Source organism: Anabrus simplex, chromosome 2, assembly GCF_040414725.1.
Source record: "Anabrus simplex isolate iqAnaSimp1 chromosome 2, ASM4041472v1, whole genome shotgun sequence".
In the NCBI taxonomy this organism is placed as follows: domain Eukaryota; kingdom Metazoa; phylum Arthropoda; class Insecta; order Orthoptera; family Tettigoniidae; genus Anabrus; species Anabrus simplex.
Window position 1 is genome coordinate 40,715,210 of NC_090266.1, and position 288,358 is coordinate 41,003,567.

The window sequence follows — 288,358 nt, forward strand, 5'->3', positions numbered from 1 at the left end:
TTTCTCAATGATGTAAGTTTCCAAACTTTAAATATAAATTTCAAACAAGTCTAAAGAACTCAACCGAACTTAGGGAATAAAGAGTGAGTTACCCTCTTGTATTCCCTCTCAACTTGATATTGAGGTGACTATGATTTTGTAACAAATCTATCTCTTCATTTTTTAAACTTTCTCTCCATCTAGTCATCTCCGTAGTATAGGCTTAGCCCCTGTAACGTCGGGCCATAAGCCCACATAGAGCTTTAAGTATTTTCATGTGAATTTCAAGGATTGCAAGTGTCCGCCTCCTAACATTTTTATTTTTGAGCGGTAACGTTGACCTTTGTTTATATCATAGGCCACGTAGAATGGGTACTTGCTACCCCGGCCTGTTAAAAGTCAATTTTATTCTTTTCATTTGAAGGCAAAACAGACTGGTGAGCCGATTAGACAATGAATACTGTTAAATGTAGTTTGTGCCTTTGATAGGCCTGGAACTTGAATAGTCTCCTAAAGTGTAAAGACGCTCCTCCTACTAATGTAAAAACTGGGAGATCCGTCTCCTTGACTGTTGGTTGAAAGGAGCAGTAGTGCTCATGAAAAATGTGTAATTAGGGAGCTTCAAGCTCAGGTTGTTCATTGGTTGTTAGTTGATTATTCTCGTTTATCTAATATTGTTACATAAGCTCACGAGCTAGACCTTGAACCTGAATGTTATTATTTGCTTAGCAAAGTGTAAAGTTTGAAAAGAAAGGAGAAAAATGAAAAATGAAATAAAGCTCAAATTTTAAAGTTTTAAATTAATCTTTCGACTTTTGTATATCCACCATTCATGCCGGCACCTTCTTTCTGTCCACCACGGTATTAACATGAACTTTATTCACAAAGGAAACATTGTTCTAGGATTGACGTCGTACAGAACGGATGGACTCACCAGTACTGGGAATAATATTTCGCAGCTAAAGACACCAGTAAACCCACTGTAGCAGCCAACAGTCATCTCTTATTATATCTCCTGGCATTTGATCTGTCAAAGAGACCACAGCTCAACCTCACTCTCAGGCTAGTTGGATCCTCAGAAATCACGACGGAAGGTTACGCAGTTAGAAAGAAACCAAAACCTGATGGCAGTACAGTGAGGTAGTTCGCCATGGCTTTTCTCAAAGGGCCCGAAAACGCTATTGCATCATGACTAGCACCTTTGATAGCATCCAGACACACTGTACCTCAGGAGTGGTGCACTCTACCGGCATTATCTGTGATTGTACATTTGATAGCATCCAGACACACTGTACCTCAGGAGTGGTGCACTCTACCGGCATTCTCTGTGATTGCACCTTTGATAGCATCCAGACACACCGTACCTCAGGAGTGCTGCACTCTACCGGCATTCTCTGTGACTGTACCTTTGATAGCATCCAGACACACTGTACCTCAGGAGTGGTGCACTCTACCGGCATTCTCTGTGATTGCACCTTTGATAGCATCCAGACACACTGTACCTCAGCAGTGGTGCACTCTACCGGCATTCTCTGTGATTGTACCTTTGATAGCATCCAGACACACTGTACCTCAGGAGTGGTGCACTCTACCGGCATTCTCTGTGATTGTACCTTTGATAGCATCCAGACACACTGTACCTCAGGAGTGGTGCACTCTACCGGCATTCTCTGTGATTGCACCTTTGATAGCATCCAGACACACTGTACATCAGGAGTGGTGCACTCTACCGGCATTCTCTGTGATTGTACATTTGATAGCATCCAGACACACTGTACCTCAGGAGTGGTGCACTCTACCGGCATTCTCTGTGATTGTACATTTGATAGCATCCAGACACACTGTACATCAGGAGTGGTGCACTCTACCGGCATTCTCTGTGATTGTACCTTTGATAGCATCCAGACACACTGTACCTCAGGAGTGGTGCACTCTACCGGCATTCTCTGGGATTGTACCTTTCATAGCATCCAAATACACTGTACATCAGCAGCAGTGGTGCATTCTACCGGCATTCTCTGTGATTGTACCTTTGATAGCATCCAGACACACTGTACCTCAGGAGTGGTGCACTTTACCGGCATTATCTGTGATTGCACCTTTGATAGCATCCAGGCACACTGTACCTCAGGAGTGGTGCACTCTACCGGCATTATCTGTGATTGCACCTTTGATAGCATCCAGACACACTGTACCTCAGGAGTGGTGCACTCTACCGGCATTATCTGTGATTGCACCTTTGATAGCATCCAGACACACTGTACCTCAGGAGTGGTGCACTCTACCGGCATTATCTGTGATTGCACCTTTGATAGCATCCAGACACACTGTACATCAGGAGTGGTGCACTCTACCGGCATTCTCTGTGATTGTACCTTTGATAGCATCCAGACACACTGTACCTCAGGAGTGGTGCACTCTACCGGCATTCTCTGTGATTGTACCTTTGATAGCATCCAGACACACTGTACCTCAGGAGTGGTGCACCCTACCGGCATTATCTGGGATTGTACCTTTGATAGCATCCAGACACACTGTACCTCAGCAGTGGTGCACTTTACCGGCATTCTCTGTGATTGCACCTTTGATAGCATCCAGACACACTGTACCTCAGCAGGAGTGGTGCACTCTACCGGCATTCTCTGTGATTGTACCTTTGATAGCATCCAGACACACTGTACCTCAGGAGTGGTGCACTCTACCGGCATTCTCTGTGATTGTACCTTTCATAGCATCCAGACACACTGTACATCAGCAGGAGTGGTGCATTCTACCGGCATTCTCTGTGATTGCACATTTGATAGCATCCAGACACACTGTACCTCAGGAGTGGTGCACTCTACCGGCATTCTCTGTGATTGCACCTTTGATAGCATCCAGACACACTGTACCTCAGGAGTGGTGCACTCTACCGGCATTATCTGGGATTGTACATTTGATAGCATCCAGACACACTGTACCTCAGGAGTAGTGCACTCTACCGGCATTATCTGGGATTGTACATTTGATAGCATCCAGACACACTGTATCTCAGCAGTGGTGCACTTTACCGGCATTCTCTGTGATTGTACATTTGATAGCATCCAGACACACTGTACCTCAGCAGGAGTGGTGCACTCTACCGGCATTCTCTGTGATTGTACCTTTGATAGCATCCAGACACACTGTACCTCAGGAGTGGTGCACTCTATCTGCGTTCTCTGTGATTACACCTTTGATAGCATCCAGACACACTGTACCTCAGGAGTGGTGCACTCATTCTCTGTAATTGTACTTTTAACAGCAGGCAGACACACTGTACTTCAGCAATGGTGCACTCTACCAGCATTCTCTGAGACTGCACCTTTGATAGCATCAGTAGTAGGAGATTGCGTACTCTAAAACAATGGGCGCTCATTAAGCGCCGAGTCAGCATTTTCCCACGAGGTCATTGAGCCCTAGTTGAGTAGTAAGGATATGACGGTTTCACCGTGAGGTCATTGACACCTAGTTGAATAGTATGGCTAAGATGGTTCAATAATTTTGCGTACGAGAGCAAGCCTAGCCCCACAGACTCCATTCGGGGGGCCTAATTGCTCAGGGGAATGATCTGGGGTCTTTTTGACCCCTAGGTGAAGTCATGACGTCATACACATACGTACGAGGGCAATGCTAACCTCACTGGCCAACCTGCAGTGTTTTTTTACTGCTAGGTGAGGTTATGACGTCCTGCCCCTACGTACGAGAGCAATGCTAACCTCACGGGCGACTTTGGAGGAGCCGAATCGGACGGGGCCCCTTGGAGGAGCCGAGTCGGAAAGTTTTTGACTGCTAAGTGAGGTTATAACATCATACCCTTACGTGTGAGGGCAATGCTAATCTCACGGGCCACTTTGGAGGAGCCGAATCGGATGGGCCCCCTGATGAATCCAATTGGTAGTTGAGGGGATGACGTGTTAATCTAACCTCGCTACGAGGAACGCTAACCTAAACTCAGACGGGTTCCCCTTGGAGGAGCCGAACTAGCGAGGTGACTTGTAGGTGTGGTTAACACGTGTGTTAACCTAACCTTGACCACGAACGATAACCTAACCTCACACAAAAGCTTTTTGTCTTCTCCTCCCCCCTTGGAGTAGTGACAGAGCTGTGACGTAATAAGCGCGGGCGATTTAAAATGCATGCTTACTTTTAACTCTGCGGTGTTGGGTTTATGTTGAGATGAATCTGTTAACATGGATATTTTTATAAATGAATGCCCTTCCTGACGTAAATCTCATCACGAACGGTAACATAATCGCACACATAGGCTCCTTGTCATGTCCCCCCTTGGAGTAGTGACAGAGCTGTGACAAAATAAGCTCGGGCTATTTAAAAATGCATGCTTATCTTTACCTCTACGGTGTTGGGTTTGTGATGAGATGAATCTGTTAAGATGGATTTTTTTAACCGGATGCCCTTACTGACGGCAACCTCATCAGGGAAGATAATAAGATGAAATGAACGACATGATATATGATAGTAGGAAGGGAGAGGGTTAAACCCGGTAGTGGCGCATAGCTTTCTCCTGTCGAATAGCATCGAGAGGTGTGCTCAAGATTTTACGTCTCCATCCGACGGGCAAATAACATAAAATACTCCTCCTCCTCCTCCTCCTAAAACGCATCTCTACTTAGTTGAGCACCTGTGCCAGATTTGACTTCGTTCCAGGCCTTGTACCACTTCTCAAATTTCGTAACAGAGCTGCGAATCAAATACATATTACGAACTTTATGTGTAGTTCTATAATAGCGGGACTGGGCATGTGCCGTACTAAGGTCATACTGTTTTATCATGCAGCGATCACGTCAAAATGGTTATGGATGTTTGGACTTGTCCGTTATCAAGGTCACTCTCTAGCAATCTTTATAGATGCTATAAGTGAGAATATTTTCTTTAGGTGTGAGGAGGAAAAGAGAATGCAATAAGAAGAACATTTTAATGTTAAAGAAATATTTATTGTGTAATTATTTACAAAAGTGAACACACTGCTACCGATTATACAACAGTCTTTGTTATGCTGCCGACAAGTTTGCTGTACTCTTTATCAGCTTACTGTGAAGAGGTAGCATGCTTCCAAAATTGTAATCCCCTCCAACATTCAAATTACACAAAATATTTATTGTTTATGAAGTTAAATTTTCAAAGTATATTTTACTATGCACGTTATGCTTCACAAAGAAGTTATGCAGTTCTTAGTTTGTTGTCATTCATGTGTTTAGTTCCTTTCTGACTTATTATCAGGTACTATAAAGAAGGGGAAAAGTTCATCCGTACACTCTCTTCAGTTTACAATCTTGGGATTAGGTCCATCCCAATCATCCGAACCACTTTTACCTCGATGCTTGTAATGACGTCGACAGGGTCTGCATGAAGTTACATCGACTGACATCTTACTGTGGAGAGGAAGGATGTCCCAGAAAGCATCTACGAAAGGAACGGCGTACGTAGTTAAGAATCCTGGTGGTAAACATTGAATCAGATGTTTTGGTATCTGATATAAGGTTCTATGTTTATAGAACGTCTTAATAGCCTCACTTAATTGAGTGAGGTAAATAACATGTTGCGTATTAGTTACACTGGTAGGAGAACAGGATGCACATTCACAGTTTTGTTTGTTATCAAGACGATCCTCTGAAACCGTGTAGTCTTTTTCTTCTTTCTGTTCCATGGTGTACGGTGTGGAAGCACACACTATTGATCATGATGAATGACTATCTTTATTTATAATCGTGTAACAACTTTCGTTAGTGGATGGTAAATTACATCAATTATACGAATAATAAGACAATAGGCGGTGTGTTAGCAGGAATATCTCCAGGTGTTTCAAAATCGAAATGAATATCGATAGCATATTCTTTTATAGATTCTTCATGAAAAGAGCAGGCTATAAATAGAATTGGTGCTTTATTCTTAAAATCTTCAGGCGAAAATTGTGAACGATCTTCTTTCTGATAATACGATGAATGGAATTTACAAAACATGTCATAGAGCAACCAAATTTATTTTTCTCAAAATTAATGTTCATATCCATGTTTTCGTAGGGATACGTAATTCCGTTGAGATAGAGTCTAATATTTCTTAATTTAGAGCGACCAAACTGTGAGCTATCTTTTTCATGGTTGAATTTACGATGAGTTTGAAATCCACAAATAATATACAAAGGCCTTTCAGTAAAACGTGACGTTTTAACAGCCTAGCTATGATTGTTTGTAGGTGGTAACAAAGGATACTCATGCATCACCCAACTACGAAACCGTATAGGAAATGGTATATCATTTTCTACAATCTTGAGCTATCGAAGCTTTTCTCGATGTTACATGTGGAATCCTCCACAATATACGATGAAGAGTAATGTTCATGTCTACTAAAGATTCTGCTGCTTTAAGAGAATTGTAATCACTTCGATCACGGATCAGAATTAGCTCTTGTTTTGCGTTTATTATAATACGTCTAAAATAACCTGCAAAGCCGAGAATATGTTTTAACGGTAACATACCAGAAAAATTACCGTCCTGATTAATCATCCCGTTGTTATTAGCTTTCGGACACCATCCTGCCATCCGTAAAAGATTACTTTCCTCATCACTATAAGAAGGGTAGAGTTTCATTGCACTTGTAATACCAACATTCTTCGATCTGTCTATTTCCACATTATTTACTTCATAACGCACTTCAGGAAGGAGAAAAAACTAGACCATGGTTATTTAGTTGAGATGTGCTTGGTCCACTTCCATCTGACTTATCTAGGCGTCCTTCAATATAGAAGTAGCTTTCGTGTGGTACGGTGTATACATCTTGCTGCTTAATGACGGTAGATAAGAATGAAGCTCACTTCGTACTACACATTCATGAGGGCCGATGACCTCGATGTTAGGCCCCTTTAAACAACAAGCATCATCATCATCACATTCATGAGTTTCTACTGTGTTCATGAAGTCTAGCATTTCTTCCATTTTGTTGTAGTAGCGTATAACCTAGATCTTGGAAATCTGCTTATGGTAATCTGTTAACTCGTTGAGTCTTCGCAAACATGTAGTATGTATCCTGAATGTACATCGTGTTTTATAGATTTTTTCATACTTGTTTAAGATGAAGTTTGTAAGCTACGTACGTGAGCCGATCTAAATTAATAAGATCATTATGTTTCTTCACAAGCCGAAGTGTGATGTTACTAATGTGTTTTACAGACACAGGATGATAAAGAACTATTGACGGTTTCTCACGAATAGTATAACCCCTTTCCTCTGTAATAATAAAGTCGTGCAGGACGTGTGAAGGTTGTTGATTACTACAGAAGTCTGTAATAATATTACAAGTGATGTTTACATGATGATCATCGAAGACTGTTATAGGTTGATTAGACTCATAACGTACGTTCGGTTCAAGCTATCTTGGTGAATATCCAAGCAATGGTCCAATCGAATCAGGTTGTGATTTGAAGTCAATCTTGAATGAAGACTCAATAACACATTTATGTGTGATTTTGCTCACAGTAACTGTGAATTTGTAATCACTATTACTAAAACTCTCATCACTAAACTGATCAATTAACGTATTTTCAATGTAGTCATGAATATCGTCTACTGAATTACTGCCTGACGGTAGCGATAAGCACATACTCATCGTAATAGAACTTGTTTACGCCATCACGCACATCATACATTTCGTTGTAATTTTCAAACGACACAAGTCCAAGACTATGTGGCTGATGAACGAGTTCGATCGGTGAATTAAAGTAGACGGTTATTTCAGGTCATTCTCCGCGCAGCGAACATTCTTTCATCGTTGGTCATCACGTGCACACTGATGCTCTTTGTCTAATGTCTGGGTCCGCACATGCGTGTATTGATTGAATGTTTGCACACTATTTGTAATGTAAACAACGTCTGCACTGCTTCCGAAATAATGTATTGGCTCAAATGAAGGAGTTAAGTCTCCATACCTATCGCAATACCATAGTTCAGATTTAGGTTTGACGTAGGCAACGTAATGAGTTCCAGGTCCAGACTGTTGTCTAACGGGGGAAGTACCCCGGCTCGAACGGCTAAAACCGACAGAAAGTAGGCTTAAAGTATACAGTTGTGCCTATGTCATTAGCTACCAAGGCCATTCATCTGTAAAAGTACGTGTTCGGTCGCCAGCGCCATCTGACAGTCAGCGCACAGGCTGCGCTGCATTGGAGCTGTAAACGCAAGGCCTGTTAGTCAGTTGCAGTGTGTCGTAGTATAGTGCACACACAAACGTCCGACATGAGTAGGTGGAAGCCAATCAACCCTGTGAATGTTGTGAAGCTGCTGCGCGAAAAGGGCGCCGACGCTACACACTGGATAGTGAAGATGTAAGTGGAGTGGAGGATGGGCCATTTTCATGTATGTTATATGATATCATAACGCAGAAATACAATGGATCTGTAATATAACTACATATCGACACATTGGAGAGTAACGGTGACATAGAAGAAACAGCACATGAGTATGAGGGTTCCAACCGTACCGACAATCCAGCAACGGAAGGAACTACACATGACAGTGATTTCGCTCCTTCAGCACCAAAACGTGTACGAACAAGAGTGGTACGGAGTATTGATCACCGAACATTGGACAACATTTATGAGGATTATTGTAATCGCGGCTACAATTTATATCAGATACTAATGAATAGTTGCATTTGGTCGAAATCAAACTGCAAGGTAATTTTAGATTATGTGACGCGCAAAGGGCAAGACCCAGGTCTGTTCAAGGGAAACAAAACATTAAAATTAAAGGCTTTAAAAATGTCTGTAAAAGTACAATTTGACAGAGCTAGAGATAAAGGATCAGTGGTTCACTACTGGCACATTCAAGCGTAGGCTCTGGAGGCATCTAGAGCAGTTTCTCTGAACAATTTTAAAGCTTCGTTGCATTTTGTCAGGGCCTTCAAAGACGAATATAATATTTCCTCCAGACATATCACTATGTTCATGGCTCGCAAAGAGATTGAAGAAGAGAGTGGTATTATACAAACAGCAGAAACATTTGTGGCAGACGTGAACATGTTTATTGAAGACGGGAATATAATGAAGGAATGCGTGTGGAATAGCGATCAGAGCCAATTTTTTTATGAACTAACGTCTTCTGCAACACTTTCAAACAGACGGGAAAATCAACAGTTGGTCTGGTACAGTCTGCGCATAGTTCTACGCATAGTTACACAATTGATGTGGCTGTGTCCATGAATGGCAAATTAGCGAACAAGCTTTACATTTGTTTGCAGGAAAGAGATGGAACGTTTGGTCCGCAGGTTGAAAGAAACTGATAGCCATGTGTCCACGGAACATCCATGTTGAAGCGAGTAAAAGTGGAAAAAGGACTAAAGCACATATGGAGAGCTTCTTTAATTCGATTCTCGCTGAACATGTTGTTGAGAGAGGTCTATTACTTTGCAATTTCTGGTCAGGACACAAAGACTACAGCGTCATTGAAGAATGTTTTCCAAATAGAGATATTACATTAAAGATATTGCCACCAATGACAACCAAATACTGCCAAACTCTGACTGTATATTTTTTAGGCAATACAAGCTCTATGTCAGACGTCTTGTTGATTTTGTACGTTTACAAATAGATACCACGCAGGCCACATTACATGATTGATACTTCATCATCCGTCTTCACTCTGTCATCCACAACCAACTATCAGCACCGAGATACAGATCTATGTTAACATACGTATGGCAAAGAGCAGGTTATGATATGTATGTTCCTGTTGCTTCGTTTGATATTGTTATCACTGTGGCATTTGAGTTTGGACTATTGGAATGCGGGAACAATGTAAATAATGTAGTATGTCTATATGTTGCCCTCGTTAAGTGTGCATACTGTTCCAGTCCGCTGTGTTTTAATCACGCCATTGAAGCTCCACATTTACTGTACACTTCGACGTCGAATAAATGAAAACGCAGTATCTTCTAATGTGGGAAATATGACTATGTCAACACGGTACTGCATGTGTTAAGAGTAATTGTTCCAAGCACGTGTTCAACCTTTTGCCAGATGATACTGTACCACATCTGTTTCTTATTACTATAATGGTCCGAAGTGCCTGTTGCACGGTAGTTTCTACTGCGAATTGTGTTTTTTCAATCTTTGTACGCCGTAACTTTCAAACATTGATTGTACACGAATGCGGGGCTTTACAGATAAATGCCCTTGATGGGTAGTAGAACAGACATATCTTCGTACGTTAAGCGCACTTCCAGTCGGTTTTAGACGTTCGAGCTGGGGTACTTCCCTCGTAAGTTAATTACAGCACTCTCACGTTCATGTGGACGTGCTGGTAATTGATCGCGCATATACACACCGCGAAAATAATGAATTCCTTGTTGTTTAGCAAACAAAAAACTTCTCCGTGGGTTAGAGCTTGATGTGGCAGGACATTCAGTAGACGTGTTTTGGAGATATGTAGATGCCAAGTCTTTTTTATGGCGCTAGCTTCATGTGTACGCCTTTGCCACGTAATGCAATTGCCTCCATTGTCTTGTTATGACGTTCACCCTCTTTCAACTGATGCTTCGCTTCTTCTACAGTCTTAACAGTCTTACTACAACACTAGCACCACCCAGCAACGACCCCAAAGCTGCTAGTCCAGCATACAGCGCAGCAAGAATTCCTCCTCCTTTTGGTACAGAAATAATTCGTGCACGTTTACAAAACATTGCTCTGCACTTTGGAGAAATTCTCGCTCTTGCTGTGCGTAGTGCCTTCATAATAGCTACTCGTGGATTTTATTCTCCTCGGGTAGATATTAGTGCAGCCTTTACAACTTTTTTCCATCCAACTATTTTAGTTTTCTTCTTCATAACGTTTGGATATCGTTGTTTCACCATTCTGTACAGGACTTTACTCGTCAAGGGCGATTCATAATCTGACAGTTACTTGTTGTTTCGTTTGATATATATATATAATTTTTTTTTCTACGGGTTACATTATTATTCAGTTACCATGAAGATTATAAAGCAGCTAGAAACACTACCTGTTAGTGACATAGTGCCACATTACAATGATTTAACTTTATAGGGTCCACCTATTAAATAAAACAATAATGTTGACTAGATGTAATTACAATATTCTAAATTTATTCAGAACTAGTTTCGACGCTTTTTTGCATCATCCTCGGCTGTAAAAAATTACTTGGAAAACAGGCAGTTATATAAATCTCATGATAAACGTTAACCTATGTACATAAGGTAAAAAACCTTATGAGGTCTACATTAAAACAATGACACATGATAAAACCTTTGAATTGTAAGGTAATGTTTAACTATTATTCCTTTTCCAGCAAGTTGAAGACTTGCGAGTCAAATATAATGGATATTGAGTAAAAATTATCAAGATGATTCATGATCTTGTGGACATACAGTGCCGAGTTCAAAATATTGGTTTGCAATCTACAATATTAAAATAGCTTGTATTTTAAAACATCTTATACATTAATTCAATTTTAGTTCTTAAACTGCATTTATCACATGGAGCCTTCTTAAAATAAACGTGACTAAGAAACAGCTGAATAAAATTTGAATTTGACTATATTCTTCAATTTTTAAAGGCCTTTGAGTTGGAAACGTATAAAAAGTTCTTTAAGATGTAAACAGAAACTGCGTTTACCAGTTCAGTGAGGAAAACTGTGAATAATAAAAGTGCTAATAATAATTCTAAGCCGAAAGTTATTAGGCCCTACTCAATAATATGAGTGTTTATAAGACTCACCCCCGAACGGCCGTACACTGAACGTAGTGCAAATTAATTAGCGTACAATAATCTGGAATCTTCTGTTGAAGAATTTGATCATAGAGCATGTTCCAGAGACCCGGGCTACAAGCAGAGCCTTGTGGGCATCCTCGATCTACAGTTATTGTCACAGTTGTCCTTTCCGTGTTTAGGGATCACTTTTACCGTGGCCTCTTTCCGACAGTCTGGAAAAACACAGAGTTCTAAACATTTACTGAACAATTTGAAGAACAAATCAGGACAGGCACTATGAATATGCTTCACAATATTTGCAGATATGGCATCAATCCCTGAGGCTTTCTTATCATCTAACTTCGAGATCACATAGTTAACTTCTTTCATGCTAAAAGGCTTTTCATCTTCTGTTTCTGGTGCAAGCATGGTTTCCTTTCGAAGGGCAGTCTGCCTTTCATTATCGGCTTCGTCTATGGGGAAAAATGTCTCTACTAGAGTATTTGCAGTTTCTAATGGTTTTCTTGCGAATCCAATGCCAGTATCAATAGTATGCAGAGTAGTGTTGAGGTGACCTGGTTTTCTACATACTTCATAAATTTTCCTCCAGGGATTTCTGGTTGATTCCGAGGAACAGAACTGTTTCTAGCTGTTTAATTTAGTTAGAATAATTGTCTTTCAATAATGTTCTCTGATATGTTTCTACGATGCTTCATATGCGAGCTTGAGAGTATCACATGTTCATCTTTTGCAATCTTCTCTGAGCTGCTAAAAGGCGATTTCGGAGTCGTGTAAGTTGAGGTGTCCACCAGTAGTTCTTTTGGTGGTTGTGTGAATGTTTAGGAAGGTGGGAGTTGCACAGATTTATAATATGTTTGTGACATCTTGCGCAAAGTTATTTAACTCTTGTGCAGTTCAGATAGCCTCCAATTTCTCAATTGAATTTTGGAGAACTAGTTTGGCAGATAATTCAAAATGCAGCCACTTCACATTTTGAGTTTTGTTTTTACGTGTATGATAAACATTTGCAGGAATAACAGGACTTCTTGTATTACTAATTTCGTTTTTATTTTGCCCATGATCAGTCGTTTGTTTTTTGTTAATCCAATCAGAAACAAATGGAAAGCGCCTAACACTGCAGGTGGTGATATCAGTGAAGTTCTCAGAGTTACCACGGCGATAAGTTGGAGTAGTACCGTCATTTAGTATATGAAGACGATGTGTACAACAAAAATCATGGAACTTCTTTCCCTCTTCATCTAAATAGGGCTCCCCCATGCTCGCCTAGTAACAGTAACCGACTTCCGTTTAGTGACTTACAGATGACATCCGATTTACACAGAGAATTGTCAAAGTCGCAATCTGGATCTAGGTATACAGGGTGAACAAAAATGCCGCACTTGGAGAACAGCATGCGATTCCTCATCCCATTGCAAAACAAAAGTTTCTATAGCCAAATCGGATCTGGTGCTGTTGGAAAACAAGAGGAAAAAGAGAAGGTGGCAACACTGTCACATCCTGCAGCGCATCGGAATGCAATAGTAAAACGTGCATCATTCCGCTCTACCGTACCCTTCATCGCAGCTCACTGAGTAGACTGCTGGGTTATCAAACCCACATGCACCATGGAGATATGGCTCGAATCTACGTCAGGTTCTTTCTTTTTGTGTGTGTGTGTGTGTGTGTGACGTCAGGTCCCTAGTTCCCATCGTCTAACTGCGTTTGTAAGCATGGCATCCTGTTGTCACATGACAATAGTCGAACACATGATAGTGTGATCCATTCAACTGAATGCATGAGTCGACTAACTAAGCAGAGCACAGCCATAACTGGTCCTGTCAAGTACGTACATGTAGGGCGGCTCCCTGATGGAGTACACAAACGGCGAATACGTCGATATGCTTTTAGTGTTGGGTGCATCCGATAACCAAGCTTCTGCTGCTGCTCGTGAGTATGCAGCACGGTACCCTCAAAGGCGCCATCCCGATAGGAATGTTTTTCGTCGTCTTGAGCAACGCCTGCGGGAAACCGGTAATCTTCGTCCACAAGTAGTGGACAGAGGTCGTCCAAGGACCAGACGTACTCCACAAACAGAGGACGACATTCTTGAAGTCGTTCACCAATCACCTCGGTTGAAGTACCCGTGATATTGTGAGGCAGTTGCAGGTATCTCAAACACTGGTAGTTGACGTGTTGCACGACGAAAAACTGCATCCATATCACTACACGTTAACTCAACACCAACGGCCAGAAGCCCGCATTCAACGAGTACAGTTCTGTGAATGACTTTTGCAACAAGTTGAAAATATTTTTAATTTTTTTTGCTAGGGGCTTTACGTCGCACCGACACATATAGGTCTTATGGCGACGATGGGATAGGAAATGTCTAGGAGTTGGCAGGAAGCGACCGTGGCCTTAATTAAGGTACAGCCCCAGCATTTGCCTCGTGTGAAAATGGGAAACCACGGAAAACAATTTTCAGGGCTGCCGATAGTGGGATTCGAACCTACTATCTCCCGGATGCAAGCTCACAGCCGCGCGCCTCTACGCGCACGGCCAACTCGCCCGGTAAGTTGAAAATAACTAATATTTTATAAATAATGTGATGTGGAGTGACGAATGTAGCTTCACTCGGGAAGGTGATTTCAACCATTACAACAGCCATGATTGGTCTGACCACAATCCACATGTCACCCGTGAACGTGGCTTTCAGGCACGCTTTGGCATGAACCTTTGGGCTGGAATCGTGGGAGGAGTGCTTTTAGGCCCTTGCCTATTGCCGCACAAGTTGAATGCGCCCCACTATCGTACGTTTCTGGGCAATACTTTGACTGACGCTTTAGAAAACTTTCCACTTGGTGTTCGGCGACCGTTATGGTTTCAGCATGATGATGCACTGCCACACTTCGGAATGACTGTGCGTAATTGGTTAAATGAAGCGTTTCCAGGGAAGTGGATTGGTCGTGGAGGTCGTGGTATCCACGTTCCCCACTAGATTTTTATTTGTGGGGACACTTAAAAGAACATATTTATAGTACTCCACCCATGGACTACAAGACCTAATAGCTCGCGTGCTTGCTGCGTCTGCAATGGTGGATGCAGGTGTGTTGCGTAGGGTCCGGCAAAGTATGCTCCAGGGAGTGGCGAAGTGTTTGCAAATGCAAGGTGGTCGCTTTGAACATCTGCTGTAAAGTGAACGTTGGTCGTAAGTGTACGTACCGGCCCTGTGAAGATAAGACTGGACGTCACACGTACACTATGGAATTATTGTGCGTAGCATAATGGGCAATCCAGTGTAGCCTACCTACTGTACGGTACTGTATTGTGTTTCCTTGCACCGCATTGGATAGAGACGATGTTACTGTATCCACTAGTATGTTCTACGTATTGGCTTTATTTGTGCCACGGACGAAACAAAGTGGTCGTTTCCGTCTGTAAGAAGTTCATGTTATGTTTGAATGTTTAAATAAAGGCAACTGTAACGGTAAGACAGAACCCAGTGTAATGCATAGTGGAGGTGTACATTGGATACAATTTGGTACATAAAATGAGAAAAAATTGGCGCGATCGCGACTCGAACAACGGGGGGTTCGCACAAAATGCATTGCCTCGTCTCACTGAGCTAATAAGACAGCTCCAGCAGCGACCGTGCTTGGCCACGCAGCACGCCGTTACAGCGTTGCCAGAGCCTCATTTCTTAACTCGCATTTCTATTAAACCTGTTGGTGGGACTAGGTTTTGTAAGATAAACTTTTGTCGTGAATTTCGACGAGGAACCGCATGCTGACCTCCACGTGCAGCATATTTTGTTCATCCTGTACATTACACACATATAGGGTTGTACTCCGCCAACTCACAAACACTACTACACAGTCATGGCAACAGAACTATACCAACTTCAAAACATTAAGGTAGTCTGTAGCTATTGCAGCTCTTACTCTGTGCTCCGACGGATCAGCAGAATGAAAGTTCAAATTTGTTAATAGTCCCTTAACAGCATTATTTCGAGTATATGGTTCTTGAATGCACAAAAGTGTGATGAGCTGTGTATCTGATAGATTTCCGGCGACAATAAGTAATTCGTGTGCCGGCAATGTGGTGTAGTGGTTAGTGTGATTAGCTGCCACCCCCGGGCGCCCGGGTTCGATTCCCGGCTCTGCCACGAAATTTAAAAAGTGGTACGAGGGCTGGAACGAGGTCCACTCAGCCTCGGGCGGTCAACTGAATAGAGGTGGGTTCGATTCCCACCTCAGCCATCCTGGAAGGGTTTCTCCGTGGCTTTCCGTGGTTTCCCGTTTCTCCTCCAGGCAAATGCCGAGATGGTACCTAACTTAAGGCCACGGCCGCTTCTTTACCTCTTCCTTGCTTATCCTTTCCAATCTTCCCATCCCCCACAAAGGCCCCTCTTCAGCATAGCAGGTGAGGCCGTCTGGGCGAAGTACTGGTCATTCTCCCCAGTTGTATCCCCCGACCCAATGTCTCACGATCCAGGACCCCGCCCTTGAGGCGGTAGAGGTGGGATATCCAGTGTTTGGTCAAGGCTACCACATTAGCAAGGAAGAGACCCATACGGTCTACCCAGCTACTTCGACGGATGTCGCATTATTGACGTTGGAGGATGTAGTGCTTCTTCCCAGGAAATTGGCAATCCTGTGCGGTACTGTAAAGGGTGTAGTACGACGGCAGTTCTACACCAGGTCGCAGCTTCGTGGGCCTTTTGGCTGCTAGGTGGTTGCAGAGTGTAGCTACAGTAGTTAGGTGTTCGTCTTCCACGCTCCAAGAGTTCCGACACAGCCAACTGCTCGCAGTCTGTGCTCCTGGTCGTGGGATCGAATCTTGGCACAGACAATTGTGCTTATATGCCAGAGTCTCGTGTCAGTAGGTTTACTGGAACGTTAAAGAAACGTGGAGCACATCATAGTCTTTTAAAATTTATAGCAAATTGTTAGGCAATTAACTATACCAAATCAAAGCCCACGGCGCAACAGCCTCGAAGGGCGACCGCTGCTCAGCTCGAAGGCCTGCAGATTACGAAGTATTGTGTGGTCAGCACGGCGAATTCTCCGGGCCGCTATTCCAGGCCTCCTAGACCGGGGCCGCCATCTCACCGTCAGATAGCTCCTCAAATGTAATCACGTAGGCTGAGTGGACCTCGAACCAGCCTTGAGATCCAGGTAAATATCCCCAAACTGGCCGGGAAGCGAACCCGCGGTCTCCAGGTAAGAGGCAGACATGCTACCTCTACACCGCGGGGCTGGCTAGACAATGAAGACTCTTCTTAATTAATAAAAATGTTATAGGTTTTACGGTTTCTGAGACGCGGAGGTGTCGAAATTCTGTCCCACAGAACTTTATTCAGGCGTATTCAAGCACCTTCAGATAGGCCTAATAACGGATTTAACCGGGATTGAACTCACCAGATAGGACTCAGAAGGTCACCACCTCAGCCCAGCCTACTTTTCTTCTTCTTCTTTTTTTACAATCTGCTTTACGTTGCACCAACACAGAAAGGTTTTATGGCAACGATGGGATAGGAAAGGGCTGTGAGTGGGAAGGAAGTGGCCGGGACTTTAATTATGGAACTGTCCCAGCATTTGCCTGGTGTGAAAATGTGAAAACATGGAAAACCTTCTTCAGGGCTGCCACAGTGGGGCTCGAACCCATTATCTCACGAATGCAGAAATGGAATGAATGAAGCCCCATCTAGCAGAAAGGATAGGAATTGTAGGAATTGCAATCCTCTTCTTATGCTGCTGTTTCTTCTTCTCCTTTAGCTACATCCTGGCCTGGTCGCGGTTTTGAGCTCTTTCGCACACGTGGACCTACCTAGTTTAACGGCCAGATGCCCTTCTCGACACCAAACCTTTCTGCAGGGATTTATTCAACAGTGGTGTGTTGTGTGTGGATCAGGAGGTGTGTACCTAAATACACAAATACCGAACCAAATCAATTCATTCAAATTACCGTCTCAGTTGAAACTGGAAGCAAGGTGTGGATTTTCATTTTAATTATTGTTGTCTTTTCGTTTCAGGGGGCTGAGCTCCTACAGTTCTGTGAATATTCTGTGAAAAAAACCGGTGTTAGTGTGGTATCTCTTCTCATTTGTTCTATTATTTGTAATTAAACTAATTTAGTATTTTGGTAAATTGATTCATTAATGTTGTGTATTTAACGTCCCTTACGCTGTTATAGATTTCAAGAGACACCGGAGCTCTGGAATTTCGCCCTGGGAATGTACTGTTTTATTCTATGAGAAGGCATCATTAGGATACATAATATTGTGTTTCAAAGTGCAATTATTTCCACTGTCTTATTTTTCAGTGGTCAACTTACGGCATTAAAATTTCACTCACATAAAGTAAAGCTGTTACTTTTCTTATTTCTCACTTCATTTTTTATTTGACTGTCCAATTACAGCTTCGAAGTACCCTGAGTGGATGACTTATTGTTTTCAATCTCCCATTTAGATTCAGGAGGTTAGATGGACTGTGTCACTATTGACCTATCCAAGGCTTCTGACAGAGTAGACCGCGGGAGACTACTCATGAAACTGAGGGTAATTACACTAGACAAAAGTGTGATTGAACGAATGGCTAAATTTCTAGAAAATAGAATTCAGTGATTTATAGTAGGTAAAGCAATGTTTAACTCATTGGCTGAATGGTCAGCATTGAGGCCTTCGGTTTAGAGGGTCTGAGGTTCGATTCACGGCCGGGTCGGGGATTTTAATCGCGTCCGATTGATTCGTCTGGCTCGGGGACTGGGTGTTTGTGTTTGTCCCAACACTGTTCTCTACCAACCATCACGGAAACACGCAATAGTGATCACATCCCTCCATATAGGGTTGGCGTCAGGAAGGACATTCGGCCATAAAACGGGGCCGAGTCCATATGTGCTACATAGTTCGCACCCGCGACCCAACAGATATGGGAAAAACGGTAGAAGATGAAGAAGAATAGATGCTAGTTTTTTTTTTTTTTTTTTTGCTAGTTGCTTTACGTCGCACCGACACAGATAGGTCTCATGGCGACGATGGGACAGGAAAGGGCTAGGAGTGGGAAGGAAGCGGCCGTGGCCTTAATTAAGATACAGCCCCAGCATTTGTCTGGTGTGAAAATGGGAAACCACGCAAAACCATTTTCAGGGCTGCCGACAGTGGGGTTCGAACCTACTATCTCCCGAATACTGGATACTGGCCGCACTTAAGCGACTGCAGCTATCGAGCTCGGTGAAGAATAGATGAAGCAAATTTTTTGCTGTGATGATTAAGAGAGGTGTTCCTTTATGACGGGGTGTTCTTAAAGTCCCATTACATTGGAGAGATTATGTGAAGTTTTCTTTCAGCAGCATGATGAGAGGACGGTGTACAGGTAACCACCAAGTTATGTGTGTGTACACTATTTCTCCAGGTGTGATGTGAAATTCATCACATCATTGCCGGCGAGACGGAAGCAAATGCATTCCGAACAGCGTTTGTTGTCTGATAACGACTTTCCGTTTGATGAGTCCCTATAACATATTATCACAGGATGTCAGATCGGGATTTAGGGGTAACCATTTGAGAGGTGCCGGTAACGTTGGTGATCGTCTTCCATTCCATCTGCCTCTGAACACATCGGTAAGGTATCCCCTTACACGTATTGCTGGCCCCCCATCGTATTGGAACCAGATTCAAGCAAAAAGTCCCAAACGCTCCAATTGCGGTACAAACCTGTCACGTAGCATGGCGAAATAAGTTACCTGGTCCATTGACTCTGTATCATGAGTCTCGGGGTCTTCAAAAAATATGGATTAACAAAATGTGTGGCAGACAGTGCAGCCCATATCATCACATGAGGTGGGTTCATTTCCAATTCCTCAAAGATATTGAGGTTTCTCCTTAGACCAGAAATAAATATTTCTGTCTTTTGCACTTCGGTAGATGGCGCACTCGTCTGAGAACGTCACTTTTCCACATTTGGGGATTGTGTCGAACACCTCGAGTAACCACACACAGGCGTCACGTTGATCACCCAATACCACATGAGGGTATGAACGGTTTTAGGCGTGAGTCCTTCCACATGTGTCGCTGTAATAAGTGAAGTGAACAACAACTAGTTCAACATTTTTGAGATATATTTATGTTTCATGTGAATAAAAAGACTAGAACGTACTGCACTTTGATGTATCTTGCTTTCTCCCGCAGACTGGATACATCTCCATTTTGGTGTAAATTAAAAGTAGATTCCACTTAATTTGTCTTTGTTATGCATCGTGTTCCTTCCACAATGCAGGAAATTAACAATGCCGAGTTACACTGGCAAACTACTTTCCATCTGCAATCCGTCGTAGGCGCATTGGACTGCACACAAACAGAAAATAATAAAGAAATCACTTGTACACGGCGATGAGTACATAAATAGGAAAGGGTGTGTCATTCATTATCAATGTGCAAGCTACTGTTAATGCCGATGAAAAATTTACAAGCATAACCGCATAGTGCACATTGCTAGGATATGGAGACGTAGCCCAGTTAGGAGCATCATTTCTCAGTCCAGTGGTAATGCTTACTATGGAGTGAATATCTCCTTGGCTTACGGTATCACTCCGTTTACACCAGAAGAAAATTCTATTTAACGCCGTTTCGACTTGGCTCATGCCAAAGAGAGAGCAATAGTGGAGAGAACCTTTGGTCAGTTAAAACAATGGTTTCCGATACTTGGAAATTGAGTCCGAGTTGCCCTGGAAAGAATCCCCAAATTAATTGTCACGTGTGCCTGAATGACCCGTGTGAGTATGACTTGGAAGAACCTGTTGGTGGACAACACGAGAACAACGCGACTACATTTCGTGGTGAATAGAAGTGCCAGGACATGTTAGATTTTATATAGTCTTCTGTATTTTACTTATATTTTGCATTTTTACATAGTCCTTGGTAATTAAAGTATTAGAATAAATAATATAAACTGTTTATAAATTAATAGTAACCAAATAAAATGTTAAATTTTAGTTCGAAAAAGTGCAATAAACAAATATTAAAATAAAACACTGAAAAAAGGAAAATAATAAATTAAATAACAATTCAAGAATCAGACTTTAAAAAGGCACCCTTCCAATTTCACGACGTTAAAGTTTAATGACATCACGAACGTTGGCACATAACAGGCACTATGCCGCCTTGTGCATGGCTTTCTACGCCCTGTTCACTTACATCGCACGGATGTCTCGCTTTGTGCACGTCTTTCTATACAGAGCTCAGTTTTATTTTCATTTTATTTTACATGGTCATTGATAGTGGTGAACAATACAATTACAATCCAAGCAAGAAATACAGTACAATCTACAATTGATATAAGGTAAAGCAATGGTTTCAGTTGAGCTATCCACCAAAGTTCTACGCAATTTCCCGAGCTCTTCTTCAATTCGAATTTCCTGCAATATCAACTGCCGAAGTAGCACAAGTCTTCGCAACTGAGGCAGTGGCAAGTCTTTTGTTTTGTTGCTTTCATTCGACATCAGCTTTTTCACACCAAGCCTAACATATGAGTTTATCTTTGGATGTTGATACGGTCGTATTCGCTAATAAATTACCGTCACTTTGTTCGTTTTCATTACCAGGACTGATCGATTCGGTTGCCGAATGTTGTTTGGCCCCTACTGAAATACTTCTTGGCACTTTGTTGAATGCAGGATGTATTTCTTTGGAAAGCAATGACAAAATATATTTTCCCAGTCCTTTACCTTAATTGGTTTATTGTCGGTTGCCTTTATGTCTGTCTCTTCATATTCATGAATAATCTATTCAACTGAGGGACACTAACGTTGCATGGTGGTATTGTTCCGCAATGCTCTCCGATGCATTCTTTTCTTTTTGCACTACACTAGAGTACCTACAACAATATGTTCTAATGATAATATAGGAATATTTGTTTGTTTCCATAGCTTTTATCACAATCTTTACCTTCACTGGACGACATGCGCCAGTTTTGAATGTGCACGTTGTGCGTTATTCCAGCCACGTGTACTATTCAACTACCGGCTGTGCGTTCAGAGAGCTCCGGCTACGGTCGGTTATGACGTCAGCCAGTTACCCACCGCCAAGGTTAGTAAACATGACCGCCAGTCTCGCTAAAAATGTGTGCAGTAATACTGTATGTGAGTAGTATGTGAGTTTCTTTAATATGTGCTAGTGAGTTACAGTTTTGATTGTACAGTTTCATGGTACTAACCTTGCGGCTGTGCTGTATCAGATGACGAGGGACAGATGAGAGAGAGGAGGGGAAGTATTGTTGACCGGTCACAACAAAATTTTTTTCAAACGGAAACCAAGATGTATCTTACTTGTCTCCGAGTATAGAGAATACAACTTCCTAGACTTAGTTTCTGTACATTCACCTCAAAATTAGTTGATGCTAAGGCTAGACACTAGGTTCTGCTAGGTAGATTCTATCTCTTATTCACTTCACACAATGTCGTTAGTGGTACGTTTAATTTCTCTGATCGCCTGCGTATTGACTTTTTCTGTGACCGTTCCACTGATGCGGCAACTTCTATTCTTGTTGTTGGTTCTCCAGAGCGCAATCTGTATCTCAAGGATCCAGTTTCAAACAGCTTCTTCTCCCCACGCAATACTGTTGGTTTTGGTGTAGCTGTATTAAATCTAACGGTGAAATCATTTTGGATCTCTCTCAAAGTTTTCCAGTTTGAGGTCGTTCCTGAGCCCATGTCTCATGACAGAGTGTAATTAGATTCTTCGTTCATTATTCTCACGAACCAATATCACCTGCAACAAGAAAAAGCATGTAGTACTCAGTTAGGTGGGGTTAATGAGACTTTTGTAACACCCTGTAGAGAGTGTTCCCAGCATGTGGGAAGTAATCGAGGAGAGGAGTCGATACACCCCCAACACAACACAAAACGTCCTATGAACATTTGCCGTATGGTCGGTCATTTACGAAGTTATTGGCTGGAATGGGGTGATGATTCGTGTTTAGTGCTTCTCACGGGAATTTGCAGTGATACCTTCAGAAGTAACATGGCTCTGTTCACACGTTTAATGCGACGTGTTAAAATGATATTTTTGTACGAAAGCGCGTGGCAGTAACGTGGAATATGATGAAGTGGAACAACGTCAAGAGAGAATTTATTGTACGGTACAGTTCCTGGTCGGAAGTTGTGCGAAATTCTCCGTGGTTCTCAGGTTGTGACCACTGGCGTGGCACTCTGATATTGATGATACCTCCCTTAATATCTGTCCTATCAAAAAGTAATAAAATGGCTCTTTAGTTTTTTCCGTTACACGCCATGAAGTGACATGCACGACATGACCCACGGGACTTGGACTAAAATTCAATTTTTCGTAATCATCTGCGTTCTTCTCCGTCGTACGATAAATACGTACATGGCATAAAGGAACGGAAATAACATATTCTTTAACATTTGCTGTATACAGTCTTTTGATAGACCTAATGTTAACGAAAACATTTTAGAACAATATTGTCATAAATACCAACTCCATGTGATAACCAAGATATGAAATGCACCTGATAACACAACCTGAGTGAGTAGAATACAAAGACGTAGTTTGGTTGAAATAGGCAGAGTTTTCCACTTTTAGGAATATAAAACTCGATAGATAACCAGCAGACATACAGCCAGACAGACAGACAGACAGACAGACACCAAAGGGAAACGTTCTACGTCATGTTACCTCGGTGTTCATATATATTAGTTGGGGGTAATTATAAAGCCGAGAGAAATATGATGCACCCTCTGATTTTCTCCTGTTATGTATCATTCAAATAACTGTAGGTCTGGGCGGGTGTCTGTCATTGGCTGCATGAAGCCCGTAGAAAATAGTAATTTTCTTCGTCATTTGAAGAGTAAGCAAAATTATGTACAACAATTATTTAAAATGAGAGGGCGTTTCATATATAGTCTACATATTTTACATGTAATCAATAGCATAAAAGAAAATTGAAAAGTAATCTTCTGGTCTTCATATAAACTCCCAGTGTATTCAAGTGATTTTAAATGATATGCATATTGAAGCCTGATCCTTGATGAGTAGACTGTAGATATTAAGTTTGGCCGAGATATAATCAATAGTGTAATATAAAAATAAAAATCCTCTTCTGTTCATCATATAAATCCCCAGTCTATTAAGTGATTTTAAATGATATGCGTATCAAAACCTGCTCTTGGATGAGTACATTCTAAATATGAAGTTTGGTGTAACGGTAGTTAATTACGTTGTATGCGTGTTTAATGTGTAATGTGTACATAAAGTTTTCTAAATAAATAAGTGTACCAACTGACAGCATTTTGTGTGTGTGTTTGTGGATACTTCACATTAAACATGCCAAAATGTGATTAGTGATAATACAAGAGACACATTTAATCGTGCGAATCGACAGAGCTACACTAGGTACGTTAAAACTGTATACAGGTAACCCCCGTTATACGGAGATTCGTTATTCGCGATTTCACATATACGCAATTTCGGTTTGGAGTCTAGTGCTGCCAGTTAACAGTGCGTGGAAGCTGTAATGCCTTAAGGCGGATACAGACATGCGTTCCGAACTCTGTAACGTACCGCACACTACGTCGCGCACCAAGGTTCAACGGGGCATGCGCATCTCTATGCGCATCTTCTGTCGTGTTTGTAGAGGTGTGAATTACTGGTGGAAACGGAGCGGTGCGAAGCGGAGCAGTTGTGACGTTATCACCCGGTTGTACCGAGTGAACTACCAAGTTAAGCACGTTTAATCACTTTATTCGTATGACAACGTAAAAGTATGTCACCCGTCTATTCAATGGCCTTTTCTCACAACATAACTGTACCGTACCCAGGGGTAAATACCCTCTAGGACGATGCCTCCATTCCTGTATGAACATCCGACTAACTCAGGGTTGGGCAGAGAGTGGGTTGGTCGTCAATTGGGTCAGGATAAAGGTCGAATTTCTACACTTAAATATAAGTAAATGACAGGAAAATGGAGGTATAACTCGAATGAGAAACAATCATATGGGGTAGGATGAATTTATTCATAAATATCCCCGAATCATTCTACTTGAAATCAAATAAACCAAATAATAAAATAGCATTATAAAATCTCAAAATAACAGAAATAGCTGGACATTGACAACGTTAATTATTTAAAGAAACAAAGTGAATAAAGTATCAAGCACAACATTGAATACGTGCATACTTTCAGAAATGATCTTCTTCTTTTTTGTCTATAGTTCATGTGATATGGTAATAAGTATACGCATACACTGATATGTAGTTATTTCGCATGGAGTCACACTAGAAAATATCGCAACGATACGGGTTACGAATTTAATTTAAATCGAGAGTCGCCAAAATTTTATCGTTAAAGAAAATTACGATATAAAGAAAAGTTACGATGAAAAAGAAAAACTAAGACGCAATGGTATATGATCTGAATTATGTAAAATACTAGTGGCATTTCCTACGCTATATTTACAACAAATCAAATAAGCAACACTAAACACATCTATTTACATCGAATAAAGAGAGAAAGTCTTACATACTACACAGATTCTACGTGAATCGCGGTTCACCACAAAGGATCTAGTGAGAACTAGATTGACCATCAATAAAACTCAGCACTCGGGCTGTTCCCCATTAAAACAACGAGACAAGGTATTCAAACAACATGTAACAGTATAAAACATCAACCTGTAAGGGAAAAATATATAAATAACCATCAATAGTATGTAGAAAGCTATGGGCAACATTGCCTCCTTCTGCTGCATTTGAGCGCTCAACGGCGCGGTCATACGTCATGTATTTCCGGGTGGGCTGTGAGCTGAAAGGAAATGTTGAACTCAACACTGTACTAAGGCTTGGTTTCTGTCTCCCAAGACTGTGACACGGAAATATCATCTCATTCGCGCCGTCTAATAAAAACACGGCCAATATATCAGCTTACAATGAGATAACGTCTTTCGTCGGCTATACGGAAACTCACGTATAATCATTCCTTCCTAGCATGCTTTTACAAATTAGCACACATCAGACTCCTTGGTCTGGAATGAATTCCGTCAATTCTGATAACAATATACTCTCAGAAGACAATTGGCAGGTACATGTCCACTGCACATTATTCTTTTACATATCAGGCATGCAATCGGCCTGCATAATCACTTTATCATTCCGCATGCAATCTTATTTCTCATATCTCTTATGAACCACATTAGCTTTCTACATTATGAGACCCGGTTCGTTTCCTGTGCAAATCATTGGGAAAAAAACAGATTCCAACCTAAATTCGAAGATCCTATTCTTTCAACGTCGTTATGCAGCTCCTTACGTACAGCTTCTGAAATGCCATGCGTCATGCAATTAGCTATAACTGTCTCTCTTAATGATCAAAATGAAATGACGTAGTAAGTATTTAACTTTGAACTTGGATGAACTTGTCAATCTAATCCTCCTAGCACTATTTTAAAGGAAAACTCGGAATATTCTACACTAAATAAACATGCATAAATGAACAACAATCTAATCCTAACAAATCCCTCATTATCCCAATTATCTAGTCATAAATCAAAATAAAATTAAAAAGAACATGCATTACTCTCTTATCAGTATATACAACAATATCAAAGTGAATCAAACACATGCCGTCAGGCTTACTTTCCATTAAATAAAATCTATATTCTAAACTGCACTAGTATTTTAACATAACCCATATAATATTCCATAATTAACACATGCGTCTTATCTTAATTTGTGGCGACTCTCTGGATACATGGTAGCAGCTCACATCTCTGCTATATTAGGGATTTACTTCATGTCGATTACAGCTTTAACACGTGGAAATGCACTTCCTTCTTCCATAGGCGAAGCCATCTTCTTGCTGAAAAGTTGTTTAACACTGGAACACAGAAAGCTTTGGATGAATATCTCTTCACCGCTCACTTCTATAAGTGCCGAACAAACCTTGGTTACAAATTCAGCCAAGCACACTGACACATTAATAATTCAAAAGGGTATATATACACAGTTTTTGAGAGGGGCACGCGGTACGGATCGAGAGTTCCTCGCGAAACGCGACCGACACGAAAATGTGAGACAATGGCACGTCTCTCCTGCACTTGCTACACTGCGGCTAATTATCACCGTCTCTATATGTTGATAGTAAACTTTGCAATAATATAATCTGCAATTAACTCTGGAACAGTTATTTTATCCAACTGCACAACTGAAACACTTGTTTGAAATCATATACTGTTACTGATATAACACTTCAGTATCCGCGATCACAATGACACTTCTACTCTCTCCAAACTACCCGATCAGAATGACGCCCTCCTAAGCTTGGGGTGCTGAGGAAGCTTTGTTAACGCCGTTTCAACTATGGGGTTCCCGCTTGTCTAGACAAACCACCAATCAGAAAGCTTGCCAAGTATAATGTCACAATATTAATTTTAATACATTTATAAAACACAATTCAAACAATGGCAAATCTCTTCCTATTATTTTTAGATCGTATTTCTGATCATATTTCACTTATAGACCTGTGGAAAACCGACAAATGACAGAATTAATCTCAAGCAACTGTACACTTTGGTCAACCTGGGATTATCACTTGGCGCGATGTAGACTCCATGGTTGCCGTATCCTCACGTTCTCATTGGCGGAATATATAGCTTGGTCAGCATCTTGTACACGTGCCGATCTTTACCAACGCTTGGTTACGCTAAGCTATTCTCACGGTCTCGAGGAAATGTTGGGCAATATCCAGCGACTTGATGTCTCCATAGACATCCGGTCTCAACTATCTTGGGATTCAATACTCTACCATTAATGACTGTAATTTATATGAATAAAATTTTTATATTATGTCAAATAATACTCTGAATATTTCTTATGGGCCGGCAGGATACGGCTCATCACTGCTTTGCTTAATACAGTAATGTTGTTTTGTGCTGCAGAAGCCGACCTACTCATTTCATCCTTGCGATGTCTCTTGATATGATCCCACAAAGTTGATACACCACCACCCGTCGCGTAAATGCGGCCGCAAAATTTGCATTTTGCTGATTTTCATCATCAGTAATTTCAACGAACTTCCATGCTTCAAACGGCTTTCGTGGCATTTGTGGTAGAAATTTCTTTGAAAATGTATTAAATTCGTTTAAATATTCTAAAGTATTAATACCATCTAAAAAGGGAATAAATATCAAACTAATAGGGCCTACTACAAATATTATATAACATACTTTGCATTCTTCTAAAAAAACACAACAAGCGGAGGAAATATAGACGGAAATTTAATAAGCACAGACTGAATACAGGTACAATAACCTTACAAGGGGAGGCCGGGACGTTCGGATCACGGAGTATCGTCAAATTTTATATACATTTAGTAGTCCATTAGGACAAGATAATGTGCAAGTAGTAAGGCGTACTACTAAGGCGTTCTCGAGAAAATCGCAAGAGAAGTCTTCGCGTTGAATATGTACCGGTCCGTTGCGGTCGTGAGAACGGAACGGCGGTGGTCGAGTGGTTAGCGTTCACGCTCCGTAATCGCTGGTTCGCTGGAACATGTCCCGCCTGTTGTTTTATTTTTCAATGCTGGTCATATTCTTTCATATATATTACAATTCAAAGTAATATAAAGAAACAACTGTGTATTTGCATGAACTTTTACCGGATTTCCAATGTTATGTGCCTCTTTACTATTTTTATTCTTTCTTTTCTTTCTTAAACTGTTTACCCTCCAGGAATGGCTTTACCCTCGGACCAAGCGAGGGATCCCACCTCTACCGCCTCAAGGACAGTGTCCTGGAGCACGAGACTTTGGGTCAGGGATACAACTGGGAAGGATGACCAGTAGCTCGCCCAGGCGGCCTCAACTACTATGCTGAACAGGGGCCTTGTGGAGGGATGGGAAGATTGGAAGGGATAGGCAAGGAAGAGGGAAGGAAGTGGCAGTGACCTTCAGTTAGGTACCATCTCGGCATTTGCCTGGAGGAGAAGTGGGGTAACCATGGAAAAGCACTTCGAGGATGGCTGAGGATGGAATCGAATCCCCTCTACTCAGTTAACGTCCAGAGGCTGAGTAGACCCCGTTCCAGCCCTCGTACCACTTTTCAAATTTCGTGGCAGAGCCGGGAATCGAACCCGGGCCTCTGAGGGCGGCAGCTAATCGCACTAACCACCCCACAACACAGGCGGACTACAAAAAATATATTATTTATAATTATCAACAAGTATACGACCAAATAGGGGCTACCTGGCCGAGGCGGTAAAGACGTGGTCGGTTCACCCGGAAGGACGTGGATTCTAATCCCCGTCAGGAAGTCGTAAAATTTAAGAAACGAGATTTCCACTTCCGAAGGTGCATATGGCCTTGAGGTTCACTCAGCCTACACCAAAAATTAGTACCAGGTTAATTCCTGGGTCAAAGGTGGCCGGGCGTAGAGCTAACCACTCTACCCCATCAAGTGCCGAGGTTAACAATGGTGGAAGCCTTTACCTTCCACTCCTCCAAGGGCCTTCATGGCCTCTACGGAGGTGACTTTGCTTTGCTAAACGACCAAATGCATAACGTTTTCCTGAAAATGTATGCCTGTCGTGATATGGGGAATCCCTCATACCTGACAGCGAAATCGGGTAAGGTACGCGGAACTGCTTTGAACCTGGACGCTTTGACCTGCAATATATTTGAAAGAATATGGCCAGTGTTGAAAAACAAAGAAAACTATGACCGGGACTCGATCCTGGGATGCGGTGATTACGGAGCTTGAACGCTTATAACCCGACCGTCGCCATCTCGTCCTAGTGACCGCCACGCACCGGTACATATTCGACGCGAAAATTATCTTACGATTTTCTTGAAACCGCCTAAGTAGTACGCCTTACTACTTCCACATTATGTTGTCCTTATGGACTACTAAAAGTGTACAAAGTTTGAAGAAAATCTGTGAATCGAAAGTCGTAGTATCCCCTGTTAAACCACTCTCGTGCGCTACACTGTGCTCTTGTCTTCCGCCAGTATACTTGCAGTTGTAAGCGGAGGGGATCGGTGGTGCGCTCTACCGCTACAACAGGATTACTCATCGGTATTACTCGCTCCGCTCCCAGCTCTAGTGTGAATCCTCAGTTCCCGTCAGTAGAGCTGTGAACTTGCACCTGACAACTATGGTATTTAAGACGCCGGGTAAAAGGAAAGAAAGTGTGCCTCTCGAAGGAAAGAAGCGTGTACGAAAGTAGTATTAGAAACAAAGTTAGAAGTCTTGGATTGCTATGGAAAAGGTGAGCGTAGTGTTGGCATTCAGCGCGATTCGGGACTTAATAAATCCTCTGTGAGAACTATTCAAGACAATGCGGAATCATTTCGAAAAACTGCTCAGTCTTCTACTAACGTAAGTGTGACTAGTGTGACCAAATCTCGCTCGGAGGTGATGGAAAGAATGGATTGGATTGAGCATCACAGCCATTCAAGCTAAAGCCAAGAAAGAGCTTGCATGCAGAGTTTAGTTTATTGTGTGTTTCAGTGATACATTTTTGAGTGTATAAAGTTTGCAAATGCTTTTCTGAAACATGATAACGGTTATTTTTGTAAAAATACTAAGAATATCTGCTATTTTAAACTTAATATGAGAGTAAAATGAAACCTAACCCTACATTTTATATACAAAATGACTCTCGCTTTGCGCGAATTCGGTATTCGCGGTAATTCCGCGGAACGGAACTTTCGCGTATGGCGATGTCTACCTGTACATTCATTCAGTATCATAACCCTGAGGCGGAGTTCTCGCTGTTTTTTCCTTTTTTTTAAACGTAGTAGTCTGCCTCTGTGGTGTAGTGGTTAGCGTGATTAGCTGCCACCCCTGAGGCCCCGATTCGATTCCCGGCTCTGCCACGAAATTCGAAAAATGGTAGGAGGGCTGGAACAGGCTCCACTCAGCCTCGGGAGGCCAACTGAGTAGAGGTGAGTTCGATTCCCACCTCAGCCATCCTGGAAGTCGTTTTCCGTCGTTTCCCACTTCTCCTCCAGGCAAATGCCGGGATGGTCCCTAACTTAAGGCCACGGCCGCTTCCTTCCCTCCTCCTTGCCTACCCGTTCCAATCTTCCCATCCCCCGCAAGTCATCTATTCAGCATAGCAGGTGAGGTCGCCTAGGCGAGGTACTGGTCATCCTCCCCAGCTGTATCCCCGACCCAGAGTTTCACACTCCAGGACAATGCCCTTGAGGCGGTAGAGGTGGGATCCCCCCCCCCTGAGTCCTAGGGAAAAACCGACCCTGGAGGGTAACCCGATAAAGAAGAAGAAAAACGAAGTATTAGCATTCATTTTGGTGACTGTCGGCGTATGTTCATGCAGCATCTACTTCTCGGAATCATGTCTTGTAACCCCGTTTTGGGAAAAGAAAGAAAAGTGCATTTACTATCAAGTACGTTATGTGAAAATGCTGTGTTTGAAACACGACGCCGATAACACATACCTTGTTAAAAACAACGTCTCAATTTAAACAAGCCTAGAATATAATTAAATATGACCTTATACCTCTATCATCATCATCATCATCATCATCTGTTTACCCTCCAGGTTCGGTTTTTCCCTCGGACTCAGCGAGGGATCCCACCTCTACCGCCTCAAGGGCGGTGTCCTGGAGCTTCAGACTCTTGGTCAGGGATACAACTGGGGAGTATGACCAGTACCTCGCCCAGGCGGCCTCACCTGTTATGCTGAACAGGGGCCTTGTGGAGGGATGGGAAGATTGGAAGGGATAGGCAAGGAAGAGGGAAGGAAGCGGCCGTGGCCTTAAGTTAGGTACCATCCCGGCATTCGCCTGGAGGAGAAGTTGGAAACCACGGAAAACCACTTCCAGGATGGCTGAGGTGGGAATCGAACCCACCTCTACTCAGTTGACCTCCCGAGGCTGAGTGGACCCCGTTCCAGCCCTCGTACCACTTTTCAAATTTTCGTGGCAGAGCCGGGAATCGAAACCGGGCCTCCGGGGGTGGCAGCTAATCACGCTAACCACTACACCACAGAACCTTATACCTCTAACATGACCAAAATATGATCAAACCAATGAAAATGGACGAAATATGCATTTCTACTCAACATAAAATTGCTTTAAACGGGGTCAGGGACCCATAATTCAGAGTTATTGTTCAGATTGTGCGGCTCCGTGGCTAACTGGTTAGCGTGCTGGCCTTTGGTCCACAAGGCACCGGGTTCGATTCCTGGCAGGGTCTGGGATTTTATCCTTCATTGGTTAGTTCCAATGGCTAGGGGGCTGGGTATGTATGGCATATTCAACATTAGAAATCATCCCTGGTAGGGCCTTTATCTTCACAGACATGCAGGTCGTCTAATAGGTCGCTGACGAGAAAAAGACCCGCACCAGGCTTCTCCAGAGGCCATACGCCATTATTATTATTATTATTATTATTATTATTATTATTATTATTATTGTTATTATTATTATTATTATTATTCAGATTTGGGATAAAATGAACTTAGGAATGAAATATGACTTTTCCAAAATCATTACTATTCAGCGAATGTTCACGGAATGCTAGGCGCTATGCAGTTCGATCACCAGTGGCTGGTACACATCGCAGTTAACAGTGGTTCAGGGATATTCTGATACCCTACTAATTATCATTGCAATTAGACTGACCCTACCCAAACAGATGTACACCATTTATTTAAATTCAATACTTCAAGAAATTAAAACGAAATTTCTGGATATGCATGCCAGTAATTTATTAAGGTTCCAATGAGTTAGATCTCCTAATGGTGCTGCGTAATTTAACGTACACGGCTGTGGCGATATTCCTTAATGAAATCGCACATAGCTAGAAATCGGGAACTGAGAATTATAATATTCTGCTTAACGTCCATTCTAAGTAACAATATTCTTTAACAGGCCCGAGGATACCGAAATTTATTCCCACCGAAATTTTCTAACGCGCTGGATGTAAACGACACGGAGTTGATGCATTTGATCACCCTTAAATGCCAGTGACTTTGGCAGGTATCGAGAACACGAAAGGGAAGGTCAGTGATACGAGTCGTGTAGCTGTAAGCTTGCATTCAGGACCTCACCATTGGTAGCCGTGAAGTCCTGAAATAATAAACAACACCACCACGAAGGTCATAGCTATGCTGAACAAATTCTATTGACAGATTGCTGAGTCAATGTTCGTTTATGACTTAGCTAGATCCTATCATTTTCAATTTTCAATTTTTCTGCAGATGTTTATGGGGGCATATTGGGGTTGTAGTGAGGATGTAAAGGAGAGAGCATTTAAGTCTCTGATAAGACCCGAACTGGAGTATGGTTCCAGTGTATGGGACTCTCACCAGTATTACGGTACTTGATTCAAGAACTGGAAAACATCCAAAGAAAAGCAGCTCGATTTGTTCTGGGTGATTTCAGGCAAAAGATTAGTGTTACAAAATGTTGCAAAGTTTGGGCTGGGAAGACTTGGGAGAAAGGAGACGAGCTGCTCGACTAAGTGGTATATTCCGAGCTGTCAGTGCAGAGATGGCGTGGAATGACATCAGTAGACGAATAAGTTTGAGTGATCTCTTTAAAAGTAGGAAACATCACAATAGGAAGATAAAGTTGGAATTCAAAAGGACAAATTGGGCAAATATTCGTTTATAGGAAGGGGAGTAGGGATTGGAACAACTTACCAAGGGAGATGTTCAATAAATTTCCAATTTCTTTGCAATCATTTAAGAAAGGCTCGAAAAACAACAGATAGGGAATCTGCCACCTGGAAGACTGCCCTAAATGCAGATCGGTAGTACCTGATTGATTGATGTCCGTAATTACGACAATATGAGCTAAAAGTCGGAATTCAGGAAAAATGCCTTTTCTTTTCATTAGTGTGGCGTGAAGATCAATCGTTTCAATGACAACAGCATCCTAGTGTCGTTGATTGGGCACTGGTTACATACATTCATGAATACAAGATTATATTCTTAAATGCATGAGATCACTTTCAGTACATTTACTGGCATGTTAAAGAATTCCTTTGCTGGAGGAAGCTGCGTCACCACGGTATCTGGCAGTAGTTGAAGGAATGTTAACTTATTATTATTATTATTATTATTATTATTATTATTATTATTATTATTATTATTATTATTATTATTATTATTATTATCATTATTATTAATATTATTACTATTAGTAGTAGTAGTAGTAGTATAATCATCTCCATCATCAGCATCATCAACACCAACATCGAAGACCTCGGTAAAAAGTACAGAAAACCAGCCAAATCCATTTTTCGAAAAATGACATTTTATGTGCATTAGGTAGAGGATTATATAATAATAATAATAATAATAATAATAATAATTGTACATGAAGGTACACCCCAACGCCGCGCATTCAAATTCAGCGCGTAAATGAACTCCTCTATTGGTAAAACAGTGAAACTGGAACTACACCAACTTAGAACTTTATTCAGAAGATGTCACCACAGGGATGTAATTTTGTTATAGTGCCGTTGCCTAAGCTGACTGAATTTCTAACTAGTTTTTTTGACATTCATCAAGAAGTTTGGACTTTCTTCCACAGATGACACTACTAAAAGCATATGACCATGCACCCTGGTGCGAGGTCTAAGAACTTATAATTTAAAGAAATTTTGTATTTCTAGGTTTTTGTAACTGAATGATGTTCCTTTATTTTTGGGTTGGGGCGAGTTGGCCGTGCGCGTAGAGGCGTGCGGCTGTGAGCTTACATCCGGGAGATAGTAGGTTCGAATCCCACTATCGGCAGCCCTGAAGGTGGTTTTTCGTGGTTTCCCATTTTCACACCAGGCAAATGCTGGGACTGTACCTTAATTAAGGCCACGGCCGCTTCCTTCCAACTCCTAGGCCTTTTCTATCCCATCGTCGCTATAAGACCTATCCGTGTCGGTGCGACATAAAGCCCCTAGCAAAAAAAAAATTTGGGGGGTTGGCAATATTTCATTTTCTTTCCGCCAGTGCTGAATCTAGCCAATCCCTAATTTCTGTAATTAATTTTCTACCTATCACAGGCTTCTTGTTCGATCCTGAAGTGTAACTTTGAATTTGAACAATTAAATTGAGAGGGTGTGGCTGGTTTATTCCTGAATGATCTCGAACCTTCCCTGAGGGTTTATAAACTGCGGATTTTCACGTTTCTTGGCCAATTGATCGTCATCTTACTGAGTGTGCGTGTCAAAGCAGGAGGCGGGCGGCCTCTTTCATCGGTCAACAGAACATCTACAAGGTAATGGGCACATAACTTCATTCTTTCTTGCTACCTCCGCAGTTTAATCCAAGGGAAAGGTCCGACTCGTTAACTATGTAACCTTCTTTTCTAAAATGTAACTTTCTCCCGGCTGATGTAAAAATTTCATAAATCTTTAACTGTAAATCGGGGATAGAGAGTGATGTACCCTCTCGAGCTCCTCTTCATCTTGGTTTGAGGTGACTACGTTTCATAACTGTTTTTCATTCTGAAATGTGGCAATTGTTATTTCTATACGAGTCACCTCGGTAGTTTGGGAATAGCCCCTGTTTCATCGGCCAGAGCCCTTTAGGTTTTTAGTGATTATTATCTTGGAGTGCAGGGTACGCCTCCATTCATTTTGTGTTTGGGCCAGTTATTTAACCTGTTCCTTTTCTATGAAGGCTCCCATAGGCTGGGTATTAAACACCCCTGTTAAATCAGTTTTCATATCGAAAGTTGTGCTTTGAGAGACCAGTGTTTGTAAGTTGAGGTTGCCTTGAGTTGAGAGTAAGAAACTGGGAGCCTGTTAGCTCTTTTCCAAGTTTTGTAACTGTAAAGTGTGCCTCTGAGAGGCTAGATATTGTGATTTAGGGAACAAGTGCTCTTGAATTAGGGGATTTCTGCCCCTCATGAAATAATACCTCTTCCTTTCGTAAAATTGTAAACTTAGGGGCTTAAAGCCCAAAGTGTTCAGGTTCTGAATCTTGGATTTTCCCCAATCTTGTTTAATGATTGCTACTTGTACCTGCATTATTGTCATAAATTATTGTTAAGTTTGAAGTTCTGAAAATATAATCTTCAGTTTAAGTTTTAAATTTTAATTCTTGACATTGTAGTTAGACCCATTCACCCCGGCACTTTCTTTAACCTCTGCGTTCCACGGATACCCCGGAACTAGTGGTAGCAGAGCGTGGTTGAATGGGTCTCAATGAAGCCCTTATTGACGGCTAAGCACAGGATTCGATCCGAACTCTAAGAATTTTCTCGGTCGCTGGAATTTTTTTTCCAGATTTGTAAATTTCCTTTCAACATGTCTGGCCCTCGCGAAGTCCTCCATCCCGGCTACTGGCGCAAGGAGGAATGAATTTATCAATTACTTATTAGGAATATTCAATCTGGAGGCACAGCTGTGGCAGATACCACCAAGCTTAAACAGTCATTAGTATATCAACTTTGGGAGAGAAGGAAATTGATGAAGCTCTGTCCACTATCACCGACAACACCACTGAACTAGAATCGGTAGTTAGTTTAGCGATATGAGTGATCCATTTCCTAACCAACTTAAAAGAGTACAGGCAAGATTGTTCCATTTTTACAATAACGTTAGCGATCTATTGTCTCTAAAGTTAAAAGAAGTTCATGCTAAGGAGGCGAGTAATTTAGTTGATTATCTATCAAAAATATCAAATAAAGTTAGTCAATTGTTGTCTGGGGCAGCTACTCCAAAATCCGATCAAGTCCCTTTAGTCAACTTGCCTGCTGAGGAAGATTCTTCCAAGAATGTAGAAAGCAGAAATCTGTGGCAACTCAACAAACATCTGCCCCATTAGAAACAGAGTCTGGTCATCCCAAACAAATTCCACCTTTCTATTTGAATAATGCTGTATCGGAAGCTTCTCAACCATCTAGGCCGTCACCAATTTCGTCACCTTGTTTTAGTAGTCTGCCCCATCCTCTGGCAATGTTGCTAAGGGGAAGTTCAAAATTTTCAGTAAATTCCACTAATGGTGTTATTTCGTTTCTAAGATGTTTAGTTTAATTTCAGGATCATGCACTAGTGTTTATTCTCTCTCACTCCCAAATTCTTCAAATCATGTACCCGTATTCTGTAGGAGTCCTATCGGACAAGATAGTTAAGGCTATAGCTCATAAATCATCCACAGAAGACTTCCATGCTCACCTTCTGGCAAATTTCACTCCGGCTAGGGCAATGTCCTCTCTCATACAGAAGTACTATTTTAGGGTACAACGTCTGTACGAAAATCTGGCTGATTACATCCAAGATATCAATTTTTTTACTAGAGTGATCGCCCTGCATTTTTCCGAAGACCAGATAGTGCAAAGTATTGTTGAAAGTATCTCTCCACCTTATAGATCCTATTTGTGTTTTGAGTCTCGTCCCCAAACCTTGGGAGAATTAGAAGCTATGGCTGTCTCAGCCGAAGGAGTGCGGTATGTAGACGCCTTAAGAGTCGAAAAGGAGCCCCCTCCGTCTTCTAATAGTTTTCGGCCTTCACCTCGCCGAACATTCACCACCCGCAAGTGTTACGCTTGTGGGTCTGCGGAACATCTGCATAATAAGTGCCCTTTGATCAAATCCAGTGGGACAAAGAATGGGGTAGGGTCATCGCAAGGATGTTTCAAATGTGGCTCGTTTACTCACCTAGCCAAAAATTGCCCTAACGTTAACAGCAGCCCCTCCTGCTCAACTGCTGGTGTAACCTCTACCAACTCAAATAATAGGAAATGACTAGTGTCTCCGGCAGGGTCGGTGTGTTCATCTTTTCAAGGCTCAGCCCCTGTTAAACCCAGCGAAAGCTCTGGTGGGGAAAATGATTCTTCTAATCCATCATTTGAATGCCCTAAAGAATGCCTCAGGATTGCGGCGGAGACCCCCGCACTTGTACCTTTTCTTAAAATTGAAATGAATAATGAACCGGTCACGGCATTATTGGACTCTGGGAGTGTATTCTGGGAGTGGTATTCCAAATGAAAGTCCGTGTGTAAGTTTCCTGACTATTTTTCATCTTCTGTTCAATGCGTTTCGGCTAATTCTTCTCCATTAGAAATTTTGTTTCATCTTTTCCAAAATTCGTATCTTTAAATTCACTTAGAAAGTTAAATTGTTTGTGGCTACGCACTTGTCTTGCCTCGTCATATTGGGAGCGGATTTCATGTCCTCTACTGGTCTAGTGCTCGACATTCAGAGCAAGTCGTGCACTTTCAAATTTGCTAATAATTGTAAAATTACTTTACTTAAATGTAACTCTGTGTCATGTTCATCTGTTTCGCCTACCCAGGATGAGATGTTGTTAGACCTTAGACCTCTACCTGAGGAAGATGCAAGAGGCTGAGAGTATTCGTAATTTGTGTCAGTCGTTTCCAGATGTATTTTCCGATACTCTTGGTGTTACAGACCTGATTGAATACAAGATTGAGGTTATGGACTCGATCCCAGTTAGATTTCCTCCTTATAGGCTGTCTCCACCTAAAATGAAGGCTCCGAAGGAGATCATCGATCAAAAATGCTAAAAGATGGTATAATTCGACCCTCTAAGTCGGCGTATTTATCGGCCATTTTCCTGGTGCCGAAATCCCAAGGTGGCTTCAGGCCTGTGATTGACTATAGGGCTTTAAATCGGAAGGTGGTGTTACAATCTGTGCCTCTTCACGACCTTCACTCTTGTTTTTCATGGTTTCGGAAAGCTAAGTTCTTCACCATCTTAGACCTTAATCAGGCGTACAACCAGATCCCTCTAGCTGAAGAATCGAAACATCTAACAGCTTTTGCCACGGATTGGAACTTGTATGAGTACATCCGCATGCCTTTCGGGCTCCCCACGAGGACAGCTGTGCTCACTAGACTGCTAGATAGGGTCTTTTCCGACATCTGAAGGAAGTACTCAATCGCCTTCGTAAAGCTGGGTTAACTGTCAAGTTATCCAAGGTTGCCTTTGCTAAGCCTTCCATGTCATTCCTAGGGCATATTATGTCGCCCGATGGTGTTTCTATCGATCATTCTAGAACACAGGCCATCCGTAATTTCAAACCTCCTAAGGACATGAAAGGTATTGCCAGGTTCATAGGCATGGTGAATTTCTTCAGGAAATTTATTCCCAACTTCGCTAACAGAGCGGCGCCCTTGAACTTACTTCGTAGGAAAGGCGTCAAATTTGAGTGGGGGCCGTCTCAACAAGCCGCTTTTGAAGATCTGAAATTAGCTCTTTGTAACGCCTCGGTTCTTGCAATGCCTGATTTTTCCAAGAAATTCATTGTTCAAACCGACGCCTCATCTTCGGCGGTGGAAGCTGTGCTTATTCAGGAAACTGAACTCGGAAGGCGACCCATCGCCTATGCATCTAGGACATTATCGGCGCAAGAAGCCAAATATTCCATCCATGAACTTGAGGGTTTGGCAGTCTTATTTGCACTAGAGAAGTTCCGCCTCTACCTGGAACACGTCAAGTTGGACCTAGAAACAGATAACCAAGCCTTAAGTTGGGTCTTAGCTATGCCGCGTCGTACTGGTCGTATAGCCCGCTGGGCCATCAGGATTTCTGCTTTCCAATTTGATGTTAGGCATATCGGAGGATCTGAAAATGTTGTTGCGGATGGACTAAGCCGCATGTTTTCTCATGATGTGGAGACGGCCGAACAGGAAGATAGTTCTTCTCTTCCCACGCCCATACCTTCGGGTGTAAATGACCTTCTAACTGATGCCCCCATGTTGTTTAGGGATATTGAAAAATATCAACGTGAAGATCCCGTACTGGCCCCTATTATTCAGACCCTTTCTTCTGGGGAACATGTCGTCCCTTATGTATTGAGGATTGGGGTTTTGTGTTGCCCCTCGAGGCATGACCAAAAGATGAAAAATTGTGGTTCCAGCTGTGCTTGTATCTATGCTCTTCAAGTATTATCATGAGACCCCACTAGGGGGGCATTTAGGCATCTTCAAAACTCGGGAATAGATCCGAGAGATGTTCATTTGGAAAGGTATGGACGGCGAAATTCGACGCCTGTAAATCTTGCTTGCTTAGTGAGCCCACCTTGTCCACTAAGCTAGGTCTTTATCTTCTCATCAAGCGTCTAGCCCCATGGTACGCCTCTATATAGACTACGTCGGACCCTTCCCCCAATCAAAGGGAAACGCCAAGAAATTCATTCTAGTGTGTGTAGAAGGTTTCACGAGATTTTCCTGGCTATTTCCGACTAAGCTGGCAACCACTCAGTCCATCATTTCTTGTTAAAATACCATATTTGCTCCTTTTGGTCCTCGTCAATATATAGTTTCTGATAATGCTAAAGCTTTTACATTCAACCTCTTCCGCAAATTCTGTCTTGATCTGTCTAATGCACATGTAACTACATCGGCGTATTATCCACAACCATCTCTGGCTGAGTGGGTCAATCGTAATCTTAGATCGGCTCCCATCGCCTTTCATCATGATGATCATTCCAGGTGGGATATGTCCCTGCATTGGTTGTCCTTTGCTTTAAATTCGGCGGTTCACGAATCTCACAAGTGCACACCTGCTTCTCTTATGTTTGAATTTGTGCCTAACACGCCGCTCTCTAACCTTTGGTCACTTAATGATATTCTACCAGAGACAATAGATCCCGATAATATTAGAGATCTATTGATGAAGCCTAAGGCCAATTTTAAAGTGTCCCATGAAAAGGTTAGGGAAAGATATGATCGTGGACGGAGGCCCACCAATATTAACTTTGTTCCCGCGGGCAAGCTTGCCCCCAGATTTCATGGGCCATGCATTATATTGGATTTCCTGACTCCCGTTACATTATTAGTGAGCAATCCAGCCACAGAGAGGATCTTTAGAGTACACCTCTCTCAAGTCAAACCTGTATAATTAAAGAACATTTGCCACTAAATTTAGCAGGAGTTGAAGGCTATATGTTTTTTATTATTATCCGAGGCCTTCTGCACCGACTATGCTATTAAATGTGGAACATGATCTGTATGTACGATCTTCCCCTCTGGTTTTCCTGGTGTCAATTCCTTAGTGGCCATTACCAAGCCCCCGTCTCCTGCATATCCGCACTATTGGCACGAGAGCACCTTCCACGCCGCCCGCCCCTATGCATCACCAATAAAGGTCGTACTCTCAAGTCTGCAACAACACTTCTCTGTCGCCTAGATCTTACTGTTTCAGTGCCCCCTCAGCCGTTTGCCGCCGTACTGCAACTGAAGTGGGGTACGGGCCCACTCCACTCACGTGAAGGCTCCTTGTGAACGGCGCGCCGGAGTCTATCTTCCCGGCAAAGGCTGAAGTGCGGTGTCCCCACCACCAACTCATCTGGGGACAGCACATATACTTCTAATCAGCGGCGTCCATCACCACGACTACCCCTCTCATAGGAGCGGGAGAGGTGCATCTGAGGGTACTTGAGGGGTCTGGGCGACCTCAACTGGATATCGGCAGCGGCGGCAGGACTTGCTGTCAAAACTATAAACATGCATTTAACATTCTACGACAACAAGGACACTCCAAAACTGGAGCTATTCAAGTTCCTACCTACCAACTTTAAAAAAAACTTAGAAATTTTCTTCAACTGGAAATGTTTTTTTTTTTCAAAATTCTTCTGTCACCCCTAGGAAAGACATTTGGGAGCGGAGGTCTGTACCGGTAGGTACACCCCAACGCCACGCATTCAAATTCAGCGCCTAAATGAACTCCTCTATTGGTAAAACAGTGAAACTGGAACTACACCAACTCAAAGCATTACTCAGAATATGTCACCACAGAAATAGGATGTAATTTTGTTATTGTGCCGTTGTCTGAACTGATTGAATTTCTACTAGTGATTTTTTTGACATTCATCAAGAAGTTTGGACTTTCTTCCACAGATGACACTACTAAAAGACTATGATCATGCACCCTGGTGCGAGGTGTAAGAACTTATAATTTAAAGAAGTTTTGTATTTCTAGGTTTTTGTAACTGAATGATATTCATTTATTTTTAGGTTCGCAATATTTCCTTTTTCTTTCCGCCAGTGCTGAATCTAGCCAATCTCTAATTTCTGTAATTAATTTTCTACCTATCACAGGCTTCTTGTTCGATCCTGAAGTGTAACTTTTAATTTGAACAATTAAATTGAGAGGGTGTGGCTGGTTTATTCTTGAATGATCTCGAACCTTCCCTGAGGGTTTATAAACTGCGGATTTTCACGTTTTTTGGCCAATTGATCGTCATCTTACTGAGTGTGCGTGTCAAAGCAGGAGGCGGGCGGCTTCTTTCATCGGTCAACAGAACATCTAAAAGGTAATGGCCACGTAACTTTATTATTTCTTGCTACCTCCGCAGTTTAATCCGAGGGAAAGGTCCGAATCGTTAACTATGTAACCTTCTTCTCTAAAATGTAACTTTTTCCGGCTGATGTAAAAATTTCATAAATCTTTAACTGTAAATCGGGGATAGAGAGTGACGTACCCTCTCGAGCTCCCCTTCATCTTTGTTTGAGATAACTACGTTTCATAACTGTTTTTCATTCTGAAATGTGGTAATCGTAATTTCTATACGAGTCACCTCGGTAGTTTGGGAATAGCCCCTGTTTCATCGGCCTAGAGCCCTTTAGGTTTTTAGTGTTTATTATCTTTGAGTGCAGGGTACGCCTCCATTCATTTTGTGTTTGGGCCAGTTATTTAACCTGTTCCTTTTCCTGAAGGCCCCCGTAGGTTGGGTATTAAATACCCCTGTTAAATCAGTTTTCATATCGAAAGTTGTGCTTTGAGAGGCCAGTGTTTGTAAGTTGAGGTTGCCTTGAGTAGACAGTAAGAAACTGAGAGCCTGTTAGCTCTTTTCCAAGTTTCGTAACTGTAAAGTGTGCCTCTGAGAGGCTAGATATTGTGATTTAGGGGACAAGTGCTTTTGAATTAGGGGATTTCTGCCCCTCATGAAATAATACCTCTTCCTTTCAAAAAATTGTAAACTTAGGGGCTTAAAGCCCAAAGTGTTCTGGTTCTGAATCTTGGATTTTCCCCAATCTTGTTTAATGATTGCTACTTGTACCTGTATTATTGTCATAAAATATTGTTAAGTTTGAAGTTCTGAAAATTCAACCTTCAGTTTAAGTTTTAAATTTTAATTCTTGACATTGTAGTTAGACCCATTCACCCCGAAACCTTCTTTAACCTCTGCGGTCCACGGATACCCCGGTACAATAATAATAATAATAATAATAATAATAATAATAATAATAATAATAATAATAATAATAATAATAATCGTAGGGCCTCAGCTACCGTGTACAGGCAGTTTAATACGTTCCGTTTACTCCAGGCCTACTAGATGGCTGAGCAAACCGGATCATTATTGGGTCTGTGGCTGAATTTTAGTTAATTTCGTTGGGTAAACACCCACATGCCGGCATCGTAAGACAATGGACGATTCTCCATCCTTCAAAAATCCGACTTCCACGACCTTCAGGTCCACAGAGCCAAGGTTCTTAAACACAACTAAAGGTTGGGCCCAACGCGAGACGAGCTGCTCGTCAGGCATTTTTGTCAGTTATTTCGAACAGTTATCATCTGCTACAACACATTTAAGACATTTTTTCCTATCTGCTTTACATCGCACCGACACAGAACGGATGGCGAAGATGGCACAGTAAAGGCTTAGGAATGGGAAGGAAGTAGCCGTAGCCTAAATTAAGGTACAGCCCCAGCATTTGCCTGGTGTGAAAATGAGAAACCACGGAAAGCCATCTTCAGGGCTGCCGACGGAGAAATGTTATCCACACTCAAGTATCGCAAAAAAAAAAGAAGAACAACAGCACGCAAATATATAAACTACAGTGATACCATGAACACACAGAAATTACAGTCCCACTACTATTGTAATGTTCATGCCACTTACGAAACGAAAATAAGTTCACATCACTGCACGAATCACAGCAACCTATCAGAGATCTCACAGAAACGAACTACAATGCACACACGACGCAAAATACTGTAGGCCACTATTCAAACCAATTGTAATATTCGAAAAGAAATTACATATAAATATAAGACAGACAGCGGTAAACAACGTGCGCGGTTGTATCAGTCACGGTGCTCCTATGATGACGTCACGAGCAGGACGAGAGAAAACTAACATCTACTGCTCAACCAGTCTAGGCCACCCGTGCACAGAGAGAACTGAACTTGCGGCTGAATTAGACGGGGGAGAAAAACTGTTGTTGTCATATTTATGTGAACGGTGAAACGACAGATGGTCGAGAGTCGCTTTCCTCTAAGCACTGGCAACGGTGTTCGTGCAATGCTGTCTAGTGGAAGCCGGTCCGCTCAAGGTTCACGTATCTGTTCTATACTACAATATCCAGTTAATTGTAAATCATAAAAATTAACAAAATGTTTAATGAAACTGATAGAGATTAATGCCGGCCCCATGGTGTAGGGGTAGCGTGCCTGCCTCTCGCCCGCAGGCCCCGGGTTCGATTCCCGGCCAGGTCACGGATTTTTCCCTCGACCTGAGGGCTGGTTCGAGGTCCACTCAGTCTACGTGATTACAATTGAGGAGCTATCTGACGGTAAGATGGCGGCCCCGGTCTCGAAAGCCCAGAATAACGGCCGAGGGGATGCGTCGTGCTGACCACACGGCCCCTCGTAACATGTAGGCCTTCGGCCTGAACAGCGTCGCTGGGCAGGCCAAAGCCCTTGTAAGGGCGTTAAGTGCTGTGGGGTTTGGTTTGGTTTGGGGTACAGATTAACACGTAATCCTAAAATACTTGCAGTGTTCTGTATGCTGCACTGGTGCGCGCGACCCAAACGACCTCAGCTAGCGACATTTAAATGGCCAATTTCCGGGCCATTTCTCACGAAAACGAAAATACCCATGGAAACATGTTTCACAGAGTAAATTTAAGACAGACGATTTTCCCGCAGACAACATTTTATTGGCTAAAAAAACAAACACGTGGCCGCTTACTGAAAATTTCAATTCATGATTTTACGGATTTAAATTTACCTGTTCAGATTGTTATTCTTAATAGTGTAATTATTTTAATCGCTTTATATGGAAAATAGTTATACCGCCGAAATCAGCAGTCTTCCCTGCAACTTGTAGTGAAATTTGTTTCGCAACATTGTAGGAGGTAACATCAGAAGCTTGCGAGAGAAAAAACTGCCTCGCGCTCTGAAATGATGTGTTCAGTATTAAATTCTCCGACAAATGCTACGTAACCTCGGCAACAGTGTAATTTCTCTGACCGCCCTAATTTGATGGCCGCGACATTAGAGAAATAGCACTTTGTGGATGAATCAGATAATTTCAACCTGTACGGAACGTCTCTACCTAGAGAATGACTTGACTACTTCACGAATTAGCGTCGAGTCCAGATTTGATTGAATCTTGCTCCGAAACTCTCTCGCTAAGTATCGGCTCTGATGAAGCACAGTACACCACCTTGTGTGTGCGGCACGTGTTAGCAGTAGCTACCATAGCCTGTTACAAATCTAGGCAACTACAAGTAAACTGCAATGTGTTTATAACAATAAGTGCCAAAGTGTTAGCAGAGGTAGTATTTAAACATTAGGCCTAAGTCACGCAACCCTACAGAAGAAAAAAGTATGATTTACGTGAAAATCGTAACAACAGCTACAAGTTGTACAACATAATTAGGCAATTAGAGAGCCTCTCTCCCTGATCTTTTTTTTTTTTTTGCTAGTGGCTTTACGTCACACCGACACAGATAGGTCTTATGGCGACGATGGGACAGGAAAGGCCTAGGAGTTGGAAGGAAGCGGCCGTGGCCTTAACTAAGGTACAGCCCCAGCATTTGCCTGGTGTGAAAATGGGAAACCACGGAAAACCATCTTCAGGGCTGCCAACAGTAGGATTCGAACCCACTATCTCCCGGATGCAAGCTCACAGCCGCGCGCCTCTAACCGCACGGCCAACTCGCCCGGTCCTCCCTGATCTAACGGCATGAGCGCGGGAATAGAAGAGAGCAGCTGCCACGAAATTTGAAAAGTGGTTCGAGGGCTGAAACGGGGTCTACTCAGCCTCGGGAGGTCGATTCCCACCTCAGCCATCCTGGAAGTGGTTTCCCGTGGTCTGCCACTTCTCCTCCTGGCAAATGCCGGGATGCTACCTAACTAAAGGCCACGTCCGCTTCCTTCCCTCTTCCTTGCCTATCCTTTCCAATCGTCGCATCCCCCACCAAGGCCCCTGTTCAGCAAAGCACGTGAGGCCGCCTGGGCGAGGTACTGGTCATTCTCCCCAGTTGTATCCCCCGACCCAATGTCTCACGCTCCAGGACACTGCCCTTGAGGCGCTGAATCCGAGGGGAAAACCAACCCTGAAGGGTAAGCAGATTAAAAAAGACAGATTTTTTTTTTTTTTTTTTTTTTGCTATTTGCTATACGTCGCACCTACACAGATAGGTCTTATAGCGACGATATTATTATTATTATTATTATTATTATTATTATTATTATTATTATTATTATTATTATTATTATTATTGTTACGGCCGACGAAATAGATGGGTTCAGTTCAATGTCTACGAAGGATGTACGGGGTATGTTAACACCTAAGCAACATTCGGACGGTTCACCACAATTGCACGAGAGTAATTTATTATTATTATTATTATTATTATTATTATTATTATTATTATAGGAAAGGGGATATTATTATAAACGTCTATGTTGTAACCTGCCCTGTGGCCTGTTGAAGAGGCTGGTTTCTAAATCTGTGATCTGAAGAGGATTTAAGATGGTGAGGTCTGCAGATCTTCAATACCAGGTCAGCTTGTGACGGCATAAAAACATACGGACGAATAAATTTGCTGATATCTGAAATTCTGGAATCACTTGAGCTGTAATCTTAAGGGCACACTATTGAGGGCTAACTGGACGTAACGTTTCCCAGTAAACGATTATGTTCTCTCATTGCAGATATCAATCACCTCGCTTTACTGTCCACTTCTGCGTAGTGGCCGTAACCAATGAAGTGGAATGGAGCTGTAGCCGCCAGACAGCGCTAGTGTACGAGCAGAGCCCAGGCGAGCCGCTCCATGCGCTAGTTCGCTTCTTCCCATCAGTTATATGCTGTCTGTCCGGCCCAGAGCTTGCTGGTGCCTCCCGGTGTGTGTTTCTGTGCGTGTTTTGTCTGTACGGCGTGTTCTTTCTTAAAAACAAAGCGTGTGTAGATTATTGGGAGTGTTTGGGCTGATTCTAGTAGTGCTGTGATATTCAGATAGCGTTCTAAGAGGTATATATTTTCACATGTGAATTTTAACCCCGAGTGTAATCTCGCAGTTGATGGTAGCGTGTTCTGTCTGTGGATGTTTAAGGGGGAGTGCTGTATTCTGTACTGTATCATTCAGATTAGCCGTGATAGCACGTTATTCCAACATTTCACGTGGAAGCATATTGACACGGGGATTTTGAGTTGTGTACCTTCTGACTTCTCCTTCCCGTGACAAGCTTAAAGGTACGTAGGTTTAACTTGAATTTTTGGAATATGAGAAAGTCTAAGGGAGAACGTGTGAATTATGTGAATTGCAGTGAATGTAAATAACATGATTTTAGTTATTGTAGACAGGGAAATTGTTCACCTCAGATTGTTATGGAGACGTGTAATTTAATTATATCGTGCCATAACATTGTACTCATTTATTTTTATTTATTACGTATTGTACCCTCCTAATACCGATTTAAAGGTAGAACCTCATTTCTGTGCAATAGCGTTTAAAGGGATGAGGTTCCAGTCCTCACTCAGTATAGATCATTATATCCAGGTACTGAACGAGGTAAAAATTATGTTTTTGTATCGTTATTTCCATTTGAAATCGGGCTCTAAAATGTCAATAGAAACTAGGGGGGCTAAATTATTGTTCAAGGGGCTTAGCCCCCCCGAATAAAATTTAATGTCTGCTGTTTTCGTTTCGGCTAGAAAGTCGATTAACACGGATAAGTTCTCATTAATATATTCAATTTTTTTTGTTATTATCGTAGAATGCAACATACACCCACACTACACTGTTGTAAATAAAAACAAAACAGAGTTTCTCGTACTTCATTAGTCAGCATTGATTAATTTTTTTGTAAATAAAAACAAAACAGAGTTTCTCGTACTTCATTATTATAGTCAGCATTGATTAATTCTTTCAGAATCTCTTTGGACCTCATTCTTAAAACAACCTATTCTTTGGTGGTGATCATCACGAATAATGTATTTGTTTTCGGTCTGATTGGAGTTTGAAGTGTTTTGTATTACGGAAAACCATCGCTTTGCTTGTGTTTTTTTTTTTTGGTGTGGTACTGTACTCCGACAATAGGATGTTAATGATGACATGTATTTTGCACTGCTGTTCAACATTTTCGTTCTCCCGCATTGTTTCCTTGAGTGTTAATTATTGGTGATAATGCCGTGATGGCGATAGTGGCTTTTTTATTCCCACTGTAATATGTAGGCTGAAAGACATTTTTTTTTTCTTTTCTATTTGAGATATGTTGCTACCTATAGAAGTTAATCGATAACTTCTAGAGCAGCTTCTTGTAACTTCTGTCACTACTTTTGGACGTTTACAGGTTTGTGATCATGCTTTGCCGACTCTGGACCAATGGCTGAAGGAAGGGAGAATTTGACGGAAACGGTCACTTTGTTTGCTGAATGCACTTGCAACTCAACTTATTTTGGATGTTGGTATCCAAATGCTATCTTCTGAATGCGCGTTCGGCGCCACATAAGCTCGCTTAATCTGCGTCGACAATCAATAGAGAGGAGGAATTCCCTCTCTCTCTCTCTCTCTCTCTCTCCCTCCCTCCCTCCCTCCCTCCCTCCCCATCTCCTCTCCCTCTCGCCCCCTGCTTTTTTTCCTTTTTTTTTTCTTGTTGCTATGAATTTAGCCAAGGCTGAGGGCTAATGGTGAACAGCCAAGACCTGCACTGTTTTACGTTTAAGAGTGTACGGAGCTTTTCGAATCCCACAGTTGTTTCTGCGCTAAAATTAGCGACAGATCTTACTGCTCTTAATCATAGAATTCAGAAATTCAGATCTTCAGTGAGACTGGAGGTGATTAAAATGAAGCGGTATCTAACTTAAGCAATCCACTATATACTATGTCTGCAAGATTGTTTTTCGTTAAAACCAATCTACCTGTCTTGTTTCATCAATTAGTCTCTGGCTCCGACACATAAAAGCAATATTATCGGATTTTTCTCATAACAATAAATAGAGTGTAGAGAGAAATGAGTAATGCCCCTCTACATATTATTCTTTGTTACAATCAACTTCCTAGAAAACTAATGGAATCGACAGTTGAAGGTAAGTGGTAGACGTGGGAGTTACATATTCAATTATTTCAACGAATGATGAGTTTGAGATGAAAACAAGAGTGCCAACTTTGAACGGAGGAATGAGGTGGCATATACTGTAGTTCGTTTGCAGGTCCTTAAGGACTGAACAATGAAGAACATGATAGTCTACCGTTGTACGATGTCCCAGGTTATGTCATATTATCACTATTCCCGTCAGCCTTTTCATTTTCTTACACCATTATAAGATCTAATAGATAGGTTAATGTCAAAAGGAAACACAAAGCTGACACTGTTTCTTCGGAACTTTAAGTAAATTGCACCATACTATAGTTTCCTCACTGTGGTTCAGAAATCCCTCTGTACACCAAGCAGGCCTTGATACTTGTATATTTCACTGCTTATGGGCAGCATGGACCTTAGTCTGTAGCTGTGTATGCAGACATGTGTGATTATTTGTAGAGGGAATTGGTATAACTTTGTTAAAATCTGAGATAAAACGGATGGTTTTCTCTTTGTGAAAAAAAGGCCGGGCTGAGTGGCTCAGACGGTTAAGGCGCTGGCCTTCTGACCCCAACTTGGCAGGTTCGATCCTGGCTCAGTCCGGTGGTATTTGAAGGTGCTCAAATACGTCAGCCTCGTGTCGGTAGATTTACTGGCACGTAAAAGAACTCCTGCGGGACTAAATTCCGGCATCTCGGCGACTCCGAAAACCGTAAAAGAGTAGTTAGTGGGACGTAAAACAAATAACATTAAAAAATAACATTATTATTATTATTATTACTTTGTGAAAACTGAAATTGAAGATTGCCCTTAACAGCACTTGGACGTCTTCTTTCCCGACCGTTTTTCCAATTATCTGCGGTTGGCATTAACGTGGATTAAGCCCTGTTTTACGGCCCGATGCCCTTCCTGACGCCAGCAGTATGTGAAGGAATGTACAATCAATCAGTCACTACTGATCTGCATTTAGGGCAGTCGCCCGTGTGGCAGATTCCCTATCTGTTGTTTTCCTAGCATTTTCTTAAACGTTTGCAAAGAAATTTGAAATTTATTGAACATCTCCCCTGGTAAGTTATTCCAATCCCTAACTCCCCTTCCTATAAACGAATATTTACCCCAATTTTTCCTCTTGAACTCCAACTTTATCTTCATATTGTGATCTTACCTACTGTCATTTCTTGATGGATACAGTACTTTTGTATCCATCCCTTGGCACAGGCCAGAGTAAAGTGTAGCTTTCAGCGAAGTCCCTGTCTCATCCATGGCTGTGACAATATGGAAGCTGCTGGGGTATGGGTGGTCCTGAGTAATGACAATCAGAACACGACTAGTGCATCTGAGTGTTATGAAAGGTGTTGCTCATAGGGTCAGTCGTGCTGCAATAGCACTTTCTGACCCAGTGAGGATAGCAGTGGCAAACTACCTCACTCCTCGTCTTGCGTAGTACGCCTCATTTTAGTGCTGCCATTGGTTTTTGCGGTTTCCTTATAACCACATAACCTTTAGTGGTGCTATTTGAGGATCCAACCAGCCTCTGGGCTGATGACCTAACAGAGAGACACCTACTTTTAATGACACCACTCAAACGTATTCGTCTACTACTCTCATTCCATGCCATCTCTCCACTGACAGCTTGGAACATACCCCGTAGTCGAGCCGCTCATCTCCTTTCCCCCAAGTCTTTCCAGCCCTAACTTTGAAACATTTTGTAACGCTAATGTTCTTTTTTCAGAAATCACCCACTGTGGGTTAGTAGTGTGATATGTTATGTGTATGTATTAAGACGAGTACAGACATTGAGGTCCCGAGCTACAGGTATTAAATAAACATGGTTAAAATCCCCAGTCCGACTGGGATTAGAACTCGGGATCCTATGAACCGAAGGCCACTGAGTTGTCCATTCAGCCACGGAGCCTTACCATACAGCACCTGGACACAAACACCTAATCTTAAAAGACTGAGATATGTAGTCATAGTCATTTTTTATTAATAGTCTTGACCATAATGGCCAATATTGGGTCCATACTGACTCAATCACAGTAAATAGAGAGATGGATGATTCGTGTTTTAGCTTTCTTAAAGGGGGCCCCCATTTTCATTAGGTCTTATTGTATACATGAATTTTAACCTAATTAGCTGAAGAAGAGAATGTGCATATTCTCGAAACATGCACTATGTAAAATATAAATGAAAGAGGGTTTTTTTTTTTTTTTTTGCTGTACGTCGCACCGACACAGATAAGTCTTATGGCGACGATGGGACAGGAAAGGGCTAGGAGTGAGAAGGAAGCGGCCGTGGCCTGGCCTTTATAAAATCCTTGACCACCGGGCGAGCTGACCGTGCGGTTAGAGGCGCGCGGCTGTAAGCTTGCATCCGGGAGATAGTGGGTTCGAATCCCACTGTCGGCAGCCCTTGAGATGGTTTTCCGTGGTTTCCCATTTTCACACCAGGCAAACGCTGGGGCTGTACGTTAATTAAGTCCACGGCCGCTTCCTTCTCACCCCTAGCACTTTCCAAACCCATCGTCGCCATAATACCTATCTATGTCCGTGCGACATAAAGCAAATTGTTACTATTTCGTGTTAATTCATAATATGCGGGCATCTTGGTAACCAATCTCATAATGTTGGTTAGATCTCTGATAACTTGTTATCGTTGTCTCCCTGCGTCTGTGTTTGCTTTGATCAACAATTGAGCGAGTGCCCTACAATTTAAAATGGAGTTACAGTTCAAGGGAGAAATCAGGATCAGTATAGCTTCTCAAAATTGTCATCGCCTTGGATAGAACCACTTAGTTCTCTCGTCTTACAGGTTTTAATAATTCGTAATGTTATTGCTTTTACGCCCCACTAATTACTTTTCACGGTTTTCGGAAACGTCGAATTGCCGGAATGTTGTCCCGCAGGAGTTTTTTACGGGCCAGTAAATCTGCTGACGTATATGAGCACCCTCGAATACCACCGGACTGAGCCAGGATCGAAGCTGCCAAGTTGGGGCCAGAAGACCGGCGCCCCAACCGTCTGAGCCATTGAGCCCGGCCATACTGGTTTTCCAAACGTGATTGTTTCTTGATGTTTGGTCAAAAATATATATCTTCGAATCGTAGGTATCTTTAACCTTATAGTATACAGACATTACGGTTCTTTTTTAAGTGTTAACTACATATTCAACGCATAACATAATAGCTGAAGATAAGCTAGCACCATCCGGATTTCAAGACCGTTGTGGTCTGTGTAAATGAGTAGAAAATATACAACTATCTGCCATCAATACGGTTTGCAATCTTTCTTCACTGACGTTCAGGTAGAGAGAAGCTTTGCCACCATACGCTGCGGTCTAGTGGTTAGCGTGGTAGGTCGTAGTCGTGGACACATTTGTGTATTTTGCGTGGTTTGTCACTTCAGTCCAAGTGAGAGTTGGTATAATATATAACTTCTAGGTCACAGCTTTTAATTTCACGACAGAGGAACTACTGGTTATCAGACAAACTTCATACACACAACCTTTCCGAAGCTGTTCACCCCGGTGTTCATTAAATAATATTTTTGAGTTTTGTTGACGTCCAGATGTGTAAGTTACATCGAAGTTAAGATCATCTTGATTGTAAAATATCTCTCAATGAAAAAAAAAAAAAAATCAAATCCTTTGTGATTGGAATAGCATGTGTACGTCCTGTAGAGTAGTGCTCTAGAATAATCCCGAGATGCGTGGCTAACTGGCTGCTCCAAGGGGTCCCGGGTTTGATTCATAGCAGGGTCAAGGAATTATTATTATTATTTTTTTTTTGCTAGTGGATTTACGTCGCACCGACACAGATAGGTCTTATGGCGACGATGGGAGAGGAAAGTGCTAGGCGTTTGAAGGAAGCGGCCGTGGCCTTAATTAAGGTAGCCCCAGCGTTTGCCTGGTGTGAAAATGGGAAACCACGGAAAACCATCTCAAGGGCTGCCGACAGTGGGATTCGAACCCACTATCTCCCGGATGCAAGCTTACAGCCGCGCGCCTCTAACCGCATGGTCAGCTCGCCCGGTGGTCAAGGATTTTATGTTCATCGGTTAATTCCTCTCTGTGTATGTCGTCTTCAGCATTAGATTTCATCCTTGATAGGGCCCCATCCTCACATACACGCAGATTGCCCATGGGTATCAACTCAGGCCTCTCCGGAAGCCATATGCTATTATTATTTTATTTTTTATTTTTTTGCTACTGGCTTTACGACGCACCGACACAGATAGGTCTTATGGCGGCGATGGGATAGGGAAGGCCTAGGAGTTGGAAGGAAGCGACCGTGGCCTTAATTAAGGAACAGCCCCAGCATTTGCCTGGTGTGAAAATGGGGAAACCACGGAAAACCATCTTCAGGGCTGCTGACAGTGGGATTCGAGCCCACTGTCTCCCGGATGCAAGCTAACAGCCGCGTGCCCGCAACCGCACGGCCAACTCGCCCGGTATTATTATTATTATTATTATTATTATTATTATTATTATTATTATTATTGTTACAAGCTGCTTTACGTCGCACCGACACAGATAGGAATTATGGCGACGATAGGACACGAAAGGTCTAGGAGTGACCGTGGCATTAACTAAGGTATAGCCCCAGCATTTGCCTGGTGTGAAAATGGGAAACCGTGGAAATCCATCTCAGGGCTACCGACAGTGGGGTTCGAACCCACTATCTCCCGAATGTAGATCATCATCATCATGCCGGTGAACACAAACCCACTCCCCTCTCGGTGTGGAAGCACTGTGTTGTTCCTTTTCCTGAGGATAAAGCTGGGGATGGTATGGTCTTCATCCTATACGTTCGTTGTATACTAGACTGATCTGCCGTGTCTCTTCGTGTGCACGCAGCCGTGACTGAGGCTAGAATTTTAAACAAATTTGATCGGAGATTCCGCTGTACTTCATGGATGTTGCGATAATGTGATGCCTGACGCTCTGATGGCGTTACTGTCATTAAAATATGGTTGTGATTTGAAATTAGTAACAGATAAGATGTCCGCGATGGGTACTAAATGCATTGCCCCGTCTCTGAGATAGCGTAGGCCTATACAATTATGAGTCATCGCAGCATTTGCCAGGATTAAAAGTGAATAAAAGGGAAAAAATCACAGTTAGGATCAAAACAGGAAGTTTGTGGATGTAAGAGAATTCTAATTCATTTCCTAAGTACATAATATGGACAACTTGCTCCACGTTCTATCATCGGTCATCATTGATCTGCTTTTAGGGCGGTCGCCCAGGTGGCAGATTTCCTATCAATCGCTTGCTTCATATTTACATTTATTACCGTTTGTTTACCTAGCTTTTTCTTAAATATTTTCAACGAACTTGGAAATTTATCGAATATTTCCCTTGAAAATGTATTCCAATCCCCTACTCTTCGTCCTATAAATGAGTATTTCCCCCTATCTCTCTTCTTTAATTCCAACTTTATCTTCATATAATGATAAAGTTGGAATTCAAGAGGATAGTTTGGGACAAAAATTTGTCATGGAATTTGCGTAGGTTTCTTCTAAAGTACCATCAGTGAGAAATGCTTATTTTGTACTCAAACTAGCTGCATTTATTTTCAAGTTACGTATAAAACATTTGTATTTTGTGATATAGTGATTAAAACCAAAGACCAAATTATCGGCATAGGCAAGCCGAACACCTTTCTGTACTTTCATCCACGTTAATCCCATCCTGGCACTTGTAACCTTCATTTAATGAAGCGTGTGGACAATCAACTATAGAGGTGAAGGATTACAGCCTTCCCTAACCCATGTAACTACTTTGAACCGAGAAATCTTTTAAACGTCAAACCCCCACTGCAGCATGTTTATTGATCATAAATGCGTTCGATTACCTGTAATAACCTACACTTTTTCTTTTGCTAGTTGTTTTACGTCGCACAGACACAGATAGGTCTTACGGCGACGATGGGACAGGAAAGGGCTAGGAGTGGGAAGGAAGCGGCCGTGGCCTTAATTAAGGTACAGCCCCAGCATTTGCCTGGTGTGAAAATGGGAAACCACGTAAAACCATTTTCAGGGCTGCCGACAGTGGGGTTCGAACCTACTATCTCCCGAATACTGGATACTGGCCGCACTTAAGCGTCTGCAGCTATCGAGCTCGGTCCTACACTTTATTCCCTAATCATTCAGTGTGATAAGATATCTTTCCTTGGTACGCCTTCCCTGCATCTCCGGACCGACGGTAGAGCACTGGCCTTCCTAGCCCAAACTCGCGAGTTCGGTCCCCGCCTTGTACAGTGATATTTCAAGTTTCTCAAATACGCTGGCCCCGTATCGGCAGATTTGGCGGCATGTAAAAGACCTCCTGCTGGAAGAAATCCTGGCACCTCGATGTCATCGAAGACCATAAAATTAGTTAGTGGGGCGTCAAATCAAAAATAAAAAAATAGCTTTCGATTTTGTCTACACTTACCTTGCTATTCCATACGCCCTCAGCAAGATCCAATATATTGACTATATGGTACTTTTTTAACATTTCCTCGTGGCTTCCTACAGAACCGTTGGCAGAGAGTAGTAATATTAGGCATATCATCCTCATTGTTTCCAGTCACCCCCGGTGTCCCACAAGACAGTGTTCTTGGCCATTTGCTGTTTTCCTAGTTTTTGGATGATATTTCGTCTGAATGCAATGAAACATAAATTACTTTATTGTTTGCTGACGATTGCAAGATATTTATGGTGATCAGCAATCCAGCAGATGCAGCTTCTCTACAATCCTCCCTCAGCGTCCTCTCGAACTCGTGCCGTACTAGGAAATTTGACCCTTATCTGGAAAAATGCAGCCACTTGACCATAACCCTACGGGAATCTCCTTTACCGACATAGTAGCTACTCGACAAAAAACATAAAAGTATTTGTGCAAGAGCGAGACTTACGTTTTCTTTTCGATATAAAAATTACAATTCAAGAGCCAACTGCAAACATACAGCCGAGGCCATGAAATAACTAGGCATTCTCTACCGTGTCACAGAAATCTCTGATTCCACTTCTTTTCGCCTCTTCTTACTCACGAATATTTAACTTCTTGAAATACTGCTCTCCGATTTGGACATCAATCTCCCGTCCAGTATTAACCAGCAGCAATGTCCTGTCAATGTAAGTAATAGAAACCCCAAGCACAGAAATCAAACTCTGCAGCAGGTATTAAAGGCGTCAAATGTGTCACCACACATTAGGCGACAGCCAGCTGATTTGAGTTTTCTCTACCGAATTTTAAGTAGATATATCCGCTGAGGTGCCGAAATCTTGTCCGTAGGTGCTTATTTTACGTGTCGGTTAATCTAGTATTTGAGCATCTTCAAATACCATCGGATTAAGCCGGATTTGAACCCGTCAACTTGGGGGTCAGATAGCCAGCCAGAACTCAACTCTGAGCCTCTCAGTAAGGCGGTCAAATTATTACTAACTGTCCTGTTAGATAGAAATAAACAAAAAGAAAGCATCAAATAACGAAATCTTTCTTGTAAATAACACCAAAGATATCCTAAAGGGTGTGAGGGATGAAAGAATCAAAACGAAACTTGATAAACACTTAAATGAGAGAGACAAACAGTATATTAGAGGGTGTATCAGGGCATCTAGTTTGTTCTTAGGAAATTTTAACCATTTTCATCATCATCATCATCTGTTTACCCTCCAGGTTCGGCTTTTCCCTCGGACTCAGCGAGGGATCCCACATCTACCGCCTCAAGGGCAGTGTCCTGGAGCTTCAGACTCTTGGTCGGGGGATACAACTGGGGAGTATGACCAGTACTTCGCCCAGGCGGCCTCACCTGCTATGGTGAACAGGGGTCTTGTAGGGGGATGGGAAGATTGGAAGGGATAGGCAAGGATGAGGGAAGGAAGCGGCCGTGGTCTTAAGTTAGGTACCATCCCGGCATTCGCCTGGAGGTGAAGTGGTGAAGTGGGAAACCACGGAAAACCACTTCGAGGATGGCTGAGGTAGGAATCGAACCCACCTCTACTCAGTTGACCTCCCGAGGCTGAGTGGACCCCGTTCCAGCCCTCGTACCACTTTTCAAATTTCGTGGCAGAGCCGGGAATCGAACCCGGACCTCCGGGGGTGGCAGCTAATCACGCTAACCACTACACCACAGAGGCGTTTAACCATTTTACAAAGTGAAAACAACTTCTAGTTAAACTGATCTAGTCGTTTTTAATGTTGGTCGTCCTACAATGAAATATTTTTTTCTTGGTATTTGTTTTACATCGTACCGATTCAGGCGGCCCCTATGGCCGTTGGTGTTCTATACTCTAGATGTTAATAAATATTTTTAAACATTCACCCCTTAAGAAGTATTCATTCCTCCATTACTATTCACGTACAAATTCAAAATTCCACAGGATGGTCGCTTTTACATCCCAGATTTTAAATAAGATAAGGTTTTACACATTCAAATTATTCCGTATGGGGTTTAAATGAGTGTTAGATCAGAAAATAAATAATAATTCCCCCAAAAATGTTGGACATACGAACTGAGGGCGTATTTTACAGACTTAGCTGACAGTGGACTCTCCAAAATGTAAAACTTTGAGTAATAATTTTCAATTTCAAGCCGTAGCGAGGCACGGGTATCTTGCTAGTACAGTGTATAGCAGATATGTTAGATTCAGGAGGTTAAATGGACTATATCGCTATCAACCTATCCAAGGCTTTTCATGGGTATATTATGGGACACTATTGAAAAAATGAGCTATATTGGATGAGACAATGAAATGGCTGAATGGGTGGCTAAATTTCTAGAAAATAGAACTCAAGAGAATTAGAGTAGGTGAAACATTATCTGATCCTGTAGTGTTTAAAAGGGATTCCCGCAAGGCAGTATTATTGGCAATACGTGTTTTATTTTATATATTGTATAAATAATATAATTATAATTTCATGTGGCTAATTCTAGCAGAGTGCAGCCGTTGTAAGGCAGACCCTCCGATGAGGGTGGGCGGCACCTGCCAATTGTAGGTAACTTCGTGTTATTGTGCTGGAGGATAGTGTTATGTGTGGTGTGTGAGTTGCAGGGATGTTGGGGACAGCACAAACACCCAGTCCCAAGGCCATTGGAATTAACCAATGAAGGTTAAAATCTCCGACCCGGCCGGGAATCGAACCCGGGACCCTCTGAACCGAAGGTCAGTACGCTGGCCATTCAGCCAACGAGTCGGACACTGTATAAATGATATGAGTAAAGAAGTGGAATCACAGATAAGGCTACTTGCGGATGATATTATTCTGTATAGAGTAGTAAATAAGTTACAGGATTGTGAATCACTACGAAAAGACCGTGTTGTGGGATTGAGAGCAGACAAGGATAGGATAGTAAATGGGATGAAAAGTCAGGTAGTAGGTTTCACGAAGAGGAAAAATTCTCTGTTTTAGTCACTATTTTCATGGTGTTATATTACACCATGGGGATCACTGTAAGTACCTTGGTGTTAATATAAGGAAACATCTTCATTGCGGCAATCACATTAACGAGGTTGTAAATGAAGGTAACACATACTTTCATGTAATTATGAGGGTATTTAGGGGCTCTAGTGTGGATGTAAAAGAGAGGATATTATAAGGCGCCCAGTTAGAGTATGGTTCGAGTGTATGGGCCCCACACCAGAATTACTTGATACGAAAAATGGAAATGATCTAAAGCAGGGCTCCTCAGAGTGCAAGCACCGGTGCGCCGCGCAAGGTGCAAAAGACGACTTAGCTAGTTTGACCAGAGTGCGGACCCCCACTCCTCGATTTTGAGCAATAGCGTTGTCTATCTCTTTCCCTATGCCTCTCTCGCTTACTCCGCCTGCCTTCCCCCTCCACACTTGCTCTGCAGCGCTGCACCACCCGAGCAGAGTTGAGACAAGCTTATCCGAATCGCGCCGAGACAAAACGCTGGTCCGAACAGAGCCGAGTCGGACAGATGCACTGTGCACTGAACCTCTGCGCCTCGGTTTACACGCACGAGATTTTGGGCGTTTGAGAGGCCCTGATCTAAAGGAAAACAGCACGGTATGTTCTGGTAGATTTCCGGTGAAAGATTGGTATTTGTTACGTACATGTTGCAAACTTTGAGCTGGGAAGATTTAGGGGTAAGGAAACGAGCTGCTTGACTATGCGGCATGTTCCGAGCTGTGAGTGGAAAGATGCGTGGAATGACTTTACTAGGTGAATAAACTTGAGCGGAGCTTTTGTTACTAGGATAGATCATATAACATGAAGATGAAGTTGGATTTCAAAGGGAGAAATTTGGGCAAATACTCATTTATTGGAAGAGGAATTAGGGATTGGAATAAGTTATCCAGGGAAATTTTCGATACATTTCTAAGTTCCTTGAAATATTTTATGAAAATGCTAGCTAAAGAATTGATGATAGGGAATCTACCACCTGGTCGACTACCCTAGATGCTAATCGATTATAATGATGATGATGATGATGATGATGACGACATCTGATTTAAAATGGCTCCTTGTAACCAGATGGGTGAATAGATTATGTACGTACATTAACATAAACCACATTGTTTTACCTTCCTTCACAATGTAATTCCCGCTAAAGGGATGCTCATACGTTAGCTTTCAGCGCTGCAACTTTGTATGATCTGTTTTTCTTGTCATGCAACCAGGGATGAGTCTAACAAGTTGCAAGCAGCCTTTGATCGAACGACGCCATTGTGTAACTACGAAGAGCAGTGTGTTCTTATTGGCTGTTTTCTTGCTGTCCGCATAAACTTAAGCGCAGAATCTTTGACTTTACAAACTTCTGTGTCAGCGCTTACTTGTTTGTAAACTGAATGGCTTCATGATATTACATAGCATCTATTTTTCATGTTTACGTTACGTTTACGTTTAGTTTCCATTGTGAATGGGGCTTACGAGGGGTATATTGCGATAAGCAAGTGATGCGTGTCATAATATACTCTATAGTTTACTTTTTATTTATCATAGCTAGTATGAATTTTCATTGTTTTCTGGTGTATCATTTTCCTCTTCTGCACAGACGTATTGTATTCTGGTAACGTTCTTGCATCGTGCCTGACCCGATACGTTGCATAGTGCCATGAGTGGTACTTTTCGGTAGGGCTGGTTAGTGCGAAGTCGTGTACGGACAGAGAGGGATAAAGGGATTTATAAATCCACACCTTCAGACTTGCAATGCCTGGTAGAATGAAGCTCCAGCACGTACCGCAGTTCTCCAGAGAAATCTGAGTTCAGGCTACGTTACCAGTCAGTTGCTGAACTATTTAGTTCGCTTGCCACAAGATGTGAAATGTTGCAGCCCATTAGGAATCTCTATATTTTATATTACACATACTTTCGTATGTTATTATAGATCTAAAAACTTTCGCTTCAAAGTAATTGTCGTTTGACTCAGTCGGTTCGAAACCTTGTCTTCTGTTCCGGATGTATATGTGTATGTTCAGTCCGTCAGCGATTCCGCTGGTGGGATCCTCAACAGCTCTGCCAACAGCTGTCATAGATGGCCTAGGCATCACTGAAGAGGCGTACTAGGGAAATGAGGAGTGAGGTAGTTTCCCATTGCTTTCATCACCGAGCCAGAGTTGTTATTACATATCAGTCTGCCAAGCCCACTGAAATGCGTACACCAACCGACCCTATGAGCAACATTTTCACACCATTCATAGCAGGGACTGGCTGCATAAGGAATGGCATTATTAGCATCGCACCTACCTCAGTCACTTTCATATTGTCAAAGCCAAGGATAAGAAAGACAGATCTATGAAAGTAACAAAATTGATCTAGCCTATACCCGAAGACATAGTGCACTGTAAACACTAGGTCCTGGTAGCAAAGGCATTGTTCCGGATGAAATCTTTGCAATTTTTTTAAAGGTTTGATTAAATGCGATGGTACCGAGCTCGATAGCTGCAGTCGCTTAAGTGCGGCCAGTATCCAGTATTCGGGAGATAGTAGGTTCGAACCCCACTGTCGGCAGCCCTGAAAATGGGTTTCCGTGTTTTCCCATTTTCACACCAGGCAAATGCTGGGGCTGTACCTTAATTAAGCTGAAGAAGAGAATGTGCATATTCTCGAAACATGCACTATGTAAAATATAAATGAAAAAGGGTTTTTTTTTTTGCTGTACGACGCACCGACACAGATAAGTCTTATGGCGACGATGGGACAGGAAAGGGCTAGGAGTGAGAAGGAAGCGGCCGTGGCCTGGCCTTTATAAAATCCTTGACCACCGGGCGAGCTGACCGTGCGGTTAGAGGCGCGCGGCTGTAAGCTTGCATCCGGGAGATAGTGGGTTCGAATCCCACTGTCGGCAGCCCTTGAGATGGTTTTCCGTGGTTTCCCATTTTCACACCAGGCAAACGCTGGGGCTGTACGTTAATTAAGTCCACGGCCGCTTCCTTTCCACTCCTAGCCCTTCCCTGTCCCATCGTCGCCATAAGACCTATCTGTGTCGGTGCGACGTAAAGCAACTAGCAAAAAAAAAAAAAATTTAAAAAATGCGAAAGCATCATGTCGGGATAAATCCTAACGTTATATATGTAGAAAGTCATTCTAGGTTGAAGAACGTTAGAACCCCGGAGTTGCAAGGGAATCCACATCGGCCACGGCCTACTGCAATAACATAAATTTACAAGCTAATTTTTGTATAGGAAACAGGGAGATCGTTATGTTCCTTATCTGTTATTAGCGGATTAGAAAAACTCATACCGAGCTCGATAGCTGCAGTCACTTAAGTGCGGACAGTGTCCGGTATTCGGTAGATAGTGGGTTCGAACCCCACTGTCGGCAGCCCTGAAGATGGTTTTCCGTAGTTTCCCATTTTTACACCAGGAAAATGCTGGGGCTGTACCTTAATTAAGGCCAAGGCCGCTTCCTGCCCACTCCTAGCCTTTTCCTGTCCCATCGTTGCCATAAGACCTATATGTGTCAGTGCGACGTAAAGCCCCTAGCAAAAAAAAAACTTGCAAAAAATAAAAAAACTCACAAACTTCGTACATTTTCAACGTGTTATATATTTTATAGCGGGTGGTACAGCTGCCCCTATATTTTTCCGAACATATGCAACTAGCTAGGAATTAAATGGCTCTTAGTCCTTTCTTACGCAACATCTTACAGCTTTTGTGGAGCTTATGTGGAGTTAGCCCGATATAGACTTCCTCGCACAATGCGAAAACGGTACAAGAGGCACTAAGTGAGGCGCATCTCAAAAACACTCTACCATTTTATGTAGAACGGAGTACAAAACTATAGTAATTTCTACGAAATGTTTCTTTACTGTACAAATTATAGCCACTCCTTTAGCTGTCGGTAGAGAATTGCATACCTGATTGGTCCAAGCGGCCATTTTCTTGTGATAGAAAAGGGTGGTCGCTGTATCATAGACAATGTGATATGTTAGGACCAAGTACAGACATGTCAATTCACTGCCATTATGTATAGTCTCATCACATCGAAATTGGTAGAAACGTGCTTTTCAGAGCATTTTATAATCTATGATACGCAGAGCAGATATGATAGCTTATGCCATGTAATTACTACCGTTAGAGCGTCCAATAAATTTATAAAACCTGTCCATAAGGCTACAACACATCAGGAACTTTTCGAAGCTAGAACCTTCGCTCTGCTGATTAATATTGAGTTGTAAGTGCTGAACGTTCACGCTGGAAGTAGCTTCGTGGAACTGTGCACGGTACATGCATCTGGAGAGGCTGCTTGCAGCGGAGAGGGTTCAAAACTTGTTGAGCAATGCCTTTTTAAATTTTTATTTATTATTCGCCTAGGAGTGTCGCCTGGAGTGGCTACATGGTATTAATCGCAGACAGCAATTGATTGTTTGCAGGGATTCGAAGTTCGAATCTAGTTACGAGCTTTTCAGTTTTATCAATCAAGCCAACAATCAATCAATTATTCACTACTGATCTGCATTTAGGGCAGTCCCCCGGGTGGCAGAATCCCTATATGTTGTTTTCCCAGCATTTTCCTAAATGATTGCAAAGAAATTGGAAATTTATTGAACATCTCCCTTGGTAAGTTATCCCAGTCCCTAACTCCCCTTCCTATAAACGAATATTTGCCCCAATTTGTCCTCTTGAATTCCAACTTTATCTTCATATTGTGATCTTTCCTACTTTTAAAGACTCCACTCAAACTTATTCGTCTACTGATGTCATTCCACGCCATATCTCCACTGACAGCTCGGAACATACCACTTGGTCGAGCAGCTCTTCTCCTTTTTCCCAAGTCTTCCCAGGCCAAACGTGCAACATTCTTGTAACGCTATTCTTTTGTCGGAAATCACCCAGAACAAATCGAGCTGCTTTTCTTTGGATTTTGTCCAGTTCTTCTTCTTCTTCTTCTTCTTCTTCTTCTACATCTATTTACACTCAAGGGTCGGTTTCTCCCTCGGACTAAGCCACAAGGGCAGTGTCCTGAAGCTTCAGGCTCTGCGTTGCGAAATACAACTGGGCAGGGTGGGCGCGCCCTCACCTGCTATGCTGAACAGGGGCCTTATGGGAAGTTTGAAAGGGATAGACAAGGAAGAGAGAAGGAAGCGGCCGTGGCCTTGAGTTAGGTACCATCCCGGCATTTGCCTGGAGAAGAATTGGGGAACCACGGAAAACCACTTCCAGGATGGCTGAGGAGGGAATCGAACCCCCCCTCTACTCAGTTGACCTCACGAGGCTGAGTGGACTCCGTTCGAGCGCTCGTACCACTTTTCAAATTTCGTGGCAGAGCCGGGAATCGAACCCGGGCCTCTGGGGGTAACAGGTAATCATGCTAACCACTACAGCACAGAGGTGGGCAACAACAATAATAATAATAATAATAATAATAATAATAATAATAATAATAATAATAATGCCCTCTCTTTACATACTTACTGAAAATGAAAATGAAAACCTACAACCTGTTTTCCAGTCATTGACCAGGTCAGGGATGGAATGAATGAAGCAGATATAGGCTATTAGTATTACATCCTTGTCCGCCTCTGTGGTGTAGTGGTTAGTGTGATTAGCTGCCACCCCCGGAGGTCCGGGTTCGATTCCCGGCTCTGCCACGAAATTTGAAAAGTGGTATGAGGGCTGGAACGGGGTCCACTCAGCCTCGGGAGGTCAACTGAGTAGAGGTGGGTTCGATTCCCACCTCAGCCATCCTGGAAGTGGTTTTCCGTGGTTTCCCACTTCTCCTCCAGGCAAATGCCGGGATGGTACCTAACTTACGGCCACGGCCGCTTCCTTCCCTCTTCCTTGTCTATCCCTTCCAATCTTCCCATCCCCCACCAAGGCCCCTGTTCAGCATAGCAGGTGAGGCCGCCTGGGCGAGGTACTGGTCATTCTCCCCAGTTGTATCCCCGACCCGATGTCTGAAGCTCCAGGACACTGCCCTTGAGGCGGTAGAGGTGGGATCCCTCGCCAAGTCCGAGGGAAAAGCCAACCCTGGACGATAAACAGATTAAGAAAGAAAGAGAAAGTATTACATCCTTACAACGACCCCTAAATACCCTCATAACCATGTGCAGAAATGAAATGTCGTATGGCTTTTAGTGCCGGGATATCCCAGGACGGGTTCGGCTCGCCAGGCGTAGGTCTTTCTGTTTGACTCCCGTAGACGACCTGCGCGTCGTGATGAGGATGAAATGATGATGAAGACAACACATACACCCAGCCCCCGTGCCATTGGAATTAACCAATTAAGGTTAAAATCCCCGACCCGGCCGGGAATCGAACCCAGGACTCTCTGAACCGAAGGCCAGTACGCTGACCGTTCAGCCAACGAGTCGGACACCATGTACAGAGATCTGTACCCTTTATTTACAATCCCATTTTTGTGAATACTCCAATGAAGATGTTTCCTTATATTAACACCTAGGTACTTACAATGATCCCCAAAAGCAATTTTCACCCCATCAACGCAGTAATTAAAACTGAGAGGAGTTGTCCTATTCGTGAAACTCACAACCTGTCTTTTAACCCTGTTGATCATCATACCATTGCCTACTGTCCATCTCTCACAACTTTATCGAGGTCATTTTGCAGTTGCTCACAATCTTGTAACTTATTTATTACTCTGTACAGAAAAACACCGTCTACAAAAAGCCTTATCTCTGATTCCACTTCTTTACACATATCATTGACATATAGTCCGACTCGTTGGCTGAATGGTGAGCGTACTGGCCTTCGGTTCAGAGGGTCCCGGGTTCGATTCCCGGCCGGGTCGGGGATTTTAATCTTCATTGGTTAATTCCAGTAGCCCGGGGGCTGGGTGTTTGTGCTGTCCCCAACATCCCTGCAACTCACACACCACACATAACAACACTACCCTCCACTACAATAACACGCCGTTACCTACACATGGCAGATGCCGCCCACCCTCATCGGAGGGTCTGCCTTACAAGTGCTGCACTCGGCTATATGTAGCCACACGAAATTATTATTATTATTATTATTATTATTATTATTGACTTATATATAAGAAAACATAAAGGTCCAATAATACTGCCTTGAGGAATTCCCCTCTTAATTATTACAGGGTCAGATAAAAATTCGCCTACTCTAATTGTCTGAGTTCTATTTTCTAGTAATATAGCCACCCATTCAGTCACTATTTTGTCAAGTCCAGATGCACTCATTTTTGCCAGTAGTCTCCCATGATCTACCCTATCAATCGCGAGACAGTCCATTTGACCTCCTGAATCCAAGATATCTGCCATATCTTGCAGGATATTTATTAATGGGCGCAACGCTCTGCCGTTTTATAGGCCACCCGGCTAACATACCCTGGACATATGCTAGTCACATAATATGAATACATATTTGAGTTGTTGGGTGCTCCAAATTAAAACTAAATACTGTAAAACGGGTTATTTAAATGACACATCTTCATTACTGTCAGCATAATTGCATCAATTAGGTCGGAGTTTAGCTTGACTATCACGTAGTGTCGTGTGCGAGCGGTATCTGGAGTAGTGTGGAATCGGACGCGAGCACTCTATTCCGCATGACGTTTCAGCAACCGAGTGGTAAGTCCCGGTGTTACGAGCTGTAGAATACCAGAACTTCAAAATACCATGTTATTTCTTGTTCGTGATAGTTCAATGTTTACTGCCTGATATTATTGATAATGCCCAAAGGGGGAAAAATTGAAATGTTATTCTTTACCTAGTTTACCCCGCCCGACTACTCATTCCTGCCACCCGGTTGAAAAGAATTTCTGGGGAGAACACCGTCTTCCTGGAATCCTACAAGTTGAGCTTCAGTGGAGTAACCTTTTCTAAACCCAAACTGCCTTCTATCAAACCAGTTATTAATTTCCCAAACATGTCTAATATAATCACAAAGAATGCTTTCCCAAAGTTTACATGCAATGCATGTCAAACTGACTGGCCTGTAATTTTCAGCTTTATGTCTATCACCCTTTCCTTTATACACAGGGGCTACTATAGCAACTCTCCATTCAAATGGTATAGCTCCTTCAACCATACGATAATCAAATAAGTACTTCAGATATGGTATTACTGTATATCCCAACCCATTGTCTTTAGTATATCCCCCGAAACTTTATCAATTCCAGCTGCTTTTCTAGTTTTCAACTTTTGTATCTTACTGTAAATGGCATTGTTATCATACGTAAATTTTAATACGTCTTTAATGTTAGTCACTTCCTTTATCTGGACATAATCCGTGTAACCAACAATCTTTGCATACTGCTGACTGAATACTTCAGCCTTTTGAAGATCCTCGCATACACACTCCCCTTGTTCATTAATGATTCCTGGAATGTCCTTCCTCGAACCTGTTTCTCCTTTAAAGCACCGATGCATAATCTTCCATTTTAACTAAAATTTGTATGACCGCCAATTATGCTTTTTTTTGTTGTTTTGCCAAGACATTTTTCAACTTTACAAAGGAAGCATATATGAGAAAGGGTTATTATTGTTATTAACATGCAACTTTCATAGGCAAACGGCTACAACAAACTCCCGGTCTAGAAAGCGAAGAATAATGGCCGAGAGTATTCGGCGTGGTGGCCACACGACACATCATAATCTGCAGGCCTACAGGCTGAGCAGCGATCGCTTGGTAGGCCAAGGCCCTTCGGAGCTGTCGCGCCATGGGATTTTTTCTACAACTAATGAAGCGCTCGATAGAACTTTCGCAATAGATATTGCAAAGTGTTGAAGCTGACTCGGATTTCTTAACGGGCATTCTCTTTAGTGACGAATCCAGATTTCACAACAACGGAACTGTCAATCGTCACAACTTCCACTACTGGAGCGTTGAAAATCCTCACTGGATAAGGGGATCTCAATTTCACGTACAATGAGGCGTCAACGTGAGGTGCGGGATAATAGGTGACAGGATAATTGGACCATATTTCTTCGATGCAAAACTCACGGGAAGACGCTGTCTACAGTTTCTTGGTGACTACCTACCGTTGTTATTGGAGAATGTGCCCCTTTTGACACGTTTAAGGATGTGGTTCCAGCAGGATGGAGCTCCTCCACACTGGTCGTTGGCAGTACCGAACGGACGAGGGGGTCCTGTCACATGGCCAGCTAGATCACCCGACGTTACTCCATTAAATATTTTCCTCTGGGGTTACTTAAAAGAAAAAAGCCTATGAACAGGAGCCAGAGAGCCCGAATCATTTACGGAGGCTCATCATTGAAGCCGGCAGGCATCTTCCACTGCATATGCTGCAGCAAGCAACAATGTCTCTCCTCAACCGTGCTCAGATTTGCATTGCTTCATTAATTGAATGGCCATGCACGAGCCCATTGCATCTCTGTTGGTAATAGCTTACTTTACTGCAAATAGCTCGTTTAAGAGCTACTTAGAAATAAACATAGCAGAGTACCTGCTATATGATAATTGTTATTCTTCTTTATCTGTTTACCCTGCAGGGTCGGTTTTTCCCTCTGACTCAACGAGGGATTCCACATCTACCGCCTCAAGGGCAGGGTCCCGGAGATGATAATTGACTGTGATTTTTATTTGTTTTAAACAATGCGTCTCAAACATTAACAACGAAATACAAATATTCGTCCTACACCGGACTCGAACCTCCGATTAACCAGCACCGGTTTCTCCTCCATTCATCACGCTCGGCTAACAGGCGTTGTTGCTTGCTGTTGTTATGTCAATAGTACTTCTAGTAATTCATTCATCATATTCTCTGTACATGACCTTCCCGTGATACAGAATTTTCACGATTCTTTACCATCATTCGGTATTTTATCATTAATTCTGATTTGGTTGACACGAAGAAACGAATTATAGAAAGCGTATTAAGACCAAACATTGTTGTGAGTAACCAAGGTTAATATTTTCAGGTTTGGTTTTAATCTGTGGGTTGCATAAAACTGAGTGCTGTACCACGCGGTATATGTATATATCGGTGTTGGTGTGGTGTTTGGACGGAAGGGCCATGAGACGGTGTGGACGTTTAACAATGCTGCTTCTTCAGAAACTTCCATTTCACATTGGTTGATGCTAACTTGAAGTAGGGTTTGAAGAACAACCGTCCAGACTTCCGCCCCGCGTGTACTAACATATCGATGGCCTAGTTTTAATACCACGTATCATCTGATAATCCTCTTCCTTTTTCTTAAAAATGGTCACGTCTCTCAACCACATGTGGTTATGTAGTCCATTAGAACAATTTTCGTTCTGTTTATTTTCCTATGCTATGTACCGGTACCTATGTTTTTCTTTGGTAGTGGCTTTACTTCGCACCGACACAGATATATCTATGGCGACGATGGGATAGGAAAGGCCTAGTTGGAATGAAGCGGCCGTGGCCTTAATTAAGGTACAGCCCCAGCATTCGGCTGGTGTGAAAATGGGAAACCACGGAAAACCATCTTCAGGGCTGCTGACAGTGGGATTCGAACCCACTATCTCCCGGATGCAAGCTCACAGCCGCACGCACCTAACCGTACGGCCAACTCGCCCGGTGGTACCTATGTAAAGGAATATGAACCTTAGCGCACCGTACTGTAAAAATGTATGTTTGCATGACGTATTTACGCACTCTTACAGTATAATGTATTTAAGGTTCAGTTTCCTTTACACGCAAACCTAGGAAATTGAACACAACGAAAATGGTTCTGATGGACTGCATATGTGGTTGGGAGGCGTGACCAGTGTTAATGACAATACTGGAAAAAGGCAGTATTATCAGATACGTGGTAGTAGAAGTAGGCCATCAATATCTTGCTGTACAGAGGAACAGGATTGATGACAGACAACAGAATGTATTTTTATATTAGAGTCTCTCTCATGTACAATATCGGTACTAGTTTCAGCCATAAATTTATATCTGAAATAGTAGTTCGTTCTGCGAATTACAGTTTTGTATTGCCTGAAGAAAGTAAACATCAAGTGGGTTTGATGTATCGTTAATAACAAACAAACGGCATAGCGGACACGCTGTTTATCATACAAAAATAACTGGCATATTTCTTTTAATTTCCATAGCTGGACCCAGATGGGACGTTTCCCTTGTTAATAGCGCTAGTATCATAACACAGTTTATTATTAATTGACCTATTTTTCTGTCTGGAAAAGAGTTGTTCATGACTGTTTTGGATATCTTTGTCTTTCTTAAATTAATCTATTTACAGCTGTCTCAGAATGCTTCACCAGTGAGTGAAATGTTTTTCCGGTTCCACAGAGCTGGCAGGATCACTTCACTTATTAAAATCGCGATCACAAGAATTCCGGGTGGAAAAGGAAACAAGTAACGTTCGTGCGAAGATTTTGGCCAATCCTGAGTATGAAGGAGAAGTAACCAAGGCAACGTCACATGTGTTCGTCGTCCAGGTGCTGTAGCCTGTCCAGTTACGCACTCAGAGGTCACTCCCAACACCATTTTCTCGGGAACTGATTAAGATGTTGCTGTGTTAAATATTCTTGCTGTGTGCTACTGGCTTCTCTTAATCAACGGAAACAATTAATTCACTGTAATTCACTTGTGAAAAAATGTGCGGAAAAAAATGTGCACGATATAATCCCGCCCCAATACGTGTGGCATTTAATTGTTTGATCAGCGCCGACAATAACTCCATAGGAACGGTTTTCCAAACACCCTTGCTATTAACAAAGTAATGAAGAACCATTCTTTCCGTTTTTCCCTTATTAGTTTCCTCTTATAATATGGATTGGTAGAAAATTATTATTTTTATGGAAAACTAGTGCACTGTTTAAGATTATACAAATACAATTATTTTCGTGTCCAGGAGTCGTTCATTTTATTTATTTACATTTTTCTTACAAAATGCACTCTTTTGTTTCTTTTAAGACATTTTACTGTGATATTATGAGAATATCTTATTTTTATTATTACCTAGAATACCGTATTTTTTTTCGATTGTGAATAACATTCTTCATTTACATGTCTTTTAAATGTAAGTACTGTTTCTGTCTTATATTTGTATACGTCATTTTATCCCATTTAATTTTTTATCCCATTTCCCATAATTATATTAATAAAAACGAATGGTAGGCCTATAATATTTGAGTAAAAGGGTAGGCCCTAAATCTTTATATGAAACAGTTACCTTCTTTCATCTTAATTTCTTGCATTGAAATTTGATATCCGTGTATATTTCAGTGCAAAGTATATTCATTCTTTGTTACAATGGTTGAGCGCGATGATAATGAAGTCCGCTAGCATTTCAGCCAGCCTTCGCGCACAAGAATTGCAAAGAAACTGGAGAATTTGACTCTCATTGAGTTGATATACACAGTACCTCTGTTGCCTTCAAGGACTCCCCTCATTCCCGTCTCTCATCGTTGTAAAGCCAGGTGCGGGCAGGCGGGGAGCAAGTACAGTACCTTCCCATCCGCGTGTTTCGTTCATGCTGGACATCCCGTACTTCACTTTCTCCAGCTCCCCTTCACACTTCAGATGTGTGCATGTGTTACGTGCCTAATGGATGTGACCAATGAGAGAGAATGTGTAAGCAGGTACTGGGCGGTTCTGAGGGTTGTACTGATTTCTTGCCTGAAATGAATATTACCGCCCACGAGATACCAAAGTTCTCGAGTGTACCAGCGTATCGCAGATCCATGCGTCTTATGGTTAGCAGCATGTTCAAGATATTTAGATGTGTTCTGTATGAAGGAAAATTACAGCCTGCTAACTAATGCTCTCTCTTCAGAGGAGAAGTACGAATTTCTTAACTGTGCAATGAATGGCGGAATTTGAGACTTTTTTTTTTTGCTAGTTGCTTTACGTCGCACCGACACAGATAGGTCTTATGGCGACGATGGGACAGGAAAGGGCTAGGAGTGGGAAGGAAGCGGCCGTGGCCTTAATTAAGGTACAGCCCCAGCATTTGCCTGCTGTGAAAATGGGAAACCACGGAAAACCATTTTCAGGGCTGCCGACAGTGGGGTTCGAACCTACTATCTCCCGAATACTGGATAGTGGCCGCACATAAGCGACTGCAGCTATCGGGCTCGGTTAACAATTATTATCATTATTATTATTATTATTCTTATTATTATTATTATTATTATTAAAATGGATTCAATATTTAAGGTAACGGGAATTCTTGGTATGTAATTGCGTGCAACGCACCTTTACCGTACAATCCCCAACCTACCTCTGTGAACGATTTCGCAGCCTTGCTGAACACCAATAAGAAAATACCAGAGCGCTCAATACGACATTGCTCGCTATCCCCAAGCATACACCCTCACCCTATAGTAAAACAATGTCTTTAGTGCTGAGGCCAGCCAAGAACGGAACCCGCTTCCGCAGGAGAAGAGAGGGCTATGAAACCTCGCAAGCTTTACACGAATGTGCTAAAGATATCTCCACAGGATCAACCCGCATTACGACAGCAGTTTCTTCTTCTTCTACTTTTTCTTCTGTTATTAAAAGTGGTTCATGTTTGTGGGTTACTGTAGTCACGTCCTAGTTCGTGAACCATGGGCAACGCCTGAGTGGCCTAGTAAGTGGTCCTGAGAGTCGGGATACCAGTTGCTATGGAATGGGAATGGGCATCTCGGACATGTTCTGAGTCGTGGCCCTCCTTGTGCTCAGGCGGCTAGGACTATAAAATTCACCGGTGGTCCATAACCCGTTAGAGGAGAGATCCTCACTTGGACTATGTGCAAGTAGGGCAGCATCCTGCTTCATGAATTTACCGAGCTCAGAACACTTTAAGCAAGCCTCGGTCGTATGGGAGTAATGGAGTCCCACTCCCATTTGACAGGCGAGGGACTCCTTGGAAAAAACTTGGCGAATGAAATGCAATTCGATGGTGAGCATCCATATTAATGGGGCATATGGAAGAAAGAAAGTAGAACTGGCTGAGTCAGCAAAGAGGGTGCATCTGGATGTGCTAGGAGTAAGTGATATTCGGGTAAGGGGAGATAATGAGGAAGAGGTGGGAGATTATAAAGTGTACTTGACGGGTGTTAGAAAGGGAAGGGCAGAGTCTGGGGTAGGGCTCTTTATCAGGAATACCATTGCACGCATAATAGTTTCTGTTAGGCACGTAAATGAGCGAATGATGTGGATAGATTTGTCAGTGGGAGGAATTAGGACAAGAATTGTATCCGTGTATTCACCATGTGAGGGTGCAGATGAGGATGAAGTTGACAAATTTTATGAAGCATTGAGTGACATCGTGGTCAGGGTCAACAGCAAGGATAGAATAGTGCTAATGGGCGATTTCAATGAGAGAGTTGGGAATAGAACTGAAGGATACGAAAGGGTGATTGGTAAATGTGGGGAAGATATGGAAGCTAATGGGAATGGGAATCGTTTGCTGGACTTCTGTGCTAGTATGGGTTTAGCTGATACGAATACATTCTTCAAGCATAAGGCTATTCACCGCTACACATTGGAGGCTAGGGGTACCAGATCCATAATTGACTATATCTTAACAGACTTTGAATTCAGGAAATCTGTTAGGAATGTACGAGTTTTTCGCGGATTTTTCGATGATACAGACCACTATCTGATCTGTAGTGAACTAAGTATCTCTAGGCCTAGGGTAGAGAAAGTGAAATCTGTCTGCAAACGAATAAGGGTAGAAAATCTCCAGGACGAGGAAATTAGACAGAAGTACATGAATATGATTAGTGAGAAGTTTCAAACAGTAGACAGTAAACAGATTCAGGATATAGAAAGTGATTGGGTGGCATACAGGGATGCTGTAGTAGAAACAGCAAGGGAATGCCTAGGAACAACTGTGTGTAAAGATGGGAAAAGGCGAACATCTTGGTGGAATGATGAAGTGAGAGCAGCTTGTAAACGTAAAAAGAAGGCTTATCAGAAATGGCTCCAAACAAGGGCCGAGGCAGACAGGGATTTGTACGTAGATGAAAGAAACAGAGCGAAACAAATAGTTGTTGCATCCAAAAAGAAGTCGTGGGAAGATTTTGGTAATAACCTGGAAAGGCTAGTTCAAGCAGCAGGGAAAGCTTTCTGGACAGTAATAAAGAATCTTAGGAAGGGAGGGAAAAAGTTTTTTGAGTAATTCAGGTGAACTCATAATAGATCCCAGGGAATCACTGGAGAGGTGGAGGGAATATTTTGAACATCTTCTCAATGTAAAAGGAAATCATCCTGGTGGTGTTGGAAACAGCCAAGCTCATGGGGAGGAGGAAAATGATGTTGGTGAAATTATGTTGAGGACGTGGAAAGAATAGTAAATAAACTCCATTGTCATAAAGCAGCAGGAATAGATGAAATTAGACCTGAAATGGTGAAGTATAGTGGGAAGGCAGGAATGAAATGGCTTCATAGAGTAGTAAAATTAGCGTGGAGTGTTGGTAAGGTACCTTCAGATTGGACAAAAGCAGTAATTGCACCTATCTATAAGCAAGGGAACTGGAAGGATTGCAACAACTATCGAGGTATCCCATTGATTAGTATACCAGGCAAAGTATTCACTGGCATCTTGAAAGGGAGGGTGCGATATGTCGTTGAGAGTAAGTTGGATGAAAACCAGTGTGGTTCCAGACCACAGAGAGGTTGTCAGGATCAGATTTTCAGTATGCGCCAGGTAATTAAAAAATGCTACGAGAGGAATAGGCAGTTGTGTTTATGTTTCGTAGATCTAGAGAAAGCATATGACAGGGTACCGAGGGAAAAGATGTTCGCCATACTGGGGGACTATGGAATTAAAGGTAGATTATTAAAATCAATCAAAGGCATTTATGTTGACAATTGGGCTTCAGTGAGAATTTGCTGTTCGTAGTTTACATGGATCATCTGCTGAAAGGTATAAAATGGCAGGGAGGGATTCAGTTAGGTGGAAATGTAGTAAGCAGTTTGGCCTATGCTGACGACTTGGTCTTAATGGCAGACTGTGCCGAAAGTCTACAGTCTAATATCTTGGAACTTGAAAATAGGTGCAATGAGTATGGTATGAAAATTAGCCTCTCGAAGACTAAATTGATGTCAGTAGGTAAGAAATTCAACAGAATTGAATGTCAGATTGGTGATACAAAGCTAGAACAGGTCGATAATTTCAAGTATTTAGGTTGTGTGTTCTCCCAGGATGGTAATATACTAAGTGAGATTGAATCAAGGTGTAGTAAAGCTAATGCAGTGAGCTCGCAGTTGCGATCAGCAGTATTCTGTAAGAACGAAGTCAGCTCCCAGACGAAACTATCTTTACATCGGTCTGTTTTCAGACCAAGTTTGCTTTACGGGAGTGATAGCTGGGTGGACTCAGGATATCTTATTCATAAATTAGAAGTAACAGACATGAAAGTAGCAAGAATGATCGCTGGTACAAACAGGTGGGAACAATGGCAGGATGGTACTCGGAATGAGGAGATAAAGGATAATTTAGGAATGAACTCGATGGATGAAGCTGTACGTATAAACCGGCTTTGGTGGTGGGGTGATGTGAGGCGAATGGAGGAGGATAGGTTACCTAGGAGAATAATGGACTCTGTTATGGAGGGTAAGAGAAGTAGAGGGAGAGCAAGACGACGATGGTTAGACTCGGTTTTTAACGATTTAAAGATAAGAGGTATAGAACTAAATGAGGCCACACCACTAGTTGCAAATCGAGGATTGTGGCGACGTTTAGTAAATTGTCAGAGGCTTGCAGACTGAACGCTGATAGGCATAACAGTCTATAATGATAATGTATGTATGTATGTATGTATTAAAAGTAAGTAGTAGAGCAATAAGTTGTACTACTGATCTTTGGCTCCCAATTTAAATAATTCTTACCCTGATCCCGAATTTAGTAATATTTTTCTCCCACACTTGTTACAAGGTTAGGCCCTTATAAAGCTTTTCTCGTTGTGAGAAATCCTGGGATTCAACATTAAATTATAAGTAATAGTACGGGCATCTAGAGTATTGTAATAATAATAATAATAATAATAATAATAATAATAATAATAATAATAATAATAATAATAATAATTATGATTATGATTATTATTATTATTATTATTATTATTATTATTATTATTATTATTATTATTATTAATAGTAGTAGTAGTAGTAGTATACGCCGGCCCCGTGGTGTGGGGGTAGCGTGCCTGCCTCTTACCTGGAGGCCACGGGTTCGATTCCCAGCCAGGCTAGGGATTTTCACCTGGATCTGAGGGCTGGTTCGAGGTCCACTCAGCCTGCGTGATTACAATTGAGGATCTATCTGACGGTGAGATAGTGGCCCCGGTCTCTAGAGCCAAGCGAGGCCCTTCAGGGGCTATTGCGACATGGGGTTTGGTTTGGTTTATTATTATTATTATTATTATTATTATTATTGTTATTATTATTATTATTATTATTATTATTATTATTATTATTATTATTATTTCCATCAATTTCTTCGTACGGTATATGTTATATTATAGTACTTAGGAAGCAAAATGACCGAGCAAGTGGTTGTGCGGTCTGGGTCACGTACCTATTAGTTTGCATTCGGGAGATAGTGGGTTCGAATCGCACTGTCGACAGCCCTGAGGATGGTTTTTCGCGGTTTCCCATTCTCACACCAGGTACATGCTGGGGCTGCACTTTCTTTTTATTTTATTTTATTTTATTAACGTCGCACCGACACAACTGTCTTATGGCGACGATGGGATATTAAAGGTCTAGGAAGTGGAAGGAAGCGGCCGTGGCCTTAATTAAGGTACAGCCCCGGCATTTGCCTGGTGTAAAAACGGGAAACCGCGGAAAATCATCTTCAGAGCTGCCGACAGTGGGGCTCGAACCCACTATCTCCCGATTACTGGATACTGGCCGCACTTAAGCGACTGCAGCTATCGAGCTCGGTATGTACTTAAGGCCACTGCCGCTTCTTTCCCATTCCTACCCCTTTCCTGTCCAATCGTCACCATAAGACCTGTCTGTGTCGTTGCGACGTAAAACAAATTGTAAATTGTTAAAAAAGAAACAAATTATCCATTTATTTTAATAGTATGCAGTATATTACATATTGTCCACCTCTGTGATGTAGTGGTTTTTGTGATTAGCTTCCACCCCCGGAGGCCCGGTTCGATTCCCGGCTCTGCCACGAAATTTTAAAAGTGGTACGCGGGCTGGAACGGGGTCCACTCAGCCTCAAGGGGTAGAGTAGAGGGGGTTCTATTCCCACCACAGCCGTCCTCGTAGTAGTTCTTCTTGGTTTACCACTCCTCCAGGCAAATGTCGGTCCACTTCCTTCCTTCTTTCTTTCCTGCCCCTTCCCATCTCCCAATCCCCCAACAAGGTCCCTGTTCAGCATGGCAGGTCAGGTCGCCTGGGCAAGATACTGGATGTCCCCGCCCCCACCCAAAGTCTCACGCTAAGTCCCTCGCTATATCGGAGGGAAAAACCTACCCTGAAGGGTAAATGGATTAAGAAAGTAAGATGTTAGGTATTTTGTGTACCGTGAGATAGCATACTAGTTTGTTTCAGTTCTTTTAAGTTATTTTTTGTTACTCGTGTATTCACAAGTTAAGTCAGGCACACGTGTTCTTTAATCATCTATCTATCTAGCTATCTATCTATCTATCTATCTATCTATCTATCTATCTATCATACTGGAATAAAACCTAGTGTGGACTGGGTACGTATTCCTCTTATACTTGTCCACGTACTTGTATCTATTGTATAATAAGGCATCTGTCTGGGCGTGGAAGAAATCAGGGTGAAATGTCTGATATTTGAATATGACGACTGGCTGAAAATCTGTTTTCTTTCCTACTTGTTTTACTTTGCACCTACTCAGAGAGTTCTTATGGCGATGATTGGGTGGGAAAGGGCTACGACTTACATGCCATTCCTTATTGATAGAGGGCAAACTGTTATGCACTAAAAATGGCAAAATATGCACTATTGTACTCTCTGAATTCTTGTCCATTTCAGTACAATTTAACACCAAAACGGAGCCCTTCCTCTCACGACCGTATATCACTATCTCCCGGATGTAAGCTCACCTGTGAGGAAAGATACACGCAACGTTTAGGGCAATTTGAAGGAAATGTTATCATTTAAACTCGTTCTAAGGCAGAGAAAAGCCGGGCTGTGTAGCTCAGACGGTAGAGCGCTGGCCTTCTGAGCCCAGCTTCGGAGGTTCGATCCTGGTTCAGTCCGGTGATATTTGAAGGTGCTCAAATACGTCAGCCTCGTGTCGGTAGATTTAGCGGCACGTAAATGTACTCCTACGGAACAAAATTCCGGCAACTCGGCGTCTCCGAAAACCGCAAAAGTAAAAGTGGGTCGTACAATCAATAACATCATTGTTAGCAGAGAAAAGCACACTCTTTTGTGGGTAAAGTGTAGATAAACCTCCCTATATCAACTATCGAAGAAACCTTTGATAAAGGGTTAAAGTTCCCTTTCCTACGGTCGTGCTTGTAATCGAGGATTCAAAAGATTTCAGTCGATCACGTTTTGTGTATGGAGGTGCACGCTATATGACAACACAACCCACGGCACTGGGATTTTTAATATGTCTATTACTACTCTGTGTTCTGGTTCTCCAAACATCCACTGCTGACGAAGAATACTTGTATCTGCTTTTTCTTTTGGCATGATTTATTGTGGTTATTGGTCTTCATGCAATGAAAGAATACTTCATAAATCCAACATAGCGGCGGCTCCGACGAGCTCGCAATGTACTGAACGGGCCTTTCAACGTCGGTGCATTATCGAGAGATACTGACAAGCACGAAGATGGACGGCACGGATGCGTATACCCGCGAAGTTAGTGTGTTGGTGGATGCCAGTGCGGATAATTTCTAAATAAATTGGTATACTCTTATTTCTGTGCACATGGCCCTGAATCTCACTCAGCCTACACCAAAAATGAGTACCAGGTTAATTCCTGGGGGCAAAGGCTGCCGGGCGTAGAGCTAACCACTCTACCCCATCAAGTGCCGAGGTTACGGATAGTGGAAGCCTTTACGTTCCACCCCTCCAAGGGCCTTTATGGTCTGTACGGAGATGAAATGAAATGAAATGGCGTATGGCTTTTAGCGCCGGGAGTGTCCGAGGACATGTTCGGCTCGCCAGGAGCAGGTCCTTTCATTTGACACCCGTAGGCGACCTGCGCGTCGTGATGAAGATGAAATGATGATGAAGACTACACATACACCCAGCCCTCGTGCCAGCGAAATTAACCAATGATGGTTAAAATTCCCAACCCTATCGGGAATCGAACCAGGGACCCCTGTGGCCAAAGGCCAGCGCGCTAACCATTTAGCCATGGAGCCGGACTATACGGAGATGACTTTGCTTTGCTTTCTTTATACTCTTATTTTTGCTTGTGTTCAGGCGATCCTTGACAGTCATACGAGGAAATTGTGATATTTAAAGAACCCGAAGTCCATGAAGCCGTAAATCTGACCCAAGCCTAACTTGCTCCTGCCGACAATAGGTGAAAGGGAGGAACAAAGTTTCTGAAGGAGAACCGCTCAGTTTGTCGGTAGTTGTCGCGAGAGGAAATCTCTCATAAATCTTTGACTGTACCGGGTCTTGTACCAGGTATCAGGCCTATTGCATTATGCTATCTGTTTCAATACCTTCGGTGTATAATATCGTTACAATATCCGCGGATAACCATTCGCTTATGCGGATACGGGTGCGGATGTGGAGCGGATGCGGATAATATTTTGTATATCCGCGCATGGCTGTAACCGTAGGAACAAATAAAATGATGGCATTAGTTAGTTTCAGACTGTCTCTGTTCTGATTAATTCATATAAGTAAGAATATGTTTCTGGGGCGGGTAGGTTGGTCCTTGCCAAGCATCGAGGAAGGATCTCTCCTCTCTACTACTTCAGGTATCGTAAAACATTATTTTTCTATGATTCCAACGTTCGAACCTAATACCAAATCGCTACCGAAAACATTTTACCTATTATCAAGCTCTTGTTAATACTGTTACGGAGATATTGTGGATCACACAGTTGAAAGAATGCGCGGGCATGAATGTGGGGACATGAAACAGTTAGAAGATTAATTTAAAACTTTAAAATTGGCAGTTTTATTTCCTTTCTTAACCTTTCCCTTTTTTCTTTTCAAATCTTAATACTTTGCCAAGAATTAACAATCAGTTACAGAAATTTAGCTCGTAGGCTTGAAAAACACTTTTAGAGAAGTCTAGAATAAACAGATAAGAAATTTACAGGCCGAACTTGAAGCTCCCAATTACAATTTTCATCTGAGCACTTCTGCTCTTTTAAATCAATACTCAAGGAGACGGATCTCCCAATTGCTTTTACATCAACAGGAAGAGCATTATTGCTCTATCAGTTTACACTGTCCCAGAATCTCATAGGCACAACCTACAGTATTCACTGCCTTACAGTCTGATATCTTTAACATGAAATGAAGGAAATAGAGTTTAACAGGGGTAACAAGTACCCATTCTACATGGCCTTCAGTAAAAACAAAAGGTTACAGTTACTGGCCCTAAAACCAAAATGGTGAGGAGGCGAACACTTGCGCTCCTTAAAATTTACCTAAATGCATAAAACCATACTTGGGCACATGGCCCGACATCACAGAGGCTAAGTCTATACTACGGAAGTGACTAGATGGAGAAAACCACTGTCGGCAGCCCTGAAAATGGTTTTCCGTGGTTTCCCATTTTCACACCAGGCAAATGCTGGGGCTGTACCTTAATTAAGGCCACGGCCGCTTTCTTCCCACTCCTAGCCCTTTCCAGTCCCATCGTCGCCGTAAGACCTATCTGTGTCGGTGCGACGTAAAACAACTAGCAAAAAAAAAAAAGATGGAGAAAAATATTTAAGTTACCGAAATTACAAGATAGAAAAGTTACAAAATCATAGTCACCTCATAATAAAGTTGAGAGGGAATAGGAGGGAGTACCTCATTCTCAATTCCCTCATTTCGGCTAAGTTCTTTCGACTAGTTTGAAATTTACATTTTCGGAAATAAAGTTGCCTTACTAAAGATTTGAAACCTTCCCCTCGAGCTAGCTTTTAAAGACTATCACTTTTTAAACTGGATCTGCCATTACCTTGAGCTGGCGGACCTACCAAAGATGGACGTCGCGCCGCCGTCTCCGTTACGAATACACTCTAGACTGGAGCGATCACTAAGACAACCTGGTCCGAAAAGTGCCAGCTTTTATAGTAAAGGGGAAGGTTGCAGAAAACTCTGCCATGGCCCCGACACACACCCAATTCATTGGATAATCAAACAAACATCACAATGTAATCATTGAAGAATAAATAAATGTACAAAATTTCTGACTGACGTTCAAAAGTCAACAACACATCCATCTCTTGCCGCCAATTTAAGGCGTCGGTCAGTCAGAAATTTTGTACATTTATTTATTCTTCAATGATTACATTGCGTTGGCGTCAAAAACAAACGCTAAACATTCCAGTTCAGAAAACCTTAACATACAAAATTACTCTTGAATTTCAATAGTTCATCTTCCCCCTAGATGGCACAACAGCAAGTGAAGGAGCAGAGTACAGCTTAGCAGCTGCTTGCACGGCTTTCAGTTACTCGTACAATTAGTGAAGGGCAGAGTACAGCCTAGCAGCTTCTTGCACGGCTCTGAGTTAGAACTAGTGACGGGGCAGAGTACAGCTCTTTGCACTGCTCTCAGTTACAACTAGTGAAGGAGCAGAGTACAGCCTAACAGCTGTTTGCACAGCTCTTAACTACAACTAGTGAAGGAGCAGAGTGCAGCCTAGTAGTAGCTTGCACGACTCTCAGTTACAACTAGTGATGGAGTAGAGTGCAGCCTAGCAGCTGCTTGCACGACTCTCAGTTACAACTAGTGATGGAGTAGGGTGCAGCCTAGTAGCAGCTTGCACGACTCTCAGTTACAACTAGTGATGGAGTAGAGTGCAGCCTAGCAGCTGCTTGCACGACTCTCAGTTACATCTAGTGAAGGAGCAGAGTACAGCCTAGCGGCTGCTTGCACGACTCTCAGTTACAACTAGTGAGGGAGCAGAGTACTGTCTAGCAGCTGCTTGCACGACTCTGTTACAACTAGTGAGGGAGCAGAGTGCAGCCTAGCAGCTGCTTGCACGACTCTCAGTTAGAACTAGTGAAGGAGTAGAGTACAGCCTAGCAGCTGCTTTCACGGCTGTCAGTTACAACTAGTGAACGAACAGAGTACAGTCTAGCAGCTGCTTGCACGGCTCTCAGTTACAACTAGTGAAAGAGCAGAGTGCAGCCTAGCAGCTGCTTGCACGGCTCTCAGTTACAACTAGTGAAGGAGCAGAGTACAGTCTAGCAGCTGCTTGCACGACTCTCAGTTACAACTAGTGAAGGAGCAGAGTACAGTCTAGCAGCTGCTTGCACGACTCTCATTTACAACTAGTGAAAGAACAGAGTACATCCAAGGAGCTGCTTGCGCGGCTCTCAGTTACAACTAGTGAAGGAGCAGAGTGCAGTCTAGCAGCTGCTTGCACGGCTCTCAGTTACAACAAGTGAAGGAGCAGAGTACAGCCTAGCTGCTGCTTGCACGGCTCTCATTTACAACTAGTGAAAGAGCAGAGTACAGCCTAGCAGCTGCTTGCACGGCTATCAGTTACAACTAGTGAAGGAGCTGAGTACAGCCTAGCAGCTGCTTGCACAGCCCTTAACTACAACTAGTGACGGAGCAGAGTACGGCCTAGCAGCTGCTTGCACGGCTCTGAGTTACAACTAGTGAAGGAGCTGAGTACAGCCTAGCAGCTGCTTGCACGGCCCTTAACATCAACTAGTGAAGGAGCAGAGTACAGCCTAGCAGCTTCTTGCACGGCTCTCAGTTACAACAAGTGAAGGAGCAGAGTACAGCCTAGCTGCTGCTTGCACGACTCCCAGTTACAACAAGTGAAGGAGCAGAGTACAGCCTAACAGCTTCTTGCACGGCTCTCAGGAATAATAATAATTATTATAATTTCGTGTGGCTATTTCCAGCCGAGTGCAGCCCTTGTAAGTCAGACCCCTGATGAGGGTGGGCAGCATCTGCCATTTGTAGGTAACTGCGTGTTATTGTTGTGGAGGATAGTGTTATGTGTGGTGTGTGAGTTGCAGGGATGTTGGGTACAGCACAAACACCCAGCCCCCCGGGCCATTGGAATTAACCAATGAAGGTTATAATCCCCAATCCGGCCGGGAATCGAACCCTGGACCCTTTGAACCGAAGGCCAGTACACTGACCATTCAGCCAACGAGTCGGACGGCTCTCAGTTACAACAAGTGAAGGAGCAGAGTACAGCTTAGCAGCTGCTTGCACGCCTTTCAGTTACTCGTACAATTAGTGAAGGGCAGCGTACAGCCTAGCAGCTTCTTGCACGGCTCTGAGTTAGAACTAGTGACGGGGCAGAGTACAGCTCTTTGCACTGATCTCAGTTACAACTAGTGAAGGAGCAGAGTACAGCCTAACAGCTGTTTGCACGGCTCTTAACTACAACTAGTGACGGAGCAGAGTACGGCCTAGCAGCTGCTTGCACGGCTCTGAGTTACAACTAGTGAAGGAGCTGAGTACAGCCTAGCAGCTGCTTGCACGGCTCTTAACTACAACTAGTGAAGGAGCAGAGTGCAGCCTAGTAGCGGCTTGCACGACTCTCAGTTACAACTAGTGATGGAGTAGAGTGCAGCCTAGTAGCAGCTTGCACGACTCTCAGTTACAAGTAGTGAAAAGCAGAGTACAGCCTAGTAGCTGCTTGCACGACTCTGTTACATCTAGTGAAGGAGCAGAGTACAGCCTAGCGGCTGCTTGCACGACTTTCAGTTACAACTAGTGAGGGAGCAGAGTACTGTCTAGCAGCTGCTTGCACGACTCTGTTACAACTAGTGAGGGAGCAGAGTGCTGCCTAGCAGCTGCTTGTACGACTCTCAGTTACAACTAGTGAAGGAGTAGAGTACAGCCTAGCAGCTGCTCGCACGGCTATCAGTTACAACTAGTGAAGGATCTGAGTACAGCCTAGCAGCTGCTTGCACGGCCCTTAACTACAACTAGTGACGGAGCAGAGTACGGCCTAGCAGCTGCTTGCACGGCTCTCAGTTACAACTAGTGAAAGAGCAGAGTACAGCCTAGCAGCTGCTTGCACGGCTCTCAGTTACAACTAGTGAAAGAACAGAGTACAGCCTAGCAGCTGCTTGCACGACTCTCAGTTACAACTAGTGAAGGAGCAGAGTACAGTCTAGCAGCTGCTTGCACGGCTCTCAGTTACAACTAGTGAAAGAGCAGAGTACAGCCTAGCAGCTGCTTGCACGGCTCTCAGTTACATCTAGTGAAGGAGCAGAGTACAGTATAGCAGCTGTTTGCACTGCTCTCAATTCATAGTTCACAAACAAATTACCAACTCTCTTACTCAACACAATCTCCTCGATGTCCATCAGTCCGGCTTTAGACCGAGACACAGCACTTGCAGTGCATTAACACATGTGACAGATGACATAGGGCAAGCTATGGACAACAAACAACTGACAGTTCTAGCATTATTGGACTTTAGTAAAGCTTTCGACACTGTTGACAGAGGCATACTTATATCCAAATTAAATAGTTTAAATTTCTCCGCGAGTGCACTCCAGTGGATCAGATCCTCTCTTACAGGTCGCCGGCAGTGTGTACTTAATAACAACAATGAATATTCAAATTGGTGTACGGTTGACGTAGGAATACAACAAGGATCTCTACTGGGCCCCCTATTTTTCTCTTTGTATATAAATGGCATAGCTTCCGGATTAAAACACTGTAAATACCACTTACATGCGGATGACCTACAGATATATATGTACACAGCAAACCCGAAAACCTACTCTCAGAAACACGTCACCTGAATGAAGACTTGATGACCATAGATATATGGGCCAGAAATCACGGATTAAAATTAAACCCATCAAAATCCCGGGCAATAATATTGGTTACCCTAAATTACTTTGCAAACTCAATCGAATAGCGTTACCACAGTTGTCCATAAGTGGTACTTCCATACAGTATAGCCAAAATGTAAGAAATCTTGGTATAATATTTGACGAACATCTGTCCTGGTCTGCCCAAACTATATCTGTGTGTAGGAAAAATATACGGAACCTACACTGTCTCAGTAAATTCAAATTCATTTTCCGTTTTAAACTAAAGAAAATTCTTGTTGAATTACTCGCATTACCTCATTTTGATTATTGCGATATAGTTTATAGCAACCGAGGAGTAGACTGGGGAAGGAAATTACAGTGTGCTCAGAATGCTTGTGTAAGATTTATCTGTTGCCTTCGTTACGCTGACCATGTCACACCGTCTTACACGTGGCTCGGGTGGCTTCGCCTGCAAGAACGACGTGCACTTCATACTCTTTGCTTTTTGCATAATATTCTTAAAACTTCTCAACCAGCCTATCTCCGCGATCGCATGAAGCTCCTCTCCACAGACCACAACAAAAATACCCCATCCTGCAGCACCTTGTGTTTATCCCTTCCTGTACACAGAACAGCAATCTACACGAAATCATTCACCGTTACCGCAGCCCGACAATGGAATCTCTTACCAGTGGACGTCAGAAGCATGTCCAGCAGCTCAGCTTTTAAACATGCCGGTGTCGAAATACTAGGTAAACATGCATGAATCATCAAGTTATGACCTGAAAACACCTCCTCCTACCGCCTCTCCATCATTATTTCCCTCTTCCTTTCACAGATCTTCCTTCTTTTTCCTCATCACTTTCTTCTTCTTACTAATCCTTCTATTCCCCTCTCAATTGAAGGCGATATTTCGGTGCACTGTAGAAACGTATGTATTTTCTAAACTTTCTCTTAAGTAGTAGTTATAGTACTCATTATTCATATATTTTTAATTTACTCTACGTACGATTTGTATTATATAGATGATATGATTTTTGTAAGTGTGATTACTTTTGTTAATACTATTACTGTTATTATTGTTAATATTATCATATTACTAGCTGATGTACCCGTGCTTCGCTACGGAATTCTACGTTATATACAGAATTTTAGGTTAGGTAGTGTACATGTTGTGAGCAAGATTGTCTTAGCTCTTAACGTTACCCTAGAAACGCGGCGGGAGGTCACCAAACATCTTTTCTCATATGAAGACTGAGGGAATTTTCACTGTAATGGTAGACCCAATTTCATACCATCAGTCACAATCAGGTTGGGATGTTTTCATTATAATGCCTATTTACATCCTCGGAAAGACTGTCTTAGTGGTTTTCCCAACTGAAATGAAAATACAATGACGTCAATAGGAATGGCGCGATTAAAAGCAATGCTTCCATATTACGAAATACTCGTTCAAATTATAAACACCACACATTTTCTCTCTTTTAACGAACAGGACTACGCTGCCTGTCTAACAGTCCAGAGTTACAAACCTGGAAAGAACAAACCGCAGACAGCCGTGATCCGTGAACACTCTTCGGCTTTCTTCCGCGGGGAGAGGGTCGAATAGTGGAGACTCCCAGGGCAGAAACTATGCCCAGTTACTATTCTGTTTCCTAGGAGTACCCGATGAGTCGGAAAATATCAATTCACTACACTGGCGGCGGAAAAATCTATCTGACTTGAAGGCAATTTTTTCCTCCAAGCCAGAAGAGAAACCCCCTCTTCACTGCTAGTTTGGAATAATTGAATGTAGAATTTAATAAAAGTGAAGAGAAAGAGTTGAATTTTGAGTTAGTTAGTGAATATTGTGGTGCTATAATTTGGAAAAGGCCTAAATTGTTATTCTAGACCAGGCCATACTACTACTACCACTAAGTGAGGCTCTAAGTATGCACACTGATTATTCAAACAGCGCGTCAGAGTAGGGATCGAATAGCTGAAATACTATGATGATCCAGTGTGTTACGTACCAGCTGTATTAGAAAATGTATGAACCAGAGGAATGGCATGCTAAAGAAAGTTTTCTAATTCCCCGGCTATTTCCCGCCAATATTCAGTCAGGCTGTTATACTCGGTACGCAGCAGTAATCCCATCTATCGGAGTTGAGAGGCAGCATAAGAGACAAAGAACATCACAATAAACAATGGTCAATGTAATGTTATTGTTGATCAATGTTATGCACTTTCGATATTATAGGCCTTCACATTTCGTTTTATTCCCACTCTGAAATACCACTCTTATCATAGTCGGTACGGTAAAACTGAATAAAAAGATAAATGATCAGAAATTATATTCTCTATAACTTTTTTATATAGTACGTTTCGATAGGACCAATAACATTGGTATTTATTTTAGGCGCCTTCCCCTAAACTACAATTTCATCCAGGGTGAATAAAATTGTTTATAGCTTAGACTGTAGTTTCTTATTCCCCTACTCTATATACCGATTTTCATTTAATTCTGTTAACCCATTTTCTCGTGGTTCGGCATTGATATGGACTTAACAACAAAAATACAAATTCATGAATATCTGTGTTATAGACGGTACGGTAAAAATGTATAAGATATAAATGGTCGGAAATTTAATTCTCTATAACTTTGGTTATGTAGTATTTATCGATACGACATTTAATAATATGAATATTTGAGAATTACATTTAGGCCTTCCCCTAAACTACCATTTAACTCAGCGTAAATAAAATTACTTATAGCTTAAATTGTAGTGGCTCATTCTCCGACTTTGCATACCAATTTTCAATGAAATAGAGTCACTAATAACGTAAGTATTTAAAAATTAAATTTTAGGCCTTCCCGTAAACTGCCATTTCACTCAGCGTGAATAAAATTATTCATAGGCTAGATTGTAGCGACGTATTCCTAGACTTTGCATACCAATTTTTATGAAGATAGGACTACTAAAAACATAAATATTTGAAAATTAAATTTTAGGCCTTCCCCTAAACTACCATTTATATCAGCGTGAATAAAATTATTTATGGCCTAGATTGTAGCGACTTATTCCTCGACTTTGCATACCGATTTTCATTAAATTCTCTTTGGCCGTTTTCTAGTGATGCGTGTACATACAGACAGATAGACAGACAGACGGAAATTACGGAAAAGTAAAAAGTGCATTTCCTGGTTACTGTGGACATGACCGATGCAGAAATACCATTCTTTTCAAATTCTGAGCAATGTACAGACGAAACTCTTATTTTATATATATAGATTGTCATCAGTAGTTATTGTTAAGTGTTCTAGGTTAAGACTGGTTAAGTGTAAGAAAGGGAGTACATCCCTAACTTTGCCAGGATAAATAAAACATATTATTATTATTATTATTATTATTATTATTATTATTAACTAGTGAAGGAGCAGAGTACAGCCTAGCAGCGGATTTCACGGCTCTTAGTTACAGCTAGTGAATGAGCAGAGTACAGCCTAGCAGCTGCTTGCACGACTCTCAGTTACAACTAGTGAAGGAGCAGAGTACAGTGTAGCAGCTGCTTGCACGACTCTCAGTTACAACTAGTGAAGGGCGCGTATCTAAACACATGAGGAATTTTAACAGTTTTTATTGTGCCTCATATCTCGATCTATTCCACTACACTGGATTATTGTGAGGAAACAAAATAAGTTGTGTACTGCTATACAAACGCCTTATGCTAGGTAAATGCATTTTATTATATTTATTTCATTTGGTAATGCGTGGGAAAGATATCTAATTAGCTAGGCTGAGCGGCTCTGATGGTTAAAGCGCGGCGTTCTGTGTCCAAGTTGGCAGGTTTAATCCTGGTTCAGTCCGGTGGTATTTCAGAGTGCTCAGATACGTCAGCCCTGTGTCGGTACATTTACCAGCACGTAAAAGAACTCCCGCCTGACAAAATTCAGGTAGCTCGGCATCTCCGAAAATCATTAAATTAGTTTGTGGGATATCAAAGAAATATTATTATTTGCTTTACGTCCCACTAACTACTTTTAATGTTTTCCGGAGATGCCAAGGTGCCGGAAGTTTCTCCCGCAGGAGTTCATTTTCGTGCCAGTAAATCTACCGACACTAAGGTGATGTATTTGAGCACCTCCAAATACTACCGGACTGAGCCAGGATGGAACCTACGTATGTGATTATTATTAGTATTATCCACAATTAATAATTTTAATATTTGTTAACTAAATACTCGTTTGACTACTACCTGTACTCATAGAAATACTGTTAGCCAACATAAAAGCTTGTTTAGGAATACAGCATAAACACTGTACGATTGTATTGCGTAAGCCAGGTACATTGCTGTGGCTTTGCTTGCGCCTTGTCTCTACAGCACAGACCATTAGAAGTGAGCTGCTCCCGGGTGTTCGCGCGCTCATGCCGTTAGCACAAGAAGCGGGCTTCTCCATTGCCCACGTATGGTTTAAAGGCTTCAGAGTAACTGTCAGTTTTGCCGCTGGACAAGTCATGTGGTTTTAAAGATGGGAATCCTTCTTTGTATAGTAAATGCTTTCCAAATGTAAAGCATCTTAAAAAAACATTTCAACTCGCCTTTGCCTCGCATTGAAACAATGGAATCACTCAAGTCGCTTGTAGTGTCGACTAGATAAGCGCGTGTGTTGCAGTTAGTTTACTGGATGGAAGTATTGTATGTGGTGTGTGAGTTGCAGTGCCCTATTCAAGGGATTATGAAAATGAAAATCCTCAGCCTTTTCCCAGTCATTCGACCGGGTCAGGAATGGAGTGAATGTAGCCCCCATCTAGCGGCCAGGATAGGAATTGTGTCGGCTGCCGAAGCCTGTTGCACTCCTCTGGGGCAGTGATTAATGACTGACACATTAAATTATATTGGAGAGTGTTGCTGGAATGAAAGGTAACAGGGAAAACCGGAGTACCCGAAGAATACATGTCCCGCCTCTGCTTTGTCCAGCACAAATCTCACATGGCGTGACAGTAAAGGGAATATACCATTCACAATAATTGTGAATTACTATGAGCCGGTCAGGAATCGAATTGACTGAGTGAGTTGGCCGTGCGGCTAGGGGCGAGCGGATTTGTGCTTCCATTCGGGAGATAGTGGGTTCGAACACCATTGTCGACAGCCCTGAAGATGGTTTTCCGTGGTTTCCCAATTTACACCAGGCAAATGCTGGGGCTGTACTATAATTAAGGACACGGCCGCTTCCATCCAACTCCCAGCTCTTTCCTAGCCAATTGTAAAAAAAAAAAATGAAAAAGGAATTGATTTCGAGACGTCTGAGGCCTCGAGAACGAGCGCTCAGCCGCAAAGGTGAACATTATACTATTAAGAGTGATCCTAACCCACCGTAGGCTACTTTTCCAGAAGGCACACAGACGTTTGTTTCTGTATGTTTACGCTCAGAAATCGGAGCAATATTGTATTTTTGATGTGCTTTATCATTCTGCATTTTATATCGTCGAACATTGCGATCTGGCAGAGCATGTGCTGTGATCCAAGATGCCAACTTTAGTCCTTTGTACCATCAAGTTTCTCTAGCGGTATAGGAGCAGACCTCGCTTGACACACATGTATCAAAGTAAGCCAATGGCATGTGCCCGTACACCACAGCAAAGTCTCTACCCAGCAACGCTTTTTAACAGAGTTACAACCAGACTGAAGCAGTGAACGTACAGACTGGAATGTAAATATTTGATGATAATCAACATTAGCGATATGCATGCGAAAACAGATAGCAACATGCGGCTGCATGATTATTGTGTCCTTGGCGTTGAATATGTACCCTGTTGGGAACTGTCCCAAGATAGCTGCCGAAAATAAAATTACCTCGAATTCAGCTCTTCTATATATGTTTTATTTTTTAATAACGTGACTTTTGACCAGGAGACGTTTTGTCATGAACACTGTACATAGAAATTTAAAAGATTTCAACATCGCAAGTATACAAAATACACAGGCAATTACATCGTTACTTTAAGTAGCTGCTTAGTTTGTTCATATCAGCTGAAATCCCTGTAAAATAAAAACACCAACAGCTAATACCATGAAGTAAAATAATAAGGATTTCACTGAATTATTTAGACACACTTCACCGCATACAGTGTACTACATTGGTGAACTTTTCCTCCTCTAAAAACAGACCTATTATTTCTTTTTTTTTTTTAAGTAGTTGGTTAGGGAGAGGTCTGGTGTGTGCGATAGATGAGGAAGAGTCTCATATCGTCGATGCGTCTGCGATAACTGCTATGAGAATTTATTTCTGCTTAGAACTTAGGCTGGTAAGGATCTGTCACGTAAGGAATAATATTGTGCGACAATACTCAAAGAATCCCTGTTCTTAATAAGACAGGGCCAGTGAAATGAAATGGCGTATGGCTTTTAGTGCCGGGAGTGTCCAAGGACAAGTTCGGCTCGCCAGAGGCAGGTCTTTTGATTTGACACACGTAGGTGACCTGCGCGTCGTGATGAGGATGAAATGATGATGAAGACGACACATACACCCAGCCCCCGGACCAGCGGAATTAACCAATTATGGTTAAAATTCCCGTCCCTGCCGGGAATCGAACCCGGGACCCCTGTGGCCAAAGGCCAGCACGGTAACCATTTAGCCATGGAGCCGGACACAGGGCCGGTATTTCTTCAATACATAGCGGTCACATGGTGGTTTTTACAGGCTCAACGGCGATATGATAATTGCGTAGTTTTTGGACTATTTAAAATTCTTGGACGAGCAGAGAATCGACCGTGGGGCGGGCATATCGTCCACAGCTTTACGTCCCACGAACTACGTTTACAGTTATGAGAGACACGGAAGACCTGCATGAGTTCTTCTAAGTCAAAATAAATCTACCGACATGGGGCTTACACAGTTAACAGCGGGCTGAGCCGGGCCGAGCCCCCCGCCTTAAGCTCAGGAAGACATCGTTCATACATCTGGACAGCTCATCTACTTTTAAACATAATAACCACAAAATCGAGAAACATGCTCTCGTATGAACTTGAGATGATCGTTAAATTCGAATTAGTTGAAATCTTGATTTAATGTAAATTCAAAATCTTTTTTTTACAATTTGCTTTACGTCGCACTAACACAGATATGTCTTATGGCGATGATGGGATGGGAAAGGGCTAGAAGTAGAAAGGAAGCGACCGTGGCCTTACTTAAAGTACAGCCCCAGCATTTGCCTGGTGAGAAAATTGGAAACCACGGAAAAGCATCTTCAAGGCTGCCAAATGCGAGCTGATAGTTATGTGACCCAAACGCATGGTCAGTTGCGCGGTCAACTTGTTTTTGACAGAGCGCAGAACACTTTGATAAGTCCCGATTGTAAATATAATCCCTATAAAACATATTTCTTTTGATTTATGCTGCTAGCCGGCCCCGCGGTGTAGGGATAACGTACCCGCCTCTTATCCGAAGGCCCCGGGTTCGATTCCCGGCCAGGTCAGGGATTTTTACCTGGATCTGAAAGCTAGTTCGAGGTCCACTCAGCCTACCTGATTACAATTGAGGATGCATCTGACGGTGAGATGACGGGTCCGGTCTAAAGAGCCAATAATAAGGGCCGACCACACGACACCTCGTAATCTGGTGGGCCTTCGGGCCAAGCAGCGTCGCTTTGTGGGCCAAGACCCTCCGGGCCTGTTGCTCCATGGAGTCACTGTTTATTGCTGCTACTATACAGTTTGATATCACCCTGTGGACTGGAGATATTCAATAAACATTGTTCTGGATATGTTTGAGTAGACGAGTCCCAGAAAGCCAGTATGCAGGGAAAAGGAGCTTACAGCGTGGCGAGCTTTGACCCGATATCACTAGACACGGTATTTACCTTGAGGTGCGTGACTCGCCGGTGACGTGTCGTCTTCTTATCTAGACATTGCCTGTTCCCACGGACTGGAGGGGGCTGGGAGTCTTAATCCTCCGTGCGGACTGAGTCACAGAAATCTTTTTGACTATTTCTACTAATATAGCTGGTCGTACCCCAACTCATCGAAAAAGAGTCAGAGGGTTCGCTCTTCCGTTGGGAAACCTAATTGTCACCCGTTACCTGTGCACCGACCACGCAAGGCGTAAGAAATGTGATACGGACCCGCCTGCAGGAAACAAAATTTGGCCTGAAAGAAATTTTATAAAACCTGTCAATGTTACAGTAAACATAGCAGATATTTTAATGCGATATTCTTCTTCTTCCGCCGATTTTCTCACGCCTCGCCTGTGTGGTCCCGGGTGCGAACTGTCTCTCACGTGTGAATTTGGACCTGTTTTACGGCAGGATGCTCTTCCTGTCGCCAACCATATGTGGAGGAATGTGATTACTATTGCGTGTTTCTGTGGTGGTTGGTAGTGTGGTATGATGTTTGAATTTGAATAGGAGAGTGTTGGGATAAACACAAACACCCAGTCCCTGAGCCAGAAGAATTCATCAGACGCGATTAAAATCCCCATTCAAGGAGTCGGACTCTTTAGGGCAATCTATACCCATTTAATATATAAATACAAAACTAATTGATTTATTAATAGATATTATATTTAAAGTTAAGTATTTTGGAGGTCCGCCTCTGTGGTGTACAGGTTAGTGTGATTAGCTGACATCCCCGGAGGCCCGGGTACGATTCCCGGCTCTGCCACGAAATTTGAAACGTGGTACAAGGCCTGGAACGGGTTTCACTCAGCCTTGGGAGGTCAAGTGAGTAGAGGGGCTTCAATTCCCACCTCAGCCATCCTCGAAGTGGTTTTCCCGTGGTTTCCCACTTCTCCTCCAGGTAAATACCAGGTTGGTACCTAACTTAAGTCTACGGCATCTTTCTTCTCTCTTCCTTGGTTATCCCTTCGTATCTTCGCATCCCTCAACAAGGCCCCTCTTCAGCATAGCAGGTGAGGCCGCCTGGACGAGGTACTGGTTCTCCTCTCCAGTTTCATCATCCGACCCGAAGTCTCACGCTCCAGGATACTACCCTTGAGGCGATAGAGGTGGGATCCCTCGCTGAGTTCGAGGGAAAAACTAACCCTGGTGGGTAAAAATTATTAGGGAAGAAGAAAGAACGAAAGAAAGAATTAAGTATTTTGGAGGATTGAAATGCACTGTAAATACATATATAATTTATGTTCTGTCTCTAAACTGATTCTAAATAAACTGGACCATTCAGCGAACTTTCTGGGTTGCAAAGGCATTGGCGATTTCAATGATATCCCTGTTTGACACATTCGATGCTGAGGAGACTGCGTTCGCAGAGTCTGTCGTGTGTCAGACATTTCGTAGGCAGTTCGTTGTAAGTTTTTCTCGGAGAGACGCAGTAGTATTGTGCCGTCTTCGGATCGGCCATGGTATAGCAATGCAGTCCTACTTATTGAAGGGAGAACCGCTCCGGCGTGTACTTGCAGCGGTCAGGCCTGCATATCTTTACGGAGTGCATGGACCTGGCAGATCTGCGCCGTAGTCTAAAACTTGCGAAATGACGAGCAGTTAGTGGACCTCGTCATCTTTTTTATGAGGGACAGTGGTCTGTTTTATCGTGTTTAAAAGTCAATTTTGTATGTGTTTTTAATTTTATTGTTAACTTTTATTCTATTATTTCTGTTTTAATATGTCTTTGTGTATTTTTAATGAATTTTAACTTTTAATTGGAAAGTAATATATGATTTCATTTCACAGGCAGTGACTAATTCCATTTTAATACATTCTAATCTGTTTTTAAATTATTTTATGAGAAAATTAGACATTGCGAATTACATCCACTGTGATTTTAAATTCATAAACATTTTTTCATCATCATCTTTTAAATTCTAAACAGCGAGTATATTTTAAATTGTAATTATTACTACATTTCGTTTCATCTCGTACCATTAGGGGCCAATGACCTAGATGTTTGGCCCGTTTAAACAACAATCATCATCATCATCATCTTTGTACCCGGCAAGTTGGCCGTGCGATTAGGAGCGCGCAGCTGTGAGCTTGCATCCGGAAGATAGTGGGTTCGAATCCCACTGTCGGCAGCCCTGTAGATGGTTTTTCGTGGTTTCCCATTTTCACACCATGCAAATGCTGGGGCTGTACATTAATTAAGGCCACGGCCGCTTCCTTCCCATTCCTAGGCCTTCCCTGTCCCATCGTCGCCATAAGACCTATCTATGTCGGTGCGGCGTAAAATCAAATAGCAAAAAAAAAAAAAAAAAAAAAATCTTTGTAAGTTTTAGTTGTGAAAATGGTCGTTTTGCGGAAGAAACAGCAACACGCATAATTAGGTGTAAAAGTTGATATGTTGGTACCAGTTTTCAGTGTTTCTTTAATAAAAATTTTTTACAGATATTTGTGAGAGAGCGTGCCGCTTGTGTTAGGAGAGAGAGTGGCGGCGATTAGGACCCTCCAGACCCTCCGGGGTGGGGGGCGTGGCTTGTGAGGGGCCCATGACGTAGGCGGTGCATGTGTTCCTGTTTCATTCTGACCTTACACTCCACTACTGGCTAGTTTCACCACTGCTCTCTAAGGAAAGGCATACTGACCTAAAACTTGTGAATCTCATCTCAACATTCAACTCCCGAGTTCATACTCGAAACCGGTCTCTCTTCAGCCCACTTATGTCAGAGCGTTCGTGTGCTGTCTGGATCTATCAATGCACTCGGGAGACAACGGGTTCAAATCCCACGTTGGCTGTCCTGCAAATACCTTTCTCATTTTCATTACCAGAGAAATATTGGGACCGGGAACGGTACTGTTGCGAGAGCAGACGTTTTCTTTCTTAACAAAATCTGTGCTAAAAGAAAGACTACGAATAAGAGAATCGGTGCCTTAAAAATCGCCGTACAAATGTATACATACATGCATACATCATCATTATAGACAGTTATGCCGTCCAGCGTTCAGGCTATAAGCCACTGTGAATTTACTAAACGTCACCACAGTCCTCTATTTGCAACTAGTGCTGTGGCCCCATTTAGTTCTATACCTCTTGTCTTTAAATTATAGAGAAACTGAGACTAACCATGTCGTCTTGGTCTCCCTTTACTTCTCTTACCCTCCATAAAAGAGTCCATTATTCTCCTAGGTAACCTATCCTCCTCCATTCGCCTCATATGGTCCCATAACCTAAGCCGGTTTATGCGTAAGCTTCCTCCATCAAATTCATTTCTAACTTAGCCTTTATCTCCTCATTCCGAGTACCATCCTGCCATGGTTCCCACATGATTGTGCCAGCAATCATTCTAACTACTTTCATGTCAGTTACTTCTAATTTATGAATAAGATATCCTGAGTCCACCCAGCTTTCGCTCCCGTTACCGAGCTCGATAGCTGCAGTCGCTTAAGTGCGGCCGGTATCCAGTATTCGGGAGATAGTATGTTCGAATCCCACTGTCGGCAGCCCTGAAAATGGTTTCCCGTGGTTTCCCATTTTCACACCAGGCAAATGCTGGGGCTGTACCTTAATTAAGGCCACGGCCGCTTCCTTCCCACTCCTAGCCCTTTCCTCTCCCATCGTCGCCATAAGACCTATCTGTGTCGGTGCGACGTAAAGCAACTAGCAAAAAAAAAAAAAAAAAAAAAAAAATCGCTCCCGTAAAGCAAAGTTGGTCTGAAAACAGACCGATGTAAAGATAGTTTCGTCTGGGAACTGACTTCCTTCTTACAGAATACCGTTCATCGCAACTGCGAGCTCACTGCATTAGCTTTACTGCTTCTTGATTCAATCTCACTTACTAAATTACCATCCTGGGAGAACACACATCCAAAATACTTAAAATTATCTACGTGTTCCAGCTTTGTATCACCAATCTGACATTCAATTCTGTTGAATTTCTTATGCTGACATCAATTTAGTCTTCAAAAGGCTAATTTTCATACCATACTCATTGCGCCTATTTTCAAGTTCCAAAATATTAGACTGCAGGCTTTCGGCACAGTCTGCCATTAAGACCAAGTCGTCAGCATAGGCCATAGCATTCCTTCTACACTTTTTTTTCCTGTAGATTTTTCACTCGGGATATATTGTGGCCCACATACATAGAAGTTTGTGTAACATTATACGCTCAGAGGAGTTATAAATATTTTAATGAGTTAACTTTAAAACACCGCCTCAAGAATTTACGACAGTCTTATAAAACCTAATAGGTAATTCTTGCCGGCCCGTGGTCTAGGGGTAGCGTGCCTGCCTCTTACCCGGAGGCCCTGGGTTCGATTCCCGGCCATGTCAGGGATTTTTACCTGGATCTGAGACCTGGTTCGAGGTCCGCTCAGCCTACGTGATTAGAATTGAGGAGCTAACTGACGGTAAGATAGCGGCCCCGGTCTAGAAAGCCGAGAAGAATGGCCGAGAGAATTCATCGCGCTGACCACACGACACTTCGTAATCTTCAGGTCTTCGGGCTGAGCAGCGGTCGCTTGGTAGGCCAAGACCCTTCAGGGCTGTAGTGCCATGGGGGGGGGGGGTTAATAGGTAATTCTTATTTTATTTAAATGTCATCTTATAGTGATGAAATATGTATTCGGTTCGTTGATTTGTAGTCACCGACCAAGTGGCCGCGCGGCATGGATCAGCTTGCATACGGGAGGAAGTGGGTTCGAGTCACGCCGTCGACAGCACTGAATATGGTGTTTCGTGGTTTCCCATTTTCACACCCGTCAAATGCTGGGGTGTACCTTATTTAAGACCTCGGTCGCTTCCTTCCCACTCCTAGACCTGTTCTACCCGATCGTCCCCATAAGTCCTATCTCTGTTGGTGCAACGTAAAGCCAATTTTGGAAAGAAACCATCGTAGTCATTGACTCTAAGCGCGTCACTGGCCATCAGCACCGTGAACTTTTGTCAGCTCATAAGCTGACTATGGAAGCTAATGTGATTGTAGTTCACTCGAGTAACGAGGATGGGGGAGGGGTTGTAGCCAGATACTGTTTACTTCGAGTGAACACACGGTCTCCCCGTCTGGGGGTAGCTAGATCGCCTCTTACGCGGAGGCCCTACGTTCGATTCCCGCCAAGTCAGGGGATCAGAGGGCTCAGCCTACGTGAGAGCAATATTGAAGAGCTGTCTGACGGTGATATAGTGGCTCCGTCCAGAAAGCCGAGAGGATTCATCGCGCAGGCTTTCGGACTATGCACCATTCGCTTGATAGGCCAAGACGTGTCCGAGCTGTTGAGCGACGGAGTTCTGTTTGGAACACACACACACACACACACACACACACACACACACACACACACACACACACAAAACCGGAGAACTGCCTAGCCTTGACGGTAAAAGTGCGCTACGGGACTAATAATGTACGGTGCTACTTATTTATTTATTTTTGGTAATATCTGAAGCCATCTCTTTTCAGTTTCGACTTAGTCAATTTATAATTGTTAGGCTCTTCAATCTGCCGAAACTAATTTTTAGTAAATAAATGTATAAACTACCTGAAAGAGAAAACGTATGTTAACGGTATAATATATGAAAGAGAAACCACTTGTTTCTTTATTTTCTGTTTCTTTCCTTTTCAGGTAGAATACTGTTACTATGTGTTTTCTTGCAGGTAGTTCATACATTCCTTTCTCTCTTAATCTGTTTACCTCCAGCGTTGGGTTTCCCTCGGACTCAGCGAGAGATCCCACCTCTACCGCTTCAAGGGCAGTGTCCTGGAGCGTGTGACGTTTAATCAGGGATACAATGGGGAGGAGGACCAGTACCTCGCCCAGGTGGCCTCACCTGCTATGCTGAACAGGGGCCTTATGTGAGGAAGGAAGTGGCCGTAGCCTTAACTTTGGTACCATCCCGACATTTGCCTGGAGGAGAAGCGGGAAACCACGGAAAACCATTTCGAGGAAGGCTGAGGTGGGAATCGAACCCTCCTCAACTCAGTTGACCTCCCGAAACTGAATGGACCCCGTTCCAACCCTCGAAACACTTTTCGAATTTGGTGGCAGAGCCGGGAATCGAACCTGGGCCTCTAAGTGTGGCGGCTAATCACGCTAACCACTACACCACAGAGGCGGACAGTTCATAAATGTATTACTCAAAATTAGTTTCTGCAGATTGAAGAACCCTAACAGTTTTGACTGTACTACTTAGCAACGACTTGTTGAACCGTCCCCGCGGTGTAGAGGTAACGTGCCTGCCTCTTACCCGGAGGCCCAGGGTTCGATTCCCGGCCAGGTCAGGGATTTTTACCGGGACCTGAGGGCTGGTTCGAGGTCCACTCAGCCTACGTGATTACATGGGAGCAGTTGTCTGACGGTGAGATGGCGGCCCCGGTCTAGAAATCCAAGAAAAACGACCGAGGAGATTCGTCGTGGTGACCGCACGGCCTCGCCTTCCGGGCTATTGCGCCATGTTTTTTTATTTTTTTATTACGTCCCCACTTTATAGGTTTTCGAAGATTCCGAGGCGCTGCGATTTTGTCCTGTCGGAGTTACATTACATGCCGGTAATTCTACCAACTCTAGGTTAATGTTTTTGAGCACCTCCAAATACTACTGGACTGAAGGCGGACCGAACCCTCCAACATGGGCGCAGCACTCTACCGTCTGAGCCACCCAGACCGGCATATTTTATAATCATGATAAATGATATTATTATTATTATTATTATTATTATTATTATTATTATTATTATTATTATTATTATTATTATTATTATTATTATTATTATTATTATTATTAATTGAATATGGGAATAAAAGATGCCTTTTATATTTCTACATACATTTCGGCCGCGCTGTGAAGCTGAGGCGATAGAGTCCTAGTCTCATGGTGGGCTCGATCCTGGCTCAGTCCGGTGGTATTTGAAAGTGAGTGCTGAAATACGTCAGCTTCGTGTCGCTAGATTTAATGACACGTTGTTTTCTTTCACTTGGTTTTACGTGACACCGAGCCAGATAGGTCTTGAGGCGACGATGAGATAGGAAACGGCTTGGCGTTGGAAGGAAGCGGCCGTCGCATTAATAAAGGAACAGCCCCAGCATTTGGCAGGTGTGAAAATAGGAAACCACGGGAAGCCATCTTCAGGGCTGCGGGCAGTGCGGTCTGAACCCACTATCTCCCGAATGCAAACTCACAGTTGTGCGCCCCTAACAGCACGGGCCACTCACTCGGTCGTGAAAGAACTCCTGAGGAATAAAATCCGGCACCTCGATGTCTTCGAAAACCGTGGAAGTAATTACTGGGAGGTAAAACCATTATTATTATTATTATTATTATTATTATTATTATTATTATTATTGTCCGCCTCTGTGGTGTAGTGGTTAGCATGATTAGCTGCTACCCCCAGAGGCCCGGGTTCGATTCCCGGTTCTGCCACGAAATTTGAAAAGTGATACTAGGGCTGGAATGGGGTCGATCGATTCAGCCTCGGGAGGTCAACTTAGTAGAGGTGGATTCGATTCCTACTTCAGCCATCCTGGAAGTAGTTTTCCGTGGTTTCCCACTTCTCCTCCAGGAAACTAACTTAAGGCCACGGCCGCTTCCTTCCCTGTTTCTTGTCTATCCCTACCCATCTTCCCCCATAAGGCCCCTGTTCAGCATAGCAGTTGAAGCCACCTGGGCGATGTACTATTCCTCCTCCTCAGTTGCATCCCCAACCCAAAATCTGACGCTCCAGGACACTTCCCCTGAGGCGGTAGAGGTGGGATCTCCCGCTGAGTCTGAGGGTATAACCGACCCTGCAGGGTATTCAGACTTAAATAGGAAAGGTTATTATTATTATTATTATTATTATTATTATTATTATTATTATTATTATTATTATTATTATTATTATTATGAATGATTTCGTCGGATAGAACAATCCAAGGGAGGGAGAAATATTCCTAAATTTGACAGCAAAGAACGCAATCCATCCCGTGTTTGCGGCGACAGCGAGTGTGGACATGAAGCTGTCCTGCTCTGATCGCCGTCATGCATATTACATTCAGGTACAGTAACATCTGAAGGAACTGCTGCGGAGTTTAACAGCACTGGATTGGGGAGAAAATGCTCCTGAAGTGTTCTTTCTGACTTCTGGCAGCAGAACGTAGTTGGTTAGGCTCCAGGTTGTAAGATCGAATACCTTCATAATAGGTTTACATTAAAAACGGCTAAATATACGATAACCGTATCATCGTGCGTTAAGGTAAAACATGACTACTCTCTGTCATTAAGCTGAGGTTAGTTGAAAAGGATTGAAATATGTTATTCCTCTCACATGCTCTTCGGGAACGAAAGCTGGGTGGCCTGTACATTTCTTACCATTAGGCCGGAGGTAACGAGAAAAGTTGCTTCTACGAACAGATGGAAATAGAAATGAAATGAAATGAAATGTCGTATGGCTTTTAGTGCCGGGATATCCCAGGACGGGTTCGGCTCGCCAGGTGCAGGTCTTTCCATTTGACTCTCGTAGGCGACCTGCGCGTCGTGATGAGAATGAAATGATGATGAAGACAACACATACACCCAGCCCTCGTGCCATTGGAATTAACCAATTAAAGTTAAAATCCCCGACCCGGCCGGGAATCGAACCGGGGACCCTCTGAACCGAAGGCCAGTACGCTTACCGTTCAGCCAACGAGTCGGACGAAATAGAAATAATAATGTTTTCACTTCACGACCCACTAACTGCTTTTACGATTGTCGGAGACGCCGAGGTGCCGGAACTTAGTCCCGCAGGATTTATTTTAGACGCCAGTAAATCTACCGACACGAGGCTGTTGTATCCGAGAACCTCCAAATACCACCGGACTGAGCAAGGATCGATCCTGCCGAGTTGGGGTCGGAAGTCCAGCGCCTCAACCGTCTGAGCCACTCAGCCCAGCGATGATAATAGTGTAAGGTGGGTATTTATGATGATGATGATAATAATAATAATAATAATAATAATAATAATAATAATAATAATACCCGTGTGGGGATTTACCAGTTACCTCCATCGGGCGCGTCCCATTGGAATTGGGGAAGCTCGCTGGCTCTGCCGCCAGCAGAGTCAGAGGTAGTAGGGAAATAAAATACCACCGTGAAAAAAAAATTGGTCCCTTGCCAGGGTTACGGCGAAGACTGGTAAATGACCAGAAGCCAGAAAACATCTTGAGGCAACCTCTAGGGCTAACAACCCTAGTTGTAAAAGGATGGGTACCCGTCCAAAGCAAAGTCAAGTCAAAAAGCATGATGGCACAACATTTCAAGAAACATACCCCAGGGGGTAAATCTTCGGATAAATCCCTCGTCGTGAACGCCACGGCGCACGAGTCTCGTTCGGATTCTGGGGGAGACTCGACATCATGCAAGAGACGAGTCGGAGCGTCTCGGTGTACCCCGAAGAGTCAAAAACTCAGGCCAAAATCTAAAACCTTTCTAGCAACTTTCAACATAAATTCACTTACACAAACTGGCAAGCTGAAAACGCTCACCAAAGCTCTTCACGAAAATCAGATATCCATAATGGCCCTACAGGAAACAAGATACCCAGATGAAGAGATTTTTGAATCCGAAGGCTACCGATTTTTCAAGAGCAAAGCGCAAAGATGAATCCTCAATGGAGCTGTGATGCTTGGAACTGCGTTTGCTGTTAGAACCAACATCCTTAAATCGGTTGCAAATTTCGAACCTGTGAATGACAGATTGTCTATATTCACAATTAAATGCGCGAACAAAACCTACGCTCTAGTTAACGCACATGCTCCTACAAACGATAAGAACAAGTTTGATCCAGACGAAGTAGATAATTTCTGGGACCTACTGGATGAAAAATTAAACAAAATCCCCAAACACCATGTCAAGCTTCTTTTGGGCGACTTCAATGCCCAACTAGGTCGTGAACAGAAGTACAAGAAAGTTATAGGAAATTACCCTGCTCACAAAAGAACCAATCCCAATGGCAAAAGACTGGTGTCCATTTGCGAAAATCACAACCTGCAGGTCATGTCGACCCACTTTCGTCATCTACCCAGAAAGCAAATGACTTGGCGTTCTCCCGTCCAAACTCTCGGAGAGTTCCAAATTGATCATGTTGCAATCTCCAGGAGAAACAGCCCTGAGATTATGAATGTCAAGGTAAAGAAAGGCATCAATGTGGCCTCAGATCACTATATGTCTCTTATCAATTTCAAACCAATTCCCGCAAACACAAGGAAGACAACCAAACAGATCGCACGCTTCGACAATGATAAACTTCGGCAAAGGGTCGAGGAGTTCCAGGAGAAGGCTAGACCAAATGACTGTGACTTTAACAACGCCAAAAGTCTCCTTGTTGAGGCCGCCAAAGACGTTGCAGAAATCAAGAGAAGCAAAAAGCATGCCTGGTGGAATGGTACCTGCGAATCAGTCCTCCAAGAAAGACTCAATGCTTGGAAACAGTACTACTCTACGAAATCAGAAAATGATTGGGAAACCTACAAAACCCAACATGCCCAAGCAGCTAGGGTGTTCAGAACTGAGAAACGTAAATACGAAAAATCTCTCACTGAAAATATAGAACAAAACTTTAGGAAGAATGAAAGCAGAGAGTACTACAGAGCCTTCAAACGCAAACTCACTGGCTATAAACCACCATCTCTATGCTTTGAGCGAAAGGACGGCACACTGGCGACGTCAGATGAAGAAAATTGCAGCATTCTGGCAGACTACTTCAAGAATTTACTTAATTGCTCTGAACCGCAAAGCCCCATTGTGACCAAGGAACCCTTACTCAGGTACCCAGATTCCAGACCACCCGACAGAGATGAAATCCAGCGCCACATTGCCCGTCTCAAAAATAACAAAGCGCCAGGGGAAGACTCAGTAGTAGCAGAACTATGGAAATATGCCCCAGAGGAATCACTTGATATCTTGCAAAAGCAAATAGAAGAAATTTGGAACAAGGAGACCCTACCCGAAGATTGGATAATAGCTTTGATCCATCCATTACACAAAAAAAGGCAGCATGAAGAACATCAACAACTACAGAGGAATATCTTTGCTACCCGTGACTTACAAAATTCTATCACTTGCCATCCTGGAACGTTTGGAAGCACAAGTCGAACATCAAATAGGTGAATACCAAGGAGGGTTCAGAAAAGGTCGCTCAACAGCCGAGCAGATCCAAAATCTCAAAACGATCATCAGATATTGTACACTAAGGTCCAAGCAGTATGTGTCTGTCTTTGTGGACTTTAAGAAAGCGTACGACTCCATTGACCGGGAAGTCCTGCTAAATATCTTAAATGAATTCGGAGTTGATTTGAAACTGCTGGCATTAATTAGAGCCACTCTGACCGATACAAAATCCAAGGTGAAGTTCCACGGATGTCTCTCGCATTCCTTTGACATCAAAACAGGAGTCCGACAAGGTGATGGGCTATCCCCGATACTCTTCAACTGTGTTCTTGAAAAAATCATCAGAACCTGGCGGATGAGATTACAGGAAACCAACTATAGTCCATTGAGAATAGGAACCAAATCCAAGGGGATCGCAACAGACTGCTTAGCATTTGCCGATGATATTGCTGTTCTCTCAAACGACATAGAAACCGCTAGAGCTCAAGTTGAAATTTTAAAGGAAATTGCCGAACAAACTGGTTTGCAGATATCGTTTGAGAAAACAGAAGTAATGACTAACATCAAAGAGGCTCCTCCAAAACTCCATACAAAATACGGGGACATCACCCGAGTAGACAAATTCAAATACCTGGGTGAGATCATCATGAAAAATGGACTGGACAAAGAAGCACTTCAGGAGCGTATACGCAAACTGGAAATAGCCTACCAAACATCCCGCACAATCTACAACAAAAAATGCCTTTCCCAAAACACCAAGATACGTCACTATGAAACCGTTCTGAAGCCAGTAGTTCTATATGCAGCCGAAACCCTGTCTCTAAATGCCAACAAAGGACTCCTTGAAGAACTGGAGAAAAAAGAACGCAAAATTGTGAGAGGAATCTTGGGATCAAAGTACAGAAATGGAATCCATCAAAAGAGATCCAACGAGGAAGTCTACAGTAAAATAGAGAAAATTACCGACACAATCAGAAAAAGACGGGCACGATTTTACGGTCATCTGAAAAGAATGGACGGAAGAAAGTTAACTAAAGAAATCTTTCACTTTTTTGATTCAAACCCCAAAACCACAATTCCCTGGTTTAGAAATACCAAAGAAGACCTGCAAATGCTACATATCTCAGCTGAAGATGCTCTTAACAGAGATCTCTTCCGCAAGAAAATATTGACGAACGGGCTAAACCGAGACGAGCAACCGAAGAGAAGACACGGTGCCCCTTGGACAGAGGAGCGTAAGCAGGCCCACTCACAAAGAATGAGGGAAATTTGGGCTCTAAAGAAGGCCAAGTTCAGTGTCAAATGCAACAAGACTTAACGTGGTCCTTGATGGCCCCAGCGAATTATATATATAATAATAATAATTGATGTAGTGGTTAGTGTGCTTAGTTGCCATCGCCGGAGGCCCGGGTTCATTGCCACCTGTACCACGAAATTTCAAAAGTGGTATGAGGGCTGGAACGGGGTCCACTCAGGCTCAGGATGTAAGCTGAGTAGAAGGTAGTTAGATTCCCACCTCAGCCACCCTCAAAGTTGTTTTCGTTGTCTCCCACCCTTCCATCAGGCAAATGCAGAGATGGTACCTAACTTAAGGCCACGGTCGCTTCCTTCCGTCCTTCTTGTCTATCCCTTCCAATTATCCCATCCCCCCAAAAATACCCTGTTCAGCATAACTGGTGAGGCCGCCTGCCCATGAGGCGTTAGAGATGGGATCCCTCGCTAAGTCCGAGGGAAAAGCCAAAACTGCCGGGTAAACGGATTAAGAAAGAAAGACTAATAATAATAATAATAATAATAATAATAATAATAATAATAATAATGATGATGATAAATAAGACAAGAATTGTATCCGTCTATTCACCATGTGACGGTGCAGAGGAGGATGAAGTTGACAAGTTTTATGAAGCATTGAGTGACATCGTGGTCAGGGTCAACAGCAAGGATAGAATAGTGCTAATGGGCGATTTCAATGCGAGAGTTGGGAATAGAACTGAAGGATACGAAAGAGTGATTGGTAAATGTGGGGAAGATATGGAAGCTAATGGGAATGGGAAGCGTTTGTTGGACTTCTGTGCTGTTACGAATATATTCTTCAAGCAAAAGGCTATTCACCGCTACACATGGCAGGATAGGGGTACCAGATCCATAATAGACTGTATCTTAACAGACTTTGAATTCAGGAAATCTGTTAGGAATGTACGAGTGTTTCGCGGATTTTTCGATGATACAGACCACCATCTGATCTGTAGTGAACTAAGTATCTCTACACCTAGGGTAGAGAAAGTGAAATCTGTCTGCAAACGAATAAGGGTAGAAAATCTCCAGGACGAGGAAATTAGACAGAAGTACATGGATATGATTAGTGAGAAGTTTCGAACAGTAGACAGCAAGCAGGTTCAGGATATAGAAAGTGAATGGGTGGCATACAGGGATGCTGTAGTAGAAACAGCAAGGGAATGCCTAGAACAACTGTGTGTAAAGATGGAAAAAGGCGAACATCTTGGTGGAATGCTGAAGTGAGAGCAGCCTGTAAACGTAAAAAGAAGGCTTATCAGAAATGGCTCCAAACGAGGGCCGAGGCAGACAGGGATTTGTACGTAGATGAAAGAAACAGAGCGAAACAAATAGTTGTTGAATCCAAAAAGAAGTCATGGGAAGATTTTGGTAATAACCTGGAAAGGCTAGGTCAGGCAACAGGGAAACCTTTCTGGACAGTAATAAAGAATCTTAGGAAGTGAGGGAAAAAGTGTTTTGAGTAATTCAGGTGAACTCATAATAGATCCCAGGGAATCACTGGAGAGGTGGAGGGAATATTTTGAACATCTTCTCAATGTAAAAGGAAATCATCATGGTGGTGTTGGAAACAGCCAAGCTCATGGGGAGGAGGAAAATGATGTTGGTGAAATTATGCTTGAGGAAGTGGAAAGAATAGTAAATAAACTCCATTGTCATAAAGCAGCAGGAATAGATGAAATTAGACCTGAAATGGTGAAGTATAGTGGGAAGGCAGGGATGAAATGGCTTCATAGAGTAGTAAAATTAGCGTGGAGTGATGGTAAGGTACTTTCAGATTGGCCAAAGGAGTAATTGCACCTATCTATAAGCAAGGGAACAGGAAGGATTGCAACAACTATCGAGGTATCTCATTGTTTAGTATACCAGGCAAAGTATTCACTGGCATCTTGGAAGGGAGGGTGCGATATGTCGTTGAGAGGAAGTTGGATGAAAACCAGAGTGGTTTCAGACCACAGAGAGGTTGTCAGGATCAGATTTTCTGTATGCGCCAGGTAATTGAAAAATGCTACGAGAGGAATAGGCAGTTGTGTTTATGTTTCGTAGATCTAGAGAAAGCATATGACAGGGTACCGAGGGAAAAGATGTTCACTATACTGGGGGACTATGGAATTCAAGGTAAATTATTAAAATGAATCAAAGGCAATCATGTTGACAATTGGGTTTCAGTGAGAATTGATGGTAGAATGAGTTCTTGGTTCAGGGTACTTACAGGGTTTAGACAAGGCTGTAATCTTTCACCTTTGCTGTCCGTAGTTTACATGGATCATCTGCTGAAAGGTATAAAATGGCGGAGGAATTTAGTTAGGTGGAAATGTAGTAAGCAGTTTGACTTATGCTGACGACTTGGTCTTAATGGCAGATTGTGCCGAAAGCCTGCAGTCTAATATCTTGGAACTTGAAAATTGGTGCAATGTGTATGGTATGAAAATTAGCCTCTCGAAGACTAAATTGATGTCAGTATTTAAGAAATTCAACAGAATTGAATGTCAGATTGATGATACAAAGCTAGAACAGGTCGATAATTTCAAGTATTTAGGTTGTGTGTTCTCCCAGGATGGTAATATAGTAAGTGATATCGAATCAAGATGTAGGAAAGCTAATGCAGTGAGCTCGCAGTTGCGATCAGCAGTATTCTGTAAGAAGGAAGTCAGCTCCCAGACGAAACTATATTTGCATCCGTCTGTTTTCAGACCAGCTTTACCTTACGGGAGAGAAAGATGGGTGGACTCAAGATATCTTACTCATACGTTAGAATTAACAGACATGAAAGTAGCAAGAATGATTGCTGGTACAAACAGGTGGGAACAATGGCAGGAGGGTACTCGAAATGTGGAGATAAAGGCTTTTAGGAATGAACTCGATGGATGAAGCTGTACGCATAAACCGGCTTCGGTGGTGGGGTCATGTGAGGCGAATGGAGGAGGATGGTTTACCTAGGAGAATAATGGACTCTGCTATGGAGGGTAAGGGAAGTAGAGGGAGACGAGGACGACGATGGTTAGACTCGGTTTCTAACGATTTAAAGATATGAGGTATAGAACTAAATGAGGCCACAATAGTTCCAAATCGAGGATTGTGGCGACGTTTAGTAAATTCACATAATAATAATAATTTCGTGTGGCTATTTCTAACCGAGTGTAGCCCTTGTAAGGCAGACCCTCCGATGAGGGTGGGCGGCATATGCCATGTAACTGCGTGATATTGTGGTGGAACATAGTGTTCTGTGTGGTGTGTGAGTTGCAGGGATGTTGGGGACATCATAGACAACCACCCCCCGGGCCATTGGAATAAACCAATGAAGGTTAAAATCCCCGACCCGGCCGGGAATCGAACCAGGGACCCTCTGAACCGAAGGCTGACCATTCAGCCAACGAGTCGGACAGTAAATTCACAGAGGCTTGCAGACTGAATGCTGAAAGGCATAACAGTCTATAATGATAATGTATGTATATATGTATGTATGTATGTTTGTATAATAAATAATTTCGTGTTGCTATTGCTAGCATGGTGCAGCCCTTGTAAGGTAGACCCCCGACGAGTGTGGGTGGCATCTGCCGTGTTTAGGTGATGTGGAATTGTAAAAATCCACTACAGTATAACACAGGAGTAAAGAGACTAAGAAGGAGGTGCAGTTTGGAAAGAAATGGGGTTAGAAATGGCGGTATACCGAGCTCGATAGCTGCAGGCGCTTAAGTGAGGCCAGTATCCACGATTCGGGAGATAGTAGGTTCGAACCCCACTGTCGGCAGCCCTAAAAATGGTTTTCCATGGTTTCCCATCTTCACACCAGGCAGGTTTTATTGCGACGATGGGACAAGAAAGGCCTAGGAGTGGGAAGGAAGCGGCGGTGGCCTTATTTAACGTACATCCCCAGCATTTGCCTGCTGTGGAAATGGGAAACCACGGAAAACCATCTTCAGGGCTGCCGACAGTGGGGTTCGAACCCATTATCTCCCGGATGCAAGTTCATAGCTGCGCGAGCCTAACCGCACGGTCAACTCGCCCGGTGATATGGTTTCAGGGGATGTACTAAAGACATAAGACTAAAGACATGGGTTGGGATATAGTACCATATCTGAACTACTTATTTGATTATTGCCTGTGTGAAGGAGCTATACCAAATGAATGGAGAGTTGCTATCGTAGCCCCTGTGTATAAAGGAAATGGAGATAGACATAAAGCTGAAAATTACAGGCCCGGCAGTTTGACATGCATTGTATGTAAGCTTTGGGAAAGCGTTCTTTCTGATTATATTAGATATGTTTGCGAAATTAATAACTGGTTCGATAGAAGGCAGTTCGAGTTTAGGAAAGGTTATTCCGCTGAAGCTCAACTTGCAGGATTCCAGCAAGGTATTGCAGATATCCTGGATTCAGGAAGTCAAATGGTCTGTACGGTATTGAAAAGTTCCTAACTCGCTGACGATCTTTCGAAACATATAAAACTGCATTTAAATTGAAAAATATGAAAATTTATATTCATTAAATAAAATACACAATCGTCGAACCTTGTACTCACACTTACTTGTTACCTGCTTACTTACACATTCGTTATTTGATGGGCGCCAGCTACAACTGAGTGTAGCAATAAGCGAATGAGAATCTTGACTATCTCTAGGGTGTGGGGTAATAAGCTTACTTTTAACAACATACCATATAAGTTCAGGGAAAAGGAGATTGGCGTTAGGTTTCCCCATTAAATTAGGGGTTAAGTGGTTCTACTCTGGAAATGAAACTAAAGATTAATTTGATAGAACAAAATCTATTCTTGAAATTGTATATAAAGAATAGTAAGTCTTGTTGCGATAAAACACATGAGAATATGAAATTATGACATTGCAACTGAAGGAAACTAGGCATGAATTTGAATTCTTCTTGACCGGACATTTAACAATTTATACGAAATATATCCCTCACTGGTTCACTTGACTGTACCTTCAATACTTTGAGTGTAATTACGACGTATTCCTTAGATCTGGTGTTTACTGTAGATGTCAATCAATCAATCAATCAATCAATCAATCAATCAATCAATACTGATCTGCATTTAGGGCAGTCGCCCAGGTGGCAGATTCCCTATCTTTTGCTTTCCTAGCCCTTTCCTAAATGATTTCAAAGAAATTGGAAATTTATTGAACGTCTCCCTTGATAAATTATTCCAATCCCTAACTCCCCTTCCTATAAATGAATATTTGCCCCAGTTTGTCCTCTTGAATTCCAACTTTATCTTCATATTGTGATCTTTCCGACTTTTATAAACGCCATTCAAACTTATTCGTCTACTAATGTCATTCAACGCCAACTCTCCGCTGACAGCTCGGAACATACCACTTAGTCGAGCAGCTCTTCTTCTTTCTCTCAATTCTTCCCAACCCAAACATTGCAACATTTTTGTAACGCTACTCTTTCGTCGGAAATCGCCCAGAACAAATCGAGCTGGTTTTCTTTATATTTTTTCCAGTTTTTGAATCAGGTAATCCTGGTGAGGGTCCCATACACTCGAACCATACTCTAGTTGGGGTCTTACCAGAGACTTATATGCACCCTCCTTTACATCCTTACTACAACCCCTAAACACCCTCAAAACCATGTGCAGAGATCTGTACCCTTTATTTACAATAACATTTATGTGATTACCCCAATGAAGATCTTTCATTATATTAACACCTGGATACTTACAATGATCCCCAAAAGGAACTTTCACCCCATCAATGCAGTAATGAAAACTGAGAGGACTTTTCCTATTTGTGAAACTCAGAACCTGACTTCTAACCCCGTTTATCAACATACCATTGCCTGCTGTCCAACTCACAACATTTTCGAGGTCACGTTGCAGTTGCTCACAATCTTGTAACTTATTTATCACTCTATAGAGAATAACATCATCCGCAAAAAGTCTTCCTCCGATTCCACTCCTTTACTCATATCATTTATGTATATAAGAAAAAGGTCCAATAATACTGCCTTGAGGAATTCCCCTCTTAATTATTACAGGGTCAGATAAAGCTTCACCTACCCTAATTCTCTGAGATCTATTTTCTAGAAATATAGCAACCCATTCAGTCACTCCGTTGTCCAGTCCAATTGCACTCATGTTTGCCAGTAGTCTCCCATGATCCACCCTATCAAATGCTTTAGACAGGTCAATCGCGATACAGTCCATTTGACCTCCAGAATCCAAGATATCTGCTATATCTTGCTGGAATCCTACAAGTTGAGCTTCAGTGGAATAACCTTTCCTAAAACCGAATTGCCTTCTATCGAACCAGTTATTAATTTCGCAAACATGTCTAACATAATCAGAAAGAATGCCTTCCCAAAGCTTACATACAATGCATGTCAAACTTACTGGCCTGTAATTTTCAGTTTTATGTCTATCACCCTTTACTTTATACACAGGGGCTACTAGAGCACCTCTCCATTCATCCAGAAATCTGATCAATTCCAGCCGCTTTTCTAGTTTTCAACTTTTGTATCTTATTGTAAATGTCATTGTTATCATATGTAAATTTTATTACTTCTTTGGCCTTAGTCTCCTCCTCTATCTCGACATTTTCCTTGTAACCAACAATCTTTACATACTGCTGACTGAATACTTCTGCCTTTTGAAGATCCTCACATACACACTCCCCTTGTTCATTAATTATTCCTGGAATGTCCTTCTTGGAACCTGTTTCTGCCTTAAAATACCTATACATACCCTTCCATTTTTCACTAAAATTCGTATGACTGCCAATTATGCTTGCCATCATGTTATCCTTAGCTACCTTCTTTGCTAGATTCAATTTTCTAGTAAGTTCCTTCAATTTCTCCTTACTTCCACAGCCATTTCTAACTCTATTTCTTTCCAGTCTGCACCTCCTTCTTAGTCCCTTTGTTTCTCTATTATAATAACGTGGGTCTTTACCATTCCTTACCACCCTTAATTGTACAAACCTGTTTTCGCATTCCTCAACAATTTCTTTAAACCCATCCCAGAGTCTGTTTACATTATTATTTACCGTTTTCCACCGATCATAATTACTTTTTAGAAACTGCCTCATGCCTGCTTTATCAGCCACATGGTACTGCCTAACAGTCCTACTTTTAAGACCTTTCTTTCTATCACATTTATTTTTAACTACCACACAAACAGCTTCATGATCACTAATACCATCTATTACTTCAGTTTCCCCATAGAGCTCATCTGGTTTTATCAGCACCACATCCAGGATATTTTTCCCTCTGGTTGGTTCCATCACTTTCTGAATCAGCTGTCCTTCCCATATTAACTTATTTGCCATTTGTTGGTCATGCTTCCTGTCGTTCGCACTTCCTTCCCAATTGACATCTGGCAAATTCAGATTTCCCGCTACAATCACATTTCTTTCCATGTCGTTTCCCACATAGCTGACTATCCTATCAAATAATTCCGAATCCGCGTCAGTGCTACCCTTTCCCGATCTGTACACTCCAAATATATCAAGTTGCCTATTATCTTTAGAAATGAGCCTTACACCTAGAATTTCATGTGTCTCATCTTTAACTTTTTCGTAGCTTACAAATTCTTCTTTCAACAGAATGAACACTCCCCCTCCCATCCTTCCTATCCTATCTCTACGATACACACTCCAGTGCCGTGAGAAAATTTCTGCATCCATTATATCATTTCTCAGCCATGATTCAACGCCTATTACAATATCTGGTAAATATATATCTATTAAATTACTTAATTCTATTCCTTTCCTTACAATACTTCTACAGTTCAACACTAACAATTTTATGTCATCCCTACTTGATTTCCAGTTCCTTGTTCCCTTATCACCGCTCCCTAGGCCATCCCGTTTCCCTGAATGTACCTCCCTATTACCCTTCCAAACAAATTTCCTGACTTATACGTACCACTGCGGTTTAAATGAAGGCCATCTGACCGCAGATCCCTATCTCCTACCCACCCATTAGGATCTAGATATTTCACTCCCAGTTTCCCACATACCCACTCCATAGTCTCATTTAAATCCCCAATCACCCTCCAGTCAGTATCCCTTCTACACAGTATTCCACTAATAACAATCTCCGCTTTCTTAAACTTTACCCGTGCTGCATTTACCAGATCCCACACACCTCCAACTATGTTGGTACTTATATCAGCTTGCCTTACATTGTTGGTACCAACGTGAAACACTACCACCTTCTCCTTCCCCTCCTCCCTCTCTTCTACTTTCCTCAACATCTGCCTCAACCTAATTCCTGGATAACACTCTACCCTGGTACCCTTTCCTCCACACACATTCCCCACGTGTCTAACGATGGAATCCCCCATGACCAGAGCCTCAACCCTACCCACCTCATTTGATCCCCTCCCCTCCTGGTCAGCCCTATCTTTCCTGATAGCTGCAGAAGCTACTTCCTCCTCCCTTTTCTCCTTCCCATGACCCTGTTCCACCTGTCTTTTCCTATCCTCTACTCTACGTTTTCCTTTCCTACCTTTTCCCTTCCTCCTACTTCCACACATCTCACCAACAGTTCCTGTCCCTCATCTTCCCTCTGTTGTTCTACCTGGAGTGACTCGTACCGATTTCGCACAGACACCTGTCCTGAATTCTGATCCTGAATAGAGCCCTTAGCCTGCAATCTCCTTCCCCTTAGAACATTAGACCACCTGTCTTCTACAACTCCTCCCTTTCCTTCCCCTCCCTCTTGTACACCTACTGTAACCTGTACATTGTTTGAAGGAGTCCTATCTTCCTTCCTGTCTTCTGTGAGAATCCTAATTATCTCCCTCAAACTTTCCAACTCCTCCCTCATACCCCTCAATGTGATGTATCCATGTGACTGCTTCTTCTCCATATCGTATGACTTTTTTGTAAGTCTGTATGGTATGACTCCATTGGAAGTGTATCCTTCTATGACTCCATCATTGTTCACCATCCACTTCTTCTCTCTTCACCTTCCGTTTAACTAATGACTCCCGTTGACTGACTGAGGCTACAATATGCAGCCACCTTTTCTAGACATAGGTTGACACACCTACGTAATCTCCAGAAATAACGATGACCTACTCCCACCTCGCGTCAGATATTACCTACAATGGTGAAATATCCCGGGGCACCCAGTAGGTCTCTCCTAGCAGTGAGCGTACCGCTAAATGAGCACGATGACGTAGCGATGACTGCATTCACTCCAGCAGTATTGCACAATGTAGCAATGTCATACTCACATTTGATATACAGCAACCCTTTACTGTGCATGTCTTTAGTGTTAATCTACACACACGTATATATGCATACATTTAACTACAATCACGCAAGCGACAAGCATTGAAGAATTGAATTGAATAAGAATGATAATACAATAATAGTAATTTCACAGGTAAAATAATAATACGGGCATAATAATAATAATAATAATAATAATAATAATAATAATAATAATAATAATAATACAAATATCACCTTGTAACGGGATTTGAACCGTTACAGTATCGCGATTGGCCTATTGGGATTTGATAGGGTGGATCATGGAAGACTACTGGCAAAAATGAGTGCTATTGGGCTAGACAAAAGAGTGACTGAATGGGCGGCTATATTTCTAGAAAATAGAACTCAGAGAATTAGAGAAGGCGAAGCATGTTCTCACCCTGTAATAATTAAGAGGGGACTTCCTTAAGGCAGTGGTATTGGACCTTTATATTTTCTTATAAATGTCAATGATATGAGTAAAGAAGTGGAATCCGAGATAAGGCTTTTTGCAGATGATGTAATAAATAAGTTACAAGATTGTGAGCAACTGCAAAAAAGACCTCGACAATGTTGTGAGATGGGTAGCAAGCAATGGATGATGGTAAATGGGGTTAAAAGTCAGTAGTTGAGTTTAACAAATAGGAAATGTCCTGTCAGATTTAATTACTGCATTGATGGGGTGAAAGTTCCTTTGGGGATCGTTGTAAGTACCTGGATGTTAATATAAGGAAAGATCTTCATTGGGGTAAACACATAAATATAATTGTGAATAAAGGGTACCGATCTCTACACATGGTTATGAGGGTGTTTAGGGGTTGTAGTAAGGATGTAAAGAAGAGTGCATATAAGTCTCTGGTAAGACCCCAACTAGAGTATGGTACCAGTGTATGGGACCCTCACCAGGATTACCTGATTCAAGAACTGGAAAAAATCCAAAGAAAAGCAGGTCGGTTTGCTCTGGGTGATTCCCGATAAAAGAGTAGCGTTACAAAAATGTTGCAAAGTTCGGGCTGGAAAGACTTGGGAGAAAGGAGACGAGTTGCTCGACTAAGTGGCATGTCCCGAGCTGTCATTGGAGAGATGGCGTTGAATGACATCAGTAGACGAATAAGTTTGAGTGGTGTATTTAAAAGTAGGAAATATTACAATATGAAGATAAAGCTGAAATTCAAGAGGACAAATTTGGGCAAATATTCGTTTATAGGAAGGGGAGTTATGGATTGGAATAACTTACCAAGGGATATGTTCAATACATTTCCAATTTCTTTGCTATCATTTTAGAAAAGGTAGGAAAGCAACAGATAGGGAATCTGCCACCTGGGCGACTGCCCTAAATGAAGATCTGTAGTGTTGATTGTATAGGATATCGAGTGTTGTTGTAATGGAGGATAGACTCGTGTGTGGTTTGAGTTGCAGGGATGTTGGGGACATCACTAACACATAATCCATGTGCCAATGGAATTAACAATTTAATATTAAAACCCCAACCCGGCCGGGGATTGAACCCGTGACCCTCCGAACCGACATGAAACAGTTTTGATAGGGTAATCCTGTGAGGTGAGTGGAGGAGGATATGTTACATAGAAGAATGGCCTCTACCATGGAGGATAAGAAATGGTGTATGGATCCTACAAGATTTACTGTAGATGTCACTGGACCCTTATATCAACTATGTGTATGAGATGTGCACGGTGAACCACGTCAGTGTCGCCCTTGTGCACTTGAACTGCACAGGGCTTAGCACCATTCCATCCGTTTCTGAAGTTGCGAGTTTCATTTGGGCATGTTCTTAGTACTTACCTCATTCAGTTTATATGTTCTGTGGAGTTCATTACTACACAATTTGTCCCTCGTATTTTTTATAGATTTAGGATTGCCTGCATATATCGTAACGTAGTATGTAGGCAAGATTAAAAATATAAAGTAGTTTTCATGAGTCGTTATAATACAGTCTCGTCGATTTGTTCTTCCCCTGACTCTATGACTCATCCAAATTGGTCCTTCAGCCCATTTTATGGCCATCAGACCATCTGGTTGAAGGGCGCCCACTCCCTTGCTGTGCATCCACTTCCTGGGATCCATTCTCACCATCTGACCTGATGTGACAGGAATTTGGAATAATTTGCTCCAGGAGGGGATTGAATGGGCTGAAAAAAAACTGTACGCGATCAGTACCTCGTATCCCGCTGTCCTCATCCGATCTATTACCCTCCTTAAGACTGGTCAGCCACACATGCACACGCAGTCTATCAGAACAACATTCGTTGTGTTCAATATCCTGTGCTAATGTGTAAAGGAAAGTTAAATGCATTATACTCCGTAAATTCTTTCTTAATTATTAATCTGTTTAACGTTTAAGAAAAAGCTAAGTAAACAATTGATTGGGAATCTGCCATCTGGGCGACAGTCCTACATGCAGATCATTGATGATTGATTTGCTTTGATTTGATTTATTGATTCATACTTGCTAGTCATAAAACTCAGTAAATGCTGAATTAGGTATTAGACGAGCTCATTAACTATTGATTTTGAACATCGGTACCAATGCTGCAGAACGAAAACATGTAGACCTTGGTAAATTATATACTTTTCAACACGATACAGGAGTTTTGTGACATCCAGTACACTTGACGACCTTCGTGGCGTTATAACTTTGGTAAAATGTCCTAACTCTATGAATGGGCTGTGACAACTACTCTCTATGGAAGGGTCTGTTCAGTTATTCAGTGTTGTAATTGTCTGAGGGCCTGTAGGAACACTTTAGAGTGTATACACCGCTAAGGGGGGCAATCTGCGGAGATTGTAATGCAGATGACAGTCTAGTGGGGTCTTTGCGTGCATTGAAACGTCAATCATCTGTCTCCTGGCAAACGGTGCAAATAGAAATCAAACGCGCCTTGACACTCAGACCTCGTGCGCTCAGGTTAAGTACCAGGGAAGTTCTGGACCATTTTATTCAGCCCGCAGGTTGGTTTTATCCTCAACAGCTCCGGCATCAGCTGTCATAAGTTGCCTAGGCGTCACTGAAGTGGTCTACGAGGGAAATAAGGAGTGAGGCAGATTCTCGTTGCTTTTCTCACCGAGCAAGAAGTTGCTATTGCATATCAGTATGACAACCTCAATTGAATGCGTAACCAGCCGACCCTATGAACGACATTTCCACACCATGCATGACAGGGACTGGTAGGATAAGGAATGCTAAAAACAAAGTCACTTTCATGGTGTAAAAGCCAAGGATGATACAGCCCATACCAGGAGACAGAGTGAGCTATAAATACTAGGTCTCGTCAGCAAGGGCGTTCTGGACTATTTAATACGGACTGAAATGTCAAATTCTAGTGACTTGCCTTAGATTCGTACGGGAGTAACTTTCAACTTATAACATATCCTGATATCTTTGTTAATAATTTTAGCTGTTTTTCTCCTGATGTAAGTAGGGCTGAATGATCCCCGGGGGGAAACGATCGTTAATATATGCTCGCTTGGTGGTGCCATCCTGTGGAAAAATCGACGGATGTCTTCAGTTGAAGTCACATCTGTGTTGTAAGTTAGATCCGCTCTACTGTATTTTTGAAAACGTTATACGTGAAAATGTTTGTTTCATGTTATCTTGATCTAAGGTAAGCGATTGTTTTGCATTTTATTTCTGTCCCCCACAGTATTCACGAGTATGTAAGAGTCTTGAGCAGTTGCTTACTGAAGCTTCATTTCGTCCACATTAAATGGCTTTTAGGCCCCCTTGGGGCAAGTCGATCATTATTCCCCAAGGGGATAATAATGTCCCATTATTACGTTATTATTAGTATGACAGTAGAGACCCGGAAAACGGCTTGATGGCACAGCGCTCAAGCTGCTTCGCCTCTCACCAAGACGGACCGGGTTCGATTCCTGATTAGTATGTTTGAGATTTTCAAGGTGAAATCTCACGTCTGTTGGTTTGGATTGCTCGAAAGGAATAGGTCAGGTGGATTAAAATGGCCAGATTCTCACATGAAACTACAAGCCTCCTTCCAAATAGAGTACCGGATACTCGACCTAATGAAATGAGAGGCTGTCGAGTTTTCCGGACTCATTTCAGGTTTCATTTCATTTCCATAGTCACATTGTTTTGTTTCCACGATAAGTTTAACTCAAAGAATTTTTTTTTCTGGTTGCTTTACGTCGCACCGACACAGATAGGTCTTATGGCGACGATGGGACAGGGAAGGGCTAGGAGTGGGAAGGAAACGGCCGTGGCCTTAATTAAGGTACAGCCCCAGCATTTGCCTGGTGTGAAAATGGGAAACCACGGAAAACCATTTTCAGGGCTGCCGATAGTGGGGTTCGAACCTACTATCTCCCGAATACTGGATACTGGCCGCACTTAAGCGACTGCAGCTATCGAGCTCGGTCTCAAAGAAATTAACAATCTATCCCCGGTGGGAAGTCCACGTTATACCGTGTTATATCTATGCTCCCAGTCATGCGTAATTGACGCGAACTGTACCGCATTCAAAACATATCCTTCTGGACAGGTAGACATTTCCCCATACAAGTCGCTTGTTACGATTTGTGTGTGGCGAATGTTGGATTATGTGTTAAATGTGCAAACAATGGGCTTGTGAACAATGTCCTGGAGTGGATGATGATATCATTTCTAATAGGCCTAATTGTAGGCCTAACGGGAAAGGATACTGGATCTGTAAGAAGGTAAATCTCTAAAGTCTATTTTTATTATTTCACGTGTTCTTGGAAACAATGAAAATGAAAACCTACTACCTGTTCTCCAGTCATTGACCGTGTCAGGAATGAAATTAATGAATCCTATATATAGGCTATTAGTACGATGTGGTCGCCAATCCCAAAGTGATTTTATTAATGAGTGATAGATGCTATGAAATGAGAATGGAGAATGTTGCTGGAATGAAAGATGACAGGGAAAACCGGAGTACCCGGAGAAAAACCTGTCCCGCCTCCGCTTTGTACAGCACAAATCTCACATGGAGTGACCGAGATTTGAACCACGGTATCCAGCGGTGAGAGGCCGACGCGCTGCCGTCTGAGCCACGGAGGCTCCTTGGAAACAATATTTTAACATTTTATTTTCACACGTCGTGGTGAATAAACAAATAGATAAAGCAATTTCTGAATTATTTCATTTCGTATATAATTTTACGTTCCTGTGCTATTCCCTGATATGTAATAAATCGTTCCAAACATATGGCAAAGAGTAGATATCCATCGTTGTAGTAAATCTTAAGACAAGTAAGAGATATTGGACTATCTAAGAAACAGAGGGACCATAATGCCCCAGACCTAGGGGGCAAATGATCCTCTGGGACTAAATTTATATATGGCTATATTCTCTGTTGTATAAGGGGCGGTCAAAGTGTTTCCGTTCGACGACCGTGCAGTCCTGAATCGGCATGCCAATGAGGCAAAATCGCCATGAGCATTGAGGCAGCCATCCCACCGACGCACCAGGTAGAAGATCCCCGTGTGGTAAAGCACCGTGCCCTGCTGCGTGAAGAAGTCCGTAACCGCCTGCTCCACATCACTGTCCGACAGGAAGCGTCGACCCTTCAAGGCCGTTTTGAGGGGACCGAAGGCGTGATAATCGCATGGGGAGAGATCAGGACTATAGGGCGGGTGCTCGAGTATCTCCCACTTGAGTTGGCGTACCGCTTGTTGCTGTCTGTATTGGATGAGGCTGGCCTCCCACATCGACCAGCGTCTTGTGTCGAAACTTGACCCGAACGGAACTTGGCAAGCTAGGTAGAGTACCTTGGGAACTTGGTGCACCATTCCGCAACGGTAGTTTTCGACAGACATGCTGCCTCGTACACAGTCTTCATTCTCAAATGGATGTCCACCGGCGTTTGTCCTTCGGTAGCCCAGAAGAGAATAACAGCACGTTGGTCCTGTTTGGACGCTTTTGGTAATAACGTCGATATAGTTCATGTGGCCGCCTTTAACGCACGCACGTCGGCACGGCACGACACGACACGACTGCCTCACTAATCCCTTTGCCTACATGTCCGTGCTTATATACCCGCATCGGAGTCGCGCTACGTTGCATGTCCGCTGCAGCAACGCGCTCAAACGTTTTGAGCACACCTTATATTTATGATATAAAATTCTAAAAATAGTTTCAATGATAGCTATTATGTGCACCTAAACATACGTGTAACCGTATTTAGCGTTCTGTGATGATCATGCATTACATGATTATATTTACCTTAGAACTTAGAGGGATGATTTTGCCCTGGTCTTCCCTACTGAACGTAGCGCAGTGCAACATCTTTTCTATGACCTTCTGGCCGCTTACCTGTTGACTTCATCCTTTTCCCCCATGCGATTTAAACCATCCCTGAGCTTTCAGTAAAACGACAATAACTCCTGAACCATACATCCAAATTACATATTGCTGAACGTTATTTTATCTTAATAAGATTGTTGGAGTGACTTATGATTTTAATTTGATAAGGATTGCGTGACTAATCTCAGAATATGCTTTCTAATTTGAAGGTTGATTTTTCTACTGCAAAAGCTTATTGAGTTTTACCCTTTACAAATAGATATGTACCATCCTGGTCTTTCTTGTTGAGCTTTATATGTTCAACAATTCCTCCCGACATACTTGAGGTCTATCGTTGACGGTTTAGGCAACGTAAGTCGAGAAAGCGTTCGGATGGCCGTTTTTCTTTGACTTCGTTCCCTAAAATCAGCGCTGCTCGGCTCCATTTCGTCGTAGATTATTGTTTCATAGATATGATCCTTCACCGATAGACGACCTATGCAGTGGTGTAAACAGCATGAAAATCCGTGTGGTGCTTCTGGAGTTTAGCCCGCGCAATCATACACAGTCACCTACTTGGGATTTCATTTTATAATAAAGATGTAATAAGAATTCATATCGCTGGGGGTGTGAAAGAATAGGTTTCCCTAACTCGTAACCTCAACATTACGAGAGAAAGAGAGTTAGCTTTATGTTCGGCCACTTTTAATCCTCTGTAGACTGAACGAATTCCAGCTCTGTGAGACTTTATGCAATTTGAAATCCAGTTTCTAAGTATCTCAACGTAATGGTGCCGCAACTGAACGTACATTTTTCCGAATTAGCAATATATAGTCGCTCAAATGAAGAATGGGCGGATGATATCGTACTTCCACGCATTTAATATTTTATTAGATTTAATTGCACATCGAAATATAATTCACGTCCTATGCAGATACAAACCCTGTGGATATCCACAACAATTATCATATCTATAGATTCAATTGTTTCTGAGAAGAGTGTACCTGCGAGGAACGTATACGGTACTAGGGCCTTATTATTGTTTTGAGCGACTGAACGTCATTAATTGTTGATCACTCCGGCTAGACAGGCCCGAACAAGTGAGTTGACTAGTCAAGTCATCTCCGTACCCCGTAAACCCGGCACTTGATGGGTAGAGTGGGGTCTACGCCCGGCCGCCTTTGTCCCTAGGAATTAACCTTTTATTCATTTTTGGTGTAGGCTGAGTGAACTTCAGGACCATATGCACCTAGGAAGTGGAAATCTCGTACAACTTCCGGGGAATCGAACTCACGTCCTTCCGGGCCTTTACCGCCTCGGCCAGGCAGCCCCTAGTGAGTTGACTATATGGTTTCGAATCGTGTAGCTGTGAGCATGTATTCAAGAAGGTGGCGGGTTCGAATCCCACTGCCAGCAACTCTCAAGATTGTTTTTCGTGGTTTCCTATTTTTACATCCCACGAACCTGCTACGCAGGCGTAGCAGGGGGAGAGGTGATACTCCCACGTGGCGCGTCCCAGGTGGCGGATAGGGGGTCCTAACCGGCTTGCCGGCGTACTTGAGGGAAATAAAATACCTCTCGCGGACCAAACACCCCACCCCCTGTGGGTGGGGGAGGCAGACGAAGAATTCACCCACGGTATCCCCTGCCTGTCGTACGAGGCGACTAAAAGGGGCGACCAAGGGATGATCCAATTAGAACCATGAAACTACTTGTAATTAGTACCATCACGCAGGGAACACCATGGGTTGCAGTTACTTGCGCGTAGTACCACTCTGTTAGGTACACGATAGGTTTGTGATTAGTAGCGACAGTTTGTGAATCAGGATGGGGGTCCTACACTACCTGTGATTCGTACGCCTATATGAGCGACACCATGGTTCTGCCTTACCTATGCTCCGTTCCCACTGTGTGAGGAATTCCGCGGAATAGTACGGGTCCCTGTGGTTAGTCCATTGTGTGAGGAACGCCATGGGTTTGCGTTGCCTTTATAGGTTTTCGTTGCCTGGAAACAGCGCCGCAATGTGCGAAACACCATAGGTCTGTGTTACAAATGCGCATTACCATAATGTGTGGAATACCGCGAGTCTCCGCTACTTTTGATTAGTACCGCAACATTACACATAGCATGGTTTTACTTTCCTAGCGATAAATACCATTATGAGGGGATGACGAGCTGGATTTTGGACCCGTTTCGACTATAGGCATAATCGATTCAGCATCGTGCTATAGAAGCTGTCCCTTGGTCGGTAATACGATTGTTTTGTGCCAGCTTCTGTGCATGTGAGGCACTGTGGGTCGATCCACTAATCGTTTTAAATTCATATCCGTCCATCCATTCATTCTTCGTCCTCATGCTTTGAATTCTGGTCAGTGGAGGATTTTGGAATTTTAAGTTGTCATTTCATTTCGTCTCATTTCGTACCATTAGGGGCCGATGACCTGGATGTTAGGCCCCTTTAAACAACAAACATCAATCAATCATCACTATTTTTACATCAGGCAAATGCTGGGGGTGTACCTCGGCCTCTATTTTCCCATCCTTGCGTCCCCAAAACCTTGGATTTGTTGTTTATTTACGTCGCACCGACACAGATAGGTCTTATGGCGACTGTAGGATAGGAAGGACTAAGAGTAGGGAGGAAGCGGCCGTGGCGTTAATTAAGAAACAGTCCCAGAATTTGCCTGGTGTGAAAATCGGAATCCACCGAAACCATCTTCAGGGCTGCCGACTGTGGGGTTCGAACCCACTATCTCCCGAATGCAAGCTCACAGCTGCGTGCCCCTAAGCGCACAGCCAACTCGCCTGGTCCTTGGATGTTTTAGTGCAACGTTAAACTAATAGCAACATAGAATGTACAGACAATTTAATACTAGAGTTTTGTGGAACGAAGTCTGTTCTCTCAGAATTATTAAGGATAGCTCAGTGTCTTGTGTCTTCAAACTTTGGTGACTCAAGTAGTTTCGGTAGTAGCCCAGTTCGTACGTGTGTAGTTCATGCCCGGTGAACCAAAGGTCAGAGTGATCGCGGGTTCGATCCTGTATGAGGACGGTGTATTCTGAAGACGGAAATATCCATAGTGAAGCAGTCCTGGTGCACGTGTGTTAGAATCCATCTGTTTGGAGTCGCGGTTATACTACCGTGAGCTCTATCTACCTGCAATGAAAACTATAGAGCAGGGATATCAGGGTCGCGCACTGCGTGTTGTTACGTGCTCTAGCCCAGATAGCGCAAGCCGAGCAATTCATGCGTATATTCTTTCGTATAAGAACATACATAATTAAATGTGTTCGAGACGGTGTTTGCATACAACGCGCGAAACACCATCGTTTGTAGCCTAACAGGGTTGGGTTGTGATTTCACGACCTGTGATTTTATCACTGCGATTTGGTTGGAGCTGTGTACACCTGTGACGGAGCTCACGAAATCACCACTCCGAGGACCGGCTCTAATGAGTGCTACGCGAGAGTCGATCATCTATCAGGAGTAGCACCGCTGCAGTCACAACATATTCGCTCGGCGCTTTCCAAGTCTGTGTGGGGCCAAACCATGTGGAACTGCTGCTGGCGCATGTGTACACATCTTGAAAATGATCTGCGAACCCTGTTCATGGACTTCTAGTTCGTAATTCCACTTTTCCTCACTCAGAATAACTTGATATTCTGACACCGTGATGGGTGTTCCAGTCTGTGTGTGGAGCCAGACCATGTGGAACAGCTGCTGACGCACGCGTATACAGTACATCTCGGAATATTTTAACACCGTGATTGCTGTGATTTACTAACAAACAATGTTATTGGTTTTACGTCCCACTAACTAGTTTCACGGTTTTCGGAGGCGCCGAGGTGCCGGAATTTAGTACCGCCGGAGTTCTTTTATGTGCCAGTAAATTTATCGACACGAGGCTGACGTACTTGAGCACCTTCAAATACCACCGGACTGAGCCAGGATCGAACCTGCCAAGTTCGGGTCAGAAGGCCAGTGCCTCAACCGTCGACAGCTGTTATTTTTAATATCAAGCTTAGTGACACATGGACAGAATATAGCATAATTCGTACATGAAGTAAATTCCTTTCGTTTTAATTTTCTAGCCCAGAGGTGCTCAGCTGGGCGACCGTTAAGGCTAGCCCAGTGCGGCCGGGTAGCTTACATACAAAGCATACGTAACAGTGCAGCGAGGGAGCGAATGCACTTTGCAGGGAATGGAACGGTGATGTTCGATTGTCATTACGAAACTCTCTTCTACTACTTAGAAAAATGCTAAATGGGTACAGTTTTTAAGAAAAACCGCTGCAATCGTAAGAAAACCGATCTTTTCAAGATATTCCGCTTTGATTTATACTGCACTCTATTTAAACAATGAGTTTTCTTTTCTTATATTTATACATTCAAAAAAACTAACACGTTATATTTTGTGTTACAGTTTACAAAGGTACAGGTGCCGGTGCAATGAACATTAATAATTTATTTCTTACAATTGAAAATGACGTGGATTTCTGCCCTCTTTTTCTTTCATTATTTTCTACCTCCATTTCAAACTCGTGTATAGCCGCAGTGATTGAGAGTGACTGGGAGAACTTCGCCCAACCTTCACAACTTGAGACGTAACCACAACGTCACTGGCTGAATAGCATACGCTCATTGCCCGCCCGCGGGACGAAATGTCCAGCGTGAGCACCTCTGTATGTATAAAAACATTACTACAATCTAGTTGACTAAATTTGGAGTGGGTGCTGATTATTAGGTGTTTACGGATACGGAACAACGTTACGTAAAATTCCAACTGTGAAAAAATCGCAGGTTCTTGTCACAGAAACTTTCCCGGAGCAGAACAGATCGGAGTGGTGACTAAAAATCCTTGTCACAACCCATCTCTCGTTTGTAATCACCTTGCACTAATAATTACTTTAATGGTTGCCATAAGCAATGAAGTACAAAATGAATTATTTTAGGGGCTTAACGTGCTCAACTCTCGTATGAACAATTATGAAGCAGAATAATGCCGAATGTTATGACGCTATTCTAACGCTTCTGTAGCAAAACGCCATGTCTGTTATTGTGTCAGTCCTTACACCACAGCCTACCGTAGATCAACACAGGAAACTTCGAGCCTGTCAGTGGTACGCGTGCACAGCCGTGAGTCAAGTACAAGCCGACTGAGACACAGAGACACACGTATCTCTAGCACGTGTACTGCGCTTTGCTATAGAGAATGGAATGTGGAAATTTATGTACAAGGTTCCACCGCGGCGTTAATTCAAAAGGTCAAATCCGCCAGCCCCGACTCTAAATTAAAGTTATGTACTGCAATGGCCTTACTCAAGGCCATGATCATTTACTTCCAAAGTTCATGGCGCGCATGACAGCTAGGATCGCCGAACGGATATCACACTCGAATTTCATGCAACAGCCATCTCCGTAGAAGCCCTTAAGATCCTTGAGGAATTGTCTACCTTGACACTTGGTGGGATAGGGTCGTTAGCCCTATACCCGTCCAGGAATTAACCTGCTACTTACTTTTGTATCGGCTGAACATCTGAACCATGTGCCACTCCAGAAGTGTAAGTATCGTTTCTTAATTTTTTTGACTTCCCGACGAGGAATCAAACCCACGCCCTTCCGGGTGAAACGAGCACGTTTTACCGCGTCGGCCAGCTAGATTTCATGTAACAGACTGGTGACAAAATTATTCCAGTGAGCTGGCTTGATACCGTGATCGTAGCCCTGGGTCCTCTAGTTTTACGTGGAATCCAGAAAACACGGACGTGCCTTTCCATTTTAGAAATCCCACACGAAGTGTCCGGGATTCGAAAGGCGGCCGCCTTGGTAATAATGTCGCTCGACTGTTAATGCCGGGCTGAGTGGATCACACAGTAGAAGCGCTGGCCTTCTGAGTGGAAGTTGGCGGGGTCGATCCCGGTCCTTCCCGCTAGTATTTGGAGACACTTGATTCCTAACAGAACTCCACAATGAAAAATTTCCCGTACCTCGGAGTCTCTATAAATCGTAAAATAGTTCGTGGGACGTAAAACCATCGCCTATTACATCCTTTCGGGACCAATGCCTGGAATGATTGTGTTGGAAGCCATATTCTACAGTTTGTCCAAGTAATCCCTGCACTCCTCATCATAGTATGGTACAGTGGAGTACTTACGTATACAAACATTGCATCCAGTGGATCTGAACGTGCACTTGTGCTGTACATATCCATGTCCTCCTTGACATCTCAAGATTTATGTTTCGATAGGCTTCTTCTGCACTTTCGCCAATTCTGCGTTTGTCCTTTATCGACGTTGAGAGGCGTGGGACATGATTATTCTCCACAATGCCTTGCCTGGGGTGGTAAGTTCCTGGCTTCGTGGGGCCCATTTAAGTGGGGCTCGAGATTTTGCTGAACCACGCCTGGAAGTTGTTCTTCAAGGAAATCATGCACCTTGAGTAGCTAAGTGGGCTGAAGTTCTCCTGTTAAAGCCAACACAATCCATGATTGCGTACTTTTGCTGGTGAGGTGTTAACCACGTCTGAAACACGTGGAAATAAGAATGCCCTTCAAAGAAATATGGTCCGTGCAGGTATCGTGATGTAATTCCGGCCTTTATCATGACATGAGATGAATTCCATTCAAAAGTCTTGCACATAATGAGGATTTTCCGTACGCCAGAACAAACACATTTATCTCGCGTGAACGCACATTCATCAGGTAACACTTGCTTGCAAGACGCGGCATTTAGAAATTTGTTAACAAAGCACGGCAGGCTGCAACTTGGTGCTCCATTTCGTTGTTCACATGAACCGGTCTAAATCCTCACATCTGCAAATTTTCTTTTTTTTTTTCATATGGTCGAAAGCGGCATATCAAGTTCAGTTGCATGTTTGCGAATCGACTTGGTTGTGAACTGCTCAGTTAACTAAGTGACGGCGGCACACGTTTCCTTCCATTTCTCTTGTCGTCCACTACGGGGCTTGATGCGAATGCAGGGTCCTTGCCGAAACTTGCGCTCATTATGTGCGGTCGTTCGAGCACCCACGCATGCGCCACTCAGCCATGGCTTCATACCTGAAGTACGGACAGTGCTCAAGTATGGAGTAAAGAATACAGGAAGCTCTGCCTTGGAGCTCCGAGAGTGAAGCCTAATGACAGCGCTAGAAGACGAGTTCTTTTGATAGCCAAAGCCATCATCAAGTGAATAAATCGCATGCAGATTGTAATTGCAGGAGTTTTCAGACGTCAACACTGTACGAAGGCGGAATATTAAAAGAATATTAATATTGGTGTAGCTTCTCTAAAGTCCTGTTGTGCGTACGGTTGCAGGACTCGGCAAAATAAAGCTGTTTCTGGAAGGATATTTAATTATGGCATATGCCATGAAGTAAACTTGTATTTCCGGTAGTCCTGCGGGACAAAATACCGGCATCTCTACGTCTCCAAAAACCGTCAGAAGCAGTGTAATGGAACGCAAAAAATTCTGGTAGTATTTCAGAGTTCCAGAAGCACCGTCCACATTTCCTACGAATTTTTAGGTTTGTTTTTTACTATTGGCTTTACTTCGCAAGATACAGATATGTCTTATGGTGACGATGGCACAGGTAAAGGCTAGGTGTGGGAAGGAAGCGGCCATGGCATTAATAAAGATATAGACCCGAGCATTTGCCTGGTGTGAAAATGGGAAACCACGCAAAACCATCTTCAGGGCTGCCGACAGTGGAGTTCAAATCCACTATCTCCCGGATGCAAGCTCACAACTGCGCAATCGCACGGCCAACTCGCTCGGTTTATAGGTTAGACTTTTGTTGTGTATTGTTAATTTTTGCTCAGCTTGCCTGCTAATGAAGGGGCTGCCTGGCCGAGGCGGTAAAGGCGTGCTCGGTTCGCCCGGAAGGACGTGGGTTCGAATCCCCGCCAGGAAGTCGTAAAATTTAAGAAACGAGATTTCCACTTCCGGAGGTCCATATGGCTCTGAGGTTCACCCAGCCTAAACCGAAAATGAGTACCAGGTTAATTGCTGGGGGCAAAGGCGGCCGGGCGTAGAGCTAACCACTCTACCCCACCACGTGCCGAGGTTTAACTCCTTCATGGCCTGTACGGAGGTGACTTTGCTTTTTTGCCTGCTAATGAAGAAAGGAGAGCAGAGTGGATCATGGCCAGTAGAAGGCAGAATTGGATACGTTACTGCTGGTCACTAATCAGTATTTAATGCATTTATTTACCCTGCTATATGTACACAAATAAGACTTTACAAGCAGAAAACACATCTTAATGAATTCTCGATATCGGGTTCCTCCTTTTTTTTGTCTCTTGCTCTTTCACTGCCTTCTAAAATCTGCTGCAGATACTTACTCCTTACACCAGAACATTTTCAGCACATTTCAAACCGGAAATAGTTTATCGGTCCATGTAGAAAGTTGTTTTGAAGCAAAATGAATCTCCCACCCTTTTTTAATGCATTTTACCTGCAGAATACAAATACATTATAATTGTATAAGATCTGTTAGCTGTGGAACTTTTCAGGAGCCTAAATGATCACTCAGTGGAATTTGAGCTTTTTTAAAATCATGATTCATGTCGCAGTTGGGACACACTAACACAAGAATCAAGTATTTTTCGAATCATTCGTCAGTAGCTTTACCTCAAAAGGCAATTGTAGAACAAACTTGTTCTTCTCCAAGGCCAGTGGAATTTGACGTAAGTTACATAGGTTCAGATTATCACCTAAACCATATGTAGTAGGCCTATGCAATGTTTTTAAATTTAATTGGCTTTAGATCAGTATCGGACCAAACAGCCATCTGGATATTACAATATGCAGGTTTGAACTTGACAGTTCATTACAACTCATAGTCACAGTTTCAAATATATATAAAAGACATATTTTGCACATCATTACATTATAATAACATAAATTTCCATTGAAAATCAGTCATATTTGTAGACAAGTTTTGTTGAATGGTTCTTAATAATAGTACACACTTTTTTGTCTTTGGTAGCCAGTAGTGTACTTCAAAGGTTGGTAAGTGTTCCTTAGCGTGAAGAAGAGATGTAATCAACACATTTTGCTGTACGTGGTAATGAGCACATGAAGAAAAGAGATGGTTTAGGTCCTGAATCGACTGGCCATAACATGAACAGTATGGGGTGTCCGGACATTTCGTACCACGGACATTCCGTACCACTCGATTTTTGAGGATATTTCGTACCACCTAGGTCGTTATCTAGCTTCGAACGGTTTTCCCGTAATCCCCAAATGTTTACGCCAGGACAATCCGTACCACTTGATGTCAAATAGGAATTCCTAGTGGTGGGTTGCGACGGGAATCGCGAAGATTCGATTCCATATGCCCGGGGAATCTCGAATCGATTCCGACGAACTAGTAGCTCTATCTATGATGCAGATACGTAAACACGCGCAGCACGAATGTGTTCTGTAATGTCAGTTCATATTGGTTTATAACCAGATCACTCTACAAGCCATGCCTGCTCTCATTGTAGTGTCCTTGAGTTACTTACTCTAATGCAACTGTAATTTGATCAGAAAATATTATTCTCTGTTTGAAACTAATCAAATTGTATGGATTGTAAACAAATCAAAACTTGTACGGGGATTATGACATAATATAACACTACTATTTCAACAAAATACTATTCTACTAAAGAGACAATCTTAACTAATGTTAAGCAGTGATGAAAAGAAAAATAGTAATTCTGACAGTTTCTCATAATAATATTTAGCAGTAGTATGAAATGTACTTCTTCTTCTACCTCTTTTCCCACACCTGTGTGGTCGCGGGTGTGAACTGTATCGCACATGTTGATTTGGCCCTGTTTTACAACCGGATGCCCTCCCTGACTCCAACCCTATATGGAGGGATGTAATCACTATTGCGTGATCCTGTGGTGGTTGCTAGTGTAGTGTGTTGTCTGAATATCAAGAGGAAAATGTTGGGACAAACACAAACACCCAGTCCCCGGGCCAAACGAACTAATCAGATGTGATTAAAATACCCGACCCGGCTGGGAATTGAACCCTTACCCTCTGAACTGAAAGCCTCAACGCTGACCATTCAGCCAGTGAGTCTGACAGTGGCCCGAAATGTTTACTGCAAATTAACTGTAACGGAAGACAGGTACGCTACGAAACAATTTGTGTGCTTGTGACTTTATACGTTTATACTAGCGTTATTTGAAAATCACATTAGAAAAACACAGTGAAAGCATAAATAACAATGTAGATTGCTACACCCAGTGTCGAAATGTGTAATGTGAATTCCAGACAACCAGGATAAATTGTTATTTCATTATTATATGGCATAATTCATTCATGACAACCAATAAGACATTTCACTGTATACGAAAGAAACAGTATATATTGCACGTTCGATTTTGCCCCATTATGGACGGAAGACTCACTCTAGTGAGCACGCCCAGGACTCTCTGCTGACGTCATCGGGAACCGATTCCTCGCATGCGACATTGAGTGCGACCACGGAGTCGTAGGAACCGATTCTCGCGATTCCAGGCATCATTCGCGCACATCACTAGGAATTCCATTTCCACGCCAGCGGGCGTAATGAGTCTGACAGGCACATTTTAGAAATCAGAAACAAAAATAATTTATAACATTTGCTGAATAAAACTTCTATATTATTTTGATAACTGCCCTTTGAACTATACTTGTGCCTTTGCTGGCAAGATGTAGTGTTTACAGTGCACTATGTCTTCTGGTATGGGCTATATCAAATTTGTTACTTTCATTGTCCTGTCTCAGTCTCATCCTTAGCTTTGACAATATGAAAGTGACTGAGGTATGAGCGATGCTAGTAATGCCATTCCTTCTGCAGCCAGTCCCTGTTATGAATGGTGTGAAAATATTGCTCATAGGGTCGGTTGGTGCTGGATTTCAGTGGGCTTGGCAGACCGATGTGTAATAGCAATGGCTGGCTCAGTGAGGAAAGCAACGGGAAACTACCTCACTCCTCATTTCCCTAGTACGCCTCTTCAGTGACGCCTAGGCTGTTTGACAGCTGTTGGCGGAGCTGCAGAGGATCAAACCAGCCTTCGGGCTGAATACCCAATATACGTACATGTTTACGTAGATATCATAAGAAAGTTGATTTTTTTATGTATGAAGCCTGAAACAAAACAATACAACAGAAATATACATCGTGCTCGGGTGCAATGTGCCTGACAAGCACAAAGATGGATAATATTACAATTATTGTGAATATTTATTAACTGCTGCATTATTTCATTATCAAGTAAGTAAAATAAAGGATTCTGATGAACTGGACGATATGGGCTCGAAGGTCACGCGGAAATAGGAAACTACTGAAGGATGGAAGTAGCTAGGTCCCCGCGAATGGCGAATACGAGATAAAAATTAACACGTGCACCAATCAGGTCAGTTGCGTCCGACGGAAGGTTAACATCAGTAGTGGTCACACCGTGCGGAGGCTTCTGCGCTAGTAATGGACAATGGATATACATTCATTAGGAAATCGTTTTTAATTCGCAATACTTCCACAAGTGGTACGGAATGTCCTCTTCTAAATATGTAACTACCGAGCTCGATAGCTGCTGTCGTTTAAGTGCGGCCAGTATCCAGTAATCGGGAGATCGTGGGCTCGAGCCCCACTGTCGGCAGCCCTGAAGATGGTTTTCCGTGGTTTCCCATTTTCACGCCAGGCAAATGCCGGGACTGTACCTTAATTAAGGCCACGGCCGCTTCCTTCCAATTCCTAGGCCTTTCCTATCCCATCGTCGCCGTAAGACATATCTGTGTCGGTGCGACGTAAAGCAAATAGCAAAAAAAATATGTAACTGACACTTCGCAGGTAATCAGCCGGTCAAGTGGTGCGATATGTCCTAGAACCACAGTATGGTGTGTCCACTACATTGATGCCATAAAAGTGACTTCTAAAACTTCCGTGATTGGAGCGCATTCGAGTGATTGTCGAGATGAATCGTCGTTGAGTGTTCCATTGTGCAATCCAAGGACGTTTCGGGGGATTCTGTTCGATCATTGAGTAAAATTTACCTTTGTGGCTCTTTGTTTCCTCCCACTTCTTTGTCCACTGACTATAGGCTCTTTGGTGTATAATCACTGTATAATCCATGAAGTTGCTGGGAGTATTCATGACCTGTCCACTGACACATGCTTCCGCTAAGACATCTACGTATTCGTTATGTGGTATCCCGATGTGGGCTCGGACCCATACGAAGTTTACTCTGGAACCGCGTCTTTGGAGTTCGTATGTTTTTTTAAATAATACTCATGTGGTAGATAGTGGGTTTCTGGAGGTTAAGCGGTGTTGATAGTGTCGCAAGGACACTCAGTTAATCGGTAAGGATAGTGATACTCTTACAGTAGAATCGCCCTGGCATATTTGAGAGCTTCTATAATGGCAATAGCTTCTGCTGCTTAGATAGAAATATGTTCTGGCAAACGAAAACGTTGAGCTTCATGTTGATTAGGACAATCGAATGCACATCCTACGCCGCTTATTGGTATTTTGAGCCGTCAGTATAAAGTTTTACAGACGAAGGATACCGGCAAGTCAAATCCTCTTGACATAACTGTGCCAATATCTGAACTTTATTAGATATGGTCGTGATCTATTCACTTCCATACGGCTTATGCAATGCTCAAATGGAATATCATATATGTTTACTATACTCTCCTGGCAGTGTTGGGTCAGTACTGAGTCTGTCTATATACGTGACACCTTGCAGCAGGAGAGATCTTTGATTTGAAACAAAGGCCGGTCTTGATCGTCTACTAAGTGTTGTAATTTTCGAAGAGGAATTGTGCCGGTTGCCGAAGCCTGTCGCACTCCTCTGGGGCAATAGTTAATGAATGACAGATGAAATGATATTGGAGAGTATTGCTGTAATGAAATATGACACGGAAATCCGGAGTACCCGGGGAAGAACCTGTCCCGCCTCCGCTATGTCCAGCACAAATCTCACATGGTGTGGCCGGGATTTGAACCACGGAACCCAGCGGTGAGAGGCCGACGCGCTGCCGCCTAAGCCACGGGGGCTACGTGAAGCGTAATAATAAAACGAAAATAGGTCCGTTCCGGAAATTATTTCGTTGCTGTTCATCGCGGTGTAATTTTGAATACGATTATACGAGGTACATACCTATGCGGTTCAGAGTTTTCCTACTCCCGAGAAAATGTCTTAATTTGTATATATCCATAACGTAAAAGCTGCCATGATTTGAAGTACAAGAGGTGCGTGGCCCCTGGTTTCACGCGATTGTCAGAAAGCAGTGTAGCGAGCAGCCCCCTGCCTTCAAAGCAGGTATACCAATATCCGAACACTGGCAGTGTTCTCTGCCATTCCCACCCTTCCTAAATCTACAGTCTACATTGAAAACGTCTGCCTCTGTGATACCAGGAGTAGGAGACATTTTCGGACACTCTGTATTATGTCCGCACACCTCTGGTGTTTGGTTCGAACAGCTATCTCCCGAAATCAAACTGACAGCTACCTGACCCGAACTACGCAGACACTCTTTCGGTATTATTATTGTCTCCGTGGCCCAGGCGGAGCACGCCGACCTCTCACCGCTGGGTCACGTGGTTCAGATCCCGGTCACTCTATGTTAGACTTGTGCTGAAAAAAGCGGACGCGGGACAGGTTTTTCTCCGAGTACTCTGCTTTTCCCTGTCAGCTGCTGTCATTCCACCGACACACTCCAATATATTTTCATTTCATGTGTCAATCGTTAATCATTGCCTCAGAGTAGTGCGACAGGCTTCGGCAGCCGGCACAATACCTATCCTCGCCGCTGGATGGGAGCTCCTTTAATTCTATTCCTGACCTGGTCGACTAATCCTTCACACTCCTAGCTCTTTCCTATCCCATCGTTGTCATAAGACCTATCTGTGTCCGTGCGTTGTAAAGCATTTTTTTTTTCAATTTGCTGTAGAATAATGGGCACGGGATGGTAAAATATCACCACCTACCTTTCAAGTTCATGTTAGTGACCGACGCAGTTTATGTGATAAATTTTATTTTTGATTTCTATGCAACGATTGGTTTCATTTTGTTCAAATAGACCACCTGGCCAGTTAATTTGGAAATGTATATCTTATTTATTGACTGAATTGCCTAATAATTATATTATTATATTCGTTTACGGCCGTTTGAGACCACGTTAAGCAACAATCACACATTACTGGAAGCTTTCTTTATATAATTGCTTACCGAGTGAGTTGGCCGTGTGGTTACGGGCGCGCAATTGTGTGCTTGCAGCCGGGAGATAGTGGGTTAGAACCCCACTGTCGACAGCCCTGAGGATGGTTTTCCGTGGTTTTCCATTTTCACATCAGGCAAATGGTGGGACTGTACCTTAAACAAGGCCACGGTCACTTCCTCCCCACTCCTATCCCATCGTTGCCGTAAGACCTACCTGTGTCCGTGCGACGTAAAGCAAATCGTAAAAAAAGAAACGGAAAAGTAATTGCTTACTGCCCTTGCAATTGTAGTAGCTTTTACTAGACCCACAGTGAACACGTGTAGTTCGTTAGGAAGCCATGTTATTCAGAGTTGCCTAGTCTGAGTTAACACGTGATCTTCTTCTACCTTGCCTTTACCCCAAGAATGTGGGGTCAGCACTGCTGTGGTTAAAGTCCAGTTTACTGACGTCAGCCCTGCGGGGTGTGTTGTAGACAAACGAAAATGTGTAATATCCGAACACTCAGCCCCGACCGAGGGGAATTAAACAGACGCAGCTAAAACCCCAATCGGCCGGGAATCGAAGCCGAGGCCCTATGAACCAAAAACCAAAGCGCTGAGCATTTAGCCATAGAGCCGAACTGAGAACTAACACATGGTAAAGTTCAAATTAATTTACATTAAGGGGGAACGCAATATTGTATTATATAGTCTCTAAAATGCCGGCGTTTCCCTTCCAGATGCTTGTTATTTTTTTTCTGTTATTCATTCTATCTCTCATGCTCCTTTGTATATTTATTTCATTTTCTTTTCCTTTATGTAATCGTCCTGTTTTTTCTAAGAGTTGATAATTCTTTTTCTCCCCTTAATATTTCTATTTGCAATATCAGAAGACTAAAAATTACCATATGATAATTTAGCCCAATTTCGATTTTACAGAAGATATTTCTATCTAACGAATATATTTTAGCTATTTTTTTTAGATCGATCACTCCCTCAGAGTAGGAATTTGGAACTTAATTTTTTTTTGCTATTTGCTTACGTCGCACCGACACAGATAGGTCTTATGGCGACGATGGGACAGGAAAGGCCTAGGAATGGGAAAGAAGCGGCCGGGGCCTTAATTAAGGTACAGCCCCAGCATTTGCCTGGTGTGAAAATGGGAAACCATGGAAAACCATTTTCAGGGCTGTCGACAGTGGGATTCGAACCCACTATCTCCCGGATGCGAGCTCACAGCTGCGCGTCCCTAACCGCACGGCCAACTCGCCCGGTGAACTTAATTTTTGAAAATATCAATGTATTAATGATTGCTACATGTGATATATCCTTTCTGCTGTGTTCTTATGACTCAACAGTTGAGCCGTCCGCTTGCGAACGGTGACCAGGCTGTGCTGAAGAATGGAAGAACGCCGTATATACGTGAAATCATTGTATTTTTATTATATACTTTCGTTCGGATGGTTTCCTGTGAGTACCAAAGCTCACGAATTTATCTGCTTACTTTCAGTGTACATTTATTCAAAAAGAATGCTAAAGCTGAACTCGAACATTGATTCATGTCGGGTACTAAAATAAGACTTTGAATAGAAAATGATGTAGCTCGATCCTGGGATAAAAACTGTCTCAGCTAAGATTTACCGGGAAATTTTCCTCACTCACTTCAGAGTAACAGGGATAGCCCTGGATACCTACTCTGACACTACTCCAACCAATTCCAGGAATACATCACCACAATAACACTTGTTCACATGCACAGGGATGATGACCACGTTTTGTATAGCCTCTAAATGAAAGTACAGCACAATGTAAGAAGCCAGTCACCGAGCGCGTGGTTGCGCGGTTTGTCACGTAGCTGTCAGCTTGCATTCAGGAGATAGTGGGTTCGAACCCCACTGTCGGCAGCGGTGAAGGAGGTTTGCCGTGGTTTCCCATTTTCACACCAGGCAAACGCTGGTGCTGTACCTTAATGAAGACCACAGACGCTTCCTTCCCACTCCTAGCCCATTCCTGTTCTGTCGTAGCCATAAGATCTATCTGTGTCGGTGCGACGTAAAGCACCTTGTTGTAGAAAGCTTCCTTCCCACTCCCAGGTTTTTCCTGTTCCATCGTCGCCATAAGACCTGTCTTTGTAGGTGCGAATTTTATTAAAAATAAAATAATAATAATAATAATAATAATAATAATAATAATAATAATAATAATAATAAAGACACTAACCAAATCAGATTGCTCCTCGTGCGAGGAGAGCTATTTTGAATTTGTAGCGTCCAAATAAAAGTGTTTTATGGAAAGGCCGTCTTCGTACGGAGCAACTCAACAGAAAATGTTGGAGCCTGCATACCAGGGGCCTGGGCAGTTAGGCTACTCAAGATACGGATAGTATTACTCCAATCATAAATTACAGAGAACATTAGAGAATGTGTGAGCCTTGAAGAGTGAATAATAATAATAATAATAATAATAATAATAATAATAATAATAATAATAATAATAATAATGTAGCGTCGGTTGTCCGACTCCTTGGGCTGATTGTTCAGCGCTGAGGCCTTTGGTTCAGAGAGTCCCGGGTTTGATTCCTGGCCGGGTCGGTTATTATAATCGCGTCTGATTAATACTTCTGGCTCGGGGACTGGGTGTATGTGATTTTCCCATATTCACACAACACTTCACACTATTAACCACCACAGAAACACGCAATAGTGGATACATCCCTGCAGATAGGGTTGGCGTCAGGAAGAGCATCCGGTCGTAAAACAGGGCCAAATCCACATGTGCTACGTATTTCGCACAAGCGACCCCGCAGCTGTGGGAAAGAAACGGTAGAAAAAGAAAGAAAGATGGTGACGGTGGTAAGTAAATTCAAAGAGACTTGCAGACTGAACGCTGAAAGGCATTACGGTCTATGATAAAGTGTATGTAATAATAAATAATAGTCTAATAATAATAATTAAATAGTTTTCTACTTCACAAGTTATTGTAGCTGATGATGGGGAAAAAATCTTCGCACGAACAGATCAGTAAACTGTCGGGTGAATTCAGCCATCTTCTTCTTCTTCTTCTCTTCTTCCCAATGACCTGGGATATGCACTTCGAATGGATGCGTCCTTGTTTTACTGCAATCGCTATGTAGAAGGATGTATTCATTCTTGCGTTCTCTGTGGTGGCTTATCGTGTGATGTGTTTTGAGACGAACACAAAGACACAGCTTTCGAGTTAGAGGAATTAGCCAGACCCGATTAAAATCCCCTGCCTGACCGGGAACCGAACCTGGCCAATGCGCTCAGCATTCAGCCAAAGCACCGGACGAAGTGAATTACATTAGCGACTGGCTTCCTCGACGAAATCGGAGGGGAAGGACAGGCCGAAATGAAGGGGCGTCTGGCATTACCCACTACTTCCTTTCCTCCCACTCAGCGCTTCCGTTATTTGTCGTATCAAAAAAAATTACAGGATATTGATGACGGGAAATAACTTACTATTCTACAGCCAATGCAGTGCATTATTTCGGTCAGATTAATATTGAGTCTGATATTAGATAATTTTTCTTCAGCTTCTCTGAAACTTCCTTCCTTCAGTCTCGTATAGCAAAAAATAATTAGTAGCTAAGGTGTCCGGCTCCATGGCTAAATGGTTAGCGTGAATTTCAACCATCATTCGTTAATTTCCTTGGCACGGGGGCTGGATGTATGTGTTGTCTCCATCATCATTTCATCATCACGACGCGCAGGTCGCCTACGGGAGTCAAATCAAAAGACCTGGACCTGGCGACCCGAACCCGTCCTGGGATCTCCCGGCACTAAAAGCCATACGCCATTTCTGATCGCTCTTATTCTTATGTAGGCTACCAAGTTTCTATGAAGTTCACCCAGATGTTTTCCCGTTGTGCTTAATCAGACAATCAAATCGACAAAAATTAATCTGAACATTGTCTGTTACCTGCCCTGTCCGATGTAGAAACCGAGTATCAAAAGTACAGAGTAAAACGATTTTATATGTGTACATTGCGCCTGACGCCAAATCTTGCTTAATGAGGCTTCCCCTCCGTTAACCCCGAATAGCTCAGTGAGGGAATAATCTGCGTGTGGTATTGGGTCTCTACACAACGTTGATTCTATCAGCTTGGGAAAGAGCGTAATCAGTACAAGCGATGACTCACAGAACACTCCTGTGGGAAGATTTGACAAGTGGTTATTCAGCCCTTTTACTGCTCTCTTTCTCTCCAACGAGGTTATCAGCTCTGGTATTAAACGGAAAGAAGAACGTGGGTTAGGTAGAAATAAATCAAAATAATATATTATATTAGCGGTTGCCTTAGTAACAGGCTAACAGAAGCTAAAATGAGCGAGGGATAAAATGAATATCTCCCTATCTACTATCATTTTAGTGATTAACGTAAGATATAATAATAATAATAATAATAATAATAATAATAATAATAATAATAATAATAATAATAATAATAATAAGAAGAAGAAGACGAAGAAGAAGAAGAAGAAGAAGGAGAAGAAGAAGAAGGAGAAGAAGAATGGCCCTACGTCCCACCGACTTTCCGCAGCAGTTCTTTTACGTGCTGATAAAACAATCGACATGAACACCTTCAAATACAACAGGACTGAGCTGGGTTCGAACCCGCCGACGCGGGTTCAGAAAGCCTGTGATCTATTGAGTGAACTACTGAAGTCGACGATTACCCTAAGACTGGAATGTTCATCTTCTAATATAATTGTGTAGACTTATATCTGGCTATAAATATTTTACACTTCCAGGCGCTTATCATTTTTGTGTCATTTGGTTTATTTCCCAGATTTTTTAAGGTTCCATTTTAATTCATTTTAGTAATTTTCACGATCAATTTTTTTAAAAATATTTTCCCAACAATTGTTTTATTAATGTTCTTTTTCCTCTTCATTTTTAAGGCCTCATTAGGACCTCGCGAAATTACTTAATTCGTTCCGTTTTGCAACAGTCTTTGTCTAGTAGCTTGTCTTTTTGTCTGACCATTTCTTGGTGTTGGCGATTTCCCGGGAAAAACCTTGAGGTTGACTGTTGAGTTGCTAAACTAATTATTTCTGTCCATTATTGAGTTCGATTGATATTCATCGACTAGAGATCTTTCATGTCCTCTTGGAACCACGTCAAGCCTGTTTTGGTCTCTGATTAGAGATGTCAGATGTTTGCTTTGTTAGCTTTCTTTAATTTTAATTTATTTTATGTTGAACCGATTGAGAGAAATCTTATGGTGACGATAGGGTAGGAAAAGGGCTGGGAATGGAGAAGAAGGGACCGTAGTCTTAATTATGGTACATGGTGATGTGAAAATGTGACACCACGGGAAACTCTCATCAGTACTGTCGATAGTGGGGTTCGAAGTCACCGTTTACCGAATTCATGCTAACAGCTGAATGTTCGAACCTCGTAGCCAGTTCGCTCCGTCTTAGTTGTTCTACTGGAAACTATTCTCTTCAGGTTCCCGTGGAACATTGCACTTATTTTCCTCATGGAATCTGGTATTTATTCAATATTATTTTCATTTTTTTCTCGACTAATCAATCTATATCGACCTTCTACTTGTGTGAGCCTAAGGGTTTCGGGATGATTTTCTTCCCTTCCTTCCTTCCTTCCTTTCTTTCTTTCTTTTTTTCTTTCTTCCTTTTCTTCTTTCTTTTTTTCTTTCTTCCTTTTCTTCTTTCTTTCTTTTGTATTTCATACAGTTCCCCAATTCTGACCATGTTCGAACACTGCTGAACAGAGGCATTCCTGTTTAATTACTGTGTTGTTGTTATGTTTTAGTCTTGCTCCTCTAGAGATGGATTTCTTTTAATTCAGTGCTGCTCTCAGTTTCCTAGTTCTCATTCGCTTGCCTTCCTTTTCTGGCTTATTAGGCTGGATCCTTTCTCCCAGGTGTTTGAATTTCTTTGACCTGGTTTATTTTCTTATTCTTCAACTGTCTGAGTGCATTTTTAATATTTGTAATGCATTCAAAGGGCGACTGGAATTTTATTCAACTTCATCTTACCAGAGGTTATGAGTTGTAAGTATACATTTCTTACGTTAATTAGACGTGGTAAATGAAAATGAAAACCTACAACCTATTTTCCAGTCATTGACCGGGTCAGGGATGGAATGAATGAAGCAGATATAGGCTATTAGTACGGTGGGGTCGCCACTCCCAAAGTGATTTATTAATGACTGATAGATGCTATGAAATGAGAATGGAGAGTGTTGCTGGAATGAAAGATGACAGGGAAAACCGGAGTACCCGGAGAAAAACCTGTCCAGCCTCCGCTTTGTCCAGCACAAATCTCACATGGAGTGACCGGGATTTGAACCACGGTATCCAGCTGTGAGAGGCCGACGCGCTGCTAGACGTGGTAATTCCCGGCTAATGCCGGTTTAAGTGATTTGTTGTTAATAATATTAAACCTTTCAGTGTAGCTGTAATTATATCCAGTATTAAAGTCAGATTAGGGGCTGCCTGGCCGAGGCGGTAAAGGCGTGCTCAGTTCGCCCGAAAGGACGTGGGTTCGAATTACCATCAGGAAGTCGTAAAATTTAAGAAACGAGGTTTCCACTTCCGGAGATGCACATGGCCCTGAGGTTCACTCAGCCTACACCAAAAATGAGTACCAGGTTAATTGTTGTGGGCAAAGGCGGCCGGGCGTAGAGCTAACCTCTCTACCCCATCAAGTGCCGAGGTTACGGATAGTGGAAGCCTTTACCTTCTACCCCTCCAAGGGTCTTCATGGCCTGTACGGAGTTGATTTTGCTTTTGCTATTCAATTCAGATTAATTCTCTATCGTGATGCCTATGATCAAGGACATTACATTTACTCAACATATCTCCCAAATGAACTGTGGGATTTTTTCCCCCAAAATTTGAGATACATTTTCCTGCGCTCTATCGACATAATCCTGTAAGATATTTTAGTATTGGTACAAATTAATTGGGCATTGGAAGACAAACTGTCCTCTTACTACAGTATGTTTATGTATTCTTTACCGAGCTCGATAGCTGCAGTCACATAAGTGCGGCCAGTATCCAGTATTCGGGAGATAGTGGTTTCGAACCTCACTGTCGGCAGCCCTGAAGATGGTTTTCCGTGGTTTCCCATTTTCACACCAGGGAAATGCTGGGGCTGTACCTTAATTAAGGCCACGGCCGCTTCCTTCCCAGTCCTAGACCTTTCCTGTCCCATCGTCGCCATAAGACCTATCTCTGTCGGTGAGACGTAAAGCCAATAACTATTTATTCTTTACAGTCACTAACTAAATTACACCAATTTAAGAAAATTTATGACAAGTGGTGATAGGAAAGTGTATCTCGAAATTTTGAAGAAATCCAACGGCTAATTCCTGAATTGCAGTATGTCTATTATCATGGTTCAAAGGTCCTAAGTAGGGTATGTCGTAATACCATATTTACATTCATACCTCGTACCTAAATATACACAAGTATGTCGCCTACTCGTGGCATTATGTTCAGGGAAGACGTCAAACAACTTGGCAGGAAGGCATACAAGTATTATGTTCAATGGAAATTACGCATCTCATAAATGAGCCGTCAGGTTTCTCCAAAAACTTGATTCACACATTCCTAGAACACTTTTTCAGTAATCCTCTAAAATATTTATTTTAGGACTGATACAGATTAATTCGTTGTTGTAAAGATTAAAAGTAACCACGCAAGATTTCGGAATGGTTCTTCTGACGCCTTCATCAATCGTACAACCTCGATGTTCTCACTAACACAATGTGTGCTCATGTGTGCCTTGTCCTCGAACACAGCTGTCTTATCAATTTCAACGCCACATCGTTTTTTCCTGTCAATTGCAAAAACGCTCAGTCGACACGAAATCCAGCTTTCTCGGCTATTAACTTGAGTAACTGTATTTGATTTATGGCCAACCGTATGTCCAGAACTAAAATGTCCAAGTTATCAGCGAAGGCTAGATAGTTAAAGCTGTAACTGTTGTTCCACTTGATAAACCATTCAAAATAATTCAGAAGTTAGTCACATGATAACCTACTGAAAATATCGAGCTATTAGCTGGTATATTAAGTGAACTGCCGAACTTTCGAGGGAACTAAGGAATGTTCCAAAGAATTCAGTAAATAAATTAGTTGCCAACGACAAACGTAATTTTCCATCGCTACCAGACATGAAGGTGCGTGTCTCACATGACGTCAGAATCATCCCAGAAGAAATACAACCTGGTGCTCCAACAAAAGGAGCAGTGTGAGGGGAGAAGAGGAAACCACTGACCTTGGCTCACATGGCGACTTAACATCAGACATGCGACACAAGGACAGATACTATTACACCAGCGATGGAGTTACTTAACGTAACCTCAACATTCCTCCCATATTTGCGCGGTCAGACGATCCATAAAAAATATTTTAGCATTCTCCAGGTGGATAACATCATTCGCCCATTACTGAGAAATTGTGATCTTATGATGTATGAGCATTTGTTGACTATGTATTTCCATGTGAAATAACCTTCCGCTCCTCTCTAAGAAGTCGGTAGAGGTTTTCCTGACTAGTGTTCCATTGGTTCCAGCACCATATTGAGCGTGTTCTTCTGTACTTCCTTGAACAGTTCATTCGTCCAGACTAACTCCATCACATCCAAAATAATATATTCAATTTTCTTTAACAAATTGTATTTTTACCTTCATATTGAGAGGTGTGACGATATGTGAGATATGTTTATTCCGCAAACTATAACAACACTGGCCAAAATAGATTATCTTGTTTTCATTTGAGATGATGATGATGATGATGATGATTGTTATTTAAAGGGGCCTAACGTCTAGGTCATCGGCCCGTTTTCATTTGACACCATATTTATCCTTACTTTCACTTATTCTTCCCGAGTCGATCTCAGTCGGTAAGTCGTTATTCGTTTGCTCGTCTGTTCGACGACTACTAAACGTTTTAATTCCTTCTCTGAAAGGGAGGCGGCCCGCCTAGACGTTGACGCCGTCTCTCAGGCCGGGAGATTTGTATCAGAGAAGGAGATATGTGGAGAAGTTGAGAGGGTTGGCGGGCGTGGCCTATACCTGAAACTGCCCCGGCATTCCCTTTAGTGCAAGAGAATGGAAAACCACGCAAAACCATTCTGAGGACAGCCGACGGTGGGGAGCAGCCCCTCTCCGTCTCCCGAATACAGAGGCGTAGAGCTACGGTAGAGCTGTGGCCACCCCTTCTCTGCTCGGTTGGCCGGTCGGTGTGCAGAGCTTTCGGACCACGGAAGAGCCGTGGCCTCCCCTCCTCTGCTCGGTTGGCCGGTTGGAAAACATAGCTGTCGGACCACGGACCAGCCATGGCCACCCCTCCTCTGCTCGGTGGCCGGTCGGAGTGCAGAGCTGTCGGACCATAGACCAGCCGTGGCCACTCCTTCTCTACTCGGTTGGCCGGTCGGAGTGTAGAGCTGTCGGACCACGCTAAAGCCGTGGCCACCCGTCCCCTGCTCGGTTGGCCGGTCAGAGTGCAGAGCTGTTGGACCGCGGACCAGCTGTGGCCACCCATCCTGTGCTCGGTTGGCCGGTCAGAGTGCAGAGCTGTCGGACCACGGATCAGCCGTGGCCGCTTGTGGGCTGACACCCACTCCGCATCCGCTCACCTTCTGTTCGATTGCGGGTGAGATCAGTGGTAATTGAACCGCCTGCGCATCAAACATCCGACATCGCCGTGTCCCTTGGAATCTGTAGTAATTGAGCACACTTTAAACATCTAGTATTAAGTGGAGCTGACGTAGAAATCGTTGATATTTTACCCTAATTCGTTTAATAGTTGAGTGCTATCCTTTCTCACTCAAAAGAAGACGTGTGGGAACAAACAGGCCAGTCTGAACTTGAACTCGCCAAGGTGACTGCTGCCCGTCCACGTGGTCAATGTAAATACATCATCATTTGTATGGCTGGGCTCTCGTGACCGGGTCCGCCACCTCTCGAATCAGCGAGTTCATTAGTTGATCTCACGAGGATATTTTAATACCCTCGGTTCAGAATTAAAATCAGTGCATTGGCCGGAAATCGAACCCGAGTATTCCGAGTAAGAGGTAGGTATGTTAACCTCTATACGATGGGGCTGGCGTAGACCTTCAAACCACGGTCAAACATGTAACAGAACCAATCCTCTATCACGGCAGTGGCTATTTGGAAGGCTGGCTGTGGAGAAATGATTATAATAACGATGCTTTAGCAGAAATATTAACTCCGCTCTGAAGTAAATAAACTGAACACTAATTGTTTTCCACCTACTTTGTTTTGAATGTGGAAGCCTAGTTAATAGACTGTTGGACGTTGTACACGAGATGAGGGCAGGCAGTATCATTAGGAGAAGACGAGCAAACATCTGATGAGATAGTGTCTGGTTTTGAAATGACTACTTGAATGACATTACATAACATTTCGTGATGAGGGTGTTAAAGGCAGCAGTCCGAGGCGAAGGGGCCCTTTTTTTGCTAGGGGCTTTACGTCGCACCGACACAGATAGGTCTTATGGCGACGATGGGATAGGAAAGGCCTAGGAGTTGGAAGGAAGCGGCCGTGGCCTTAATTAAGGTACAGCCCCAGCATTTGCCTGGTGTGAAAATGGGAAACCACGGAAAACCATCTTCAGGGCTGCCGATAGTGGGATTCGAACCTACTATCTCCCGGATGCAAGCTCACAGCCGCGCGCCTCTACGCGCACGGCCAACTCGCCCGGTGAAGGGGCCCTTACCACACCGGGCGATGGGCTGCACAGTTTTTACTCTTAATGATTTCAATCCCAAAATTAGTGTGACAAGAACGACAGAGAAATGTGGGTGGAAGACTCTGGAGGCGGGAAGGCTACGTGTCACGACACAGGAAGTGAGCAACACGTGTAGGACATGCTACATGGCTTTGCCGATTTACATTGTATTTCGTTGTCCTTTGACACAGTTTGTTAAGTCTCTCGGCCATGGACGTAATTTATCTGCACAGTGGCCATATTAGTCGTAATGTAATACTAGCTGATGTACCCGCGCTTCGCTACGGAATTCTACATTGTATAGCGGTACGGAATTCTGATGTACACGTTGTGAGCAAGATTGTATTAAATTGCATGGCTCTTAACGTTGCCCTTGACACGCGACGGGGAAGTCACCAAACATCTTTTCTCATATGAAGACTGAGTTAGGGAATTTTCTCTGTAATGGTAGACCCGCTTGCATCAGTCAAAATCAGGTTGGGGAGTTTTCATTATAATGGTAGACACTCACTCTCCAGCTGCCTTTTTACATCCTCAGAAAGACTGTCTTAGTGGTTTTCCCAACTGAAATGAAAATACATTACAATGACGTCAGTAGGAATGGCGCGATTAAAATCAATGCTTTGATAATACTCGATCAAATGAAACACCACACATTTTCTCACTTTTAACGAACATGACTACACTGCCGATCTAACAGTCCAAAGTTCCAGAAGTGGAATGACCAAGCCGCAGACCGTGATTCGTGAACACTCTACATCATTTTTCGGCGGGGAGAGGGTCGAATAGTGGAGACTCCCAGGACAAAAACTATGCCCTTTTACTGATCTGTTTCCTAGGAGTACCCGATGAGTCGGAAAATATCAATTCACTACACTGGCGGCGGAAAAATCTATCTGACTTGGAGGCAAATTTTCCTCCAAGCCAGAGGAGAAACCCCCTCTTCACTGATAATTTGGAATAAAATGAATGTACAATTTAATAAAAGTGAAGAGGAAGAGGCTTCTTTTAAGAAACGGCTCTTTTCAGGGTTGAATTTTGAGTTATTTAGCGAATTGTGGTGCTATAATTTGGAATAAGCCTTAATTGTTATTCTTGACCAGGCCATACAACAACAACAACAACGACTACTACTACTACTACTACTACTACTACTACTACTACTACTAAGTCAGCCTCTACCTTAAGTATGCACACTACTCATTCAAAACAGCACATCAGAGTAGAGGTCGAATAACTGGAATACTATGAAGAACCGGTGTGTTACATACCAGCTGTATCAGAAAATGTATAAATCAGAAGAATGGCATGCCAAAGAAGAAAGTTTTCTAACTCCCTGGCTATTTCCCGCCAATATCCAGTCAGGTTATTTTACTCGGTACGCAGCAGTAATCCCATCTGTCGGAGTTGAGAGCCAGCATAAGAGACAAATAACATCACAACAAACAATGATCAATGTAATGTTATTGTTGATCAATGTTATGTGCTTTCAATATTGTAGGCCTTCACATTTAGCTCTCTTCCGACTCTGAAATACCACTCTTATCATAGTCGGTACAGTAAAACTGAATAAAACATAAATGATCGGAAATTGTATTACCTGTAACTTTTGATATGTAGTACTTTTCGATAGGACCGAAAACATAGGTATTTAAAAATTAAATTTTAGGCGCCTTCCCCTAAACTACAATTTCGTCCAGAGTGAATAAAATTGTTTATAGCTTAGACTGTAGTTTCTTATTCCCCGACTCTTTATACCGATTGTCATTAAATTCTGTTAACCCATTTTCTCGTGACTCGGCGTCGATATGGACTTAGCAACAAAAATACAAATTCATGAATATCTGTGTTATCATAGCTGGTACGGTAAAAATGTATAAGACATAAATGGTCGGAAATGTAATTCTATATAACATTGGTTATGTAATATTTATCGATACGAACACTAATAATATAAATATTTCAGAATTAAATTTCAGGCCTTCCCTTAAACTACCATTTCACTTAGCGCGAATAAAATTATTTATGGCCTAGATTGTAGTGGTTCATTCTCCGACTTTGTATACCAGTTTTCAATGAGATAGGACTACTAATAACGTAAATATTTAAGAATGAAGCGTTAGGCCGTCCCGTAACTACCATTTCACTCAGCGTGAAAAAAATATTTCTAGCCTAGATTGTAGCGACTTATTCCCCGACTTTGAATACCGGGTACCAAGTTTTATTAAGATAGGACCACTAATAACATAAAATTTGAACATTTCATTTTAGCCCTTCCCCTAAACTACCATTTCTATCAGCGTGAATAAAATTATATATGGCTTAGATTGTAGCGCCTCCTCTGCGAACCATGTGACCTTGCCGCGGTGGGGAGGCTTGCGTGTCCCAATGATGCAGATAGCCGAGCCGCAAGTGCAATCATATCGGATGGGTATCTGTTGAGAGACCAGACTAACGAATGGTTCATCGAAAGGGGGGTAGCAGCCTTTCGGTTGTTGCAAGGGCGGCAGTCTAGATGATTAACTGATACGGCCTTGTAATAATACTCAACATGGCTTAGCTGTGTTGATACTGCTACACGGCTGAAAGCAACGGGAAACTACAGCCGTAACTACCTCCCGAGGACATGCAGCTCTCTCTGTATGAATGATGTACTGATGATGGCTTCCTCCCGGGTAAAATATTCCGGAGGTAAACTAGTCCCCCATTCGGATCTCCGGGTGGGGACTACACGAGAGGGGGCGATCATCAGGAAGAAGGATACTGACATTCTGCGAGTCGGAGCGTGGAATGTTAGAAGTTTGAATCGTTGTGGTAGGTTAGAGAATCTGAAAAGGGAGATGGATAGGCTAAAGTTAGATGTAGTTGGTATAAGTGAAGTACGTTGGCAGGAAGAAGAGGATTTTTGGTCAGGCGACTACCGAATTATCAACACGAAATCAAACAGGGGAAATGCAGGAGTTGGTTTAATAATGAATAAGAAAATAGGGCAGCGGATAAGCTACTACGACCTGCATAGTGAAAGAATTATTGTTGTCAAGATAGACACCAAACCAATGCCCACCACAATAGTGCAGGTCTATATGCCAACTACTTCAGCGGATGATGAAGAAATTGAAAGAATATACGAGGAGATAGAAGATTTAATTCAATATGTAAAAGGTGACGAGAATCTAATTGTGATGGGAGACTGGAATGCAGTGGTAGGCCAAGGAAGAGAAGGTAGCAGAGTAGGAGAATTTGGATTGGGACAAAGGAACGAAAGAGGAAGTCGGCTGGTTGAATTCTGCACTGATCATAATTTAGTCCTTGCCAATACTTGGTTCAAACACCACAAACGACGGCTGTATACGTGGATGAGACCTGGAGACACTGGAAGATATCAAATAGACTTCATTATGATTAGGCAGAGATTCAGAAACCAGGTGTTGGAGTGTTGGATTTCAAAACTTTTCCAGGAGCAGACGTGGACTCTGACCACAACTTGTTGGTCATGAAATGCCATCTGAAGTTGAAGAAATTGAAGAAAGGAAAGAATGCGAAAAGATGGGATCTAGACAAGTTGAAAGAAAAGAGTGTGAGAGATTGTTTCAAGGAACATGTTGCACAAGGACTAAATGAAAAGGCTGAAGGAAACACAATAGAGGAAGAGTGGAAAGTCATGAAAAATGAAGTCAGTAGGGCTGCTGAAGAAATGTTAGGAAGGAAGAAAAGATCAACTAAGAATCAGTGGATAACTCAGGAGATACTAGACCTGATTGATGAACGACGAAAATACAAGAATGCTAGAAATGAAGAGGGCAGAAAAGAATACAGGCGATTAAGGAATGAAGTGGATAGAAAGTGCAAGGTAGCTAAGGAAGAAAGGCTGAAGAAGAAGTGCAAGGATGTCGAAGACTGTATGGTCCTGGGAAAGGTAGATGCTGCATACAGGAAAATCAAGGAAACCTTTGGAGAAAGGAAATCTAGGTGCATGAATATTAAGAGCTCAGATGGAAAGCCACTTCTAGGGAAAGAAGACAAAGCAGAAAGATAGCAGGAACATATCCAACAGTTGTATCAAGGTAACGATGTAGATAATTTGGTTCTGGAACATGAAGAGGCTGTTGATGCTGATGAAATGGGAGACCCAATTTTGAGGTCAGAGTTTGACAGAGCTGTGAGTGACCTAAATAGGAACAAGGCACCTGGAATTGATGATATTCCCTCTGAACTACTGACTGCCTTAGGAGAAACCAGCATGGTAAGGTTATTTTTTTTTATTGTGCAGGATGTATGAGACAGGAGAAGTCCCATCCGATTTTCGGCAGAATGTTGCTATACCTATTCCCAAGAAAGCCGGTGCTGACAGGTGTGATAACTACCGCACCATTAGTTTAGTATCTCATGCCTGCAAAATTTTAACACGTATTATTTACAGAAGAATGGAAAAACAATTTGAAGCTGATGTGGGAGAAGATCAATTTGGCTTCAGAAGAAATGTAGGAACACGTGAAGCAATCCTGACTTTACGTCTGATCTTAGAGGATCGAATTAAGAAGGACAATCCCACGTACATGGCATTCGTAGATCTAGAAAAGACATTCGATAATGTTGATTGGAACAAGCTATTTATGATTCTGAGGATGATAGGGATCAGATACCGAGAACGAAGAATTATCTACAATCTGTATAAAAATCAGTCTGCAGTGATAAGAATCGAGGGCTTTGAAAAAGAAGTAGCAATCTAGAAAGGAGTGAAGCAAGGCTGCAGTTTGTCTCCTCTCCTTTTCAATGTTTACATAGAACAGGCAGTAAAGGAAATCAAAGAGAAATTTGGAAAGGGAATCACAGTCCAAGGAGAAGAAATCAAAACCTTGAGATTTGCCGATGATATTGTTATTTTATCTGAGACTGCAGAAGATCTCGAGAAGCTGCTGAATGGTATGGATGAAGTCTTGGGTAAGGAGTACAAGATGAAAATAAATAAGTCCAAAACAAAAGTAATGGAGTGCAGTCGAACGAAGGCAGGTGATGTAGGAAATATTAGATTAGGAAACGAAGTCTTAAAGGAAGTAGTTGAATATTGTTACTTGGGTAGTAAAGTAACTAACGATGGCAGAAGTAAGGAGGACATACAATGCAGACTAGCACAAGCAAGGAAGAGCTTTCTTAAGAAAGGAAATTTGCTCACTTCAAACTTTGATATAGGAATTAGAAATATGTTTTTGAAGACTTTCGTGTGGAGCGTGGCATTGTATGGAAGTGAAACATGCACGATAACTAGTTCAGAAAGAAAGAAAATAGAAGCTTTTAAAATGTGGTGTTACAGAAGAATGCTGAAGGTGAGATGGAGCAATGTACAGACAAAACTCTTATTTTATATATATAGATATAAGACTCTATTTTGTCCAGTCCGCTATTACTGCTGGCGGAGTGGAAAAAACTCCTAAGCAGATTCGATCCAGCCCCCTTACTCTATTCAAAGAACTGAAAAACAAAATGTGAATTTTAATGGCTTTCACGTCGAGGTTCCCTTAAACGAATGAATTACTGCGACGGAAATTAAAGGAGAGAAATATATATTTGTCGGAAATTCTACCATGGCGGTTTCTGTCGTAAAATCCGCGTATTGCAATAAGGGATTCAGTTAGTTTGATGTGGATATAATTGGAATGTGACTGCTCGTTTAATATGGATATAATCAGATTATGTCCGCTAATCTGGTGTGAATGTAATTGGAGTGTGGCTGCTAGTTTGACACCGCCTTAATTTTAGAGTAACATCCTTGACGTCGACTTCACACATACCATTCTATCTCATTACATTTATCAAAAAAAGAACTTAGATGCTGTCTTGGTTTTGTTGGTATTCATAAGGTGACGCCAGGACAGGAATTGGGAAGGCAGAATACTGTTGATATCGTTGGATGTACTGCGCAATGGCTAGGTCAAATACAACCACAACTAATACAATGCACGTGTGAAAAATCATTGAAGATGACGAAACACCAGCAGGTTCAGCGAGTATAGACCAAGCATAGCAGTGCAGTAGGTACGGTTTGTGGTGCTGTCCACATGAACACATTCATTTTTCCCCACATTTTTTAATTCTATAAATGCAATCCTAGGTAACGGGATAAAAAATAAAAGGTAGTATTTTATATACTGTGTTTAAGCGTATCCTGTATCCTGCAATTTGTCCCCTTACCTTTCCATTGTTGACAAAGAAAATCAAAGAGGAATTTCGAAAAGGATGCACAATCCAAGGAATGGAAATGAAAACTCTGAGATTTGCCGATGTTATTGTATCTGAGTCTGCGGAAGATCTGGAGAAATTGCTGAACTTTATGGAGACGGACTTGATGAAGGAGTGCAAACGAAAATAAATAAATCCAACACAAAAGTAATGGAGTGCAGTCGAATGAAGTCTGGTGATGCAGGAAATATTCGATTAGGAAATGAAGTCTTAAAGGAAGCAGATGAATATTGTTACTTGGGTAGTAAAATAATAACTAATGATGGCAGAAGTAAGGAAGACATAAAATGCAGCCTAGCACAAACGAGGAAGGCCTTTCTTAAGAAAACAAGTTTGATCACTTAGAACATTGATATAGGAATTAGGAAGATGTTTCTGAAGACTTTCGTCTGGAGGGTGGCATTGTATAAATGTGAAACATGAACGATAACTAGCTCAGAAAGGAAGAGAATAGAAGCTCTTGAAGTGTGGTGTTACGGAAGCATGCTGAACGTTAGATGGGTAGATTGAATCACAAATGAAGAGGTACTAAATCGCATTGGTGAGATGAGAACGATTTGGCGAAATTTGACCAGAAGAAGAGATAGAAAGATAGGACACATCTTAAGACACACAGGTCTCGTTCAGCTAGCTTTTGAGTGAGGTGTAGGCGTTAAAAACGGCAGGGGAATACCAAGGTATAAATATAACAAACAGATATATGAAGTATTAGTTACGTAAAAATGAAAAAGTTAGCACAGGCTAGGGTGGCATGGAGGGCCTGCATCAAACCAGTCTATGGACTGATGATCCAAACACAACAGATCCTGTATTAAAGACATAATAATAACAATAATAATGAACACATTCTCACACCTACGCGTTCTATTTCGACAGTCTATTTTGTACTCCTTTATCGGTTTCGGTAAGTCTTTACGAACTGTCTAATTTATAAGTTATCTGGTTCATCCTTCAACACTTCCAGCAGAAGTAACTGGCACAAAGTTTTCTTGTTTGACAGTCAAATGTTAGAATAGAATAGAATAGAATAGAATAGAATAGAATAGAATAGAATAGAATAGAATAGAATAGAATAGAATAATTGTTACTGTCGTTAGGCAACTGGCAGTTGCAATGGACAGAGTCATAGGTGCATAGTTACAAAATATTACAAGTATCACATTAAGCACAGAAAATAAATACAACTATATAAACAAAAGTTAAAATGAACGTAACACTATTCGTCCAAGAGAGTGATAAATAACTACTAATTTACCAACGTGTTAGGATGGCGTTGGCCTTTATTAGCCCCCCTTGAAACAGTCTTATTTTTTTTCAAATTCAGACACTGAGTAGAAGCTATTGGATGTCAACCAATTTTTAAGGGTTCTTTTGAAGTTACATAGGGGCATATCCTTTACTTGGGCAGTAGATTGTTGAATAATTTAATGCCATTATACCTATTGTTTTCTTGTGTATTTCTCAGCCTAACATGTGGTAAATCGAAATCGTTCCTATATCTTGTTCCATATGAGTGTACATGGCTGCGAGTTGTTAGGTCTATGAGATTTTCTTTAGTATTGAGTATACTACGATAAATTTATTATGAGGGAAGAGTCATAATTGCAACGTCTTGGAACGTAGGTCTACAAGACTCCGTTGTGGCCTTACCTTTAATAAATCTTATTGCCTTCTTTTGCCACTTGAACACATCCTGAGCCCCTGTTGAGTTACCCCATAACATGGTACCATATGATAACTGTGAATGTAAGAAGGCATAGTATGCACTCATCATCTGACTACTATTAACTGATCTTTAAGTCTGCGAAGCAAAACTATCACTCTAGCCATTTTTGTACATAACTTGTGCGTGTGTGTGTTCCAGGTTAATTTACAATCCAGATGCAGTCCCAATAATTTGACAGAATTTTGACCATTGTTACCCAGACCTGAATTAATTAAATGGAAGTAGATCATTTCTGTCTTATTATGTAGGATAAGTTTATTTGCCTACAACCAAGAGGATGATTTGTGTAGCATGTCTATCCTTTCCTCCTCAACATATTTTAAGTCCCTACTGCGTGTTATGATAGTAATATCATCTGCATAGACACTGACCTACAGGGTAAATTACTAACAATACCATTTATATACACAAGGAAGAGGAAAATGAAATGGCGTATGGCTTTTAGTGCCGGGAGTGTCAGAGGACATGTTCGGCTCGCCAGGTGCAGGTCTTTCGACTTGACGCCCGTAGGGGACCTGCGCGTCGTGATGAGGATGAAATGATGATGAAGACAACACATACACCCAGCCCCCGTGCCGGTGAAATTAACCAATGATGGTTAAAATTCCCGACCCTGCCGGGAATCGAACCCGGGACCCCTGTGATCAAAGGCCAGCACGCTAACCATTTAGCCATGGAGCCGGACAAGGAAGAGGAAAGTTCCTATAACTGAACCCTGAACCACCCCTGTTTTTACTTTGAGAGCCCCAGACCGTTGATTTTCTACCAGTAAAATTTGATACCTGTCATTGAGGTAGGATGTAATTAATAATAATTCTAAATCTTTCACGCCATAGTAGCTAAGCTTACTTATTAGTATATAGTGCGGCACTTAATCAAAAGCTTTGCTGAGGTCTAACAGTGTAGCACTTGTAATGTTAACCAAACCCCATGGCACTACAGCCCTTGAACGGCCTTGGCCTGCCAAGCGACCGCTGCTCAGCCTGAAGGCTTGCAGATTACGAGGTGTCATGTGGTCAGCATGAAGAATCCTCTCGGCCGTTATTCTTGGATTTCTAGACCGGGGCCGCTATCTCACCGTCAGTTAGCTCCTCAATTCTAATCACGTAGGCTGAGCGGAGAAATGAATTAATTCACATCAATTTTGAAAACATTATACTAAACTCAAATAATGCCTCGGAAGCAACTGAAAATGACTTTAGATGTCAGGTCCCTTTAAACAACAAGCATTTATCATCTGTATTTGCATTTTCTCTACTTGCCAAGTAACGTCTAGGGATTATTATCTCTTTAAAGGCACCGATCGAGTTGGCCGCGCGTTTAGGAGCAAGCAGCTGTGAGCTTGCATTCGGCAGATACTGGGTTCCAACCCCACTGTCGGCTGCCCCGAAAATAGTTTTCCGTGGTTTCCCATTTTCACACAAGGCAAATGCTGGGGCTGTACCCTTATTAAGGCCACGGCCACTTCTTTCCCTTTATTTTTCATGGAAAGATAATGAAAGGTCAAATGCTGCGAATGATATATATATACACAGTATTTTTTACAGTTTGCTTTACGTATAACTACAAAGGTAATTAAGAGATCAGGTAAACTCAAAGGGAAGCATAAAGGGAAAATGGTACACTAAGTCTCCATGTGAGTTGTATGCTTCCAAAAGAGGCCTTCTCAAAAATTTATGAACTTTGAGTTAGCGACACCAACACCATCTTCTTGAAAGCTTGCTTGAAAATTAGCGTGGAGTGTGTTCCAAATTGCACCCATTCCAACGTAATTGCATAATAAATATCGGAGCTTATTCCAAGAAGTCCCTTGTCCGACATCCGGTTTTTTCCCATAATGTTCCTTGTCCTGTTCGTTCCGAAATGGTACTCATCCTTAGTCAATACCTTAGCTGTTACTGAATTGTGTTCCATAACAGACCTTCTCCTTTCTAATTTTAACCAGGCCGCCTATCATATACGGCAGCTATGCATTTGAATTTGGGCCGATGACTTTAGATGTCAGGTCCCTTTAAACAACAAGCATTTATCATCTGTATTTGCATTTTCTCTACTTGCCAAGTAACGTCTAGGGATTATTATCTTTTTAAAGGCAATGTGTTTATTTTTCATGGAAAGATAATGAAAGGCCAAATGCTGCGAATTATATATATATATACACAGTATTTTTTACAATTTGCTTTACGTCGCACGACACAGATGGGTCTTATGGCGATGATGTGATAGAAAAGGGTTAGGAGTGGGAAAGAAGTGGCCGTGGCCTTAATAAGGGTACAGCCCCAGCATTTGCCTTGTGTGAAAATGGGAAACCACGGAAAACTATTTTCGGGGCAGCCGACAGTGGGGTTGGAACCCAGTATCTGCCGAATGCAAGCTCACAGCTGCTTGCTCCTAAAGGCGCGGCCAACTCGATCGGTGCGAATGAGGTCAGCAGTGCTGTATATCAGAGACTGTGTTCTACCGAAACTGGCAATAGTGTTAAAGCAGTCAGATTTGTGGCTGACGGATGAGGTGGCCAACATAGCAACTTTCTTCTTTGCTAGTATTTTAACCTTCCTCTGCGAACCATGTGACCTTGCCGCGGCGGGGAGGCTTGCGTGTCCCAATGATGCAGATAGCCGAGCCGCAGGTGCAACCATATCGGATGGGTATCTGTTGAGAGACCAGACTAACGAATGGTTCATCGAAAGGGGGGTAGCAGCCTTTCGGTGGTTGCAAGGGCGGCAGTCTAGATGATTGACTGATACGGCCTTGTAATAATACTCAACATGGCTTAGCTGTGTTGATACTGCTACACGGCTGAAAGCAACGGGAAACTACAGCCGTAACCACCTCCCGAGGACATGAAGCTCTCTCTGTATGAATGATGGACTGATGATGGCTTCCTCCCGGGTAAAATATTCCGGAGGTAAACTAGTCCCCCATTCGGATCTCCGGGTGGGGACTACACGAGAGGGGGCGATCATCAGGAAGAAGGATACTGACATTCTGCGAGTCGGAGCGTGGAATGTTAGAAGTTTGAATCGTTGTGGTAGGTTAGAGAATCTGAAAAGGGAGATGGATAGGCTAAAGTTAGATGTAGTTGGTATAAGTGAAGTACGTTGGCAGGAAGAAGAGGATTTTTGGTCAGGCGACTACCGAATTATCAACACGAAATCAAACAGGGGAAATGCAGGAGTTGGTTTAATAATGAATAAGAAAATAGGGCAGCGGATAAGCTACTACGACCAACATAGTGAAAGAATTATTGTCGCCAAGATAGACACCAAACCAATGCCCACCACAATAGTGCAGGTCTATATGCCTACTAGTTCAGCGGATGATGAAATTGAAAGAATATATGAGGAGATAGAAGATTTAATACAATATGTCAAAGGTGACGAGAATCTAATTGTGATGGGAGACTGGAACGCAGTGGTAGGCCAAGGAAGAGAAGGTAGCACAGTAGGAGAATTTGGATTGGGACAAAGGAACGAAAGAGGAAGTCGGCTGGTTGAATTCTGCACTGACCATAATTTAGTCCTCGCCAATACTTGGTTCAAACACCACAAACGACGGCTGTATACGTGGACGAGACCTGGAGACACTGGAAGGTATCAAATAGACTTCATTATGATTAGGCAGAGATTCAGAAACCAGGTGTTGGATTGCAAAACTTTCCCAGGAGCAGACGTGGACTCTAACCACAACTTGTTGGTCATGAAATGCCATCTGAAGTTGAAGAAATTGAAGAAAGGAAAGAATGCAAAAAGATGGGATCTAGACAAGTTGAAAGAAAAGAGTGTGATGGATTGTTTCAAGGAACATGTTGCACAAGGACTAAATTAAAAGGCCGAAGGAAACACAGTAGAGGAAGAGTGGAGAGTCATGAAAAATGAAGTCAGTAGGGCTGCTGAAGAAATGTTAGGAAGGAAGAAAAGATCAACTAAGAATCAGTGGATAACTCAGGAGATACTAGACCTGATTGATGAACGACGAAAATACAAGAATGCTAGAAATGAAGAGGGCAGAAAAGAATACAGGCGATTAAAGAATGAAGTGGATAGAAAGTGCAAGGTAGCTAAGGAAGAATGGCTGAAGGAGAAGTGCAAGGATGTCGAAGGCTGTATGGTCCTGGGAAAGGTAGATGCTGCATACAGGAAAATCAAGGGAACATTTGGAGAAAGGAAATCTAGGTGCATGAATATTAAGAGCTCAGATGGAAAGCCACTTCTAGGGAAAGAGGACAAAGCAGAAAGATGGCAGGAGCATATCCAACAGTTGTATCAAGGTAACGATGTAGATAATTTCGTTCTGGAACATGAAGAGGCTGTTGATGCTGATGAAATGGGAGACCCAATTTTGAGGTCAGAGTTTGACAAGGAACAAGGCACCTGGAATTGATGATATTCCCTCTGAATTACTGACTGCCTTAGGAGAAACCAGCATGGTAAGGTTATTTCATTTATTGTGCAAGATGTATGAGACAGGAGAAGTCCCATCCGATTTTCGGCAGAATGTTGTTATACCTATTCCCAAGAAAGCCGGTGCTGACAGGTGTGAAAACTACCGCACTATTAGTTTAGTATCTCATGCCTGCAAAATGTTAACACGTATTATTTACAGAAGAATGGAAAAACAAGTTGCAGCTGAGTTGGGGGAAGATCAATTTGGCTTCAGAAGAAATGTAGGAACACGTGAAGCAATCCTGACTTTACGTCTGATCTTAGAGGATCGAATCAAGAAGGACAAGCCCACGTACATGGCATTCGTAGATCTTTTTTTTTTTTGCTAGGGGCTTTACGTCGCACCGACACAGATAGGTCTTATGGCGACGATGGGATAGGAAAAGCCTAGGAGTTGGAAGGAAGCGGCCGTGGCCTTAATTATGGTACAGCCCCAGCATTTGCCTGGTGTGAAAATGGGAAACCACGGAAAACCATTTTCAGGGCTGCCGATAGTGGGATTCGAACCTACTATCTCCCGGATGCAAGCTCACAGCCGCTTCGTAGATCTAGAAAAGGCATTCGATAATGTTGATTGGACCAGGCTATTTATGATTCTGAAGATGATAGGGATCAGATACCGTGAACGAAGAATTATCTACAACCTGTATAAAAATCAGTCTGCAGTGATAAGAATCGAGGGCTTTGAAAAAGAAGCAGCAATCCAGAAAGGAGTGAGGCAAGGCTGCAGTTTGTCCCCTCTCCTTTTCAATGTTTACATAGAACAGGCAGTAAAGGAAATCAAAGAGAAATTTGGAAAGGGAATCACAGTCCAAGGAGAAGAAATCAAAACCTTGAGATTTGCCGATGATATTGTTATTTTATCTGAGACTGCAGAAGATCTCGAGAAGTTGCTGAATGGTATGGATGAAGTTTTAGGTAAGGAGTACAAGATGAAAATAAATAAGTACAAAACAAAAGTAATGGAGTGCAGTCGAACGAAGGCAGGTGATGTAGGAAATATTAGATTAGGAAACGAAGTCTTAAAGGAAGTAGATTAATACTGTTACTTGGGTAGTAAAATAACCAACGATGGCAGAAGTAAGGAGGACATAACATGCAGACTAGCACAAGCAAGGAAGAGCTTTCTTAAGAAAAGAAATTTGCTCATTTCAAACATTGATATCGGAATTAGAAAGATGTTTTTGAAGACTTTTGTGTGGAGCGTGGCATTGTATGGAAGTGAAACATGGACGATAACTAGCTCAGAAAGAAAGAGAATAGAAGCTTTTGAAATGTGGTGTTACAGAAGAATGCTGAAGGTGAGATGGATAGATCGAATCACGAATGAAGAGATACTGAATCGAATTGGTGAGAGGAGATCAATTTGGCTAAATTTGACGAGAAGAAGAGATAGAATAATAGGACACATCTTAAGACACCCAGGACTTGTTCAGTTGGTTTTTGAAGGAAGTGTAGGTGGCAACAACGGTAGGGGTAGACCAAGGTATGAATATGACAAACAGATTAGAGCAGATGTAGGATGCAATAGTTACGTAGAAATGAAAAGGTTAGCACAGGGTAGGGTGGCATGGAGAGCTGCATCAAACCAGTCTATGGACTGATGACTCAAACACAACAACAACAGTATTTTAACTTCGCACCAACACATCTAATGTTTGCCTGGTGTGAAAATGGGAAAACACGGAAAACCATCCTTAGGGGTGCCGGTGGTGGGATTCGCAACCACCATCTCCCGAGTATGAGCTCACAAGTACGCGAACTTAACTCGCTCTGTAAATAAGAGCTCTGTTCTGATAGAAATGGTGTTAACACTCGTTTTCATGTTAGCACAGTAGAACTGATCTTCCCCGTTATGGGTCACTTTTTCATTCCACAGGATTGAGTATTCACGTATAGGGTAAACAGACACGCATGATTATGAAAAATATTTTCTGATCATGGCACATTGTTCAGACCAGTGTATGCCGTGTGATTGGAAAATTCATGAAAAGGCAAGCTGGAAAGCACCAGGCTTCTGACATTATAAGTTCCAGTCATCAAAAAGGGTCCTCATGGAAAGGTCATCGATAGAGAGATGGCGCAAACCTCTAGGTTGTTCGCCCCACTCCTTCAGGGTGGGTAATGAAAACTTTCCTGATGATAATGACAATGATGGTGATGACTTCGGCTCGCCAGGTGCAGGTCTTTTGATTTAACACCCGTAGGTGATCTGCGCGTCGTGATGAGGATGAAATGATGATGAAGACGACACATACACCCACTCCCCATGAGAGGGTAATTAACCAATTATGGTTAAAATTCCCGACCCTGCCGCGAATCGAACCCAGGTCCCCTGTGACCAAAGGCCAGCACGCTAACCAATTAGCCATGGAGCCGGACATGATGAAAAGGAATAGGTGAAGTAATATTCTAGTGAAAGGAGAACCATTCTGTAGTGATGACGTTGGTGTATTGTAAGGACATTAAAAAAAGGCCACAAGCATCGCCCCTGAAATCCTGCCAGAACAGATCTTCTGCGGAAACATTATGAAGACGATTAAGAGAAACTCTCATTATACACTATTCGGAGTGGCGATGTTCTATGTGACATTGATTTTCAAATAAGATATTTTCATACTATTCGTTATCTACTTTTCAATATTTTTCTGTTCTGGAAGATTATTATTGCGTACCGGTATCGTTTTAAATGGTAGTGAATGTTTCAGTTCCAATTATGTTATCTTGAGATGACTGTTCTTGTAATATAAAATTAACTACTTCAGTATTAATTGAATATGATTTATAATAATGATTATATGTTGTGATTGTTCCATTAGTGACCTTACTGCTGTTGAAAAAATGTCCCTACGACATAGCAGTGTTCCAAAAGAGACCTTATGCATTTGTAAAGTCAGTATTTATAAAATGAACTGGAAATCATTTACTTTAATTATACCTGTCATGTTTTGACAGGGATGAACTTTTCAAATACTGTATCTCCACTTTCCTATGTTTAAATTGTATTAATGCTTAGAAACAGTCTTTCTCAAATATCCAAAATGTTCGTAATATGAAGAAGATCCCTTTTTGGAACTATACGACTCATGTAGTTCCAACATCAAGAAATTGAGAATAGGTCAGGAAATAAAGATTTAATATCATCGATATTTCAAGTTAAGCACTTTCACTTTTCGTACTTTTTAGGTGGTAAATTAATTATGATACACTCCGTACATTGCGTGTTTCCGGTGGTGTTTCACAATTGGAAAGACGATTTGTTGACATAGTAGGCTGATGTTGCTACAGATACGTAATAAAGAACTGTGCTTATTTTTGCAGAATTGTAAGAGTCTAGTATGCGGCGGGACCCTCCTGTATCTTCATGGACATCCGTATAATGCTGTCATTTCAAATGATAGGTTCGCCCCTAGCGGCCCAACAAAGCGCTATTGGAAGGGAAATGCTTCATCTGGTGTGTCACTCCGGCACGGGGAGTTAACAAGTGCATGGGACACCCTCCCCAAGCAGCTGACTCGCCGGCAGCTGTCGGAGTACCGCCTCATTCTTCAGTTCCAGGCGGCCTGCTTTATTGCATGCTGCTGGCATTTCAATGGTGCAATTTACGGACTGTGAAATTAAGTTTCGTAATGCTACTGTCGCATGGGGGGGATGCGTTATCCGTCAGCATAGGGATTCAGTTGGCTCACGATCAATGTCAGCCTGTCCGAGAGAGTAGTATTCCTTCCGGGTCACACAACGCTGGTCAGGTAATGCTTCCCCAGATCATGGCCAAGGCTACTAACAAGTGAATGACATTGTAGCGGGTCAGCAGAGTCGCATTATACACAGAGGTAGCTTGTTAAACTACACTTTGCGACGTAAAGCAGTTTAAAAAGAAAAAAACACTGCGGCATAGGTGGGCTATGAGAGAGCCTTGAGCTAACGGTATGAGCGCGGGAAGAGCGTCTAACTTCTAATAGTTTGTGGTGTAATGACTACACGGTTTCTCTCATAAACGCAGACCGAGAGCACGGTGTTTGCACTCTGCGCTACAGCAGCTGCCTCAGCCCAACTTACGTCGCGCGCAGCCGCCCTGCTGTAAGCGTGTATGCAATCTTATATGAAATCTTAGCTTATAAAAGATGCTGGAAGTTTCATCCTTCATAATGAGGGACTCCGTAAATACCATTAGAATTTTCTGTACACCAATGGCGACAGTTATGACTGTTCATATAACCATTAACATGAAACCAGGCCTCATCCGGAAAGGTCACAAGCTGTGGGTCGAATAAACGATCATTCAATAATGCAAGACACCACTCACAATATCTCACTCTCGTGGCTGGATCACCAGGTTTTAAACAATGGGCCTGTGTAAACCTGTACACTTTGATGTGTTAACAGCTTCGTAGCTCTGTGTGCAGAAGAAACCGAAACCCCTACTTGTTGTGCTAATTTTGTGAGTGATTTATTCGGTGACCATTTTCTCTGTTAAAACTGTTCGTGTACGCGCATGTTTTTTTTATTGAACACTGAGTCAGTAGTTTCAAATTTATTTACAGTTACGTGAATCTGTGCTCATGAAGATGGCACTTCACCAGGAAAATGCTGAACAAATGCATCGCGGACCCGTCGAGCCGACTCGTACTTAAAATAACTTTTACATACGAAAATACGGTGTTGCAATGGTAAATCTCCCACCCTGTTAACAGCTGAGATTCAGACTGGCGACTGATGCCAGGTCGAACACGTGCACGCTCCTCGCAAGGTCGAGAACTATGCGTGAGCCTCCCGTACAGCTCCTTAGGTCTCGCTGGACGGTCTGGGTTTATAAGAGAGACCCTGTAGATGACGATGTGCGTAGTCAAGGCACAACCAATGCCACAGCAATGTACCTGGCTGAGTTCATTATGTTTACACAATACAATCGTACAGTTCGTATGTCGTTCATTGTTTTGCTGCGTTCCTATACAAGCTTTTATGTTGGCCTACAGTATTTCTATGAGTAGAGGGAGCAGTCAAAGGAGTATTTAGTTATCACACGTAAAATTAAGTCATATTGTTTCCTACGCATAACTTAATGAAATGAACATCGTTAAACTTATTTACTGAGCACATGGTGTTTGTATACAAAATAACTTACTCTGTTTCTTCCCCATAATCTAATGCACTAAATGGAACGAAAGAGTAGGCACAATAAAACTGTTAAAAGTTTAAATAAATCTGTTTAGATACGCGCCCCATTCACCAGTTGTAAATGAGAGTCATGCAAGTAGCCGCTAGGCTGTACACTGCTCCTTTACCTGCCAGAATTGGAGCGCTGCTCGTTGAGCCGAATTGTGCTCGCCTATGCTTTACAGCTATTCCCAAGCTGTCCAATTAATCATTTCCCTCACTCGGACGATCACAACGCACAACGGCGCGTCGAGCTGCTGTTCTGCAACACAGCATCTTACCGTTCGCTGAAGTTCACAGCTCGTCGCTCGCCGTCTTTATTCATTACAGTGCCCATGGCACATGGACTCGTGACCGTCTCGTAATTCACTCGCGATTGTCGCTACGTTGACTGGCTCCAGACCGGCGCCGTATCCCCGGGTTCTCTCGTTATTTAGGCCCACAGAAAATTCTCGTAGTTCCCACTTCTAGGTAGTTCTGGGCGCATTATTCATATTAATCACCTTCCAGCTTCTAGGAGTTTCGTTACCTCGAGCCTCAACAGTTCGCCGGCGCTAGTGTTTTTCCCCTCTGCTGGCATGAGCACATTGTCGCTACTCGTCGTCATCCGTCACCCCCCACACTCTCGACCTTCATTGTTACAATATACTTCTTCATCATGGCCTTGATGGATCGTGCCGAAAGAGTGGCTATGTGGTTTGGCTCATGTAGCTATCAGCTTGCATTCGGGACATTTCGCACATGGGTGAAATGACACGCCTCAAATATATTCGGTCACCCGAAAAGGCCGGGATTGCCGTTGTGTTCATTGACAGAGACAGAGCAGATAGTGTTGCAAAACGTTCAGTTCAGTAGTGCGGTACCGCAAGGCACGTCGTGCCGAAGTAATTTGCTGCATTGTTGCAGACTGGTATCGAATAGGGAGCAAAAGACAACACAATACCATATTTCAAGAACGCCAGTAAATCGCATGGAAACATATCGCTTAACATAAGCAGAATAATAGTTGGAGATATAATCAGACGATTCAAAAATGAAGACAGAATTGATTCAGTTCCCCACACAGGCAGACCAAGAAGGCTGACAGAAGTCTGTGCTTCAGAATGGGAAACGAAATCCGAAAATTAGTGCTCAGAAACTGGCAGCAGCCGTTTTCGAGGAGTGTGGAAAGAAAATGGGCACTGAAACCGTCCGAAGAGCACTGCGGACGAATGAGTTCTTTGGAAGAAGAGCTAGAAGGAAAGCATACATCAGCGCGGTAAATAAGTAGAAACGGCTAGAGTTCGCGAAAACCTACGTAAGCAAACCCAGTGCTTGGTGGGAGGATGTGTTATTTGTTGATGAGTCAAAGTACAACGTCTTCGGGTCCGGTGGAAAGGATTGGTGTGGAGGAAACGTCACGAGGATTTGGAAAGAAGCAATTTACAAGCACCGGTAAAACATGGTGAATTAAGTACAATGGTGTGGGGATGTATTGCATCGAACGGGGTTGGTGCACTGAGTTTCAGTTAACGTATTTTGACACAAGAGGGCTATTTGGCTTTCCTCAAAAACAATTTGCGGCATTCTGTGGAACAACTTCGCATACAGCGTACTTTCAAGTTCTACCAAGATAACGACCCCAAGCACAAGTCGTAACTTGTCAGGGAGTGGCTCTTGTATAACTGCCCGAAAGTTTTTGAAACTCCACCACAGTCACCCGACCTGAACTCCATCTCCATTGAGAATGTGTGGATTCGAATGAAGTCAGCCTTAGAATTGCGGCTGCCAAGTTTCCTCATAGTCTTGAAGAGCAGACTGCTACAAGAATGGGCGGCATTAAGACCTGATTATATCAAGAAAGTTATCGTCAGTATGCCGAATCGACTGGAAGAGGTCGTGAAACATCAAGGTGAACCTACAAAGTACTGAATTTGTAACAGGGTTGTGAATTATGCGAGTTTATGTTGCTTTTTGAATAGTGACCGAATATGTTTGAGGCCGCACTGAAATTATTGCTTTTATTTCATGTACGACAGATGGCGTACTAATGACTGTCAGAAGAGTTTGACTTACATCACAATATTTGTAGAACATGTTATTATGTTTTCCTACAAGTTTCGTTGCATTATACATTATCATTAATAGTGTAAGAATAACTATCCAATAAAAGTGTGTCAAAAATCGGACTGACCGAATATTTATGGGAGTATCTGTACCTTCCAGAATTCTCACGAGACAGCCAGGGGCTTACGTCAGCCAGAAAGGCTAGGATATATAGACCAAGGTCAGGAACCACTCTTGTAGTGTGATTTCTGCCTGGGAGACTGATTACCTCGCATCGAGTAGGGGTATTTCAGTCGCCTTGACAAAGAATAGTGCAATGTATTCGAAACGTTGGCAAACTCTGCGTAATGTACAGAAAATAACAACACAGTTCAACCCGGAAAATAAACTAAATAACTTTATTTGTTATTAGATATAAGTATCCTCATACAAATAATTAAATTAATTTTCCCAATTCATTCACCCTTCTAAAATGGATTTATCGAAATCAAAGAATACGTGTTCCTTTACTTGTAAAGGAGATTCCAAAATACAAATTTTTACTTGTGTAACATTTACGTTTCTGAGATACACGGAAGATATATTGTTTCTAAAAATGCACCCCCTTTGTCACTCCTATTCACCCCATCATTAATTGGATTTTACCGAAACAAGAAATACGCGTATCTTTATTTTTAATTGAGATTAAAAATACCAGGCTTCATGTCTGTAACATCTTCAGTTTTTGAGGTATAAGTATCCTAATAAAAGGTATTCAACCCCTTTTTTTCACACCCTCAATGGGATTTTCCGAAAGAAAAAAAACAAATACGTGTTGTAAGTTTCCTTACTGTCTGAATAACTTCACAAACATATATATATATATATATATATATATATATATATATATATATCTGGATTAAAATGAAAAATCTGATTATCTGCATTTAAAATGGAAATTATGAAAATTAACATTCATTAAATAAAATACACACTTGTCGGACCTTGTACTCACACTTACTTGTTACCTGCTTACTTACACATACGTTATTTGAAGGGCGCCAGCTGTCACTCAGTACAGCAATAATAGAATGAGACTCTTGACTATCTCTAGGGTGTGGGGTAATAAGCTTACTTTTGACAACATACCATATAAGTTCTGGGAAAAGGAGATTGGCGTTCGGTTTCCCCATTAATTTTGAGGTTAAGATATTTTACTGTCAAAGAAATGAAACTAAGAATTCGTTTGATAGAACAATATATATATTCTTTAAATAATATATCCAAAAAAATAGTGAGTTTTGTTGCGATAAAACAGATGAGAATATGAAATTATGACATTGCAACTGAAAGAAACTAGGCATGAATTTAAATTCTTCTTGACCGGACATTTAACAATTTATACGAAATATTTCCCTCACTGATTCACTTGACTGTACCTTCAACACTTTTAGTGTAATTATGACGTATTCCTTTGATCTGGTGTTTACTGTAGATGTGTCACGCCTAACTTGGTGATACATCCTTGTGACTGCTTCTTCTCCATATCATCTGACTTCTTTGTAAGTCAATATGGTATGACCTCTTGGCAGGTCCAGGGTTGCCCTCTCTGACTCTATGGTAAGCCCTTGCGTCCGTGTCTTCAACTGAGTGAGCGACCAACCTTTTGGTCTCACTCTCTCAATGACCAATAATTAATGGCTCACTGAGTCTGCTCCATCTCTCGTTCACACTCGTTCACTGACCAACTAAGGCCTCTTGATCTAGTAGACTTCTTCACTGTACTGCATCCGTATAAGTAATGACTGACGCTACAATATGCATCCACCTTATATAGACGTTGGTTGACACAACTACGTAATCTCCAGAAATAACAATGACATACTCCCACCTACGCGACAGATATTACACACAGTGGTGAAATAGCCCTGCGGCGGTCGACTTTCTGAGCGCATATTCTAAATAAATACGATGACATAGCCATGGCGCGGCGATGACTTGGCAGAATCGCCACTAATCTTGCACAATGCACCAACGTCACACCCAATCTCTGATATATACAACAATTCTCACTGTACAGGTATTGAGTGTTATCCTACACATATGTATATATGTATACATCTAAGTACAATCTTGCAAGCAACAGGCAATTGCAAAATCGAATTGAATAAAACGGATAATTACAATAATAGTAACAATATCACAGATAAAATAATAATAATACTGACATAATAATAATAATAATAATAATAATAATAATAATAATAATAATAATAATAATAATAATAATAATAATAATAAAATACAGATAAAATCATACAATAATAAAAATACAGGTATCATCTTGTAACGGGATTTGAACCGTTACAATGTTTCTTTATTTTTAAAGGAGATTCCAAATTCCGATTTTTACGTCTGTAAACTTTTAAGTTTGTGAGATATGGATATACTCATTTAAATAATTCACCCTCCCCCCCTTTTCACCCCCTTAGCTATGGAATATCCAAAAATATTCCCTTAGTGGCATCTACACTCTAATATAAATGTACCCCCGAAATTTTATTTCCTTATGTCTAGTAGTTTTGGCTCGGCGGTGATAAATCTGTCAGTGAGTGAGTGAGTGAGTGAGTGAGTGAGTGAGTCAGCCAGTCAGGACATGTTATTTTATATATATAGATGGTGAGCCAGAGTGCGGTAAACAGTACATTGTTGGATTATTGAAAATAGTTTGAGCGGTGCGTACTAGAGTTCCTGCGTGTATACTCTGTTCTTCAACGTTGTTATCATTTTCCTTACCAGTGTTTTTGAAATTATTTTGGTATTTAACAACCGTTGTACTAGTAATTACTTTCTTCCAAACATTCACCTTTTCCTAACAGTAAATAATGCTCGTTTTGAAGATATTTCAAAATATCCGTCTCTTTTTCTTTTACAATTGACTGTACGTCGCACCGGCACAGATAGGTCTTATGGCGACGATGGGATAGGAAACGCCTAGGAATGGGCAGGAAGCGGCCGTGGCCTTAATTAAGGTACAGCCCCAGCATTTGCCTGGTGTGAAAATTGGAAACCACGGAAAACCATCTTCAGGTCTGCCGCGCGGCCAACTCGCCTGGTGATATAAATTAGCAGTGCCGCGTGATCAATCCCTTGCCTGTCATATGTATTACATACGTTTAAAGTGTATACTGATCATTTCCATATGTTGGTTTCGTGTGCACGACGTCCACGGAATAGTTCCGTAAGTAGGCGGTAATGAGTTAGGTATTGGCAATAAAAAGTGCGCCTCTTGGTTTATCGATTTGAAAGCTGAAGACTCAATGTTTCTAGAAAACAAAACTAAATAAAACAATGTAAACGGAGATAAATAAAAACTTCATCCAATCATCTTCTCACTAACAATCTAATAATAGAGACAGCCGGCTAAAAGTAGCTGTCTTAAAACTTTCGGTAGTTAGCGGATTCAAACTTTGTAGAAGCTGGCGAGTTTGGAACGAGATAACTTTTCAATTTGTAGAAGAGTGTGAGTATTTCTTCATTTTCATTCCCCAGAGTGAGAAACGGTCTCCTCTTCGCGATCCCTTCACCACTACAACATAAATCGTGAACTTTTGAACTGGGTTTTCAGCTGTCTATATATCATTGTTACCGAAATATTTGAATGTGCTTATTTGAGAGCCCTTGCAGTTCTATAAAAATGAAGTTAGATTTCAGGCCTTAAATACTGTATATGTATGCATTGAAAACTAAATACCATACATGCAAAATGGGATATTTAAAATGAAAAGTGTTCCTGTGGCTTGGATTCCACGTAAAACTGGTGGTCCCGTGATCACGATATCAACTATAAGTTTACTTTATTAAATTCCGCCCTTGTCCAGCAAGTAATATAAAGCAAGTCATCTATCTTATTGTCCGACTCGTTGGCTGAATGGTCAGCGTACTGGCCTTCGGTTCAGAGGGTCCCGGGTTCGATTCCCGGCCGGGTCAGGGATTTTAACCTTAATTGGTTAATTCCAATGGCTCGGGGGCTGGGTGTGTGTGTGGCGTATTCAACATTAGAAATCATCCTAGGTAGGCCCCTCATCTTCACAGACATGCAGGTCGCCTAAAAGGCCGTCTACTAGAAAAAGACCTGCACCAGGCCTCTCCGGAGGCCACACGCCATTATTATTATCTATCTTAATAATAATAATAATAATAATAATAATAATAATAATAATAATAATAATAATAATTTCGTGTGGCTATTTCTAGCCAGGTGAAGCCCGTGTAAGGCAGACCGTCCGTTGAGGGTGGGCAGCATCTGTCATGTGTAGGTAACTGCGTGTTATTGTGGGGGAGGATGGTGTTATGTGTGGTGTGTGAGTTGCAGGGTTGTTGGGGACAGCACAAACACCCAGCCCCCGGGCAATGGAATTAACCAATGATGGTTAAAATCCCCGACCCGACCGGGAATCGAACTCTGGACACCTGTGACCAAAGGCCAGCACGCTAACCATTTAGCCACGGAGCCGGACATAATAATAATAATAATAATTTTTTTTTTGCTAGGGGCTTTACGTCGCACCGACACAGATAGGTCTTATGGCGACGATGGGATAGGAAAGGCCTAGGAGTTGGAAGGAAGCGGCCGTGGCCTTAATTAAGGTACAGCCCCAGCATTTGCCTGGTGTGAAAATGGGAAACCACGGAAAACCATCTTCAGGGCTGTCGATAGTGGGATTCGAACCTACTATCTCCCGGATGCAAGCTCACAGCCGCGCGCCTCTACGCGCACGGCCAACTCGCCCGGTAATAATAATAATAATAATAATAATAATAATAATAATAATAATAAAAATAATAATAATAATAATAATAATCATAATGTATTGTTTTTACGTTTCATCAACATCTTTTAGCGTAAAGCGGCTACGCGATTCGGATCGCGTAGCTTTAAGCTTGCATTCGGGAGATGGTGAGTTCGAGTCCCACCGTCGGCGGCCCTGAAGTAGGGTGTTTGTGGTTTCCCAATTTCACACCGCTACACCATCCTTGCGTCGGCGAATATGTTAGTGTGACGTTACGGTTTATGGAAAAGCCAAGATGCTGATCTTTTTTCCCCCAGAGGAGTAATTTTATGTCCAGATGAATCTACCGACACTCATTTGTCATACTTGAGCACACCTTCAAATACCAAGGGATCGAGCCGAGATCGAACCTGCCAACTTTGTCTCCTGTTTCGCCTGAACTATTCATCTCGGTAAATCCTTCCTCTCTTATCTTTGATTTGCTATCCAAATTTCATTCTTCAGTATACTACATTTGTCAGTACGTACTTCTTTCCTCTCAAAGCAGTCTAACAGAGTGTATTTTTAATATCTCCCACTTGAGAACGTGCCTTTAGAAAACGGTTTTCTTTACAAAGGTTTCGACACAGAGCCCACTTGAGGTCCTGCTGCTGCTCGACCCAGTAAACAGCGCGGTCAGCACAGTTATTCCAATTCATTCTTTCTCTTCGTTACTTGGAGCTTGAGCACGACGACCATGGAACGAACGGAGACTGACTTGTGGAATATGAAATTGCCACCACACAGGGTATTGAGAAACCAGAGTTCCAAACTGCAAATACATTGTTCCCAAAGAGCTCAGATATAGGCCCCTATTGTGCGTCTGTTTGTCGAAAGAACAAGGTGTGCTTCCAAACTTCTGAAAGAACTTTGTATTTAAAATTTGCTTTATGTCTCACCAACACAGATAGATCTTGGGGTGACGATGGGATAGGAAAGGGCTAGGAGTGGGCAGGAAGCAACCTTGGCCTTGGTTAAAGTACAGCCCGAAGATTTGCCTGGTGCGAAAATGGTAAACCACGGAGAACCGTCTTCAGGCCTGTCGACAGTAAGGTTGGAACCCATTATCTTCCGAATGCAAGCTGACAGCTACGTGACTCAAACCACACAGCCACTCGCTCGGTGGAAGACTAACCCTAGCTTTCCTGTACAGTTCTTATTCCATTCCTTTCTGTCTATTAATAAGGCAGCTGATCCTTGATATATTGTACCAACCTGGTTCTCCTGTTCATCATTTTCCCCACACGCCTTATTACCTCCTCATCTGTTACGCTGTCTGCCCATCTAATATTAGTAACCTTCACTCCTCTTTCTATCTGATGTACCGACACGCAGCCCCACGTTGTCAGCGGCACAGCTGCTAAGCTACTCACAGTTACGTTTACAATTTGGTTCTTCACTTCGTTGAATCGAGTAAGCATTCCTAACGCATTGAATTTTAACCCCGTGAGAGCCACGGCGCAATATACTGCTTCTCGCTGCAACGGGCTCTGTGGTTACGACGCAATATTTGCGTGTTGAATTTTCAATTTTCTTTGCTATTCAATGAATTTGAGCACTGATTCACAAACATACGGTATCTGCCATTTATTGGCTACGTTAATGGATGTTTTTCTGGTTCGTATCCTCGCGGAAAATGCCGAGAACTTTGTTTACGTATTGCACAAATCTACTTGTTTTTCTACTAGTTTCCTTTATGTCGCACCGACACAGGTAAATCTTATGGCGACTATGGGACAGAAAAGGGGTAGAAGTGGGACGGAAGCGGCTGTGGCCTTGGTGTGAAAATGGGAAACTATGGAAAGCCATCCTCAGGTCTGCCGACAGTGGGGTTCGAACCCATTATCTCCCGAATACATAATATTGGCCACACTTAAGCGACTGCAGCTATCGAGCTCGGTGTACCCATCTACTGATTGCCGCGGTATATGAATGTTAATCAACTCTTAGCTGACGAACACGGCCGATCACAGTCGTAGTGCTAGATAGTGTGGACGTGTTCGAAATTTTGATGAATCATGGAAATGAGAGGTCTGATTTTGCCCAAACGGATGAGAGAAATTGATGACTTCCGTCCTGAAAATATCGTAATCGAGCGTGAAGCAATAAATGATAGTGATAAAGAATTACAAGACGCAGAGGGCGAAAAAGTTGTGTCATGCAGAGTTTATGGAAAATAACTATCCACGAATTCCTCCTTGAGATCGAGTAAAATAATGGACTGATGTAAGATAATTAAGAAAGAAGTGCATTTTAGGAATTATTATTCAATGGTTTATATAAACAAATATACCATGGAATAATAACACTGATGCTCCACTGGTCCATTCATCCACACTCCTATATTTTTTCAGCTCATGGCCTCTAATCGCTATATAGGAATTCTACAGTTCTTTCATTTCGATTAGAACAGTTGCCATCTTCAAGATAACAAACTCAACAATATCGGCCCAGAAAGAGGACCAGGAGGATCATTTACCAGTGCAGAAAGTGTAACAATATGCTGTGACCAGCACCATGTTTTGAGGAATACCACACAAAAGCCTTTTTAACCGTGAACATTGTGTGATTTTGTGATTTTCCACTTTCTCATGTATAACTAGACCATAGGTCGCCAATGAAGGAACGCCGCTCCCTGAGCTAACGGCATGAGCGCGGGAAAATAATTATATTGGTAGAACTGACCACAAGTACAAAATTAGAAGGAATTTTAGCAGAAGCGATTGGGGTAAATTTTCTTTCATTGGGAAGGGCGTGAAGGAGTGGAACAGTTTACCAGGGGTAGTGTTTGATCCTTTTCCAAAATCTGTACAGATATTCAAGAAGAGAATAAACAACAACAGAGATAATAAATTAAATGTTAGAGGGCATTCGACCAGTGCAGGATATTGTAAATAATAAATGTGTGTGATTAAATTAATTCCATCCCCTGGTCTAAGGAGTTTGGACAGTCCAAGTAGGGGACTGCCTGTAGGGGTGAAGTGCAGTGGGGACTTCGAGGGCCCTGGGACCGCTACGGTAGCTGTGAAGGCCCTTCAGGAACTCTGAAAAGTGGTGGCAAAAGGGGCTCTGGTTAAGACGCAGCAGGTCGTTATGCTACTTAGGTTCCAAAATGGGTAAAATATAAATATGTAAAGAAATTCAATGTTAATTTTAATCTTATACCAGTTGTATAGTATTATTAGAAGTAATTTCACATACCGTACTGTATATGATTTGACTATGTTCGTAAGATATTATAAGTAGAATTTTGTAAACAATATAAATTTATTAAGGATGATGTGTGTGTTTAATGGAAAAAATTATTAGCGTAAATTGTATAATATTGTACTCTAGAAAAATTTTCTTCGTCTCCTGTTAATTTAAAATTTAGTGCTTGACAATAATGTATTTTAGTGTACCATTTGCCACCGAGGTAGACACCTCATTTGCAAATAAAGAGATTTTGATTTGATTTGATTTGAAGAGCTGAGGGCATCTGACTTCTGTGCTGTAAAGACTAGATGGCGATATGCGGAGTCATGGCGCAAGCAAAGCCACAGCAGGGTACGTGGCTGAGTATATTATGTTTACGCACTACACTCGTGCAGTTCGTTTGTCGTTCCTTGTTTATACTGCATTCCTGAACAAGCTTTTTTGTTGGCCTGCAATTTTTTTTATGAGTACAGATAGCAGTCAAAGGAGTACAGTATTTAGTTACCACGTATCAAAATACTTTTCCTTTCTATGCATGCTCTAATGAAATGAATATAAATGTGATTATGAAATGCATATAATTATACGTGTTTACTTAGCACATTGCGTTTTCATACAAATTACTTGTTTTGTTTCCTGAACATAACGTAATGCACTGAATGGAACGAGATATAGCCACAGTAAATCTGTTAAAGATTTAAATAAATCTGTTTAGATACGCTCCCCTTCACTAGTTGTAACTGAGAGCCATGCAAACAGCTGTTAGGCTGTACTCTGCCCCTTCATTAATTGTAACTGAGAGCCGTGCAAGCAGCAGCTAGGCTGTACTCTGCTCCTTCACTAGTTGTAACTGAGAGCCGTACAAGCAGCTGCTAGGCTGTACTCTGCTCCTTCAACTGCGCCTTGCAACTAGGTCATCTAGAAAAAAATAATGTACTATGTGCCTGTACAGTAATGCATAATGTGGTTTTTATATATGAATGTGCAAAAACCTACATTGTGACGTATGACTCTCAAAGTGTTAAAGACTATTAGCAAATGACGGCATCTTTGCCAGCTATCCGTTGACATCACGTTTCCGGAAATTACGTTTTGAAATACTTAAGTACATTCTTCTAAGGAACCAAATGAGTTTTAGCAGCCAAAATCGGTGAAATTTTCAAGTTACTTAAAAGCGAAACGTTGTATTTCCCCTGCCACTAATCACCACAAAATGTTCGAGGGATTAAGTGTTCTTTTCGAGAACTCATTTCAGTAGGGTTTTGGGTACAGTTGTAAATCCGTATTGTAGGTACTAGTTATTAATTTTCACACGAAGAATTATTGCTCTTAATGTAATATCTTCCATGAAAGCTGTACCCGGAATTGTGGCAGAAATTTTTATTTTTAAGCGTGACTGTTGGTCCCTGTTGATGAACTAAGGAAGACGAATAGGTGATATAATGCATGTGTTTTTCCCTACTTTATGTTAAAATGTGGGCTAAGTTTGAAAGTCTTGGAACTGATAATTTATTAGATAAGAATCTGCAAAATATATCTTAAAACATGCAAGTTTAACGTCCAGGTTCCCTTAAGCGTTAAACACTTCTCAGTAGATTTGCTGGCAATATAACGATTCGTTAATCCCTAAGAGACATCAATCGCATACCATTGCCCGGCAGAGTGGTAGAGCGCTGGCCTTCTGATCCCAACTTGGCAGGTACGAACCTGGCACTGTCTTCAGCCTCGTGTCGGTAGATTTACTGGCTCGTAAAATAACTCGTGCGGGACAATATTCGGCACCTCGGCGTCTCCGAAAATCATAAAAATGTAGTTAGTGGAATATATACTGAATAAAATTATCATTCTTCCTACCATTCTTGGTAATCGGGAAGTAGAAGAGCGCGGATAATGGAAAGTATGATTAATCGAAAACGAGTTCTTTCCAGAACTGAAACTGTTACTATTATTTAGGTAACATGCAACATGAAAAAATTACTCTAGGTTACCAAACATTTTGTGGATCAGGAACGTACAAACACATTGTTGTTGTTCTCTTATTATTGTCCTCATTTTTTGCTGAGATCTACGTAAATGTAATAGTTATATAATGGCGCGTGGCTTTAGTGCTGGGAGTGTCCGAGGACAAGTTCGGCTCGCCAGGTGCAGTTCTTTTTATTTGACTCCCGTAGGCGACCTGTGCGTCGTGATGAGGATGAAATGATGATGCAGACGACACATACATCCAGCCCCCATGCTAGAGAAATTAGCCAACGATAGTTAAAATACCCGACCCTGCCGGGAATCGAACCTGGGACCCCTGTAACCAATGGCCAGCACGCTAACCATTTAGTCATGGAGCCGGACAATGTAATAGTTGCATTACATCGCACCGACAGAGGCAGGTCTTATGGCGACCATAGGACGGGAAAGGGCTAGGAATGGGAAGGAAGCGGCCGTGGCCTTAATTAAGGTACAACACCAGCATTTGCCTGGTGTGAAAATGTGAAACCGCGGAAAACTGCCTTCAGGGCTGCCGACAGTGGGGTTCGAACCCACTATCTCCCGATTACCGGATACTGGCCACACTCAACGACTGCAGCTATCGAGCTAGGTAAATGTAATAGTTAATCCTGGCATTCTGTAGCATTACCCGATGCTTTTCAGTTCCTCGGTAAGAGTTATGAAGGGTTCCGGGATAGTCTCGTCTCCAGGCTCCGTGTTGCGCATGCATAGTTTTGTATGGAAGTTTGGTATCATAAAGCCGTTGACTGGTTAATACGTATCCTTGATCGGCCATTCACAATATTTACATCCTCAGAACCAAGCATTTCTCTTTACAAGGTTTGGAAATTTCGCAACGATGTTACAATCATAACCCTCATCGAAAGTCTATGAATCTGTTTTCGGAAATCATGATTTTGGCTCGTTTCATTCAAATTGCTCATAATCTTTTTTCCTTAGACGAAAGTAAATAGAGTACTTAAAGGCTCCTACTCGTGAATCCCGCGTGTTTCAACACCGTTTTGTAGATTCTTACCTAAGAAACTATTTATTTCAAGACTACCAAATTTTGTTCACGTTTTAACATCAATTAGAGCAGGGACTCTCAACCATCCAAAATCTCACGCGTGCAAAACGAGGCGCAGAGGTTCTGTGCACCGTGCATCGGTCCTACTCGGCTTAGTTCGGACCAGCGTTTTATCTCGGGGCGACTCGGCGAAGCTCGGCTCAACTCGGCTCGGATGGGAGCCTTGATGGGCGAGTGAGGAAGGGGGAAACAGGCGGAGCGAGCGAGACAGGCGTAGGGAAAGAGAGACAGTGCTATTGCTCAAACTCGAAGAGTGGGGGTCTGCCCTCTGGTCAACCTAGCGAAGTCGTCTTATGCACATTGCACCGCGCAATGCACCGTCGCATGCGCTCTGAGACGCCCTGAATTAGAGCAACGTATAGGGCCTACAGGCTCTAACAGTAAGATACGCCAAACTTTCTGGCCTTGTTCCTCACGCGTGGGAGAAGACAATATGTTATATGTATATGCTGTATTTCCATGTTAGAACTCATTTTCTACAACTCTACATGGTACATTAATTCATGGGAAACACACAGGAACAGAACAGAACGTACCGGTACACCACATTAAAATCTTTCTTAAACGAAATATTGGGAATCCCCTCCGCTAACATTGATACATCCGGGGTTCAATGGGACGGCGTCTTGATGATCTATAAGTGCTAACGGAGGGCATTCTGAACAGTTCCGGACCCATATATTTCTTCTTCTACATGTGAGGAATGTGTCCTGCCTTATTGTTACACCCTACACGTCTCCCTCAGCTGAACAGAGATGCAAATAGCTACAAATCACACTAATAACAAATTTCTGCTACAATTGTAGGTAATACACTGACTGACAGAGCAAATGCAACACCAAGAAGGAGTGGTTCGAAAGGGATGAAAGTTGGGGAAAAAACAGAGACGGCACGGACGAATAATTGATGTATATTTCAAACCGATATGCAGGTTACACAATGCGCACGGCATCGACTCAGTAGGATGTAGGACCACCGCGAGCGGCGATGCACGCAGAAACACGTCGAGGTACAGAGTCAATAAGAGTGCGGATGGTGTCCTGAGGGATGGTTCTCCATTCTCTGTCAACCATTTGCCACAGTTGGTCGTCCGTACGAGGCTGGGGCAGAGTTTGCAAACGGCGTCCAATGAGATCCCACACGTGTTCGATTGGTGAGAGATCCGGAGAGTACGCTGGCCACGGAAGCATCTGTACACCTCGTAGAGCCTGTTGGGAGATGCGAGCAGTGTGTGGGCGGGCATTATCCTGCTGAAACAGAGCATTGGGCAGCCCCTGAAGGTACGGGAGTGGCACCAGCCGCAGCACATGCTGCACGTAGCGGTGGGCATTTAACGTGCCTTGAATACGCACTAGAGGTGACGTGGAATCATACGCAATAGCGCCCCAAACCATGATGCCGCGTTGTCTAGCGGTAGGGCGCTCCACAGTTACTGCCGGATTTGACCTTTCTCCACGCCGACGCCACACTCGTCTGCGGTGACTATCACTGACAGAACAGAAGCGTGACTCATCCGAGAACACGACGTTCCGCCATTCCCTCATCCAAGTCGCTCTAGCCCGGCACCATGCCAGGCGTGCACGTCTATGCTGTGGAGTCAATGGTAGTCTTCTGAGCGGACGCCGGGAGTGCAGGCCTCCTTCAACCAATCGACGGGAAATTGTTCTGGTCGATATTGGAACAGCCAGGGTGTCTTGCACATGCTGAAGAATGGCGGTTGACGTGGCGTGCGGGGCTGCCACCGCTTGGCGGCGGATGCGCCGATCCTCGCGTGCTGACGTCACTCGGGCTGCGCCTGGACCCCTCGCACGTGCCACATGTCCCTGCGCCAACCATCTTCGCCACAGGCGCTGCACCGTGGACACATCCCTATGGGTATCGGCTGCGATTTGACGAAGCGACCAACCTGCCCTTCTCAGCCCGATCACCATACCCCTCGTAAAGTCGTCTGTCTGCTGGAAATGCCTCCGTTGACGGCGGCCTGGCATTCTTAGCTATACACGTGTCCTGTGGCACACGACAACACGTTCTACAATGACTGTCGGCTGAGAAATCACGGTACGAAGTGGGCCATTCGCCAACGCCGTGTCCCATTTATCGTTCGCTACGTGCGCAGCACAGCGGCGCATTTCACATCATGAGCATACCTCAGTGACGTCAGTCTACCCTGCAATTGGCATAAAGTTCTGACCACTCCTTCTTGGTGTTGCATTTGCTCTGTCAGTCAGTGTATTTTCACGAAAGGTAATGTTTCAGGGTCATTATCCATTTCGTGGAGGCACCGCAGTGTAGGGGTAGCATTCCTGCCTCTTACCGTGAGGCCCCGGGTTCGATTCCCGGTCAGGTCAGGGACTTTTACCTGGATCTAAGGGCTGGTTCGAGGTCCACTCAGCCTACGTGATTATAATTGAGGAGCTATCTGATGGTGAGATGGTGGCCCCTGTCAAGAAAGGCAAGAATAACGGCCGAGAGAATTCGTCGTGCTGACCACACGACACTTCATAATCTGCAGGCCTTCGGGCTGAGCAACGGTCGCTTGGTACGCCAAGGTCCTTCGGGGCTGTTGCGCCATGGTGTCTTGATTTGGTTTTATCCATTTCGTGCTAGTTAATAACACTTGTACCTTCAAAGCGCATTCACATATTATTTTAGTGTATTAAAATGGGCTCCCAAACAAGTATTTTTCCCCACAAAATTATGGAGGTGGTTAGCGCCATACTTCTTACAGTAAAGTCTCCATCACATGAGGTCCTAAGGACTTCTCTCTCCATTTCCTTTTTTTTCCATATTCTCCCAGGTGGCGCGTACTGTTCAAGATCTTCTTCCCCATTATGGATGAAATAAGCCTCACGCTTACCAATTCTCTTCACCAGTCGCAGAACATCGTTTATATCTCTTTCCCTGTTGCTGATCTTCAGACTTACCTTCATTAGGTCTGGCATCCTCCCGTAACCCGTGTATAGAGATGCGTTTCTCACGATCTTCCTGCTGACGCTTTCTCTCTTTCAGCTCAGTTCCTTTATCTCTGCGTCCGTTTTCTTCACGTTGTTGTTCTGAATCACTGTCTCTGTTACTTTGATTATTTCCTCTTTCATGCAGTCCTATAATTCTCTTAAGGGGATACGGAACCGCCTATCTCACCAATGTTAAATTTGTTAAATATTTGTTCATTTTCCTCAGGATCTAATATTGACATTTCTGCCACATGTTCTTCGTAGCTAACTTATCAACAACGCCATTATCTGATTGGGCATCAAGTGAGTCAGAATTTTTTTTAAAGTGCCAAATTTTAATAACCTTTCCTGAAAATAAACAGCCAAATCTCAAGGAGGAGTTTTCTTTTAATACAAAATCCCTCTGTTAAAATGTGAATCAATATAAGACAGTTTGATGCTGAAAATAACACAGTTCTGTGATACATAATCACATAGAAATAGGAACATATATTTTTAAAATAAGAAACTGAGAAAAGTGCAGTTAAAACTTTTCTCACATGTGTTCATATCTCATTGCATCTCTGTCCCATACGAATGAGAATCTGGATCTTCCTGCGATACATACAAGTCTTCTAGCTTTCGTTTAGCCTTGTCTCTGGATTTCCTATTTTTTTTTTCAATTCCTTAGGCATTCTTTCAGCTTGTCGTAGCCTCTCCCGGCCCAACTCCTTCATGGTATTGACACAATTCCTTCCTACTTTTTGTCCTAACACCTGTAATACTAGACATTTGGCAATGTTGCCTGTATTAAAATTGGGCACTGCATCCAGAACTCCAAATATTAATGCTTTTCTGCCCTCAGAAGTGCATTTAGGAATGTGAGACCCTATAACATTATGTACCGATTCATTGGGGTTTTGACTTTTGCCATGAAGGCATATCTCCAACAGACTGGGACTGGACAGATCTCTAAAACTGGGCTTCATTTCCCCCATGGAGGCAAGAGGAAGATGTGTATGTTTGGCATGGAAGTAGAGAATTCTTTCTTCTTTTGCTTTCAGATGTTTGCACTAGTTATGGCAATGTAATTAATCTCGTTTTCGCTGGCATTGCTGGCAATTTTCTTATTGCTTGCGCATGTTTAAATTAAATTTATGGCTATTTCTAATGGATAAGCTGTCATGTATTATACATCATTTTAAAGGGCAGACTCCACGGATTCATAAAATATAAGAACATGATGTATGATTTTGACAATTTTAACCGTTCCGTATGCCCTTAATTCCTTGGCTTCCTCCCATAGAAGTTCCCTGGTCTGCTCCGCCTGGCACCTTTCCTTGACAATTTCCTTTACCTTTTCAATCTCTTCCCATCCAATGTTACCAGCAGGACCGTGTCCAGGGTTCATTTCCGCACCTCCGATGATCAGTAACACCGACACTACCGAAGCTACCATTAATATTGTAGTAAGCCCCGTCTGATGACCGGTACTGCCTGTACCAACGACCCATCGCCGCGCGGTATCCCCATGTGTGCACTTGCTTTCTAAACCACCTTCCGCTTCACTTGCTCAATTACAACTAGACATGTCATCCATTTTACCTTGTCATTCATGGAAGCCTGCCAATACGGGAGGTTGGTTTTTGTTTTTAAAATAATAAACCTGTATGTATGCATGGTTTCTATGGGCGCTGGATAGCATACCGAGCTCGAGAGCTGCAGTCGCTTAAGTGCGGTCAGTATCCAGTATTCGGGAGATAGCGGATTCGAGCCCCACTGTCGGCAGCCCTGTATATGGTTTTCCGTGGTTTCCCATTCCCATTTCCTGTCCCATCGTCGCCATAAGACATAATTGTGTCCGTGCGACGTAAAGCAATTTGCAGATAACATCATCTCGAAGTCTGTGAAGAAGTCGGGTGCCTCTCCGAAAATGGATGAACACGTCGAACTAAATGAGCAGCAATGGCGATCGACCCAACTGTAAGATGTGAGGTCAACGAACACCAGCAAAATAACAACTATGAACCAGACTGTGTGGACCTTAAAAAATATACAAAATATAAAAAATGGGAAGTGGTTGGTATGATGATAGACGCCAGAGGGTCTATAGTTAGAAAAACTCTGGACTTCTTGTGGAAGATTAAAATATCTGAATCCACCATCCAGGCTACAGCAGACTCGCTGCTAAATGTCAGTAATTCCAGACATCACCAGTAGACACTATTCCACGACATGGCTGTGAAAATGCTTAAAATTTCAATAAAGTAAAGTTCATGAAATCCTACAGATAACCTGCCTGGTACCAAAATATCAATTAAACGTAGCAGAAGTATAAACATTCATTGTCATAAATATTGTTCACCGGGCGAGTTAGCCGTGTGGTTAGGATCGCGCAGCTGTGAGCTTGAATGCGGGAGATAGCGTGTTCGAATCCCACTGTCGCCAACCCTATAGATGGTTTTCCCTGGTTTCCCATTTTCACACCAGGCAAATGCTGGGGCTGTACCTTAATTAAGGCCACGGTCGCTTCCTTCCCATTCATAGGCCTTTCCTATCCCATCGTCGCCATAAGACCTGTCTGTGTCGGTGCGACGTAAAGCAAATAGCAAAAGATATTGTTCTGTATGAACCGATTAAAATTCCCTACTAGGGCCGGCTATCAGTTGGATATCTTTTTCTTTACATTGCACTAACATATTGAAGGTTTGCGGCGACATACGTATGGGAAAGGACTAGAAATGGGGAGAAGGTGACCGTGGCCTTAATTAAAGTTCAGCCCCAGCATTTGCTAGATGTGAAAATTGGGGAACCACTGAAAACCATCTTAAGGGCTGCCGATTATAGTCTTCGAACCCACAATCTTCCGAATGCAAACTGATAGGTATGTGACCCAAACCGCGTAGCCACTTGTTCGGTCATTCATTTTTACCGCGCCAGCTACGATAACGGAGATATTTTATTTTATTATTAGCAAGATACCCGTGCTTCGCTACGGTATTATACTGAAATTTATAATAGAATGCTTAACGTTTTATATATAATCCTCCGAAATTCGCGATCTGACTCGTTTTCTGAGTGAATCCGCTAAAATTCGCGATCTGACTCGTTTTCTGAGAGATTACGGCAAAATTCCTCACATTTTTCAATCTTTCTTTCCACCAATCGATTTCGTACTTCCCGGGCTAGGTCCAGGTATTCCACCCGGTCAGTTGGGTCCCTAAAACTTTGCCATCTTTTCCTATAAGCATTTTTAGTATATATCAAATCCTGAAGGAGATCCGGCGTGGTGTCGTCTTGGGTGCCTTGGCGGTACTGAACGCGCGGCCGGACTGTATTCGTAGTCATTACCAGGCCGGGACCCGTTTCCAGCTCGGTCCGCACAATTTGACGATGGTCCACATTATTATTATTATTATTATTATTATTATTATTATTATTATTGGGCCTATGACCTTCGATGTTAGGCCCTTTAAAACAACAAGCATTATTATTATTATTATTATTATTATTATTATTATTATTATTATTATTATTATTATTATTATTATTAGATGTTCTGCACCACACACCAAGATGCAAGACCACTACTTGGCGGTAAATTACATCTGCTACCATTGTCATTGTTGACAATGTGACCAGCACCATTGCCGCGCGTAGGCAGGTGTGCGGGTTTTCTGGCGATACGAATGACATACTTCCATGCATTATTTACCTTATTATAGAGATGAATAATTTGGCGGTCAGTCTCATTCCCATCGTTTATTTCAAATGTGTTTAAATTTGTATTTATATGCCAGGAGAGTCTACTGTAATCGAAGAACGTTCTCCGAAGGAAGAGATGGCTGTTGAAAACGAACCCAGAAGAGATTAAAAATGATCGGTTTATGATCAGAATAAGTACATCGAAAATCTACAGCCTGTTTCCAGTCATTCCACAGGGTCAGGAATGGAATGAATAAAGCCCCATCTATCGGCGACAATAGGAATTGTGCCGGCTGCCGAAGCACTCCTCTGCGGCAATGATCGATGAATGACAAATGAAATTAAATATTGGACGGTGTTGCTGGAATGAATAATGACAGGGGAAACCGGAGTACCCGGAGAAAAACCTGTCCCGCCTCCATTTTGTCCAGCACGCATGTCACATGGAGTGACCGGGATTTGAACCACGGAACCCAGCTGTGAGGGGCCGGCGCACTGCCGCCTGAGCAACGGAGGCTCCTTATAAGTACATTGTGAACAGTAAAATCAATTGGTTTCACCTCCTTTTACACCCTACAGCCGTTAAGTTTATTAACCCCCCCCCCCCCCCGAAAAAATTACAAGAAAGCGTGTTTCTTTATGTTTAAGGGAGATTCTAAACACCAATGTTCACGTCTATTACCTTCAGTTTTCAGATATAAGTATCCCCATAAAAAAAATTAACTTTTTTTCACTTCGTTTCACACTCCTCCCCCTCCCCTCCCTAAGTGAATTTTCCGGCGAAAAATACCTGCTTCTTTAATAGTAAAGGATCTTCTAAATACCAATTACCACGACTGTAACATCTTCAGGTTTTGATTTATATGTCCTCATGAAAGGAATTCAATTCCTTTTCACTCCCGCCCCCCAAGATTGTTTCCCCCCAAAACGCGTTTTTCTTTGTTTTTAAAGCAGATCCAAATACCAATTTTCACGTCTGTAACAACTTTAATTTTTATTAGATGTGCCGTATCTATTCTCATACAATTAAGTCAATTAATTTTTCAATTCTTTCAAACCCCCCCCCCCCTTCATTGGATTTTCCGAGAATACGTGTTTCTTTACTTTTAAAGCAGATTCCAAATATCAAATTTCACGTCTGTAACATCTTCATTTTTGAGATATCAGTAGCCTTATTAAAATAATTCAACACCATTTTCAGCCACTTTTACACCTCCCCCTTCCACCCAAGTTTTATTTCCGGAAACTAAAAATACACGTTTCTTTATTTTTAATAGAGAAAAAAATACCATTTTTCACTTTTTGAGATATACTGTAGAAATTCTCATTTTAAAATTTCACCCCTTCTTAGTTCCGCTTAAGTGGAGTTTCCAAAAAGAAATCACATATGTTTCTTTACATTTACAGGAGATTCCAAATACCAAATTTTTACGTCTGTAACATTTTACGTTTCTCAGATATTCTGTAGATATAGTCTTTTTTTAAACTCACCCTAATTTGTCACTCCTTTTTAACTGCCATTAATTGGATTTTCCAAAAAAATTAAAAAATACGTGTTTCCTTATTGTTAAAGGAGATCCCATGTACAAATTTTCAGTTCTGTAATATCTTCAGTTTCTGAGATTTATATCTATCCTCATTAAAGGCATTCAACCCATTATTCACCCTTTTACACCTCTCCTATTGGAATTTACAGAAAACAAAAAAATACGTGTTCCTTTAGTTTTAAAGGAGATTCTAAATACCAATTTTTACATCTGTAAACTTTTAAAGTTATAAGATGTAGACACACTTATTTTAAAAATTCACCCCCTTTTCACCCCCTATATTTGGATTTTCCAAAAACAAAAAATACGTGTTTCTTTATTTTTAAAAGAGATCCCAAGCACCAATTTTCAGGTCTGTAATATCTTCAGGTTCTGAAATATTTTTAGCCTCATCAAAGGCATTCAACCCCTTTTTTACCCTTTCCCACCCTTCCTATTGGGATTTTCCAAAAACAAAAAATACGCGTTTCTTTATTTTTAATGAAGATTCTAAATACCAGTTTTTACATCTGTGAACTTTAAGAGTTTTGAGATATAGATACACTCATTTTAAAATTTCACCCCCCTTTTCACCCCTTAGCAACGGAATGTCCAAAAATCCTCCCTTAGCGAGCACCTGCATTTTAATATGAATATATATCCCCAAAATTTCATTCTTTTATGTCCAGTAGTTTTGGGTCGGCGATGATGAGTCAGTCAGTCAGTCAGTCTGTCAGTCAGTCAGTCAGTCAGCACAAGTTATGTTATATATATAGACTAGCAAGATACCCATGCTTCGCTACAGTATTATACTGAAATTTATAATTGAATGTTTAACGTTTTATATATAATCCGCCGAAATTCTCGATCTGACTCGTTATCTGAGAGAATCCGCCAAATTTCGCGATCTGATTCGTTTTCTGAGAGATTACGGCGAAGTTCCTCCCGTTTTTCAGTCTTTCTTTCCAGCAATCGATTTCGTACTTCCCGGGCTAGATCTTGGTATTCCACCCGGCCAGTAAGGTATTATACTAAAATTTATAAATGAATGCTTAACGTTTTATATATAATCCTCCGAAATTCGCGATCTGACTCGTTTTCTGAGTGAATCCGCCAAAATTCGCGATCTGACTCGTTTTCTGAGAGATTACGGCAAAGTTCCTCACATTTTTCAATCTTTCTTTCCACCCATCGATTTCGTACTTCCCGGGCTAGGTCCAGGTATTCCACCCGGTCAGTTGTGTCCCTAAAACTTTGCCATCTTTTCCTATAAGCATTTTACATATGGATCAAATCCTTGAGGAGAACCGGAGTGGGGGTGTCTTGGATGCCTTGGCGGTACTGAACCCGCGACCGGACTGCATTCGTAGTCATTACCCTGCCAGGTCAAGTTTCCAACGTGGTCCACACATTTTGACGACGTTCCAGAACATTTTTATTTTTATTATTAGCGTGGGTGGTATTAGTTGAATTTATTATTATTATTATTATTATTATTATTATTATTATTATTATTATTATTATTATTATTATTATTATTATTATTATTATTATTGATGTTCTGGACCCACAGCAAGATACAAGACCGCTACTTGGCGGTAAATTACATTTGCTGACAATGTGACCAACACCATTGTTGCGCGTAGGCAAGTGCGCGGGTTTTCTGGCGATACGAATGATATACTACCGTGCATTATTGAACTTATTATAGAGGTGATCAATTGCACGGTCCATATTATTCCTATCGTTTATTTCAAATGTGTCCAGCTCCATGGCTAAATGGTTAGCGTGCTGGCCTTTGGTCACAGGGTACCGGGTTCGATTCCCGGCAGGGTCAGGAATTGTAACCTTAATTGGTTAACTTCGCTGGCACTGGAGCTGGATCTATGCGTCGTCTTCATCATCATTTCATCTTCATCACGACGCGCATGTCGCCTACGGGAGTCAAATAAAAAGACCTGCATCTGGCCAGCCGAACTTGTCCTCGGACACTCCCGGCAATAAAAGCCATGCGCCATTTCGTTTCAAATGTGATTTTTATTTATATGTCAGGAGCATCTACTGTAATCTAACTTTAAGTTCTCCAAAGGAAAAGATGGGTCTTGAAAACGAACCCAGGAAAGATTGAAAATGATCGGTTTATGATCAGAATAAGTACATTATGAAGAGTAAAATCAATTGGTCTCAACTCCTTTTTCACCCCACCGCCGTTCGCCCTCCAAAAAAGGAAGGCGTGTTTCTTTATGTTTAAAGGAGATTCGAAATACCAATGTACCTTCAGTTTTGAGATATAATTATCCCCATGAAAAGAATTCAGTTTGTTTTCACATCCCTTCACATTGCCCCCCCCCCCCCAAGTGAATTTTCCGGCAAAAAAATTTTGTTTCCTTAATAGTTAAGGATCTTCTAAATACCATGTATCCCTACTCCAACATCTTCAGTTTTTAAGATAAGTGTCCTGATAAAAGGAATGCAACCCGTTTTCACCCCCGCCCCCAAGATGGTTTCCCCCACAAAACGTTTTCTCTTTGTTTCTAAAGGGGATCCAAATATTAATTTTCACGTCCGTAACAACTTTCGTTTTTATTAGATGTAAGTATCCTCATTCAATTAATTTTTCAATTCTTTCACCTCTTCCCCCCTTCATTGCATTTTCCGAGAATACGTGTTTCTTTACTTTTAAAGCAGATTCCAAATACTCATTTTCACGTCTACAAAATCTTTCAGTTTTGAGAAAATAGTATATTCATACAAATAATTCAACTAATTTTTCAATTCCCCCCCCCCCCGTTTTAAGTGGATTTCAGAAAACAAAAATTACGTATTTCTTTATTTTTAAAGGAGATTCCAAATACCAATGTTCACGTCTGTTGCCGTACCTTAAATTTTGAGATATAAGTATCCCCATGAAAAGAATTCACTTTTTCCACTTCTTTCACCCCTCAGCCCCTTTAATGCATTCTTCGGCAAAAAGTACTTGTTTCTTTAATAGTAAAGGATCTTCTAAATACGATTTATCACGACTGTAACAGCTTTGATATATGTGCCCTCATAAAAGGAATTCAACTCCTTTTCAGCCCCGACCCGAAGATGATTTCCCCCCAAAAAACGTTTTTTCCTTTGTTTTTAAAGGAGATCAAAATACTAATTTTCACGTCAGTAACAACTTTAGTTTTTATTAGATGAAAGTATCTTCATACAACTAATTCAATTAATTTTTCAATTCATTCACCGTCCTCCTCCCCCCTTCATTGGATTTTCCGAGAATGTATGTTTCTCTACTTTTAAAGCAGATTCCAAATACCAATTTTTATGTCTGCAAAAGTTTTCGCTTTTGAGATAAGAGTACCTTCATACAAATAATTCAACTAATTTTTCAATCCCCCCCGTTTAAGTGCATTTCCGAAAACGAAAAATACGTATTTCTTTATTTCTAAAGGAGATTCAAAATACCAAATTTCACGTCTGTAACATCTTCAGTTTTTGAGATATCAGTATCCTAATTAAAAGAATTCAACCCCATTTACAGTCCCTTTCACCCACCCAAGTGGTTTTTTTTCCGAAAGCCAAAACTACATGTTTCTTTACTTTAAATAGAGATACAAATACCATTTTTCACTTCTGTAACATGTTAAGCTTTTGAGATATACTGTAGAAATGCTCATTTTAAAATTTCAACCCCTTTTTAGTTCCCCTTAAGTGGAGTTTCCTAAAACAAATCACCTCTGTTTCTTTACTCTTACAGGAGATTCCAAGTACCAATTTTTACGTCTGCAACATCTTACGTTTCTGAGACAGACTGCAGATATTATCTTTCTAAAAATTCACCCCAATCAGTCATTCCTGTTTGACCCCATTAATTGGATTTTCTAAAAACAAAATGTATGTGTTTATTTTTAAAGGAGATCCCAAATTAAAATGTTCAGGTCTATAATATCTTCAGTTTCCTAGATATGAGATTCCTCATTAAAGTCATTCAACCCCTTTTTCACCCCTCCTATCAGCATTTTTCGAAAATAAAAAATAAGCATTTCTTTCTTTTTAAAGGAAATTCTAAATACCAATTTTTTACATCTGTAAACTTTCAAAGTTTAGAGATATAGATACACTCTTTTTAAAAATTCACCCCACTTTTCACCCCCTTAGGGAAGGAATATCCAAAAATCCTCCCTTAGCGAACACCTACATAAATGCATCCTCAAAATTTCATTTCTTTATGTCCAGTAGTTTTGCTCGGCGATGATGAATCAGTCAGTCAGTCAGTCAGTCAGTCAGTCAGTCAGGATACGTTATTTTATATATATAGATTAAGTCCATCAAGGACGGGCATCGCTGTCTTGGAAATGATGTTCGTTCATCATGGCAATGAGTTAATTTGGCGCTAGTGGTGGTGGTGGTTCTGATGTCAGCCGTCATTAGGAAGGTAATAAGATTACTATTGAAATGAGATGGAAAAACTTGTTCATTCCACGAAGAAACCTTCAATAACCTGATATTGCAGATTGAGAGAGAAAGGAATCTCTCGTCCTAGGCTTCGGATGACCTAATATTATAGAATGAGGGAGAGAGAGGAATCCCTACTCCGGGACCTTAGATGACCTGATATAGTAGAATGAGGGCGAGAGGAATCCCTAGTCCTGGACCCTAGATGACCTAATATTGTAGAATGAGGGAGAGAGGAATCCCTAGTCCTCGACCTTAGATGACCTAATAATGTAGAATGAGGGAGAGAGGAATCCCTAGTCCTCGACCTTAGATGACCTAATATTGTAGAATGAGGGCGAGAGGAATAGTCCTCGACCTTAGATGACCTAATATTGTAGAATGAGGGCGAGAAGAATCCCTAGTCCTGGACCTTGGATGACCTCATATTGTAGAATGAGAGAGAGAGGAATCCCTAGTCCTAGACCTTAGATGACCTAATATTGTAGAATGAGGGAGAGAGGAATCCCTAGTCCTCGACCTTAGATGACCTAATATTGTAGAATGAGGGAGAGAGGAATCCCTAGTCCTGGACCCTAGATGACCTAATATTGTAGAATGAGGGAGAGAGGAATCCCTAGTCCTCGACCTTAGATGACCTAATATTGTAGAATGAGGGCGAGAGGAATCCCTAGTCCTGGACCTTGGATGACCTCATATTGTAGAATGAGAGAGAGAGGAATCCCTAGTCCTGGACCTTAGATGACCTCATATTGTAGAATGAGAGAGAGAGGAATCCCTAGTCCTGGACCTTAGATGACCTAATATTGTAGAATGAGAGAGAGAGGAATCCCTAGTCCTAGACCTTAGATGACCTAATATTGTAGAATGAGGGAGAGAGGAATCCCTAGTCCTAGACCTTAGATGACCTAATATTGTAGAATGAGGGAGAGAGGAATCCCTAGTCCTGGACCCTAGATGACCTAATATTGTAGAATGAGGGAGAGAAGAATCCCTAGTCCTGGACCCTAGATGACGTAATATTGTAGAATGAGGGAGAGAGGAATCAATAGTCCTGGACCTTAGATGACCTAAAATTTTTAAATGAGGGAGAGATTAATCCCTAGTCGTAGACCTTCGATGAGCTAATATTCCAGAATGAGGGAGAGAGGAATCGCTAGTCCTAGACCTTAGATGACCTAATAGTGTAAAATGAGGGAGAGACGAATCCCTAATCCTAGACTTTTTTTGCTAGGGGCTTTACGTCGCGCCGACACAGATAGGTCTTATGGCGACGATGGGATAGGAAATGTCTAGTTGTTGGAAGGAAGCGGCCGTGGCCTTAATTAAGGTACAGCCCCAGCATTTGCCTGGTGTGAAAATTGGAAACCACGGAAAACCATTTTCAGGGCTGCCGATAGTGGGATTCGAACCTACTATCTCCCGGATGCAAGCTCACAGCCGCGCGCCTCTACGCGCACGGCCAACTCGCCCGGTAATCCTAGACTTAGATGACCTAATATTGTAGAATGAGCGAGAAAGGAATCCCTATTTATAGACCTTAGATGACCTAATATTGTAGAATGAGGGTGAGAGGAATCCCTATTTTTAGACCTTAGATGACCTAATATTGTAAAATGAGGGAGAGCGGAATCCCTGTTCCAAGACCTTAGATGACCTAATATTGTAGAATGAGGGAGAAGGAATCGCTAGTCCTAGACCTTGGATGAGCTAATATTGTAAAATGAGGGAGAAAGGAATCCCTATTGGTAGACCTTAGATGACCTAATATTGTAGAATGAGGGAGAAGGAATCGCTAGTCGTAGACCTTAAATAACCTAATATTGTAGAATGAGGGAGAAGGAATCGCTAGTCCTAGACCTTGGATGAGCTAATATTGTAAAATGAGAGAGAAAGGAATCCCTATTGGTAGACCTTAGATGACCTAATATTGTAGAATGAGGGAGAAGGAATCGCTAGTCCTAGACCTTAAATGACCTAATATTGTAGAATGAGGGAGAAGGAATCGCTAGTCCTAGACTTTGGATGACCTAATATTGCCGATCCGGAATTAAACTGAAGTTCACCGGCAAATTTAGCTGCATGGTACCTGTCGCGTAGCTGACAGCTTGCAATCAAGAGGTAGAGGCTTCCAATCCCACTTACGGCAATATTCAACATGGTTTTCCGTGGTTCCCCTATTTCGCACCACGCATGCGACGAGACTTCACTTTATTTAAGGCCGCAGTTACTTCTTTTTCTATGCCAATGAAATATTGCCATAAACGTGTCCAAGTCGGTGCGACGTAAGACCGTTAGCAAAAAGGAAAGCAACTCTAGCAGGGAGGCGGCTATTTTCAGTGAGCCGCCAGTGACAGATAGTATAGCTACTGCTGTTGATGGCGTTTGGACTACGTATCTGTGAAGATTCGCTAGAATATTGCCTGAACGTCAGAATGTCATATTTCCAAAATTCGCTACAGGAGTACTTGTCAGGTGCTGTCTGGTGTGCGGGAGGCAGAGGCCGGATGTTATGAATCACGCTCAGCACGTATCGATCCGTCCCGCCAGTGGCGAGGTTTAGCGTTTAGCGTTCTTGGAGCTAGCCACAGAAATAATCCAGGTGGAACGCTTTACTTGTTCTTGTGCCAGTCACAGTTTTGAGCCGATCGGAGCCACAACCTGACTGGAGCACTAACTGATGCTCTTAGAGCCTGTCACTGGCACAATCTTACTGGAGCTTTAACTGATACTCTTAGCAACAGTCACTACCACAATGTTAGTGGAGCACTAATCTATGCCGTTAGAGCCAGTCACTGTCACAATGTTAGTGAAGCACTAACTGATGCTCTTAGAGCCAGTCACCGCCACACTCTTAGTAAAGCACTAACTGATGCTCTTAGAGCCAGTCACTGTCACAATGTTAGTGAAGCACTAACTGATGCTCTTAGAGCCAGTCACCGCCACACTCTTAGTAAAGCACTAACTGATGCTCTTAGAGCCAGTCACTGTCACAATGTTAGTGAAGCACTAACTGATGCTCTTAGAGCCAGTCACCGCCACACTCTTAGTAAAGCACTAACTGATGCTCTTAGAGCCAGTCACTGTCACAATGTTAGTGAAGCACTAACTGATGCTCTTAGAGCCAGTCACCGCCACACTCTTAGTGAAGCACTAACTGATGCTCTTAGAGCCAGTCACCGCCACACTCTTAGTAAAGCACTAACTGATGCTCTTAGAGCCAGTCACTGTCACAATGTTAGTGAAGCACTAACTGATGCTCTTAGAGCCAGTCACCGCCACACTCTTAGTAAAGCACTAACTGATGCTCTTAGAGCCAGTCACTGTCACAATGTTAGTGAAGCACTAACTGATGCTCTTAGAGCCAGTCACCGCCACACTCTTAGTAAAGCACTAACTGATGCTCTTAGAGCCAGTCACCGCCACACTCTTAGTGAAGCACTAACTGATGCTCTTAGAGCCAGTCACTGTCACAATGTTAGTGAAGCACTAACTGATGCTCTTAGAGCCAGTCACTGTCACAATGTTAGTGAAGCACTAACTGATGCTCTTAGAGCCAGTCACTGTCACAATGTTAGTGAAGCACTAACTGATGCTCTTAGAGCCAGTCACTGTCACAATGTTAGTGAAGCACTAACTGAAGCTCTTGGAGCCAGTCACCGCCACACTCTTAGTAAAGCACTAACTGATGCTCTTAGAGCCAGTCACTGTCACAATGTTAGTGAAGCACTAACTGATGCTTTTAGAGCCAGTCACTGTCACAATGTTAGTGAAGCACTAACTGAAGCTCTTAGAGCCAGTCACCGCCACACTCTTAGTAAAGCACTAACTGATGCTCTTAGAGCCAGTCACTGTCACAATCTTACAGGAGCACTAATTCATACTCTTAGAGCTAGTTACCGACACAGTGTCAATGGAGCACTGACTGATACTCATAGAGCCAGTTACCGACACAATGTCAGTGGAGCACTGATACTCTCACAGCTATTTACAGACAGAATGTTAGTGGAGACCTAACTGCTACCCTTGTGAAATGTTTAGGATACACGCTGTGTCTTTGCTCATTCCGTACGTAGATGTAACGCAAAACTGCGTCAAGTTCGTCAGTCAGTAACAATAAGGCAAATGTATTTACCCTGAGCAGTTCTCGACTCTGACGGTGCAAAATTATTTTTAAGCTAATCACGTATACGCTACTGGATGAAAATTTATGGGAATAATTCCCAGTTGCTTACATGCTTACTACAGCCTTCAAGGCCCTTGGCCTACCAAGCGATCGCTGTTCAGCCCGAAGGCCTGCAGATTACGAGGTGTCGAGTGGTCAGCATGACGAATTCTCTCGGCAGTTATTCTTGGCTTTCTAGACAGGGGACGCTAACTCACCGTGAGATAGCTCTTCAATTCTAATCAATTCTAGGCTGAGTGGACCTCGAACCAGCCCTGAGATCCAGGTAAAAATCCCTGATCTGGCCGGGTATCGAACCTGGGGTCTCCGGATGAGAGGCAGGCACACTACCCCTTCACCACGGGGCCGGCGAGAGCAGGACTGGTGTAACGGAATTAGTTCTATGGGGGAGAGAAGTTTCATAATGCAGATTTTGGTGTTAAGTCTTAGAATTGAAGAGCTTCATGCTATTGTGCGATTCAGATGTGTTGTATAAAATAATTTTTGACAACATAACTAAAAATGCCTTCATATTACTTTCAAGAGGATCTTATTCAGTTCCGTTTGTGGTAACTTGATATGTTCAAAAGGTCCAGTTGGATAGTAAATTGCATGCAACATGTGACTGTAAATTAATACTTTCGGTAACGTGTCAAGTAACAGACATAGGGCGTGTGTGTAAAATGAGCTGTTAGTTCAGGTAGGTGGGCTTGGTTTAGGAGATTATGTATTCACGGCTTCTGGCCCACTAGACTCCAAGGATGCATTCAAGTTATTCACTGTTAGTTTACCTACAGTATTCCTTCCGCATGTTATAAAAATTTGAACAGACAAAGTGAGAGAATGTTTAATTGAGTCTTTCGATCATTTTCTGTAACCTGATCTTGAGGGAGCACTTCGAAACCCGAGGGAATTCGAGGTATTCAAATATAGTTCAGATGACAGGATGATATTATTTCATTCACACCACTTCAGTAGTTGCATAATTTAAAGGACGCTAGAGTGTAGGATAGTATCCTCTAAGGGTGTTATCAAGGTGCCAGAAGCCAATGACAAAGAATCGTTATATTGAAACACCCACAAATATAACTGACCTCATCTGGGATTGAAACTTCACCTTCGGGTTGCCGTGTAACTGAATGATTAATTATTAACCGTAACTTACTAATCAAAGTATTTCTCCTTGATATCGTCCTAATGTAACTCGCGGACTTGTTAAATTCATGTATATTCATGATTCAAAAAGATGTGTTTCTTTTGTTATACTTATAGTCTAATTAATCATAAAAATGTAGTTATTAATTACATATTGCTTATTTTAAATTGATTATTAATGATTATCATTTTTATTTTACACTTATGTGCATATTTCTGTAACTGTTAAATTCACATTCATTCATACTTTAGTTTTGTAAGATATAAATAATTGAGTTATTAATTATGGTTCATATTTGTGGGTTACTGTAGTCACGTCCTAATTCGTGAACCATGGGCAACGGCTTAGTGGCCTAGTAAGTGGTCCTGAGAGTCGGGATACCAGTTGCTATGGAATGGGAGTGGGCATCTCGGACGTATTCTGAGTCATGGCCCTCCTTGTGCTCAGGCGCCTAGGACTATACAATTCATCGGTGATCCATAACTCGTTAAAGGAGAGATCCTCACTTGGACTATGTGCAAGTAGGGCAGCATCCTGCTTCATGAATTTACCGAGCTCAGAACACTTTAAGCAAGCCTCGGAACTATGGGAGCAACGGAGTCCCACTCCCATTTGACAGGCAAGGGACTCCTTGGAAACAACTTGACGAACGAAATGGAATTCGATGGGGAGCTGTATTAATGGGGATTATGGAAGAAAGAAGGTAGAACTGGCTGAATCAGCAAAGAGGATGCATCTGGATGTGCTAGGAGTAAGTGATATTCGGGTAAGGGGAGATAATAAGGAAGAGATAGGAGATTATAAGGTGTACATGACGGGTGTTAGAAAGGGAAGGGCAGAGTCTGGGGTAGGGCTCTTTATCAGGAATACCATTGCACGCAACATAGTTTCTGTTAGGCACGTAAATGAGCGAATGATGTGGGTAGATTTGTCAGTGGGAGGAATTAGGACAAGAATTGTGTCCGTGTATTCACCATGTGAGGGTGCAGATGAGGATGAAGTTGACAAGTTTTATGAAGCATTGAGTGACATCGTGGTCAGGGTCAACAGCAAGGATAGAATAGTGCTAATGGGCGATTTCAATGCGAGATTTGGGAATAGAACTGAAGGATACGAAAGGGTGATTGGTAAATGTGGGGAAGATATGGAAGCTAATGGGAATGGAAAGTGTTTGCTGGACTTCTGTGCTAGTATGGGTTTAGCTGTACCGGGCGATTTGGCCGTGCGCGTAGAGGCGCGCGGCTCGTAAGCTTGCATCCGGGAGATAGTAGGTTCGAATCCCACTATCGGCAGCCCTGAAAATGGTTTTCCGTGGTTTCCCATTTTCACACCAGGCAAATGCTGGGGCTGTACCTTAATTAAGGCCACGGCCGCTTCCTTCCAACTCCTAGGCTTTTCCTATCCCATCGTCGCCATAAGACCTATCTGTGTCGGTGCGACGTAAAGCCCCTAGCAAAAAAAGGGTTTAGCTGTTACGAATACATTCTTCAAGCATAAGGTTATTCACCGCTACACATGGGAGGCTAGGGGTACCAGATCCATAATAGACTATATCTTAACAGACTTTAAATTCAGGAAATCTGTTAGGAATGTAAGAGTTCTTCGGGGATTTTTCGATGATACAGACCACTATCTGATCTGTAGTGAACTAGGTATCTCTAGGCCTAGGGTAGAGAAAGTGAAATCTGTCTGCAAACGAATAAGGGTAGAAAATCTCCAGGACGAGGAAATTAGACAGAAGTACATGGATATGATTAGTGAGAAGTTTCGAACAGTAGACAGTAAGCAGGTTCAGGATATAGAAAGTGAATGGGTGGCATACAGGGATGCTGTAGTAGAAACAGCAAGGGAATGTCTAGGAACAACTGTGTGTAAAGATGGGAAAAGGCGAACATCTTGGTGGAATGATGAAGTGAGAGCAGCCTGTAAACGTAAAAAAGAAGAAGGCTTATCAGAAATGGCTCCAAACAAGGGCCGAGGCAGACAGGGATTTGTACGTAGATGAAAGAAACAGAGCGAAACAAATAGTTGTTGAATCCAGAAAGAAGTCGTGGGAAGATTTTGGCAATAACCTGGAAAGGCTAGGTCAAGCAGCAGGGAAACCTTCCTGGACAGTAATAAAGAATCCTAGGAAGCGAGGGAAAAAGGAAATGAACAGTGTTTTGAGTAATTCAGGTGAACTCATGGTAGATCCCAGGGAATCACTGGAGAGGTGGAGGGAATATTTTGAACATCTCAATGTAAAAGGAAATCATCCTGGTGGTGTTGCAAACAGCCAAGCTCATGGGGAGGAGGAAAATGATGTTGGTGAAATTATGCTTGAGGAAGTGGAAAGGATAGTAAATAAACTCCATAGTCATAAGGCAGCAGGAATAGATGAAATTAAACCTGAAATGGTGAAGTATAGTGGGAAGGCAGGGATGAAATGGCTTCATAGAGTAGTAAAATTAGCGTGGAGTGTTGGTAAGGTACCTTCAGATTGGACAAAAGCAGTAATTGCACCTATCTACAAGCAAGGAAACAGGAAGGATCGCAACAACTATCGATGTATCCCATTGATTAGTATACCAGGCAAAGTATTCACTGGCATCTTGGAAGGGAAGGTGCGATCAGTCGTTGAGAGGAAGTTGGATGAAAACCAGTGTGGTTTCATACCACAGAGATACTGTCAGGATCAGATATTCAGTATGCGCCAGGTAATTGAAAAATGCTACGAGCGGAATAGGCAGTTGTGTTTATGTTTCGTAGATGTAGAGAAAGCGTATGACAGGGTACCGAGGGAAAAGATGTTCGCCATACTGGGGGACTATGGAATTAAATGTAGATTATTAAAATCAATCAAAGGCATTTATGTTGACAATTGGGCTTCAGTGAGAATTGATGTTAAATGAGTTCTTGGTTCAGGGTACTTACAGGAGTTAGACAAGGCTGTAATCTTTCACCTTTGCTGTTCATAGTTTACATGGATCATCTGCTGATAGGTATAAAATGGCAGGGAGGGATTCAGTTAGGTGGAAATGTAGTAAGCAGTTTGGCCTATGCTGACGACTTGGTCTTAATGGCAGACTGTGCCGAAAGCCTGCAGTCTAATATCTTGGAACTTGAAAATAGGTGCAATAAGTATGGTATGAACATTAGCCTCTCGAAGACTAAATTGATGTCAGTAGGTAAGAAATTCAACAGAATTGAATGTCAGATTGGTGATACAAAGCTAGAACAGGTCGATAATTTCAAGTATTTAGGTTGTGTGTTCTCCCAGGATGTGAGATGTAATCAAGGTGTAGTAAAGCTAATGCAGTGAGCTCGCAGTTGCGATCAGCAGTATTCTGAAAGAAGGAAGTCACCTCCCAGACGAAACTATCTTTACATCGGTCTGTTTTCAGACCAACTTTGCTTTACGGGAGCGAAAGCTGGGTGGACTCAGGATATCTTATTCATAAGTTAGAAGTAACAGACATGAAAGTAGCAAGAATGATTGCTGGGAAAAACAGGTGGGAACAATGGCACGAGGGTACTCGGAATGAGGAGATAAAGGCTAATTTAGGAATGAAGTCGATGGATGAAGCTGTACGCATAAACCGGCTTCGGTGGTGGGGTCATGTGAGGCGAATGGAGGAGGATAGGTTACCTAGGAGAATAATGGACTTTTATATAGGGTGAGAGAAGTAGAGGTAGACCAAGACGACGATGGTTAGACTCGCTTTCTAACGATTTAAGGATAAGAGGTATTGAACTAAATGAGACCACAACACTAGTTGCAAATCGAGGATTGTGGCGACGTTTAGTAAATTCACAGAGGCTTGCAGACTGAACGCTGAAAGGCATAACAGTCTATAATGATAATGTATGTATGTATTAATTATCAATCAGTCACTACCGATCTGCATTTAGGGCAGTCGCCCAGGTGGTAGATTCCCTATCTGTTGTTTTCCTAGCCTTTTCTTAAATGAATGAAAAGAAATTGGAAATTTAATAATTACTTATTTTATATTATTAATTAATATTTACCTATGCATAATCATTTTGAATTGTCTAGTAGGTAAGACACAATATTCATGTCTATTTATATAATGTTCTGTTAATTATTTCAGTTAACACGTTATTTAACGTACTCTTGTACATACTGCAACTTTTCGCTCTCCTAAGCTTAACATTAGAGGAGACGAAAGTTAATATCTGGGGACACATGAATATAAATATAAACTATATGTGGCATGAGCGCAAATTGCCACGCAAATAGAATTAATTATCATTCCATGGTTTCCCATCTCTATGTAATGTTTGGGCGCCAGCGTTACAGTTTTAAACAAAACCGTAAAGCAAAATTTATATTTACTAGCATAGAGACTTATACTTAAATCACAGGGGTAGGATTTTAAATAATTAAGCATTAAGTATCGCTTAAGAAAGAAAATTAACACAATATAAAATACAAATGAATTTATTGTACAAACAAATGAGATGAATCGGAAAAGTTCCTTTAAGTGTGGAGGGATTTAAGAATTTACGTTACTGAAATTAACTGTTGCTTGCTTTATCTAATTGAAGCTCACCAATTGCAGCTTCCGTTGAGGTCATCTATTTTCCGTGGTTACACGTTCCCCTCTTCTCGTTGTAGAATTGGCTCCATGGACATCCTTCCTTCCTTCTGTGATGTGATTTGGGCTATCTGGACAAGCACTCCCTAATTGCTTAGTCTTTAAATTAGACATTGGCCCTATACTTGTGAAAATTGATCATCGTTGATCGTAGGAGGAGAAAATTCAGAGATATGAATTTTTCCATGTTAGCAGAAATCTCAATCGAACTTAGCTAATCTACTGATACTATACAAACTTGTACCAAATGCCATGGACTTGAACTAAACGTAGTTTTTCGTCCAGAATAATTACTGAATATCTCACAAGCCGTAAGCTTGTTTCGTCTCACGCAGATCCGACAGCATCACAGCAGCTAAGTACTATGTTGAAGCGACAACACACTGCACGAAAATAACTGTCTCGAAGCGAGCACTCACTGTCTCAAAATTCAATAAAGTAGTTGACGTTCTGGTAGTGATATATCTGAGTCGAGGATTGCTCCGCGTTAGATAATATATCACCGGGCTCTCCCCACCCGTGATAGCAGCTCAATATAAAATCTCTATACAACGAAGCATCTGATTCGTATATCGCATTACCATCTCCCTCTCTTCATTCTTAACAAGTCCAGTAGCCGTGGCGATGATGTAGAAACCAAGCTTGCTAGCCTTACACGCGGATAGCTGTGTAGTGCATTTTACTCATGAGTATAACCAAGTGACTCATCCAACTTCCCCGCTTCAAGAATAACTTTTCGTCGCCGTAAGACATATCTGTGTCGGTGCGACGTAAAGCAAATAGCAAAAAAAAAAAAAAAAAAAAAGTATGAGATGAAATGACAACAACTCTGTCTCAACATTGACCATATTTACAGTACATAATGAATTCATATCCTACATAATATAATAAGTTAAATAATAAATTATGTTATAATATATACAATATGATTCCAAAAACCTTATTTACAAATGATTAAAGTTGAGTAAATATGTCATATAAATAATTACCGATGGCGGATAATCTTGATATCGAGTGATATTGTGTAAAAGTATGACTGGAGAAGCCTGGACGGTTACAATACTGTAGTTGTGAAAAACTTGGTGTAAATAACGCATTAAACTGGTTAGATTTAAGATAAGACCACCTGGCCTTAACCTTGCTAGGATGAATAAATTAATTATTTAGTTAATTAATTAATTAATCATCCTCATGGCTACACCACATCATCAACCTTTACCATTTTCTAGACTTGCTGCATCGAGTGTTGCTATTCTTGTTTGAAATTTGTGATCATTTGCCTGATATTTACCACACGTTTCAGACGACTGCTTTAATATCCTACGTAATCAATCAGTTGTCTGCGATTCTCATCATGTATCTCTATCCGAGACAGTCGTGTCAGTGCGATGAGCACATAGTTGAACTCACCGAACGATCACAATACTACGGAATGATAGGAAACTCGACAATAGCGCGTCTGCCATTTACTGCTGCGAGTATCATTAACCAACATCAGTGGTAGTCCTCTGATTCTGAAACTTTTTAAATCTCTCTCAGAGGGGAAAATAACAGGGTCAGAAATAAGAAAATCTAGAGCTTTTCCCTCGATTTATCTACGGTAGGGTGGGGCTTTTCGAATCATTTCAGACTTAAATGAACGGAAGTGCATGTGAGAAAAAATTATCTGTGATGGCAAAATACAGTACATTCTAGTACTGTTTAGTTTCGGGCAACAAATGATGCAATAATTAGAGCGAAGAATCGATTTATTTACAAGCAAAAACATTTAAATTACACCTATTACAAAGCTGACTTTTAAAATATTGCGGGGTAAATAGGATCCCAGAGGGGGCTAATTGGATCACTCAGTTTCTAGCACTTTAGGTGCGCACGACTAGTAACATAAACACACTGAAAAATAAGTTTCTCTACATAAGCTTTTTCCTGCCATTCCGAGATCAAAAAAAAATTTTATCCGCAAGAAAACTGCTTTCGTTCATCAACTCCAACACCAGCCTCACGGTAACAATTTCACACTTCTCACAACATGCCCAGTCGCCTATCTTGAATCATTCTGACTCCAAATACAGCGTCATACAGAACCTACACGCTGAATTATAATAATGGTTTAGACCAGGCCCCCTCAAACTCTCAAAATCTCACGCGTGCAAATCGAGGCGCAAGAGCTCCGTGCACTGTGCATCGGTTCCACTCGGCTCGGCTCGTATCAACACTTCGTCTCTGGGCTACTCGGCTAAGCTCGGCTCAAATCGGCTGGAATTTGGAGCGCTACGGTGCAAGTGAGGAAGAAGGAGACAGCGGGAGCGAGCGAGACAGGCGTGGGGAAAGAGAGAGAGAACCGCTATTGCTCCAAAAATGAGGAGTGGGGGTCTGCACTCTGGGCAACCAAGCGAAGTCGTCTTTAGCACTGTGCACAGTGCATACACCAGGCGCATGCACCTTGAGAGGCCTAGCTTCAGACCAAATACTATCTGAACACCGTCCTCGTTTTGAGGGTTGCAGTGCATCAGAGGGGTGTGCAATGGGAGCATTTTGTTTGTAATTGTACTGACTTCATCAGTAGGAGACGTAAACGGTCCTGAATTTCCTATTGATTCAGATAGCTCATTGAGATCATGATTTTCTCACCATGTAAGAAACAATAAGGGGTACTAATCTATATATATAAACTTGTTCTGACTGACTGACTGACTGACTGACTCACTGACTCACTGACTGATTCATCATCGTCCAGCCAAAACTAATAGACATAAAGGAATGAAATTTGGGGGTACATTCATATTAACATGTAGGTGCTCGCAGAGAGAGGATTTTTTGGATATACCGTTGCTAAGGGGTTAAAAAGGGGGTGAAATTTTAAAATGAGTGTATCTATATCTCAAAACTTTAAAAGTTTACAGATTTAAAAATTGGTATTTAGAATCTTATTTAAAAATAAGGAAACACAATTTTTTTGTTTTCGGAAAATCTCAATAGGAGGGGTGAAAAAGGGGTTGAATGCCTTTATGAGGATACTTATATTTCAGAAACTGAAGATATTACAGACCTGAAAATTGGTATTTGGGATCTCCTTTAAAAATAAAGAAACACGTATTTTTTGTTTTTGGAAAATCCAATTAATGGGAGGGTGAAAAGGGGTGTTTTTTTAAAATAAGTGTATATATATATATATATATATATATATCTCAGAACTTTTGAAGTGTAAAGATATAAAAATTGGTATTTAGAATCCATTATAAAAATAAACATATATTTGTTTGCATTCGGAAATTCCCAATACGAGGGGTGAAAAGGGTGAAAGAGTGGTTGAATGCCGTAAATGACGATAAATATATCGCAGGAACAGAAGATATTACAGACCCGAAAATTGGTATTTGGGATCTCCTTTGAAAATAATGAAACAGGTAATTTTTGTTTGTGGAAATTCCAATTAATGGGGGTTAAACAGGACTGAGAAATTGGGGTGAATTTTTAGAAAGACAATATCTACAGAATATCTCAGAAACGTAAAATGTTACAGACGTAAAAATTGGTATTTGGAATCTCCTGTAAAAGTAAAGAAACATAGGTGATTAGTTTTTGGAAACTCCACTTAAGGGGAACTCAAAAGGGGGTGAAATTTTAAAATGAGCATTTCTGCAGTATGTCTCAAAATTTTAACATGTTGCCGAGGTGAAAAATAGTATTTTTATCTCTATTGAAAATAAAGAAATATGTATTTTTTGTTTTCTGAAAAACCATTTGGGTGGTGGGGTAAAAGTGGCTGAAAATGGGATTGAATTCTTTTAATTAGGATACTATATCTCAAATGCTGAAGATGTTACAGACCTGAAATTTGGTATTTCCTTTAAAAATAAAAGAATACATGTTTCCTTTTCGGAAATCCACCTAAAGGGAGGAGGGAAATTAAAAAAATTAATTGAATTATTTGTATGAGCGTACTATTATCTCAAAAACGACAGATTTTGCAGACGTGCAAATTGGTATTTGAAATCTGCTTTAAAATTAAAGGAACACGTATTCTCGGAAAATCCAATGAAGGGGGGGGGGGGAGAAGGAAGAATTAAAAAATTTATTGAATTATTTGTATGAGGATACTTACATCTAATTAAAACTAAAGTTGTTACAGACTTGATAATTGGTATTTGGATCTCCTTTAAAAAAGAAATAGCGTTTGTGGGGGGAAATCATCTTGGGGGGCGGGGGTGAAAAGGAGTTGAATTCCTTTTAGGAGGACACATATCTCAAAATCTGAAGATGTTAGAGTGGTGGTAATTGGTATTTAGAAGATCCCTTACTATTAAAGTGACAAGTATATATAACTGGAAATACACATGGGGGGGGGGGGGGAGTGTGAAAGGAAGTTAAAGAAGTGAATTCGTTATATGGGCATACTTATATCTCAGAACTGAAGGTAACAGACTTGAACATTGGTATTTGGATTCTCCTTTAAATTCAAGGAAACACCCCATCTTTTTTTGGGGGGGGTAAATCAAGTTAACGGCAGTGGGGTGAAAAAGGTGTTGAGACCAATTGATTTTACTATTCGTAATGTACTTTTTCTGATCATACACTGATCAGTTTTAATCTTTCCTGTGTTCGTTTTCAAGAACCATATATTCCTTTAGAGCACATAAAGTTAGATTACACTAGAATCTCCTGGAATATAAATACAAATTTAAACACATTTGAAATAAAGAAATACGCATATTTTGTGTGGGGCGAAACCAACTTAACGGGCGGCGGTGGAGTGAAAAAGGAGTTGAATTCTTTTCATTAGGATACTTCTTTCTCAAAAACTGAAGATGTTACAGACATGAAAATTTGTATTTGGAATTTTCTTTCAAAGTAAAGAAACACGTAATCTTTTGTCTTTGGAAAATCCACTTAAGGGGGTGAGTGGGTGCAAATTAATTGAAAAATTACTTGAATTCTTTGTATGAGGATACTTATATCTCAAAAACTAAAGATGTTACCATCGTGAAAATTGGAATTTGGAATCTCCTTTAAAAATAAAGATACACGCATTTTGAAGGGGGGATCACCTTGGGGACGGGGGCGGTGAAAAGGGAGTTTAATTCCTTTTTATGAGGATACATATATTTCAAAACTGATAATTGGCATTTGGAAGTTCCTTTTTAAATAAAGAAACAGGTTTTTGCGGATAATTCACTTAAGGGCGGAGGGTGAAAGGAAGTGAAACATGTTATTCATTTTATGAAGATGCTTATATTTCAGAAACTTAAGTTTACACGCGTGAACATTTGTGTTTGAATCGCCTTAAGAAGCAAATAAACACGCATTTTTGGAGGGGAGGACGCAACGGGCTTGGGTGAAAAATGTGTTGAATTTCTTTTATGAGGATACTTATATTTTAAAAACTGAACATGTAGAGGCTTGAACATTTGTATTTGGAATATTCTTTCAAAGTAAGGAATCACGTGTACTTTTGTCTTCGGAAAATGCATTTAAGGGGGGTGAATGAATTGAAAAATTAGTTGAATTCTCTGTGCGAGAATACTTATATCTCAAAAACTAAATATGTTAAAGGCGTGAAAATTTGTATTCGGAATCTCTTTTTAAAATGAAGAAACGCGTAATTTTGGTGAGGGGGCAATCAATTTAACGGGTAGGAAGGGGGGTTAAAATGCCGTTGAATTACTTTTATGAGTTTACTTATATATCAAAAAGTGAAGATGGTACAGGCGTGAAAATTAGTATTTGGAATCTCCTTTAAAGATGAAGAAACACGCATTTGTTTTTTCGGTAAATCGACGTAAGGGGTGTGGGATTGAAAATAAGTAAGTAAGGAGTTGAAATAAGTTTATGAGGATAATTTATCTTAAAACCTGAAGCTGTTACAAACGTGAAAGTTGGTATTTTGAATTTCCTTTCAAAATAAAAAAACACATATTTTTCGGTAAGTGCACTTAAGGCGGAGAAGGGTGGAAAGAAGTGAAGAAAAAGAAGAAGAATTATTCGTATTAGTATTCATTTATCTCAAAAACTAAAGGTGTTACAGACGTACAGACATGGACTCTGGTATTTGTATCTCCTTTAAAAATAATGAAACACGCGTTTTTCTGTTTTCCGGAAAATCCAGTACCGGGGCTGAAAAGAATTGGAAAAGCGGGTGAATTTTTAAAATGAGTACCGCTATATCTACATTATATGTCAAAAATTTCACATTTTAGAGACAAGAAACTTGGTATTTGGAAAGTTCTTTAAAAATACAGGAACCTGTACGTTTTTGTTTTAGGAGAAGGCACTTACCAGGGGGTGAAAGTAAGTGAAAAATAGTTGAATTGCTTTTTTAAGAGGATACTTATATCTTAGAAACTGAAGATGTTACAGGCGAGGAAATTGGTATTTGGAATCTCCTTTAAAAATAAAGGAACATGTATTTTTGTTTTCGGAAAATACACTTAGATCAGGTGGGGGAAGGACTGATCAAGGGATTGAATTCTTTTTATGGGGATACTTATGTATATCTCAAGAACTGAAGATGTCATAGATGTGAGAATGGGTATTTGTAATATCCTTTAAAAATAAACATGTATTTATTTTTTCAACTTGAGAGAACCGTTTCTCACATGTACAATTCTATGTCGCATGGTCGTCTTAGCCCCAAAAGGTAATACCACAAACAGGGTTTACAAAGAATTCCTGGGCTAAATGTAAACTCAATTTTTGGGTGAGTTTTTATACTTTATGAATTTTCTGATAATGTCTTAGTACAATGCCGAGGATCGATTACTTTGATCTAATTACGAAATCCACGCGAGCGAAGCCGCGGGTAACTGCTAGTCTATATGTATAAAATAACTTGTCCTGACTGATTGACAGATTCATCATCGCCGAGCCAAAACTATTGGACATCAAGAAATGAAATTTTGGGGATACATTCATATTAACATGTAGGTGCTCGCTAAGAGAGGATTTTTGGATATTCCCTCGCTAAGGGGGTGGAATGGGGAGTGAAATTTTAAAATGAGTGTATCTATATCTCAACACTTTAAATGTTTACAGATGTAAAAATTGGTATTTAGAATCTCCTGTAAAAATAAACACGTATTACAGACCTGAAAATTGGTATTTGGGATCTGCTTTGAAAATAAAGAAACAGGATTTTTTTGTTTTTGGAAAATCCAATTAATGGGGGTTCAACAGGAGTGACAAATTGGGGTTAATTTTTAGAAAGACTGAGTATATCTCAGAAACGTAAAATGTTACAGACGTAAAAATTGGTATTTGGAAAATCCTGTAAATGTGAAGAAACATAGGTGATTTGTTTTTGGAATCTCCACTTAAGGTGGTGAAGTTTCAAAATGAGCATTTCTACAGTATATCTCAAAAAAATAACATGTTAAAGAAGTGAGAAATAGTATTTATTTATCTCTATTAAAAATAAAGAAACGTGTATTCTTTGTCTACTGAAAAACCAGTTGGGTGGAGGGGTAAAAATGACTGAAAATGGGGTTGAATTATTTTAATTAGGATACTGATATCTCAAAAGCTGAAGATGTTACAGACGTGACATTTGGTATTTGGAATTTCCTTTAAAAATAAAGGAATACGTATTTTTTGTTTTCAGAAATCCAAATAAAGGGGGGGAGGAGGGAAATTGAAAAATTATTTGAATTATTTGTATGAGAATACTATTATTTCAAAAACGAAAGATTTTGAAGACATGAAAATTGGTATTTGGAATCTGCTTTAAAATTAAAGAAACACGTTTTCTCGGAAAATCCACGAGGTGCGGGGGGGGGGGGGGGTAGATGAATGAATAGAAAAATTAATTGAATTAATAGTACTTACATCTAATAAAAACTAAAGTTGTTACAGATGTGAAAATTGGTGTTGGGATCTCATTTTAAAAAAAAGATATAGCGTTTTGGGGGGAAATCATCTTGGGGGCGGGGGTGAAAAGGAGTTGAATTCCTTTTATGAGGTCACATATCTCAAAAACTGAAGATGTTAGAGTCGTGATAATTGCTATTTAGAAGATCCTTTACTATTAAAAAAGCAAGTATTTTTAACGGGAAATTCACTTAAGGGCGGTGGGAGTATGAAAGGAAGTGAAAAAAAGTGAATTCTTTGTATGGAGGTACTTATATCTCAGAACTGAAGGTAACAGACGTGAACGTTGGTATTTTGATCTCCTTTAAACATAAGGAAACCCGCCTTCTTTTTTTATCGGGGGGGGGGGGGGAGGGGGTAAATCAACTTAACGGCGGTGAGGTGAAAAAGGGAGTTGAAACCAATTGATTTTACTGTTCATAATGTACTTATGCTGATCATGAACCGATCATTTTAAATCTTCCCTGGGTTCGTTTTCAAGAGCCTTCTTTTCCTCTGGAGAACAGTTAGATTACAGTAGAATCTCTTGGCATATAAATAAAAATTTAAACACATTTGAAATAAACGATAGGAATGTAATTGACCGTGCAGTTGTTCACCTCTATAATAAGGTCAATAATGCACGAAAGTATATCATTCGTGTCGCCAGAAATCTCGCGCACTTGCCTACGCGCGACGATGGTGCTGGTCACATTGTCAGCAATGAAAATGGCAGCAGATGTAATTTACCGTCAAGTAGCGGTCTTGCATCTTGCTGTGGGTTCCAGACCATCAATAATAATAATATTGTTTTTTTTTTTTGTTTTTTTTTGCTAGGGGCTTTACGTCGCACCGACACAGATAGGTCTTATGGCGACGATGGGATAGGAAAGGCTGGGGAGTTGGAAGGAAGCGGCCGTGGCCTTAATTAAGGTACAGCCCCAGCATTTGCCTGGTGTGAAAATGGGAAACCACGGAAAACCATTTTCAGGGCTGCCGATAGTGGGATTCGAACCTACTATCTCCCGGATGCAAGCTCACAGCCGCGCGCCTCTACGCGCACGGCCAACTCGCCCGGTAATAATAATAATAATAATAATAATAATGTTCTGGACCGTCATCAAAGTGTGCGGACCGCGCTGGAAACGGGTCCTGGCCGGGTAATGACTACGATTGCAGTGCGGTCGCGGGTTCAGTACCGCCAAGGCACACAAGACGACACCACGCCGGATTTCCTCAAGGATTTGGTCCATATTAAAAGTGCTTATAGGAAAAGATGGCAAAGAATCAGGGGCCCATCTGACCGGGTGGAATACCTGGACCTAGCCCGGGAAGTACGAAATCGATTGCTGGAAGGGAAAATTGAAAAATGGGAGGAACTTTGCCGTAATCTCTCAGAAAAAGAGTCAGATCACGAATTTTAGCGGATTCTCTCAGGAAACGAGTTAGTACGCGAAGTTCGGGCGATTATATAAAACGTTAAGCATTCAATTATGAATGTCATTATAATACCGTAGCGAAGCAGGGGTATCTTGCTAGTATATTATATTATTCATACAGGCGGTGTTAAAGAATGTTATCTAAACAAAAGTGATGCGTAACAAGCATAATTACTGTTTTTCCACGACTTTTCCGTAAAAACACTTACAGATAATTTAAGCTCACTTAAGAACATGTTATGCGGGAGATAGTGTTGTTAGTGTGTCGTTTCATTAAGGACTAAAGTAAAAGAAACCATTATATCCATATGGAACACATATATCACGTTGAAAACATATTGAATCAAATAGCCCGCGAAAGATGATTCAAATAGCCCCATCTAAAACATTCTACTAAAATGTTAACAGTTCATAATCATGCCAATAGAATGTGCTAGTTGTCATGATGGGTGGCGTGTGAGGCCCGCTTACCACGCCTACAAACAAGCCACTAAATTATTCTCAATAGAGTGAATACAATGTCTTAAATATTGGATCTCCAGTATTACGTCAAGATAAATTACCAACAACTGTCTCCTACCTCAGTTTAATAAGCAAGAAGTGGTAGAATATGGTGATAGATGTATTGGTATAGTTAACTCGTTGTTGAAGTCAGACCCCAACCCGCAGACGTTTGGCTCTCAATGACTCCTGGCATGCAATTCCTGAGTGCGCAATAGACAGAATTCTTATTTTGATCCGAATAACCCGATGATTCAAATAGCCCCACCCTACCCTAACAATTACAAATATTGTGTCATCTTGTGTCAGCTTGACCTTACGAGAGAAGGTCTTTTTTTTTGCTAGCTGCTTTACGTCGCACCGACACAGATAGGTCTTACGTCGACGATGGGACAGGAAAGGGCTAGAAGTGGGAAGGAAGCGGCCGTGGCCTTAATTAAGGTACAGCCCCAGCATTTTCCTGGTGTGAAAATGGGAAACCACGGAAAACCATTTTCAGGGCTGCCGACAGTGGGGTTCGAACCTACTATCTCCCGAATACTGGATACTGGCCGCACAAGAGCGACTGCAGCTATCGAGCTTGGTGAGAGAGAAGGTCTAGGGAAGCCGTAAATAAATATAGCAGATCACTTGTATTCTTAATGACTCATTTCTCTAAAGAGTAGTGCTAAATTTAAGGGCATATCTTTCTGGAACAAGGGAATTAGGGAACTGGATGCAGAAAAAGTATGCCTCTGTCATTGCTGTTTTGTCAGGCATGAATTTCGCATGTCCCACTGAGATTGAGGCGGAGGGTACTGCGCTGTAAGGCCAAAGAATAAGGGATGTTCCACCGGTTCCAAGATCACTGTCAGTCTGGATAAAATTTCTCAGATCCACCACCTTGTGACTGCAATACGTCATCATCAAGCGGAAATAATTACTCCCTGTTTCCTGCCGTCAATACCATACATCCGCCGTCAAAACAGAATTTCCCATAGGCAACTTTGATCACTACATCGAACCGTCTAGAGCAGGGGTTTCCAAGGTTCGAGGGCCTTATTATTAATAGGCCAGTTTTCATAAAATTCTGATGCAGTGATGGTGATGCTTGTTGTTTAAATGGGTCTAACATCTAGGTCATCGGTCCCATAAAATTTTGTGAACAGAACAGTGGTAAATTGTCTTATGTTTGGGAATTTTTCACTGTATAGCAATTTAAGAAAATGTGAAGACTTTTCTTGGTCTGGTGCAAATTCAAAAATCTTCGTTATGAAGTGTACATTGATATTCAGTTGCAAGAGCCTAAAGTGTACCTCGAGGGATACTTTCCTTAAAATTTCTTAGAAAGTTCAACACTGTGTACCAGCTAGTGCTACCAACGAGAGAAGATTTTCTTTACAATGTGCTTTACGTTGTACTGACACAGATAGGTCTTATGGCGACGGTGGGGGAGGAATGGTCGAGGAGGGGGGAAGGAAGCGGTCGTGACGTTAATTAAGGTACAGCCCCAGCAATTACCTGGTATGAAAATGGAAAACCACGGAAAACCTTCTTCAGGTCTGCAGACAGTGGGGTTCGAACCGACTATCTCTCGGATGCAAGCTCACAGCCGCGAGCCCCTAACCGCACGGACAACTCGCCCGGTAACAAGAGAAGAACGAAGAACTAAAACTGCCTTCTGCACCAATGAAAATTAAAGTATTCTTTTCGTAGGCACATTCATTGCATTCTTCGTTGCATAAAATTTTCATGGCTGAGGTTGGCATGAAGTCCAAGATATCGAATGGACCACATAGCCATTTTTATAAAGTTAAGACCTAACAATGACATTTGTGAGGGCTCATTTTCACCCAAAATTTTGGATTACATTTTTAAAATCAGTCAAATATACGCTGTTTAGATCAACTAAATACATAACACCAGAAAATAATATTAAGGAATTAGTTAGATCTCACTCGGGTCTATAGTGGGTGTGAAAATAAACAGTATTTTTGAACGAGCTATGAATTATTTTTCGTAAATTTTCAATCAATCACTCACTTCTGATCTGCATTTAGGACAGTCGCCCATGTGGCAGATTCCCCATCTGTTGTTTTCCTAGCCTTTTCTTAAATAATTGCAAAGAAATTGGAAATTTATTGAACATCTCCCTTGGTAAATTATTCCAATCCCTAACTTCCCTTCCTATAAACGAATATTTGCCCCAATTTGTCCTCTTGAATTCCAACTTTATCTTCATATTGTGATTTTTCCTACTTTTAAAGACACCACTCAAACTTATTCGTCTACTGATGTCCTCCCACGCCATCACTCTACTGACAGCTCTGAACATACCACTTAGTCGAGCAGCTCGTCGCCTTTCTCGCAAGTCTTCCCAGCCCAAACTTTGCAACATTTTTGTAACCCTACTCTTTTGTCGGAAATCGCCCAGAACAAATCGAGCTGCTTTCTTAGGATTTTTTCCACTTCCTGAATTAAGTAATCTTGATGAGGGTCCCATACACTGGAATCATACTCTAGTTGGGTTCTCACCAGAGACAAATGTGCTCTCTCCTTTACATCCTTACTACAACCCCTAAATACTCTCATAACCATGTGCAGAGATCTGTACCCTTTATTTACAATCATATTTATGTGATTACCCCAATGAAGATCATTATATTAATACCTAGGTATTTACAACGATCCCCATAGGGAACTTTCACGCAATCAACGCAGTAATTAAAATTGAGAGGTCTTTTCCTAATTTTGAAATTAACAACCTGACTTTTAACCCCGTTTATCATCATACCATTGCCTAGTGTCCATCTCACCACATTATCTAGGTCATTTTGCAGTTTCTCACAATCTTGTAACTTATTTATTACTCTGTACAGATAAACATCATCTGCAAAAAGCCTTATCTCTGATTCCACTTCTTTACACATATCATTGATATATATCTAAGAAAACATAATTGTCCAAAAATACTGCCTTGAGGAATTCCTCTCTTAATTATTACAGGGCAGATAAAGCTCCGCCTACTCTAATTCTCTGAGTTCTATTTTCTAGAAACAGAGCAACAACCCATTCAGTCAGTCTTTTGATAAGTCCAATTGCACTCTTTTTTGCCAGTAGTCTCCCATGATCTACCCTATCAAATGCCTTAGATAGGTCAATCGCGATACAGTCCAATTGACCGACTGAATCCAGTATATCTGCTATATCTTGCTGGAATCGTACAAGTTGAGCCTCAGTGGAATAACCTTTCCTGAACCCAAACTGCCTTCTATCAAACCAGTTATTAATTTTGCAAATTTCCCAAAGCCTACATGCAATGCATGTCAAACTGACTGACCTGTAATTTTCAGCTTTATGTCTATCACCCTTTCCTATATACACAGGGGTACTATAGTAACTCTCCATTCATTTGGTATAGTTCCTTGATGCAAACAATCAAACAAGTACTTCAGGTATGGTACTATAGCCCAACCCATGTCTTTAAGTATATCCCCTGAAACCTTATCAATTCCAGCTGCTTTTCTAGTTTTCAACTTTTGTATCTTACTGTAAATGTCATTGCTGTCATAGGTAAGTTATAATAGTTCTTTAGTATTAGTCACCTTCTCTATCTGGACATTATCCCTGTAACCAACAGTCTTTACATACTGCTGACTGAATACTTTTGTCTTTTGAAGATCCTCGCATACACACTCCCCTTGTTTATTAATGACTAGCAAGATACCCGTGCTTCGCTACGGTATTATAATGAAATTTTAATTGAATACTTAACATTGTATATATAATCCGCCGAAATTCCTAATCCAAATCGTTTTCTGAGAGAATCCGCCAAAATTCGTGATCTGACTCGTTTTCTGAGAGATTACGGCAAAGTACCTCCCATTTTTCAATCTTTCTGTCAAGCAATCGATTTCGTACTTCCCGGGCTAGGTCCAGGTATTCCACGCGGACAGTTTGTCCCTAAATCTTTGCCATTTTTCCTATAAGCATTTTTAATATGGATCAAATCCTTCAGGAGATCCGGCGTGGTGTCATCTTGGGTGCCTTGGCGGTACTGAACTCGCGGCTTGACTGCAATCGTAGTCATTACCCGGGAAGGACCTGTTTCCAGCGCGGTCCAGAACCTTGGTATTATCATTATCATTATCATTATGATTATGATTATGATTATTATTATTATTATTATTATTATTATTATTATTATTATTATTGTTATTATTGACGGTGTGGAAACCACAGCAAGATGCAAGACCGCTACTTGGCTGCCATTGTCATTGCTGACAACGTGACCACCATCGTCACGCGTAGGCAAGTGCGCGAGATATCTGGCGATACGAATGATATACCTCCGTGCATTATTGACCTTATTATAGAGGTGAACAACTGCACGGTCAATGTCATTCCTATCGTTTATTTCAAATGTGTTTTACTGTAATCTAACTTTATGTTCTCCAAAGGAAAAGATGGTTCTTGAAAACGAACCCAGGAAAGATTAATAATGACCAGTTTATGATCATAATAAGTATATTATGAACAGTAAAATCAATTGGGCTCAAATCTTTTTTCACCCCACGGCCGTTAAATTGATTTACCCCCCCCCTCCCCCCATAAAAAGGCGGCGTGTTTCCTTGTGTTTAAAGGAGATTCCAAATACCAATGTTCACGTCTGTTACTTTCAGATCTGGGATATAAGTATCACCATAAAAAGAATTCACTTATTTCACTTCCTTTCGCTCTTCCCCCCCACCCCCCTTTAAGTGAATTTCCCATTTAAATACTTGTTTCTTTAATAGTAAAGTATCTTCTAAATACCAATTATCATGACCCTAACATTTTCAGTTTTTGAGACATGTGTCCTCACAAAAGGAATTCAACTCCTTTTCACCCCCGCCCCCAAGATGATTTCTCCCCGAAACGCTTTTTTCTTTGTTTTTGAATTTGATCCAAATACCAATTTTCACGTCTGTAACAACTTTGTTTTTATTAGATGTAAGTGTCCTGATACAATTAATTCAGTTAATTTTTCAATTCTTTCACCTCCCCCCTTTCATTGGATTTTCCGACAATACGTGTTTCTTTAATTTTAAAGCAGATTCCAAATACCAATTTTCACCTCTGCAAAATCTTTCGTTTATGAGATAATAGTATCTTCATACAAATAATTCAATTCATTTTTCAATTCCCCCCCCCCTTTAGGTGGATTTCCGAAAACAAAAAATACGTATTTCTTTACTTTTAAAGGAAATTCCAAATACCAAATTTCACGTCTGTAACATCTTCAGCTTTTGAGATATCAATATCCTAATTGAAAGAATTCAACCCCATTTTCAGTCACTTTTACCCCTCCACCCGAGTGGTTTTTCAGAAAACAAAAACATACATTTTCCTTTATTTTAATAGAGATAAAAAATACTATTTTTCCCTTCGGTAACATGTTAAGTTTTTGAGAGATATTGTAGAAATGCTAATTTTTAAATTTCACCCACCTTTTAGTTCTCCTTAAGCGGAGTTTCCAAAAACAAATCACCGATGTTTCTTAACTTTTACAAGAGATTCCAAATACCAATTTTTACGTCTGTAACATTTTACGTTTCTGAGGTATACTATGGTCTTTCTATAAATTCACCCCAATTTCTCACTCTTGTTTAACCCCCATTAATTGGATTTTCGGAAAACAAGAATTACCTGCTTCATTATTTTCAAAGGAGATCCCAAATACCAATTTTCGGGTCTGTAATATCTTCTGTTCTGAGATATATTTATCGTCATTTAATGCATTCAACTACTTATTCACCCTTTTCACCCCTCCTATTGGGATTTTCCGAATACAAAAATATATGTTTCTTTATTTTTATAGGGGATTCTAAATACCAATTTTTACATCTGTAAACTTTCAAAGTTTTGAGATGTGGATAGACTCATTTTAAAAATTCAACCCCCTTTTCACCCTCATTAATGGGATTTTCCAAAAACAAAAGTACGTGTTTCTTTATTTTTAAGGAGATCCCAAATACCAATTTTCAGGTCTGTAATATCTTCAGTTTCTGAGATGTAAGTATCCTCATTAAAGGCATTCAACCACTTTTCCACCCTTCCTATTGGGATTTTCCGGGAAAAAAATACATGTTTCATTATTTTCAAAGGAGAACCTAAATACCAATTTTTTCATCTGTAAACTTTAAAAGTTTTGAGATATAGATACACTCATTTTAAAATTTCACCCCCCTTTTCACCCCCTTAGCAGCGGTATATCCAAAAATCCTCCCTTTGCGAGCACCTACATGTTAATATGAATATATCCCCAATATTTCATTTCTTTATGACTATTAGTTTTGGCTGGCCGATGATGAATCAGTCAGACAGTCAGTCAGGACAAGTTATTTTATATATATAGAGATATATAGATTCCTGGAATATCCTTCTTGGAAGCTGTTTCTGCCTTAAAAGTACCTATACATACTCTTCCATTTTTCACTATTATTTGTATGGCCACCAATTATGCTTGCCATCATGATGTTCTTACTTCAAATGTCTAAAAATATTTTTATGACATAGCTTTCGCGGACCGAAAATTGGCCTGTCGGGGCTCATGTGGGCCACAGGCAGCCAGTTGGAAACCCCTGGTCTAGAACATAAGTGGGAAAAGAGAGAACCTCGCTCCTGGAGCTAACGGCATGAGTGCTGTTTTTCCTTCTTTCTTCATGTTGATATTTCTAGCCGTGTGCAGCCTTTATAAGGCCTTTGTGGACGGCATCTGCCATGTATAGGAAACTGCGTGTTGTTGTGGTGGAGGATAGTGTTTTGTGTGATGTGTGAGCTGTAGGGATATTGAGGACACCACAAACCCCCAGTCCCCGAGCCAAAGGAACTAACTAATTAAGGTTCAATTCGGGAACCGAACCCGCGACCCTCTGAACAGAAAAGCTGTATGGTGACAATTCAGCCAAGGAGCCAGACACTAATGCTGTAACGGCAGTGATAAGAGTGAGATGGCGATATGCGGAGTTAACGCGCAAGCATACCCACAGCATTGCACCTGGCCGAGTATATTATATTTACGTAATACTGGCGTCCAGTTTGTTAGACGTTCATAGAGTCTTCGGGATCAGCAGTGATGAACTCGTAAACTTGGGGCTGAAATCTCTGGGTATGTATCCTCATTTTGATCATTATCTAAACTCATCGGAATTAAATCAACTGGCCACAAGTTCGAATAATACTTATATTTGAAGTTTTTTCGGAATATTTTTTGCTAGGGGCTTTACGTCGCACCGACACAGATAGGTCTTATGGCGACGATGGGAGAGGAAAGGCCTAGGAGTTGGAAGGAAGCGGCCGTGGCCTTAATTAAGGTACAGCCCCAGCATTTGCCTGGTGTGAAAATGGGAAACCACGGAAAACCATCTTCAGGGCTGCCGATAGTGGGACTCGAACCTACTATCTCCCGGATGCAAGCTCACAGCCGCGCGCCTCTACGCGCACGGCCAACTCGCCCGTTTTTTTCGGAATTATTTCTTAAGTTGTTCGTATAACTTTTTAAATGTTTTAGTAGTTGTTAACTTCACTAATTTTTGTAAGAATTGTTTAACTTTGTAGATCCAATTTCACAATAGTTTATTTAAATTTTTCGAATAATTTACGAACTATTTCTTTTTAAATCAGTTTTCACTCTATTGTATATTCTGTGACTTCTGGCAAGCCCCTAGTTGAAGGAAGAATTTATAATAAAGCAATAAAAACAATGTATTCTTAAACAAGCTTTTATGTTGGCCTACAGTACTTCCATAACTACAGATAGTAGTCAAAGGAATATTTAGTTATCATATGTCAAAATAATTCATTCTCTTTCCTTCGTATAACTTAATGAAATAAATACAGTCTAACTATTTACTTAGTACGTGGCGTTTGTATACACGAAATACATTATTTTGTTTCCTGACCTTAATCTAATGCACTGACTCATGGGACACTACTGGCAAGAATGTGTGCAATTGGACTAAATAAAAGATTGCCTGATTTGATGGCTATATTTCTAAAACATAGATCTCAGATAATTATGTATATAAAATAACATTCCCTGACTGACTGACTGACTGACTGACTGAGTCATCATCGCCGAGCCAAAACGACTGGACTTAAAGAAATGACATTTCGGGAATACATTGATATTAGGGGGGTAGGTGCTCATAAGGAAGGATTTTTTGATATTCCGTCGCTAATGGGGTGAAAAGGGGGATGAATATTTTAAATGAGGATATCTGTGTCTTAAAAACTTAAACGTTTACCGACGTAAAAATCAGTATTTGGAATCTCCTTTAAAAATGAAGAAACACTATTTTTTTGTTTCTTGGAGAATCTCATTTAGGGAGGTGAAATGGGGAAAAAGGAAGTTGAATACCTTTTATGAGGATACTTATATCCCAAAACTGAAGATGTTACAGGCATGAACGTTGGTATTTGGAATCTCCTTTGAAAATAAAGAAACACATATTTATGTGTTTTTGGAAAATCCAATATATACGGGGTGAACAGCACTGGCAAGCCGGGTGAATTTAAAAAAAGAATATATCTGCAAATGATCTCAGACACGTAATGTACCGTACCTTTCTTCAAAATATCCCGGGCTAGTCGCGGAAGAGCCCTTGGGTACCGTTCGATAATCAAATGGGCAAACCTAATTAATCTAACCTCTCGAAGAGGTAAATACCATAGGTGCATTGACAGGAATACGGGTACATAAATCTCGTGAATAAGAGAAATACATCGGGTAAAATGGATTTATTACTCTAAGACATTAATATCACTCACTAACGCTACGAAATAACAAAACATAAAACCTGATGGCAAATAAAAATAAATATGTTCCGCACACATTTCCATATCATTAACACAAAGATTTATACACATGGGACTCGGCCCTTACAACGAAACACACGACTTAGGAGTGACTTCGGATGATTATATTTATTTAAACTGAGTCGACGCAAACTTCGCTTCCATGTCATAATCCCATTGGCATGCGCTTGGATAAGTGTCTCTACATGTCTGCGGTGAATAGTTAATCATACTTGTAATCGATCCAGTATATACATATTTACATAATTAATGATAAAAACAATTCAGTTATAACGCTAGTCCTGATCTGTACCTATAACTACACAGACTCTAAAGTGCGACCGTCCGCACGCAAATTGACTGGCATAAATATCGAGCGACCTCTACTTAGCTATCGAGCTAATTAAACACACAAAAATAATCTAATAAAACACTGATTACATCGACATATATATAACAAAGAAAGAAAACAAACAACATCAGCCATCAAAAACTCACACCGTCACAAATCAAACCAAGAAGGCTTGAAAACACACATAAATAAAACATCACGTATGGGACTTGTAAAATAAAAACATGAATATGCACAAATCTCTACATGTGGTCATTGGGATCACCCACAGCAGGCAGACACATGGTTTGCGTCCAGAAGTAAGACACAAGGCAAATCTATTCCGGGATACTTTCACTGTCACAAACAGCTGAGACCTGTAACCTTCCTAATTGTCTGGGGAGAGCACGGATAACGGTCCAGCCAACACTCTACGAAGAAATGGCCTTTGGCTGGTACGTCCAACTTCTCATGGAGGGTGCTAGTCGCTACCTGCTAACTTTCATTCAATGACAGGGATAATTCCACAACACTCGCAGTTCTGTTACTGCTTCTTACATAAAATTACGCGCGATTACAGTTCACTGACATAAACAATAGGGCTTCAGCCTGTTTCATATGAGTATACACATCAGTTTCCATAAATCTTGAGACCAACTCGGGTCTTGCATTTTGCAATATACCTGCTCTCGACCCTCCACAGGTCATAACTTCGGCAATTCTAGCCTCCTGCAAATGTCTCAGCCTAGCATCCCCTATATTATACATCACTACACTCATGATTTCCCACGGCTTATATTTACCAGCCCCAGGTTAGAATTAGAGGTGTACAAACTCCGCATTTAACTTGCCCATGCTTGCCTGCTTTCCAGGCAAGCAAGCTAGCCGCACGTAAACAACAGTACAGGCAGGCTGCTGCACTCCTGGCCAGGTCAAGCTCAGCCCAACCTGGGCAGGCTACAGGTTAGCTTGCTTGCTTGCTTTCTTCTTCCTGCGGCATTAATCGATGTTTGCTCGTTCATTGTGCTGATATGAGACTCGCGTGAATGCAGGTAGGAAAGGGGTTGTTAAATGTCAGAATTTATATAGGATTCGTCAACACAAATATTATTTTGTATGGTTATTTAGTATTATGTTAATCATTACAAAGTTATGTTTAAATTTATTTCGTAATTCAGACGTCTTATGTAACTAATTAACAAATAATATTTCTCTCTGTCAAACATGTAGTTTCTTTGAACAAAATATTTTTAAATAAGCATAACGACAGCTGATGGAAGTATGACCATAAATATAATGCATTATTTATTATTCGAGAAAATTAGAAACAAGGATATACGTAATGTAGCTACAGGTCATAAATATCTTTAAAATAGTAATTTTTTAGGTACATTTTTTAAATACATTTAATAATTTAGGAACCCCTTCCCCACAAAACCAAAAGAAATAACTATAAAACTAATCAGTTTAGAAGTGTAATTTTACCATTTGCTCTCTCTTTTTTTTTTCTATTTGCTTTACGTCGCACCGACACAGATATGTCTTACGGCGACGATGGGATAGGAAAGGCCTAGGAATTGGAAGGAAGCGGCCGTGGCCTTAATTAAGGTACAGCCCCGGCATTTGCCTGGTGTGAAAATAGGAAACCACGGAAAACCATTTTCAGGGCTGCCGACAGTGGGGCTCGAACCCATTATCTCCCGATTACTGGATACTGGCCGCACTTAAGCGACTGCAGCTATCGAGCTCGGTCATTTGCTCTCTTAGTTTGTGGTCGCCTCATACTATGCATACTGCATACCAATATTTAATGCATGGACACATTATCGCTTGTGTGTATTACTATGATGCCATTAAGTCTTTATAAAGACGGGAACGTTTTCGCTGATAAAATTTCCCGAACAGCTGAAGACCCTCTCGCTGGAGAGACTCGTAGCGGGTATGTTAAGCACCTTTTTCGCTACGGTACACAGGCAAATCGGAGCAGCCTGTGCGAATTATTTTTCCACCACCGCAGTATATTTTCGTCACTACTAAACCCTTCTTGCAACTACCTACTGACCTCAAAATGTATTATTGGCGAATTTTCTGCCCAATCATCAAATTTCGTTTTCTTACGTTGCACTGAATTTTCTTCATATGAAGATGGGACTTCTTGTCTATTTTGATTGGGTAGCTGCTCTGAAAATATATCTGCCCAAGTTATTGATATTTTATGCTAATAACAGAATGTTAAAAATATCTAATCTGCATAGGTATAATAATAATAATAATAATAATAATAATAATAATAATAATAATAATAATAATAATAATAATAATAACCAGAGAACCTTACCTTCAGCACACATTTGTCGAGCTGCCTCGAAAACAGACATTCGTTCTCCTGCATTTAGTTTCTTTAATGTGCGATATTTAGGCACCAAAAGTGTTGCAATTTTGTGTAACATAGTGACTTCCATTTTCTGCTCCACCGGTTTGTTTCAAAAGCGTCAAGTAATGAAAATTCATTTAGTATGAAAACATTAAAATTTAAAAGAAATGAAATATTAGCTGTTCATCGTCATCCTATGGAGTACAATGGGCTTTTAAGGCATAAAACCACGGAAAGACCAGATGTAAAGTCGGGTCCTCATCATCCTCAAGATCAATTGTGGCTTCCTTAAATAGCTTAAGAAATGTTATAAGCAGGCCAGTAATGTCCTGATCATAACCGAACATTTTATCAGAGGCACCCTCCTTCTCTAAAATAGTTCTCACAGCATCTATCTGGGAGTGAACTGATTGCAGCATGTCAAAATAACTGTTCCACCGAGTGGAAACATAAGGTTTCAGAGATGATTGTAACCTCACACATATGCCTCTTCTTTTAAAGTACGAAACCAGAGATTTCACTGAATGGATAACAGCTAACACATTAGGAACTGTTTCTTTCAAAAAGGGTTCACTCAGAACATGCTTCAAGACAGTATTAATAATATGAGCCATGCATGGCAGACGCTTGTATATGCTGAGGTCCTTAACAATATTGCTTCCCTGGCCTGTTACAAATGTAATTTTGCAGTTATCTTCATGAGCAACGCCATGTCCTTTCAAACGATCTTCCAATTCACTGCGAATATTTTCACCAGTTTTTGGACAGTCAGGGAAGGCCGAACACATTAATACATACCGTACTTATTGAGAGACCATTCTCTATTTATATAGTGCATTGTGACAGACATATAGTGCACACCCTGTACTTATCTGTCCACAGGTCAGTGGTACTCGCACAGATACCTGATTTAATAGCACGCACTATATCAGGAAGCGTTTTACTGCGCACTTTGTCCGCGAAAGTTGTACCTTCCTAGCAACTGTGACTCGAGATAACATTTTAAATATCCACCGAGCCATACTTTTTGCGCATTTCTATCAGCGTTTGCCCTAAATTTAAAAATCCTTCACCCTCAATAGTTGTAAACGGTCTCAAGTTCTTGGCGCACATTTCCACGCACTTGTCAGTCACCAAGTCTTTGTCCTCGTTCAAAATATTTTTGGACTGTGAAAAATTTGGGTCAAATTTGCAGACATGTCGCAACATACTTGAGGTCCCTGAATGGTTGTTGAGTAGCTTTTTGCAAAAATTGCATTGCGAGTAACCTACTGGCTTATTTGATACCCGTTCATAAACACCTGAAAATTTTTCCCATGCTAGACTTGAGCCCTGTTTTATTGCTGGAATAAATCCACCACTTTTTTAATTTTTCTTCGATTTCCTTTACGGTTGATTTGCTCATTTTCCTGCTGGTTACACCTCTAACTACAACAGAGCTGCACTCGACGCAATACGTTGTTACACTAACATATAACGGCACAATCACGTCGCATCGATAGCAAACTTCACGTTCACTCTTGTCAAGCCCGGCAGTCCGAACGGGTCCCAGGCAACCTGTCAGGCTTAGGGAAACCCAGGTTTTGGTTTGCTATGACTAGCAGCTCAGTACGCGTGCACTCTTGCTTCGCTAACGCTCAAGCTAAGCTGCTTTGCTTGTTGCAGAGCAGCTTGGGGCAGGCAAGCCTGAAGTACAATTTGTACACCTTTAGTTAGAATTCATCTGTCTTTACGTACTCTTCTGGCGTCTTATTCGGCCGGTCAGCTGTTTGTTAAGCCCGTTTGTCATGCTTTCCTAGTATAGTAAACGCTCTAACCAAACAATGTTAAGTTTCTCCTCGATTCTGCTTCGGGAACAGATCTGATATTCCCATGCATGATAAAAAAATAATATAAAATAGAATCTATAGCTGTAAACTGATTTCCCACACGTCAGTAGCGGCGTGTGGCCTATGTAAACAATGGCCATAACTTGCATAATTACTAACAATGGAATACACTAAAAATACACAAAACACTCCTATGTCTACACTGGCATACCCTTAATCCCATCTAACTAACTAAAAATGTAACAAAGAAAAATAAAAGGCATGCATCAGCACAGAACATATTTAAATTGCATTGAAAGCATCTGTGGCGTCTGGCTGAAAATTAATTTTAAAGTAGTTATTTACAACAGATCTAATCTAGTGCGTAACTATCACCCCAGGCATGCTAAATAATGACATGCAAGCTTAGCTTGCGACGGACTCAGCACTCGTGATGATTACATGGCCACAGCGTCGCCACGAACTTAGGCCATCATCACGTCAGTCTCCAGGATGTGGGAAGTCCTCGATCGACCTTTGGCGCTGCCTCCATAGTTGTGGTTGGTGTTGCTCCTGTAAAACAGTTGAATTAGCACCTCTTCTTCACCGCTAGTAATACACGTGAGTAAAATCGCACCCTTAATGCTTGGCCGTTAATTGACTACAGCCTGTAAGCGAAAATAAGTCCGTTCCGCTTACCATTAATTTAAGGGCATCTCGGCCCGGACGCAATCAGTCCTTGGCGCGGCACAGCAACACATACGGATACGAATGTTCTCGCGATCGCGCCCGCGAACCGTTATAGTCGTTTCAATACCTTGACGTGAATTATCTGCCGGGTTATAGGCGGCACCGAATAACACCGTTCATTTACCGTCCTGATAGGGTCAGATAAATATGCGCCACTCGCGTACTTGGCGTTACTTTAACGACCGTTATAGATAGATTACAGATTATCACTCCCGGATCGAATTATAAACACTGCACATACATTATGCCACAGAAAAACACAGGTATAATTGTACTCGTCTCAAACAAATATCACTGGCTCAGTTCTCAAAACATCAGAACAAAGCGTCCTCTGCTAAATATGGTCTCGGCGAGCGATGGACCAACCGGCACGAGATTCAGAGTAAGAGTGAGGGCAAGCTCTCTGCTACTTGTGGTTATAAAGACTCGTCCACTTTCATTCAAAGATGGGGAGTCCCCTTAGATGAATAAAATGTCAGTTAAGCGGCCGGTTCTGTTTGAATGAGAAGCCGTTGATAATGCGAAATATACACCTTGGCCTTAAGTTTGCACCAATTATAACTTCAGGCATCAGGAAAATTACACTTGTCTTTCTGGACACATCAGAACTGTGGAATATCCGCACAATGACAGATTATTTTCATAAATAACACCGGTTCAAACATGCTGTTGGAAAGTTAGTTATCCTGCTATCGTGATTTGGCAGCTCGCTGATCCCGCCTACTAGTTCGTGATTGGCTAAGTTCGAAACCTGCTGGAAAAAGAGTGTGGCAGCGGTTCCCAACAACAACGTTCTGATTTAAAAGAAAAATCGTTGTATGACGCTTTGTGCTGGCGCGGTCCGGTATCTAACCGTCTTCCAACAGACTCCCCACACAAAGCCATGTTGCGCAATAAGCCCACGGTGTTATGTAATAATTAAAATTATGCATATGAAGCATATGACGATATGGTTCAGTAACATATAATGAAACTCGCAATTTTGAGGGGAAATCAGCTTGGTGGGAGTGGGCGAATGAAAACGGAGTTGAATTCTTTTTATGAGGACACATATATCTCAAAAATTGAAGATCTCACAGTCGTGATAATTGGTATTTGGAAGCTCCTTTATAAATAAATAAACACGTATTTTTGTCTTCGGAAAATTTACTTAAGGGGGAGTGTGAAAGTGAGCAAAATATATTGAATTCTTTTTATGGAGAAACTCATATCTCAAAAATTGAATGTTACAGATGTGAAACTTGGTATTTGGAATCTACTTTTAAAATAAACAAACATGCAGTTTACATATACATATACCTCAAAACTGTCGTGATAATTGGTATTTGGAAAATCCTTTATAAATAAAGTAACACGTATTTTTTCTCGAAAAAGTCACTTGAGGGGGGGGGGGGGTGAAAAGAAGTGAAAAAATTGAATTCCTTTCATGGAGATACTTATAGCTCAAGAACTGAAAGTTACAGCCGTGAATATTTGTCTTTATAATATCCTTTAAAAATGAAAGGGAAAGGAATCAACTTAGCGGGAGTGGGGTGAAAAAGGAGTGGAATTCCTTTTATGAGGATACTTATATCTCAAAAGCTGAAAATGTTACAGGCATGATCATTTGTATTAGGAAAAACGTATTCTTTTGTTTTCGGAAAATCGACTTAAGGGGAGGTTGAAAATAAGTAAAGCAGGAGTTGAATTATGTTTATGAAGATACTTATATCTTAAAACTGAAGCTGTTACAGACGTGAAAGTTGATATTTTGAATTTACTTTAAATATCAAGAAACACATATTTTTGTTTTTGTTTTCGGAAAGTCCACTTAAGGGAGAGAGGGGTGGAAAGAAGTGAAGAAGGAGTTGAATTTTTTTACGAGGATTCATAGATCTCAAGAACTTGAGGTGTTGCAGACGTACAGAAATGTAAACTGGTATTTGGAATCTCCTTTAAACAAGTGGTTGAAAGGAATTGAAAAAGCGGGTGATTTTTTAAAAAGTGAACCGGTATATCTAGAGTATATGTGAAAAACTTAACATGTTACAGAAAAGGAACTTTGTATTTAGGAAGTCCTTTAAAAGTACAGGGACATGTACCATTTGGTTCTCGGAAAAGGCACGTAATGGGATGAAAAGTAGTGAAAAAAGAGTTGAATGTGAAAATTGGTGTTTGGAATCTCCTTTAAAAATAAAGAAACGTGTATTTTTGTTTTTGGAAAATCCACCTAGATGGGGGTGTGGGTGGAGAAGGACCAAGGGGTTGATTTCATTTTATGGGGATACTTATGTATATCTCAAAAACTGAATATTTTACAGATGTGGGAATAGGTATTTGGAATCTCTTTTAATAATAAAGAAACATGTATTTACTTTTATTTTCGACTTGATAGAAGACTGTTTCTCACATGTAGAGTTTTATGCCGCATGGTCGTCTTACCCCGAAAAGGTAACATCTCAAGCGTGGTTTACAATGTGTTTCTGGCGTTAATGAAACTCAGTTGATTACTTATATCAAATTACAGTCCGACTCGTTGGCTGAACGGTCAGCGTACTGGTCTTCTGTTCAGAGGGTCCCGGGTTCGATTCCCGAACGGGTCGGGGATTTTAACCTTAATTGGTTATTTCCAATGGCACGGGGGCTGGGTGTATGTGTTGTCTTCATCATCATTTCATCCTCATCACGACGCGCAGGTCGCCTACGGGAGTCAAATAGAAAGACCTGCACCTGGCGAGCCGAACCCGTCCAGGGATATGTCGGCACTAAAAGCCATACGACATTACATTTCATCAAATTACAAAATCGACGCGAGCGAAGCCGCAGGTAACTGCTAGTCAATAATGTAACTTCTCTTGCCTAAGCAATCAATGGACGAAATACTGTTGTACGTATTGCTGGACGGAAAAGTAAAGTGAAATAAGATAATTACTATAACTGTTCCCCGGTAATATTGTTAGTCTTTCTTTCTTTTTCTTTCATTCTTATTCAGTTTACCCTCCAGGGTTCATTTTCCATAGCACTCAGTGAAGGACCCTACCTCCACCGCCTGAAGGGCAGTGTCCTGGAGCGTGTGACATTGGGTTGGTGATATAACTGGTCAGGAGGACCAGTACCTCGTCCAAGCGGCCTCATCTGCTATGCTAAACAAGGGCCTTGTGTGGGGTGGAGGGATATTGGAAGGAATAGACAAGGAAGAGGGAAGGATTCGGCCGTGGCCTTTCCCCGGCATTTGCCTGGAGGAGAAGTGGGAAGCCACGGAAAACCAGTTCGAGGATGGTTGAGGTAGAAATCGAACTCTTTTTTTTCTCATCTGACCTCCCGAGGCTGAGTGGGCCCCATTCCAGTCCTCGTTTCACGTTTCAAATTTCGTGACAGGGCCGGGAATCGAACCCGTGCCTGCGGGGGTGGCACCTAGTCACACTGACCACTACATCACAGAGGCGGACGATATTGTTAGTGCATTCCAAAACCTGACTGTTGTTCTTTCTTTCTTTCTTTCTTTCTTTCTTTCTTAATCGGTTTACCCTCGAGGGTTCGTTTTCCATAGGACTCAGTGAGTTCCAGTTAGCGATAGAAAAGTGATACCGAGCACTGCGTGGATTTAACCACTTCAGTTCCTAGCCTAGCGCCCCTGCAGCATACAGCGTCTCTACAAACTGAGATACTATATCCCACTGTGGGAGCAGGTCGTATAGCTTCCACTTAGCGATGATGCGTGTTATTAAAGGGTTTATCGGAAAGATAGCTGCTCTTTAACAATACCCCGCACTATTAGTTGTTTGTGTGTTACGCGTCGATCTAGAAATAGGATCTCACTGATGTCTGCAAGCCAGGTACCATGTATGCTTCCGTTTCATGACCAATACTGTACTACCGTGATCGTGGGTCTCCAATGTTGCGGATTCTTCGATTTCAGCTGGCGGCTGAATTTTGTGTGCTTTAGTATGTTTAATAATATGTATTTTCATTCCTTGTTTAATAATGTGCTTTTTTACGGGTATGTTACCAGGTGTATGCATAAGTCTTTTCCATTCTCACTAAGTGATGGCGCCAGTGATGAGTACGCGGCGTATGGATTTGGCGCATAGGTCGGTTTGCTCGTCTGACATTAGCGTACCAACACACACAAGTTGATTCCTCCAAACACTAGCGTATGTGTTGTATCGTTCAGTGATCATGTCGACGTTTGTGCCTGAAAATGAATATTTGCGGCACGCATTGCTTTTCTTATTTAATCAAATGAAAAGGCTGTGGAAAGTCATCGTTTGCTGGTAGAAACATATGGTGAACACGCTCCATCGATTAGAACGAGCGAGACATGCTTTGTGTCTGGCGGGACCGGAGTGTATTGTGTATTATGAACTCTTCAAGCCCGGCAAAACCGTTAATGCGCGATGCAATCGCCAACAAATGATGAATTTCAATCGCGCATTGATCGAAATACGACCGGAATGGGCCAGAAGACATAGCAAAGTGATATTGTTGCACGACAATGCGCCGTCTCACACAGCAAAACCAGTAAAAGACACCTTGAAATCGCTTAGATGGGACGGCCTTCCGCACCTCCCGTACTCTCCCGACCTGGCGCCATCTGACTATCACCTCTTCGCATCAATGGGGGCACGGCGCTCGCAGAGCAACACTTCAGCAATTTCGAAGAAGTTGATAAATGGCTCGTCGAATGGTTTGCCGCAAAAGACAAGCAGTTTTTTCTGGCATGGTATTCCTAACTTACCTGAAGGATGGGCAAAGTGTGTAGACGCCGATGGCCAATATTTTGAAAAAAAATCCCCTTGAAAATTACGTCTTTTCTTCACCTCAAAAACCGGCAAAATATTATGCATACACCTGGTATAGTGTAATATTTAACAGACTGAAAAGCTTGTATGTTGCACGTAGGCTGCGTAGTTCTAAGTGGAGATATTTGGAACATCTTTGTATTTATATACCTCAGAGTTACAGCACTCACCAACAGTTTTATTTTTAACAGGCCGAATGGATTCATTGTGTCCTTTACAATTAAGTTACCGGGCGAGTTGGCCGTACGATTAGGAGCGCGCTGCTGTGAGCTCGCATCCGGGAGATAGTGGGTTCGAACCCCACTGTCGGCAGCCCTGAAGATGGTTTTCCGTGGTTTCCCATTTTCACACCAGGCAAATGCTGGGGTTGTACCTTAATTAAGGCCATGGCCGCTTCCTTCCCATTCCTAGGCCATTCCTGTCCCATGGTCTCCATAAGACCTATCTGTGTCGGTGCGACGTAAAGCAAAATAGCAAAAAAGAAATTACAATTAAGTTGGAATCCCTTTGGGAGCAGACGCAACCCGCCGAACTCACGTGTAGACACGGTGATCTACTACCTCTCACTCTTACCCCGAGATCAAGAAGAGAAGATGCGTCATTCAGTGTGCTTGTAGCCTTCGTGGCGTGCAGTTGCTTGTGTGTTCGCTCTGTGTGACTCACGCTCACTTATCGTACGTACGTACGTACGGACTTAGTTGTGTGGACATTTATCCGTGCCTTTCAATGACTTCGTCTACTGGTGTGTAGCCTCATGAAATAACTAGCAGTTTAATTAGCAGTTAGTGCTATGGAAGGAGGCCCATATGGGGAGGGCGGTCCTCCCCCCATATCACAGTCAAATGTGCTCATACCGAGCAGTATACAGCAGGTGTCTCGTAGTGTCGGGAGTGCTTTGGCGGTTCTAAATCTACCACCTACCTACGACTGTAATGTGGAGGCAAGTTTTCCATCTGTGGCAGCGGCAAATAAGCGTGCATTAGAAGAACCTTCAGGTAACATCGATAAGAAGCAAGCAGTAACACCAGAAAATGCTACAGGTAATGTTTCACAACAGATATCTTCTCCCAGTGATTCAGGGTCTAGCTCAGCTTCTAGTCAAGGTGATAGTGTTTCTGATATGAATGTGGAACCAGCTGTGCTTCCTCCTCAAAATAGCGGGGCACAGCCTCGGCTCAGTTCATATGAATATAACAAGGCTAACCGGTATCACATTGACTCTTCAGGGCCTTACTACATCTATGTGGAAGGGAAAGAAGGAAACATAGGTAAACTACATCCGATGGCGTATGGTAAAATCATTTATCGGGAGTGTCCATCTCAACGTCGAAATATCAAAGATATTTATTCCATCGGGAAAAATCGTCTTAAAATGGAATTTCATTCAGCAGAGGCAGCAAACTGGTTCGTTAGTTCTACTTTCTTTTCCAAACATCAATTAGAAGGTTACATTCCGTCTCATGTCATAACTCGACAGGGTGTCATTCGTGACGTACATACAGAAATAGAGGAAGACGAACTATTACAAGTGATAGATTCTTCTGTTAAAATCAGACGAGTTCGTTGTATGTTCAGGCGCACAATGAAGGACAATGTTTCAACTGCTGTTCCAATACGGACTTGTGTGGTTACTTTTGACTCTCAGACGCTGCCAGACAGTGTATCAATATATGGGGCACGTTGTGAGGTTTCTCCATATGTGGCTCCAGTACGTATTTGCTATAATTGCTTGCGCTTCGGCCACATAAGTAAACACTGTCGTTCACAGGGCAGATGCAGTAACTGTGGTGTGTCGCATACTCCAAACCCCTGCTCATTGCCTCAGCCTCAATGCGTACACTGTCAAGGTCAACACAGTGCCCTCAGTAAAGAGTGCCCGGAGTATAACAAACGCTTAGAGATAAACGAGGTTTCGGCCAAATATAACATGCCATTCAAGGAAGCTAAGGAAGCTGTTATGAAAAAGTCATATGCTGAAGTCGTTCAGCCATTACCTCTCACACATGAGCAAGCTTTTCCGCCATTACCAAGACACCAAAATCACAAAATTACCGTGTTCCAACCTAGGCGAACTCCTCCGACGTTACCCAGACCATCTATCCCCCACCCACCAGTATTTTACCATCCCCATGAAGTCAGTGGGGGTCCAGTGGGCCCCAACCCTTATCCACCTCAGCCGCACTTAATAGCACCCCGCAGTGCAAGTCCCTTGCCTGGCAGCTCTTCTCAACCACCACTTACTTCATCAGAATCCCTTATTACTGGTATCCTTAACCTAGTTACACAGCTTCTACACGGAATTCTCCTATCCAATCGTGGTATCCCTTCGGCATCGGAACTTCGCGAAATGATAACACAGAACATTCATGGAAGCTTTTAAAATATTACAGTGGAATAGCCAATCAGCGCTGGCTCATAAACACAGTCTTCAAAAAGAATTACATGATCGGCACATCAACTTGGCAGCTTTATCCGAGACTTGGTTTCGCGCTGGTATACCAGTTCGGTTTCCTGGATATAGTGTTCTGCGTTCAGACAGAGATGATGGATATGGAGGAAGTGGTCTGTTAATAGGCAACAATATTCGTCACAGAGCAATACCCCTTACATTTCCCGGAGCTCTTTCATTCCAAGTGGTAGCGGCTCGTATCTTCCTCCCTACGGTGGCATTTACATTAATATCTATCTATTGCCCATCACGTATTGTAATTCAACCAGGCGAATGGGACGGTTTAATGAACCAACTGGAGCCTCCATACATTATATGTGGAGATCTGAACGCCCATAGTGTAGCTTGGGGATGTGCTTATACGGACCGTGCTGGAATAGCCCTGCAAAATATGATGGATGACTACAACCTGGTCATACTCAACGACGGTAGTCCTACCCTAATATCTCGGCCTGGACATCGACCTTCGGCAGTAGATGTAACTATTTGTTCTCCAGCCATCGCTGCCAACCTAACCTGGGAAGCACGACGATACTCCCTGGGATCTGATCATCTTCCTATCGAAATTCATTTACAAAATAGCTACGCCTTACCTACAACCTTCTACCCAACCACAAAATGGAACACCAAACGAGCGAATTGGATTGCCTTCAGCGAGAACATAGACTCCGAACTTCGTACTGCAACTCTCCCTAAAGATCCACTTCCAAGGTACGCCAGTTTAATACACATCATAAATGCGGCAGCTTCGGTTAGTATCCCAGTGAAACAGCCTACTTGTTTTCCAAAACATCCCCCTACGCCGTGGTGGGACACAGAATGTTCCCGAATGATTGCAAGAAGGAAACTTGCTTTTAAACAATATCGACGCCTTTCTTCCTGGGAGAATTATTCTAATTATCAACGTATCAACGCACAGGTCAAAAGATTTTTAAAACAGAAAAAGCGATCCAGTTGGCGAAGATACTGTGAAGAAATTAGCAGAGAAACCCCACTTACTACAATCTGGAATAAAGTAAGATCCTTGAAAGGGGTGGGGAGTAGCTCCCCACGTTCTTCGTTTCCGTCTGATTGCGTCGAGACTTTTCATAGTCACATTGCTCCACCGACTGTACCGCAGTTGCCCGGTTGGCGCTTTTCACCGAACTGGGATCGCACTCATTTTCTGTTACGGCCATTTACTTATACGGAACTCCAACAGGCGTTAAAATTTAACAATAACACTGCCCCTGGTAAGGACTACATCCAGTATTCGATGTTATCCCATCTCCCTCGCACAGCCCATGTTCTATTACTAGACATTTTTAACAACATTTGGACACGGGAAGAATTACCTTTGGACTGGATTACTCAAATTGTCATCCCTATTCTGAAGCCTGGAAAGGACCCTAGTGACCCTTCTTCTTACAGAGCAATAGCTCTTTCCTCGTGTGTGATAAAGACTCTGGAAAGGATGGTGAAAACACGACTTGAGTGGTGGTTAGAACACCAGCAGCTGCTTCCTCAGTCGCAGTATGGATTCCGCCGTGGGAGAGGAACATTGGACCCTCTCAGTATCTTCACTTCTGCAATAGAACATGCTTTTGCGATTAATGGATATCTTACGGCTCTTTCACTGGATATCAGCTCAGCTTATGATAACGTCAGTATTCCGGTTCTCTTCAGTAAGCTTGAAGCATTCCATATCCCTCCAGCTTTTATATATGGTCTTCAGACATTGCTACACGAACGATATATCTACGTACGAGATGGACACAGTCGTTTACATGGCCCTCGTCGCGTGTGTAAAGGTCTCCCACAGGGTGCTGTGCTGAGCCCGCTTTTGTATACAATTTATACTGCTGATCTTGAGCATCTGTTCAGCCCCTCGATTCACGTTTTACAATATGCGGATGATGTCTGTATTTACACTACTTCCTCTAGCTTCGAGGTTACATCTCTCCGTTTACATTACGTGGCCTGCGAACTGGCAAAATGGTTGCATAATAATGGACTTGAATTGTCTCCATCGAAATCTACTGTGGTGACTTTTACCCGGAAGAGGACTTTACCTCAGCTTGGTGATATCCATTTAGGACCATTCACATTTCCAGTGAAATCATCATTCCGCCTCTTGGGTATGCACTTTGATAGTCGACTAAATTGGAGTTGCCATATTGCTCACCTTCTTCCAAAAATTGAACGAGCGATTAATATTCTCCGCTTTGTGACCCGTACCTGGTGGGGAGCAGATCCTGTAATACTTTTGACTTTGTATCGTTCTATGATACGCTCCATGATTGATTATGGGTGTTTTTTGTATGGGAATGCTCCTGCATACGTCACGAAGAAACTCGACACCATACAATTTCGGGCGATCCGCATCTGTTTGGGTGTTATGAGATCCACACCAACAAATGCTCTCTTAATAGAAGCTGGAGAATTATCTTTGCAAATGCGCCGAGAAATGCTAGGCAAGAAATTTCTTTTACAACGTTCTGCTATTTCACAGCATCCCATTCTTATTGCACTTCAACGATTGACCGTTATCGCGGAGAGACATGGTCGACGCTCACGATACAAGCCACAGCTTCTGTTATGCTGCTACAACGAACTGAACATGATTTTCGCACTAACTCTCAAAACACGAACCATGCCCGGATTTGAAGCCAGCTTTCAGTGTTCTTCATATCGACTGCCGATATACTATCTACCTAGATATCTCACCACAGAACCTCGTACACAGAACTGCATTCCGGCTCTGATTCGCTCCATGTGGCCCAATAGTACTTATATCTTTACGGATGGTTCCAAATTCGCCGACTCGGTAGGATATGCATATTACTGCCAACAAACGGGAGAATGTGGTAGCTTCAAACTGCCGCCCGAAACCTCTATATATACAGCGGAAATTTTAGCTATATGTGCTGCACTTCGTTTTTGTCAAAACAAGCGATTTGATTCTGCTCTCATCATTACGGACTCCCAAAGTGTTCTGCAGAAATTACAAAATCTCAAGTGGAATCTCCAAACGCATGGTTACTTGTATGACATCGTGGAGCGAGCTGTTAACATCTACTCGTCTGGTTGCTCCATAGCATTTCTTTGGGTCAAAGGACATAGTGGAATTTTCGGCAATGAAAAAGCTGATGTACTAGCCAAACGTGGTGCATCGGAAGGGTTATTTACAGCGCTGCAACTTCCATGGATGGATTTTATTCCCACTATTCGACAACAAATTCGTCACAAATGGTCTACGGAATGGGAAACATCTCAACTGCATAAAGGTAGAGCCTATGCTCTCGTACAACCCAACATTCCTCCTAAGCCATGGTATTATAAGTTTCATCGGTCACGAGGTCTAACGGTATCCGTCATCCGAATGCGGCTCAATCATGGATCCTTCCCTTCACATCTCTATCGCATAGGAGTTTTGGCTTCACCACGCTGTCGATGTCAGTATGCGGAGGATGGCGATCTCAACCACATTTTGTTTAAGTGTGGCCTTTATGAAGCTTCTCGCAGCCGCTTTTTATCTGAACTATCTGCTCTACAAGTGCCGTTCCCGACCAGCGCTGCATTGGTGTTGCACGGTGAAAACAATTCAGTTCTCAATGCTGTGATGAACTTTTTGAGAACCGCGGAAATAAGAATTTGACTTTGTGCTTTCCGCATTGTTGCCAGAGTTGGGTAGTATTTTGTGTGTGTTTTGTTTTGTTCTGTGTTTTGTTTGTTCTCCCCCTCTTCTTCCGGAAGTGAGCTTAAGTGTCGTGTTCTCTACTTGAAGACTGTGACAATCTGATTTTCATTCTTGTATGTCCTTTACACTGACAATTTATTTTTTATATGTGTGCAGTGAGTGTTCCTTGTACATAGAGGATGGCCAAATGTTGTACCAACAAAGGTCATTTAAATAAATTAAATAAATTAAAAAAAAAAGATGCGTCATTAGGATGGGGTCCTTAAACTTCACTGAAGCAAGTGTGAAATTTCCCAGCGTTAACTTATAGGGATAAAAACTTCATTCGAATAGCAGTGTATTTTGTTAATAACGGTGTTTCTTACGGAAGAAGGATTTCTGTGGTTCCCATTTTCACACCAGGCAAATCATGGAACTGTAACATAATTAACGAAGTAAAAAATGTGGCAGGGATAGTCTAAAAATGTTGAGTGTCATAACTCTAAAGTAAATACAAAAAAGTTCGAAGTATTTTCGCGTAGTGACAGATTAACCACTTACATGTTTTCACAATCTACTTCATTTCAACTACCGTAATTTACATTTATGGGAACGAAACTAATTCGTGAATCAACCGGTATGCTGATATACTTTAATGACTGATATAAAATGTGGCATTGACAAATGTAGGTACATAAAAACTCTGCCGTAGAAGGGAACAAGAACTTCTTCGTTTAACTGGGCGTATACAGTAATTGTTCGCACAGACAACGTTCCTGATATTTGTGTAAAAATTACGTGCAAGTTGTGCATTAAATTAAGTATATACCTTGTATAAATGTAATTAGCGTAATGTGACTCTTTTAATAGACTTCATCTGAGATCGTTGGGAATACCGCCACATCGCATGTTGTAGTACTTTCATGTCTGTTACTTCTAACTTATGAATAAGATATCCTGTGTACACCCAGGTTTCACTCTCGTAGAATGTATGCGCGGTGTATAGGACACTGAATGGAAAGACTTCTAAGGATATATTTAAGACACATGAGTAAAGATAAAGTAGCTGGACTTGGCGATCCTTTCAACCTCATTGTTAGCTTTGTCAGTCATATTTTGAATGGGCTGATGAAATGCGACGTCCAATGTTGAGGCCAGAATTGATAAAACGTTGAGAGATCTAAGAAGGTACAACGCACCTGGAATTGAGAACGTGTGGCTGCCTTAGGAGGAGCGGCCAGCAAAACTATTCCATTTATACTGTCAGAGGCATGAGACAGGAAAGTGTCAACCGATTTAAACAATATGGTCATATATATTCCTAAAAGAACAGGTGCTAAAGAATGTGAAAACTACTGCTGTATTAGCTTCGCCTTCTCGTTAAATGTTATGACATTTTTATATTAAATGTTAAATAATCAGTTGCTGCACCAAAGCTCAACATTATCGATTTTTTTTTGAAAAGCTATTGATCAGATTGAGAACATATAATTTTATGAAGTTTCAAATCGTCAGCGAATGGTTAAGTATTAGCGTTAGATAAGACATCAGGCATGTCGTTGATCAGCAGGAAAAATGCCAAATCAAAATTTATGTATTTACAACTGTACCAGAAAATACAATTGCCGTGGACCGAGGAAAAGTACGGAGTGCCTTCAGAAATGGTCCCGGCAGTGTTTTTAATTATTTAGAACATAATCTGTTTGGTTAGCTCTGCACAACTTCCTTGATTACACATACGACCAGAATGTATTTATATTCACTATTATTCTATGGCCTGTGTAAATTACACACGTTTATTTTCATTTTCAAATTTCACGTTACTTGTGAAAATTTATCATCATAATACTGCATATAGTATCCTTTCTGTAATTTTTTTACATTTCCTCTTTGACTTTGTCTTTTGTACGTCACGATGAAAACAAACGGGGTATTTTATGTCTTATTAACTTTACACTTGGGGATACGGTCATCAAAAACTTGTATTGTGATTGATTGAAGTATTCATCAACAACATCAACCTATGTTCTCAATAGATTCAGTCATAGTCACGTATAAGAATACAGAGTTGTTTAAAGTCGGGATTTTTGAAGTTTGAATACTCACGCGTATTAAAATACGCTGCCCACATCTGCAGGATTTAACCAAGCTACTCATCATAGAGCTGGGATTTTTATGTAGTATCAAGTGGCATAATATGTACATAAATATGTAACAAAAAGCACCAAAATCGGTAGCAAAATCTGTATAAGGGGCAAAATATGTAATAACATATTATTAATATAAACTTACCATTTTGTCAGTTACAACAGACTAAACACGCTTTATATTACATTTTGCAGCACAGTGAACAATTAAGTATTTTTCAATGTTCTTTGGGGTCATATTATATGAATATTTCACACAAATATTCAATAGAAACTTATTATTTTCAACACCCAAAGCACGTTTATTCCTAAAATTTTGTAGCACAGTGAACTATTAAGTATTTTTTGAAGTTCTCTGGGGTGATGGAAAGGCGTTTGTCACTTAGGATGTTCTTATATGCAGAGAAAGATCTTTCAACATCACATGATGTAACTAGGGCAAATTTTAGGAGAGGAATTTTCGCTGGAGAAATGTCCTCGGGAGGATCAACGTCATCTCCATTTAGAATTCGGCACACACTGTGAAATGTTGAATAACCAGGATTTCTCTTCAACACATTTTGCAATTTACTCAATACACTTGCACCAGTTTCCCCATGCACAGCACTTAGTTTTTCAATAGCATCCTCTATGATAGCAATATAATCTTTCAGTGGCAGTCCTGATGTTTCTAGATGGTTTCTGGAAGCCAGCAGAAGTTGCCCCTGATGTAGGTGATTGAGGAGACCACTTTGGAGTCACTAAAGGCAGTTTGTGATTCAATAATAGATACAGCATTTTCAGGATCAAAAGAATCTACCAGTCTTTATAGCATCTAGATGCTCACTATAGAATTTAACTGCTTCTATCCGTGTCCCCCACCTCGTTAACGCTGGTTCCGGCGGCAGTGGTATGTCTGGCAATTGCTGTTTGTAAGATAGCACTCGTTGTGGAGATTTTAGAAAAACCTTTTTTGTTGCTGAAATTGATCTATTCACTTGTGGAAACTTAGCTCTAATATCTTCGGCAACACGTTGCAGTCCATGAGCCAAGCATGTAAAATGGAGCATATTGGGATAAAACACCTTCAAAGCAGTTGCAGCCTTAAGCATATATGCTGCAGCATCAGAATACATCAATAATACCTTTTCCTCTTTCATCTCAGTCAGCCACAGAGCTCTTAATCCATCATTCACAGATCTCGCAATAGTTGAGTGATTTGTATAGTCTAGCTCATTACAGTAGATCAAACATGGTTTTAAGGCGCTGTCAGGTTGTAGCTTTCCCACCACAAGATTTGCAATAAATCTACCCTTAGCATCTGTTGTTTCATCAACAGCAACCCATATGAAATAATTTCCTTTATGCTGTCTTATGTTGTGCATTACCTCGTCGTAGCAGACTTGAAGGTAATTCTTGCGTAGTGTTGATTGGTTAGGAACATGTTGCTTGCAGTATTTTTCCGGAAAAGATGTAAATTCAGGCACTTCAAGTTTATACCATGGAATATTGGCTGCAATCATTGCACTGCATAAGTCTTTATGAAAAGGGTTACTTGAAGGTTAAGGCTGCATCTGTGTTAAAAGGATTTGTTTCTTTTGCAGACCTAACCGGTGTTTTTTTCTATGCAGAGCACTTGGTGCATGTTGCTCAAGCTGGGATTTCATGGAACATGCGATATGTTTGTTGCATGCTTGGCAAATCACTACTTTGCCATCAGTTGCAAAGGACTTGTCAACGAAAAAGTAAGTGAAGCACTATTTCTTTGGTTCACTCAAAACCAGGAAAAGGGCCTGCCAATTTCTGGCCCCATTCTGCAAGAAATGGCTGTGTATTTCCAGAAGGAGTTTAAGGAAGGTGACCCTAATTTTACTGCCAGTGCTGGGTGGCTTGATCGGTGGAAAAAACGGTACGGCATTGGGCAGCTTAATATCAGTGGAGAAAAACTGTCAGCTAAATCCGGTGAGGTTGTGAAATTTAAAAAGGAATTTCAGGAAATAATTCTTGCTGAAGGATCAGCCGGTGATCAGATTTTTAATTGTCATGAAACTGGGCTAAATTTCAAGATACTGCCATCAAAACTTCTCGCAGCCGAATCCAAGACGTCTGCACCTAGCTACAAGCGTAGTAAGGAAAGAGTTACTGTTCTTACCTGTAGTAATGTTACTGGTAACTTAAAAGCAAAATTGCTTATGATCGGTAAAGCAAAGAAGCCTAGGGCATTTAAAACATTTCTGTTAATGCTCTTCCAGTCCATTACATGAATCAGAAGGCTGCCTGGATGTCTGCTGACATCTTTAAAGACTGGTTTTTTTTACGCAGTTTGTTCCAGATGTAGAAAATGTTTAGCTTCAAACAATCTCCCTAAAGAAAGCTCTTCTTCTACTACACAACGCTCCATCACACCCAAATGAAGAGCAACTTAGAAGTGGTAACATCAAAGTCATGTTCCTCCCTCCTAACGTGACGTCATTGTGCCAGCCAATGGACCAAGGTGTGCTGGAAACATTGAAGAGGAAATATCAGCGGAAACTCCTTTCATCCCTGATAGAGGAAATGGAAAATGGCAACGACATGATAGAAAAGTTAAAACGAATCATCATGAAAGACGTGGCATACTGGATAGCGCAGTCTTGGGAAGAAGTTGAAACAACGACATTAGCAAAGTCTTGGAACATATTTTTGAGTGAGGTTGAACATCGAGAGGAGGTGGTACAAGAAGACATGGAAAATATTGTGCCTTACTGAATTGCATTCCTGGTTGTGAGGATGCTACGACTAAAGATGCAAGTAAGTGGTGTGCACAAGATCAGCTGTTTGAACTAACTGACCCTGATATTATTGATTTTGTGAACGCTGATGAGAATGAGGATGATGAAGAAGAAGAACAACGAGACATTGCAGAACAAAAGGAGAAAACGATGACTCACAGTGAAGGATTAAGTGCGTTGGAAATGGCCTTAACCTACGTTGAGCAACAGCCGGAAGCAAGCGCAACGGAGGTGTTAATTTTTCGTCGATGGTGGGATCTCGCAGCAAGAAAACGTGGATCAGCAGGCAAGCAGACATTGTTGACAAGTTTCTTTTCGTAAGACATTTGGAATGTTTTCGTTCAATACTGCATGTACTGTACAGTTGAATTGATAATTCAATAAATAGGGTACCGTACTAGAGTATAGCCTTCCTGTTTGTTTCAGTTCATTTTCAAAGTTATTCTGTATTATCCGACATTTTCGGTGATCCGACGTACTCCAGGTCCCGTTTAGGTCGGATAATCGAGACTCTACTGTATATTATCTTGTCAAATGTGAAAAAATTGTTATTGACTACCAATTTTAACACAGTCATGAAATAAAGGATCTCAAATTTACTCAAGTGACTGTATGTATTCAAGTTTCTTTCAATAATGGGAAATGATTTTTTGGTATTAATGCTAGGGTACATATTGACAATATCAAAAGAATGTAAAGAATGGTGTGGCTGGAGTTCAAAGTTGTTCAGTTTTTCAATTAGCTTAGTAGTGCTTTTAATAGACTTTTTCGATGAACACTTATAATTATTCTTTAGAAATTTCTGAATGAATTGGGCTAATTTGTATAGCGGGCTAGTTCTGTAATTATTGGTCGGGCGAATGGGGACATCAGCCTTGTGGATCTTAGGGAAAGCTTTTGCAGTTGGCAGACCCGGATTCATGTTCAATAACTTTGTTTTCTCATGATCGGTAAATAGGAAAGAGGTGTTCTTTAATGTTTGCTTAAGAAGACACTGAATCTGTTGAGTTGGGTCTTTCTTAATTATTGAAAAAGAATTATTGCAGAAATAGTTTTTGGTTTTTTCAATGTAGCCTATTCAATTTTATCCATAATAACGGTGAGATTATTGTCTTCAATTTTCTTTTTAAGCTTGGAAATGAGTTCTCTTTCAGGAAAAGTGTCTCTGTTAGTAGGTTTTATATTTGTAATAGAGGAGTGAATCTCATTTAATTTTTTCTTTACATCTAGTCTTATTTCGTCTTGTAGGGGCATTTTACTGATGGCGATTTCAGATTCTGTAACTAAATTTAAAAATGTATTAACTTTATTTGTGTTAGGCCAGTTATGTTTAGGGCCATAAGAGAGGATCAAGTTATCATCATCATCTAGAGTTGTTTTTGATAAGTTGACTACAGGTGGATGGAATTTCTTTATTATGTTGTCGGGATTGATCCATTCTTTGGTTACTTTCGTAACATTTCTGCTTAGCGCTGAGGTGTTTTTGAGTGTGTTGAGCTTTCCTTCTAGGGTTCTCTGTTTTTTAGATAGTATGTTGAACAATTTGTTGTCAACTTGGGCTTGAAATATGTCCCATTGTACGCTTGAGAGTAGGCGAGCTGCTTCAAGGTGAGACTCATAGAGTCGACTGTTTAGAAAAAAATTTTAATTATAAAGGAACTTAATTTCGTTATTTAACCAAATCTTGTTAACTTGGGCTTGGGTTCTAGAATGGTCAGCAGAAATGTGTTTTCTGTTACAAGTTTCAAGAAAATTGGGAGTTAATTTGTGCAACAGTTTATTATTTTATTGAATAGGTGGAACATCTCTATTTTTAGCATTGTGATTCTCAGTTTAATACTGATCATTAACGAAGTTTTTAACTTTAAACATAATTTCCTCCATTCGCCTCACATAACACCACCACTGAAGCCTGTTTATGCGTAGAGCTTCATCAGTCGGGTTCATTCCTAACTAATTTGTTTATCTCCTCATTCCGAGTACCCTCGTGCCATTGTTCCCACCAGACTTTACCAACAATCATTCTCGTTACTTTCATGTCTGTTAGTTCTAACTTATGAATGAGATATCCTGGGTTCACCCAGCTTTCACTACCGTAAAGTAAAATTGGTCTAAAGACAGACCGATGTAGAGAGTTAACTTCCTACTTACAGAATACAGTACTGTTGGTCGCAAATGCGAGTTCCCTGCATTAGCTTTACTGCACCTTGATTCAATCTCACGTACTATATTACCATCCTGGGAGAATACACAACCTAAATACTTGAAAATATATACAGGTTCCAGCTTTGTATTCCTAATACGAATTCAGTTATTTTCATGTTCCAAGATATTATATTGTAGGCTTTTGGCACAGTCTGGCATTAAGAGCAAGTCGTCAGCATAGGCCTGACCGCTTACTACATTTTCACCTAAATGAATCCCTCCTTGCCACTTAATATCTTTCAGCAGATGATCCATGTAACGTATGAAGAACAAAGGTGAAAGAATACAGCCTTGTCTAACCCGTGGAAGTTGCTTGAATCAAGAACTCATTCTATCATCGATTCTCACTGGAGCCCAATTGTCAACATAAATGCCTTTGATTGATTTTAATCATCTACCCTTAATCCCATAGTCCCCCGTACAGCGAACATCTTGTCCCTCGGTACTCTTTCAAATGCCTTCTCTAGATCTACAAAACATAAACATTCCTCTCGTAGCATTTTTCAGTTACCTGGCGTATGCTGAAAATCTGATCCTGACAGTCCTTTTGTGGTCTGAAATCACACTGGTTTTCATCCACAGATCGAACCCTCCCGTTCAGAATGGCATTGAACACCTTGCCTAGTATACTGATTAATGAGATACCTCGATGGTTGATGAAGTCCTTCATGTTCCCTTGCTTGTAGATGGGTGCAGTTACTTTGTCCAATCAGAAGGTATCTTACCAACACTCTATGCTGATTTTATCACGCGATGAAGCCCTTTCATCCCTGCATTCACACTTTATTTCCCCATTTCAGGTCTAATTTCATCTATTCCTGTTGTTTTATGACAGTGGAGTTTATTTACCGTCCTTTCCACTTCACCAAGCGTAATTTCACCACCATCATTGTCTTCCTCTCCATGAGCTCGGTTGTTCGTGACGTCAGCAGCAAGATTTCCTGTTACGTTGAAAAGATTATCAAAATATCCCTTCCACCTGTCCAGTGATTCCCTAGGATCTATTATGAGTTCACCTGAATTACCCAAAACACTATTCATTTCCTTTTTTCCTTCCCTTCATAAGATTCTTTATTACTGTCCAGAAAGGTTTTCCTGCTTCTCGACTTAGCCCATTCAGGTAATTGCCAAAATATTCCCACGACTTCTTATTGGATTCAACAAGTATTTGCTTCGCTCTGTTTCCTTCATCAGCGCACAATTTCCTGCCTATATCATTCCTTGTTCGTAGCAATTTCTGATACGGCTTCTTTTTTCGTTTACAATCCCTTCTCCCTTCATCATTCCACCAAGATGTTAGTTTTTACCCAGCATTACACATAGTTTTTCCTAGGCATTCCATTGCCGTTTCTACTTCAGCATCCCTGTATGACACCCATTCTCTTTCAGTATCCTGAATCTGCTTACTGCCCATTGTTTGGAACTTTCATTAATCATATCCATGTACTTCTGTCTAATTTCATCGTCGTGGAGTTTTTCGTATGCTTATTCGTCTGCAGACAAATTTCACTTTCTGTACCCTATGGCTATACATACTTAGTTCACTACAGATCATACAGTGATCCGTATCATCGAAAAATCCCCGGAAAAGCCGAACATTTCTAACGGATTTCCTGAATTCGATTAAACCGGGTGAGTTGGCCGTGCGGTTAGGGGCGCGCAGCTGAGCTTGCATTCGGGAGATAGTGGGTTCGAATCCCTCTGTCGGCAGTCCTGAAGATGGTTTTCCGTGGTTTCCCATTTCCATAGCCTTTATTAAGGCCACGGCCGCTTCTTTCCCACTCCTAGCCCTCTCCTATTCCATCGTCACCATAAGACCTGTCTGTATCAATGTGCCGTAAAGCCAGTAGCAAAAAAAAAAAAAAATCGGTTAAGATATAGTGGAATCTCCCATGTGTAACGTTGAATAGCCTTGTGCTTGAAGAATTTATTCGTAATTGCTAATCTCAAACTAGCCCAGGAATCCAGTAAACGCTTTCCATTCTTAGAAGTTCCATACCTTCCCCGCATTCACCTTTCGTATCCTTCAGTTTTATTTCCAACTCTCGCATTGAAATCGCCTATTAGTGCTACCGGTACCCTAACCTTGCTGTTGACCCTGTCTACGATATCACGCAATGCTTCATAATGATTATCAACTTCATCCTCATGTGCAGCCTCGCATGATGAATACACTGAGACACTTCTGGTCCTAATTTCTCCAACTGCCAAATCTACCCACATCATTCGCTCATTTACGTACCTAACAGAAACTATGCTCCGTGCAATTGTGTTCCTGATTAACAGCCCTTCCCTTACTAACACCCGTCAAGTAAACTTTATTATCTCCTATCTCTTCCTCGTTCATCTCCCCTTACCCGAAGCCACATCTTTTTTGATGAATCAGCCAGTTCTGTCTTTCTTCCATAAGCCCCATTGATAATAATAGCTCCCCATCAAATTTCATTTCGTTTTCTAAGTTGATCCCAAGGAGTCTCTCTGCTGTCAAATGGGAGTGGGACTCCGTTAGTCCTATAGGTTTGAGGCTTGCTTAAAATATTATGAGCGTGCTCGGTGAAACTTCTGTGAAGCAGGATGCTACCCTTACTTACACGTAGTCCTAGGGAGGGTTAGGGACCACAGGTGGGTTGTGTAGTCCTAGCCGCCTGAGTAAAAGAAAGGCCATGGCTCAGACTATGTCCGAGATGACCACTCCCATTCCGACTCTCAGGACCAATTACTCGCCCACTTAGCCGTTGACCTTGGTTCACGAACTAGGACGTGGCTACAGTAACCCACACCACGAACCATTAACAGTAATAATCACTTAGTATGTTAAAGTTTCGATAGAATGTTACTGGAGATTCGAACTTCAGTACTTTTAATGACAAATAACCTCGGGAATCTATTATTTTGTTGTGCAACCTTTCACGCGTCCCTATCCTGAACTAAAAAAACTCATTTCCATGTAACTACCATATTCTATATCTACTCTAATCTGTCGTATTCATGCCTTGGTCTGCCCCCACATTTGCTATCCCTACACTTCCCTCTAAAACTACCTGAACAAGTCCTGAGTGTCTTAAGGTATGTCCTATCTACTTCTGGTCAAATTTCGCCAAATCGTTCTCCACTCACTAACTCTAGTATCTCTTCATTAATGATCCGATCTATCCATTTGACCTCTAACATTCTTCTTCGTTCTCTTTCTTTCTGCATTATTCATTCTCCATGTTCCCCTTCCAGACAATGCCACTCTCCAGACAAAGGTCCTCAAACACATAACAATATTTGAAGTCAGCAAATTTCTTTTCTCAAGGGAAGCTTTCCTTGCTTGTTCGAGTGTGCATTTTATGTCCTCCTTACTTCTCCCATCATTAGTTAATATGCTGACCAGTTAATATTACTCGTCTACCTATTTTAAGACTTCATTTCCTAATCTAATCTAGTAAAACGATTGCACTCCATTACTATTTGTTTTGAATTTATTTTCGTCTTCTACTCCTTCCCCAAGGCTGTGTCCAACCATCCAACAATTTCACCAGATCTTCTGGAGACTCAGATAAAATAACAATATCGACGGTAAATCGCAGGGTTTTTCTTTACCTCCCTTTCAACTGAGATTCTTTTTCCAAACCCCTCTTGGATTTCATTTGCCTCTTGTTGTATATAAATAATGAAAGGTGCGGGGACCATTATAAACTGCCTCACTCCCTTGTTTATTGTTGCTTCTTATCATTGCAAATTGATTTTTATGCATTTCTCGGCATCCAAATGACTTAGTCCAACCAACGTTATCGAATACATTTTCTAGATCTACAAATGCCATGCACCTTTGCTTGCCCTTCTGTCATATACTTCCCATTTCAACCTGAACATTCTACGATCAATTCCCATATATTTTCTGTTTTTCTAATATTGTACTCTTGTATATTACAGGTAAGGCGTGGCTGAATAATGATGCAGTCGTTCGGTGCTTGAAGACCAGAAAATTGTAAGGTTTGCCGTAAAATTTACTAATCTCGTTAATATATCCAGAAAGATTACAGTCACAGAAGAAGTCTGGTATGTTTGTAATAACTGAAATTCGTGTTTGCGTATTTTAATGTGTCATTTTAACTTTTAACTTGAATGATATATATCTCTGTACTTCAAGGCAATGCCTTATTCCATTGTAATCAATATCTTGTATAATTTTTGTTCCGAGGTATCTGTGGAACAGCAGAGGTGAAAGAAGGTGCTGGGTGGAATAGGTCTCAACTTACGAAATTAAAGTTAATTTAAAACTTTAACAAAGGTTATATTTTCTTTTCAAGGTAAATAAATAACAGAATATAACAGGTACCAAGTAGCAGATCAACAAATTAAGAAAGTACAATTTTAGTTCATTACAAAATTTGGGCTTCGAGCCCGACACTCACGAACCTTGAGCTATAAGCCCAACTTTACCTATATACCAAGTTCAAACAAAGGGGCAGAAAACCCCAATCATACCAATGAGCACTGGCTCCTGATTACCATATTAAGCCTCCTCGAGGTACACAGAAACCAAATTTAAGAAAGAGCAAACCCGCTCTCAAGATTCAAGCCCATCAAAGGCCACAACAAACTATACTTCAAACTGCCCTCAAGGCATACCAAGAACAGGGGTAATAAATACCCAACCTACTGGGCCTATTCAGTAAAGAAGCAGGTTAATTACATGGCCCAAAATACCAACTTGACTGGAGGCGTAACTTGCACTCCTAATACACTTTTAAAACCTACTTGGCACTAGGTCGCATACACAAGGGCTAATCCCATACTAAAGAGGTGACTTGTATAAGAGGACATTATTACATTAAGAAAGGAAGAAACGGTTGTGAAAACAAAGTCACCTCAAAACAATAGGAGTGGGAGCTCGAGAGGGATTAGCACTCTCTATCCCAATTTATAGTTAAAGAGACGAAGTTTTACCAAGTGTCTATTACATTTTAAAGATAGGTTACATGAGAAAAGTTTCGAATCTGCCCCGAGGGTTAAACTGCTGAGCTAGCGAGAAATGAAGTTATTAAATGCCCATTACCTTATGGATGAACTGCTGCCCGAAGAAAGAGGCGCTTCCCGCCCCCTGATACATAATCACACTAGGAGAGATGTTACTGAAGTTGCACCGAGACAAGAAAATCTGCAGTTTATATATCCTCGTGGAACATTCGAGACCTTTCATGAATGATTAGACACACCCACAGCAGTTTATTGGTTACAGAACACAGTTACAGAGCAGGTTGAGGAAGAAAGCCCCGATTGGCCGAAAATTAATTTAAGAAATTCGGGATTGGCTAATTTCAAAACTGGCGGAAAGAAAGGATTAACATTGCCTACTCTCAAACCACAGAACAAAATTTAGCAAAAACAAAACTTATGAATGTTAAATTTCTTCAGGAGAGTTCATTCCTTTACACCAGAGTGCGATACTAGTTTTGGTAGAGACATCTATTAGGGAACGTCCAAACTTCCTGATCCAGAGGAAACAAACACAAGTCGAAATAGACACCGTTCAGACACTGCAAAATTACCAAATTTACTGTGGTGACATCTTTCGAGAAACCCTCGGATTAATATAGTTTGTTAAAGTTCAGGCGTTCTCCTGTAGAGGAGTTTCGACTGGCGCAATATTTGAATTTGCGTCGTGGAGGTGTACCGCCCGGTACAATTTTATTAGAAAGTAAGGCGTTGCGAATTACATCCACTGATTATTTTAATCTCATAATCATTTTTCATCATTATTTATTTTAAATACTAGTCAGTGGATATATTTTCAAATTTCAATTATAATGTCTTTTAGTTACATCTCGTACTATTAGGGGCCGATGACCTAGCTGTTAGGTCCCTTTAAACAATAATCATCATCATAATCATCATCATCAGTCATTAAAATTGGGCAGTTCCCCGCAACAAACACCTAACGCCGAAAACATGAAATTACTTACAAACAAACAAAAAAAAAATAGCAGAGAAGACAACGAAACAATTCTGGAGGCAGCGGTGAATTATTCTGACATTTCACTAACTTTACAAGAGTGTAGGAAGAAGCTTCTGAGGCGCATATTTTTCTACTTTGAAGGCAGGTCGAATTGACAGTTCTCTGACCTTGGTAAACTGTCGTAAGAGCCAATACGATAAGTAGTGCGGTGGATGGCAAAAGGTTGAATTGGTGTGTGATCATCACTTATCATTGTTATCGCTGGGTTCTCCTGGCACATTCGATATTATCAAACAGCTCATCTTCAATCCTGCGAAACATACAATAGTGTACCCATAAGAAGACACGACAAAAAAGTCACCTCAAAATCGTCATTTATTTCATTTACGATTTACCTCTGACGTTCAGAAATGAAGGCTGAAAACAGACGGAGTGGATTTTGTCGAGAAGATCGTCGACTCGACACACCATTCTACTTGATGAAATGAACAGAATAAAACACGTTGCACTCGGCGCGGCAGTGGACTCGACAGATGAGTTCCTCGCGGCAAGCGGGCGGCACACTCGTCGAGTGTGACAATTCAGACGGACAAGGAATTTGTTCAGACGCAACGGCTGTTTACAGAGCAGCAGAGATCATGGTGAGGGGTTGAGTGTGAATCTTTCTTTCTGAATTTCTGCTGCTTCCTTCTTAAAGAGAAGACATATATGCTCTTATTAGGGGGAAAATGGTGGAATCCGTAGGTCCCGAGAAACTAACACAGGTAGCGGTGGAAAGGCCTTATATCTGGGCCATGAATACGAATGATTATGCTGACTGATTGGAGAGAAGGCAGGTCCGGGAAGAAATTGTTAATCCGTTTTTGTCACACGCACCTACTCGGAAAGGAAGCAAAGCCATGAGTATGTTCCTTATACATTCATGTCAAGTATTTTGACACATCGCTTCGCGTGAACAGTTCGATAATTTGCCGACTCGACACATGAACCACTCCGTGTGCAGGTTTGAATGTTGAGAATTCAGCCCGAAGGCTGGTTTGATCCTTAACAGGCCCACCATCAGCTGTCAGAGATGTCACTTACAATGCTAGGGAAACGGGGAGTGAGGTAGTTTCCCGCTGCTTTCCTCACAGATTTTACTCCTAAATATAATTCTGCCTAGCCCATTGAAATACACGCACCAACCGACCCTGGACCGACAATTCCATAAAATTCATAACAGGGACTAACTGCAGAAGGAATGGCATATCTCAGTCACTTCCATTTTTATCAAAGCCACAGAGGAGACAGAGTCAGAGACAGTGAAAGTAACAAATTATCCCCTAGCCTATACCAGAACACAAAATGCACGGTGAACTTTCGGTCTTGCTAACGAAGGCACATCTGCATCTATAGAATTCAGTTAACCATATCAACCAAGCCTTTCTGTTTCCATGAAAAGAGCTGCATTAACTCGGGACGAGGACACGAAACATCAATCAGGACTCTCTAAGTGGCAGATTCCCTAACAAGTTAGTCTGTTAAATGATTTCAAAGAAGTTGCAAACGTATCAAACATCTTCCTCGATAGATTATTCCAATCCCTAATTCCTCTTCCTATAAACAAATGTGTGGCCCAATTTGTCCTTTGGAATTCCAACTGTATCTTCATAGTATGACATTTCCTACTCTTAAAACTGTATTCCTCTACTAATGTCATTCTACGCCAGGGCCTCTCAAACGCCCCAAACCCCACGCGTGCATACCGAGGCGCAGAGACTCCGTGCACTGTGCATCGTTCCGTCTCGGCTTGACTCGGATGGTGTAGTGCGCTGAGAGCGACGAAGCGTTCGGTGAAAGACGGCTTGTTTATCAGTGAAATAGATAAGCGCAAGACAACAACATAATAATGTAACAACCTGTTTCAAAGAAAGCAAAGACTTCCGAAAGTCCATTTCAATCGAACTGGGAACTTTCGTATTTCTTTGTCAGTCGTGACTATAAAGCCAACTCGGGACGAGGACAAGAATTATGTGATAAGTTAATCAAAAAGAATTTCCAAAACAAAGGCTTAGTTCAAATTCTACGAGAATTTGTCGAAGGATGATTTTCCTAAGCTGCATCGAGAAGCAGCTAAGATTATTTCTATATTTGGTTCCACATGCATATGTGAAAGGTCTTTTTTCCTGCTTTGACTTGTATGAAAACTAGATTGCGTGCGAGTAGGTCTATTTCTGATTGTAATTTAAAGAAGGCTCTCAAATTGCTGTCAACCGGTCCCTTGTTCCAGGCATAACTGGTATCATTGCAAAGATAAAGGAAAAGACGAGCTAGAGAAGATAAATTGTCTGCTCAAACCAAATTGAAAGAAGAGTGTTTTAACACCGGTAACATTGTCCCATACAACAGTGTCACCGCTCACCGCACATAAACATTTCACAGTGAGGGGAGGATCAGCTGGTAAGGTGGAGAAGGCGAAGACAGGCCGAACGAGTGAGACAGGTGTAGGGGAAGTGGAGTGGGGGTTTGCACTCTGGTCAGCCAAGTGAAGTCGTCTCCTGCACCTTGCGCCCGTGCACTGCACGGCGCATGCACCCTGAGATGCCCTGTTCTACGCCATCTCACTACTGACAGGTCAGAACATTCTGCTTAGTCGAGCAGCTCGTCTCCTTACTTCCAAGCCTTTTATCCTTACAATTTCTTTTACGTCTCACCGACACAGATAGGTGTTATGGCGACGATGGTATAGGAAAGGCGTGGGAAGAAAGCGGCCGTGGCCTTAATTAAAGTACAGCATTTGCCTGGCGTGAAAATGGGAAACCACGGAAAACCATCTTCAGGGATGTCGACAGTGTGGCTCGAACCTACTATCTCCCGGATAAAATTTCACAGCTGCACGCCCCTAATCGCACGTCCAACTCGCCCGGTACTTCCGTGTCTTCCCAGCCCAATGTTTGCATTATTTTCGTCGGAAATCACCCAGAACAAATCGTGCTGCTTTCCTTTGTATCTTTGCCAGTTCTCGGTACCAAGTAATTGTGGTGAGAGACCCCCACACTGGAAACATACTTTAACAGGGGTCTGACCGGTCGGTGACTTATACGCCTCTCCTTAATATACTTACTTTCTTTCTTCCTTTCTTGTTCCATTTCCCGTCCATGGCTGGCTTTTCCTTCGGACTCAGGGAGGGATCCCACCTCTACTGTCTTAGGGACAGCGTCCTGGAGCGTGATACTTCGGGTCCGGGATACAACCTCACTCTGAACAAAAGCCTTGTGGGGGGAACGGGAAGATTAAAAGGGATAGAAAAGGAAGAGGGAAGGAATCGGCTGTGGCCTTAAGTTAGGTACCATCCCGGCATTTGCGTGGAGGAGAAGTGGGAAACCACGGAAAACCTCTTCGAGGATGGCTGAGGTGGGAATCGAACACCGTCTACTCTGTTGACCTCCCGAGGCTGAGTGTACTCCGTTCCAGTCCTCGTACCACATTTCAAATTTCGTAGCAGAGCCCTGAATCGAACCCGGGCCTCCGGGGATGGCAGCCAATCACACTAACAACTACACAACAGAGGCAGACTACAGCCTTACTACAACACCTAAATTCCCTCATACCCTCATAACCATATGATGATGATGAAGATGATGATGATGTTGTTTACTGTCATTCCATCAGCACAGTAATTAGAACTCAGAGGACTTAAACCTCATTTTAATATTTTAATGTAATAAAATACGGTAGTTCTTAAATGAAATGTTATGTTTAAAGTAAACTGTAAAAAGCATACATTTAATTTAGGTATATTTTCAAAAATAAATACAAGGATTCCAAGCCATTTCAGGTAATATTTTACGAACGGACTGGTACTGTAATTGTTGCGCTAGCCACTGAACGTAACATATTTTACCGTCTGCATGCAACAGTTATAACGTTCGATTCCTGGTACTACCAGAAATTTAAGAATGGCTGGTATGGTACGTGCAGCTCACCTCCATTGTGGATGTGCGCTATACCGGGGCGCGGACACGAGTTTACTTTTTTACTTCGTTATTATTAGTCCGTATCTCATCCAGCCGTTGCTATTGTTGTTATTGTGGTATATTCCTGGGGTGGAGAGTTTGATTGCATTCTCGGGATACTATTGGTTACAGAGCCGCTGTGTGCACGTGTGGTGGAATTTGTGGTTGAGATTTTTACCACATGCAATAAATTATTGTCATCTCCTGTTTTCCTTCATAGCCACTTCCCTCTCGCTATTCAACTCCCGGATTAATCATCAACTTCATGCTTCCTTTGAAAGGCTGCATATAACCCAACTGTGAGGGAAAATGGGTTAAGTTCGTCTTAAAAATGATCTTCCGTGGTTTCCCACTCTAACACGGGACGAATCTCGGGATTGTACTTAACATGTAAATCATATCTACTTCTTCCCTCCCAGTACTGCACTGTACCATATACCATACGTGCAGTACTCGTGAAAAGTACCGGGATATAATTTCCACTTCACTGCTTGCGATGGAGCAGACCGATTGCTTTGTAACTTTGGAAGACGTTCAAAAAACATCCCAAATTTAATTTTAATAGTTATTCTACCGTAAAATAATATATGGGTTCAACCCTGGAGACCCGGGTTCAATTCAAGACTGTGTCGCGAAATTTGAAAAGTAAGAGGACTGGAACGGGGTTTCTCTCAGCCTTGGGAGGTCAGCTGAGTAGAGGGGGTCCCATTCCCACCTCAGCCATCTTAGAAATGGTTTTCCGTGGTTTCCCATATCTCCTCTAGGCAAACGCCGAGATGGTACCGCCGCTTCTTTCTCTCTTCCTTGTCTATCCCTTCCAATATTCCCATCTCCCACGAGGTCCCTATTCAGCATAACAGGTGAGGCATTTGGGCGAGGTGCTGGTCCTCCTCCCCGGCTTGAGGCGGTTGAGGTGGGAGTCCGGGGGGAAAAACAACCCTGGAGTGTAAATGGATTTAATAATAATAATAATAATAATAATAATAATAATAATAATAATAATAATAATAATAATAATTGAAATACGAAGAATTTCAGGATGTCTGTGTTTATAGGACGTTATTTCCTTGTTTAGATGTGAAGAGACCCCCCTTCCCCCGTTTGCCCAAGGTATTTTCGAAATACTTGTTTAAATGACCAATAATTCGTAATAATATTTTAGCTTCGATTATAAACGTAAATAGAAGTAGTAATTTGTTATATAAGTATAATCCTCAACAGCGAAAATAGAATAGTAGAATTCAGTTCATATTATCAAAATATCATTTTCAGTGCCGTATAAAATGTTTCATGCAACATGAAGATAGAACTGCCGGTATATTTCTACAGTGCATACGCAAGGCTACATCGACATTAGCTAACTGCTCCGAGCAGCCCAGCTACATTTCAACAATTAATTATACCACCAACATTAATATTGCGACAAAGCTATTATTACCATAACATTTAGGATTTCTTCGTTGAAGAAACCGAACGTCGTATGTCACAATGCTCTTCCTATCCATTGTTTTCCTTAAGACTGGTCACGCCTCCCAGTCACATGTATATATTGCACCCGCCCCTCCTTAATTGGCACCGGCATGGTATCTACAGGGTCGCACACGGGTCGAGAAGTATGAAGTAAATAGGCGCTGAACGAAAGTAAACTTAAAGGCGTACAAGGGGGGGGGGGTGGAAGAAGCGGGGCATACATAACTAAAATGAGAACACATTCGAATTAAAATATTTAACTCACAAACCGGTTTATTGAACCTTAATGATGATGGGAAATGACGCACTAAATAACACTAATGAATTACATTAAAATTTACAAATGCTTGTTGTAGTTTGTTTTGTGGACATCTGTCCATTATACGTGATAGAAACGAGTACGTTATCGCGAAGCGATGTATCGTGACATATAGCGAATGGTAATTTTATCATAACACTGAGGCTATATTATCGCTAACACATAAAACTAACATGCGTCCGACAACACGTCTGAGCAATCCCTATTCTAATAAAGACCTAGATTTCCCAATGAAATGACGAAAAAATGAAAATACACACATATGATACAACACCTGGGATCGAACCGACCCTCGCTATTCTAGACATCGTCAAGCTGATGGACAGAACCACCACTGACCTTATGTACAACCACACATGACATAAAAACACATACATGGTACATGATATGCAAGAAAAATACGTAAAAGGCACTTGATCTTCCTTCTGACACTGTAGGCCTCCAATGCCTACGTTGAGCATCGAACTGACAACCTCTTGTGATGAAGGCAGGGTCCTGTAATCCCTATCTAATTATACTCGCACAATTAACAACGATTCATTGGCAAACATTACCATCATCGGCCGGGTCGTTTGTTAATTATTACACAGCTCTGCCGTGTTAGGTAAATCATATTATTTCGCCGTTCAGAGAAGCCCACTTCTCTTTAACAGCAACATCGCTCCTTCCTCGGCTTACGGAACGCCCCCACAACAAAAAAAGAACACAACTGGGCCAAGGCCGGACGGCTGTTCACCCCCTAGGGTCGCCACCCACATACAGGCGTAACATTTCCTTTCAAAAGGAAACAGTAACATTCCACTCGGAAGTACATCTACAATAACTGCGGTCTTAAAATGACTCGCGCAAATCACTTTGAATTCAACACATTTACCCAACAGTATCACATCATCTCACATCGCGACTCGCGTATTATAATGGTAATCTTTGCCCGATCGTTATTATTATTATTATTATTATTATTATTATTATTATTATTATTATTATCATTATTCCTGCCGTCCTACATAGCTTACCCGCTACATTCCATATACATGATCATCGTGCGGAATCTATTCAGCAATTACAGCACACTTAAGCACTCGCGCAGCAATTAACATCTGATTACTGACTGCTAATTAATCGATGGTCGGCACATGGCTACTTTATCGTCACACGGCAATACATTCATTAATTAATTAATATCCACGCGAATGGATGTTTGACACACGCTTTAGGATCATTTCCTGGTAAATTTAATCACATAATCAATTTTATCTTATCACTCCCTATCTAAGTATTTCAAAGGGTGGAATTTTTGAGGCTGTCAATTTTGGCCGCTGACTCTCGTAGTGACGTGCCTTGCGTACAGTAGTACTTACCGTTTTACATACCATACACTTATCAAATTAATGAATACTCTAATAACTACTCTCACTGCACTCCCATAAACTAATTATTACTGGTCTTCTGACGCAAATAAACAAACAGAATCTCCCAAGAAAGAAATAATTGAATGAATCTCTATCCCATGCAAAGCTAAAGTATTATATTCCCTTATTTATTTACACTCGATTACTCAGACCTGTAGTCGGTTTCCTAAGCTAAGAATTAATTACTACGCGCCCATTCCGGCGCTCTATTTCAACAGGACTACATCTTTAATCTCTTATAGCGTCAGTTTACAATAAATATTCCCATCCCTTCTATGCATGCCAGATATTAGAACTTTGTACTCATCTCTATCACATGATGACGCCTTCGTCAACTCGGGAAGTCCATCCTGGGCTTACTCCTCCTCCATGGGCACCACGGTGATTACTTCCATTACCAGTCCATCTTGAAGTTGATGAGCCATTGTTTGATGCTGGTGGAGCCGCTAGCACTTAATCCTGTACAGACACAACGTCACTGTTTAATACACACTCCGGTTAACAGCGTTCAATGTGAACGTCCGGTCACGATCTCATATGCGACTACGTAAGATTATTATATTATAGTAATCATAATAATATGACTTTTCACGTCACGGTTTTCCAAAAAGTTAATACTGGCGTCACAGAGATCAAAACTATACACTGTTTATGCAAATTGTATTATTTCACTTAAAATAGGAATTAACTTCACTTGAACAAAGACCTAACGAGGGCTTAACCGAGCATAGCTTCGCCGTCGATAAGCCGCGAACCCCGACTGACGCTTGTCCCTTCCTGCAGTAGTTTTTACTAGGGAGCGATACCCCTTCCACTAATTTGCGTAGCGCCTATTCCCGGCGTACTCGAGGTAAAATGGTACGGGTAATCGGTGACCAGTATCTAGTTGGTGCGATTGAGACATAACCACTCAATTATCCTTCGGTGAATCTCTTTAAATTAATTAAAATCTGTTCTGCTTCCCCCACCATGCGTGGTGAACTCCCGATCTCGAGGAGGTGTCGTGAGAATAACCATATGGCCCAGTACTTTTCCACGCAGAAACCACACAGTATTCTTTCTTCTTCTGAAAGTTATCACGGAAGAGGACATTAAACACTCTAAATAAATGTCCCAATGACATTTATCCCTTTTAAATCGGGAGACGACCCCCTAATTTGAGTTTTATTAATTTTCTATATCGTAGGTAATGAAGTTGGCCAGTCCGATTCCAAGATGGCTCCTATATTTCGTTTCGAAAAAGTTAGTTTCCCCTCATTCTGTGAGTCTTGAGGAGGGATGTCTTCTCTCGAGTGATGTCACAGGGAATCCCCATTCATAACCCCTCCCGGGTCTAAGTTGGCTTGGCTTCATCTGCGGGGCCCCCGCTACACAAAGGATAATACTGCGCAATAAGTCGCAGACAAAGAAATCTCGTAGAATAATTTTAAAATACACAATTTATCTATCTCAATGGTATGAATATTAATTAGTTTCGGTATGACCTCTATTAATGATATGAATATTAATCATTTTCAGCGTTCTTTCCCTTTATTAGCATTGCGTGCGTAATTACGGAGATCGATATCAACCAAAGGTCCTTGGATCATGCCCCTGTCGGGTTCATATTCCCCTCTCCCCGAGAAGAAATGGGTACAGGCACTGGACACATTTCGTCGCTAAACATTCAATTGGCAATTTCGATTCACGACTGTTTCCAAACCTTTGCTTTCTGGTGAAGTTCCTGGTTCTCTCTTTCCAAATAATATGCTATCTGACGCAATGCTTCTCTGTAGTTCTCCAGGTACTGACATTCTGGACATTCTTCATCCCCAAGATCTCTCTGTGAAAACAAATTCTCCAAATAATTGACTTCTTCGGCTTCCTCATTTGGTCCCGACTCTTCATCCGACACGTCACGTCGATCTTCTTCTCCGTCTTCCTCATCCTCTTCTTCATCCGTTGCCCCGAGTTCTTCAGCGTTGTCCACATCTTCTCCATTGCCTCCGGACGTATGGTACAACTTCAGATTTGCCGCGTTGTAGATGGTTTCGGTCGCGCCGTCCATGCTTTGCACCTTGTACGCGTTGTTGTCGAGGTTTTGGATGACTCGGTAAGGACCGATGTACAGTTCAGCGAACTTGTGGTAGAACTTGTTAGGTGGATCGGAAACTGTTGGTCGTTTAACGAGAACAAGTTCCCCTACGCGTAGTGGTCGATGGTACCTTTTGTTACGGAGACGACGTAATCTTCGTTCTGCTTGGGCCTTCAAATGTTTTGCTGTCTCCTGTATGCATAGCTCAACCGATAGCTTAGGATCCTGCGGACATTTTAAGACCTCGTGCCATGGTCTCTTCGGAAAACTATCGAAATGAATCACTGACGGAATTTGGCCGGTGGATTCATGGATAGTGCCGTTGATACTTTCTGTGATAACAGGAATCACGTCCACCCAACGCCAATGTTGTCTAGGACAGTAGATACGGCAAAATTTTGCGATTTCTCGCATTATCCGTTCTGCGGGATTCGACTCCGGATGCCTAATTGAACTTAGATGATGTTTGATGTTTATGTTGTCGGTGTCTCGCTTGAAGTTTCCCGATGTGAACTGCGACGCATGATCAGTGAGGACACATTCGGGCTTGCCCATACGTGGTATGATTTTAGTCTTCAACTGATTTATGACGGCTCTAGTGTTTGCCTTCTGGATTGGACAGAGAGTGACGAATTTTGAAAACACATCCACGCATACCAAAATGTATTGAAGCCCTCTCTTTCCCTTGGGAAGTGGTCCGTAAAAGTCTAAAGCGAACAGTTCCCGAGGTTTACTTGGCAACAACGGCTTCGGTTTTTGCTTAAGTAGGTACGGATTGGGCTTTACCCGTTGGCAAATGTCGCAAGTAAGGAGTACCTGTTGAACAGTTTTCCTCAATTTTTTCCAGATAAAAGTTTCCCGAAGTGTAGCAATTACTTTATCTCTCCCTGCGTGACCTGTAATGTGATGAGCGAGCCAAACTAAATCAACTTGCAACGTCGTTGGAACCACGATCCTGAATTGCGTGTGGTCCTCGTCCACGAATTTATGCAGCATGCCATTAAAAATTGGTACTTCTCGGACCTTTTCTGAAGTTCACGGTATTCATCCGTCCCTGGCTGTATTCTACGTTGGAGGAAATCGATCAACTTCTTCATTTCCGGACATTTCTGCTGTTCTTCACCAATAGTCCGCAGCCTTTCTATGATTTCGCGGTCCCCTTGTTCTATCAACTGTATTTGGTTACCCACGATAGGTTCCGGATCTGGATTTCTACTGAGGGCGTCTGCAATTACATTTGCCTTTCCGGCGCAGTGCTCGACAATAATGTCGAATTGCTGCACAAACATTCACCACCGGCTGACTCTCTCGCTTGTTAATGCAGATTTCATCATGAACGTCAGAGCTTTGTGATCCGTCCTTAACACAATTGGATACCCATAAATGTATTTCTTCCAATGGTTAAGAGCGGTCACGATCGCGAGCATCTCTAGTTCGGTCACAGAGTATTTCAACTCATGCGACCTTAATTTGCGACTCATGAAAGCCAAATAGGTGATCCTCTCTTCGGGTTCGGGCGTCTCTTGATATAGTACTGCCCCAACTCCTATAATCGTCGCATCAGTTTGCACAATAAACTTTTGTGTATAGTCCGGATATCCTAATTTTACACTATGGGCTAACAGATCCTTTGCTCTAGCAAATGCCTCATCGCAGGCGAGGTCCCACTTCCACCTATTGTTTTTCTTGAGGAGATCTTGTAATGGTGCAACTATACTGGTGTAGTTCGGACAATGATCCGCGAAAAAGTTACAAACTCCTAAAAATTGCCTGACATGTTTCACCTTCGTCGGCTTTGGAAAATTTTGAATTGCCTTTAATTTAACAGGATTGGGCATAATTCCTTCTGGGTCGATCACATGACCTAAGAATAGGATACTCCTTTGGCAGAAATTAGACTTGGGTAAGTTCACCTTGAAGTTGTTCCTTTCTAAATCAGCTAAGAGTTTATCAAGTTTCTCCAGGTGCTCTGGCAAAGTTTCTGATCCAACAAGGATGTCATCCACGTACCTCACCGTAAACTGTTTAACTTCGTCACTGAGGTTACGATCTAGTGCCCTAATGAGCGCTGACCCTGCTGATTTCAATCCGAAAGGTAACCGGTTAAAAACGTAGGTTTGCCCATCAAACAGAAACCCGGTCAAAATTTTGGTGGCTGGGTCAAGTTCAACGTGATGAAATGATGATGTCAGATCAACTCCACTAAATAGTTTCATGCCCCGGAACTTCTTAAGGACCTCTTTTATACACGGGGCCTGGTCATACTCTGGGATTAATCGCTGGTTTATTGCTCGCGCGTCGAGGCAAACCCGCAACGAACCGTTGCCCTTCTCCACCACGACCAACGGATTCAAAAATGGTGTGGGTGATTTTGATATAATTCCGTTATCTTCCATCTCCTGTATCATTTTCTTCACTCCAGCATGAAACTTTTCAGGTATTGGATATGGTCGTTGCCGGAATGGTTCCCAATTGTTGACGACTAAGGAATATTTGAAATTTGGAATTTTTCCCGGACGTGAACCAAATACATTTTCGTGTCTCTCTATGACTTTCTGTAACGTGCATTTGTCTTCCTCCCCTATCTTCGCTTCGTCGATCTTTTCTTGGACTACCTCCGCCAATGATGGTCCTTCATTCTCCGCTTCTAACTTGAAAATCATCCCTTCAAACTCCATGATCATCTCGTCCCGATAGGCATCCCAGTTTGGGAAGCAATCTCCTTCTTGTTTCAATTGTTCTATCTCCATAGTCCAAATTTTCTCCTCCCCATGTTGTCCCTCGAAGTCGTTCAACCTTACATCTCCCTGAATTGAATCGTTCCTGAATCGAATTTCATTCTTGTCCATGTCAATGTCCGCTTTGAATTCCCGAAGAAAATCAGCTCCAATGATGATATTATATTCCATTCTAGTCAGAATTATAAATGGACGTGATATGAGGTTGTTCCCAATTTCCAAATCTAGATAGGCCTGGCTATTGCATGTAGTTGTGCGGTCCGGAATTATTCCTCGAACCTTAATATTCGAAATCGGAATGATTGGAATACGTTGCTTCGATTCCAGTTCTTTAACTAATACTTTAGATACCACGCTGACGCTCGCGCCTGTGTCTACGAGGCAACGAAAAAGCAACTGGTTGACACGGACATAAATGACGGGTAACGCTCTAATTGGTTTTGGACATGCCTGAACGGGATCTTCAACGAGATCATCGGGCTGGACTATCCAAAATGCGATGGTCACGGATGTCCACGGTTCCCCCTTTGCGTCGGTAGTCCTCGAAAATCCGACTATCTCCTCACTCGGTTTTCCTAATTTTTTTAGCTGACCTCCGCCTCCACTTGGATATGGTGGTGCGCGGGGATCAAGATTACTGGCACGGTTCGCAGCATTATGTGCCTGTAGTTCGAGGCTCTCTGCCCCTCGACATTCATCCGACTTAGCAAACTGCTGCATCGAATCTTTCCACCTATCGTTTCCGGCCAGGGTATCTCGCAGATCTCTGACGTAACGGCGTGACTCATTTCTTCTGTCGTTTATGTCACCCCGATAATATTCTCGCGGCCTGTTGTTCTGTCGACCACGGTTATCCCAGTATGAATTGGGTGTTCTCTCGTAAGGTCGTCGCCCTCGTGTGCCGATCTGTCCGTGGTTGTATCTCCCTGACTGATACCATTGACTCCTACCCTGGTCATTCCGATACTTCCATTGGTGGTTCTCCCACTTCGGAGATCGCCAATCCCTACTATTCCTGTTCTGGTCGCCTATCTGAGCGTCAGTCTGAGTACTTGTCACCTGAGTACTCCGGTTTACCGACTGATCTCCCTCTCGAACATTTAACGTGTTGATGGCTTCTACGTTTCTAGCTCGACCGTGCCCGACATGAGATGTCTGATCCAACTGTCTTAACACATGCTCGGCTTCCACTGCCGTACGAATATTTGCCGCAATCAACATGCGCTGGACGTCAGCTGGGAATTGCCTCGTAATGGCGGTTATTAATTCATTTTCTGTCGGCGGGCTGTCCAGTTCGCGCATCTTCACCAGCTGAGACGTGAAATAGTCACAGAACCTCGTGGGTCCTCCCGAAGCGTACCTCCTCGAGTAAAGCTCTAACCTCAGCCCTTGCTACGTGTCCAAACCCCAGTATTTTTCCAAAAATAGCTTCTTAAAGCCTTCATAGCTATCGAAACAGTAGCGGAAAGCTTTAAACCATTCAAGAGCCTGGTCTTCCAAGAATTTTTTCACTACTCGTAATTTCCTATCCGCTGGTAGCCGATGATCCGCCATATAATCATCTACCTCGCGGAGGAAACTTTTTGGTGTGGTCCTAGTGCCTGGTTTGAACTTCTTTGGCTTATCATCCGCCGAACGTAAGAGGCTATACACAGGTAACGAATTTTGGCCAAGCAAGGTCGACGTTCTCTCGTCCATCGCCGGTAATTTATATTCTTCGTTGCCAGGTAGTTGTTCTTTGAACAGACTGTAGCCTAACTGATGTGATCCGCTACCTAATTCCATTTTCTTTATTCCAGCTGTTTCCATTTTGAAATGTGGTTCATCCCGAATGTCTAATTTCTTCATTCCCTCTATTTCTTCACGAAGTGCATTAATTTGTTCTTCGTGGATCTCCAATTTCACCATCATTTTCGAGCCTTTCTCTTCGCTCCATTCGTGGATCTGTTTAGCAGTCTCTCCTACTATTTATCCTGACACTTCCTTCCGTATCCTGGCAAAAGTTAGTTTCGCATCGGACTGCGCTGCTTGCGAAACCGACGTAATTTTTTCGTCCAGGGCCTCGATTACCGCCAATGCTTTCTCCGTCCTTTCTTCAACGATCCTGATATTTGTCTGATTGTCCTCGACCTGCTCCCTTATCTCTTCGATCTTCGTGTCGCGGTCATTCGCTTTGGACATGACCTGTTCCATTTCACCATCCAGCTGATCGATTTTCCCTTTGACATCCACGATTTCACCATTCACGCGAGTTATGTCTCTCTCAATACTGGTCTCAACCTGATCAAGCCGCTCAACTATTCCCTTGACCTTTATTTCAACACCGGCATTGAGCTGAGAAACCGCGTCTATTTTATCGCTTAGTTCCTTAGCCCCCTTTTCGCATTGTTGTTGAACCTCCTGAATTTTGTTCATTAAACTACTGCATTTCTCCTCGATCATCTTACTAGTCTCGGTTCGGTTTTCTTCCAATTTAACCTCAAAATGTGTTAATTTACCGTCAAAGTTCTCTAGTTGTTCTCTGACCTCTGCGCGCCCTTGCTTGCATTCATTTTCCAGCGTCTTAATATCGTCCTTCATTTCCTCCAGATTTGCCTTTAAATCATCCTTCACGCCGTTCATACTGTTCTTAATCTCCCTAATCTCCTCCATCAAAGCGCGCACGGCTTCACTATCCATGTCGCTATCCTTTGAGATGACAGGACCCCCCTCGCTAACGTCGGCGTCAACAATCCACAACAAAATATAATTATTATTTATTTTAAAAGAAAAGATTCCTCTATCCAAACTTTACGTTCTTCCAGCTGCAAAAAGAAAATTTTACTTTAATCATCATTGCAAATTAAGCCTCAAAAACGGCTATCATTGAAGCTGCCTAACTGCCTAACATCATTAAGGTTCATGAAATTTATATGAAAAGCAACGGGAAATTTCCGAAAAATGATTATAATAGTAGCCCTCAAATTCAGTTAATAAAGTTGCCGGTTGACCTGTGATTCTAAAATTGGGCTCGATTTTAAATACCAACACATGTGGTATAGTGCCAGTAAATCAACCCATGCCCTCAGCATTGAGGTCCTTCAAACACACAAAGTCATCAGAATCTCAAACTGAACCCATGAAATCAACCTACTGCCACTCGAAAACGAAAAGTAGGCGTGAGGTTACCTCTTCTCATCCACGGTTATACTAACGTACATATATTCCTAATAGCAGGTTGTTTGGTGACGAAACACGCACCACTGGCTAATATCCGTGAATAGATATGCACTAAGAAAGAGCCACTATTCACTTCAAACCTCACTTATGGGAAATTCATTTTATTGTTTCCCGGGATTCGAACTAATCCCCTTGAATTTTGGATACGCCCCTGCTGACGCGAATGTCATGGCTCTGCCCATATCATTGGACCATGACTGTGTTCTCATTCATAAAACGATTTAAGATTGACATCAAGGTGTCACTTATTCAACTATAATCAACTGGGCCTCGCGTGGAAATGTCAGAAGTATACACGGGTTACCAAAATAATCGTGCCCCCTCTTGGAAGCCGCACAAGTATGCCTTGCCTATTAATCAACACAACACGCCCCTATCTTCGCATTAATAGTATGCGATAGGTGGGATAATTATGCGCCTATTAAGCATTAAAATACGCCCATTAAACCGTAAAACATGTCCCACCTGGAGCGTCATTTATATGGCGGGTAAAGTAAATATGCGCGCCTATTTATATGGCCATCACGTGGAAAAGTCATTTATATAGCCACACGTTAGATATGCCATTTTATATGGCGCTATGGTACCCCTTTACGGAATTTCGGGCCACACGTTGGACGCGCCATTTTTATATGGTGCACAACGTGGAAATGTCAGGTAGAATAAATATACGCGCCTATTTAACGGTAAAACACGTCCCAAGTTGGGCTGACATTTTATATATATGCACCCGCCCCTCCTTAATTGGCACCGGCATGGAATCTACAGGGTCGCACACGGGTCGAGAAGTATGAAGTAAATAGGCGCTGAACGAAAGTAAACTTAAAGGCGTACAAGGGGGGGGGGTGGAAGAAGCGGGGCATACATAACTAAAATGAGAACACATTCGAATTAAAATATTTAACTCACAAACCGGTTTATTGAACCTTAATGATGATGGGAAATGACGCACTAAATAACACTAATGAATTACATTAAAATTTACAAATGCTTGTTGTAGTTTGTTTCGTGGACATCTGTCCATTATACGTGATAGAAACGAGTACGTTATCGCGAAGCGATGTATCGTGACATATAGCGAATGGTAATTTTATCATAACACTGAGGCTATATTATCGCTAACACATAAAACTAACATGCGTCCGACAACACGTCTGAGCAATCCCTATTCTAATAAAGACCTAGATTTCCCAATGAAATGACGAAAACATGAAAATACACACATATGATACAACACCTGGGATCGAACCGACCCTCGCTATTCTAGACATCGTCAAGCTGATGGACAGAACCACCACTGACCTTATGTACAACCACACATGACATAAAAACACATACATGGTACATGATATGCAAGAAAAATACGTAAAAGGCACTTGATCTTCCTTCTGACACTGTAGGCCTCCAATGCCTACGTTGAGCATCGAACTGACAACCTCTTGTGATGAAGGCAGGGTCCTGTAATCCCTATCTAATTATACTCGCACAATTAACAACGATTCATTGGCAAACATTACCATCATCGGCCGGGTCGTTTGTTAATTATTACACAGCTCTGCCGTGTTAGGTAAATCATATTATTTCGCCGTTCAGAGAAGCCCACTTCTCTTTAACAGCAACATCGCTCCTTCCTCGGCTTACGGAACGCCCCCACAACAAAAAAAGAACACAACTGGGCCAAGGCCGGACGGCTGTTCACCCCCTAGGGTCGCCACCCACATACAGGCGTAACATTTCCTTTCAAAAGGAAACAGTAACATTCCACTCGGAAGTACATCTACAATAACTGCGGTCTTAAAATGACTCGCGCAAATCACTTTGAATTCAACACATTTACCCAACAGTATCACATCATCTCACATCGCGACTCGCGTATTATAATGGTAATCTTTGCCCGATCGTTATTATTATTATTATTATTATTATTATTATTATTATTATTATTATTATTATTATCATTATTCCTGCCGTCCTACATAGCTTACCCGCTACATTCCATATACATGATCATCGTGCGGAATCTATTCAGCAATTACAGCACACTTAAGCACTCGCGCAGCAATTAACATCTGATTACTGACTGCTAATTAATCGATGGTCGGCACATGGCTACTTTATCGTCACACGGCAATACATTCATTAATTAATTAATATCCACGCGAATGGATGTTTGACACACGCTTTAGGATCATTTCCTGGTAAATTTAATCACATAATCAATTTTATCTTATCACTCCCTATCTAAGTATTTCAAAGGGTGGAATTTTTGAGGCTGTCAATTTTGGCCGCTGACTCTCGTAGTGACGTGCCTTGCGTACAGTAGTACTTACCGTTTTACATACCATACACTTATCAAATTAATGAATACTCTAATAACTACTCTCACTGCACTCCCATAAACTAATTATTACTGGTCTTCTGACGCAAATAAACAAACAGAATCTCCCAAGAAAGAAATAATTGAATGAATCTCTATCCCATGCAAAGCTAAAGTATTATATTCCCTTATTTATTTACACTCGATTACTCAGACCTGTAGTCGGTTTCCTAAGCTAAGAATTAATTACTACGCGCCCATTCCGGCGCTCTATTTCAACAGGACTACATCTTTAATCTCTTATAGCGTCAGTTTACAATAAATATTCCCATCCCTTCTATGCATGCCAGATATTAGAACTTTGTACTCATCTCTATCACATGATGACGCCTTCGTCAACTCGGGAAGTCCATCCTGGGCTTACTCCTCCTCCATGGGCACCACGGTGATTACTTCCATTACCAGTCCATCTTGAAGTTGATGAGCCATTGTTTGATGCTGGTGGAGCCGCTAGCACTTAATCCTGTACAGACACAACGTCACTGTTTAATACACACTCCGGTTAACAGCGTTCAATGTGAACGTCCGGTCACGATCTCATATGCGACTACGTAAGATTATTATATTATAGTAATCATAATAATATGACTTTTCACGTCACGGTTTTCCAAAAAGTTAATACTGGCGTCACAGAGATCAAAACTATACACTGTTTATGCAAATTGTATTATTTCACTTAAAATAGGAATTAACTTCACTTGAACAAAGACCTAACGAGGGCTTAACCGAGCATAGCTTCGCCGTCGATAAGCCGCGAACCCCGACTGACGCTTGTCCCTTCCTGCAGTAGTTTTTACTAGGGAGCGATACCCCTTCCACTAATTTGCGTAGCGCCTATTCCCGGCGTACTCGAGGTAAAATGGTACGGGTAATCGGTGACCAGTATCTAGTTGGTGCGATTTAGACATAACCACTCAATTATCCTTCGGTGAATCTCTTTAAATTAATTAAAATCTGTTCTGCTTCCCCCACCATGCGTGGTGAACTCCCGATCTCGAGGAGGTGTCGTGAGAATAACCATATGGCCCAGTACTTTTCCACGCAGAAACCACACAGTATTCTTTCTTCTTCTGAAAGTTATCACGGAAGAGGACATTAAACACTCTAAATAAATGTCCCAATGACATTTATCCCTTTTAAATCGGGAGACGACCCCCTAATTTGAGTTTTATTAATTTTCTATATCGTAGGTAATGAAGTTGGCCAGTCCGATTCCAAGATGGCTTCTATATTTCGTTTCGAAAAAGTTAGTTTCCCCTCATTCTGTGAGTCTTGAGGAGGGATGTCTTCTCTCGAGTGATGTCACAGGGAATCCCCATTCATAACCCCTCCCGGGTCTAAGTTGGCTTGGCTTCATCTGCGGGGCCCCCGCTACACAAAGGATAATACTGCGCAATAAGTCGCAGACAAAGAAATCTCGTAGAATAATTTTAAAATACACAATTTATCTATCTCAATGGTATGAATATTAATTAGTTTCGGTATGACCTCTATTAATGATATGAATATTAATCATTTTCAGCGTTCTTTCCCTTTATTAGCATTGCGTGCGTAATTACGGAGATCGATATCAACCAAAGGTCCTTCGATCATGCCCCTGTCGGGTCCAATATGCAGTCTACGAGAACAATTTTCGTTGTGTTCATTTCCCTGTTCGCTTGTATAAAGGAAAATTAACCTTACAGTACTGCACTGTAGGAATGTGACGAATTTATTCTCTCCTACATTGTACTGTATTTAAGGTCAATTTTCATTTACACTTCCGCAGAGGAAAATTTACACAACGAACAATTTTCTGATTGACTGCATATCCATATGTGGCCGGGAGGCGTGACCAGTCTTAAGGAAAATAATGGATTGAAGAGCAGCATTGTGACATACGGGGTTTGGTTTCTTCACTTACTATATATTACTAATTCATCACTCATCGAAGTTTCATCGAAATCTGTGTGGTCGAACCCATACAGTTCACCTGTATGATGAATATTCCTACTTCTTTAGAGAATGATTCACTTAAGTTTCTCTCTCTCTCTCTCTCTCTCTCTCTCTCTCTCTCTCTCTCTTTCTCTCGAACACACGCTCTCCCTCTACCCCTTTATTATCGGCCATCTTTAAATACATCTCCATCGTCTGCCATTACAAAGACAGAAAACTACTGAAGAATTCATAAATAAAATTCAGGAAACTCAATCGTTCAAAATTGCCAGTTTTTCGCCCCAGTGCGGCATGGGCTCATAAGTTGGATACCGCAGCTTCCCAAGACATTGGCCGGCAAGCACGCCGGCAGCAGCATCACTGCAAGCTATGTATAATTATGATAAGCACAATGCATTGCCGTCGTATTAGGGGAGATCACTTGCTATATATGCCCTCTCGGGCTAGCATGACGAAACACTGGTAGTTTTTGACGATTGAGTTTCCTGAATTTTATTTAGCTATCTCAATCAGAAGCCATATTCTTGGTCATACTGAAGAATTCTTTTCTGTAAGGTGGTGAACATCCCCATTCTCCATCTAAATACACAAGTATAGACACCGGAACAGCGCGGGTTGTCTGGCGTATTACTACACGACGCGGAAGATCGCGGTATTTCTAGTTCCAAGTGAAAACAACATCAATCTTCCTTTGTAGCTTAATTTAGGAACTAGACACACTCTGAGCGTGTATCTTTAAGTAATTGCAGCTGAAATTAGGACCTTTGCCAAGGGGCCAATAGTTTGGCAGTACCTCTGAATCTTCCTAGAATCAGCGCAGAAATGTAGGGAGAATGTGGGCAAGAAATTATATGAGTGACTGGGGATGTAATGGACCGTAGGGAAGCCGTGGGATTGCAGTATGCAAGGGTGTGCCGTGTCAAACTCTCCGAGAGTTGTGTGCGATACAAGTAGTACGTTGGGCTGTGTAGGGAGGTAGAAGTGGAGTACTGCTCTTTATAGCCTGAGAAGTACCGAGACAGAATTTTCTACTTGTACCGAGTACAATTATCGTACTTGCCTGAGAAGACGTTTCATTTTAGTGTCAGTTTGTTATTGAACTGATGTAGGTTGGAATAGGTTATTGTTCATTTTTGCCAACTCGATATTAGAGAACGCTTGAAATTCTGAAGGTTATTTTAACAATGTACAGACAAAGGATTACGTACATTATGTACAAGAATCAAACCGAAGTGATGTAAGTTAGAGGAGTATGAAAAAGTGCTTACCGCTGTCCTCCTCTAATGTGAATAGAATAGGCTGTAAGGAGAACAGGAATCACTGTTGTGGGAAGAGATATTGAAAGTATAAGACTTGCTGATTGTGTTGTCGTCTGCTGAGGTCTAGAAATAATGCTGAAAGGTGTTCGGACGTCGAGGAGTAAAAGATGAGTATGAACAAATGGAAACAAATTAATGTAATTTTGTAAAGTCAGGTGTGATATACATTTTAAAACATCATTTTTCAGGAGTGAACGTTGATCACTCAACACACGTCGTTATTTATGCTCATATTGTACTCGTCTTCTAATGTGGTTTTCAACTATCGCTAGTAGGCCACCGGGATATTTCCCATTTGCGATGTATCTTTTAATAATAATAATAAAATTTTTATTCGGGTTGGGAATTCTATTAGTGTTAATTAAGGCTCGGAAGTTGAGGAAAAATCCTTCTTTTATCGAGTGTCCGGGCACGAGGTCCAACGTAATATTTCTTCATTCTTGTTCATTGTAGGCCGGAAAATGGTGGGTTTTATTTGTCCTTTTTTGCCATGTTCGGCGTTTCTTGACTTATTGGTCCTTTTAAGCCTTTTAAAGGTCTTAATGGCCTGTTTGCAACTTCACCTTTTTGTACTACATTTTTACTGCCCATTCTCAGTTCGAATCATCATTAGTTTATCCTTCTTTTCTCTAGTAAATACATAATGTTTGAACCATATCTGAAAAGAGAGAAAATAAAATGAAACTAGTGCTTGAAGAAAACCAGGGGTATCAAGTGAAATGTTGAAAGGAGATAATTTTGATGTGAGTGTCTTTGAAGAGGAAGATCTCAAACCTTTATCATCCGTTAATGTGGGGAGAAGTTTCACGATGTTTCGCAACGTGCTCTCAGAAAACCGACGATCCTTTACACCTAAGAACCTGGAGATGACTGTGAAGCCAACTGAAGTAAGATTCCAAATTCCAATTTCTGTAACCCTACTGTGTTTAAGCGAAATACGACTCAGTTATACTAATTTCAATTTCTTTCTCAATGATGTTCATTGCGAGTTCGCCGAATTCATTCTGGGTGGAGAAAATATTTCAATCTTACTTTTGCAAGGACTTTTTTAACAAACACGGATTAAAATTTTTTATGTTAATCTAAGTATATATACTCTCTGAAAGAAGAAGTTCTTCACTCATATATTCTGGCACTCTTGTTGCATACCACCAGAATTTTGCACTTTTAAACATCGTATTCCTTCATTAAATATGTAATTACAACTAAAATTATCAACGAATCTGGATCGCATGTTTATGACCTCTTTGCCAATATTTAGGTCCTTATTTTTTGGATATTTTAATGAATTTATAGGTTTTTAACTTCTGAGCCCTAGTTATAAGAATACACTAGTAAAATACAATTATAAAATAAAGATATTTGCGAACGTGAGGTAGGTGGAAGATAATAGGATACCTTGCGTGCTTTGTCCCGTGTTTTACACAGTAAGTCAAGTAGAGGGGACCAAATAGACAGTAGATAGATTTGATATTAAATGATTTGAGGGTAAGTGGTGGGTGCTTAGAGGGAATGTTGAAAGAATAGAATAGATGGACAGGTAGATATATTTACAACTAGCTTGCTCGCTCGCTCGTTTTAGTCATAATGAGGTTAGGTGCAATGTGATATTATTTTGTAGAACCTGCCCATCAGCTGAATTAGCTTGTGCATTGATACATCGTAGACTTGTGTGGTGGAATATAAAACCGAGATCTTGGTTTACCAGATCAAATTGCGAAGTGGTTTTGCTATGGTTGGATCCAACCCTTCACTCTTCGTGGTATGCATGTCGGGAAAATTATACATATATTCATATCTCTTGCGTCGGAATCATTATCCGTCACAGCACGGCGATAAATTTTTATATGGTGAACAAGCTCAACACACTATTACACCGTTCTTAAGCTCTGTGTTCAGGAACACTCATAGTCGTATCTCATCCATAACCCGTGTCCGTCAAACATGTGAGCAATGTGTTCTGTGGCTATACATTATTGTGATACACTGAATGCCGTATATATACAGATAGATAGGTAGGTAGATAGATAGAGTTGGTAACTTCACTGTTAAATCAAAGTAGCCAGCAATGAGAGTGACGTGTTCCTGAAACAAATAATTCAGCTGAGTTTCGAACATTTACCGAGGGAGTTTGCTGCGCGTCCATCGAATTGGAAAGCTAGTGACAGTAGCACGGAAGAGAAAAGGTCCCGCGGAAAGTATATTTTAACAAATACTCCGATATATCCTTAATCACAACGACGAAATATGAAATTCTAGGTGTAACACTAATTATCTCTAAGGATAACTGGCAACTTGATGATTTTGGGGTGCACAGACCTAGCAAAGGTGGCACTGACGCTGATGTGGAATAATTTGATAAGATAATCAGTTATAGGGGGGAATAACACAAAAAGGAACGTGGTAGTAGCAGATGATCTCAGTTTACAAAATGGTAATTGGGAAGGGAATGCGAATGACCAACAAATGACAAATAAGTTAATATGGGAAGGACATCTGAATCAGAATGTGATGGTACTAACTAGAGAGGAAAATATTCAAGATGTGGTGTGATGAACTCTATAGAGAAACTGAAGTGATAGATAGTATAAGTGATCATGAAGGTGCTTTCATCGTGTTAAAAATAAATGTGTTAAAAAGGAAGGTTGTAAAAGTAGGACTATTAGGTACTAACGTATGGAAAATAAGAGAGGCATGGAGAAATTATTAATATTCAATTATGATCATTGGAAAATGGTTTAAAATATATAAACAGCCTATGGGATGCGTTCAAAGCAATTGTTGAGGATGTGAAAACAGCTGTGTAGCTTTAAAGATACTAAAGAATACCAAGGTAATCTATACGTATAACATAACATGTCCTGACTGACTGACTGACTGACTGACTGACTGACTGACTGACTGACTGACTGACTGATCGACAGATTCATCATCGCCGAGCCAAAACTACTAGACATAAAGAAATGCCATTTTGGAGATACAGTTATATTAGAGGGTAGGTGATCACTACGGGAGGATTTTTGGATATTCCATCGCTAAGGGTGTGAAAAGGGGATGAATTGTTTAAATGAGTATATCTATATCTTACAAACTTAAACGTTTACAGACGTAAAAATTGATATTTGGAATTTCTTCTAAAAATAAAGAAACACCTAGATTTTTCTCAAAATCCCATTGTGGGGGATGAAAAAGGGGTTGAATACCTTTCATGAGGATACTTATATCTCAAAAACTGAAGATGTTACAGACATAAAAACCGGTATTTTTATTCTCCTTTAAAAATAAAGAAACAAGTACCTTTGTTTTGGGAAATCCAACGAATGGGGGGTGAACAGGAGTGACAAAGGGGGTGAATTTTTAGAAATGCTGTATCTTCAGTCTACCTCAGAAATGTAACATGTTACAGACGTAAAAATTTGTATATGGAATCTCATGTAAAAGTAAAGAAGCACAGATAATTCGTTTTCGGAAAACCCATTTAAGGGAAACTGAAAAAGGGGGTGATTTTTTAAAATGAGCATTTCTACATACATACACACATACATACATACATACATACATTATAATTATAGACTGTTATGCCTTTCAGCGTTCAGTCTGCAAGCCTCTGTGAATTTACTAAACGTCGCCACAATCCTCGATTTGCAACTAGTGTTGTGGCCTCATTTAGTTCTATACCTCTTATCTTTAAATCGTTAGAAACCGAGTCTAACCATCGTAGTCTTGGTCTACCTCTACTTCTCTTACCCTCCATAAAAGGGTCCATTATTCTCCTAGGTAACCTATCCTCCTCCATTCGCTTCGCATGACCCCACCACCGAAGCAGGTTTATGCGTACAGCTTCATCCATCGACTTCATTCCTAAATTAGCCTGTATCTCCTCATTCCGAGTATCATCCTGCCATTATTCCCACCTGTTTGTACCAGCAATCATTCTTGCTACTTTCATGTCTGTTACTTCTAACTTATGAGTAAGATATCTTGAGTCCACCCAGCTTTCCCTTCCGTAAAGTTGGTCTGAAAACAGACCGATGCAAATATAGTTTCGTCTGGGAGCTGACTTCCTTCTTACAGAATACTGCTGATCGCAACTGCGAGCTCACTGCATTAGCTTTACTACACCTTGATTCAATCTCACTTACTATGTTACCATCCTGGGAAAACACACAACCTAAATACTTGAAATTATCGACCTGTTCTAGCTTTGTATCACCAATCTGACATTCAATTCTGTTGAATTTCTTACCTACTGACATCAATTTAGTCTTCGAGAGGCTAATTTTCGTACCATACACATTGCACCTATTTTCAAGTTCCAAGATATTACACTGCAGGCTTTCGGCACAGTCTGCCATTAAGACCAAGTCGTCAGCATAGGCCAAACTGCTTACTACATTTCCTTCTAACTGAATCCCTCCCTGCCATTTTATACCTTTCACCAGATGATCCATGTAAATTACGAACAGCAAAGGTGTAAGGTTACAGCCTTGTCTAACACCTGTAAGTACCCTGAACCAAGAACTCATTCTACCATCAATTCTCACTGAAGCCCAATTGTCAACATAAATTCCTTTGCTTGATTTTAGTAATCTACCTTTAATTCCATAGTCCCCCAGTATAGTGAACATCTTTTCCCTCGGTATCCTGTCATATGCTTTCTCTAGATCTACGAAACATAAACACAACTGCCTATTCCTCTCGTAGCATTTCTCAATTTTCAATTTCTACAGTATATCTAAAAAAAATTAACATGTTACAGACATGAAAATTGGTATTTGGAGTCTACTTTAGAAACAAATAATTATTTTTTGTTTTGTTTTCGGAAAATCCACTTAAGGGGGTGGGGGTGAAAGAATTGAAAAATTAACAGATTCGTTTGTGTGAGGATACTTCTATCTCAAAAACTAATGATGTTGCTGACATGAAAACTAGTGTTTGGAATCTACTTTACAAGTAAATAAACACGTATTCATTTGATTTCGGATAATCCATTTACGGGGGTGAAATAATTGGAAAATCAATTGATTTATTTGTATGAGGATACTTTCATCTAATTAAAGCTAAAGTTGTTACAGACGTGAAAATTGGTATTTGGAATTTCCTTTAAAAATGAAGAAACATGTTCCTGTACTTTTAAAGTACTTTCCAAATACCAAGTTTCTTTTCTGTAACATGTTAAGTTTTTATTTATTTATTTATTTATTTATTTATTTATTTATCATGCCTTTGTAGGTGGCGAAGTTAGGGCTCTTGGCCCTCTCTTACACTTAACCACTATACACATCATTGAGAGCAGAGTTTGATACATATTATATAATAAATGATAACCTACACACTGGCACTCATTTTAAAAATTCACCATTTCAATTCTTTTCAAACCCTTACGTACATTTTCGAAATCAAGCATATGTATGTGTTTCATTATTTTTAAAGGAGATTTCAAATACCAGTTTACATTTCTGTAGGTCTGTAACACCTTCAGTTCTCGAAATCTATGTATCCTCATCAAAGGAATTCAACTTCTTCTCCACTTCTTTCCACCCCACTCACCTCTTAAGTGAACTTTCTGAAAACAAAAAAAATATGTGTTTCTTGATATTTAAGGGAAATTAAAAACATCAACTTTCATGTCTGCAACAGCTTCAATTTTAAGATATAAGTATCTTCATAAACATAATTCAACTCCTGCTTTACTTATTTTCAACCTCCCCCTTAAGTCAGTTTTCCGAAAACAAAAGAATACGTGTTTCTTTACGTTAAAAAAATTCCTAATACAAATATTCATGCCTGTAACATTTTCAGCTTTTGAGATATAAGTATCCTCATAAAAAGAATTCCACTCCTTTTTCATCCCACTCCCGCCCGCTAAGTTGATTGCTCTCTCTCCTCCAAAACTGCGTGTTTATTTTAAAGGATATTATAAAGGCAAATGTTCAAGACTGTAACTTTCAGTTTTTGAGCTATAAGTTTTTCCATAAAAGGAATTCAATTTTGTCACTTCCTTTCTCGCTCCCCCCCCCCCTTCTCCAGAGGATTTTTCGAAAAAGATACATCTTCAGTTTTGAGGCATATGTAACATCATAAAAGGAATTAAACTATTTTATCACCCCCCCCCCCAAGTAAATTTCCCTCAAAAATGCATGTTTATTTCTTTTTAAAAGAGATGTCAAATACCATATTTCACATCTGTAATATTCAGTTTTTGAGATATAAGTTTCTCCGTTAAAAACAAATAATATATTTCACTCCCTTTCACACTCGCCCTTAAGTGAATTTTTCGAAAACAAAAAAATTCGTGTTTCTTTATTTATAAAGGAGCTGTAAGATCTTCATTTTTTGAAATGTATGTATCCTCATAAATAGAATTCATCCGCCCAATTCATCCACTCCCACCAAGTTGATTTCTCCCAAAAATTGCGTGTTTCATTATGTTCAACGGAGATTCCAAATACCAATTTTCACGTACTCAACATCTTTAGTTTTTGACATGTAAGTATCATCATACAAAGAATTCAACTAATTTTTCTGTTCTTTCACCCCTTCCCTCCAAGTGGATTTTCCTAAAACAAAAAATGTATTTCTTTTACAGGAGACTACAAATACCAATTTTCAAGTCTGTAAGATGTTAATGATAATTTGCAGACATAGTCTTTTTAAAAATTTACCCCATTTGTCACTCCTGTTCACCTCCTATATATTGGATTTTCAAAAATCACTAAAACACGCGTTTCTTTATTTTGAAATAAGATTCCATATACCAATTTTCATGCCTGTAACGTCTTCAGTTTTTGAGATATAAGTATTCTCATAAGAGGTATTCAACCAACTTTTCCCTTTTTTCACCCCCTTTAATAGCATTTTTCCAAAAAACAAAAAATAAGTGTTCCTTTATTTTTAAAGGAGATTCCAAATACCAATTTTTATGTCTCTAGACTTTTACGTTTTTGAAATACAAATATCCTCATTTAAAATATTCATCCCCATTTTCACCCCCTTAGCGACGGAATATCCAAAAATCCGTCCTTAGTGAGCACCTGCACCCTAACATAAATGCATTCCCAAAATTTCATATCTTTAAGTCCAGTAGTTTTGGTTCGGCGATGATGAATCCGTCAGTCAGTCGGTCAGGACATGTTATTTTATATATATACTAGCAAGATACCCCTGCTTCGCTACGGTATTATAATGAAATTTATAATTGAATGCTTAACGTTTTATATAATCCGCCGAAATTCACGATCTAATTCGTTTTCTGAGAGAATCCGCTAAAATTCGTCATCTGACTCGTTTTCTGAGAGATTACGGCAAAGTTTTCAATCTTTCTTTCCAGCAATCGATTTAGTACTTCCTGGGCTAGGTCCAGGTATCCCACGTGGTCAGATGGGTCCCTAAATCTTTGCCATCTTTTCCTATAAGCATTTTAATATGGATCACATCCTTGAGGAGATCCGGCGTGGTGTCGTCTTGGGTGCCTTGGTGGTACTGAACCCGCGGCCGGACTGCAATCGTACTCACCCGGCCAGGACCCGTTTCCAGCGCGTTCCGCACATTTTGACGACGGTTCAGAACATTATTATTATTATTATTATTATTATTATTATTATTATTATTATTATTATTGATGGTCTGGAACCCACTGCAACATGCAAGACCGCTACTTGGCGGTAAATTACATCTGCTGCCATTTTCATTGCTTACAATGTGACCAGCACCATCGTCGCGCGTAGGCAAGTGCGCGAGATTCCTGGCAACACGAATGATATAGTTCCGTGCATTATTGACCTTATTATAGTGACGAACAATTGCACGGTCAGTGTTATTCCTATCGTTTATTTCAAATGTGTCTAAAGTTTTATTTATATACCAGGAGAATATACTGTTCTCCAAAGGAAAAGATGGCTCTTGAAAACGAACCCAGGAAAGATTAAAAATGCCAAGTTTATGATCAGAATAAGTACATTATGAACAGTAAAATAAATTGGTCTCAACTCCTTTTTCACCCCACCGCCGTTAAGTTGATTTACCCCCCCCCCCAAAAAAAAAAACAGAAGGCGGGTTTCCTTATGTTTAAATGAGATTCCAAACACCAATGTTCACGTCTGTTACCTTCAGTTCTGATATATAAGTATCCCCATAAATAGAATTCACTTTTTCACTTCCTTTCACACTCCCCTCCCCCCCTATGTGAATTTCCCGTTAAAAATACTTGTTTCCTTAATAGTAATGGATCTTTTAAATACCAATTATCACTACTCTAACATCTTCAGTTTTTGAGATATGTGTCCTAAAAGGAATTCAACTCCTTTTCACCCCCGCCCCTCAAGATGATTTCCCCCACAAACGCTATTTCTTTTTTAAAGGAGATCCAAACACAAATTTTCACGTCTGTAACAACTTTAGTTTTTATTAGATGTAAGTATCTGCATACAATTAATTCAATTGACTTTCAATTCTTTCATCTCCCCCAACCCCCACCCTTTCATTGGATTTTCCGAGAATACGTGTTTCTTTAATTTTAAAGCAGATTCCCAATACCAATTTTTACGTCTGCAAAATCTTTCGTTTTTTAGGTAATAGTATCCTTATACAAATAATTCGGATAATTTTTCAATATCCCTCCCCCCTTCAGATGTATTTCCGAAAACAAAAAATACGTATTCCTTTATTTTTAAAGATGATTCCAAATACCAAATTTCACGTCTGTAACACCTTTAGCTTTTGAGATATCAGTATCCTAATTAAAAGAATTCAACTCAATTTTCAGTCACGTTTACCCCTCCACCCAAGTGGTTTTTCAGAAAACAAAACATACAAGTTTCTTTATTTTTAATAAAGATAAAAATACTATTTTTCATTTCGGTAACATGTTAAGTTTTTGAGATATACCGTAGAAATGCACATTTGCAAATTTCACCCCTTTTTAGTTACCCTTAAGCGGAGTCTCCAAAAACAAATCCCCTATGTTTCTTTGTATTTACAGGAGATTCCGGATACCAATTTTTATGTCTGTAACATTTTACGTTTCTGAGATATTCTATATATAAAAATTAACCCCAATTTGTCACTGCTGTTTAAGTGGATTTTCCAAAAACAAAAAAAAAACAAAAAAAAGTCCGTTTCTTTATTTTCATAGGAGATCCCAAATACCAATTTTCAGGTCGATAATATCTTCTGTTTCTGAGATATAAGTATGCTCATTTAAGGCATTCAACCTGTTTTTCACCCTTTTTCACCCCTCCTATTGGGATTTTCCGAAAACAAAAGAATAAGTGTTTCTTCAGTTTCAAAGGGGATTCTAAATACCAAATTTTACATCTGTACACTTTAAAACTGTTGAGATATATATACACTCATTTAAAAAATTCATCCCCCCTGTTCACCCCGCACCGCAATTCATTGGTTTTTCCAAATGTGTTTCTTTATTTTAAAGCAGATCCCAAATACCAATTTTCAGGATTGTAATATCTTCAGTTTCTGAGATATAAGTATCCTCATTAAAGGCATTCAACCCCTTTTTCACCCGAAACACATATGCATCTCACCGGGGTACAATATATATACTATTACATTAGATAAAACAAATATTAAATTAAAATTATAATATCTCTTATGAAAGTCCTTTATAAAATAAAGTCTTAAATGAAATAGGAATACACTTTTCTTCAGTAACATAATATTGCAAATATTCATTTACATATGCACATAGTATAGCAAGGTATTTTAAATATTACAGTTAAAATGATTTACGAACGGCATTAAAGCTGCATTAGTACTGTAATTATACATTATTATAATGATGTTATCGAAGATAATGATGATGATGAGGTAGATGGTATAACTAGAAACTGGAAAGATAACTAAAGTTATGAGCTTAACAATAGGAGTCAGCAAAGTGGGATTTTAACTTAGAACAGAAAAAATTAAGTTATTTGTTTACATTGTTTTACTATGGATGTGTATGTAGTTGCAAATATATCTAGTCTGTACTCATTGCTATATTTATTAAATACTTTCATTGAGTTTAACACTGGTGAATTACTATGTTGTTGGGTTCTTGATCTAGAGCAGTAGAAAGTAACATGATTTGGGCGTGTAGATGGATTAGGGACAGACAAGTTGAACAGAGAGAGCAAGTTAGAGTTACCAATAAGATTGTTAAATAATTTGTAGACAAGTAGAAGAACTGCAATTACTCGTCTTTTTGCTAAGGAATTATAGCCATGTTGTTTCATTAAGTCATCATGCGAATCAAATTTAAGGTAATTATTCGTTATTTTGTACGTAAGGTATCTAGGAAACTTGTTTTGCACCATTTCAACTTTGTTTTCATATAGTTTAAAGATAAGATTCCAAATGGTCGATGCATATTCTAGCCGACTTCTTACGAAAGAGTTGTATAATAGCTTCATTGCCTCGGGATTTGTGAAGTCACATGTGCATCTCTTAATAAATCCTAATATTCTATAAGTATCTGCAACAACTTAGTTTATGTGTAGAGAGAACGTCAATTTAGCGTCAAAATGCACACCAAGATCCTTGATAGAATTCACTGATGACAGATTAGTATTCAAAATATTATACGAGTGACTAATTTTAGTTTTATTCCTGGAAAATACTGTTAGATGACACTTGGTAATGTTAAAATCTAACTTGTTAATAACGCTCCAATGTGATATGCTATTGAGGTCGTTTTGAAGAAATCTACAGTCCACCTGTGAACGAATGGTTTTGAAACTTTTTACATCGTCTACGAATAGCAATATGTTTGAATATTGTATGTATTCAGGAAGATTATGAATAAGTAGTAAGAAGAGTAATGGTCCAAGTTTTGAGCCCTGTGGGACACCAGATCGACTATTGTAATACTCAGATTCAAATCGTTCATAAGACACAAATTGTTGTCTATCAGAGAGATATGGTGCAAATAATTTTATTAAGCCGTGAGAGAGTCCACAATAAGCTAATTTATTTAAAAGTACATCGTGATCAATTTTATCGAATCCTTTTCTAAAATCTGTGAAAACTGTGGCCTCCTGCATCCATGGCTACCGACACTTCATGAGTGAAGTCCAACAGATTTGTCGTTGTTGATTTCCCCGGTCTGAAGCCATGTTGGGTGTCACTGATGATAATTTCTACATGTTCGAACACATGCCGTTATAGGGTTTGTTCGTAGACTTTTGCTAACGCGGAAGAAATTGCAACGGGTCTGTAGTTATTAATTACTGACCTATCCCCGGATTTGTGAAGCGGACTAACTCGCTTTATGTTCCACTCACTATTGCTTTTGAAGTGCACCTCCGCTCTTTAGCCACTTCCGTAGGATTGGAGCGTTTAAGCCATGTTAATAGAACGTTAACTTGAAGTTTTCGTGAAGTGTGGCGTAACGTTGTCCTTCTCTTTTTGAGCCACAAGGTGTAGGCCATGTCTCGCCTCAGCCAGAAGTTGATAGTCTGTTGATAGCATGTCGTTCGGTACTATGAACATTTTTCTCAATGCCAGTGAGTTGTATAACGTAATACGAGCTCAATCTCGTTGATAAGTTTTGCGATTAAATTTTAAGGGAAGTGGAGGAAGCACAGTTATATGGAAAGAATCACATTACAGGCTTCTTAAGAGATCAGAGATACGGAGGAACTCGCTGAACGTATTGATCGTTCAAACATCGCTATTACAGCGAGATGGGGGCACTGGATTCCACCCCACAGACGACGCATAAAATTCACGATTATGGGAAGTGTGCACACTATTTCCTGTCTTCTCACAGGTTGTATTCGCGACACTCGACTGAGGCTAAGTCGCCTCGATTCGTTTACGACGAGTCCAGTTCCATTCCTCCATCTTGGCCTTCTGTTCAGGGAGCCCCGTGTTCCACAATCGGCCGGTTCGAGGGACTTTCTTTTTTGCTACCTGTTTAACGCCGCACTAACACATCGAGGGTTTTCCGTGACGGAACGGTAGAAAGGGCTAGGATTGGGAAGAGGCGTCCGTGGCCTTAATTAAGCTACAGCCCCAGAATTTGCCTGGTGTCAAAATGGGATACCGCGGAAACCATCTTCAGGGCTGCCGACGGTGACATTCGAGCCCAATATCTCCCGAACACAAGCTGACAGCTACGCGACCCTAAACACTCGGCCAACTCACTCCGTGGATTTTAAACTTAAGCGGGTTATTCCCATAGGCCGGGGACTGGTTGATTGTGCTGTTCACAATATTCTTGCAACTTATACGCAGCATTATCCTCCACTACAACAACAAGCAGTTTCCGATGCAGACGCTGCCCACCCTCGTCCGAGTCTCTCTTAGAGATCTGTACCGGTCTAGAAATTACCACACGAAATTAATTTTAGTTATGAGGAATATTTTGACGTAGGCCTACCACATTGTAATATCGTAGTTTCCTATTAGCCTATACGTAGAGTCCGAATCACGGGCACGTAAGTTTTCATTTCAAAAGTCCCACATGCCTTGGCCGGAATTCAAATTGTGATAGTTTTTGTTGGAAGCCAGTGTACGATGTCATTTGGATATTGCGGTAGCCAAGTGCCCATTACAACCATGCACACCAATCAACTTCACAGTCATCAGCTCTGAAATGGATTTCATTGGTTCTCCAGGAAAATACCATGACTGTGACAACGGCCACTTGCGTCCCAGTTCTGAAATTATCCCATTTCTCATTCGTCGATAACTTGTACGTGTTTGTTCAACGTTAACTGCCAAAAGCAAAAACCGTGTATAAAGTAAATATAGGTCAACGCAGTCATGTAAGGTGCAGCACATGTCTAAAAGCTCAATACAGTCATTCTATAACACACGTCTAAACACTCAATACAGTCAGGAACAGCAACTTCTAAACACTCAATATAGTCAGGAAACACATGTCAAAACACTCAATACAGTCATGAACAACACATGCCTAAATACTCAATACAGGCCTGTTTGAGATGATGATGCTTGTTGTTTAAAGGGGCCTAACATCGAAGGTCATCGGCCCCACAGGCCTGTTTAACACATGTCTAAACACTCAATACACTTATGCACAACACGTGCCTTAACACTCAGTACAGTCATGACATGTCTAAACACGCAATACAATCATGTACAACAAACGTCTGAACACTCAATACTCTCATGCACAACACATGTCTAAACACGGAACAGAGTCATGTACAACACATGCCTAACACTCAGTACAGTCATGCAGATCACGTGCCTTAACACTCAATACAGGTATGTACAACACGTGTCTAAACTCTCAATGCAGTAATGAAAAACACATGCACTCAATGCAGTCATGCACAACTCTTGTCGAAACACTAAATGCAGTGATGTACAATCGCGATCACAAGAATTCCGGGTGGAAAAGGAAACAGGTAACATTTGGGCGAAGATTTTGGCCAACCCTGCGGATGAATGAGAAGTAACCAAGACAACGTCACATGTGTTCGTCTTCCAGGAGGTGTGGCTTGCGACGTTGTGCATTCAGAGGGCACTCCCAACTCCATTTTTTCGGGAATTGATTAAGATGTTTCCGTGGTTAAACATTCTGGCAATACTAGCTTTTCCTAATCAAGGAGAACAATTAAATAACTGTAATTTAATTGGGATGAAGTGTGCACGATGTAATCCTACCCAAATATATGGCAGTTAATTGTTTGATTAGCGCTGACAATAACTTCATAGGAACAGTTTTATAAACGCTCTTGCGTCTCTGATAATCATAATTATTCAATGCCAGGTTATTTTTACTTTGGTTTTTGAGGATAGCAATTATTATTATTATTATTATTATTATTATTATTATTATTATTATTATTATTATTATTATTACGGAGTTATCCGTGGTAGTTAGAGGTGAAAGAAGGTGCTGGGATGAACAGGTCTCAACTTACGAAATTAAAGTTAATTTAAAATTTAACAGAGGTTATATTTTCTTTTCAAGGTCAAGAAATAACAAGTATAACAGGAACTCAGTTGTATATCAACAAGTTAAGAAAGTACAATTACAGTTTATTAATGGATTTTGGGCTTCGAGCCCCAGATTCACAATCCCTGAGCAATGAGCCCAACTTTACCTATACACGAGGTTCAACAAAGGGGCAGAAAACCCCAATCATGCCAAGGAGCATTTGCTCCCAATTACCCAGTTAAGCCTGCTTGAGGCACACAGAAAATACAATTTTTAGAAAGAGCGAATCCGCTCTCAAAGTTCAAGCCAATTCAAAGGCCACACCAAACTCCACCTTCAAGCTGCCCTCCAGGCACACAAGAACAGGGGTAAAATTACCCAACCTACTGAGGCCTATTCACTAAAGAAACAGGACAATAACATGGCCCCAAAATACCAACTTGAGAGGAGGCGTAACTTGCACTCCTAATACAACTTTTTAAAACCTATTTGGCTCTTAGGCCGCTTATGCAAGGGCTAATCCCATACTACGGAGGTGACACAATAGGAAAATTTATTACATTATGAAGCGAAGAAAAACGGTTATGAAAACGTAGTCACCTCAAAAACAATATGAGAGGGAGCTCGAGAGGGTTAGGCACTCTCTATCCCGATTTGTAGTTAAAGAGACAGAATTTATACCAAGTATCTTTTACATTTTAAAGGAAGGTTACATGATAAAAGTTTCGAACCTGCCCCGAGGGTTAAACTGCTGAGCTAGCAAGCAAAGAAGTTATTAAAAGGCCATTACCTGATGGATGAACCGCCGCCTGAAGAAAGAGGCGCTTCCCGCCCCCTGCTACATAATCACACTAGGAAAGATGTTACTGAAGTGGCCAGGAGACAAGAAAATCAGCAGTTTATATACCCTCGCGGAAAATTCGAGACGTTTCATGAATGAGAACCCACACCCCCGTCAATTTTATTGGCTAGGATCAAGCAACATATCCATATCGGAGAAGACATACGTTATTGGTCAAAAATTAATTGGAGAAATTCGGGATTGGCTGAATTCAAAACAAGCGGAAAGAGAAGGGTTATACTGCCAACCCAAAAAAAAAGACTGAAAGAAATTTAACAAAGAACAAACTTATGAACACAAAATTTCTCAAAAAACAGTTCCTTCACTTCGCACTAGGGTGCACAATTGCAGTTCTTCAGTAGTGCCATCTAGAAGAGAATGTTCACACTTCTCACTACAGAGAAAACAAATATAAATCGAAAAAGACACAGTTAAGAACTCTTCAAAATTTACAATAGCGACATCTTTTGAGAAAATTTAGAATTAACATGGTTGTTAAAGTTCAGGCTTCCTCCAGTAGAGGAGTTTCAACTGGCGCAATGTTTGAATTAGCGGCGTGGAGGTGTACCGCCCGGTACAATTATCATTACTATTATTATTATTATTATTATTATTATTATTATTATTATTATTATTATTATTATTATTATATTTCTTATTATTATTATTATTAGTAGTAGTAGTAGTAGTAGTAGTAGTAGTAGTAGTAGTAGTAGTATTTAACAGTATTTCAGTCAGACCTCGCACACAAGAATTACAAAGAAACTGGAGAATTTGACCTTAAATGAGTTGACATAGACATTACGTCTGTTGCCTTGAAGGAGGCGAGTGGTTCCTCCTTTCATTCCCCTCTCCTTTCATTGTCGAGCCAATGGGACGTCGGCAGGCGGGGAAGCAAGTACCTTCCCCTCCGCGTGTGTTTTGTTTATGCTAGATATCCTCATACTTCCGTTTTCTCCACCTCCCCTCGCCCTTCAGATGTGTACATGTGTTAAAGCGTCTGACGGATGTGACCAGTGAGAGAGAGTGTGTAAGCAGGTACTGGGTGGTCCTGAGGGCTGTACTCATTTCTTACCTGAAATGATTATTTCTGGCCACGAGATACTAAAGATTTCGAGTGTACAACACATGTCTAAACACTCAATACAGCAATGTACAACTCGTGCATAAGCACTTAATACAGTCATGCAAAACACATGCGCTCGATACGGTCATGCACAACACGTAATACAGTAATGTACACATTATACGTACAGTTATACACAACCAATTATTGATCCACCAGTCAGACCGGTCTGATGATGATGATAATGATGCTTGTTGTTTAAAGGGGCAGAACATCTAGGTCATCAGCCCCTGACAAGTCTGTTGCCCGTGCAGTAAGATATATTTACTTTTCAGGCCTAGGAATTTAATTTACGCTCCTCCATAGGGTTGGGAATCAGCATATTGCTCTAAACGGAAAGCGGCCTATTGTAAACCCAATTCATGTCAACAAAATATACCATCTAATGGGCATATCACCTCTCGACGTTAAACGAAGATCGGCATCTGAAGCTGAGAAGAAGGAGAAAGATAGGAAAACGGAAAAGCAGGAGGAACACGATCCTCGCCATCCCATGGCGAACATCAATCCCCAAGGCTGAGGTCGAGAAGGAACTTTGATTACTGAAAATACAGCAAGTTCCGTCGTCACCTGGAGTTCGCCGACTACACCAGTGGTGAAGTTTCGTAGCGGCTAGCGGACTAAGTAATGGTTTATTACTGATCTGCTCCCTGAGCTAGTGGGAAAGGGAGACATACTTGTGTGCATAAACGATTCTCTCGCGCATCTGCCTGTACGGGGTGAAGTGTGCTTGAATACGATGTTCATTGCTCGAGTTAGCCCTGGCATTTATGTGTAACACGCTTGCACCACAACATAGTCGGGCTCCATGGCTAAATGGTTAGCGTGTTGGCCTTTGATCACAGGGGGCCGGGTTCGATTCCCGGCAGATTCGGGAATTTTAAACATAATTGGTGCGCGCGGCTGTGAGCTTGCATCCGGGAGATAGTAGGTTCGAATCCCACTATCGGCAGCCCTGAAAATGGTTTACCGGGGTTTCCCATTTTCACACCAGCAAATGCTGGGACTGTACCTTAATTAAGGCCATGGCCGCTTCCTTCCAACTCCTAGGCCTTTCCTATCCCATCGTCGCCATAAGACCTATCTGTGTCGGTGCGACGTAAAGCCCCTAGCAAAGAAAAACATAATTGGTTAATTTCGCTGGCACGGGAGCTGGGTGTATGTGTCTTGTGCATCATCATTTCGTCCTCATCACGACGCGCAGGTCGTCTACAGGCGTCAAATCAAAATACCTTAACCTGGCGAGCCGAACTTGTCCTCGGACATTACCGGCACTAAAAGCTATACGCCATTTCATTTACCACAACAATGTATCAGATATGTTGTAATGGTATTAACAATGATTCCGTCATTAACACATGTACACCGAACAATTAAATTTGGAACATTATGAGCAGTATAATTTGCATTTAGGTCCTCCGATCCAGAGAAATATACCGTGTTACCTTAGATAGTGCTGATAAATCCATGTACTTGCCAATACATCTCGCAGAGACCCGATAAATCAAGGTTATGATTTTCTAGGTTTTTCGACGATTTGTAGTTTTCCGGGTTGTAAAAGTCCTTTTACACTCCATGTGGCTAATTTGCACGGGCATCGAAGGGATTGTTTCTTCTCCATGTTCCGCCCTGTTACATGAGGCCTGGGAGTCTACTTTCGTGCGCCCACACCATCTAGCGACGGGCCGAACCTGGTACGGGCAGGAAGGGAATGGACTGCAGTGGTAGAGGTGCTCATCCCTTATTTACCGCTGCCCGACACCCGACGTTGAGTCGTTTTCTGTACGGGACGGACACGAATTCCGCAATTCAGAAAGGTTCAGATCAACGAGCTAGAATAATAGGTTACAACCTCATTCTCTTAATATTTTTAAAATTATTGCAACCTCATGAGTACTGTGTTCCTTTCTTAATCTGTTTACCCTCCCGGGTTGGTTTTTCCCACGGACTCAGCGACGGATCCCACCTCTACCACCTCAAGGACAGTGTTCTGGAGCGTGAGACATTGGGTCGGGGCATACAACTGTGAGGGAGGGCTGCACCTGCTATGCTGAACAGGGGCCTTGTGGGGGGAGAAGGAAGCGGCCGTGGCCTTAAGTTAGGTACCATCCCGGCATTTGCCTGGAGGAGAAGTGGGAAACCACGGAAAATCACTTCGAGGATGGCTGAGGTGGGAGTCGAACCCACTTCTACTCAGTTGACCTCCCCAGGCTGATAGAATCCCGGTACAGCCCTCGTGCCCCTTTTCAAATTTCGTGGCGGAGCTGGGAATCGAACCCGGGCTTCCAGGGGTGGCAGCTGCTCACGCTAACCAGTGCACCACAGAGGCGGCCCATGAATACTTTACCACAATAATCGTTTAGTGTAATTATTTATTATAATGTAGGGGGGATATCATGTTTATTCCATTACCATATCATACTGGGATTACTAGCTTGAAAGTTGTCCATTATGAAGTGTGGCATAGTTTTAAAAACCAAGGCAACAGAAATCTACAATAAAGGCTGTATACATTTCAAAAATAGCAGTAAAATGCTGTATTTATCATACTTGGTGTACGTTTGAACGAAATAAGTAATCTTTTGTGGTTACGTTTTCTTGGTGGTGGGCGTTCCATTTCCTTTATTTGTAAATGTGAATGAACATTAAATAGGGCTGGAAATGTACAGCGCATAAGCAACTGAATTGAGTGGGATACCATTTATCTCTTTTCGCCCTCACAACGCATTGTTCAGTTAATTCCTTGTTCTTTAAACGAAATCTGAAACAAAATTCGACAAATAATTACCGTGGCTATCCGTGCTTTCGCTAAGTAAACAATAAAATGGATTTAATTACAAACAGAAATTACAAAAAAGAATCTCGGCTATAATTCAGTAATACTTACTTAAAGTACGATATATCCTTGGTTTTATTACTCCGATTAGTACAACCATACGCTGAGCTTGCGGCTGGCATTCTTGAAAGCGAGAATCTATCTTTTCACTTCTTAAAACTTAGGGAATTAAATTGGCATGCACGATCTCCCTGTCACCTCAACATATGCTCTCGCGCCAATTCGCTTTGTTTTGACAACCGTTAACATGGCTGCCCCTTATCAACTTGCTTCAAGCAGGGAGCGCTGATGTCGGGTATACAGCCCCTCTATGTTATTCTAGCTCGTTGGTTCAGATAGTGCCCACTAATCCCCTTAACCGATTTCGTAACTTCCTCTTCAGGTAGAAGGGTGCGTGCATGGGTTTTACCGCCAAACTTGTGCTTTCGGCTAGCATGTAGCTGACGTCAGAGAAGAGCATAATAGTGGTAAATCTAGTGCCGAGAAAGTAATTGTATTGAAAAGTGCTGCTATACTTGGGGACGAAGCAGGACAGGTTCAGTTCCTGGAGGCGAGATGGAATCCAGCAGTCAATCACATCCTACACCCTACTGAGTTAACGAGTTCTAAGTGACTGCTGATTGGTGTGGAGAGGCTGCCAAACCACTTTCTTCCACTCTCTCTTCAGTCTTAACGCTGCATTTCGGGTCGAGTGCAGTAGACGATTTGGCATCTCCGGCTACAGTAGACTATAAGCCGCTAATACAGTAGACACAGGACTGCGGCTGAAGAGTGGAGGTGTGAGGTGAGATCGTCATGATTTGCCCCAAGTATAGACGTGTAAGATAGTGATACTGAAGATGGAGTCCGGATCCATGGCTAAATGGTTAGCGCTCTGGCCTTTGGTCACAGGGGGCCCAGGTTCGATTCCCGGCAGGGTCAGGAATTTTAACCATCATTGGTTAATTTCGCTGGCACGGCGACTGGGTGTAGATGTAGTCTTCATCCTCATAACGACGCGCATGTTGCTTACGGGCGTCAAATCAAAAGACCTGCACCTGGTGAGCCGAACATGTCCTCGGACACTCCCGGCACTAAAAGCCATACGCCATTTCAATTCTCTGAAGATGGAGAACAGCGTGAAAATAATGTATAGTGAAAGGGGTCAGACACACTCGTTTTATAAAATTTTACGTTCAGACAATCAACTTTACAGTGTTTTGCGCTCCGTCAATTTGAGCTGCAAGGACAACACAGCTTGCTCTAGTTCATAATCTTTGAACACGTTCTGAAATCTTATCTTTTTTACTAGGTGGCGGAAATTTCAGGCGCTGGGACTTGGACCAGCTTACAAGGCAACCGATTGTGATAAAGCGAAGTGGCTTCATTACTGCTTCTCTTCTTACTTACTTGAAACATGAAGAAGTAGGAGGAGCATCACTGACTACCTCGTGTTTAGGCAGGCGAGTTCTCCGCGCTTTCGAGAACGATGCGTGCGGAAGTTTTCATTATCGGTTGTTTGGATAGGTTCGCCCTGACATTTACATGTTTATGAGTAACTTGAGAAGAGTACAAACCGAGCAAGCGGCTATGGGGTTTGAGTCACGTAGCTATCAGCTTGCATTCAGAAGATAGTGGGCTCGAACCCCACTGTCTGCATCCCTAAAAATGGTCTTCCGTCGTTTCGTACTTTCGGTCGCTTCCTTCCCACTCCTAGCCCTTTCCAATCTGTATTCTCTTTTTCAAACATAAATTATTATTATAATCATCTTTAATTGCCACTGTGATTGTCTACTATATTCGACGTTGTAAACTTATTACTCGAAAGCAATATTTCTTATTGGCTTGGTTTATTCTATCCATTACGAAAATAGCTGAAGATTAAACCTGCTGACGTAGTAAAAAATGCATAGATGAAGTTTCTAAACATAACTTACCAGGAGGGAGAGATAATCATTCAAATACTTTGAATTGATATTTAGATGGATGCCTTTTACGGCCCGTCAAGTACAGTATTTCTTAGGAATCAGACAGCCTACTTGTAACGTGATGGCAATACGTGAACAGAAAAGCATGTACAATAGATGGAATAAAACATTTTTGTTGGCATCTGTGCGGTATAACACATATTGGCGAGATTAGAAGAGGTAAAGATAATTAAGTGCCAGAAGTAGTTTACTTCTTCTTCTACCGCTTTTCCCACATCTGTGTGATCGCGGGTGTGAACGGTCTCGCACAGGTGGATTTGGCCCTGTTTTACAGCCGGATGCCCTTCCTGACGCAACCCTATATGGAGGGATGTAATGACTATTGTGTATTTATGTGGTGGTTGGTACTATAGCGTGCTGTCTTCTTATGAAGAGGAAAGTATTGGAAGAAACACGAACACCCAGTCCCCGAGCCTGAACAATTAATCAGACGCGAATAAAATCCCCGACCCGGCCGGTAATCGAACTCGGGCCCTCTGAACCAAAGGCCTCAGTGCTGACCATTCGGCTAAGGACTCGGACAAGTGCTAAAAGTAGTTTTACACTGACTGACAGAGCAAATGCAACACCAGGAAGGAGTGGTCAGAACTTTATGCCAATTGCAGGGTAGACTGACGTCACTGAGGTATGCTCATGATGTGAAGTGCGCCGCTGTGCTGCGCACGTAGCGAACGATAAATGGGACACGGCGTTGGCGAATGGCCCACTTCGTACCGTGATTTCTCAGCCGACAGTCATTGTAGAACGTGTTGTCGTGTGCCACAGGACACGTGTATAGCTAAGAATGCCAGGCCGCCGTCAACGGAGGCATTTCCAGCAGACAGACGACTTTACGAGGGGTATGGTGATCGGGCTGAGAAGGGCAGATTGGTCGCTTCGTCAAATCGCAGCCGAT